The 243,793-nt window shown below is 40.3% G+C and overlaps 7 protein-coding genes and 1 long non-coding RNA gene across 12 annotated transcripts in view; 7 read left to right on the top strand and 1 right to left on the bottom strand.

The window, feature by feature from the left end:
- The first annotated feature begins 520 nt into the window (after positions 1–520).
- On the top strand, positions 521–62,367 carry Klhdc10 (kelch domain containing 10). Of its 2 annotated transcripts, none has more exons than XM_071611895.1 (10): positions 521–683; positions 29,082–29,168; positions 46,567–46,788; positions 48,200–48,354; positions 50,517–50,665; positions 52,104–52,188; positions 53,679–53,745; positions 54,274–54,321; positions 56,289–56,428; positions 57,349–62,367. In XM_071611895.1, exons 1-10 carry the CDS (start codon positions 614–616, stop codon positions 57,556–57,558), a joined length of 1,233 nt encoding a protein of 410 aa, XP_071467996.1. In that variant the 5' UTR covers positions 521–613; the 3' UTR covers positions 57,559–62,367. The 2 variants fall into 2 exon arrangements, with proteins under 2 accessions (XP_071467996.1, XP_027805916.1); XM_027950115.2 differs by having other exon boundaries at positions 521–779.
- Positions 62,368–68,115: 5,748 nt separating this feature from the next.
- On the top strand, positions 68,116–74,080 carry LOC114104133 (uncharacterized). Its single transcript, XR_003584790.1, has 3 exons — positions 68,116–68,166; positions 73,058–73,173; positions 74,019–74,080. It is a non-coding gene; the product is annotated as an uncharacterized lncRNA (long non-coding RNA).
- Positions 74,081–87,677: 13,597 nt separating this feature from the next.
- Positions 87,678–119,786, bottom strand: Tmem209 (transmembrane protein 209). Of its 3 annotated transcripts, none has more exons than XM_027950137.2 (15): positions 119,711–119,786; positions 118,604–118,740; positions 118,419–118,477; positions 117,412–117,543; positions 116,642–116,883; positions 110,256–110,457; positions 104,320–104,495; positions 103,626–103,697; positions 102,508–102,604; positions 99,051–99,176; positions 96,197–96,294; positions 94,416–94,530; positions 94,229–94,326; positions 92,527–92,600; positions 87,678–87,926 (listed from the first exon to the last, which is right to left on the bottom strand). In XM_027950137.2, exons 1-15 carry the CDS (start codon positions 119,711–119,713, stop codon positions 87,872–87,874), a joined length of 1,686 nt encoding a protein of 561 aa, XP_027805938.1. In that variant the 5' UTR covers positions 119,714–119,786; the 3' UTR covers positions 87,678–87,871. The 3 variants fall into 3 exon arrangements, with proteins under 3 accessions (XP_027805938.1, XP_027805939.1, XP_071467992.1); XM_027950138.2 differs by lacking the exon at positions 119,711–119,786 and adding an exon at positions 119,556–119,638; XM_071611891.1 differs by lacking the exons at positions 94,229–94,326; positions 94,416–94,530.
- Positions 119,787–122,125: 2,339 nt separating this feature from the next.
- Ssmem1 (serine rich single-pass membrane protein 1) lies at positions 122,126–128,479 on the top strand. The gene is made up of 3 exons (XM_027950139.2): positions 122,126–122,308; positions 126,159–126,213; positions 127,983–128,479. The coding sequence occupies exons 1-3, from the start codon at positions 122,126–122,128 to the stop codon at positions 128,477–128,479; spliced, it is 735 nt and encodes a 244-aa protein (XP_027805940.2).
- Positions 128,480–132,160: 3,681 nt separating this feature from the next.
- Cpa2 (carboxypeptidase A2) lies at positions 132,161–168,126 on the top strand. The gene is made up of 11 exons (XM_027950141.3): positions 132,161–132,368; positions 151,154–151,235; positions 151,911–152,045; positions 152,647–152,742; positions 154,340–154,441; positions 156,292–156,390; positions 157,719–157,829; positions 158,894–158,984; positions 160,543–160,742; positions 162,998–163,082; positions 167,887–168,126. The coding sequence occupies exons 1-11, from the start codon at positions 132,307–132,309 to the stop codon at positions 168,072–168,074; spliced, it is 1,251 nt and encodes a 416-aa protein (XP_027805942.2). The 5' UTR covers positions 132,161–132,306; the 3' UTR covers positions 168,075–168,126.
- A 3,133-nt stretch (positions 168,127–171,259) lies between these two features.
- On the top strand, positions 171,260–191,588 carry Cpa4 (carboxypeptidase A4). Of its 2 annotated transcripts, XM_027950156.2 has the most exons (11): positions 171,260–171,327; positions 176,089–176,170; positions 176,608–176,742; positions 178,161–178,259; positions 180,822–180,923; positions 182,114–182,215; positions 182,962–183,072; positions 184,143–184,233; positions 185,967–186,166; positions 187,193–187,277; positions 191,401–191,588. In XM_027950156.2, the coding sequence occupies exons 1-11, from the start codon at positions 171,260–171,262 to the stop codon at positions 191,586–191,588; spliced, it is 1,263 nt and encodes a 420-aa protein (XP_027805957.1). The 2 variants fall into 2 exon arrangements, with proteins under 2 accessions (XP_027805957.1, XP_027805958.1); XM_027950157.2 differs by lacking the exon at positions 178,161–178,259.
- A 22,216-nt stretch (positions 191,589–213,804) lies between these two features.
- Positions 213,805–230,847, top strand: LOC114104140 (carboxypeptidase A5). Its single transcript, XM_027950155.2, has 10 exons — positions 213,805–213,842; positions 214,080–214,161; positions 215,173–215,307; positions 222,867–222,965; positions 223,617–223,718; positions 225,408–225,509; positions 225,877–225,987; positions 226,350–226,440; positions 229,638–229,837; positions 230,695–230,847. Exons 1-10 carry the CDS (start codon positions 213,805–213,807, stop codon positions 230,845–230,847), a joined length of 1,113 nt encoding a protein of 370 aa, XP_027805956.2.
- An 8,805-nt stretch (positions 230,848–239,652) lies between these two features.
- The window catches only part of LOC114104128 (carboxypeptidase A1), a 6,040-nt gene continuing 1,899 nt past the window's right edge, over positions 239,653–243,793 (top strand). The window contains exons 1-9 of the mRNA XM_027950145.2: positions 239,653–239,717; positions 240,176–240,257; positions 240,610–240,843; positions 241,070–241,171; positions 241,669–241,770; positions 241,950–242,060; positions 242,465–242,555; positions 243,005–243,204; positions 243,650–243,734. Of these exons, the coding sequence (XP_027805946.1) occupies positions 239,653–239,717; positions 240,176–240,257; positions 240,610–240,843; positions 241,070–241,171; positions 241,669–241,770; positions 241,950–242,060; positions 242,465–242,555; positions 243,005–243,204; positions 243,650–243,734 (1,072 nt within the window). The remainder of the gene's footprint in view (positions 239,718–240,175; positions 240,258–240,609; positions 240,844–241,069; positions 241,172–241,668; positions 241,771–241,949; positions 242,061–242,464; positions 242,556–243,004; positions 243,205–243,649; positions 243,735–243,793) is intronic.

The raw sequence follows: 243,793 nt of genomic DNA, 5'->3' as shown, positions 1-243,793 counted from the left end.
AGGAATATCTCGTTTTTACATTGAAGCTTCGACTCCGCCCTGAGTTTTCCTCCCTTTCCCAGCGAGCCCTTTGTGTGTGCCAACAGTCAAGGGATGGGCTCTTCATCTGTAAACCTGGCAGCAAAGTGTGTCGCCCACAAATATGTGCATTATGTGCATTGCCTGCTTCTGAATGCAATGTTTATGGCAAAGAGTTCCCCGAGTCCTAAACAAGTCTGGAGTACAGCGGTCTCCGGGAGTCTTTCGGCAGGCGTGGCCTCGTTCATTCGGGCTTCGATTGGCCCGCCTGACCCGCAGGAGTCGAGGCTACGCGGGCTTGCTCAGCGCGGTGGATGCGATTGATAAGTGGCTGCTTCTGTCTTTCTCTCCCCACACTTTTTTTTTAGCCATAGCTATGGTTACCACGTCTCTCTCCGCCTCCCTCCACCTACCAAGAAGACGACTGCCCATTGGCGCTCTGTCACCAAGGTCGTTAGTCATTGGTCCCTGGTGAGACCGGGCGCTCCCCCTTTCCCTGTCTCCCCGGTCTCTTGAGGAGCCCAGGAAGAAGGCTCCGCTGGTGCCGCCGGGTCAGGGACTGCCGGGACCAGGCTGCGGCAGTCGTTAGCGGGTCATGTCGGCCGCCCAGGGATGGGACAGGAACCGCCGGAGGGGAGGAGGAGCGGTCGGCGGTGGCGGCGGAGGTAGCGGGGCCGGCGGGGGCAGTGGGGGCAGCGGGGGTCGGGGGACTGGCCAGCTCAACCGCTTCGTGCAACTCTCCGGGCGGCCGCACCTGCCAGGTGAGTCGTGGGACTGGGTCGTGACAGCTTGCGGGTGCGGCGGGAAGGTGACTGCTCCCTTGTCTTTTCTCCCCGGCTTTCTTTTCCTTGGGAGAAGGAAAGGGAGGCCCCCACGCAAAGCAGAGAGAATGGGAATCAAAGAAAAGCAAAGGTGTCTTTGAGGTCAGGGAGGGAACCGGAGCACAACGAAGAAAAGTATTTTTTGCCCTGTCAGAAGCTTTCTGCGGAGAGTTCTGTCTCCTTCCCAAAGAGAGATCACTGTCTCGTTGACATTACCAAATGTTTCGCTTACTCGGTTCCCAATCTCTTCCCCTTCCGCAGTTTGATCTTGTGAAAGAAAGACTTTGGCGCCTAGCTGTGGAATATTATGTCAAAAAAGAGTGTTAATTAAGGGAAAGAGACGGAAGAGCATTCCAAGGAGCGGTTTTGTTACACACACGCTCACACACAAAACAAAAAACCACCCATGTGTGTAAGAGTTGGGTATCTGAAACAGAAGAAAAGAGTATGTGTGTGGTTGGGGCGGGAGGGGGCTTGTTGTCTAGGGAATGTATGGGTAAGAGAACCAAGGGGATTAGGGAAAACTAGTTGAATTCTTAATATTTTGAAATGCCCAAAGATAGAACGGATAATAGTGTGTAGATTTTAAAGGAGGAAAACGAAAATCGAGAATATACTTGGTGACAAAATTTTGCTTTGTCTACGGTATAAAAACAACTGAGAATTGGAAAAATGTACCCAATACAATAATTTCGCGTTCTGGCCTGTAGTACCTTATCTTTGAATTGAAATGTCTTAAAAAACAAAACCAGATCAAGTTATTGCATGTGTGTAGACAGTTTTAAAGAGATCCATTTGTGAGTATTCCGCATAATAGTAAGAAGGTATGGAATTGAATGATCACAGACTGTCAAATGTGATATCGGGCAAGCTTATTTTTACCAAGAGAACTGTTAGGAATGATGATGTTAATCATTCACCATGTTTTTTTGTGAATCATGTTGAAATTTATTATATCAGTGATATGTTTGTTTTGCTGATGAGTTTTGAGAACATGATGGTTTTTTATTTGTTTGTTACTGTGCCTTGTATTTCAGTGTAGTTAATGATTAATTTGAAGATAACAAAGGAAATTTCACACATTTCAAAAGATAATTGCCTGTGTTTATGATAGTGTTATTGATGTGTTCTAGAAATGTACATTATTCCATTTCTTTGTGCCATTGAAATTAAATTGAGGCATTGGTAAATAGTCAAATATATAAAATACCAGGAGTTGGGCTGGAAGTGTTAGTATCAGATGGGGCATCCAGAATTGCCACATATGCAATCTTTAACATGGAGAAGAAGAAAGAAGTAATCTTTTTTCTTATTCCAAATTAATAACAAAACCTGAATTTTTGAGTGTTGTAGCGTAGAAGATAAATATCTTGGCAAGGACTATTATCAGCTTGCCCTCTACCACTGCAATTTGTATTTCTTGGATCATGGATTAATTATTATACAGTGGGTTTAATGTGGGCATCAGGTCTTTTAGAACCTGATTGGTGCACTTCCCCACTGCCACCATCTGAGGGCAGTGGAAGCCATGATTTCAGATAAGGCCTTAGGTGTGGAACTATTTCTGCATTCTCTTGGCACACAAGGCCAAAAACAGCTATTTGTCCAGAGGTAAAGATAAAATGTGTCCAAACTGTGAAAATTAGGAAAGTGGGGTCATCAGTCTCTTCTTTCTGCTTGCTTTTTCCTAACTGATACTTCATTTCTCCTTCCCTGTGGCCGTTTTTCCCTCATTCTCAAAATCGGGGAAATATCTGATATCTCAATATACACCTTGAAATTCTTTCATATTAATTCTTATTCTCCAAGGTACTACATTTTTCAGCCTTCTTACTTTTTCTTTGTATTCTATTTTGAGGTATTTCAAAAGATTTTGGGTGGTGGGGAAGAATAGGAATGTCTAGGCTTATTTTATGGCCGACCCTGGAGGTATAGCTTTTTTTTTTTTTTTTTTTTTTTAAATCACTGTAGGTAACTTTCTGTCTCCTTTAATTTCTAGTCCCATTTGACATTACTCATCCTTCTTTACCAAGATTTGTACACATTGGAGAAATCCTTTCTCTTCCTTTTTGCATCTCTACCCTATATCCAGCTCTCCATGAAACAAAATAGCATGGTCTTCATGGCGTGTACTTCTTTTCAGTGATACCCTCTTTGTCCATCCAATTATGCAAACCTGAAACTTGGGCAGCCCTGCTAATATTTTCCTCTCCCTTGCATTTCAGGCGTCATTACTCAAATTCCCTCATTTTAGGTCTCCCACAGTAGATTTCTAAGCAATCTCCCTGCTTCTGCTTTTGCCTTCCAGTTCAAATAGCATATCAATATCTTCACACATACACACACATGCACGCACGCACGCACGTGCTTGTGCTATTTATGTAAAAAATGCAGTTTTATACATGCAAATACGTCACACTCATATAGATTTTAAAATTCTAAGTACATTGGCATTATATATAAGACATTGGGACTAGTGAATTTGATCTATTAGTTTGGTTCAGTTCCTATAGCCCCACTAACTCTGGACAAGCAGATAAAGTCAAGTTTTTTAGTGTGTAAAGTTGTGTCGACTCTGCATCCATTGTGAAAGCACAAACAATATTTTGTGAAGCTGAAACCTCCTTGCCTTTCTGCTCGTATATTAAATACAGTGGTGTTGATGTATTTGCCCCATAGACTAAGAAATTAATAGCTTCTTAGTCCTGGATAATTAGAAATCTCTGTGCACCCAGTAAGGAACAGGGAACAGTGCTTTTGTAGAATAGTATGCAGAGAGCAAGCAAGCTCAGAAGCAAGAAAATCGTGGGCCAATTGAATCCATGTTCCTATTATAATTTAACTGTGTGGGTTTGATTAAATGAAATATATTAGTTGAGAAAACAATTAAAAACATAATGGCAAACATAGGAAATGGAATACTAGCAAAGAGGAAGAAAATATAACAATTTGTAAAGCTGTGAAAAAATAATACCAAAATCATAAGTAATGTCTAAAATTCAAATGGTACAAAACAGCATATGGTAAGAGGCAAGTTTCTTTCTACATTTGACCTTAGCTAATTGGCTTCCTTCCCTAGAAACAAGCAATGATAAATTTCCTGTGTATTTTCCGGAATGGATGTGTGTGTGCCCGCGCGCGTAGATAGGAAGACTAAGATTTCTTTGTTTGGATGGGCATTTAAAATGTTAACAGTCTTGCTAAGACAGACAGTGATACAATGAATGTGCCTGTATGTATAGAATTTTGCACATAGTCTGAGTCTATGTTTAGGATAAATTCCTAGAAGTATAATTGCTGGGTCAAAATATAGTGTGTACTTTGATAAGATACCATCAAATTGCCCTCCATAGAGGTTGTGCCAGTTTATGTTCCACTGTCAGTTTTAAGAATGCTGGTGGCTTCCTTGTTCCCTTGGTAATGGAGTGGTTGTTAAACCTTCCCCCCCCCCCCTTTTTTTTTTAAATAACCAGTTTAATAGTTTTCTTATCCATATTTTCAACAAGTATAAGAGCCATATTTGCCTTTATTTATAACGTCTCTTTATATTTTCTTATCCATTTCTTTTTTTGTTTTAAATGGAAATTTTACTTATTGTTTGATTGAAATGAGGTCTTGCTGTGTTGCCCAGGCTGTCTCCAACTCATGGGCTCAAGTGATCTTCTGCTGTAGCTTCCTGAATAGCTGGTACTGCAGGTGCGTGCCACCATGCCCAGCTTTTTATTCATTTTTTTTTCTTTTACTGAAATGTTTTCTGTTGCTTATAGGAATTCTTATGTTTTGAGGAAATTAGTTCTCAGTTTTTAATATGAGTTGCAGATATTATACACGAGTTTTTCATTTGTGTTTTAACCTTGTTTGTGTATATTTTCAGCACAAATTTTAAAATGTAGTTAATTTTTTTAATATTTATTTTTTAGTTTTAGAGGCACACAATATCTTTGTTTTATTTTTATGTAGTGTTGGGACCGAACCCAGTGCGTCATGCATGCTAGGCAAGCACTCTACCACAACACTGCCCCAAAATGTAGTTAAATTTATCAGTGTTTTTTACTTTCTAAAGTTTTGTATCATAAGAAAGATACAAATTCCAATTTGTATCTTTTCCTATTCCAATATTATTTCTAAAAATTAAAATGAAATTCTTATTGTTTTCCCTTGGTACTTAGATAATTTTATTTTTAAGTTAGATGTATTATCCGTACAAATATAAGTTAAGTATTGGGATAGGAATCCAATCTTTTTTTCAGGTAGCTACCTAGTTATCCCAGTATCCTATATTAAATGATCTCACTTTTTCCTACTGATTTGAAATCTTGACTATAGGGGTACTTTATTCCTACATGTAATTTGAGGTTACTATTGGACTTTTATCTACTTCTCAGAATTCTAGAAGTTTTTCTTATTTTCCAGGAAAACTTAGAATTAGCTAATCATGCCCCTCATATCCTGATTTTTTTTTTTTTCCTTGAGATGGTATCTCACTAGGTTGCTCAGGCTGGATCCGTCTTGTTTGGGCTCAAATAATCCTCCCAAGTGCTGGGACCACAGGTACAAGTTACACTTGGTTACTCTGTGGGTATATTGTTGATGGCACATTATGTTTATAGACTGATTTAGAAATAGTTGATATTGTTTTGAGGTCCAAGTTCAAGGACAGAGTATATATTCATTTTTTTCTCTCCAAGTTAGCATTCCTCAATAACTTTTTTGTTTTTAATTTTAAGAGGCATCTTATTAGGTTGCCCAGGCATGTCTGGAACCCTCCCAGACTCAAATGATCCTTTTGCCTCAGCCTCCTGAGTGCTAGGAGTACAGGGCCTGTGCACTATACCCGTCTCCTCAATGACATTTAATGTTTCTTTTTTTCTCCACATATTTATACATTTATTTTTCCTCCATACATTTATGCATTTATTCTTTGGTACTTAATCTTTTTTGTTATTATTATTATTATTTGGTGTGTGTGTGTGAGTTGGGGGAACAGGATCTCACCAAGTTGCTGAGGATGGCCTTGAACTAGTGATCCTCAAGTCTTTGAAGTCACTGGGATTACAGGTGTATGGTACCACACTCAGCCTTTTTTGTTGTTGTTATTCTAAGTGGAGTTTCTACTTCTGTTATCTTTTATATGATTGTTGGAATATGGGAAGGCTACCAAATTTTTTTTTAAGGCTACCAATTTCCGAGTATTAATTTTATACAGTTGGAATTCTAATATTATGTGTAATTGTTTTTCTAGATAAAAACAATGACAGTTAAGTAATCGGATCATATCAAATAATGATAATCTATGTCTTCCTTTGCAGTTTTTATATTTATTTCCCTTTGTCAAATTGGTTTGGCTATTACATTTCAAATATATTAAATAAGATACTAGTAGACCTTTTTCCTGACTTCAGTAGGATGTTTTTAGTGCTTTTATATTAAGATTAGATCTAGCTTTGGATTGAAGTACATGTATTTTATGCATTAAAGTATTCAGTTGTTATCATTTAAAAAGTTTTCTTTTTTTAAATAAATGGGAATAAATTTTTCCAGTGCCTTTTCAGAATTTATGGGAATTAATGTATAATTTTTTTCTCTCTCTTTTTTTTTTGTTTTTGCAATGAATTGTTCTAATGAATTTACTGTTACTGAACTATATATCCTTGCATTCCTGAATCAACTGCATTGTCACGGTGTATTACTATTTTAAATGTACTGCTGGGTTCCCTTTGCTAAACTTAGAAATTTTATGTCACTCCTTGTAAGCTAAATTGCTATTTTTAGTTTTCTTTTATTTTTGTTGGGTTATGCTTTTTTCATGGAAATTATTTCAGAGCTTTCTTTTTCTGTGTGTGTGTGTGTTGTTTTTTTTCCCTGTCTGGTTAAATGTTATTAAAGTTAAAGGTTTGGTTAAAGTCCCTTTGCAATCATTTGGACCTTGTGTTTTTTTGTAGGAATGCAGTAGTAGCTGTTGGATAATTATATCTACTTCTATGATAATTTGGCTGCTAACAATTTATATGTTTGGGGGAATCTTTGATAATTTATATTATCCTAGAAAATTGTCCATTCCATTCAAATTTCAAAATTGTGTGAAGTGGAGCAAGATATTCTTTTATTATTAAAAAAAAAAAAAAAGTGTTTTTCTGGGACTGAGGTTGTAACTCAGTGGTAGAGTGCTTGCCTTGCGTGGGTGAGGCACTGGGTTCAATCCTTAGCACCACATAAAAATATTAAAAAAAAAAAAGTTCTCTCCCGATAGGGCTCTACTCATTTAAACAATTTTTTTTCCCTATATCTGATATTTACTTATTATCACTTCTTATCTTATATATGTGAGGCTTGGCCCTTTTCTTTCTATAACCAGAGTTCAGATTTCTAAAAATATGTTTTATTTTATTAATATTTTTCTTTTATTGTTTTAAATCCTTCCTTTAGTTTTTAATAGATTTCTTTTGTGGTGGTTTTCCTTTGTGGTACTAGGTATCTAACCAGGGCCTCATGTGTACGAGGCAAGCACTCTACCACCAAGCTATATCCCCAACCCTCATTGTGGTTTTTGATTGGTGTTTTTCTTGTGGCTAATGATATTAAGCATTTTTTCATATACTTGCTGGTTATTTGTATGTGTGGGTGATTTCCTCTTGGAAAAATATTCATTCAGATCCTGTGTCCAAGTTTTAATTGGGTTATTTGTTTTGTTGTTTATATATTCAGGTACAAGTTCCTTATCATATATATGGTTTGTAAATATTTTCTACAGTTCTGTGGTTGTCTTTTTACAAAGGATTTTAATTTTTGTGAAGTCTAGTATATCATTTTATTCTTTTGTTGCTCATGTTTTTGGTGTCCTATCTAAGAGTCCTTTGCCAAATACAAGATCATGAAGACATCTCTATGTTTTTCTCTAAGAGTTTTATAGTTTTGCTGTTATATTTATGTCTTTGATCCATTTTGGATTAGCTTTTACATTTGGTGTGATGTGTAAGGGTTATCTCAACTGCCTATCTCATTGTCCTAGCAACATTTGTTTAAAAGATCTTCTTTCCCTTCTAATGGTCTTGCCACCCTTGTGAAAAATCAGTTGACTTTAAAAGCATTTGTTTATTTCTGGATTCTCAATTTTATTCCATTTTCTATATGTATACTCATGTGCCTGTAGCACACTGCCTCAATTATTATTGCTTTTTTTTAATATTTATTTTTTAGTATTTGGCGGACACACATCTTTGTATGTGGTGCTGAGGATTGAACCCAGGCCGCACGCATGCCAGGCGAGCGCACTACCGCTTGAGCCACATCCCCAGCCCCAATTATTATTGCTTTGTAGTAAGTTTTAAAATATCAGTCTTACTGTTTTACTCTTCTTTTTTTTTAAAAAAAAATATATATATATATGTGTGTGTATATATATTATATATATATATATATATATATATATATTAGTTGTAGTTGGACATAATACCTTTATTTCATTTATTTATTTTATGTGGTGCTGAGGCTCTAACTCAGCACCTTGCAAGTGCTAGGTCAGTGCTCTACCATGAGCCACAATCCCAGCCCCTTTACTCTTCTTTTAAAGCATCATTTTAGCTATTCTGGGTACTTTGCAATTCCACATAAATTTAAGAATCATGTTGTCAGTTTGTACAAAGAAGTCATTTGGGATCCTGATAGAAATTGCATTGAATCTTTAGATCAGTTTGGAAAATATTGCCATTTTGATAATGTTGTCTTCCAGTCCATGAACATGAGATAGTTCCCCATTTATTTAGCTCTTCTTTAATTTCTTCAACGATGTTTTGTGGTTTTCAGAGTCCACTGATGTTTTGCTTGCATTTTTCAATCCTGCTGTCTGTGTCTCTTGCTGTTTTCAGCAGTGTCGGCGCTTCCTTTGTGTTACTTCTGATAAAAGATTTCATTTCTGTATTGATTGAAGTTTTACACTTCCTTTCTGTTGCTCTGACTGCTTGTATTTCTTTTCTTTTTTACTTTTTCTTTTTCTTTTTTCCCCCCAAAGGGAAGCCTGGGAATTGAACCCTGGGGTGCTTTACCTCTGAGCTATACCCCCAGTCCCTTTTTTGTTTCTATTTTGAGACATGATCTGACAAAGTTGCTTAGGATCTCATTAAGTTGCTGAGGTTGGCCTCAAACTTGTGATGCTCCTTCCTCAGCCTGGGTCCCTGGGATTAAAACATGCCTAATTTCTTTCTCTTGTCTATCTTCCTTGAGTTAAAATCTCTTTATGTAATTTCTGCACTTGAGATATTACTAATTTTGGTGAAGCTTATTGTCTCCCACTTCCTATCACCACTGTTATAAAAGGAATATAAATTCATTACTAAATCTGAAAAATATAGAAAAATTGAAACCAGTGGAAATCATCCATAGTATATCAACATGTTAATATTTTATTTTCCTTTTAGTTCTTTATTAGTGAATTACTGAATACTATAAATAATTAAATATCACATTAGGAGCTTGAGATTCTCTTAAAACTGTTCAATATATAAATATTTTACTCACGAGGCTTGTTTATGTTTTCTGCTATTTTATTGATGGAATTTGTTTCTTCTCAGTTTTCTGTATGAATGATCTTTTATTTATTTTTTTTCCGGCCTATTTTACTTCTCTCTTCGTAGCCAAGCTTTCAGAAAGAATAGACTTTGATGTTTTTTTTTTTTTTTTTTTTTTTTTTTTTTAATTTCTTTGATTTCTTCTCTTCAACAGAAAAGATTATAGGCTTACTTTAAGTCTTCATCTTTCCACTCAGGAACTCTTGTTAAAAATCCATTAGATGCTTCGTCTTCATCCCAACCAGCTTTTCTAGTATTTGATTTTAACTACTTTTTATTCTAGATCCTGGGAGCACATTGTAATTAGACAAAATCCCTACTCATAAAGAGCTCTTAGTTATATTTTTGTTAATTGTGTGGGTTTAATTTAATTACATTAATTAAATTTATTTTTGGTACTGGGGATTGAACCCAGGGGCGCTCAACCACTGAACCACATCCCCAGCCCTTTTTATTATTATTTTACACAGAGTCTCATTAAGTTGCTGAGTGCCTCACTGGATTGGTAGGCACTCAACTTGTGATCCTCCTGCCTCAGCCTCCTGAGCTGCTGGGATTACAGGCTTGCATTACTGCACCTAGCTTCTTAGTTACCTTTTTATCTCTTGAACTTCCCATTAGTTTTCCTTTACATATCCCTTCATAATGGTATCCAAGAGTATATCTTTTTCATTTGTTATTTTTGCCTTCTTACTCTTTTATTTTTCCTGATAATGCCCAAATGTGTCTCCAACTCAGATTTCTCTTCTGGCTTCTTGGCCAATGGCTACTAGACATTTCCACCAAAAGACTGATAAGTACCTTAAATCCAGCATGTCCAGAAAACAGTTTCATCATCTTTTTTGTCAAACCTGTTCTTCCTGTGCTTCTTATCCTGACTAATGTTTTAATGGCTATATCATAGATTTAGTGAGTCAAATGAGAAACCTGGGAATCATATTGGATTCCTTCCTTTTTCTCACCCCTTATCCAGCTTAGTCAAAAAACTTGATTTTTTCATCCCTACCCTCTTTTCTTTGACCTTTCTATCTTTCCAACCTTATCATTTATGTTTTTGATTTCTGCAATACTGGGGATTGAGCCCAGGACAATACTAGACAAGCACTTACCACTGAGCTACATCCCCCACCCTTTTTATTTTACATTTTTATTTTCCAAGGTTGGCCTCAAACTTGGGATCCTCTTGTCTTAGCTTTCCAAGTACTTGCAGTTAATAGGTGTGTCACTATACCTGGCCTATGTTTTTCATTTTATATTTCATCTATATAGAAGAACTTGCAATTAGAGTACCATCCTCATAATTGTCCTCCAAGTCTTACCCACATGTCCTTTCAATTAATACAACATTTTTTTTGGTCATTTCTCTTTTAATGCAAATAATTTATTGAGTAGTTACTCTGGCTCTATTTTAAAGTATTTCATAAAAATTAACTTACTTATTCCTCATTATTTTGTGAGGTAAATAACTCTTACCTTTTTATGAAGAGGAAACTGAGACTTAGAGAAGCTCCCTAACTTGCTCAAAGTCTTTATTGCTGATCTATAGATGTCAGAATCAGGAATCACACCCAGTTCACTGGACTTTAAAGCCCCTGCTAGGAGCTGGGGAAGTAGCTTAGTGGTAGAGCTCTTTTCTAGCATGCACAAGGCCCTGGGTTCAATTCCTGCCACTGCAAAAGAAAAGAAAAGAAAAGAAAGAAAACCCATGTATTCTTCCTCTTTTTTGGCCACCATTTTGTTTTGTTTATAAAAAGGATCATAGTAGTTACCCTGAATTACAATTATTTGGTTTTGGGCTTGTGTGCTTACTAGTTATGGGCTCCTTAAAGGCAAAAAGTAATGTCTTCCTATCTGTGAATACCACCTGACTTGTAGCAGACTTTTATTAAATGTTAATTGGATGAATTAGTAATTGTCAGTATTTATAGTTATCCCTGCAAGAGAATGGAGCTTAGGTTATTTGACATTACATAAATCTATTTTATTTTTTACCTTGGAATTTAGCACATACAGTGTTCGTATGGCTTTTCCAAATACCTCCCGAAAATTTAAACTACAGTTTTAGGGACTGAGGGTATAACTTAATGGTACAGCATGTGCTTAAAGGGTGTGAGACCCTGAGTTCAATCTCTATCACTAAAAAAAGGTATGATTTTATGTTGAGTATTATCAGAAATGGCTGTACCATTCTTTCATCTTTTTTCAAAAAATATTTTTAGTTGTATTGGATACAATATATTTATTTATTTTTCTTTATGTGGTGCTGAGGAATGAACCAGGGCTGCACACATACTAGGTGAGTCCTCTACTACTGAGCCACAAGCCCAGCCTCCCCATCCTTCTATCTTGCCTTGATTTCATCTCCTCCTGCCTTTTCAAAAAATTTATATTATGATTACTTTTCTGTTCTATATGTTCATCTTCTTTATTTTTATTGAATTTTTCCTATAGCATTTGAACTTGCTTAAGTTTTCTCTCTGATCTCTTTCTTATGTAGCCGAGTTCAGGAAAGCATTGCCTAGAATTACTGTCTTCATTTGTCATACCCTTCCCATCACTTGTGTGAAAGGACTCCCACTAAAGTCACAAATAACTTTTGTGTGTCAAATCAAGTGGATATTTTAACATCTCCATCTGACTTATCTCTCTTCATTTTGTCCTTTCCCCCTGGTTTCCCCGGTATCAGGTCTGGTTTTCTTTTTATGTGACTGACCTCACATCCTTGGTCTTCTTTGTTACCTCTTGCTCTTCTACCAGATTTTTATGAATTAGAGTCTCAAATCTTGGTCCTGTGTCCCCACTATTCTCTTTTCAGCTTATTTGAGGTGTTCTCTTCCAAATCCATAATTTTTTTTCTTTTTTTTATTGGTTGTTCAAAACATTACAAAGCTTATGATATATCATCTTTCATACATTTGACTCAATTTCCCATTTTTACCCCAAATACAAATTGCAGAATCACATCAGTTACACACTCACGTTTTTACATAATGGCATATTAGTGACTGTTATATTCTGCTACCTTTCCTATCCCCTACTATCCCCCCTCCCCTCCCCTCCCATCTTCCCTCTCTACCTCATCTGCTGTTGTTCAGTTCTCTCCCTTGTTCCCCCCCCCCTTTCCCCTCACAACCTCTTATATGTAATTTTGTGTAACATTGAGGGTCTCCTACCATTTCCATATGCTTTCCCTTCTCTCTCCCTTTCTCTCCCCCCACTCGTCTCTGTTTAGTGTTAATCTTTTCCTCATGCTCTTCCTCCCTGTTCTGTTCTTAGTTGCTCTCTTTATATCAAAGAAGACATTTGGCATTTGTTTTTTAAGGATTGGCTAGCTTCGCTTAGCATAATCTGTTCTAATGCCATCCATTTCCCTGCAAATTCTATGATTTTGTCATTTTTTAGTGCTGCGTAATACTCCATTGTGTATAGATGCCACATTTTTTTTATCCATTCATCTATTGAAGGGCATCTAGGTTGGTTCCACAGTCTAGCTATTGTGAATTGTGCCGCTATGATCATTGATGTGGCAGATCCCTATAGTGAGCTCTTTTAAGATCCTCAGGGAATAGTCCAAGAAGGGTGATAGCTGGGTCACATGGTGGATCCATTCCCAGCTTTCCCAGGAATCTCCATACTGCTTTCCAAATTGGCCTCACCAATTTGCAGTCCCACCAGCAGTGTACAAGTGTACCCTTTTCCCCACATCCTCGCCAGCACTTGTTGTTCTTTGACTTCATAATGGCTGCCAATCTTACTGGAGTGAGATGGTATCTTAGGGTGGTTTTGATTTGTATTTTTCTGACTGCTAGAGATGGTGAGCATTTTTTCATGTACTTGTTGATTGATTGTATGTCCTCCTCTGAGAAGTGTCTGTTCAGGTCCTTGGCCCATTTGTTGATTGGGTTACCAAATCCATAATTTGAAATTTCATTCATATACCATGTCCCTTTTTAACTTCTGCCAAAATCCCTCTTACGGGCCATGCACTTATTATACCACTTGTATTCAGTTTGCTGAAACTGAAATATGTGGTCTTTCTTTATTGTAAGGTTTGTGTCCTTTGATATCTCTTTTGCCTTTCTTGATCCTGTGGTCTGTATCCCTTGCTTTGTTTTCAGCAATGTCTGTGCCTCTGTTGTTACTTGTCATGAAGTTAGCTATTGGATAATTTTAGGCAGGGGAATGATGCAATATGATTTACATTTTTGAAAACTCCCTCTGGCTGCTAAATGGAGAATTGATTGTAGCAAATGGTGAACATGAAGATGGAGGCCATTTAGGAGACTGTTGCGGGTTTCTAAAAAGACATGGTCATTTGGATTAAGATACAGTGTATAGGTGGTGAGAAGAGGTTGGATATGAAATATGTTTTGAAAGTAGCATTAGCAGGATTTTCTGTGAGATATGAATGAGAAGAATCATGATGATTCCCAAGGTTTGTCGTGAGCAATTAGATGGGTGATAGTGTTCTTGTATGAGATGGAAAAGACTGAATGGAACAGGATTATGGGAGTAAATCAAGATTTTTGTTTTAGTTTTGTTAAGCTTGAGATGTCTACTTGACCTCCAAGTAGAGGATACTGGGTAGCAATTTTCATATAATTTAGACTCAAGGGAAATGTGGAGGCTTGAATGTAAAATTTGATATTATTAGCATACAATGATATTTCAAACCATTGGATTGGATGAGATCATCAAAGGTAATTTTTTAGAAAAAATTGTGTAGAAAATTGTAACACTTGAAATTGAGAAGGAAAGGAAAAGCAGCAAAAGAGTTAAATTAAAGATAGGAGGAAGGCCGGAACTCCTTGGTTTCACAGATGATAAGAAAGTGTTTCAGGAAGGAGGGAGAGGTTACTTTGTCTGATATTGCCTGAGAACTTGAGGAAGATAAAGTTCTAAAATGGTGGACACTATTACTAATAGTACAGTACTGTAGGCTATTACTATGGGTTTTGTAGGCTTTGTGGATTGACTCAGGAACATTAATTATTTACAGCATGGGAAAATATGTTCAGATTTTCAAAATAACAACTGACATATTAATTTAGAATTTAGAAATGCAGCCTAATTTTTAATAGCCTGTATACTTTGCTTTTTTTTTTTTTAATATTGGGAATTGAACCTAAGGCCTCATGCATGGTAGGCAAGTGTTCTACTACTGAGCTACAGTTCTTTTTAATTTTTATTTTGAGACAGGGTCTTACTAAATTGCCCAGGCTGGCCTCCTGCATACCTGGCCTCCCTCATCTTTTTTTTTCTTTCTGGGGTACTCGGACGCTTTGAACTCAAAGGTGCTTAACCACTGAGCAACATCCCCAGCCCTTTTTATTTTTTATTCTGAGATAGGGTCTTGCTAAGGTGCTTAGGGACTTGCTAAATTACTGAAGCTGGCTTTGAACTTGCTTCTCCTGCCTCAGCCTCCTGAGCCACTGGGATTCCAGATGTGCACTACTGCATTCGGCCTCCCTCTTCTATTTTTAAGGCCACTTCCCCTTCTTTTTAAAAATGACTTTAGTGGTTTTGAAACCTTAGTATCATTAGACTTTTACCTGTATAATGGGCAACTTGTAAAACATAAAGGTAATGCTTTTTTAAACATGTAAATATGACTTCCTGTTATTGAACTCATTTGTTTACACCCTAAAATTTTTTCATTGTTTTTTAAAACTGAAAGACATTGTGTAAACATAGTAAAATCTTATAGCATGTAAGGAGGGATGTGTTCCATTTGAGATCCCTTGTTCTCGGAGTCTTTGTCCCTAGAAGTATCATCTGTTAGAGTCTCTGGTCTGTCTTTCCAAAAATATAATTTATATATGTATTCATATGCATGTGTTACCTTTATTTTTAAACAAATTAGAGTACAACATTAGGTATTCTTTTTGCACCTATTTTTTTTAAAACTTAAAAATGTATTTTGGGAAAATTGTTCTGCGTTAGCACATTTATATTTATCACATTCTTCTTCATGGCTGAAAGTATTATGTTGTATGGATGTACTATAATTTACCAACCACCCAGTTGATAGATATTTAGATTTTTTCTGATTTCTACTATGTAAAAACATCGCTGCAATGCAAGGTGATAACTATTGACAACTTGCCCTTTGACATCTGTGTTTTAAAAGTGTACTTTAGATTATAGAGCTTTAAAACATATGTATCCCTTTGTTTTGCACAACCTTTCCCATCCAGCTTCTCTTTTAAGTCCTTATGTTTTATTCCCTTAATAATACTAGTTAGGCACTTTCATATTTACTTATAACCTATTAAGGGCTAGATACTATTTCTGTCCCTGTTGTTTATAGGTAAAGAAGTCTAGGCAAAGGGTAAGACTTTGTCCAATGACATGTAGCAAGCAAGGGACAGAAACCAGGCAGAGTGTGGTTCTAAAATCCTTGCTCTTTACCACTCTGCTGCCCTCTTCTCTGTACCCTTTTCTTTCTTTCTTTTTTTTTTTTTTTCTTTTTGTATTGGGGATTGAACAGGGCACTTTAACACTGAGCTACATGTACCCCAATATTTTTTTTATGTTTTATTTTGAGAAAAGCTCTCATTAAGTTGCTGGGAGTCTCATCATGTTGCTGAGGCTCTGGCCTTGAACTTGGGGCCTCAGCCTCCTGAGTTACTGGGATTTCAGGTATGTGTGCCATCTTGCCTGGTTCTGTTCCCTTTCCTTCTCCGTTCTTTCTGTTACCATCACATTTAGGCTTTTATTACCTTAAACTGAACTATACTGATAATGTTTTTTGCCATTCTCAGGTTTTCTTTCCTGATCCATCTTGTAAGAATAAAATTAATCTTCCTAGTAAGGGACTGTAGTATTGCTTTCCAGATCAAAATCCTTCAGTGGCTTCCCGCCTCATTTAGAATCCAGCCCGATCTCATTCTCTTCCCTTTTATATTCTCTAGTCCTCATTAAATTTGTGTCTTGCTTTATTTAAGATATAAACATTGGGGTTGGGGGTTTTAGCTCAGTGGAAGAGTGCTTGCCTAGCATGTGTGAAGCCCTGGGTTCAATTCTCAGCACCACACAAAATAACTAAAATAAGGGTCCATCACCAACTAAAAAGTATTTTAAAAAAAGATATAAACATTGACTTGTCTGTAAGACTAGAAAGCAAAGAAAGAGAAGCTTGAGATTATAAATAATCTTTGGAGTTTCTTGAGTTGTTTCCCTTTTTACACACAGTAGCTCCTTGCCATATGGTTTCATTAACAAACTGTCAACTCAATTAATTTGAACCAGATGTGTAATTGATCAAATGCTAACCACAAATATTTTGGTGTCACATAAAACAAATTACTTAAAAACATGTACAAACCCGAATATGAAATTTCTAATGTGTACTCTGAACTTGAGGTAAAATATATTTAGCTTTTACACACACATATATGAAGCCTTGAAAATCATTCAAGAATATAACATCTTAAAGTTAAATAAAAATTGGGGGGGGGCCAGGTGTGGAGTATACAACCTGTAAACTTAGTGATTTGGGAGTGGGAGCCAGGAGGACTGAAGTTTGAGGCCAGCCTTGCAACTGAGTGAGACACTGTCTCAAAAAATAAAAAGGGCTGGAGATGTGGCTCAGTTGTTAAGCACCCCTGGGTTCAAAACCCAGTACCAACACCAAAAATATCTTTTTGGACTTTCTGGGCATGGTGGAAAATTTTTTTGTACCTAAATTATGATTTTAAGTCAAACTTACCTGTGATTTTATAGAAAAAAACACTTCAATGCAGAATAAATAAATAGAAATAAATACTTTTTTAAAAAAGTAATAAATAACACTTGTAGATACAATCATTTATCTGTTGGAATTTGCAGATTTTCTTTTGCTTAGTTCTGTAGTCTCACTTGCAGAAATAGGGAGGGGGATCCAGTGGCTCTAGAGAGGTAGGCATCTTTGGTGTTCTTTAAAAGGAGGGAGGTTGCAAATTTTTAGTTCAAAAAACATTATCATAATATATCAATTTAAAAATCCAGATTTCCTGTTTAGTATCCTACACCTACACTCCTTAGCACAAAGTCTTTACTTCAATGATTTTTTTGGGGGGAGAAAGGTGATCCTCAGGACACTCAAGTATCCAGAAGCAACTGAAGACCAAATAATGTATTCTGAACATTTTTAAAATATATATATTTTTTAGTTGTAGATAGACACAGGGTCTTGCTGGATGCTGAGGCTGCCCATGAACTTTCGATCCTCCTGCCTCAGCCTCCTAAGCCAGTAGGATTATAGGTGTGAGCTACCGCGTCCTCTTCATTTTTTTAAAACCTGGGGTCCATCAGTTCATGAGTTTATGGATGTTCTTCAAGAGATTATATTATATGTAAAAATTTATGAATATATCTGCATTTTTCTATGAAGAGAGCTAATGAGAGATACATATTTTATTTTTTTTTTAAATTTTAATATTTATTTTTTAGTTTTCGGCAGACACAACATCTTTGTTTGTATGTGGTGCTGAGGATCGAACCCGGGCCGCACACATGCCAGGCGAGCACGTTACTGCTTGAGCCACATCCCCAGCCCGAGATACATATTTTATATATATATACATATTTATATATATATATATATACACACACACACATATTTTTTTTTGTATATATACACTTTTTTTTTTTAGTTTCAATGGAGACCAATGCCATCCTCCCAAAAGTTAAAATACCAGTCCTGCTGGGGTGGGCCTGGCACTTTTTGTTTTTGTTTTTATGTTATATATTTATTTTTAAAAATAAGCTCACAACAAGTCAGCTAATCTGGTGTCTTAGAAACCATTACAAATAAGTAGTTATAAGGATCTTGGTATATTTGTGATTCCTTTAAGGATTGTAGAATTTTTAGTGCTTTGGAGACCATCTAGTATATATATATGGTTCATAAGCCATATATAGTTAATTCTTCCTAAAAAAAGATTACACTGAGCCAAAGGATGGAGTTTTTATTTCAAAATGTATTTCAAAGCCTTAGCAGCCATTCATAAACATTAAGAATGTGATGACACTATTTTAAATCAGAGTGCTCCCAGGAATTTTTATGTTTATTAGATTCAGATTTAATATTTTAATCTAGCACAGGTTTATGAATTATAATACTTTCTGATTAATATATGTAAATATGTAAAAGTTCAGCTTGTTTCTTTAGAAGAAGAGTCTGAGAATTCAGTCATTCGTAAAGATAAGTAGTTTCAATATCACATCTGCCTGTGCCCCTTTGCTCCCCTAAAGACAAAAACTCAACTAATGAGACTATTTTTTCAGCAAAGGGATATTTGAATAACAAATATTATAAATCAAAATGACAAAGAATAATTTAAGATTTGAAAATATTGCTCAATGTGCTGTGATTGCTTCGTATGTGTAGAAGTTGTTCTATGACAGGCCTACCTTTTTATATAAAAACTGAATAGTGTTGGAGGAGGCAAGAGAATGAAGTGAAAGAAGCAAGATTGCAGCATGATGGGAAGGAGTTCAGTCAGCTGTGAGACTTTTCGTGAACAACAGAAATAAATAGCAAGCAACAGAGAAGGCAAGAACCAGAAGTTTCTATTCATTAATCCATTTGTTTCTCTCTTAAGAATAAAATTTTTTGAGATGATTTATAAACTGATACCTATGAAAATAGAATGTTTAAAATAAATATCTATAGTGTGGCTAAAGGTGGAAGAGATTATAGCATGTCTGATGTCTAGGGGCAAATAGTCACTTTGCCTCAATAACTTCTTAAATTTCTATTTCTTGTGTTTGTGTTAGGGAAGTACCAGAGAAGAGAGTAAGTAGTCAACAGCTATTCACATCCTAGCTAGAAGATTCATAAAGGCATTAGAGTGCATGTTCAAGCTACCACAACAGTTGTTCTTAATCCATTTCTTAACTTCTAAAAACCCAAGGGATGGGAAATATTACCATTATTCTATTAGTTACAATGACTTACTATGGTTTTGGTTTTTAATGAGGAAGTGACATAGTATAATGGGGATAATATTAGAATTCTAGAAGAGAAGAGCAACTTCTTTGAGGGTTAGGGAGACTGTACCTACTTCTTGTTGAGAATCGCTGCCTTAATATTCATTATTTAACAAGTATTAAGTGCCTCTATTAGATGTATCTTTTCAGTTCCCCAAATTGCATTAACTAAGAGCGTTATAGTGGTTAAGAGTAATTTAGGTTCAAAATGCATGAGTTTGAATTCCAAATTTTTCATTTGCTTCCTAAGTGTGCAAAATACTTTAATCTTATTGTGCCTTAGTTTCCTCATATGTAAATTGGGAATTATAACAGTATCTTTCTCATAGAATTAATGGAGAGGTAAGTTCTCTTAACAGTACTATTAAAGTTTGCACTTGTGACTAATCAAATCAGAACACAGGGCAATATAGCTTTCTAATTTATATTTTAGTTTGCACTTTTTCAGATAGCATTTTGTTTTAAAAATGACTTTGAGATGTAACTGTAGCCTCTAAGGAAGATTGTACATGAAAGAAGCTCAACAGAGCTAAGATATGGGTTCAGATTTTCTTGTGTTGAAAGGTGAAAGGTAGAAATTTAAAAATATGTATATGTAAGTGGTGGGCACAGGTACTCTATAAATGTTGATTCTTCTAAAATTTAAAAGAATGCTACTGGGGCTGGGGTTGTGGTTCAGTGGTAGAGCGTTGCCTATCATGTGTGAGGCACTGGGTTGGATTCTCAGCACCTTATATAAATAAGTAAAAAATAAAGGTATTGTACCCATCTACAGCTAAAAATATTTAAAAAAAAAAAGAATGCTAGTTATTTAACAGGTGGGTCATGCTAGCCCAAAGTTTGCCATTATGAAATTTTAAAAAAGATGTTTCTTCTCAGTAGACCTTGTCCCATGGGTGCATTTGGGTAAAGTGAAGACTGGGTTTTAGACACTTAGCCTGGAGCTCTTATACAGTGAGCAACCAGTGCAACTCTGCAGTAATTTTGAATGTTATTAATTTATTTCCCTTTTGATTTTTTTTTTGTGTGTGTGTGGTGCTGGGGATTGAACCCAGGGACTTATACGTGCAAGGCAAGCACTCTACCAACTGAGCTGTATCCCCAGCCCTGCTTTTGAATTCTTTATAGATGCTGGATTGTATAGTTATACCACATGGCATAGCCTCCTAAGAAAGAATTTCTAGATTGTGTTCTCTATCAATAGTTTAATTATTATAATGTTTATGATGTTTTAGATAAATAATTTTAAACATCATCTATCCTATATCCACTTAAATGCTTTTTAAATTCATATTTGTTTCTACTTGATTTTTATATTTTTTATTTTAAGATAATACAGGTTCCCGTGAAGTTTTAAGAAACAGTACTGAGAGATCCTTATATCCTTCATCCAGTTTCCCAGAATGATAGCATTTGTTAGTATTATACATTAATAAAGCAAGCAAACTGAAATTGATACAGTCCACTAACCTAACTCAGATTTCATTAGTTTTACATGCACTTCTTTGTGTGTGTTTGTGTTGAGTCTACATTTTTTTCCTGTGTAGATTTGTGTGACCACCACAGTCAAGACATGGAGCAATTCCATCACAAGCCTCCCTCTTGTTGTTACCCTTTTATAGTCATAGCCACTTCCCCTAGCAAACGCTTGGTGACTATTGATCTGTTCCCCATCTGTATAATTGTGTTATTTCAAGAATGTTGTATAAATAAAATCATATGATTCTGTAACCTTTTCACATTGACTTTTTTCATTCAGTATATCCACTTAAGAGCCTCCAAGTTGTTCACATATCAGTAGTTCATAGAGGTAACACAGTTTATTTAATTCATTCGCAGAAGGTCATTGGGTTCTTTTCATATTTTGGCTATTAGGAATAAAGTTGTTATGAACATTTGTATATATATTTTTGTGTGAACATAAATTTTCACTTCTCTGGGATAAGCCCAATAATGTAATCGCTGAGTTGTGTGGTAAGCACATTTAGTTTTGTAGGAAACTGCCATACCCTTTTTCAGAGTGGCTATACCATTCTGTTCCTACCAGCAATGTTAAGCCATCCAGTTTCTGTATGCTCACCAACATTTAGTGTTACCACTCTTTTAAAATTTTACCCATTCTGATGAATATATGGTCCCTAATCAGTTTGATAAAACTGTATTTGGGCAAAAAAGAACAATTTTGCTGGTTTTAAGAAACTCCAGATTAGCTGATGTTTCCGTGCCTTCATGTTACCATAGAATGAAACTCAGGTCAATTGACTTAGAAATTGGCCCCCAATAGTGTAGTCCTTTTGAATATTAGCATCACTGTCATCCACAAACCAAAGTCATCTTCATATTGTTATGTCCACAGGCATTTTTGTTTTGCACATAAAAGGCACTTAATATGTATTTACAGAATAAATTTATATTGAGGAATGGATTTACTCATCTGTGAACATAGCAGTTACTATAAGGATGTTATAAAGTCCAACTATGTAGGAAGGATGGTTGCCAAGTCAGCTAGCCACAGGATTTTAGAGACTGAAAGAATGGTCCTTAAAAGGAAAAAGGCAATCAAAATCTCTCCTCTTCTGTATAGAGGCACCGTTTACTTAGATCTTCAGCTTCTCCAAGCAAGATTTTTAAATTTTCAACTAGGTGCAGTGGCAAAAACCTGTAATCCCAGCTTCTCTGGAGGCTGAGGCAGGAGGATCATAAGTTCAAGGCTAACCTCAGCAATTAAGGGATGCCCTAAGCAACTCAGTAAGACCCTTTCTCTAAATAAAAGATAAAATGGGGGGCTGGAGTTGTGGCTCAGTGGTAGAGCACTTGCCTTGCACATGTGAGGCACTGGCTTCGATCCTTGGCACCACATATAAATAAATGAAGATATTGTGTTCATTTAAAACTAAAGAAGAAAAAAAAAAAAAAGAAAAAGGACTGGAGATATTGCTCAGTGGTTAAGGCCCCTGAGTTCAATCCCCATTCTCCCCCCACCCCCCCTGCAAAAAAAAAAAAAAGATTTTGTAATTTTCAGTGTAAAGATCTTACACATTATTTGTTAAATTTATTCATAGATATTTTATGGTACTTTTTACTATTTGGTAACTTTTGATGCTATTATAAATAACACTTTAAATTTTTCATTTCATAATTATTTGTTGATAATTTAGAGGAATACACTTTTATCTTTGGATATTAACTTTGTATCCAGCAACTTTCTAAATTTACTTCTTGGTTCTAATTGTTGATTCTTTGGGATTTTCTACTTAAGGAACCATGTCATCTATAAATAACAATTTTACTTCTTTCATTTCAGTCTCTAGTCCTTTTATTTTTGCTTTTCTTGTCTTATAACTCTAGCTTGACTTTTCAGTACTTTTTATTGAGAGAACTGAGCATGCTTGTCTGGTTTCTGACCTCCAGTGAAAGTGTTCAGTATTAAGTATAATGTCAACTATAGGTTAATGATGTTCTTCTTCTTCTTTTTTTTTAATCAGGTTGAAGAAATTTTTTTTTCTTACTTTACTTAGTATTGAATTTTATCGAAAGCATTTTCTGAATCCATTGAGATTACCATATGTTTTTTCTTATTCCATTAAGGTATCCATTAATTAATAATACATTAATACATTGTATTAATACATTAATACATTAATTAATACATTAATACATTGATTAATTTTGGGGTGTTAAATCAACCTTACATTCTTGGAATAATTTTATTTGCTCATGACATATTAACCTTTTTATGTAACTTCAGTTTGATTTACTAATTTTTTTTAGAATTTTTGGGAAATGTTTATAAAGGATATTGACCTATAACTTTTAATGTTCTTAACAGGTTTTGATATCAGGATTCTAATCTCATAAATGACTTTTTTTTTTATTCTTTGAAAATGTTTGTGTCTTACTTAAATACTTAGAGGAACTCACCATTGCAATGTTTTATACGATTCTAAAATTTATATTTATCTAAAACCTGTATTATCACTTTCTATATCCTTTTCTGAACACAAAGTCTTTAACATTCTTCTGCTTTCCCTTCTCAAAACTCCTCTTTGTATTCCTGCAGGTACTTCTGTTGATATCATCTGAATCAAGAGTTTTGAATGTTAATAGTAAAGTTTTGTCCTTCTTTTTTCCCCCTTATCTGTGTTTATTTAGACTTGAAGTTTCTTCTGTTTACTCTTTTCTTATGCCTTGTTATTCTTAGATTATTATTTATTATTTTATTCCATATATATATCTTTGAATTCCCCCCAAACCCCCCACAGTACTGGAGATTGAACCCAGGAACCTTCAGCCTTTGAGCTACATCCCCAGCTCTTTATTATATTTTAAGACAAGGTCTCACTAAGTTTCCTAGCCTGGTCTTGAACTTGAGATCCATCTGCCTTGGTGCTCTGCTCCCCTCTATGTAGTTAAGTTACAAATGTGTGCTATTGTGACTGGCATTTTTTAGTAAAGATTCTGAGAGAAGCAAACTTTTGTGTACTTGCACATCCATAGTATCTTTTTCTCCTATCTTTGAACAAGAGTTTGGGTAGGTTTAGAATTCTAGATTTAAAAGTGTATCTCGTTGTCCCAGGAACATTTGTTGAAAAGATGATTAATTCCCCACTGAATAATCTTGTCACATTGTCAAAAATCAATAGATTAGCTGGGTGTGATGGCCATGCCTGTAATCTCAGTGGCTTGGGAGGCTGAGGCAGGAGGATCTCGAGTTCAAAGCCAGCCCCAGCAATTTAGTGAGGCCCTAAGCAATTTAGTGAGACCCTGTCTCAAAAAATAAAAAGGGCTGGGGATGTTGCTCAGTGGTTAAGTGCCTGTGGGTTAAAATCTCAGTACCAGTAAAAAAGGGAGTTCATAACCCACTTGAATCGAATGTATGAAATATGATATGTCGAGTTTTGTAATGTTTTGAATAACCAATAAAAAAAAATCTCAGTACCAAAAAACAAACAAACAAACAAGGACAGTGGACTGCGCTGGATGCCATTGGTGCTCACCTGTGATTCCAGTGACCAGTGACCATTGAGAGGCTGAGGCTTGAGGCCAGCTTGAGCAATTTAGTGAAAACCTGTCTCAAAATAAAAAAGGGTCAGGGAGGTAGGTAGCTCTGTGATAAGAGTGCTTACCTAACATTTGAAAGGCCCTGTATTTGATCCCAAGTCCTACAGAAAACACAAACAAACAAACAAAAAATTAAAATAAAACAAAAAATGAAAATTAAAAATCAATAGCCAAATGCATGGTGCACTCCTGTGATCCCAATTACATAGGGAGGCTAATGCAGGAGGATTGCAAGTTTGAGGCCAGCCTGGGCAATTTAGTAAGACCCAGTCTCAAGATAAAATCTTAAAAAGGGATGGGGGATGTAGCTCTGGTAAAGTGCCCTGGGTTCAGTCCTTAATACTGGAGGGAAAAACCAATAGACATAGTGTCTGAGTTTACTTCTGAACCCTCATTTCTGTTCTGTTGATCTGTATTTCTGCCTTTATGCTATTACTACAGTTTTGAATGCAGTTATCTTTGTAGTAAGTTTGAAATCAGGAAGTACAGGTCTTCCAACTTCAAAATTGTTTTGGTATTCTGGGTTCCTTGCATTTCCACATGAAGTTGAGGATTAATCTGTTCATTCAGCAAAGAAAAAAAAATAGCACGAGAGTGCTCCATTCTCCATTCTCTTTAGTATCTTAACTTTTAAAATACTTTCTACTTTTTCACGTTTGGATCTTAGGTTTATGCTCACTCATCCTTATTGGAGAGTCCTTGTTAGCCTTCTGTGAATGTCACATCTATCTATTGTAACAGGTCCCCACTGATAGTGGGAAGGGATGAGAGGGCAATGACACTGAACGTGTGATGAGATGAAGTGTACCAGTATGCCAGTCCTCTTTAGCATAGCTTTCTTTTATTCTGCCTAATTGTTAATATTCACACAGACAGGGCTCTGTTCTGTCTGTCCAAGCGTTTACACTCATTGTTCCTTCCCACACAGGACTCTTGTTGTCTGTTGCCACAATTCCCATCTGGGAGCAAATACCTCTATTCCACAACTCTTGACTTAAACAGGTGGAATGGGTGGAAGAGGTTAATCTGCTGTGTAACTTCTGTGTCACCCTCAACTAATTGTACTGTAAATTTTGTAAATTGTTTCAATTTTTCCTGCTGTCTTCCATCTCTGGGCTTATTTTACCCTGTGAACTTCTACCATTTGTCCTAGCCCTTTATTCTGGGAGTGTACGTACTCTAGTTTCCTCCTTCAGTCTGATTTTATCAGCTTTTCATCTTGTAGTGATTCCTCATAGTATTAGTCTTGCTTTCTTTTCTTTTCTTTTTTTTTTTTAACGTGTGTAAAAGCTTTTTTTTTTTCTTGCTTTCTTTTGATTATGGATTTTTTTTAATGGCTTTGTGTTATTTATGAGATGGGGGTAGCTGAGTTTGCTTGCAGTGTGTTTAGCTATCACCTTGATCTACTCAGTGACTCTGTATGTTGTCTTTATGGTGAAGTAAACGTACCAAAAGAAGAAAAAAAAATTTAAAAACTTCCAAAAAATATTGATGAAATAATTGAAGAAATTATGTTTTTTATTTTGATGAAGGTTGCAAGCAATCACAAATACAGTTTGGCAGTTTGAATGCATAAAATGAAAACTTTCATGAACAAAAGTTAAGACTAGCAGTGTATATGAAATTGAACAGGCATGTGTTTCTTAAAAAAAAAAAAAAAAGAGTAAATACATGTTTGTTAGTGCTAACCTGCTATTTGCTGGTTTACCTTTTTTCCTGCTTTTTGAGAAAGAAGAAAGGTGGGTTCCGAATTCAGTGTGTACCTTTCCTGAATAACCTCCATAGAGACAACTTTAGAACTTGCCCATGACGGTCATGTTGGTTGTGAGAGAGAAATATGCCAAAAGTGTTTGAAAGAAGCTCTGAGAAAACATTTAAAAAAGGATCTTTTTTTTTTTTTTTCTTTGCAGTGCTGGAGATTGAACTCAGGGTCTTGCACATGCTGGGCAAGAGTTCTACCACTGAGCTACACCCAGCCCAAAAAAGGATCTTTGATTACAGCTTTGGTTCATTAATTTTCAGTGTCATTTCCTCAGTAGTATTCTAAAGTAGTTTTAGATTTCAAATGGCAAATAAAATAATATGTTATAAAGCTTTCAGGTAACACATAAGGTGATGATTATCCCAACCCAATCATAACCACTATTAACACTTTTTTGTATGTTTCTTTCCAGTATTTTTAAAATCATACTTTAAAAAAATTACAGTAGTGTTGTATTGTTTTTCTTCTAGTCCAAAATAATGCCTATTCAGTGAGAGAGCTTAGAAAATAAAGACTAGCACAAAGGGGAAAAAATAGAAATCACTCCTAATAACCACCCAAAGATAACCACAATTAAAATTTGATGTATATTCTTCCAGTACTTTTTTATAAATATACACACTTTTTTCTGTACTAAAATATCACACTCTAATACAATTTTATAACTTGTTCATTTGCAATAGATTGTGAATGTCTTGTCATGTTAATAAACAGACATATATACTATTTTTAAGTGGTTAATAGAATATGAACATATTTAAGTATGTTTATTTAGCATACTTACTTAACCATCTCCCTATCATTGGACATTGAAAGTGTTTCTAATTTGTTACCATTATAAGTAATACCATAGTTAATATCTTTGTCCATACATCTTTCTATGCATCTATGATTGTTTCTTTAGGAATAGATTCCTAGAAGTGGAATAGCTGGGTCAAAGGGTATGTACATTTTAACACTTTTGATACATAAAAATGTCAAATTTTAAGCTGATCACTTGTTAATAATCTGTCTTGTATTGCTACCTAATTGTTTTATGTGTGTCTTGTCTCCCTGATTAGAACATAAGCTTCTAGAGGGTAAGGGAAGTTTCTTACAGTGTGGCTTCCAGTGTTGGATTCAGGAGCCATCAACACATATCTTATTGATTGAAAGCAGTGTTTCTCCAGACTTTTGGATGTCATAAACTTATAAACTCAAACATATATTTATTTATTTTAAAGTAGACATAACCTTGCAAGTATTCTATTTTTCTAAGAAAGAGTATTAAAAAACAAAACCAATTACCATTTTATGTCACTATTATCCCATAAAATACAAAATATTGAATAAGAAAAAGTTTCAGATCTGTGAGAAATGGATAGGACTTAAAGCAACATTTTAGCTTTTTGAAAAACTTACTTCCTTGTCCATATTTTTCTCATTTTGTGTTGGGTTGGGGATCTTCATCTTAGCCTAGTGGTAGACTGTAGACCAATATTTGGGAACCACTGATTTAAAGATTTAGAGAATTAAAAGATAAACCCTTTGAAAGATAAATAAGTCTCCCCTTTACCCACAAATCCATTTCTCCACAATATTAAGGGCTTGTATGCAGGTAATGGCATTTCATTACACAGAATTTGTGTATCTCCATGTATAAATTCTTTAGTAAGCAAACTAGATCTCACTGATGGACATTGAAATATACCTCCAATTGCCAAAAACAAAGACTATTCTTTTTCTAGGGAATTTGAGACAGGGTAAGTGTGGTATAGTACAAGAAGGCAGGTTTTAGACTCAGAATGCCTAGGTTTGAGTTGTGATTCTGGCATTCATTTACTTAATTTTTCTTTGGCTTTCTTACTTATAAAATGATGATAGTATCTTGTTCAGAGTATTTTGACAGTTTCCGTTACAGCACTTACTTGATTATAATGTTGTTATTTGCTTATACATCTGCCTTCCTCACCAGAGCCTATGCTCTTAAGGATAGGAGTCATATCCATCTTTTGCAACCCTGGATTGTAGCACAGGGATCTAGGCATAGCAGGTGCTTGATAAAATGACTATTGAATCAGTACAGGATTGTTGTGAGAATTATATGAGGAAATATATGTGAAAGTTCTTTTTAGCTTTATTCACGATACAAACATTAATTGTTGTTATTGTCAGTAAGAGCTATCCTTGGGAGCTCTCGAAACTTTGGGAAGAGAGAAATATCACCCCATTTAATAGTTTCATAAATGCATTGCATTTTTTTCTGTTCTATAAGAAAACAAGTTTTAATTGAGGTTAATAACAAGCTAATGCATTTCCTGAGAAGGCAGATGAACTTCCTCCACTCCCTGGAAATGCCAAGATAGTAAATGTTTGTTCTGTTTGGTTGCTATCATATAATTTTAATTATAAGATCAACTTACTTTGTGCTTAAAAGATGGTGACCATTGATTTATAACTAATAAAATAAGGGTACCGAGCCGTGAAGACAACAGGAGCCTATGTTATGCCCAGTTAGTGTGGGGTAGGGCTCCTTTTTTGACATTCACTGACCTAAGAAAAATATGTTGTTTCTAATCTGTTTGCAAAGCTTCTGGTAAATTTTTGCCACAAGATGGCATTGGTGATTACTGAGTGCACGTACTATTGAACCAATCCCCCAGAAAGGTGCACACAATTGTTTACATTCTTGTGGGGATAAGAATTTAAAATTTTCATCACTGCTTATATATTAATTTAATTTTGACTTCCAAAACAGAATTAAATGCTACTGTACATCACTTTCTTTCTGTATTCAAGTATTGTTTTGTTTCCTGTTTTTCTGTCTTTATAACTACAGTAACTGTATTATTTGCCATGTGTTGTATGTGTCTGACTTATTGCTGATAATTGTGGTAACAGGTAAGAAGAAAATACGATGGGACCCAGTTAGGAGGCGCTTCATTCAGTCCTGTCCCATCATAAGGATCCCTAACAGGTTTTTGAGAGGTGGGTGATAACTAGCAAGAGATCTGTGCTTCATATGGGTTAAAGGGGACTTTGAATGAATTTTCTAAATCCAAAACTGTTTTCTTAAAAAATTGTCTTGAATAGCTAAATTTGAAGTAAGAAAAGTCTAGAACTTAGTTTTAAACCTGTGCTTCATATTGTCCACTGTTAGAACTGTAATTATAAGTTTTGGGAAGTTAGAATCTCTTAATATATATTAGATGGTAGAAATAAATCATCTCATTGATATCAGTGGTGTTCCACTGTAACTATATTAGAACTTTGAGTAAATAATCCATAAAATATGAATGTAGGAACAATTTTATAGATATGATTCCAAGGAAAAAATAAAAGATTAATTTATGTGATAGTATAAAATATCCCTTTTATGTTAGATCCCATCAATAAAAAGATAAGGGGGACATATTTGTATCAAATAGTTAATATCATGAGTATATAAAGAATTCTTATAAAAGCAAATGCCCACAAGAAAAATAGGTAAAGAAATGTGAATAATTAATTCATAAAAAAGAAATGCCAATATATATTGATATATATCAATATATATATTTATTTTCACTGTTGTAAACATGACAACTAAAAATATAAGATGTTTTCATTTGCTGGGGTTGGCATACACTAATTATATGGGAAAACAATGCTCAGATGGAAGAAGTATAAATTTTATGCAGCCTTTCTGGATTCAGTTTGGCAAAATGTATCAGAAACCTTAAAAATGTTTATACCCTTTGACTTGCAGTTCTTAGATTTACACATGTCACATTCCTTTTACTTTTTATTTTTTCCACCAAAATGTATCCAATAATTATGAAAAAAAATCTGGGGAGTTGGGGTTGTGGGTCAGGAGTAGAGCATACACCTAACAGATGTGAGGCACTGGGTTCAATCCTCAGTACCACATAAAAATAAAATAAAGGGCTGGGGTTGTGGCTCAGTGGTAGATTGCTTGCCTAGCATATGTGAGGCACTGGGTTTGATTCTCAGCACTGCATATAAATTAATAAAAAATAAAGGTCCATTGACAACTAAAAATTTTTTTAAAAAATAAAATAAAAGTATTGTGTCCACCTACAACTAAAAAGTATATTTAATTTTTCTTTTTTAAAAAAGAAAGAAAATCTCAGAGGATTGAAAATTCTAGTTCACACTGTTTTTCTAGATATAACAAATTGTCAGACAAGCATGTTGTAATTTAGACTTCATTAAATTATTTATAAACCAGTATATCTAATTTTAACTGAAGAGATTAAAACAAAAACCTAAGAAAAAATCCTGCAGCTGCTATAGAAGTTTCTGTATCTAGTGCCTAACCTATTTTTAGCAGCCAAGCTCCGGAGCATGAAAAGAATAAAACCAGTCCTAAATGGATCAAGATATGATTAAATAGTGTAGCATGCCACCTTTTAGAGTAAAATAATGTTATTGATAAAAATTAAGAGGTAATTTTAGCAGCATGTGATAGAAAAACCATTGTATACTTGTGGCCAAGCAGGCATCTAATTCTATAAAATATTTTCTTTATTTATAAATTGGAATGCTAATTTATTGATTCACAGTGAGAAATCTAACTTGGGCTGAATGAAGCATAAATTAAACTTTATTATTTAAATATATTATTTATGTTTAATCTTATTATAATTATGCTTACTAAATATAAGCATAATCAGTTTAATTAGGATATAGAATTCAGTATAATAATATAAAAATATAAACATAAAAAAGGAGTTAGCGAAATCACTGGTTATATTTGGATGGTGGGATTTTATTTTGTATAGTCTCTGTTTTTCCAATTTTTTAATCATGGAAAAAAAGATTGCACAGGTAAGTTTCATATTATTGGTTATTTGTAATCCCTAAATGCAAACAATGGCTGAGAAAGCTGGTCTTAGACAGTTCTGAGAAGAGTGAGTAGTAGTAAACAGCAGTAGCAGTCAAGATCATCAAGGACCTCCTTTAAATCAGTGGCCTTGTCTTAGTGCTCACCTTCTTTGAGCTGTTGTAGTATTTGATGCTATGAACCAACTGCACTTTCTTAAATTTTTCTCTTCTTTTGGGTTGCATTGCTATAGGGTCCTAGATGTTTTCTTCTACCCTTTGGTTATTCATTCTGTTTCCTTCACTAGCTTCTTTCTTCCTACCCACTGAAGGTGGGTATTGGCTCTGTGTTCTGTCCTTTCCATGATCTCCCTTGGTTGTCTCATCAACTTCCTCAGGTTTAACTATCTTCATTTGTTCATTTGTTCATTCTTTTGTTCTTTCTCAGTTGCTTCCTGTATGTCAGGCACTGTCCTAGCTTGATGACGTATAGACGTAGAGAATCAGGTAAACAGACAATTACAAAGGAATTTGAGCATAATTCTTTGTGATAAGTGTTGCAGTGAGGCATTGTGGCAAAAGGGTACACAGAAGAGGTTCCTGGCTCAGCTTCAGGGGAGGAGGGGGAGAAAGGAGTGGCCCTCAGGATGACTTTTCAGAAGGGATGTGCTTATAGACTAGATGTTAGCAAGGGAAGGTTGGAGTGTTCCTAACCACTGGGACCAGCAAGTTGCTTGAGTAAAGGCATTTACTCAATTAGCATAGTAGGAAAGGGGTGGGCAGAAGCTGGAGAGGGCCTGGCTCTAGTGGACACCAGTCAAGGAAAGTTCACGATCAGATTTGGTTTTTTAGCCAGAGGAGAGATTTAATTGAAAGACCAGTTACAAAATTATCACAGTTATCAAGGTGAGAAATGACAAAGCCTGATTTAAGGTAGTTATAGTAGGAATGGAGGGTAGGGGATTGATTTGGGGGGGGGGGTGAATTAGATAAGATTTAGTGATTAATTGAAGAGGAGGGAAGAATCAAAAAAGGCACCATAGTGTCTTCACTAGGTGTTATGTAGGTAGACAAGAGGGTCAGGGTTAGGAAACACATGATAATTCAGGTTCATCTCTGCAAACTAACAGTAGTTCATCATTTAAACATTTAGTCTAAAAGTTTTTTGTTTTTCCCAGAAAAACCTCTTTGGTAGGCCCATTTCCACTTTGATTCTCTAATACTTAGTCTTAAGGATTATTTCCAGGGAAACTTCCCTGGCAAACCTGACCCCTCTTTGTTCTTGTGGTACCGTGTGTACCTACCTGTACTAACATTTATCTCATGGAATTATAGTTATTTCTTATCTGGGCCTCCCATTAGACTGTAAGCTCTGTAAGGGCAGGGACTGTGGGACAGTGCCTCTCATTTCTTTATCTCTAGTTTGTAGCATAGTGCATGTGTGTTTGAGTTGAATTATTTAAAAGGCTGCTGTCAGGGAATAGGATGGGTCTAAAATTTTAGTATGTTCTCAGCTTCTCTCTGGTGGTTGTGACAGTGAACTGATGAACTGTTAAGAACATGAAAATGCTATTGTTTAATTTTTCATTAGGTTTTTTTCTTTTTAACTTATCTACACTTTGGAAATAGCCACTTTTAAGCCTCTCATTTTGGGAATCCTTTACCTTACCTCTTTTGGTGATTGAAGAGTTTCATTTGGCCTACTTTCTGTCACTAGATTTCTTCACTAGATCCCGCATCTTCTCAAAATATATTTCTACCATTAAAAGTGAACAGTTCTGATGTAGTAAAAACGGTGGGTTTCCATCATGAAATAATGAACCGAAAGTACCCATTTACCTCTTCTACTTCTCAGGTATCACTAAAAATGGCAAAACAAATATAAGACAATGAATAAATCATAATTATATTTAACAAAAAAGGGGGGGGCTTTAAAGCCAGATTATTTGTGTCTGAATCCAGGCTCTGCTGTTCGCCAATTGTGTGACGTTGGGCAAGTTGCTTATTCTTATTTTTTTATTGCCTCAGTTTTCTTATCTATAAAATTAGGATGATGATAGGTGATGATAATACTTTGTATCTCCTAAAATTATGAAAATCAAGAGAAATAATGTATATAAAACACTTGGAATTTTTTACATTTAGCAAATGTGGAATTGATGTTAGCTGCTATCATTATTTTTATTGTTATAATACCAGGAATTTGGGGGCTAAGGCTGTGGCTCAGTGGTAGAGCACTTGCCTCACACATGTGAAGCACTGGGTTCGATCCTCAGCACCACATAAAAAATAAATGAATGAATAAAGATATTGTGTCCATCTGCAGCTAAAAATAAAAAATAAAAAAAAATAATACCAGGAATTTTAAGGAATTTCTGGGTAATCAAAAGTAATTGGAATTATTTTGATTAGGAAACCAGCACCAAATAAAATGCAATCCAAAATAGATTCTCCTGCTGCATGATGAAGTCAGAGAATCTCTTAGTAGGTCTCTTTCCCCAAACTCTAAATATAAAGTTAACAAGTTTAAGAAGAGGGATCAGGTTTGGGGATGATAAAACAATAGGGTAAATAAGTAAAGAACTGCCTACAAAACAGCTGCTTCTCCTGCTTCCTCTCTCCCTCCTTTGCTATGAAAGAGCTCTAGCGATGGCATTGGTTCCTAAGATGAGGCATAAGAACAGCTTTTCAAGCAAAGAAGGGGGTTTACCTTGAGGTGGGTTGGGGGTAGGCATTCTAAGCAGGATCTGGAACTAGAAAAAGTGCACAACACAGATCTTTAAATAATGAACTTCCACCATAGATTGGGTGAGAAGGGTGGGACCCTACAATATAAATACAGTCTACCTTATTTTGGCAACAAAAAGGAAAACAAACTGCTTTCTTTTTCTATACTTCTAAAGGGAAACCTGTCTGTTCACATACTGCTTACCTGCAGAGACCCACAAAAATTTCATTTGCATGTTTTGAAGACAGATAAACATAGCTGTTGAGAAAAAATGCTTATTTCTTATAAGTACTAAGTAGTATATGGTCCTTTCATTTATTAATATGAATAGGTGATCAAGGCTTACCAGAACTTTGGAGGAAAACAATTTGGAAGAGGGTGACTAAGATGAACAATTAAAACAACCACCTCGTGGTACTGTGATGATAATATGATAGTAGAATGTAACTTTAGGAAATCCTAATCACAAAAGATATCCTCACAGAGCCAAGAAGTGAATTGCATCCGTAAATAAAAAGTCAGCTGTTGGGAACTCGGATTGTGGCTCAGTGGCAAAGCGCTTGGCTGGTGCCTATGAGGCACTGGGTTTGAGCCTCAGCACCACATAAAAATAAATAGATAAAATAAAGGTATTGTGTGCATCTACAACTAAAAAAGATATATATATATATATATATATATATATATATATCAACTGCCATAGATAAGAAGTAAAAGCTGGATGCAATGGTATGTGTGCCTGTGGTCCTAACTACTTGGAAGCCTGAGGCAGGAGGATCACTTGAGCCCCAGAGTTCAAGGCCAGACTGGGCAATGTAGTAAGATCCCAGCTCAAACAAAATAGAACAGTTCTATTAGTTCTGTATTGAAAAACTGAAATATTTTATTGCTGAAATAAAAATTAGAAGTTAAATAATAGTCATGCTTAAATCCAGTCACTTTCATGAAATTAAAATAAAAGAAATATGCAGACCATGAAGTAAGAAAACCAATAGAAACTACATGAGGAAAATTCATGCTTTAAGGATAGATCTAAATGATAAAAATCCATTTCATAGGAAATTGAAAGTAAAGATCAGACTCTTGAAGGAAGAAAATACAGAAAAAATATTTTCCGATACTAAAGAAAGATTGAGTTTTCAAGTATGAAGGTTGTACCAAGGTCCAAGCTGGAAAATACAAGAACAAACCAACAAAAAGCACCGTTCTGTATGTTACTGAACTGCTTATGATTCCAGAGGTAGAAAACAAGTTACATAGAAAGATAATCAGACTGGCATTGGTTTTCTTACCTACAGTATCAACTGCTAAAAGATAAATATGTTAAGTGTTCTAAGTGGAAATTATTTAGGAGATCAATTTTTTACCTAGCCTCACTAATATTTTAGTGCAGGTCAGATCAAAGTAAATAAGAACTCTGAAAGTTTATGACATATACACATTTTGGGAAAAAAATATTTGAAGAGATACAGTAAAGTGAAAAAAAAAAGATTTGGATATAAGTAGCACTAGTGGGCATTAAAACAGTACAATTTAGAATTGCATCTGAATAAAGATACCATGAAGCCTAGTACAATAGTTAAAGAGATATCTAAGAATATAGCAGAATAATACGAGTGTGTGTGTGTGTGTGAGAGAGAGAGAGAGAGAGAGAGAGAGAGAGACAGAGAGTGAGTATATATATGATATTTTGTAACTAAAACAAATTTGGAGTATTAATATTAAAGATCTTATACTTGGGGCTGGGGTTGTGGCTCAGCAGTAGAGTGTTTGCCTCACACGTGTAAGGCACTGGGTTCAATCCTCAGCACCACATAAAAATAAATAAAGTAAAAGTATTTTGTCCATCTACAACTAAAAGAATATTTTTTAAAAAAAGATCTTAGACTTTTGGTTTTAAAATATACAAATGGGGATGGGGTTGTAGCTTGGTGGTAAAGCGCTTGCCTAGCACATGTAAGGCACTGGGTTTGATCTTCAGCACTACATAAAAATATATAAATAAAGGAATTGTGTCCATCTATAACTTAAAAAATTTTTAAATAAATAGATAAATATACAAGTGTAATATCTACTTATTAAAATTTCAAATAATATGGAAAGAGGGTAAAAGCAAGCATCCTTATTGCAAGTATGCACACACACACACACACACACAATGAATTTGTACAAATCAGTGAAAAAAACAAAACTATCTTAATAGAAGAATACCGAAGAGATTTGAGCAGACAGTTGCCCAAAAGGAAAAATCTAAAAGGCCAATAAAAAGACTGCCATGACAATAGCAGGTATTGGCATGGGTGTAGAACAGCAGGAGTAGAACAGCAGGAATTCTCACATGCTACTGGTGGATGTATAAATTCATACAACCATATTGACCTTATCAAGTAAAATACAGATTTCCATTAAAATTCAATTCTATTTCTAGGTTAATAGGTAAGAGAAATGTGGGCCTATGTACCTGAAAATATGTACAAAAATGTTTATAGCAACATTATAAGCCACAAACTTAAAATTATCCAAATGTCCATTCACAAAACTTAAACTGAAAAAGTAAATTGTAATAGATATTCATATAAAGAAATAATATTTGCAATGGAAAAACATTGATGAATCTCAAAAAATTGTGGACCATGCATAGTGGTGCTCACCTACAATTTCAGCAACTCAGGAGGCTGAGGCAGGAGGATTGAAAATTTCAGGCCAGCCTCAGCAACTTAGTAAGACCCTGTTTCAAAACAAGAAATAAAAGATCTAGGGATATATTCAGTAACGCATCCCTGGGTTCAATCCCTGGTACCCAAATCCCCAAACTCCATAATCACAAATTTAAAAACCCAAAAGAATACATATTCTATCATTCCATTCAAATACACTTCAAAACAAGGCCAAAATAAAAAGTATTATTTAGGGATGCATATCTATGTTGAATAAAGCTATAAGAAGCTTGACACAGTGATATATGCCTGTAATTCCAGCTACTCAGAAGGCTGAGGCACGAAGATAAAGGGCCAGTCATGGCAATTTAGAAAGATCCTGTATCAAAATGAAAGAGAAAAGGGGCTGAGGATGCAGTTCAGTGGTAGAATCACCAGCACCCCCCCCCCCCCGACACACACACACAAAGTTTTATGATAAAAATCTCCTTTAAAAGTTACTTCTAGGGCTGGGGATGTGGCTCAAGCGGTAATGTGCTCGCCTGGCATGCGCGGGGCACTGGGTTCGATCCTCAGCACCACATAAAATAAAAAATAAAAGATGTTGTGTCCACCGAAAACTGAAAAATAAATATTAAAAAATTCTCTCTCTTCTCTCTCTCTCTTAAAAAAAAAAAAAGTTACCTTTAGTAGTGAAGGGGGTGAGTCAGTGAGTGTTCATATCAAGAAGGGCAGGCAAGGGGTTCCAGGTGCTGTCAATAGTCTGTTTCTTGATCTCAAGAAACACGTTCCCTTTTTAGTGATTTATTAAACTCGACATTTATGTGTTTTTCTATTTCTTGACCTAAGTGATGATTACATGTTCCTTTTTAAATAATATGTAAAATTCTACATTTATATATACGTACATTTCTATGCATGTGTTAAATTTCACAGTAAAAAGGAACTAAATAATAAAAGCAAGGTCTTTTTCCTGTGTGCACAACTTACTCCCCTTTTCAGAGGTAACCACCATTAATAGGCCTGTTTCTTTGCAGACATGGTTTATTCTAAACGTTAATAGAAAATAAAACTTTTGTTTTCCAGAATGCATTAAGATACATATAAGATGTCAAGGATACATTTAAATAAAAAATAAATAAATAAAAATCAAATGGAGTTTATCTGTGGATTATATTTAAAGGAAAAAGTGTGATTTTTCTGATATCAAAAAAGCATTTAATTAAGTTTGATATTCTGTGTTCATTGTTGAAATAAAGGTAGGCCCTTATATATGCACTCTTCAAAACAAATTTTATTTTTATTTTATATATATATATGTATGTGTATATATATATGCATACATTATATATGATACAATACCTTTATTTTATTTATTTACTTTTATGTGGTGCTGAGAATCGAACCCAGAGTGTCACATGTGCTAGGCAAGTGCTGTACCACTGAGCTACAACCACAGCACCAAATTTTATTTTATTTATTTTTATTTTTAAATATTTTTTAGTTGTAGATGGACACAATACCTTTCTTTTCTTTTCTTTTCTTTCCTCCTTCCCTCCCTCCCTCCCTCCCTGAGGATGGAACCCCGTGCCTCACACATGCTAGGCAAGTGCTCTACCACTGAGCCACAACCCCAGCAAAATTTTATTTTTTAAATAACCATACCCTTGGTCTGGCATGGTGGCACACACCTATAATCTAGCTACTGGGGAGCCTAAGTGGGGAGGACCACAAGTTTAAGACCAGCCTCAGCAATGTAAGATCCTGTCTCAAAATAAAAAGAACGGGGGATGTAGCTTAGTGGTAAAGTGCCTCTGGATTTAATCCCGTGTATGTGTGTGTGTATAAATTAATTATAAATTGATAATTTAAAATCAGTTTATAGGGCTGGGGATGTGGCTCAAGCGGTAGCGCGCTCGCCTGGCATGCGTGCGGCCCGGGTTCGATCCTCAGCACCACATACAAAGATGTTGTGTCTGCCGAAAACTAAAAAATAAATATTAAAATTCCCCCCCCTCCTCTCTCTCTATCTTTAAAAATAAATAAATAAATAAAATCAGTTTATACATATATTTGTAAATTGATAAAAATGCTGGGGATGTAGTTCAGTGGTAGACCACTTGCCCTAGCATACGTGAGACCCTGGGTTCAATCCTTAGTTCTGCAGACAATAACAACAACAACAAAACAAACATACCTTTTCTGGTAAGGAAAAAAATTCATAGTCATCTAGGTATTGAAAAAAATTATTGTATTGTTAACATGTTTATAAGAAACCAATAGCCAACATCATATCTAACAGTGAAACATGCAAATATCTATCCTCATTTGAAAAAAGAGACAGAAATGCTCATTGTCATCTCCACTATTCAGCTAAAGGTTTCAGCTAAAATAACAGAAAAAAACCAAAAGGGGAAAAAAAGTAAAAAGGTCCATATATTGGAGAGAAAGGGCTGAAAATCATGATTAATAGTAATCTGATTTGATTTTCTACCTATAAAATTTGAGATAATTAATGATTGCCACTAGAGTTCAGAAAATAAAACATTTTTAATTTAATTTTTATTCCATAAATTGTAATAAAAATTACAATTTCAAAATGGAAGAAATATCAGTGGAGTAGAGAAAAAGGTGGTTGAGGGGGAGGGAGGATGGATGGGATATGGAAGAAGAGTGGAATGAATCTGACCTAACTTGCCTGTGTACATATATGAATATACCACTGTGAATCTCACCATTATGTATATCACTAAATTTTTAAAAAGTAAATAGCAGAAGGATCCGTAGAGTAGAGGGAAGGGGATGGGGTGGGAGGAGGGAAGTAGTACTAAGGACTGAATTAGAGCAAATTATATTCCATGCTTTTATAATTTATGTCAAAATGAATTCTAATGTTATATATAACTAAAAAGAACCAATAAAAAAACTGCAAGAATCATAAAAAAATTTCTGTACCCTTCATCCAGACTTCCCAAATGTTAACATTTTATCTCATTTGCTTTATCCTGTTCCTTCTTTCCCCTTATGCATAACTCATAGGAACATAAACAGGCATATATGTATTGTTTTTCTGTTTAAGCTATTTGGGAGTGAGTTGCAGTTTCTTAGGCTTTGCCTTTGTGTGTGTGTGTGTTTGTATGTGTGTCTGTGTGTGTATGATTGGGGGTTGAACCCAGGGTCTCAAGCATGCTAGGCAAGCACTCTACCACTGAGCTGTATCTCCAGCCTTTTCTTTCTTCCTTCCTATTTTTTCCTCTCTCCTTCTCTTCCTTCATCTCTCCCTTTCTCTCTCTCTCCCTCTCTCTCTCTCTCTTCTCTTTTCTTCCTTCCTTCCTCCCTCCCTTCCTCCCACTCTCCCTCTTTCCCTTTCTTTCTTTCTCTTGATAAGTTACCTAGCTGGCCTCAAACTTGCCATAGAACTGCCTCAGCCAATTGAGGAGCTGGGATTACAGATGTGGACAATGCATTGAACTCTGACTTAGTCTTTTTTGACATTGATATTTTTGAACAATTATAGAATAGTCTATATACTGGTTATAGACTGTTCCTTAGTTTGGGCTTGTCTGATGTTTTATCATGATTACATTCTCCTCATGCATTTTGGGCAGGACTACCCCTGAAGTAATGCTGTGCTCATCTTATTGAAGTGATGTTGACTGATTTGTCCCATTACTGGGGATGTTAACTTTGATCACCTGGATAAGATGCTGTCTGCCCAAGGCACTTTTTATAGATTTAACAAACTGAAATTCATTGCAAGAGTAAGTGGAAAAAAATAGCCAAGAAGTTTTTGAAAAAAGTAATAGGAAATTTTGTCCTACTCAATATTGAAAGATACTTCAAAGCTATAATAATTAGAACGGTAGTTTAATGCTATAGAAATAGGTGAATGGACAGTGAAACTGAATAGAGCCCAGAAGCCAATGTATATATATATATATGCATCATTTTAGTAAAGGTGCACCTAGAGCATGACAGCTATCTCAAGGATGCTTTGCTCAGCACTTGAAACTAATTTATGCTAACACTACAGTTTGTGATAGCAAGTTTCTTTTATTGCTGCTGTCATAGACAATAAGATAACCGTATCCTAAGAAGCTAAGAGCTCTTTGTATATGCATCTCATACTGGATGTGGAGCTCCTGTGGTAGGAGACGCTTACATAACCAATAAGTAATATTGTGGGCTAGCATGAATGGATTGCTTTGGTCTTGAGCTGCCTGGGCTCTGGGAGCAGTAAAAAATTCTGCCCACTGATTGAGGGCAGGAGTCCGCTGAACCAGGCTTCCTTGGCTTTCCTGTCCAGGCTTCCAGGGGCACAACTGAAGACGTGTCTTTTATTGGAGAGATAATGGTGTATTTGGAAATAAGTGACCAATTATATATATCTTTAAGCCATTTTGTATTTATTTATTTATTTATTTTTAATTAGTTGTTGATGGACCTTTATTTTATTTACTTGTAGGTGGTGCTGAGAATCGAACCCAGTGCCTCACACATTCTAGGCAAGCGTGCTACACTGAGCCACAACCCCAACCCAATATTTTGTATTTATAATTAGTACTTTTAGCAACAAAAGTTTTTTTATTTTTATTTTTTTAAATGGCCTCAGCACAAACGGTGAATGGCACATTTGGAGGTGGCTATATCTTTTAAGTAACAGACTTATTAAGCAATAAGTGTTATGTGCTACTTTATCTGTAAGCTTCTACATTTAAGATTGTGATGTGGCTTTATACTTATTATATATATATGTGTATTTATATATAATTTAGATTATATATACATGTACATTCTTTAAGAGCAGTGAATTTTGTGCCCATGCTGATTAGACTTGAATATTAGGAGTTTCCTAATCCTACTTTAGAACCGTGAATTTATATGGAATAGGGATGGCATTTCAAGTGAGTGTAGTAGAGATGGCTATCCTTAAGTGGTTTGAGGACAATAGCCTATCCATTTTTTTGGATAGGGCCCTACCTCATGTAATACTAAAAAAAAGTTTTGAGTGTAAATTTAAATTCTGAATATAAAATCAAAACTATGAAATAACTGGAAATAAATAAGTATTTTATAATGGTGCATATATAAATAAAATATTAAAGCAAGGGAGCTATAAAAAATTGAGGGATTCAATTACACAAAACCTCTGTATGCTAAAAAATACCATAAACAAAATTAAAAGACAAGAAGTAAGCTGGAAGAAAAAAAATAATTTCTTAAAATCTGTGAGAAGATAACCTAATAAAAAAAGTGGGCGAAAGATATGATAAGGCAATTCCTAAAAGAAAAAATATAAATGGGCCAGTAAACATGTGAACTAGTAAAATCAGGGAAACGCAAATTAACCTGGCATCAATTTGTGCTCATCAGATTGGCACAAATGAAAAGGTTAAAGAGGGCGTGAATAAATAGATATTTCCATACACATTGCTGGGAGTATAAATTGGTCATCTTTTTGGAGAGCAGTGTAGCTCTATAACAATATTGTGTCTGTAATAATTTCAAATGGGTATTCCCTTAACCCAGAAATTCGACTTCCAGGAACACTCATACATTTGCATATGAATATGTAGAGAAAGCTTTGTAATAATGAAAACATTGAGAACAACCTAATCATCTGTCATTTTATCTCAGACAGCTAGTTTCATTCTGCCTCTGGGCTAGAAATTAAAACCTATTTCCCTGGTTACCATAAGTTCCTGCTTACTCCCTGGGGTTAAGAACAGTGCCTGCGAATGGAAAGAGAATATGACTCAGATAACCCAGGTACACAACCCTGCAACTGCCTGGTCTCCTCTAGCTAGTGAGTTTACCTCTGACCCTGGTGTGGTGTCACATGCCTGTAATCCCAGCAACTCAGGAGGCTGAGGCAGGAGGATAGATAGTTCCAGGCCAGCTTCAGCAACTTAATGAGACTCTGTTTCAAAATAAAAAAGGCTAGGGATGTAGCTCAGTGGTAAAGCATCCCTATGTTCAATCCCCAGTAATCCTCCCAACTAAAAAAAATGTTTATCTCTGTATATAGATAATTTTTCTTTTCATTTTGTTGGTGCTGGGTTTGGAACCCAGGGTCTCACACATTCCAGCCAAGTACTCAAACCACTAAACCATATCCCGGCACACACATACTCCCCAGCCTCTGATGATTGAACTCAGGGGTGCTCTACTACTGAGCTACTTTCCTACCCTTTTTCCTGTTTTTTTTATTTAAAACAGGATCTAAGTTGGTAAGGCTGGCTTTAAACTTGTGATCCTCCTGCCTCAGATTCCTGTGTCACTGGGATTCCTGGTATGTGCCACCATACAGGGCTCTAACCCCATTTTTTTTTTACTTCTGTTTTTTTTTTTTTTTTTTTAGGTGTAGTTGTACACAATGACTTTATTTTATTTATTTATTTTTGTGTGGTGCTGAGGATTGAACCCAGGTCCACACATGTGCTAGGTGAGTGCTCTACCGCTAAGCCACAACCCCAGCCCCTACTTCTGCATTTTTTAATAGGCATTCCCAAACCAAGTAACCCAATTCTATGGGTGATTTTATTAACAGCAAGGTAGTTTTTAAGAAAGGGATTTGTACATGGAGAATTTGGGAGAGCATTCGGAGACCTACTTTAGACTCTAAAACCCAGTTTCATTTTTGTCAATGTTGAGGAGCATATGCTGTATTCCATATAATGAAAATTAATGCTTAATATCCATGGTATTCACCCTGACAAATACCTCTGATTTATTAAAAATGAAGTGGCTCTCTAATATGTTAATCGCTCTTGGCTATAAATATGAGAAAGAAATCTAGTTTCTGACTAGAAAAAGAGGAGTGAGTCACCTGTGTACTCCCAGCTGTGAAACTCCTTGACAGGATGGTTAACATTTATCAAACATAGATCAGATGCTCTTTACTCAGTAGTTTAATTTGCATAGATCATGAAATTATTAACAGAGGCCAATAATAATTGGGTTAGACTTGCACTGTCCAATAGAAATATTATGTGGGCAAAAAGTTTTGTAAGTAGCCACATGAACAGTAAAAAAAAAAAGTGATGTATATTTGAGATATTATTTCAACATGCAATCAACATAAAGACTAGAATTTCATTTTCTTTTTGGAGGTCTTTGAAATCCAGTGGGTTTAACGTAGTCTCAGTTGGACTAGCCACATTTCAAGTGTCTAATAGCCATATGTGGCTAGTGCCTGGCTATGGCATTGACCAACGAAGGGCCAGACTGTAAGCTCTAGAGGACATAGATAGTAATTGGTTTATCATTGTATACCAGGAGCTGGTATACCATAGTACGTAGCTGCTGTCCAATAACATTTTTTAAATTATTTTTTATTTGTAGTTGGACACATACCTTTATTTTATTTATTTTTATGTGGTGCTGAGGATCGAACCCAGGGCTTCACACATGCTAGATAAGTGCTCTACCTCTGAACCACAACCCCAGCCCCCAATAACATTTTTGACTCAATGAGTGGATGAATGAACAAACATAAAATCATTATCTCATTGACTCAACTGTAATCCATGTGACTGAGTCATGTTTGTTACAGAAATAATTGGTAGTAAACGTATAATACCTTTCTTGCTGTATGGTCATTTAGAGAAAAATCTAGAATATGTTGTATTTCTTTTCATATTTGCTCAAAAATAGCTTTAAAAATTATCTACTGGCTGCAGATAATAGAACAAATAACAGAATTCTTTGAGTTCCTTTGAGTGTAATTGTGATTGTCTTGATATTAGTTCTTGGAAGCATTGCTGTCTTTTTTTCCCTGCGAGACTGAGGATTGAACTCGGGGCTTTATACATGTTAGGCAAGCACTTCATCACTGAGCTACATCCCTAGCCCATTATAAAATTTTATTTTGAGACAGGGTCTCACTAAATTGGCAAGACTGGCCTCAAACTTGCCCATTCTCTTGCCCCAGCCTCCCAAGTAGCTGGGATTATGGGCATGAGCTACTACACCTGATTTGCATTGTGTCTTGAGAAGACCATTTCATAATCTAATACCTATCCCCTAGATCATATCTTTCTCTCCCTTCCCCCTTCTCACCTTCTCTTTCTCCCTCTCTTCTTTTTTGGTTTGGTGGGGGAGATTGACCCTATGGCCTCACACAAACTAAGCACATACTGTACCACTGAGCCCCATCATCTGTCTCTTAAGCGTAATAATATCAAAGTCCACAGAGAGTGGGACACTGTTTTGATGATCCCTGTCACTGTTGACTTTTACCAGAATTGAAGTCAACTAAACTTTGGACCTGTTAATATATCTCCAACTATTTTAGGTGTTATGGGTGATATAGGATAATTATTACACATGATCTTTGTCTTTGAGCTTATTCTCTATTTGGAGAGGAAAACAAGCTGGTTAAATGAGTAGAGTAGAATTAAATGCAAATTAGCTGGTTCCTAACTTTGATCAGTGTTTTTCTTTGTGCCTAGGCTTGGTTATAGGAAGGTGAATACAAATACTTTCCTCTTCCCTCAAATAGTTCACAGCCTTCTGGAAAGATGCGTATTTAAACCAATACACATTTTAACATAAATAAATCTGTAAAGTACAGTAATAATATCCCCACATATAGATGAGGAGGCTGAGGCTCAGTAAAGGTCAGTGACTTGCTCAAGGTAGCAGACAGAAAGAACCTGGATTCAGACCTGGATATGAGAAGGGTACTTGGCTCTTTCTTCCATACCACACTCTTCTGTTTTCAGAGCCCTAGAAAGAGAAACTGAATTCTTCATTTAAGGTAAATTTTGTGGCTCATTGGTAATTACACCAACTGATTTTAGTTTACTGCATGTTATATTCATGTATTTACATGGTTATCGTACAACCATCTTTTTAATTGTATACATCTACCTTAGAATATGAGGAGTATGGTCCCAAATCAGAAGGGCCCTAGGTCCTTAATGAGAAAGGGCTGCAAGGGATATTTGGAGGCATTTTATCTACTAGGGACTGAAGGGCCAGGCCAAGAATAAGGGAAGGACTCTGGGTTTCCCAAAAAGAGGGGCAAGAGAGAGAAAATAGGCCTTAAAATCTTGGGCCAAGGTCTTGGTCTTTGAGCAGTAAGGAACCATCAAATTTTTAGTTGCTCTAGATCTGTGCAAAATTTCTTTTCAGTTCTTATTTAAAAGCATACCCTAGAAAGTGGGATTTTGATTTTTAAAAAATAATGTAAGGCCTATATTAGGTTGGTGATGTTTATCAAATGTCTAACAGTACCCTACATATTAATTAATATTATACTAGAATCTATTACTAACATGTGAAAGTAGGTTAATCTTTAGGATAATAGACAGCTACAGTAGTGTATTGTTCTATCCCATATATATTTAAGGATCTTTGTTCTATAGTTCTTTAAGGGTTTATGTGGATTAATATAAAAATTTGTAAGGATAATAGAAATAATATAAAGTTTTGGGGTTTTTTTTAACTCTAAAATAAACTTAAAGTATATTTTAGTGAACTAGTTGATATAGTTTAAACCTCAGAGAGCTTTCAAATATAAATTATAGAAATATCTTTTCTTAGTCTTACTTTTAATAGAATGAAAAATATTATTTGAGATACATGTAAGGATATTCTTTGTTAAATATCTGGAACTGTATTTAAATTTAAAATTTTTCTTTGACCCCTTGAAAGCCAGTTTTCTTTTAAAGTATATAAGTATATATTGTGGAAAAATCATAGATTTATGTGTGTGTATTTTTATTTATACATGACTCATTCACATTTGTGGTTATATTTATGTAGTTCTCTAATATTCACAGTTTAGTTTGCCTGTGTTTTTTTCTCTAAGGAAATAAGAAATTTATCCTGTTAGTTTTTAGATTACCAAGCCTCATTTCTTTCTTTTCTTGAAAATTCCAAGTTGTCAGCCATTTTCTTGAGTTTATCATGCTATGCAACCTTCCTTGGGAAATATCTTTTTACAGTTACTAAAATTTAAAAGTAGTCATATGAAATAAAAATGGAGACTAGCTCCTTAAATGTTAAGTAGTATGTGCGAATGTATAAAATAACCTAAACAAATGAAAAGTACATCCATGTTATAAATCTTACCTGATTCCCTTTTAAAGCTCAAATGGTTGTTATCCAGTTTTGTTTGTGCTTTCTATCTGGTGGGCCACTTGTGGAAAACGGTCTTCTTCTCTCCTAGGCCACAGACCTCCACCAGCACGCAGTGGACATCGTTGTGTGGCAGATAATACCAATCTGTATGTGTTTGGAGGTTATAACCCAGACTATGATGAATCGGGAGGGCCAGATAATGAAGACTATCCTCTCTTCAGGGAGCTTTGGAGGTATCATTTTGCAACAGGAGTATGGCACCAGATGGGCACAGATGGCTACATGCCCCGGGAATTGGCATCTATGTCACGTGAGTGCAAACAGTTTTGAATTTTTTATTTTATGAAATATCTGAGAGTCCAGGTTCACTATCTACATGTTCCTTGTTAATAATTTATAACATTGTAATATGTTAAACCTTTTTAATATGCATTTTACTCTGGTAATAATATAGCGTGGTGATTTAGAATTAAGTCCTGAGTTTGAATCCATTTATATATCATTTTACTGCCAGATGTTTTAGCTTTAATTTCCTTACCTATAAAATTGGATTAATAATATCTCAGAGGTTTTAATAAAAAGCATCATAATATGCAAGGCAAAATGTATTCAGAGATCAATAAATGGGGTTATAATGATGAGAGTAAATAGCTATTGAAATACTTAACACACATTATCTGTTTAATCCTTACAGCATCCCTGTGATGCAGTTACTACAGTGATTGCCATTTGTACAAATGAAGAAACTGAGACTTTTAGAGAGTCCCTAAGGTTAATGGTTAAGAGTGAAGGTTCTGGAGCCAAACCGCCTGGGATTAAATCCCAGCTTGGCAAGGTTCTTTTTAGGAAACCCTCAGCAAGTTATTTGAACTGCTCTCCACCTCTGTTTAATCATCTATAAAAATGGGAGAGATAATAATAGTTCCTGCCTCGTAAAGTTGCTATGAAAATAAAGTTAAGTTAGGGAAGTTAAATATCTTCTGAAGGTCACAGCCAACTCTTGCTGGCTCTAGAGCCCAGCTGTTGACCACTATAGTGTATCAGTTTAAAATATGGTTTTTTAAAAAAGCCACTGAAATAATTCAGTGGTATTATTTTGAGAGATGGAGAAAACAGGCATGAGAGAGAGAAAGAAAAGGGGGAGAGAGAAAGGAGAACGTGTGTGTTGGTGGGGTGGCAGGAACAGAAGAGAGAGTGTTCCCTACAGGATATTAGTATGCAGTATATTAGTATAGTAGTATTTGATAAGGGATTAAGATGTCAGAAACCACAATTTAAATGTGGAGATCATTTCTCTGACACACACTGAATGATCCTGTACTCTCTTCATCCTGAGTCCCCTGGGGTTTATGATATTTTTGGTTTTCCTCTACTTTATCACATACTTGAACTGTCTTGAGCAACAGTGGCATATTATCGTTCATAGAACTCAGCATTGCTGTATACATGGCATTTAATAGATTTCATAGATACATACTGTGTTATCATACTCCTAATGGTGAAACTATATGATATAGTCCACACAGTATGAATTATACCTTTTTCTGCAGAACTTTATAGTAGTTAGATGTTGGGTTGCTAATTAGATAAAATAGCCAATGGTTGGGCTAGCTTACAAGATCACTAGACATTTTTTAGTTTTTCAGCTATTCTGAGTTTGTGTGGGAACACATTCCAGGTAGCCAGCCAATACATAAATGGAATTTGTGCTTCCTTCTCAGTTGTGCTGCATGGAAACAACCTGTTAGTGTTTGGAGGTACGGGCATTCCATTTGGTGAGAGCAACGGCAATGATGTCCATGTCTGTAATGTGAAGTACAAGAGATGGGCTTTACTCAGCTGTCGGGGAAAGAAACCCAGTCGTATATATGGACAGGTAACAGTCTGGCCAGTTACTGTGGTTGTATGTTCATATTTTTCTAGCGGTGTCAGGATATTTATATTGCCACTTTTTTAAGGGGGATGGTTACTGAGGATTGAACCTGGGGTGCTCTACCACTGAGCTACATACATCCCTAGTCCTTTTTTGTTTTGTTTTTAATTTCCAATTTTGAGACAGGATCATGCTAAATTATTGAGGCTGGCCTTGAACTTGCAATCCTTCTGCTCCAGACTCCCGAGTTTGTAGGATTACAGGCACGCAACATGCTGCTGGTCTTTTTTAAAAATGGAGAATGAATTCAGTATGATTAATATTTGATTTTTCAGTTCTGATGTGAAACTTTAATTTTGAGTTTTCTCTCCTTTTTCCTTCACTCTTTGTTTCTAATCCAGTTTAGGGCCATCATCTAGGCCTGTTTGGAAGTTTCTTTAAATGTTAGAACCTCACCTCATCTCCACACCAAATGAGAGACTGGGCTCTAGGACGGTCTGCAACCTGTCATTTTTAGAATGATGGGCGAGAAGGCTCTTCATAGAATCCTAAGTAGTACAGTAGATGATCCCTATACTTGGTTAAGAGGCTTTTACATGAGCTTAAACATTGTGCAGGTTAGTTTAGGTTCCAGTGCTTCAACCTTAGATTTGCAAAGTTTTATCCAGGAAGATAGGGAGCTGCCCACTCTAGAGATTCTTTGAAAATAATGGACTAAGTCAAAATACCACGGTTTGATTTCTTTATTGACTAACTGGCACTGGTACTGATAAACAGCTTGTGAACTTTAACTTTGAAAGGGGCACATACTGGACCATACTCTCTATCCGACCACAGTGATAACGATAGCTGAATTTATATTGAAGAAGAGATTGATGGACGCTATTGTGTTCCTGAGACTGCCAACTCTAGCCTTCCTATCTACAGAATTCTCATGGCTTATTTTCATCTCTGCTGTTGCTTCTTGAGAACATTTTTCTTCAGATTGCTTAGAAAGAGAAGTAGCTTTCAGTGGAAATGTTCATGTCATGATCTATACATTCTTGACTAGGACTCTAAGAATCATTTCTCCTTGCCTTTCTAGGTAGAATTCACAAAACTTTACCATTCTAAAGGGAATCTCCAGGTTCTAAAAATATTACCTAGATTCCTCAAAATCTTTACTCCTTTGAGAGTCTGATATTTATTTTTTATTATTCTGAGACAAGGTGTCTTGCTGTATTGCCCAGATTGGCCTCTGTTTCTTGGGCTTAAGCAATTGTCCTGCCTCAGCTCTCTAAGTAACTGGGACTACAGGCATGTACCACTGACCCAGCTTTAGGGTCTGTTTTTTTTTTAAATATATTTTTGTTGTAGATGAGCACAATACCTTTATTTATTTTTATGTGGTGCTGAGGATCGAACACAGTGCCTCATAACTGTGAGGTAAGTGCTCTACCCCTGAGCCACAATCGCAGCCCTGGGTCTGGTATTTTTAATGGTTAAAAAGTAAAAGAGATCTGGGTGCAGCAGCGCATACCTATAATCCCAGGCGCTCCAGAAGCTGAGGCAGGAGGATTGCAAGTTCAAAACCAGCCTCAGCAACTTAAAGCTGAGCAACTTAGCGAGACCCTGTCTCTAAATAAAAAACAAAACAAACAAACAAACAAAAAAGGGTTGGAGATATAGCTCAGTGGTTGAGTGCCCCTGGGTTTAATCCCCAGTAAACAAACAAACAAAGTTCAAGAGAATTTCATAAAACCTGATTTGGGGCATTTAACAAGTATACATTTTGTAATCAAATGTTAAGTCATTCTTGGGCTGGGGTTGTGGCTCAGTGGTAGAGCACTTGCCTCACATGCATGAGGCACTGGGTTCCATCCTTAGCACCACATAAAAATAAAAAAAGAGGGGCTGGGGATGTGGCTCAAGCAGTAGCGCGCTCGCCTGGCATGCGTGCGGCCCGGGTTCGATCCTCAGCACCACATACAAACAAAAATGTTGTATCTGCCGAAAACTAAAAAATAAATATTAAAAAATTCTCGCTCTCTCTTTCACTCTCTCTCTCTCACTCTCACTCTCTCTTTAAAAAAAAAAGATATTGTGTCCATCTATAACTAAAAAGATATATATATTTTTAAAAAGTGTTAACAAGTCATTCTTGTCTACTTTTCCTTGTTACCCAGGCAATGGCTATCATCAATGGCTCCCTTTATGTCTTTGGAGGGACAACTGGCTATATTTACAGCACAGACCTGCACAAGTTAGATCTCAATACCAGAGAGTGGACACAACTGAAACCAAACAACCTATCCTGTGACCTGCCGGAAGAGAGGTAAGCTTCTAATATTAAAGCATACTAAGATTGGATCTCTTTAGAATATTGGTAATGTGAAGAAAATCCAGTGCCCTGATTACAATAGCTAATTGGCTGTGAGATCTCAGGTCAGCAGTAAAGAAAGGTATTCTAGTGAGAAAATGACATTTTCCCCTGAACTGTAAAGTGTTTTCATGTTATTTCCTTTTACACTTTTTAACTTTCTGTAATACTTTGAAGAAGAAACCAATGGTAGCAAAAGTTCGTATTGGTGATCAATGAATGTTGATTGGATGGGTGGATGGGTGAAAAAGATTGTTTTAAATGCTCTGTTAAACATTCCAATGTCACATAGTTCTCTCTAGTGGCTTTCTACTAGTAGTCCTAGACCTTTCACTTTCCTTTCCTAATAATAGTTGCCTCTTAGAATTCCTTAAAAAACTTGAAATCATTTCCCCTCAAGTTTAAATTTTTTTTATTCATTGTTTAGACTATCCAGTGTCTCTTCTTTGCCTTTAAACAAAATGGCTATGGATGCTAAGGAAGCACCTATAATATTTATCTTTTGTATGGTATATTAGTGGTCTGATTATCGCAAAACTCCCATGAGAAGACTTGGGAGACAGCCTGATACTGGAATGATTTCAATGAAATTTATTTTATCTGCACTAGATTTTTTAGGGAAAGAAGGAAGTAGATTTCAAAGTAGTTTCACCTGGTTGCCTTCTTTGAATCATTTTATGGACATATTATAAATTATTTCAGCTTTTAGCTAGACTAGACTGCCTGGATAAAAATCCTGGTAGATATTTCATATCACAGTTCTATATAGCATAGTTTTCTGCAAAATAAGGGTTCTAATTTGAAAACTCACAGTATAGGGTCTCTAATTAAGATCACTTTTTAAAACTCCATAAAAAGACTGAGCTCAGGGGTGAGTGCTTGCCTAGCATATATGAGCCCCTGAGTTCAGTCCCCAGCACTGCAAAAATAAAACTGTAACCATTTCCCCCTTATGCAAAGTTATCACAAAAAGATGTTAGAAAATACAAATAAGCAAAAATGAAAAAAATTTAAAAATTAAATTTAGAGATTACTAGGATTAACATTTTAGGTTATATCTTATAGTCATTTTCTATGTGTATTGCATATCTATACATTTTTAATGAGATTATGGCCTGTCTACTTTGATGTAACTGTTTGGTTTTTCAGTAAATATCATGAAAAGAGGTTCTCAATATATTAATCTCTTTGGTGCCTACATTCTTATTGATTGTATATTAACCCATTTATGTGTATTCTGTAATTCATTTAACCAGTTTTCACTGTGGTTAAACACTTAGGTTATTCCCAGTAATTTTTATTATAAATAATGATGAAATAAAAATATTATAGCTAAACCTTAGTTAGATCATTTTTAACTTAATTAAAAATATTTTGGGGGGTATATTTTCAGGTACAGACATGAAATTGCTCATGATGGGCAGAGGATTTACATCTTGGGAGGTGGTACTTCCTGGACAGCTTATTCCTTAAACAAGGTACATTTAAAAAAAAAAGAAAAAGAAAAAGAAAAGGATAGGGAGAAGAATAGACAGAGGCATGTATCTTACTAAGCGAAATAATTCTATTGCTTTAGGTATTTTAATTTTCAAGCATCTTCCTCATCAACACCTGCTTTGTGGTAGATGCTTTTTATAATATAAGGCTGAATTCTGCTCCCGATACTCTTCAGTTGACAGTTGCATTTATCACACACTGAGAGTATATTATGAAAATTATTCCTTTATGCTGGATGAGGAAAATGACTAGAAGGGAAGTATAGTAGCTTGAATGGGGCAATGAATTAGAATCAGAATCAGGATCCTCACAATGTCACATCCCTCTCATTGTCGATGCTAAAAAGAATAGACATTTTTAGGAATACACATGACTAATTTTAGAAAGCTGAGTTCTGAAGAGCTTTTATTCACCCATCCTTGTGGCATTTCTGAAATGTCATGGTTACATATCCCAAGGGAAATCTCAATTAGGCAACAGAGTTCTTGGAGTGCTTTGAAACATTATTGAACTTTTCAAGTTTTGTCAAAGCTATATTCCCATATTTCCTTACCAAAGCTTGCTTTAAAATGATACATATTCACTGTAGAAAATGTGGAAGTTACAGAGCAGATAGCACACAGAAGAAAATCAAGTGTCATGTGCACTTCTACTTTTTATTCCACTTTTTTTTTCCTGTGAATTTAAAAAATTGTTTTCATATATGTGCTTAATTTTCAACTGCCCTATTTTATTTAATATGGAAAGATCAGAAGCTGGGTGTGGTGGTACATGCTAGTAATCCTAGCTGCTAGAAAAACTGAGTCAGGAGGATCCCAAGTTCAAGGCTAGTCTGGGCAGTTTATCAAGACGTTATCTTAAAATAAAAAATAAGGGCTGGGGCTGTAGCTCAGTGGTAGAGTGCTTGCCTAGCGTGCATGAGGCACTGGGTTCCATCCTCAGCACCACATAAAAAAAAATTAAATAAAGATATTGTGTCCACCTAAAACTAAAAAATAAATATTAAAAAAAAAAAAACGCAAAATAAAAGGTGGTGGGAATGTAGTTCAGTGGTAAAGTAGCCCAGGTTTAATCTTCGGTATTATGGGGTGGGGTGGGGTGAGGAGGGAAAAAAAAAAAAAAGGAAAGACCAGAGAAAAGCAAAGGAAAAGAATTTTTTTCAACCCAGAATATTTGCGTAGGCTGTTGTTAAAAATTCAGTTTTCTGGGGCTGGAGATTAAATAAAGATATTGTGTCTACCTATTGGTAGAGTGTTTGCCTAGCATGCACAAGGTCCTGGGTTCAATCCTCAGCACCACAAAAAAAAAGAAAAAAAAATAAGTTATTCTATATGGGAAATCTCTGTTCCTTGTGCTCAGTTTTTTTAAAAACTGCTCTAAAAAATATGTCTATTTAAAAAAAAAACATTTTCAGGCTAATTAAAATTGCAAGTTATTTATCTGTATATATGTTCTTTTTTTCCCGCCCAAGATACATGCATACAACCTTGAAACCAATGCATGGGAGGAAATTGCAACAAAACCTCATGAAAAAATAGGTAAATTAAAAGTATTAATTCATTTAACAAATTTATTTTATACTTTTACTTGTGTTTTTTTTTTGGGGGGGGGGTAATTTTCTTGAGTTACATGGCAAGTAAAATATCTGTTTAACTGATATTAGAAATCACTTCTTCCTTAGCACAATTATTCTTTCTTAGCAATTGAGCAAAGAATTTTACCAGGGATTATTGAATTCTGTGGCAGAAGTGGGGAAATGTGGGTGGGAAGAGAAATCAAGATCTCCCTAACTCTTCATGAGTAAAAGGGTTGGGGAAAGCCTCTAGTAACCCCTGTCCCTGCACCCCACTTTGTTCCCCGGCATCTTAGCATTGTCTGCTATAAAGAGAGAAGTTTTGATGGCTTTTGAAATAAGGAAGGATTGGAAGGACTAGTCAATGTTTGCTTAATATAAAAAAGGGATTGTTTTGAGCTATTTACAAATATGTCTTTCACTGTGTCATATCAACATCATTCCTTATCTTTCTGGGAATAATGGAATTTCTGTTTTTATGTGTGTTTGGCAGGTTTTCCTGCAGCCCGAAGATGTCACAGTTGTGTTCAAATAAAAAATGGTAAGGATTCTAAATAATATTTTGATCCATTTCTGTAATTGTATCTGCTGAGAATGACTTATTTCTTAATGATAATTTCTCAAAAGAGGTTCATAACTTTGGGAAGAATCTATTTCTGATAGTTTAAACTTAAAGGGAAAACTATAGAGTCATGCCTCTCTTAGCAATTGTTATGATGTAAACTAGTGTCTGGATTCCTTCAGTTATCAGAGAACTCAAAAATTGGCAATAAATAAGCTTTTATTGTACACCTAATCTTTCAGCATCTGACCTCAATAGATATCTGTGGTTACGTTTATAACACGGTGATTGCTTATATAGTGGAAACCTTGGTAGATATTGTATTAAAATGATAGTAACTCCTTCAGAATATTATTTCATAAAGTTTATCCTGTTCTCTGACTAATGTCAAATAGAACTCAGTTCATTCTTTGGCCATATTATAACAAAGGCATTGTATGGCTTCAGAAAGCAGTAGCAGCTCCTTTATCTGAGTGTGATAATGACTCTTTTTGGGATACTTCCTGTCTTTTCATTTACAGTTTATTTTATTCTTTGATATACTTCCTCAAGTGCTTCCCCCACTCCAGGAAGGTGTATATAAATGAGCCGGATAGACTGTATCTTTTCAACAGCTTAGTTCATATTTAACCAGAATTATTCTACCATTTCTAGTACAGAGGGGCTTTTTGTTATGCTCTGCTTTGGGGATAGGATATATAGATACTGTCATTGTTCAGCTTTGCCTCTCTGAGAATGGAGCTGTTCTTAAAAGGTTTCCTTGAATCCTAACCAAAAAAATTGTGATGTATTTTATAGTTTAATTAATTATTGGCTTAAACTTGATTTAGACCTGAATTAAGATATTTATTCATTTGATTCTTTGAAGCCAAGCACCATACAAATGGAATTCAGCCTTGATTCTGGGCATTTAGTTAGACTGTTCACATAGTCTTTATTACAAGTTGACTAACTAGTTAGAACTAAATGGTTTTACAAAAACAAAATTAAAATTCCACCTTTCCTTTGGGGAAAATTGTGTTTCTGACAAAGAGCTGTACAGATCAAATAGAGCTTCAGAATATCTTCTTTCAACTAAAGAAAGCCTAGAAGAACTTCTTTTGTGTCCCCAAGCTGCACATTGCACTGAGTACTTCTCAGGTTAAATGTCTACAGGGAAAGTGAGCGCAGCAGTGTACACCTGTAATCCCAGTGATTACAGAAGCTGAGGGAGGAAGATTGCAAGTTCCAGGCCAGACTCAGCAACTTAGAGAGACCCTCAACAACTTTATGAGACCCTGTTTCGAAAAATAAAAAGGACTGGAGATGTGGCTTAGAAGTAAACAGCTCCTGGGTTCAATCCCCAGTATGAGAAAGGGGGAATCCATATGGAGGACATTAGTCTCTGTGGGCAAATAAATGTACGTACTTTCCAGAACATTATTTAAAAGAAGAACTTGCAACTGGAGATCTATAGATGTGTTTTGTTTGGCTCCTACGTGCATTAAATTTCTTTTGAATTAGTGGCCAATACTTATAATTAAAATACTTCATTAGAAAAAAAAAATCCAGATTTTCATCTTCTCTTGAAAAATGGAAGATCTGGTAGTTACTAATCATAGCCAGCTCTCTTTTAGAACATGAGTACTCCTATATATTGTACTGAGACTTCCTGTCATTTATTTCCCCTCAACCCCTTGCCTGGAACCTAGAGGTATTTGAATTTGAAAGGCTTGATATGAAAACTTCCTAAAAAGCTTTAGCCCCTGCCCCCCAAAGACTCTTCCAACACAGTATCCCAATTCTGTTGAAGGACAAGCCAGTAGCATGATGGACCACACAGCTGAAGTCCTCTCTCTTATGGGGCAATCCCCTTAACTGTCAGCCAGCCTTGTGATCTGTTGTAAATCATGCTGTAGCTTTGGCTCTTTTCCTTTGTGTGATCTTGGCCTTCTCTTTTTTGATAGATGTATTCATTTGTGGGGGCTATAATGGAGAAGTGATCCTGGGAGATATCTGGAAGTTGAATCTGCAGACATTTCAATGGGTGAAGCTTCCTGCTACCATGCCAGAGCCAGTTTATTTTCACTGTGCAGCTGTTACACCAGTAAGTTCTTATTTTTGTATCTTCCTTATGTAGTTGTAGATGATAAGAAAATCTTTTAGAAAAAAAATGCCGATATTGGCAAACCTTGAATTAAGAATTGTTTTTAAAAGTTCCTTTTGAAGCTAGCCTTTCCTCTGAGAAAAGAGGAGGAAAATACCAACATACCCAAGTTTAAACAAACAACATAAATGTAAAAGAAACACTACATATGGCATTTAGGTCCTGGCAGTGATATCAAAGGTGTTTCCTGAGAGGGTAAAATAACTTTATTCTCCTGTACCATATTATTGAATATGTCACTGCAGAGACCTTTATTTTCAATTTTGTATTCCCAACATTTAGCATTTGGGGTACTTAGAATAGTGAAAATTTAATGGCTGGGGTTGTGGCTTAGTGGTAGAGCGCTTGCCTAGCATGTGTGAGGCACTGGGTTCAATTCTCAACACTGCGTGTAAATAAATGAATAAAATAAAGGTCCATCAACATCTAAAAAAAAAGTTTTTAAAAATTTAATGTTAGTTAATAGTGAAGTTTTTTGTTGTTGAAGTAAAACACACACACACACACACACACACACACATACACACACCTATAGTTTTTTTCTTAGTAACCCATTCATTTTTTTAAACTCTGTTGATTTCTGTATATGTTGGGATCAGTGAAAACTTCTTTTCTTTTTTTTTAATTTTTTTATTTTTTCTTAGACCTGGGATCCAGCCCAGGGCCTTTTACATGCTAGGCAAGTACTCTACCATTGAGCTAGCTACATGCACAGCCTGAGAAATTCTGTTTCAACTCATTGGATTTAATTTGCTATGGTTTATTTGTTTTGTTAATTTTTTTCTTGCTGAGTCTTCAGCACTGGTGTCTATTTCTCTTCCGTTTGAATTTGTCCTCTTTTGATTGCCATTTGTTCATAGGCTGGTTGCATGTACATTCATGGAGGAGTGGTGAACATCCACGAAAACAAGCGGACTGGGTCTTTGTTTAAGATCTGGCTGGTGGTACCTAGCTTGCTGGAACTGGCATGGGAGAAGCTGCTCGCGGCCTTCCCCAACCTAGCAAACCTCTCCCAAATACAGCTTCTGCACCTTGGACTAACACAGGGACTCATCGAGCGCTTGAAATGAGGATATCTGGACTGTTCATTGATGCTGGAAATGTTAATTTAAAGAGACTCCTTTATTTATGGGCAGTGTAGGATGTGCTACAAAGAGAATTGGTTACCCTGATCAAGGCCTTATTCAGAAAATACATCAGATGCCTTTCTGTAAATTGGTTTTTAAGTTTATGGACATCTCACTTTTCCATGTGCTTTCTTCTTTGCTTCTCTTCCTCCTGCCTCAATACATACCCACATACTCACATAGTTTCTCTTTCTTGATGGAGTTGAGGGAAAGTTTAAAAGTACTTTAATAATGTCATTGATCAAGATAAGATAAAGAAATTTTTTAAAAGGAATTCTGGGCATAATGACCATGTCAACCAATGCTCTACAGATTAAAACATCATCAACAAAAACAAAAATAAAAACGTAGTAACAGCTACAAGTAGTTTGGGGGATAGATTGAGAAAACTAACCTTGAGAATCTTGCAGGTTATTCTTAAAAACCAGGATGTTTAACTTGGTATTTTCAAGGTGTGTCTGAGTAGTTGGATTGCATGGCAGCAGTGATTGACATCTTGCTGCATGTATACCTAAGCTTAACCTTTGACTTTGGAGGAAAGTTAAGCAGCGCAGTAACTCCTGGTTAATGATATCTTTTCTCTTCCTTACGGTGCCAGCAGTTGTTAGAGTTGGTTTGTTCAGGAGACTTCTATGTGAGTTGTGGTCTTTGTTGTTGCTCTTAGAAATTATGGCACCAAGAATATTTTAAATTGAGAAATTTAATGTTGTTCAAGTTCTTCTTTCTGGGCAGTTTTGAAATTCTCCTGTGCTTATCTCTCTGACTTCTTCATGGGGAAGAAATGTGTGGTGTAAATGGCCACAGAACAGGAGAGCAGGCAAAGAGCGCCTTCAGATTTGATAACTTGGCTTCTGTTCGGAATGATGGCCTTTGACTGTCACACTGGCCATTTCCTTTTCAAATCTTGCTTCTTTTCTAATCTGTGGACCATGTACCTGCCATTTCCTTAGGCAGTTGGTCCTCAATTTTCCCCGAAGCTTGCTCTGTCTCCTTTTCTGTCTGCTTTAATGCGCATGGTGCTGAAATTGTGTAATAATTGGATAAGTGGTCTTGAGGGAAAAGCCACAGGTCATCCTTCCTGAAACCCAAGTATCAGATACTTAGCGCAAGGAAGGAATTTGCTTTCTCGTGTGTGAAATTTTAGTTCTGATTTGTTAGTTTTAAAAAGAAAAATGACATGAGTTTTCACTTGTTTTGCCAGCAGGCTGCTAGAGAGGTTGAGCAGTCGCTTGCCATGAGCATTTAGATGTGCACAGGTGTTCTCAAAGGTGCTGAAGCATGCAAGAAGGCACAGTGCTGACCCTCCCGCCATCCCCTCACAGAGGGAGATTCATGTGAGAGATGTGGGACACATTTTTCTTTAAGTGCCTCTTTTTCACTTAGCTTTTAAAGTGATTTTTTTTTCCCCCCCATTACCCCAGAAGGGATCTCTTTAGCTTATGTGTGGATTTAAAAATCACCTTTGACTTATTATGGCTAAAAAGATACCATCTAGTGTTCAGTTCTGGGGAAGAGAAACTGTGGCCTATAGACTTGGACTCTTAACTTCTAGGCCTTATTATATCCCATTCTTGTTGGGTTGTGTCAGAGGAACCTGTATTCTGCAGAGTCTTGTAATAAGCACTTATCTGTGAATCTGGGTCCTTCCTGGGGAGTGAGGAATGTGAGGGAGAGGCAGGAAAAGGACAGCTCCTCTAGGGGTCCCCTGCCCCCACCTCTTGCCATTCCCAATCAGTGAGGCATTTAACCTCTTACCACCCACTGCTAGGCTTGTTCCTCAGAGGAGCTCTCTCCAGAGCTTTGATGCATGACGTCAGCCTGCCTCTGGGCATTTGTTGGGATTACATCCGAAACCAACCAAGTCATGCTGTCTAGGGTGGCAAAAGGATTTTTTCCATTGATTTTTGCAGGGACCAAAGACTGAATGCTTAGCTTCTATGCCTAGACTTCCCTGGTCCTTGGAACATTAGCAGGTCTCTGGCTCTGCTGCACCAGAAAGCTGGAGAGAGAGGGGATCTGAAACAGTCCACACTTGCCAGCATCCTTTTTAAGCCTTACGAGGGCAGTTTTCTTTGAGATAGATCTTGGAGGCCTGACATTGAAGACCTTGAATGTGACATTTTCATGAAAGTGCACATCCTTGGTCTACGGTGTCTTCTTTGAATATAACACTTGTGAAAAATTATGTAGTATGACCAGCTCTGAGTGCTATTCACATGCACAAGTTCTGAATGCCAAATGAGACTGTGTGTATGGTGATTTAAATGAAGATGACTGGACTTTTATGTAACAGTCACCAGGCATTTTAGTATACCTATAACCAGCACTTGGAATTCCCGACACCATTACTTGATATGGGAAAGCTTGTGCCTGATGCTCCTCTGCCTCTTTGAGGTATTCCCAGTCATCTTCCTACAGTCTGGAAATTGAAGTGCAATATATAGAAACACATATGGATATATACAGATTATATAGAGGATGTGACTATAAAGCAGCTACACTACTTTTTTGTATCTGTGTTGGTGAAGCCAGCTCATTGCTTTAGAGTAAAATTATGCCTAGAATTTTTGATGTGATCAGCTGGCTTAAGCTAAATCTTGGTAAAGCTGGATTTTCAAGTCCATATTTTCTTACTCCAGGTCATAGAGACTTATTGTTCCCTGGGTTTGTTAGAGTTGAGAATTTTTTTCCCCAGTCACCTCTTTATACTATCTCATGTTTGTGTGTTTTGCCCAGGAACAAGGAAGTCACTGGTAAGGTGTTTCCTACATGGGGAATCAAAACCTAATATTTGGCACTATCAGTTTTTTCACGTATACACTATTTATCTGGGAATGTAATACCTTATTAAATGATGAAAATGATGCTTTTTTTTCATTTGATAAAGTATTTTCCACACCCTGGAGAAACTACAGACTGATAAAGGTTAGAATAAAATGTTAACTGTTCTTCAGGAGCCAAATAAAATCCTTTCCATTGGCAGATTCTTCTTTTTTCAGGGTCTTAATGACATGATGTAAAAATTTGCTCTATACCATTCCTGTCCATTACATAACTAGATTTAAAAGTATAATAATAAACATATTAACATTTCTAAGCAAAAGGTACATTGACAGTGACCTTTGGTTACCCACAGTAGCAAGAGTAAAGCACAGATAATTGAAATCCATAGATAATAATCAATGTTTCAACTTTTCTATCAAACAATTAATTCCTTTGTATTTCTTCTCCCTCCCGTCCCTGTGCCAAACGCACCTCCTTTTCAATGGAATGAGTAGTTAGAAAAGGGAAAGGAAGACCCCCCAGAGGGGCTGGCAAGCAGAGTACACAAGAGCAGCCTGGTTAGCTACACTTGGTCCACCTGGCACTGCTGAACACTGAGTGGAGGAGCCACAGGTGCAGTCCCGAGTTTAGCTGTCACTCTTCAGCATCATCTCCTGCCCTGAGTTCTAGGCTGTCGCTCTTCAATTACCAAAGAACTCAGCACCTGTGGGAAGAAAAAAGCTGTGTATGACACAGGAAATTCCATCATTTGAACACATTGCTTTGACTCTTGACGAGTCCTTGCTTTTTTTGTTGTTGTTGTTTTTTGTTTTCCTTTGGAGATACCTTCTCCAGTTATATCTCCCGATTGCCTGGCATATAGGAAAGGTTGGTCTGTCCTTTCCGACTATGTTGGTCTTTATATCCTATAATACCAGTTTATTTTTATGTGGTCTTACAGATGTTTAGAAAGTAGCACAGGTTACCGAATTGTTTATCTGCCAGCATTCTGATGTAGCACAAAAAGCCATTTTTGCTTCCTTTTTTTTTTTTTTTCGTCCCATTTTTCTGGCATTGAGCTCCGGGGTAGATGAGGGTTTATGGTCTTATGACCATAAGTTCCAAAAACTGGTCACCGTTGGTTTAAATTGCTTTGGTTCCTCAAATACCTTGGGACTCTAGGAGCTTTGGCAGGGCCTGAGGTAGGCTCAGTAGAGTTCTGGAACCTCCATATGTCGCCACCAGATTATATCCAGCAATGAAATTTCCCTTCTATCGTCGTGAAATTTGGTGGAAAGTGACCTCTTCCCTTGTCTGGTGTTATAAACAGAAGTTCTGAGTTGTGCTTCAAAAGTGGTACCATCTTTTGGTGTAATTTTTATGTTTTCAATTTTTAATTTTTACTTTTTGAGATGTTTTTTAAAGGCCCTGCTTAGTCAATGTACAGGGTGAGTCAAAGACAGTTTTCAGAGAAATAGCAAGTTCACCAGGTAGTAGTAATTGCTATTTTACTAGTTACACGTATAAAATACAAAGGAAGCGTCAGGAGACACACTGACTCTCTAAAGCCACTTCCTGGTGCAGAGTCTATGCAGGGAGAGCCCAGGCACCTCCCAGTAAAGATACTTGCCAGTGACAAGTCACTGACTGGAAGAATCCAGACAAGAAAGGGAAGCCTGTCTCTGAAACTGTCTCTGAGGGGTGAGCCTAGGCTGAGCTCTTCTGCAGGGTATGCTTAGGCCACATACAATGCTTGCCTTACTTTAAAGCTTTTGCCACAGTCTTGTTAAATAGTGTGAAAGTCCTTTTGCAGTCTGGTGTGCATGCCTTATGACCAGGACAGCTTTTCCACCTTCCCTGGTTTCCTACAATCAAGTGGGAAATGTAGTGAATTTACCCTGAAATGTCCAATCTGTATTTATGTACCTTGTCAGTGTTTTGCTGTTGGTTTTCTAAAACAATCTGATCAATAAATCTTATCCAAATCTATTTGGTTCAAGTCCACCTTGATTGTCTGACAGTCATTTGTATGTATATGGACTCACCTGTTTGACATAAGCATCAATCCCACCATCTCCATCAATCCCTTTACCATCTCCCTGTGGGTTAGCTTTTTTCTGTAATATCTGAGAGTCATCTGCCTCCTGGGGGTCCTTCCGTCTGCTCACCATCTGGAACTCCTGGACATGTAGTAGTTCGCTCAGGAGAAAGCTACTCCCTCCACAAGGACCTCAGCAAGGAAGCAGCTGCCCATCCTGTATTCCCCAAACAACTGCTGGGCAAGTTTGTATGGGTACATCGAGAGTTTTTCAAAGGGTTGGGGGAGATTCAGAGAATTTGAAAGGAAAATGGAAATCTCTACATAGAGAGTCATAGGACTTTATAGTCCAAGGGAAAAGCCATCACAGGAGGAGAGCCCCGTGCAGGGGGCTTTTCAGGGGATGAAACCATAGTTCCTGCCTCTGGCCTTAGTCTTCCAGATGCTGCTTCTCCAAAACTTGTCACCCCAAATCCACTAAGTCCAGAGTAGGCAAGGACATTCCAAGTCTGGTCACTTTTAAGGTCTCCCTTCCAGAATTGCAAATATACCTCTTAATTTTCAGTGTTTCTATTGGCTAATTATGGATCAAACATACCTTCCAAGGATAAGTAAGCTTAGATACTACAATGTAAATCTACAAGGAAAAAGAAACAATTTCTTCCTGTTTACCCACCTTACAGTTAATACTTGACATGTATCACAAGTTGTCTTCTCCCCCACCACCTCTTCAAAAATGTACTCCCTTCAGATCTACCAGAATTAAGAAGTAAGCCCCCCTGTACCTTTAGATTTCAATGAGTCAGAGCTTTGAAATGGACTCTTATTTGCTTCTGACTGGGTTCTTAGACATTTAGCCCCATCTTGGCCTAGAGGAAGAGGTTTCAGTGGGGTGGTTTTTTCTTCCAGTTACATTTATGATTCTAGTTTGTCAGGCTGCTATTACTGAGCTATCATGATTGAACAGTGCAACACATTCCCTTGCAGGTAATCTTCCTCAGTTGTTGCTTGAAGGGAGAGGACGCTGGCAAAACCACCCAGTTTCTGTAGTGCTTTCAGATGAAAGGCCTAGGTTCTGAACCAGTAGTGCTTTCTGCAGTGATGGAAATGTTCAGTATCTGCACCATCCACTGGGGTGGTGGCCACTAGCCATGTGTAACTATTGTGGCTGAGGAACTGAATTTTGAATTTGGTAATTTAAATTTTTTTAAATGTAAATAACCACATGTGGTTACCTATTAGGACAATTCTAGAAAGAGATGACCCAGGGATTGGGACACCAGGGCTCTGCTCTTGGCCCAGTTCATAATAATCCTGTTTTGAATGCAACTCATTTTACTTTGGGCCTTGGTTAACTCATTGGTCAAAGAGGAGGTTTGCTAGATAATCCCCCACATCCCTTTCAGATTCAACATTTTGCCATTAGGATGCTTGGCCAAAGGCCTGGAGCATCCATCTATACAGCGCTAGGCCTGGAATAGTTACTTCTGCACCTTGATTTGATACTAAGATAGTTGGTCCCACTGTGGTGCTTGGTGGCCTGCAGCACAGGCCAGGCAGTTCCTTCATGAGTGCCACAGTCTGGATCCCTACTTGTGAGGTGCAGGCTCTGAGTATGAGTGCTGTGGACAGAGTAGGAAATAGAACAAGGCCAGCTGCCAGGCCCACCCGTGACCCACTGTTTCCAAAATGTGGTGCATGGTTGTTAAAAATACAGATTCCTGGGCTGGGGATGTGGCTCAAGCGGTAGCGTGCTCGCCTGGCATGCGTGCGGTCCCGGTTCGATCCTCAGCACCACATACAAACAAAGATGTTGTATCCGCCGAAAACTAAAAAATAAATATTAAAAAAAAATACAGATTCCTGGGTCCAAATCACAGAGATTCAGTATAGTAGATGTGTTGTTTTAACAAACTCAGTTGATTTGGATTTAGCTGGCTTAAGACATTTGGGAATCCTGTCATAATTGTCCAGCATGGAACTCTAGAGCCAAGAGTGAATATCACCAGCCCTTGCCCTGTCAGAACTCAGTGTCAAGATGACACACTGGCCACACATATTTATCTCTTCCCCTTCTTGGAGAGCCAATGAAATGGCTTTAGTTTCCTCCTAAAATGGAACTAATAATAATAATATCCTATCTCTTGACATTCTTGTGGGGCTTAAATGAGTAGCTGTGTACACATTACATGGTTATTGACCTACTGCTGCTCTTGGTAGCTGATGAAAGTGAAATATTTACTATAAAGTAGAAAATTAACCAATAAGGAAACTAAACATAAGATGAGGAGGAGAGGTGGGGATATAAAGGAGTCAAGTCCTCCATTCCACAGCAAAACAGGGGATACCTGGAATGTCTCAAATTGAAGCAATGAGCAGGACATGGTTGTACAAGTCTGTGTTCCTAGAGATTTGGGAGACTAAGGCAGGAGGATAGCAAGTTTGAGATCACTGTAGGCAACTTAGTCCCTGTCTGAAAATTTTTTTAAGAATGTTAAAAGGGGCTGGGAGTGTAGTTTGGTAGAAGAGTGTCTCTAGGTTAAGTCACTGGTACTATGAAAAGGGGGGGGGGATTGGGGGCGGGGATAGAGGGAGAGAGAAAGAATGAAAGAAAGAAATGAGCTGTATGTAATACTATGAATGTGGGTTTCTTCTAAGTGAGACTTTCAGATTGGGTGACTCAAAGAGTATTAGTCTCTCATTATTCAGATTCAGCTCCACTGGCATTTGAGAATTTTTAACTTAATAACCAATCCTAGAGGTTAGTGAGAAGAAAAAACAGAGCAAGGGAGGGGCTTTTTAAAAATACACGGTTAGGGGCACCATGGCACAAGCCTGTAATTCCATTGCTTGGGAGGCTGAGGCAGGAGAATCACAAGTTTGAGGCCAGCCCCAGCAACTTAGCAAAATCCTGTCTCAAAATAAAAAATAAAATGCCTGGAGATATAGCTCCAATACAGGAAGTCTGGGTTAAATCCCCAGTACCTAACAAAACATAAACAAAAATCACAAACTGGCTGGGTGCCGAGGCAGCTCAGGAGCCTGAGGCAGGAGGATCGTGAGTTGAAAGCCAGCCTCAGCAATTTAGTGAGGCCCTAAGCAACTCAATGAGACTGTCTCTAAATAAAGTATAAAAAGAGTGGGGATGTTGCTCAGTGGTTAAGCACTCTGGATTCAATCCCTGGTCTCCCCCCCCCCCCAAAAAAAAAAAAAAAAGAAAAATCACAATTTGTCAGTTTAAGTGTGGTCCTATCCTGTTGCCCAGTCTGTTCCTTACCATCGTTTATTCAAGAACAAGGGCAGAGTTTTTTTTTGTTCTTTGATACACTCCATAGCCAGGTAAGAGGAGGACCCTGGGGGTTTCTTAGTGGCATACCAAGCATACCCAGTGATTTGCTCATTTTGCCCAGGGTCCTGCCAATGCAACCTTGAATGCAAAAAGTGAGACAGATCAACTGGAAGGCGCAGGCAGCCTGGCAGGAAGGAACGGCAAGACCTGAGTCAAGGGGCAACAAGCCCTGCAGCCCAGCTCCAGCCCCAGGAAAGAGAAGACTAGAGATGACTGGGAGCGCTGGCCATTTACTGTTTGGGGACTCCACACTAGGCGGGGATCTTTAGAACAGTATTTATTGCAAATGGCATCTGTGAGAAGAGAAAACAGCTGTCATTCAGTTTGTCACCTCAGAGGCCCACAGACAGATCAGTTTATCCTTCTTATACTAAAGCTGCTTGGCTTCTGGAGCTGAGGAGGCTCTTACCATGACTGCCAAGGGTGTGTCCCCAAATCTTCTCCACCCCTTGTAAGGAAGCAAACTTACCTAGCGCACAACCCCAAAGAAATCTGCTGCACCTGGAGTTTGTTTTTTGTGTTTGTGTTTTTTGGTACTGGGGATTGATCCCTGGGGCGCTTATCCACTCAATCCCCAAACCTTTTTTACAAAATTTGAGACGGGTCTCAAGCTCAATTGCTCAGGCTGGCCTCGAACTTGCAAATCTCCTGCCTCAGGCTTCTGAGTCGCTGGGATTACAGGTGGTCAGCACCACACCCAGCATGCATCTGGCTCTTATTTATCACCAGAACCAGGTCATCCTGAAGACAACCAAGATCAGAATATGGTTCAGGGTGTCAGCATCTGTCCCTTGCTCATCCTGCACTACCCACAAAGACATGATCCCGAAGAACGATGACCATGGAGGTTGCTCAGAGCTACTTGCACAATGGGACGTTCAGGCCTAGATCGCCCGCTTTCCATCTGCTTCTGCACCCCACCACACCCGCAAGCTGTGCCTTGGTAGCCCAGCATTCTCTTCTCAGCCAATCTGTAGAGGAACGTATGCCTGGAGATCCTAGCCCCATTTCACTGATTGGTAGGCCAAGGCTAGCCATGGTAAGTGGTTTGCCAAGGGAGTTCCCTGGCCCTCAAAGCCCAGAGAAAGGATGAGCAGCCTCTGATCCTAAGAAGGCACATGCTTAAGAACTCGCATCCTTCCTGCACCCTCCCCGCCCGGTTGCCGATTAACCTGCATCGCCACCAACAGGGCTCTCAAAAAGGGACACTTCCCGGGGTGGGCGGAGCTCACGGCGGAGCAGCCTAGTAGCACCGTGAAGCCCGGGACTGGTCGGTGAAGCTGTGCTGCTAGCGGTGCGCGGGGAGTCCCCAAAGCGCCACCTTGCCCGCAGCCGCCCACCTGCCCCCGATCCCTGCCAGCTGGGGCAGGATGCCCGCCGCACACATAGCTGGAGAGCAAAAGTCGCGGTTTTCAGGTCGCAACAAGATGGCCTCGTGCTCGCGCCAAGTCGTCTCCAAAAAGCCTTGCGGGGTGGCTTCTCTGCCGCCCCCTAGCGAGCCGCGGAGCCCGGCGGTGCTCCGCCAGGAGGTGGCCACCGCTTCGGGGAGGCTAAGCGGTGGCCCTTGTTTGGGCCGCTGCTAACTGAGCACACGATACTGCCCTGCCCCGGGCGGGGCTGGATGCACCCGGGACACGGCGCTGCCTTCAGGGAGCTTCCATGGGAGGAGGGGAGGAGGCTGACCAGGAGCTGTGCGGAAAGTTCTCGAAAGCCTCCGAGGACCGAGCCAGCGTACTAGAGGGTGCTGGAAAGTGGCACACTCCATCTGTTTCCAGACACAGTACCCAGCTCTAGGTGCCTTCAGGTGCCACGTCCCAGGGGAAGCCCAGGAAGGGGCGTGGGAAGTGAGGAAGGAGAGGCAGCGGGCAGCTGTGGCATCGCTGGTCACTTAGCCTAACAGCACGGGAAGCTTTCAGCCCAACAGCCACACCCAAGGGCCCCTCTGGCGCCACAGGGAGCGTGCCAGCAGGAGGCAAGCCCCTGGTCCCGGCCACTTTAGGCCTGGGCACCCGGGGTGCTCAGTCACCCACCCTGAGCACGGACTCTTGCATAGTGACATCCTTCAGGACAAACAGCCCACAACTTGGGGCAGCTCCTGTAGAGGCTACCCAGAGCCAGGCCCTGGCAGGAAGGGAGACAAGGACCCTGTGTGGAACTGGGGCAGGGGCTTGGCACGGAAGTATCGGACCCTCTCCATTAAAGCTGCTCAGGGACCAGAGCCACTCTTCGGAGCTTACGCAGCCCCGGCCACCAGACTGCAGAGGGCGGCTCCCAGTGCGGGAGGGGGAGCCACTCCGAACCGGAATGATCTGGTTTAGGGCGGGCTGGCTCTCCCTCCTCCTCTTTGCCGCCCACCCCTTCTCCCGCGACAGGCTGATTTCTGCCGCAGTCCCTGACCAAGGTAAACAGGGGGGAGGTGGGGAGGAAAGAAGGCTCTGTTTCCATGGCAACCCAGAGGGCGGTCGACACGGCTCTCCGATGTGTGCGTGTAATTTCTGAGGGAAAAAAAAGATTCACTGCAAAAGCCTTTACCGTGGTCGCGGTGGGAGTCATTCTGGAACACTACATGGGCCTGGTGTTGGGGGGAGAGGGGACCTTGGGCACCCTAGTGGAGTGGCAGATGAGCCAGGGCCTGGGGACAGAGACACCCCAGGAGTGGGTTTGCACCAAAAATGCAGTCATCGACCCAAGAAACAGAAAACAGATACCAAAGTCCCAGACCTTCCCACTCCCACCTCACTGCCCTTTTCCAGAAAGCCCTTCCAAGGGGCAGCCACGGAGCTGGGACCAAGAGACCCAGGGACTCAGGCCCGAACAAGAGTCTGTGTGAAACAGAGAGATCCCTAGTTCCCCATCTCAGAGAGCGGGCAGGACACTGCTCCCCTGGGAGCACCTGGCTGGCCCCATCTTACTCCTCAAGACCTGTCCTGTTTTTCTGGAGCCTGATCCCTCAGTATGGGATCAATGGCTGCTGGAAGAGGTGAGCCTCAGGGAACAACGGAATAACTCCTGCTTGAAATCGTGGGTGTGGGTCTCAGGGGTTACCCCCTCCCATCCTGAAGGCCAAGACTGTCACCATGTCACTCTCCAGTAGTTGAATGAAGTCTCTACTGACGGAAGCCATATCACCAAAGCCCTTCTCTCAGGAGCAACCTGAAGGGGGTCAGAAACCTCTCAAGACTTCCTGTCAGATTCCTCAGAAACTCATTCCATTCCTGGGGTGCTAGCAGCTGGCTTTATCCTTCAGCTCTCACCTGTGTGTGGGAGAGGGAGCTGTGGGTGGGTAAGCTTCCTGTCCCAGCAAAGCTGAGTGAACCTGAGTAGCTTCCTTCCACCTGCCCCTGACTTAGCAGCAGGGATGCTGGCCAGAAGCTGGATTCTTCTAGCTCAGTTTCCCCTGGCTAGACAACAACCCCCTCTGGCAGTGAGGCTTCTAGGCCCAGGAAATCCAGGCCTCAGGCCTCCTCTCTTAACATAAGACCTCAGATGCTTGTGGTCTTCCTGGGAGATACCTTCAGGAAAGAACCAAGGGCAAAGACAAGAAAAGGCAAATAGGCCTGCTTTTCCCTTGCAAAAATCCAGAAATGCCACATCTCAGATCTTTCCATGGCCCACAGATTCCAAACTTCCCTAACTTGAACACCTACCTCGTCTCTTGGCTCACTCCAGCCAGAGGTCTCCCTGCTGCTCCTTAGTCAGGCACACTCCCTCTTGAGGCCTAGGCACTGGTGGCTGGCTCTGCCTGGAATGCTGTCCTCCATACTTACACCATCAGTTCTTTATTTCCTCAACTTCAGTTCTTTATTCAAATGTCATCTCAGTGAGGCAGAGCCACGGCGAGGGTATCACCATGAGGTCACCAAACCTTGATGCCTTGATTTTAAGTTGTATCTATACCCTCTCCTCCCCTAGCCCTGTCCTCTTCCCATCTCACTTTGTGATCATCTTGTTGTTGTCTGACTCCCTCTGTAAAATGGAAGTGCTGTGAGGACCGGAATCATCTGCCTTGTTCTTGTGCTCTCTGGAGCCTCACTCTTGGATGGATGGATGGATGGTAGGTTAGTCAACTTTTCATCACAGTGACCAAAATCCCTGACAAGAACAACTTGGAAGAGGAAAAGATTATTTTGAGCTGACAATTTCAGAAATTTAGTCCATAGAGGGCCAACTCCGTTGCTCTGGGACCAAGGTAAGAAAGCGCATCATGGTGGAAAGCCTAGCAATGGAGCACTGCTCACCTTGTGGCAGCAGGAAACCAGAGAAAGGAAGGAGTGGCAGGGAAAATGCACCCTTCCAGGGCACACCCCCAGTGACCACCTCCTCCATCCATGCCCTACCTACCTACAGTTACCACCCGGTCAATCCATTCAAACTAGGATGGGCTAATTAGATCACAGCTCTCATCTGATCATTCCACCTCCATTCCTGTAGTAACAGGAGCTTTGGGGGGAACTTCATATCAAAACTATAACAGTAGATAAATGGGACCACAGGTTCGGCGGGTTTTGTCCTCCAGACAAGTGAGACCTGTGCCTTAAGATAGGCATACACAGAGATGTACAAGGGTCACTACTAAATCAAAAAAGCAGCAAACTAGCTTTAACAAAAAGACTAAAAGTAGATACTGCTACTTCTACCAAGCTTGGTAGCTCCAGCCCGGCTTTAAGGTCCTATGCAACAGTATCTCTAGCACCACTGGAGTGCCAGGGTCCTGCCCACTGGGTTCAGCAGGGTGGAAGACAATAGCTCAGGTATGCTCCTGCCCCACACCAAGGAATTTTGGGGATTGCGCAGAGTTAGTGGCAGTGAGAGAGACCCAGCCCTATGCATTGGGCGGAGATGCAGGGGTGAGGGAGAAGGGGAAGGGGACCATCTCTCAGACTCATGCTGGCTTTTCTCTCAGGGATATCTGCAACCAGGGGCTGTGCGTGCTCCTCTGCTTCATGAGGCTCCTATCTGACCAGTAACAGCAGGTTCTAACAGTTCCATCAGTCGAAACTTCCACTTGCAGCATGAGTCACCTTCAATTTCCTGCCTGCCTCCTTCTTTTCTGATTGACCTGATAAATTCAGGACAGCTTTTATTGCTTTTGGCAAAAAACAAAAACAAAAAAAAAAAAAACTGCCATTAAGATTTACAGAGCCCAAAGCTGGTACAATGTAATCTTCAGAGTAATTTACACAGTGAGTTTCAAAAGATGAAAAGTTAGCATTTCAGAGGTAATTTCATAAAAAGGATTATCAGATTAATCACTATGTCAATTTAATAGTGGTGTCGAAAATAATTAATTAGCTTTTCTTGAAGTCAGCAATGCAAAAATGGACTTAGAAGGAATACAAATGGCCATGCCAAACGTAAGTATGTTTTGGGCAATAGATCTTGAGAAAACTCTTGCTGGAATTGCCTGCTTGGCAGAGTGTCGGGCGTGGGTGCACTGGCACAGAGTAAGAAATTGAAAGCTACTGGAGCATCCGGGTCTCCAGGACAGCCTCTGCATTTGACTGCAGGAGGCTTGTCCCTGCTGCTGAGCGAAGGCTGACCTGCCACATGTTGAATGGTCCTGCAACACCTGGAAATTGTGTCTAACCAAGTTGACAGGCGTGTTGACAGGTTGCTGTGATGGAACATGGAGGTGTGAATTGCATCTGACTTGTGAAATTACCTGTGATCGCTCCAAGATGGGATACAGTCAACTCTGCCCAGGCTAGTTATCAACGCTGTCCTCAAGGCTCCATGGCGGCCACGTGTCAGGGCAAGTTAGGTCCTTAGTGGTGTGGTGGGCTGAATGATATCCCTTCCAAAATAGATATGTTCGAGTCCTAAACTACAGCACCTTATTTGGAAATAGGGTCTCCGCAAAGATGATCAAATTAAAATGAAGTCATTAGAATGAGCCCTAATCCAACATGAATGTTATCCTTACAAAATGGGTAAATATGGACACACACACACACACACACACACACAGGTAGAGCAATATGCAAATGTGAAGGCAGCATTTGGGGTAATATGTCTACAAGCTGATGAACATCAAAGATTGCCAGCAAACCTCTAGAAGTGAGGAGGGAAGCATGGACCCAACTGCCCCTCACAAGGAACTAACCCTGCTGACACCTCCATTTTGGACTTCAAGCACCTAGAATTATGGGAGAATAAATGTCTCTCATTTGAGTCATCCAGGGGACTATACAATGGGGCATCGTGGAAAGTCAAGACTTGGGTGGTAGTGTTTTTGATGTTTTGGTATTTCTTTAATAAAACTTTCTCATTAAAAAAATTTAAGCACAGATTTTACATAATGGGATGATGTGACAATTCTGGGTGGGAGGTACAAGTGTTGTCTGTGCTATTCTCTAGGTTTTCTTTTAAAGAATTAAGTCAAAAAGAGCTGCTTTCTTCTGGGGTTGCTGAACTCATAGGCTCTGAGCCTGAAACTGTGGGGAGCCATGTCCTGAGGAGAACAGCCCAGCAGGCAGAAGGGTTCTGATGACCACCTGGGCCCCACTGAAAAGGTTGTGAAGATCAAGTACAAGAATTATAAAAGGGTGACCAGAAAAGTGTCTGGTAGCAGTCTTGTGAGACACTGCTAGGACCACAAAGCCACATTTAAGAGCTTGTGGAACATGTGGTTCCAGCCACATGAGCTGCCCCACACCCTCACATGCCTTGAGCCAATGCCAACATCAGGAGGGCTCTTCCCAGGATCACTACTCACCTTCAGGGAGATATCTTCCTCACCACTTCATACCTCAGATGGACCTCTCCAACCTGAGTGGGCCAGAGTGCTACCCAGGGTGATAATGGCCAGTTCCTCCAAAAGGGCACCATTGGTCAAGAGGCCTTAGTTACTCAGCAAGTACCAGGGAGTAGTTTCCACAGCTTGTAAAGAGCCCAGGGTGGAGCAGCGAGATGGAAGGGGAGCCAGCCAAGTGGCTCAGTCTGCAAGAGTATCATTTGGTGGGAAGATTGACCTCAAACTGCTTCCTCAACAGCCCTTTTGGGGAAAGCAGATCCCAAGCTGCCTCCTCACAGTGCTTCCAAGGCTGGCTCCAGTTTCCATCCTGCCTCCCAAAGGTTCTCCACTCCCCTTTTTCTCTTTTTCCTGGGGACACAAAAGTTAGGGCACCATTGCCAGAGGAGCATGTGTGGGAATCTTCTACTGTGGGTTGTGCTCCCAGGTCTAGACATTTAGGCTCCCTCTCTGTGGCTCCTAGAGAAGGGGCAGGCCAGTTTGTGCCACTAGAATGCTCCCAGACTGTTGGGCAGTTTGCCTCTTCATCTTTCTTCCACAGATTTAGCGTCGGGTTCTTCCCCTTGAGAGAAAGGTGGCTTCAAGAAGAGCAGTGGCACGTCCTAGATTCAGGCTTGGGGGAAGAATGAGGTGAACTTTCTTGTTTCATCTACCAAGGTAATTTATTTTCTCCTTTTAGACTTTTCCATACTGTTCCTCTGGGGGGCCTTCTTTGAGGGCCTAGAAATGCCAACACTTCCTGACAAGGGCATAGTGGAATTTTTGACCTGGAATAGGAAACTGAAGGGGGCTGGCTTAGGGTGGGGACAGTGGGATGAGGAAAGCCAGTGATGTTTTGGATATAAGTTGTTCAGAGGCATAAATCTTCTGCATTTGGGAAGTCATTTTGGGGTAAATTTGGAACCTGAAATGGTGCCCTTGCTCACTCTTCCCTGGGAGGAAAGGCAGGCCCATGTGGGGCCATTCACTCCCCATCCACTCTGGCAAGGTCACTTTGTAAGGGCCAGCTGGTAGCTTCCTTGTTATTGCAAAGTGATTTAATTCTTTAATGTTCTATGGATTAAAGTCCTTCTTACATTTCAAAAGACCAGATGGGAGCCAAATAATATGGCTTGTTTTTGTTCTGGGGATGGAACTCAGGGTCTTACACATGCCAGGCAAGCGCTCTGCCACTGAGCTACACCCCCAGCTCCAATATGGCCGTTTTGGTTTTCTTTTAATGAGACCATGAATAGGATAGCACTGAGATGGCAAAGATGGCTGCTGGGTGCCCTGGGACTTGTTGCCCAGAGGGCTTGGTAAGCCCTGAATTACTTTCATCCTCATCCCTGCAGGGAGTGTTGTCAGTCCCTATTTTCCAGAAGATTCTTGTAATGATTTCTGCAAGACTTTGCACTTTACAGGTTTCAGTTAAAATTTGATTCAACATGAGGGTAGGGGGAGGTGAAAGGCTTGAGAAACCTTAGATCATGAAAGCCCTCAAGACCTCTTGCTCCCACCAGGGGCTGCTTGGCTTTGAAGACATGCTGTCCCTCTCCCAGATTCTGCTCTCTGAAGTCTCATGGTGAGTCACAGCACCAGGGCCTCTCCCTGCAGAAGGGTGCTCTCACTGCTGCTGGGCGTGACAGGAAGCAGTGGGGTGAGGGCTGGGAGGGCTGAGCACTGAGGCCAGGCAAAGTGACCAGACTCACAAGCCTCCACCCACCCACCTAGAAGATGAAGACATGGGTGCTACCTGCTGCTGCCTCCGCTGTGTCTTCTTTTGCTCTGGATCTGCCGGAAGGAGCCTGGCCCTCATCTTCACATGGGGAGGGCAGGTGGGCCAGACAAGGCAGGTCACCCCAGGAAGGGGCGGCTGCCTAGCTGAAGGTATGTGGTCCATTGCAAAGAGGGCTTCCTCCACACATGGCTCTGAGGGTCCTCCAGGCCCTCTCTAAGTGACCATTTTGTTTCAGCAAATAGTTTAGCACAGGCTGAGAGCAAAGCTCCCATACCAGGGGCTGGGTGTGGTGTAGTGGTACAGCCTATGCTAAGCACACATGAATCCTGGCCCAGCACGTGCGCGTGCGCACACACACACAGACACGCACACACACACACACACACACACACACACACACTATACCCACATTAGGTACTGGGAAAAGGAAACAAGAAAAAAACGGGAAATGGGTCTACTCTCAAGGATATAAAATGATTAAGAAACAAATCCACTCACAAAATGGTGCAATGTGATGCAGGCTAATCAGAGGTGATGTTAAAAGGTCAAGAATGGGCCGGGTGCAGTGGCACATGCCTATAATTCCAGCAGCTTGGGAGACTGAGGCAGGAGGATTGCAAGTTCAAAGCCAGCCTCAGCAAAAGTGAGGTGCTAAGCAACTCAGTGAGACCCTGTCTCTAAATAAAATACAAAATAGGGCTGGGGATGTGGCTCAGTGGTCAAGAGCCCCTGAGTTCAATTCCTGGTTAACCCTCTACCCCACCCCACCCCCCCAAAAAATTCAAGAATGTTAGCACACAAGGATGACAGTAACCCATAGAGGTGACTGCTGCCACCTCTGAAAGTACACACTGGCAAGTGGTAACCCACACAGAGCAGGCAGGGGTTTGTGTGAACCCAACCGACTGCAGCCATGGCGCTCAGGCCTGAGTGTGAGGAAGAGCTATTGGGATCTTGAGGTGCAGGTGGTGAGGCGCCAACCTAGAGGTTCTCAGTCAGTAAACTGAGTCAGGCCTGAACCTGCACTTTACATAAAACCCACAGATGGGTTCTGCTCTAAGCCAGTCTGCAAACCACACTTTAAGAACCACAATCAGGAATTCAAACCAAAGCCCCTCCCTAGAGCAGTCCCAGGGGGCAAAATAAATGGGGATATTTCCCATGGTTTGACTCCAGCTACCAGGCAGCACCCTCCGTGGCTCAGTACCACACATATACACTCCGTACTACACACACCACACCCCTCACAACCCACCACACACACCACAAACCACACCCCCCACACCCCACAAACCACACACACACCTCACACCACACACACCACAAACCAGAACACACAGACACACCTTACACACCATAAATACCACACACACACTCTCACAAACCTCCATACACCTCACAAACCACATGCATACCACACCCATATATACCCCCCCACCCCCACCAAATATACCAGGAGCCCATTCACTCCTGGCCTCCAGTGAATCTGTGACTTGAACAGGCCAAGTTTGTCACCCACGCCATGAGGCAGCAAGGAGACAAGGGTCCTGACCATGACTCACTCTCTGCACGTCTTTGCCATTAGAGAGAAACTGCGTCAGTGCCTCACACTGGCTCTGGCTGCACAGAAGAGTGAAGGCCCCTGGCTCTTGTTCCTTTACCAGCTCTGCTGTCAGGGGGCCTCGTACCTCAGCACTGAGATTTATTGATCTCATTTTGCAGACGGAGAAAATGGATACAGGGAAAGAAAGTGATCAGCCAAAGGTGAAGCAGACAGGGCCCTGAGCAGATTAAGTGTTCAATAAATCCGCAGACTGACGCAGAGGGCAGGGGAGGGATGCTGAGTGCCAGAGGCCAGATCCCCTCCCGCAGTGTCTAGCAGCGGGGGAAAGATGGGGCGTGCAGCACCCCTGGCTCTTCCCTGTCCTGGGGCTAGTTGAGGAGAGGGGTGGCCTCCAGCTTCCCAACCCCCTCTCCCCACCCTGTTTCTGGCAGAAGAGGGCAAACAGAAGGGATCACCACAAGGGCATGTAAAACTTCCTGGTCCTTTGGGGCTGTTGGCACAACTTGAAAGGCTACACCTGGCATGTGGCATCTGAGTTACTGCCCACATCCAAAGGGTACCTCAGAAGAGCCAGCAGCACCTTGCCTGAACAGCCACAAGGGTCAGGATGGCACGACCACTGTGGCCCTTCATCCCTCTCCTTGCCCAGGTCCTATGCAGGGGGTAGCATTAGGAGCAGAAGCTCCTAAGAAATGGCAGCTCCAGGGGAGTGCTGGTTCATCCTGGGGCCTCTTGAGGCAGGTTCCCTCACTACAGTTGGGGTCTTCTCTGCCCATGGCCACCCTGTCCCCACTCCTACCCTTTCAGGGACCTCTAACTAGAATTCAGTGAAATGTCAACCTGGGTTTCATGTGGGTGAGGAAGAGAGGTCAGTCAGCTCTGGAAAACACTGGCCAGGAGTGCAGCTGCAGGATGAGGGACCTGGCCACCTGAGAACCACTGCAGTTCTCAGCCCATGGTAGGGAATGAAAACCAGCTGTTTCTTTTGCCCACAACTCAACGTATCATGGAAAACTAGTGACCTAAATGTCATCAGAGAGGCAGCATGGCTGTGTTGGGGGGCCATGGCTGCCTTGGGCTTCCCTGGCCAGGGCCACACTTAGAGTACCTCTGTATGAGTCTCTAGAGTGCCTTTTCCCTCCAGGTTGAGGACAACCATGTTCTGTCTGGGTCTCTGTCCTGCCAGATTCTCCCCGTTGCAGTAGGTGGGCCTGGGCCTTGCTGTCCTCCTCAGGGCTGGCCCAGGTGAAAGGAGTGCTGTGGGGGGACACTGGCTGCTCCTGCTTCCCTCACAGCTCAAAGAACCTAGAAACCAGAAGCCTTCAGTCTATGGAGGTGGCCAGGGCAGTGGGGAGCAATACTGCCTGTTAGCTCAGGGTCTGCTCAGAGCCATGAAAAGAAAAGCAAGCAAGGCCCAGAGGCAGAGCTGCCACGCGACTCTGAATTCAAGCCAGGAGCAGGTGGCCATTAGAAGCCAGGTTCCAGGCTCATCCTCTAGAGGCCCCATGGGAGCCCTGGCCCCCTTTCTGGTACCAGCTGTGCAGCCTGGCATGGAGCCATACCCAGGAGGGCGCACAGCGTGTGGGGCTGCCAGGGGACTGGATGCGAGACTCACTCCCCACTTGCTAATCACTCCCTTCTCCTCCGCCTCAGTTCTCGCACAACCTGCCTGCCCCTGGAGGAAAGCGTGCCCATCTGACACCTCACCCGCCTGCCCCTGGCTCCCTGTGGCACATTCATCTGTCCTTGTCGCTCTTCTGCTCTATATTAACCCCAGGGCCTAGTCCGTCCCCTCCTCCTCCTGCCTTCCCCAGGATGAAGGTCTGTTGCCTGCCCCCAGCTCCATCCCAGTGAGCCTGCACCCAGGCTAGGTCCAGCCAGGAAGGCCTCCTGCAGCCTCTCCAGCCATCTTGGGGTAGACTCTGAGTGGTTCAAAGGGAGCTAGAATCAGCACCGTGATCAACTCTCCTTTCTCAGCCACCATGAGGTCGTCCCATCACTTCCACTCAAGGGAGGCAAGGACTGGGCAGCCTCTTGTCTCTTTGACCAGAAGCTGAAAGAACAGTCTGACCCAAGGAGGCAATGGGAGGTCCCAGGAGTGTCAGACCAGACTGGTGACCCGGCACCAGAGAGCCAGCATGATGGGGAAGGGAAAGGAGAGGAGAAAAGAGCACAGCAGCCTGGTTTCTCAGATGCCAGGACCAAGCAGGGCGGGGGCACTCCAGGCCTTCTGTGGGCTTTCAGGCCTTTTGTAAAACGACAGTCCAACTGCTTGATCTCTAAAACCACTTCTAAATTTTCCTGAGCCATGACAAGAAGAAAAAACATCTTAACTAAAAGCTGAAGCAGCCAGAAAAGCCAACACTACCTGCTTGTGATACTCCTGCCTCAGCCTTCTGAACTACTGGGACTGCAGGTGTTTGCCACTGTGCCCAGATGGGTTGTAATTTTGACCTATAACGTAGCAGGAAAAATATAAACCCTTGAACTAAAGGAGTCAGAAAAACATGCTGTTTGTTGCATAAATTCACAGTAGAAATTTGTGGAGTTGCTTTTTGTGTGTACGTGCGTGTGTTTGTGTGTGTGTGTGTGTGTGTGTGTTTCTGGGGATTGAATCCAGAGGCACTCTAACACTGTGCTATATTCCCAACCCTTTTAATTTTGAGACAAAATTGGTTGATCACGGTGGCTTTGAATTTGTGATCCTCCTGCCTCAGCCTCCTGAATTAGTGGGATTACAAGCATCCGTCATGGTGTCTGGCTACATAGTTAGTGTTCAGTTCCTCTGACAGGAGGATGAAGTCAGGGTTCCATTCTACAGGGGTTGTTAGTTGGGGCACAGATAGTAAGTTGAATTTTAGGTATGTGCAATGAAGGGTTGGAAAGGTGAGGTGATGGCATGTCACATGCCATGAAAATGAATGCAGAAGTGATATTTTGACAGAGATCTTTTTTGCCCCAGTGCTGGGGATGGAACCCAGGGCCTTCTGCTGGCTAGGCAAGTACTCTACCACACTCCCAGCCCAGAGAGTGTTTTTTTTTTTTTTTTTTTGGATAGAGATCTTAATGAAGACAGGAAGGAATTGGTAAAGATAGCCAAGGGAAGAACATTCTGAGGATGATCACATCCAAGGTGTTCTGCCTAAGGTAAGGATCTCCTACTTAAGATTCAGATTTCTAACAATGCATTGCCATCTTCACGTGGATGTTCCAATAGCAGCTCAAGGGTGACATGGTTAAAATTTCTCTTCTGCTCCACTCCTTTTCCTTCCTCACTGCTGTTATTTGTGCCACCATCTTTCCAACCACTGAGACTGAAACCTCGAGTTGTGTGCACTGGTTGTGGTCATCCTTCAACTAATGCTCTCTCTTCGTTGCCACCTCAGGAAGCCAGGCCCTGGGTTACTACAGTAGCCTCCTCAAAAGAAAGCCCCTCTCTCATCAGCTGTTCTCGCTCTGGTCCACCTGCAGGACTGTGGGCAGAGCCACCCTCCTTCAGCACTGCTTTGAGTTTCTGCTCCACAAGCTTCAGGGTATCTCCTATTAACATTTGTGATCCTTCCTATAGTACTTCAGACCCCGTTTTCCATTCAGTCCCATCATCCCATGTGCCCCTAAACCCAGCTCAGGTTGGCTTCTCTATAGTTTTCTAGAGACATCTTTTCCTGTTTTCATGTCTTGACTCCTACTTCTTCCTTCTACTAAAATCCTGATGCCACCTCTTGCATGAATCCTCTCCCATTAGATTCTCACTTACAAGAACTTTCCCTTCTCTTAATCTATAAAATTTTATTTGTACCCCTTTTCTTCTTATCTAGATTTTTTTTTTTCAATTTTAAAGGCAATATAACATTGAAAAGTACTTTAGGGGGGAAAAAAACCCCTGAAAACAGAAAAACAATCTTCTATATTCCCACTTCAACAAGTGAGTTCACATTTGGATATTTTCTTCTAGTTCTTGGTGATATGCGTGCCTATTTTAAAAAAATATATATTTTTTTATTTATAGGTGGACACAACGTCTTTATTTTACTTTATGTGGTGCTGAGGATTGAACTCAGTGCCTCACGCATGCTAGGCACGCACTCTACTTCTGAGTCACAACGCCAGCCCTGCATGAATATTTTTACATAATTGTTGTCATGGTAGACACACAACTTTGATTTTTCATTTCTTTTTAATATTTATTTTTTAGTTTTAGTGGACACAATACCTTTTTTATTTTTGTGTGGTCCTGAGGATCGAACCCAGTGCCTCATGCATGCCAAGGCAAGCGTCCTACCACTGAGCTACAACCCCAGCCCCCCGTTTTCATTTCTATCCAACATTTCTACCATCATTCTACATAGTCTTACAAAGCCATTTTTTTAAAAGATCAAAATAAAAGTCTACTAATGTTTCATTATGTTGTCTCAAGCTTGTATCTCATAGAATTGTGTACTGTGATTTATTAAATAATTTTATCACTGGGCATTAGGATGGGTCTATTAAGCTATTACACACTAGAAGCTATTTGAGAGGAAGAAGGCTACCTTATGTTCTCTTTGTATTCCTAGCACCTAGCAAAGTACTTCAATCAGTATTTACTGGATAGATGGATAAATAATAAATACATACAATAAATACCTTAGGCATAACTATTTTTTTTCTGTTGAATAGAAGAAAATTTCCTAGGATCAATGAATTAAAGAATACAAATACACATTTTTTGCATTTCACATTGACACTGTATTTTCTAAAAATGGGCATGTATACATATGTGTATATATCCCATGTTACCTTCACACTGTGTGTTGGGGCATTTCTCCATTGAGTAGTGGTGGTGGTGGGAGTCTATGTTTCCTCTACTTAAGATTGGGCAGTTCTTAGGCTGGGACCGTGACTCAGCAGTAGAGTACTCGCCTAGCATGTGTAAGGCCCTGGGTTTGATCCTTAGCACCACATGCAAATAAATAACATAAAGGTATCATGTCCAACTACAACTAAAAAATAAATATTAAAAAAAATTGGGCAGTTCTTGAGCTTGGGCTGTATGTAGCTCAGTGGTAGAATGCCTGCCTTGCATGTGTGAGGCACTGGGTTTGATCCTCAGCACCACGTAAAAATAAAAATCTACAACTAAAAAGAAAATATTTTTTAAAAGTATGTTTAAAAAAAAAAGATTGGGCAGCTCTTTGTAGCTGCCTTGATTGACAGAAGCAGAAGAAACACTGTGGAACTTCTAAGGATGTTTTTTATTAGCTCCTTCCCTCTTCTTGTTTTCTCTCACTTAGGACATTTGCTCTGGGAACCCAGCCACCATGTTATGAGGAAGCCCATATCACACATGGAGGCCAAAGTGCTCTGTTTATATCCTGTTAGGACCCCCATAAACAGAGTATAAATAGGTCTTAAGATGATTCAGTCTTCCAGCCAAAGACATTGTGGAGCAGAAAGGGGCCAACCCCTTTTGAGGCCTGTCTGAATTCCTGATCCATAGGAAATTACTAAATGGCTATTTTATTCTTGTTTTGTGATAATTTGTTATGGAGCTGGAGTGACTGGAATACACATGTAGTTTCACTTTACCCTGATGGTTGTACTAGTTTGCACTGCCTACAGAAGAGGGATATGGCAGATTCACCACAACCTCAGGCACTGGCTTGGTTTCTTTGGGGATACCTCTCTCATGAGATCTCATCTTTACTTCTAAACTGTCAGTTCCTTGAGGGGGATATATCATTGCATTCTTGCTTACAGTCCTTGGTGGAGTTCATGGTTGGCAGTTGGTACATGCATGTACATTTGTTCAAAATACAGGTAAACGAGAGCAAGCATTTGTGAGATTATCCTGACCAGGGGACTCAGCCTATGACTAGATTGGACTGCAGATGGCAGATAAATAGCTCACAACAAACAAACAAAAAACCCACTAGTCCAATTAGAAATGTACTTGGAGGTAATTCTCCAGTGTTTCAAGAAAAAGAATCAGGGTATCCTGTGACTAGGTCAGAATATTTCCAGCCATCAGGACTACATCTCAACCTGATCCAGTTCTCAGAGGGCTTGTAAGATGTCACCAATTTTGCACATTGCAGAGAAACTACCAGTAGATATCTTAAGATGCCTTTTTCTTTCTAGTCAATTATACATCTTTTTTAAAAAATATTTTTTTAGTTGTTGATGGACATAATATATTTTTTATTTATTTGTTTTTATGTGGTGCTGAGGATCGAACCCAGGGCCTCATGCGTATGAGACAAGCGCTCTAACGCTGAGCCACAACCCCAACCCTAGATCCTTTTTTTTTTTTTTTTAAATTATTTACTTTTATGTGGTGCTAAGGATGGAACCCAGTGCCTCACACATGCCAGGCAAGTGCTCTACCACTGAGCTACAACCACAGCCCCATTTATAGATCCTTTACTACTGAATCAATTTCCATATAGCCTCATCAACAGGAGGGCATGGAACTGGAGTGGACCCTTTGGTCTTCTTTTCAGAGTTTAGCTCCTACTGCCAATTGTCAGTTCCTTGCTTCTTTTCTCTACACCCTTCTACCTACGAGGCAGAGAACTCTTCATGGTCTTCAACAGAGAAGACACATTCATCCAAATTCCAGTTCAAGAAAAGGAAAGGTCTGCTTTTCAAGTGAATTATTTACTTAGCCAAATTATTAACTCAACAAATACTTACTGAGCACCTTGCATGCACTTTCCCTCAAAGACCTCCAGTTTTCTTCAGAGATTTGTTTTTGCAGTGCTCTAACACTGCACTTGCCAGGGGAGGGGCAGGAGGAGCACATCAGAAATGTCTGTATGTTCTCACCAACACAAACTACTAGGAGTGGGGAAGTGGGGAAATAAAGATGGGGTAGGGGGAAGAAGCAATTTTTTCAGATACGGCAAGCAAGCAGTTTAAATTAAAGATAATTTTTCTGACCACACAGAAAATATGTAGTGTCTTACTTAAGAGACATCATATTGTAGGATGTAGATTTGCCTCCAAGTTTTTTTAAAATTTTATTTATTCTAATTTATTATATATGACAGCAGAATGCAATTCAATTCATATTACATGAATAGAGCACAATTTTTCACCTCTTGTTGTACACAAAGTAGAGTCACACAATTTGTGTTTTCATATATGTACTTAGGGTAATGATGTCTGTCTCATTCCATCGTCTTTTCTATCCCCCGTCCCCTCCCTTTCCTATGCTTCCCTTTGCCCTATCTAAAGTTCCTCTATTTCTCTCACACACACACCCCCGCCCCCATCCTCATTATGAATCAGCATCCTTATATCAGAGACGATGTTTGGTTTTCTGGGATTTGCCTCAGAGTTTGATCAAAGCCACTTGGCCTAAGCAGAGTCTAACCACTACTTTAAGGTCCTTAACTTCTGGAATTTCCAAGACGGGCATAAGAAGAACATGAAGAACTCATGCAGAACACTGAACTGACAGCAGAGCATTGTACTTGAAATTATTTTTAAGGGTTGTCAGCTAATTTGCGATGGAAGCCTTGTAACACCTCCAGCCACCAGGTTTCAGGGCTGATGATTTCAGTATCTCTTACAGGAGGCAGCAGGACCCCTCCAGCCGCAGGCTGTCCTGCCACGACACCCCTCCCTGTCAGAAACACAGGGGCCTTTCTTCAGAGCTGGAGTTCAGTAAACTGGTGCCTGTATTCTGGGCCAAAACCATCACAGGGCTGCCTGATTCCAGTCTACATGCCATGTGTTTGAGGAAGAGTCACGCCCAGCTGCTGCTCCTGGAAAAACAAGTTTTGCCCCCACTAGAGTAGATTGTCACCTTCTGACTTTCCTCCTATGGGATGCAGTTCATGAAAGCAGAGTCTGATTCTGAGTTGTTATTTTTTCCTTCTAGTTTAGAAGTGGAATAGGAAGGAGGCATTTCTTGGTATACCATAAAGCCCAGCCTTCAGGACACAAGGGTGGTTTTGTCTGTGTGGGGCCAAGTCTGAGGTGGGGAGGCAGAGAGGGAGCAGAAGGTAGACACAGCTGGGCTGAGCCAGCTGGGGTGGGGTGTAAGTTTTAAAGTCATGAATATCTCCATCTCTGCATGATCCAAGAATGAGAGTTACTTTCCAATGCCAAAGGGGCCATTCCCTAGATTTACATTAACTTGTTATTTTGAAAAACTTTTCAAAGTAATTTTCTTTACCTGCTTTTAGGCACTGTCATTCATTATTATGCCTGTATGTTCTCACCAACACTTCCTGATTATCTCTGAGGTATAAAGAGTATTTGTATCTCTCTCAGAAATTCCTAACGTGAAAGTTTAGTTCCCTGCCCCAATTAGTGACAGAGCTCAGTCCCTACCTGTCCATTCAGGCCAGCATCTCTTCTAGGCAGAATAATTTAAGGATATTGACTTTGGCCTGGGGTGGGGGCAGGAATTTCATCCATATCAGTGTCTGGTATAGTCTGGATGTGAACTGTTAAGAAATACCTTTGGGTATTTCTGTCCCTCTGTGGTACACCTGGGCCATCTCCATCCTGCTGTTGGGCTGCTTCTTCCTAACCCTGTCAGAGTGCCCCTTCTGTGGAAGCCATAATCTGTCCCACCCAGGTCACTGAAGTTCATTCAATGTGGAAATTAAATTACTGATGACTGTCCAGGGATCAAATGAGGGAGGTGGCAAAGAGCTGATGCCTAATAATCCTGCAGACATGACAAAGTGCTGGCAGACCCAGTGACTTAGGCAGTGTTGCAGGGGCTAAAGAACAGCAGGTGCTGGCTGTGCAAACTGCTCATATTCTACTGGGCAGACAAGGCCCTATATGGATCCTTCCCAGAAGCCTTCCTGCCAGAGCCTGCTTATGTTCCAACACTTTTGCCCCAACTCTTAGTCCAGGGGCAGCGATGATTAGAGATATCTAGAGGGATGGGTAGGCTCTCCTGGAACCTCACAGCAATCCCTGTAGTATCTGGAACAATATACTGCTGTGAATAGGTGCAGGGACTTCACCCCCATCACTGAGGAAGACATGGCTCAGCTGCATCAATTACCTAATGCTTTACTTTTCAAGTAGTGCTGCTGCTTTCCCTTGCCAGGCTGGGAATGCTTCCTCCTCCTCAGGCCTTGCCTCACCACAAAAGGAAAGCTAGCATGCTTGGCTGGCTCACAGGTGTACTTCAGAAAGGAGGATGCACACCTTTTCCAAAAGGTAGCTTTACCCATCAAGTATTCTCGAACAGCAGCGTTTATAGCTCCAACTAGTAAAAACTCAGTTCTGTGTGAAGAGGAGATGTGATCTGATACCTACTGTTGTACTAAAAGTCATTTTTGAGTCCATTTGTATGGCTGTTGAGTGCCAAAAAAGGGGCACAGATTCTGCCCTTGGGGAGAATGCGTGCCAGCTGGTGTAGTTAGGATGAGGTCCAAACAGCAGGTTTAATCAGAGAGAGTCTCAAGGCAGGGGGAGAGTGTGCGATGGGAGGGGAATCCCCAGAGAGTTGATGAGGATGAGCAGGAGGGAGCAGGCAGAGAACCCAGCAAGCAGGGAGCAGCCTGCACTGGCTGAAGCCAAGGATTTGGTTGCTGAAGGCCAGGTTGGGGCCAGATTGTGGAGGGCTTTAAATGTCAAGCTAAGGAATTTATCAGGGGAATGAAATGATCAAACAGGTGTTTCAGGAAGATAAATTTGAAGAGAATGTGTAGGATGAATTGGAAAATCTGGAAGCATGGCAACAATTAGGAGGCTGTGAGATTAATTAGGCTGTTGCAGTAGTCCTGTGTGAGTTGATAAGTGTGTAAATGAGCAGAGTGGTGGCAGAAATGGAAGGGGACAGCTGCAAGAGACATTGTTAAGAAAGAATGGATGAGGTTTGCTGCCTGATTGGATTGGGGACCCAGGGAGCTCAAGGAATCAAAGATGACACCAGAGTTTTGAGGATGGGCAACTGGTAGTACAAAGAACAGAGAAAGGGATGATAGAAGAGGGAGCGAGTTTTGGCAGATGTGAATTCAGTTCCAGATGTAGACAGTCTACACAATCCCCAACTGGAAATGTCTGACAGGTAACCGGAAATGTAACACCAGAGCTCAGGAGAGATGTGGTGCCTGGTGATGATCTCAGGAATCAGGCAGAGAAGTGATAAATGAAGCTGTGGAATGAATGAGATCGCTAAGGAAAAGCATATATAGTGAAACAGTACCAAAGACTGCCCTTTGAGCAATGTTCACATGTAAATGATTTATATTACAAGGCTAAGTTTAGAAAATGTCCCCTTCCATGTTACACGTTTTCACCATCAAAATATCAGTTTAAAGTATGCATGAGCTTGAGAAAGCAAAGCAACAAAGTATTGTTATGTCTCAGGAGGAATTGAATTATAAATGAAGTATGCTCAAGAACAAATGTGGTTTAAGTAAAGGCTGGTACTGACAGAGGAAGAAAAGACAAATGACATAGTGCACATAATCTAAATTAGTGGATCTGACCTCACAAGGATTCAAGCAATTAAAAAAACTTGTGACATATATCCTAGAAATAACATTTACTTAGAGATATTAGTAGATACTGACTCATTTTAACACAAGCACCAAAACATTTGCTATCTTTGGGGCTGGGGTTATAGTTCAGGAAGAGAGTGTGTGTTTAGCATGCATGAGGCTCTGGATTCAATCCTCAGTAGCAGCAGCAGCAGCAGCAACAACCCCCACCCACCCACCCAAAAAGAGGAAGGAAAGAAGACAAATACAAACTGGCTAAAACATTTGCAAAGAAAAGTTAATGTAAGAAAGCTATACCTAGAGTCTAGCCACACTGCAGACAAAACACTTTTTTTTTTAACATAGTCTTATGTATTATTAAAAATTTTCTTTGGACTGCTTTTAATAAAGTATACACAACAGCACTGTAGATTAACAGCATAGCAGTTGCTATTCCATGACATCTGGATAACTTTTGAAAACATATTTAAATGTTAACATGTTCTTATATTTAACATAATTAAATATTATTTTCCTTTAAAATGTCATACTAAATATACTGAACATATTGAAAACAGTTAAAAGTTCCTTTCTTTTTGACATCAACTTTTAAAAACAGAAACAGCTTTTTTGAAAAACAATTTACAAATTATACAAAAGGGGACGCATATATAATACTTTAGAAGATATTGGTTTAAGCCACTTTCAGGTTTGCAGAAAGGTCATGGAAGCAGCAGTCTCTAATAAAATGTCAATCAAGAAAAGCATATGCCACTGCTGGCAACGTCATATACACGTAGAAAATAAAGATGGAGAGTCAAGCAAAACTTAAAACTCGGTATCTTCTCATTCTAGATATTCTAAAATACTGTATCTAAAAACTTTAAATGAATAGGATATCACTATAATCTTAAAGAACGGAAATAACAGCAAAATACTATGGAACAGTGAAACTGAGTTGCTAAAACCAAAGCAGTCAACAGTTTTCTTAATGTCTCAAACTCTTAACTAAAATCCAAATAGTTAGTTCTACCAACTAAATTTAATCTTAGTGCTGACATTTTAAAATGCCTACACTGTCGAGCCTCTTTTAATAATATTTTGAAAACACACATGGACTAATTAAAACATAACTTAGAAACTAATTTCATTTCTTTGAATACGAGCTTTAGACTGATTTGCAGAACGCTGGGAAAACAGATAAAACAAACTAAATTAGCAATTTTCTTTTTTAAGTACTTATACTACTGAATAACATAACTAAAAACCATATTTGTGGTGGAAGAATGAGGTAGATCATTCTTATTACAAAGAAAAAGGGTTCTTAAATTTATTTAATTAAAGGAACTGCTCTACTTTGTGTCAACAAAAATCCAAAGGGTTACAGTTTTATAGTCAATTCAAATTTATGAAATGCAACATAAAATCAAAGATAATGTTTTTAAAGTAGAAGATATAGAGTATATTTTCACAAGAAAGTTTCACAATAGCTATTTTTTTTTGTTAAATCTAAGGAATCTATAACATATACACATATGTATCTTATTTCAGGAGAGGGAGTGACTCGAAGATGCTTAGATTCAGCTTGGTTCAATAAAATAAAAGTCCAAATGTTTGGAATTAAATAACCAACTACTCGCCAAAAATCCATAAGATATTCACACCAGATAGACCAAGATTAACTCTCCTATAAAGAGAAAAAACAAAACAAGTTTTAGCAGAACTGCTTACCAAGCATTTAAGGTCTTTAACTAACAACAAAAACAAGAATCCTTATAAGGAATATATGTTTAATTGATGACATTTAATGCTACTTGGCAATGAACCATGTCACACAGGGCTTATCAGGTAAATTCTAGTAACAGTAATTACTTTCTTAACTGTGCTTAATACCCAAGTTTACAATAAATAGATTTATGGAGCGTTGAAAATTAATTTTTCAGTGGACTTTGAGAACTATTATACCAGATAATAAAGAGAGCTAACAGAATAACTTCAGTAAATAAGATTAAAGAGTCAATTAAATTTTAAAAAGTGGAGTCTATAGAGATGAGGCCTCTTAGAGACTTTTATTTGCTTGACTTGAATTAGGAATTTACTAATTATTAGGGAGAAATGCTTTGGTAAGTTTGCATGTTTATTATTAATAGACTTTTAAAAATTTTTTTTTTAGATATTGATGAACCTTTATTTTATCCATTTATTTATACATAGTGCTGAGAATTGAACCCATTGCCTCACACATGCTAGGCAAGCACTTCACCACTGAGCCACAACGCCAGCTCCTATTAATTGATCTTAAACTAAACCATATTTCATATTATACAAATACAAATCTAGAGAGTGATATAAATATATTGGAAGTACAAGGGGAATAGAAAATAGAAGGACTATAAAAGAGATAAATCACTCATCTAACAAAACAAGAAATCAACAGAGAATGTCTAAAAGTGAAGACTGAAGAAAGTGCTGTATACCTTTATTGTTTGGAACTATGAGAGTCATAAACTTTTAGCACTATATGACTTTAGAAATTATGAGAATGTATTAAGTGATAAAAATTAAAAACATAGCTATATTACCAAAAATACCTTCAAGCTGGGCATAGTGGTGCAAACCTGTAATCCAAACTACAGGAGACTGAGGTAGAAGGATTGCAAGTTTGAGGTCAGTCTGGGCAACTCAATAAGACTCTGTCCCAAAATAAAAATTAAAAGTGGAGATGTAGCTCAGTGGTAGAGCAACACTGAGTTCAAGCCCTAGTACCAAAAAGTAAATAAATACAAAATCAAAATTAAAAATTGGCTTAGAAATGTAGCTCAGTGGTAAAGCACTCCTGGGTTCAATCCCTGGTCTCCCCAGCCCTACTTCACTGCCCACCGACTCCTGGCCAAAAAAAAAAGGAGGATTGAGGATGTAGTTTACTAGCAGAACATCCCTGGCCTCAATCTCCACTACAGCAAAACACAACAAAACAATGCTTCAAAATAGGTAATTTGTCAAATGTGATGCCCTATTTTTTCATAACCTGCTAATGCAAACAATTAAATTTCATTTGCTAGGAAGAAATATTCTAATTTAGGCTTGATTGTTTATGAAGTTAAGCATCTTTTGGTAGTTATTAGGCATGTGCACAATACTTTTCTGCAAAAAAAGTCTTTGATATTGTTGCTATTTTTCTATATTTTAATTTTCTACTTAATTATATGCATTCTTTATATGTGATGGATATTAACTTGAGTTTGCTGTATGTAATGCAGTATGTAATGCCTTGTCTCAGGTTGTCATTTATCACTAAATTTTATTTATGATGTCTTCTGCTAAACAGAACATTTAAGTTACTGTGCAATTTTTTCCCCCTCTTTTGGAAGTAAAACATTTATCTATTTCCAGGAACTGCACAAATGTCTGGCATTGAACTGATAATATATTTGGATTATCTGAAGCTTTAAGGTCATGATTCCAAATAGACTTTATTTGAGCTATTCAACTGCCTTTAAGTTATAGGATGGTAGTTTTTAACTACTCAAATGATTTAGAAAGCATAATAAAAGATATGTCAATCACATTAAAAAGTTTTTTTTTTTAATATTTATTTTTTTAGGTGTAGATGGACACAACATAATACCTTTATTTTTATGTGGTGCTGAGGATGGAACCCGGGCCTCTCCTGTGCTAGGCAAGCGTTCTACTGCTGAGCTACAATCCCAGCCCATAAAAAGGTTTTTAATTTCAAAGTTTTTCCCCCTTTGTTAAAAATAAATAAACAAACAAACAAATTAAAACAAACAGCTAGGCATGGTGGCATATGCCTGTAATCCCAGCAGCTGGAAAAGCTGAGGCAGGAGTATGGTGAGTTCAAAGCTAGCCTTGGCAACTCAGCAAGATCCTGTCTCAAAATAATATAAAAAGGGCTGGGGATATGGCTCAGTGGTTAAGTGCCCTATAATCCCTGGTATCCTCCCAATATAATAATAATAGTAATAATAATAATAATAATAAAAAATAAATAAAAAAGAATGAAGAAGGTTGGGGTTGTGGCTCAGGGGTACAGTGCTCTGCCTAGCATGTGTGAAGCACTGGGTTCGATCCTCAGCACCAGATAAAAATAAATAAATAAAGTTATTGTATCCATCTACAACTAAAAATAATAAAGAAGAATGAAGAGCTGTGTTAGTTTACATGCCCTGCAAAAGTTATTTTCCTGTCTTATACTAAAAATATGTATTATAAAAAAAGATAATAAATGTTTATATTGGTTTATAAATTTACATTCATATCTATTTAAAATTTTTTTTTTTTTTGTAATTGTAGATAGACAGAATACTTTTATTTTATTGGTTCATTTTTATGTGGTGCTGAAGATCGAAAGTGCCTCACACATGCCAGGCGAGTGCTCTACCACTGGGCCACAACCCCAGCCCTCATATCTGTCTTAATCTTTTGCATCTAATATATTTAAGGACAGGAGCTTTGCTTCTCTAGAGTATTGTTGTTCAACAGAAATGCAATATGATGTACGCCTCAAATGCAGGCCATAAATAATTTGAAATTCTTGGGCTGGGGATGTGGCTCAAGCGGTAGCGCGCTCGCCTGGCATGTGTGCGGCCCGGGTTCGATCCTCAGCACCACATACAGACAAAGATGTTGTGTCTGCCGAAAACTGAAAAATAAATATTAAAAAATTCAAAAAAAAAATTGAAATTCTCTAGTAGAAACCTAAGTAAAAAGAAATTATCATTACTGTGGTAGTGGGAATTGAACCCAGGCCTCGTGCATGCTACGGAAGGGCTCTACCACTGAGCTGTATCCCCAGCCCTTTTTACTTTGAGTTAGGGTACTGCTAAGTTGTCCAGGATGGCCCCAAACTTTGATCCTTTTGCCTCAGCCTCCGAACTAGAATTACAGGCATGTACCTCTGTACCTGGCATAATTTTAAGAGTATATTTTATTTAACTCAATACATCCAAAGTTGTATTTCATATAACTACTATACAAAATTACTAAGATGATACTCTCTTTGGTAGTCTTTGAAATCTGGTATACATTTTACACTAGCATCTCAATTTACAATAGCTATGTTCTGAGTGCTCAATGCAGTTTAGTTCTGGAACATGAGTAACCTCTAAATTATGAACAGGATGCTTAAACAAAATCTTTTTAAACAAAGGCATGCCTATCAGAAGCAGAGCTGGCCAGATACCTTTCGGTTGAAGCCCTTCCCTTTACATTTCATCAGCCTTCGATGGCAGAACTAGGCTCAGAATCCAGGTCTTCAGGCTTAATCTTTCGATTCCCAGATCAGCAGGGGTCAACTTATTTCAAATATTGTTTGATATACTAAAATTCTGAATCATTAAAATGACAATACCACAATGTAATACTATGTGAGCTCCATTACCAAGCTAAAAACTTTAATGCAGTGGCGGGGAGCCGCGGCACATGCTTATAATCCCAATGGCTTGTGAGGCTGAGTCAGGAGGTTCACAAGTTCAAAGCCAGCCTCAGCAAAAGTAATACGCTAAGCAACTCAGTGAGACCCTGTCTCTAAATAAAATACCAAACAGGGCTGGGGATGTGGCTCACTGGTTGAGAGTCCCTGAATTCAATCCCCAGTACCCTCCCAAAAAACCCAAAAAAACTTCAATGGACTAGTTTGTCTATCCCAGTTAACAATACTTTGGAGTGGGTACCAACTTAGTTCTCTGCAAGTACAAACATTTTACAGAATACTTTGTGTCTGAGAGGAAATAGCTTGGAAATAATGGACTCCCAAGGTTTTTTTCCCCCCTAGTTTTCAAGTGGCAAAAGCCTGATTCCACCTCCTATCCCCTGTACTGGGGAAGAACCCCTGGGGTGCTTTACGATAGAACTACATCCCTCAGCCCTTTAAATTTTTATTTTTTAATTTTTAAAATTCCAAGACAGGGTTTCACTAAGTTGCCCACTTTGGCCTTGAAACTGTGAGCCTCCTGCCTCTGTCTCCTTAATAGCCACTGTGCTGGCTATAAGCCCAATTTTTATCTATCTCAGAGCTATTCCTCCAGGAGACACAAGTGTAAAGCCAATGATGTGGTCTAGTTGCCTTTCACCAATTAACAAATGGAGGTTCTGAGGAGTTAACGGACTTGCCCAAGATGGGATAGTCTGTGAATGACAGGGCTGAGCTAGTAATAGAAACTGCACTGAAGGTTCAGTTCACTAATCAGGTGATGTTGCCGCCTACAGAATCTTAATATGAGAAGAAAAACAGTAAATAAATTAAGTACTTATGTTTAAATACCTACCCAAGCATTCCTGACTCTTTGGTCTTTATGATGTAGAGGAACATTAACAAAGTATGAAACATATTATTTCTGCCCTAGAACCAAGACAAAAAAGAAAATTTAAATTAATCTAAAAAAATTCAGTCTGGCAGATAAATGCAGATCTTATCAATTCATATCCTACCACTCAGAATTCCACATAATTCAGATTTTCCTTCCTTCATTAAACAAAACGTCTACACTTTGTGTGAGGAAATGGGAATATTTGTGGCAAGTTAAGACAGAAAGGGTACACATAATTCAGGAGCTTTAATATCAAGTAGGAAAAGCAGGCAGAAAATGAAGAGATACAACAGAGTGCGAGGAAATATTATGAGGGTTGTAGGATACTATGGGAACACTAGAAGGCATCTACCCTAGACCAGCAAGGCAGAGACCTCCTCAAGGGAAAGATTTAAAAGCCAAGACCCAAAACATAAACAAAAAGTTAACATTTTGAGAGTTCCATGCATAGTAACAGCACTGAGAGAGGCCTAGAGAGTTACTCTGAAACGGGTGCCCCTGTATGCTACACACAAAAAGTGCTCTATGCCTTAAACTCATACATGAACAAGTGTGAGAATTTAAAAAGCTTTTAGTCATTCTTCAAAACACATTACATCATGCCTTAATATGCAAATAACAGGTTAAATATAAATTTATTTTATCTACAAGGGACTACTAGGCAATTTTGCTAGCTCTAAAAACAAACTATTATTTTGTAATTGTTGGTCTATAAAAATAGCAAATTTACATTTTCAATTTACAGATTAACTTTTTTTATTTACTTTTTATTTTTTAGTTGTAGTTGGACACAATACCTTTATTTCACTCATTTATTTTTTATGTGGTGCTGAGGATCGAACCCAGGGTCTCGCGCACGCGAGATGAGCCTCTACCGCTGAGCCACAACCCCTGCCCCTTACAGATTAACTTTTATCTACTTATCCTGATTTAGGTTGTTTTTACTCAAGAAACTGAAGATGTGTAATCACATCTTTTTTTTTTTTTTGTACTGAGGATTTAACCCACAGGTGTTTTAACATTGAGTCACATCCCAAGCTTTTTTTTTTTTTTGAGACAGGGTTTCACTAAGTTGCTGTAGGTAGCCTCAAACTTGGATCCTCCTGACTCAGTCTCCAAAGTTGCTGGGATTACACATGTGCACCACCATGCTTGGCTAATGTTTTTTATAGCTATTAAGTAGTATTTCTATGGAATAGGAAATTATAATATAAAGTTAATTTTAAAAGCAGAACAATGATTTTTAACCCACAAAAAATACACAAAAAGATCAAAATGAAAGTTTCTAAAAGGTAATACACTAAAATGTTAACTATAGCTGCCTCTGAATGAGTAGTTTTTCTTACTTTTATAGTCAAAAGAAAAGAATAATATAAAGAAACACATTTCCCCTAATTTAAAACTCTTACTGGGGCTGGGGATGTGGCTCAAGTGGTAGTGTGCTTGCCTGGCACGCGCAGGGTGCTGGGTTCAATCCTCAGCACCACATAAAAATAAAATAAAGATGTTGTGTCTACTGAAAACTAAAAAATAAATATTAAAATAATAATAATAAAAAAAAACTCTTACTATTCTCCAAACAGATACTAATTTTAAAACATTATCAAAATAAGTCACCCATGACCTTCTGTAACAATGACTTCTCTATATGTAGAAATACCTTTGGAAGATTGTAAACATGACGCTGGTAGATTAGCTCATAATGTGGAGGATTGATAGCACTCTGATAAATGCAAAAAACATTCTCATTTGTAACATCTGTAAAGAAAAATGTTACATTAAAAAACTAAACACCAGACATATTTCATGTGAAAATCTCAACACATTCTTTTAGGAGAGGTCTATACCTGGTTTATTTGGTGTCTGAACAAAGTGCTGAGAAGTAAATGTTTTTCCATCAGGGTACTTGGGATGTGGAGGTAATCTGGAATCAAGGTAGGTGCAAAATACATGCATGATGATCTGAAGATGAGAAAACAATTGTTCAAAGTTAACATGAAACCTAGTATGCATGTATCCCTTACAAAGTTTTCCCTCAAGAGAGAATTAGCAAAATTGCTTTGAAGAAGTTATGCTTAAGATACAATTTATAAAATGAAAAGATAAAAAAAATCATAATTCAGGTAGCATATCTACTCTTTTAAAAGTATTATTTCAAAAGTATTATTTTCAATAAAGATAAGGATTTTACTAATAGAATCATTTCCTCTTTAATCGTACACTATGTTTAAGAAGGGAGGCTAGGCTTAGTTCAAATAATCCACTAAAAATTTAAAATAAAAAAATGTATTTACCATCATTAAGTGTAAATTTTGATGTAAAGGTTTCCTTTTCAAATTAAAAAAACATGAAATATTCTAGCCTACAAAGGTACCATTATCTCATTATCTGTGTGTTAGGGAGTGGGGGTCATATAAGGTAGGGACAGTTTAAACACCAAACTTCTCTACCCTAAATATTTAATGGTTTTTTTTTTTTTAATATTTTTTTTAGCTGTAGGTGGACACATTACCTTTTTATTTTATTTATGTGGTGCTGAGGATCGAACCCAGGGCCTCACACATGCGAGACGAATGCTCTACCGCTGACCCACAGCCCTAGCCCCTTTTTTTGTTTTTTCATAAAACCAAAAGCATCCAGAAAACAAAACAAAATGAAATAAAGCCACCTAGAAAAGCAGGATATTTCTTGGTTTTTTTGTTCAGTGGATCATTCATACTCATTAACTCAGCAAAACCAAGATAAAATGCAAATATATCCAATTATCAACTTGAATATCAACATTTAAAACTTAATTTTCACACATAATTATTAGATAAAAAGAAAAGGAAAAAGGATTTTGAAAAACTCTTTTAAGTGTAACAAAAACTTATATGCTCTTTAATCTAGTAAATTTGATGCTAGAAATCTTTCTTAAAGTGTTGATCTCAGATAAGAAAGAAATAAGCACGATAATATTCCTTGCAACATTAAGATAGAAAAACAAAAATTCTTTCCCCACCACAAGTTTCCTATGACCAATATAGAACAGTTAAATGACAGTGTGTAAAAACAAAAAAATTCTTACATATTGCAAAAAATGAAAAAAAAAATCAGGCTACATAATTTTATGTACAGGAATGATTACAGTATGATAAAAAAATAGGACCACCTAAGTACACGGGAAAAAAAGTACAAAAGTATTAACCAGTTGGGTTGAGACACTGGGCCTACCATAATTCATTAAGTTTCAAAATTCTTCTTTTTTAAAATATTTTTTTCAGTTGTTTATGGACTTTTATTTTATTCATTTATTTATATGTGGTGCTGAGAATCAAACCCAGTGCCTCACACATGCTAGGCAAGTGTTCTACCACTGAGCCACAACCCCAGCCCTCAAAATTCTTTTTTTTTTTTTTAATATTTATTTTTTAGTTTTAGGTGGACACAATATCTTTATTTTTTTTTTTATGTGGTGCTGAGGATCGAACCCAGTGCCACGCATGCCATGCGAGTGCGCTACCACTTGAGCCACATCCTGAGCCCTCAAAATTCTTTTTAAATACCTATTTTTACAATGGAAAAACAAAACCACCAGTCTAGTATCCAAAATATTAAACTGAAAAAAAAAATTCAATTAAGGTCTTACAGCAGAATCAGTGGGCAGATCTGTATCCCATTTTCGTCCTTTGAAGTCTCCACCTCTATTCCATCTAAACGAGCTCATACAGCCTCCCTGAGAAAGTTCTGTGTAAACAAAGACGACATTAAAAAAGTTAAAGAGTTCAATTCACAATAGCTAAACTGTGGAACCAACCTAGATGACCTTCAATAGATGAATGGATAGAGAAACTGTGATATATATACACAACGGAATATTCAGCCTTAAAGAAGAATGAAATTATGGCATTTGCAAAGAAATGAATGGAATTGGAGAATATCATGCTAAGCGAAAATAATAAACCAATCCCCCCAAAACAAAGGCCAAATGTTTTCTCTGGTAAGTGGATTGGGGGCAAGGGAAGAATGGAGGAACTTTGGATTGGGCAGAGGGGAGAGAAAGGAGAGGAGGGGATGTGTGTGTGGTTTCTCATGGTGGAATGAGACCGACATTATTATTCTATGTATGGGTATGATCACACGAATGGTGTGATTCTACATCACATACAACCAGAGAAATGAAAAACTGTGCTCCATTTGTGTAAAAAAAAAAAAAAAAAAAAAAAAGCTAGAGGATGGAGATATAGTTTAGTGGTATGGTGCTTCCCTAGCATGTCCAACACTTAAAAACAAAAGATAAAATTAAAAAGCTAAAGACATGCCAAAAAAAAAAAGGCTAAAGGATTACAATAAGCACATCATCTTAAAAACCTGAACAAAACATCCAAAATAAACACAGAATATGAAAGATCAAATTAAACATCACTACGAAAAAAGTATTAGACAAATCTAAAATGTGGGATAAGAACCCTGGATTCTTCAAAAGTCATTGAACAACTGGGAAATCTGAATATGGACTTTAGATTAGATGGTATTATAGAAAGGTTAGTTTTTAAAGTGTGATAACTATTATCATGACTACATAAAAGTTATATTCTTTTATCTATGTAGGTTTTGTGGTGCTGGGGAATGACCCAAGGGCCTTACACTGGAGAGGCAAGTGCTCTTACCACCAAGCTGCACCCACAGCCCTAAAAGCTTATTTTTAGCAAGATGCATGTTGAAAAAGTAAATGTAATGATATCTGCAATGTTACTTCTAAATGGTACAGGAAAAAAAAAAAAAAGTATATGCACCAGAGAAAGACAATAAGACAATCAAAGGTGGCAAAATGTTTCTAAATGTTCAATCCTGGTGGTACAGTGTTCATCACATTCTTTTAAAATTCTTTGTATATTTGATATGTCATATTGTATATATACACATATATTTACCTTATATGTATATATATGTGTGTCTGTATGAATATATTTACACATTGTTTTTGGATATACAAACACCCTGCCATCTATGAGGCAATCTTGCCAAAAACTCTGAACCCAAGTTGACAGGAACCACAGAAAACGGAGGGAGGGTCATGTAAAATTATACCATGGATATGCTCAATAAAACCCAGACCAAGGGCAATTCTATAGGGCAAACAATCTAGTCTTTCAACAAATACACTGCAAGGGGTTTGAAGGGAGAATGAACAGGAACCCTAAAGCCTAAAAGAAATTTTATTTGGGGCTGGGGTTGTGGCTTAGCAGTAGAGCACTCACCTAACACATGCATGGCCCTGAGTCTGATCCTCAGCACCATATCAAAATAAATAAAATAAAGGTATTGTGTCCAACCAACTACAACTAAAAAATAATATTAAAGAAATTTTATTTGAACTTATATAGACTGGACAGTTCATGAAATAAAGGAAACGTTAAAAATATTAGGTGTGATAACTATGTTGTACTTAGGTGTAGCTGAGCAGTTTTTGGTTTTGGTTTTAAATTTTTATAATACTGGGGATTGAACTCAGGGGTATTTTACACTGAACTACACCCCCATCCCTTCTTATATTTTACTTTGAGATAGGATTTTGCTAATCAGTTGCCTAGGCTGGCATTGAACTTGTGATCCTTCTGCCTTAGCTTCTGGAGTAACTGGGATTAAGGCTGTGTCACCATGCCTCCCTGAATGATGGTATTTTAAAGTCTTCATCTTTTAGAAACATTAGGAAATATTTATAGGTAACTGGTAAGGATATATAGAATTTGCTTTAAAGGCAGAAAGTAGGTGGGGGGATATGTATGGACGGGGTAAGGGTTGCCCAGAGATTTGTGGATGGTGTTAAGGTGGGGTGATGTGTACAAAAGGGTTGTGCAGACTATTCTTCCTAGATTTGTATGATTGAAATTCTCCATATGTGAAAAGTTCTTACAAAGTCATAAAAAATGCTTATTCCTGAACCCCAAATTCAAACATTTTCAAATTAAGATTTATGATAAATATGAATAATAAAATACTATTTTTAATACTTATTTTAGGGAGGAGAACATTTTACAATGTTTATCCAAATTACAAAGAATTCATAAGAATACAACAGAAACATAAGGTAGCAAAATATTAAATAGGAATGATAAAAATTAAGAAAGATAAAGGTCAGCATGTTGATATTATATAAAGAATGTTGTAATGGCACCCATTCTTGATATCTAAGAGTAGAAAATAAGTGAAATATTAACTTGACCCCATTTGGCTCATATTTAAGGTTCCTATTCAAAATAAAATTATTATTAACACATTCAAGGCTTTTATTTTGACAATTCTTAGCACATAAGATAAAGGATCCAAGAGTTTTTCAGGCATAAGCCTTCATTTAGCCTTAATTAAATATATATTCAAAACATAAGATCATGGTTACACTTAATTTTTTCTAAAAAATGTTTCTCTTTATTTTTCTTCATTTATAAAATCCCAATGTCATGAAGAAGCTCTCATTTTTTCCCATTCAAGTTAATAGTTACCTTTGATTCTCTCAAACAAGTATTCCTGATTTGGTGTTAGGTCTAGATACTGCACAATTGTATTCAGAGTTGGAATGAGAGGGGCTTTGACCAGGGCAGCCTGTTTCAAGCTGGTAATACTGGCCTCTGTTAAAAACAAAATACAGAGAACACAGATTATTCTTCAGGGGCTCTCAAAATGCTCTTCTTCATGTGTTCAAAACAGCTGATTCGTCACTACTTTCAGGTCTTCACACAAGTCAATAATGTCTTCTATGACATTCTATTGCAGATTTTTGACTGTCCTCTGTAAATAATAACAACAGTAATATCCTCCTGTGTGGTTTTTCCTTTTTAGCACTAATCATTTTATTTTTATTGCTTGTCTCACCTAATAAAGAAAGTTTAAAGAGGGAAGGGATTTGGGCTGTTTTTTGGGCAATTGTATTCCCAATGCATATGAGTATCGATTACTCAAGTACTCAAAAGATATTGAAGGATAAATAAAAGCAATAATAATTTATCTTAATTTGTGTTATGCACTTTACCTACAATTTATCATTTCAGGCAAGAAGGCCTGGTTAAGGACCCCCCTGCCCCAGCAAAGAAGCAAACAAAATCCATTTTGACAAATCTATAAACAAGTAATATGTAGAAGATTTTCATGGTATATGTATAAATAGACACATGACAGCTTTCAAAATAAACTGCATTAGAAGTTGGCTGTTAATGCCAGGATCAGCAGACTTTATGATAATCATTTCTCTTATATAATAAAAGACAACTAAGAAAAGAAATTAAAAAAGCCAAAAAAATTCGAAAATGTCCAACCTTACTAGTAATACCTGATGTTGGGAAAAGGCATTCTTATATATATAAAACACATAAACTGGTATATGCTTTTTGAAAGGAATACTCATTTTGTTAAACAACTCTAAAGAAATTATCTTAAGGAAATGATTTTAAATGTATACCAAAATTTAGGTAAAAGGAAATTCACTACAGTATTACTAATAATAGTAAAACTCTCCTAAATTTTAGATAACAGAGATTTGCTAAATACAATAGATAACAAATGTAAATAAGAAATACGGTCTAGCCATAAAAATAATGCTGGAGAATATTTAACAAAATGGAAAAATATGACAAAACAACATAATCTCTATTTAATTAAAAATATGTTCATATGTATTATATACACATATTTCTCAGTTTCTAAATATGTGCTTTTCATATTTCTTAAATTATAATACAAATTACAATTGTTATATACAGGTAATATAGTTCCTTCAAACATAATAATTGGTTGTGACATAAAAAAACAATTTTTTATTTTTTGTAGTTATAGATGGACAGAATGTCTTTACTTTGTTTATTTTTATGTGGTGCTGAGGATTGAACCCTCACACATGTTAGGCAAGTGCTCTGCCACTGAGCTACAGCCCCAGGTCCCATATATATCTTTTGTAGTCATCAACCAAAGTAATTTTATTTTTATTTTTTAAATATTTTTTGAGAGAGAGAGAGAGAGAGAGAGAGAGAGAGAGAGAGAGATTTTTTAATATTTATTTTTTAGTTTTCAGCGGACACAACATCTTTGTTTGTATGTGGTGCTGAGGATCAAACCCAGGCCGCCAGGTGAGCGTGCTACCGTTTGAGCCACATCTCCAGCCCCGTAATTTTATTTTTTAACAAGCCCATCACAGTAGTAACATATTGTGATACATATCTATCTTTATAACTCATAAAGAAAGCTCCAGTGGGGCCTGGAGGCAAATATCTGTAATCCTAGCAGCTTAGGAGGCTGAGACAGGAGGATGGCAAGTTCAAAGACAGCCTCAGCAACTTAGTGAGACTCTGATCAACTCAACAAGACCCTGTCTCTAAATAAAATATAAAAAAGAGCTGAGGATGTGGCTCAGTGGTTAAGTGCCCCTGGTTTAATCCCCAGTACCTCTGCCCACCCCCAAAAAAGGATTAAGCATAGATTCACTAACATTACCAAGACCAAGAAATTATTCATTCTGGCCTTGGAGCCAGAGAGGTCTGACCCCAAATCACTGCCCTGTGTGCTGGGTAATTTATTTAACCTCTCTGGGTGTCAGTAGCCTCATCCAGAAAATGGAGCAATAAGAGCTTCCAAGCAATAAGAACATGTGTTAATTACATATGAAATATCTGGATACTGAATAAATACTTCAGGAATGCACATTTCTATTTTTAGTCCAAAGAATAAAGATTGAATAAAAGATGTTCAGTGTAAATGAGTGCTAATGCATAATCCTAAATACTGTATTTCAAGGAGAAATTTAATCTATAGAAGGAGCTGGCTAAAATATTCATTTTTCATTTTGAAATCTAGTTGCTTAATGGTAAATAAGTGTAATATATATATTTTCAGGCAAATTATATCACAAAGTACCTTAGTTTGTTATCTATTTATTTATTTAGGTACTGGGGATTGGACCCAGGGATGTTTTACCCCTGAGCTACATCCCCAGCCCTTTTTATTTTTTATTTTCAGACAGGGTCTTTCTAAATTGCTGAGGCTGTCCTCAAACTTGTGATCCTCTTGACTAAGCCCTCTGAGTCACTGGGATTACAGGTGTGTGCTATAATACCCAGAGAGTTTTATTTTTTTGGAACTGGGAATCAAACCCAGATGCTTTACCACTGAGCTACATTCCCAGTCACTTTTTATTTTGAGACAGTGTCTCACTAAATTGCTTAGGACCTTACTAAGTTGTTGAAGTTGGTCTTGAATTTGCCACCCTCCTGCCTTAGCCTTCTTAGCTGCTGGGATTACCAGTATGCACCACAGCACTCAGCCTACTTTTAAGTAGTGACTTATGTCCACATAAACACTTGCACAGGGCTGTTCACAACAGCGTTATTCATAGTAGGCAAAATGGAAACAATCCAAATACCTATGAACTAATGAATGAATAAATAAAATATAGAAGATGCATTTTGAATACCACTTGGCCACATTAAGAAATGAAGTACTGATAAATACAACCACATACATAAACATTGAGAACATAAGAACATATGTGAAAGAAACCAGTCACAAAGAACCACACATTGTATGACACCATTTAAATGAAATATCCCAAACAGGCCTACCCATAGACAGAAAATAGACTGATACTTGCAAAGGGCTGGAGAAAATTTACAAAATAGGGGTGACTGCTATTGGGGTGTGGAATTTCTTTTTTGGGTAATAAAATGTTCTAAAATTGATAGTGGAGATAGTTGTATAACCCAAACTGCTGGACTGCACATTTAAAATGTGCTAACTATATGGTAGTCAAATTATATAAAGCTGTTACATTTTTTAAAAAATCATATTATAGTAATTTAGTTTTCTTCACCTGAAGATAACAAAGGAAGTTTTTAATAGGCCATTATAAGAAGGTAGTTTCTACTTGGCTGATTTATTGAAAGTAAATGAAATGCTGAATTCTACTGCACATACCTCCTATTTGTAGCTCCGGACAACCCATTCGTCTCATCTGGGTGCTGACAGACTCAATCTCTTGTACAAGTGGCACCAATATTGTCTCATTGATCCACTAAGAAGAAATAAGGTATATATTTTTTATACATAATTCAAAAATATTTCTCCAATAATTATTTTCATTTTTATAAGCAACTCTTTAAGAATTTTTTACTGGCTTGAATATTAACAGAACCATAAAGTACAGTGAAAAAGAATAAAAGTAGCTGCTACCTGAAGTCTAGAGTTAAATATGCAAATGGATGGGGTTGTGGCTCAGTGGGAGAGTGCTCGCCTAGCATGTGCGAGGCCCTGGGTTCGATCCTCAGCACCACATAAAAATAAATCCATAAAATAAAGGTATTGTGTCCAACTGCAACTAAAAAATAAATATTTAAAAAAAATTATAGTAAGTGAATAAAAACTGAGTACAAGTTATTTTGATATAATTCGAGAAGTTGGAGAGAAGCTGGATGATTGTTTAAAGATGCAGCAGCAGCCGCCACTACTATAAAATATAGTAAAGCTACCTGTAGTGAAGGAGGGGTTAAGGCACCCATAAAACCTGGAACACACAAGTGCTACAGAGAGTGGGGCAAAAGGACAGGGTTGAAAACAGAAACTAATCCCCTCTGGATATAGGAGAATTGACCTACAGGCCAAAATTAGAGGGCTCTTCTGTACAGAAATCAATGAAATTATATATTCTGAAGTATCTTCAAGGATATGTCATCTAAATATTAAATTTTCTGAGGACAAGGTTCCTCTTAATTGTTTCCCTCACAATTCTAGGTACATAATAGAATGACAGAAAAATTTTCTGGAAAATACAACTGAAAAATTGGAAAAGGAAAGAGGATCCTCGTGGTTAAATATACTATTTATCTTCTCTAAATGCACTGATTTACTAAATACGGAAGGAAAAACAATCTCATGAAAACCAACAGCATAAGGTGAACGTCATATTTATTCTTATGTATGTACCATTCACATTATACTTTTAATAACAATTAATGTTAACATTCTAATAATTGACTCTGATAGACACTTTGCATATGAAGTGACAAATATGTCCTAACAGTAATGTCAGAACTTACATTTCTAAACTTAGCTGTCCAGGAATCCATGTGATCAAGAAGTTGTCTATTCATAGTCACTCTTGCCCAAACCTATTAAAAATATGTTTAAGATAAACAGTGAGGAAAAATCTTGCCAAAAATCATTCTTCTTTCCTGCACCTTCAAAAATATTTGAAGTTTGAAAAAAATCTCCCAAAACATCAATATTCATTTAATTAATATTCTATAATTTAAAACTTATTCTCTCATGGCTATTATTCACACACAAATATATCTTTTAAAGTTCCTTATGTTGGTAAGTTTAAAGAACACTTTTCTTGCTTTTAAGAACAAAATAAAAATACCATGTTTGGTACTAAACTGATAAAGTTACAGAATGCCAAATGTTCTAATCCAAATGTATTTTGAAACCAAGAGTCTGGTATATGTTAAGTACAATTAGATACCTGAGAGGCTTTCTATAATGTAAGTAAAAAAAAATTTTAGGCAGAGCCTTAATGTCAACTATGTGTCATAGAGAGTAAAAACGTACAACATAATTTAGTTTTTGGTACACAAAGTAAAACAGGAGCCTTTCCACTGTTTAATGAGTGCCAGATTTATAGTTCTATCTAGCAAAAGTGGAGATTATAGGAAAAAAAATGATCCAGGAGTAGACAACCTTCTAGCGATCTAGAAATCATAAATATTGTCATTGTAATTTTCCATTTACCTCTTCTGCAGCTTGTTTAGAACTGAGATCAGCTTCATCTTTGTTAGCACATGGGGCCTGAGACCTACAGGCAAGTTGATACTGAAATTTCTTTAAAGTTTGTGCATAATCCCCCATAGAACGACTATAGTTCCAGAAAGTAGGACTAGTAGAAGGAGACGTAGAATCTGGGCTTCCTACAATAAGAAATTGAAATAATTTAAGTCTGTTGTAATTTTTACATCTGACTGTTATCCTCAAACACTGGGCAGTCATGTAGCTAGGCAATGACAAAGAATTAGAAGACAGACAATCATAAAGCATTTCTTCTTCCCTGCTCCCCAACATTATCTTCTCTTTAGAGAGCATGCATTTCTTATGTTAAAAATTAAAAAGGACATTTTCTGAGCATTATCAACTTAAGAACCATAATAATTATAAGTGACTGAAAGTGTTTATATTTGTTGTAAAATTAAGCTTGTTTCATTCTGTAAGACTTTTAAATGATTCAGTGAGAAACAAACAAATTTCTCCAGCAAATAAACAGGTTAAGCAAGTTCTTCACCTGATTTTTAGAAGCCCCTGCTAAATGGAATGACTACAACCTCCTATTAATAGACTACTCTCAGGGCTATGGGCTAAACTTACTCATCCCTGCCCTAACTGTGTTTTATTTACTAGCCTATTTTACTTACCATTCCTGTGTTGATTAAAAGACTATCTGCAGATTACACTTCTATATTTATAACAAAATTCATAAATTTACTTTTAGGAAGTGTCAAAAAATTTACGTTTAGGGGCTGGGGTTGTGGCTCAGTGATAGAGCACTTGCCTCCACACATGAGCCACTGGGTTCGATCCTCAGCACCACATAAAAATAAATAAATAAAATAAAGATATTGTGCCCATCTACAACTAAAAAAATATTTTAAAAAACCTACATTTAGGAATCTACTCCTTCAGAGGCTTAATTATACAGAGTACTCATCACACTTGAGAGTTATAATCAGTCTGATTTCTCAAAGAGAATCTGAGTTCCCTGAGGGCAGGGAATATTTTTTCTCCTAGCACCTAGCACAGTGACTGAATAAATAAGCAAGTTTCCAGTGACAAATATACTAGGGCTTTTTTTTTAGTTCAACAGATATCAGTAACATCAACTAAGAATTTATACTCACACATAAAAATCACAAATAGAAACTTTTTTTTGCCTTAAAAAAGTTTTAAGATGAGTGACTACAAAACGTTAAAATTGGTTTTCCTGTGATGTTTATACACACAAATGATGAGAAATCATGAAAGAGAAATGTGGCAACATTTCAATTCACCGTAAAGGCTGGCCAGTTTTGTGCCATGATGAATGTAATGTTTCATGCTGGCATAAAAATTTAGTTATGTGAAGAAACATCATACTTCACGTGAAATTAATTTCCAAGTAGGAAATAGAATAGGAAGGTAAGAAATATGGTCATGATGCAGCATAAAAGGTTATCCTGTTTTGATTAATCATTTTGAGTATTAACTTTAAAAATGATAATCAAGCTTTCTGTGAAAAACTTGAACTTGAAGGGCTAGGGATGTAATTCAGTGGTTGAGCACTTGCCTAGCATGTGTAAGATCCTGGCCTCAATGCCTAATACCACACAAATATATACATACACACATCTGAATTTCCATCTAGCCTTCTATTAGGCAAAGCACTAATAAAACTACTGAAAATTAAGGTTTTTCTTACCAAAACAAACAAAAACCACACAAATCACTAAGGAACAAGCCTCCAAGCAAAATAGGCAAAAAGACAAAAGTGTCAGTAGTTAACTTTCAAGAACTTTTGAAATAGAGAAACTAAAGACAAGACACTCTATAAAAATCAGACATATTTGAAAAGAACCAAATAAGACTAAAAAATGAAAAACAAAACAAAACAAAAACACACCTAACTAAACTTTAAAAATTTTATGACACACGCCTGTAATCCCAGGAGGGAGGCTGAGGCAGGAGGACCTCGAGCTCAAAGCCAGTCTCAGGAACTTCGTGAGACCTTGTCTCAAACAAAAAATAAAAAGGGCTAGGGATGTGGCTCAGTAGTTAAGTGCCCCTAGATTCAATCTCCAGTATGTTTAAAAAAAAAAAAAAAAGATTCAATGAGTTAAAAAACACACAACCAAAGTAACTAAAATAAGTAAAGTAAGCTCAGAGGCAAAACAGAGTTGTTCTTTAGAGAATGCCAAAACTAGTCAACATAAAAGAAAGGAAAATACAGAAATTCTAGTATTTCATTTTGCAACCATCATTGTATTAACCCACTAAGGGAAGCTACAGTCACTAGATGAACAGGAGATAAAAGGATCCAATTTTATATTACCAACGAAGGGACAAAATGCTATCTTGTATCTTCTGATGGAAAACACTGAAAACATGTCACCACCTAAGCTGTATGCCCACCAGAAAATATTTAACCTGAATCTAACAATGAGAAAATGATTATACAAACCCAAATTTGCAAAACAACAGCACAATCTCTTCAAAATGCTAATGTAATAGAAGACAAACATATAATTCCAAAGCAAACATGCAAATTTCTAGATTAAAGAAGACAAAAGGGCCAGGCATAGTGGTGCATGCCTGTAATACCAGGGACTGAGGAAGCTGAGGCAGGAGGATTACACGTTTAAAGCAACTTAGTGAGAACTGTCTCAAAATTTTTTTTTAAAAAAGGGGACTGGGGATGTGGCTCAGTGGTTAAGCCCCTCTGGTTTCAATCTGTGTACCAAAAAAAAGGACAAAAGAATCATGATAACTAAATGTAATGTGATCCTTCATCAGTAAAAGAAAAAGTTACAAAAGTCATTATTAAGACAACTGGATTGGGCTGGGGATGTGGCTCAAGCGGTAGCACGCGCGCCTGGCATGCGTGCGGCCCGGGTTCGATCCTCAGCACCACATACAAACAAAGATGTTGTGTCCGCCGAAAACTAAAATAAATAAATAAATATTAAAAAAAAAAAGACAACTGGATTAATGTGTCTATGAGTAAAGAAGTATTTCAAGTATGATAATCATATTGTAGTTATAAAGGAAAATATCCATGTTCTTAGAAGATGCATGTGATATATTCAAGAATGAAGTGGCAGGGGGCTCACAACTTTTTTTCAAATGCTTTAGCAGAAAAGTGTATGTGTGTGGGCACATATGAGTGAGAGACACTGAGCACCTAGTTTCTCACTAATGGAGAAAGGAGTTATGGATAAGGAAAGGGAGGGACTAGGAGAAACCCTTTGTAGGTGAATTGGAATTAAGGTATAAATATAAGCTATTTTCTAGCTGTATGTTTTAAGGACCTAGAGTACTGATACTCAGAAACAATAGTGGTCACACCAAGAACCTAGCTATTCACTTCTAAATACCATTCTTCACTAAAGAAATTTGGATTTCTGAGGTAAAGAGAATAATCCCAGAACTAGCCAGGAAAGTAAAGGATGAGTCTGGAATATTTTGTGATACTAGAAACTATCTGAGGGGAAAAAGTACTCAAAGAATGCCATGTCAAAAGATACATAAATGCGGGGCTGGGGAAGTGGCTCAAGTGGTAACGCGCTCGCCTGGCAAGTGCGGGGCGCTGGGTTCGATCCTCAGCACCACATAAAAATAAAAATAAAAAAAAATAAAGATGTTGTGTCCACCGAAAACTAAAAAAATAAATATTAAAAAAAAAAAAAAAAAGATACATTAATGGGCTGTGGCTGTGGCTCAGTGGTAGAGCACTTACCTAGCATTTGTGAGGCACTAGGTTTGATCCTCAGCACCATGTTAAAAATAAACAAATAAACAAAATAAGGTATTTAAGAAAAAAAAAAAAAAAAAGAATACAGAAACTAGTTTAAGAGGACCTCACTAGCCAACCTGGGACAATGCAACTATCAAAATAAATGACCTAATTGATGAGAATAAAAAGCATTATCTTTTCTTTTGAAGTAAAATGCTATTTAGTAACTAGAATGACACAAATAAATTTAAAGGTCATAACATAATAGTGTGACTGTACTTACTATCACTGAATTGCACACTTAAAATAGTTAAGTCTTATGTAAATTTTATCACAGTAAAAAACATGAGAGAGATGGAATGATGCCATCAGAAAGTCTCTGTAACATTTAACATAGCAATAATTCATTTAGGAAAGAATATTTAAAGAATAGGTATAGACCTAGATATACCAGGAAAATATTAACCAAAAAAATTAATGTTAATTTGTTAATATCAGACAAAACAGATTTTAAGGCAAATATAAAAATAAAAGACACAATTCACCAGAAAATTAACTGTTCTGAATTTATAGGTACTTAACATAATCTCATACATTTAGCAACCTGACAGAATTATGAATATTTTATTGAAGAATATCAGTGGGAGGTTTTGATATACTTTCTTAACAAATGATAGATCAAGCAAAAAAAAATTAGTAAGATAAAGAGTTTTAAGAATATTATCAAGAACCTTAACCAATAAACACATATCGGGACCAAAATTAAGAGACTATGCATTCTTTTGAATACACCCAAAAACCATTTACAAAAAATGGCCACGCTACCACATAGCAACCTAAAAGCAAGTCTAAAAGAAAGAGGAAAAGAAAGAAAAAAAGAAAACTCCCAGACATTAATAGATATAGATCAGAATCTCTAGTCACACAGTACAATTAACTTAGGGGGAAATGAAGATAATCAGGTCTCTTCAGGCTTGGAAATTAAAAGTGACACCAATAACACTTGCAAACAACAACAGCACTTCTAAATAAACTTCTACGGGTTGAGGAAAAAATAAAATGAAGTCTGAAAATCACAAACATGTGTAGAGGTTGTTTTGTGTTATACCCTATATCATTTTCAGTAGACTTGAAATACCTTAAAATCTAAAGATAAAAAAGCATGTATCAAAAGTAATAAGATAATATTGATTCGTTTCTTTGACATTTGTGGCATTCTCAGGCAGAATTAAATTAAAACTCCCTAGAGAGATTTCAAGCGACACAAAGAGCCATGGTCCAATAACTTGGCTTCCTCACCATGGCTGCGCTTTAGCACCTAATGTGTTTTCTGTGAAAGTTCCTGAGGGGGAAAAATCATTACTCAGTTCAATAATCTAATTTGGTTTCAAATAATTGACTTTGTAATAATCAAATCCTCTACAAATAGATTAAGATTTGCTAACTTTCCTTCCCTAGGTAAACTACATAGGCTTTAAGAAAATAATAAAAGACAAATTTTTAAACGTTCTGAAAAATAGCAGCATTTTTAGGGTAAATACATACTTGTTCCTCAACCTGCCCTGCCACATCAGCATTCCAAAGGATTGCCTCAAAAGAGACAAATATTATTTGAATAAACTTTGCCATGCACTGCTTCAAAACGTTATTTTATAGCCTCAACTTTTAATTTTTTTTTTTGCAGTGCTGGGGATTAAACTCAAGCTAGTCAAGTTCTCTATTGCTAAGTTACACCCTCAGTGTCCCCCACCCCAGGGTCTTTTGTTTTCTTTTAATTTTGAGATAAGTTCTAAGATGCCCAGGCTGGCCTCAAACTTGTGAGCCTCCCGCCTCAGCCTCCTGGGAATTCGGATTATAGGTGTGTGCCAATAAACCCTGGCCTAGCCTCGGCTTGAAACAGAAATTTTAACTTGCATTATACAAAAAGGCTTTCAACCTTACTGTAGATAAAAGGCTCAAGGCATCTCAAGCTATTGTATCTTAACTTCTTAAAATTTGATGGGTGCTAATTCCAAATGCATAAAATTATTACATATAAAGCAATACAAAATGTGTCTGTCTCTTAAACTACACAAATTATATTAGTAAAAGAGACAAAAATACATAGAGGTATCAAAATAATGAAAACAACACATTAAGGATTATGTACAATGACAACAAAAAATATTTGCATTAGAAATAAATTGTGTACCCAGCTTAACTCTATGCTGCTTCTCTTCTTCACTTCTAAGAAAAGTGTCCAAAGTCCGCAGGTCTGTCATGTAGTCCTCTTTGTCAGTAGGTGAGTTATAGACAGTAGGTGAAGAACGGTATCGAGATCTCAAGCCGCTGCTCTCCACTGGGCCAACAGTGGTAGGGTACGGAGAAGAAGGAGAAGGACTAAAGCCTGCCAACTATACAAAATAAAAAAAAACTTTAGTTTATTTTTCCTTAACTGAAATTTATTTTTGTTGTTATTTCTTTTTTATTTATTTATACTGTGGTTTCAACCTAGGGGTTCTTTATCAGTGAGCTATATCCCAATCCCTTTTGGTTTTCCACAGGGTCTCCACAAAGTTGCCAAGGTTGGCCTTATAGACTCCCAAGTCACTGAGTTATAGGCATGCACCACAATACATGGCTTATTTTTAACTTAAAAGTAACACACCTATTCAATGGTCAAAATCTAGAACATTCACAACACCAAATGCTGGTGAGATTGTAGAACAATAGGGACTCTCATTCATTGCTGATGGGAATGTAAAATGGTATAGCCACTTTGCAACAGTTGGGTGGTTTCTTACAAAAGTTAAACATCCTCTTACCATACCATCTAGTAATTGTACTCTTTCGTATTTACACAAAACTTATGTCCATACAAAAAACCTGCATATGGATGTTCATAGCAGCTTTATTCATAATTGCCAAAATTTGGAATCAACCAAGATGTCTTTCAGAAGGTAAATGAGTATATTACTCAAGAAACAAGCTATCAGGTTATGAAGATATGGAGGAACCTCAAATGCATATTCCTAAGTGAAAGAAGCCAATCTGAAAGGCTACATACGTGTAAGTTCAAATATATAACATTTCAGAAAAGGCAAAATATGGAGGAAATAAAAAGATCAGTGGTTATAAGAAATCTGGAGGGAAAGAGGGATGAATTAAGTGAACTATAGGGGACTTTCTTCTGTATGATGCTATACTGGTGGATATATATGTTATTATGTATTTGTCCAAACCCATAGAATGTGTCAATTAATGTAGGTTCCTCAATTGTAATAAATATGCCACTCTGATATTGGTGAGGGGTATTTTTACAAGAGGAGTTATGGGACATCTCTGTACCTTCCTACCAATTTTGCTGCAAACACAAACTAAAAAAAGTAATAGGTATTTCAAAAAGTTTAATGAAGAAAATAGGTAATATTTATAACCTCACTATCCAGAGATAATTTAATCCTTTCTCACGTTTCTTTTCTATTTTGAAATCTTTAAAATGTACATAGCTATTTCAATGTATTTGTATTTACATAATTAAGACAATACTATTTGGCTTTATATACTTTCTAAAAAAGTTACCCAAGTGTTTCCTGTATCTCTTAAAAATATTATTTGCATTACCATACATTTTAATACACAAATATAACAATTTATTATTATATGCTTATTCTGTATATTTGGATTGTCTGCAAGTTTTGGCTACTGTAAATAGTGTTAGCAGCACAGTTCACAATAGCAAGACTGTGGAACCAACCTAGATGCCCTTCAATAGACGAATGGATAAAAAAAATGTGGCATTTATACACAATGGAGTATTACTCTGCATTAAAAAATGACAAAATCATAGAATTTACAGGGAAATGGATGGCATTAGAGCAGATTATGCTAAGTGAAGCTAGCCAATTCCTAAAAAATAAATGCCAAATGTCTTCTTTGATATAAGGAGAGTAACTAAGAACAGAGTAGGGACGAAGAGCAGGAGAAGAAGATTAACATTTAACAGGGATGAGAGGTGGGAGGGAAAGGGAGAGAGAAGGGAAATTGCATGGTAATGGAAGGAGACCCTCAGGGTTATACAGTGGAGGAGGTAGAGAGAGAGGAGGGGAGGGGAGAGGTGGGGAGGGGGGAGGGTGGAGGACGGGAAAGGCAGCAGAGCACAACAGACACTAGTATGGCAATTTGTAAATCAATGGATGTGTAACTGATGTGATTCTGCAATCTGGGTATGGGGTAAAGGTGGGAGTTCATAACCCACTTGAATCAAAGTGTGGAATATGATATGTCAAGAAATTTGTAATGTTTTGAACAACCCACAATAAAAAATTAAAAAAAAAAAAAATGAACACTGTTATACATACATCTTTGCTTGAATTTGTGATCATTTTCTTTAGGATAGATTTCTGAAACTAAATTTATTTGGCTAAAGCATATGAACTTTTTAAAATACATATTCCCACCTATTAAATGAAATTTTACCCTAAATCATGTTCCTATCAGAGAATAATAGATAGGAATACCATATAACTATATGTCTATCAAAAGTACTACTTTAGTTTACTTGATATACAAGAATATTTTGTTATAAATGTACATTTAATTATCATTTCCTTATCCTCACAAAATTAAACACTATAAATACAATTACTAGTCACCTATATTACCTGTTAACTGTTTGCTTAAGTATTGACAATTTTTTCTATTGCATTTCATGATCAATTCGTATTAGTTTATAATAAATTTATTACAGGTCTTATAATTATTTAATGCTGTTCAAAAATAAAAGTGTTAATCCCCTTTCACACTGATATCTCTTTTTTTAAGTTAACATCAATTCCTTTTATATACTATGATTATATCTGGGGTACTATTTTTCTTTTTTTAGATATACATGACAGTCAAGTATATTTTGACATATTATACATACATGTAGTATAACTTCCCATTCTTAAGGTTGTACCTGATGTGGAGTTACACTGGTCACTTATTCACATATGAACACAGGAAAGTTATATCCGATTCATTCTACTGTCTTTCCTATTCCTATCCCCCATCCCTTCCCTTCATCTCCCTTTGTCTAATCCAATGAACTTCTATTCCCCTTCACCCAATTTATTGGATACTGTTGTATTTAATTGGTCTATTTTTGGTTAAGGGCCATATACTTAAAAAAGTAAAACAGATGTTATAGCTTTAACATCTATAGGGATATACCCTAACTCTTAGTAAAAACTTTCCTGGCTCCCAGAGGAGCAGAGTAACACATGCCTACAATCCTTGTGACTCAGGAGGACTGCAAATTCCAGGCCAGCCTCCGCAACTTAGTGAGAACCTCAACCACTTATGGAGACCCTGTCTTAAAATAAAAGTAAAAAAATAAAAGGTACAGGGATATACCTAAGGGGTGAAGCACTGAGTTCCATCCCCAATACAAAATTTTAAAAAAACCCAAACAAAATCTTTCCTGGCTTCCCCACCCCCTATATTAATGTTCTCTCTTCATTTAGCATCTTTTATATTTCATAGTAATATACATATATTTTCATATAGGACCTATATACTTCTATAGCTCAATCTTGGAATGTTTATATTTTTACACAATTATAGGAATTTTGAAATCCCCTTGGATCTAACTGAATAATGCTTTATATGATTATAAGCTACTGATTTTGGATATTTACCTTATATCCAGCTACTTAATGAAAGGGTTTTTTGTTGTTTTAGTACTGAGCATTGTCTAACACTAGTCACATCCCTAGTTCTTTTTATTTTGTATTTTGAGACAGAGTTTCACTAAGATGCTGAGGCTGGCCTTGAATTTGCAATCATCCTGTCTCAGCCTCCTGAGTTGCTGGGATTACAGGTGTTCACCACCACACGTGGTTTATAACCAAAATATTTAATATTAAAATGGATGCTTTTAGAAAATAGTTTTTAAAAATTTAGTTTTGGGTTGGTAGAAGTGCTTGTCTATAAGGTGCAAAATCCTGGGTTTAAACCCCAGCACTACAAAAATAAAGAAATAAAGAAAAGAAAAATTTAGTTTTTATACAGATTCTTGAATAGAATATGCTAATAGATTTCTTGCTCTGATAGAATAAACCACCTGGTCATCAATTATCCTTTATTTTAGAAAAAAAAAATCAGCATCTTAATATTCTATGAATTTAAAAGTTATTTATGATTTTCACAAATAAATTTGTCCTGTTGTATTTTTTGAGCTTTTAAAGTATTATTTCTGTCCCTAAAGTTAACAGAAAATATAGTTTTTCTAATTCCATGGACTTTGCAAAAAGAAAGGTGCAGTATTCGATGTATTTATCAAGGTGGTCTTTTTAAACATTGTTCAAATCTTTTGTGTCTTTATTTGTTGCCTACTTTATTGGACATAGGTTGATAATACTAAAGTCTTCTACAATAATTCTGTTTATTAATCTCTTCATATTTCTGCTTTATATATATTATATACATACATTTTAGTATCTTTATTTATTTATTTTTATGTGGTGCTGAGGATTGAACCCGGGGCTTCGTACGTGCTAGGCAAGAGCTGTACCACTAAGCCAAAACCTCAGCCCCTCTGCTTTATATTTTATGATGCTATATTATTCAACATATAAAGATTGTGACTATTGTATCTTCCCAATGTATCATTTCCTTCATCAATTTAAAATGACATTTTGTCCAATATAATGCGTTCTCCCTTAAAGTTATACTTTGATAACATTGCCACCTTATTGTTTTTCTGATACGTCATCATAAAAGTGTAACTTTGTCACTTTTACTATGACATTTTCCTGATATACTTTTTAAGATTTTAAAACAAGAAAGATAATAAGGTGAAAAATCTTAATTTATAATTTTTTTCTATCTAATTTGTATATGGTAAAATGTACAGGGCAGAAAAGACGACTGCAAAAGATTGTGTAGCAAAAGTGAGCAAGAAAAGACTGCTTCATTAAAAATAAACATTATATTGATGTTTTGGTAGGAGGCATCTCTACTACTTTTTTTGTACAGACAGAATATAAGCTGTAATGTACCTGATTTTGTAGCAAAAAAGCAACATTTGACATTTTTGGTCAACTCTCTTAATATAGACTATCCACAGTGAAATTGCTACATAAAGAACCAAAAAGAGGGGCTGGGATTATGGCTCAGTGGTAGAACGCTTGCCCACCATGTGCAGGGGCCTGGGTTCGATCCTCAGCACCATACAAAAATAAATAAATAAAATAAAGATATTGTGTCCAGCTACAACCTAAAAATAGATATATATATAAAAAATAGAACCAAAGAGACATATGGAAACAGGATGGCCCAGATTACATATAATATAAATGAGAAATCACAAGTCAGTGATAATGAAAATAATGTATGAAAATTGGAGCAACATAAATTTCAGCAAAAACAAAAATAAAGGGCTGGGGATGTGGCTCAAGTGGTAGTGTGCTCGCCTGGCATGCGTGAGGTGCTGGGTTTGATCCTCAACACCTCATAAAAATAAAATAAAATAAAGATATTGTGTCCACCTAAAACTAAAAAATAAATATTTAAAAAATAAAATCCTCACCTGTGTGTGTATACATGTTTGTGTTTATGTGTGGGGTACTGGGGACTGAACCTTGTAGCAGCGTGCATTACCATTGAACTACATCTTAGATCTTTATTTTGAAATGGGTCTTGCTAAGTTGCAGAAGCTGCCCTCAAACTTCTGATCTAACTGCCTCAGTCTCCTCCAGTTACTGGGTTTACATATACACCACCATACCCAGCAAAAACCCTTAATTACACCACTGAAAGGGAGAAAATCAACTGGCAAAGTAAGGGAAATTTCTAAATTTAGGAAAGAAAAAAACCACAAGAGGACAAACAGAATTGACTATTAAAAATTTTAAAATCTCTATATGTATATTTTCGAAAATCCCATAATTAAAATACCAACTTAGGAGGAAAAAATTAGAGGGTACAGATCCAAAGACACGTGGGTAAAGAATGAGAACCTTGCAATGAGAACCTTACATTAAGAATGAGAACCTTACAAAGAATGAGAACCTTACATTAAGCTACAATAGACTATTTTCATTTTTCTTATCAGCAGAAATTTATAAAAAATTGATTAACTTGATAATCAAAGGTATGATAAAATGAATACTCTTAAACATTTCTGTGACAATATAACCTGGTACAATTCTTTTGAGTAGCCACCTATTCCCTTTAAATTATCAGGAACTTTATAAACATTTAGTGCAAATTAATAACAGCATTTATGATAGTGGGGATAGAATCCAGGGTCTTGTGTATGCAAGATAAGCACTCTACCACTGATCTATACCACTAGTTCTCTTTTAAGAGGTTGTTTAAAAATCTTTTGATTGGGTATCAGGATTAAACCTAGGGGTGCTTTACCACTGAGCTACATCCCCAGTCCTTTTTATTTTGAGACAAGCTTGAAACTCAAACTTGTAATCCTCCTGCCTCAACTTCCCAAGCAGTTGAGATTACACGCATGTATCACCATGCTTGGTGGGACTACATTATTTTCAATGTACCTTAATTCTAAAATAAAGTGACTGGCCAAGAGAAAAGTGTCATTACCTTATTGTAAGTGCTGACAGGTGAGTAGGTCACTCCAGGGCTGTAAGAACCACTGCCACCTGAGGACAGACCTTGCAGTTGAGGGCTATATCCAGTCATACAGCTGGTGGTGAACTTGGGACTGGTACTAGGTGAACGAGATGGACTATAACTCAATACACTCTGACCCTGAATTGGAGGGGAAGGTGGAGAGGGGGGGATTTGGGGAGATGCCAGATCATGTGGAGGAGTAGTCTGTACAACTAGAAGGAGAAGAAAAAAAAAATTTTTCATACACATGCATGTGCACACGTGCGTGCACACACACACACAAACACATACGTGTATGTATTTAAAAATTTTTTTTTGTTTTTAATGAAACAGATTTTAAGAAACTCAAACCTTCTTTCAGGAAAGAAAGACAGCAACAGAAGAATCTGGTTGTTAAATTATATAAAATATTATTACTAAAGGGCACAGATTAGTTGTTTACCCTTTCCAGAGTTCAAAATAAGAAATTGATTTCAATGCAAGATTTAGTCATTTAATTGTAATTGAACAATGGAACAAACTTCCATGACGTTGCTGAATGCTAGTTCCATTCAATTTATAGAAACGGGAATAATAATCATTGGTCTGAAGACAGTTTACTATAGATCTGCTCAATATAGTTGAACCAGAAGGATTTCTAAGTCCCTTCTAGTTCTGAGTCTATGAAAAGGAAAAATTAACTTATAAAAGATTTATTTCTAACCTTATCCTCACCTCTGCAAGAGATATAATATACTCACCAGTTGTTTTTAGCCCTAAAAGTGTTTGTTGTCCAGGGCTAACTACAAGACTTGTTGGGGCCACAGTATATTTGAAGTATCTCCAAAAATCAAATAAGGCATTAAGGCTGAAGAGAGATGCAAGGGCAAGCTCTGGAAAAGAACAATAATTTATTTTTAAAAGGAGGGGGTATATGTTGATGGGTGGGGTGGACAAAAACCCTCCATATTTTAGCACATTAACAACAAAATTGAAAACCACCTGACAACAGCTACCATTTAAGGAATATCTATTAGGTATACAGAATTTGTCAATGAGTTTCAAACTATCACTAATCCTTACAACCTTGTATAAGAGATAGCTTTACCCTCCTTCTAATCATTAATCAATAGTCAGAGGCCAAATTCTTTTTTTTTTTGGGGGGGGGGGATTAGGGATTGAACCCAGGGGTGTTTTACCACTGAGCCATATCCCCAGCCCTTTTTTTATATTTTATTTTGAGTCAGCATCTAACTACGTTGCTTAGAACCTTGCTAAATTGCTGAGGGTGGCTTTGAACTTGTGATTCTCCTGCTTCAGCCATCAGAAGTGCTGCGATTATAGGCATGTGCTACCATGCCCAGCCCAAATGACTTTTATAAGACTATACATCTAGTTAGTGAGCCGTGATTCTAATTTAGGTCTGCACATTCCAAATCCTTTGCTCTTTCACTTTGCACACCAGCTCTCATGGCAGATTGTAGACTAATGAGTCCAGACTATGAACTTTACTTTAACATCTATAAGGGACCCTTTATACTCAAGGATTATGGAAAAGCAGACAAAAGAAGAGGAAAGGGTGAGGAAATTAAGGAAAGCATCCAGTGGAGTAGAAATCTGAACTAATTCTTGAAAATGTGGAGACAGCATTTCAGGAGACCAACAAATATAAATTTCAACTTCCCCAAACTTAATATTTTTTCACAGACTCATAATTACCTGGAATTGTATTGTTTATTAGTTTGATTGTTTACTAGAAATTACTTACCAATATACCAGAGGGGCCAGTAAGTCACATTATAATATGAACTTATCAATTTTCCAGTCCTGAAAAAATTAGAAAGTGTTTTCAATTAAAAAAACAAAAACTCCGAAAATCAAAACACATACAAAAAACTATGGAACCAACCATTGGCTGCTTAAATTTTCACCTTTTTTGGCTGATTAACTTACATTTCAGTATATATCATTCCAGCCACTGATACATTTAGGAGTCCCCAGGCTAAAACCACTTTTCTGGCTTCTGTTTCTTTTCTCATCTTGATGGTTCTGTCAATAAGGGAAGCACTAGGGCTTGCCTCTCCTTGCATCTATTCAAAGTAAAATCACAGGAATTAAGTCAAAAGAAACTACTTTTCCATGTAAGAAATAAAAACTTTTGTGTCCTTCATGAAGTAAAAATTGTTCTTTCCTTCATCTTTAAAAATACCTAACCAAAAATGTATCAAGTATCACAGTATGTAAAGAGAACCCTAAATTACATCTTCTTTGGCACCACAGGGAAATCAAGAGAGAACTGGCTTGTTCTTTCAGAGAATAATTCAATATTTTAGTTAATAAAAATGTCTTTTTTTTTTTTCTAATTTAGGGGTTCGTTATTATGTCTGCAAATATTCCACCTTTTGTTTTTGGGGTATGTCACAAGTACAGCAAGGGTATAGTTTTTTAAAAATTATTAAAACTCAATATACCCCAAATTTGGGAGAAAATATTCCGTACGCCATGTAAATCATGAAGACTCTTTCTTCATCCTAATGCAGAAGCTCTCATTACGTCCCACCTTAAATAACCCTGCACTGGGACATATATAAGCCAGGGATCTCCATTTTGTGTACTGATAAAGTTGAAGGTTTTACATTAGACGGCGGGTACCTATGGTGTGAAAGGAACCAGAGGAAGAGAGAACAGTGTATTCGGTTTTGTTTCACATGGGGATTTATGTTTCCTTTTTTTGTTTTTTCCTGCTAAACTCAAACTTAACAGGCAAGTGGAAAACGTGTTCCAGTTACAGGAGTCGTATCCCATAGAGAATATTACAGTACCCTTCCCGCCCTTCAGTCCGCTTCACAACTCCCCAGTGCAAAGTGCTTCCCTCCCAGGATCCCTCAGTACAAACTTTAGTCACCCCTAATGTTTCTTTCCTCCCTTTCACTAAAAGTGATGGGACGCCTAGCAGTATCTTCCCTTGGCTGAAACCCGTGCAGATCAGTAGGCGCGGAACTCCCAAAGCCCGCGTGGACTCCACGTCCAGGAAGCACAAAGACTACCCCGAGAACGCACCATGTTCTTCGCCCGGAAGTCGCGAACTCGCGCCACTCCTAATTGCACATGCGCGAAACCAAGCGCTAAGGCCAAACCGGGAGTCTGGCTGGTCTACAGTTACCGGAAGAACTGGGCCGTCTCTTCTCGCGAGAAGCGGCGGGGGGGGGGGGGGGGGAAGGTGCGGAGGGACCGGGCTCGTGCGTTACCAGGGAAACAGCTCGGATTGGTAGTTACCACTAAGCTGCAGGGAGAAAGCTGAACAGCAAAATTCAGACCAGGTTCTGAAGTCGCAGTAAAAAGTAATAACTATAACAAGATGAATTTTGTATATATTAACATGATTTTAGCTTCCTTAGGGCTTTTATGTACTTACATTTGTAAGCAGATTTTATTTAGTAGGGTGGCTAATTTTCTGGATAGAGTGTGCCTGATGGGTCTGGGCATGATGGGTCTGGACACGATGAGCAAAGACAAAGCAATTCTGTTCCTTGTGATATATATATATTTATCTCCATATCCATCCCAGTTCTGGCCCCATTTAAATTCTTTTTTTCCTTCTTTTTTTTAATAATATTTTTTAGTTGTAGTTGGACACAATACCTTTTATTTTATTTACTTATTTTTATGTGGTGCTGAGGCTTGAACCCAGTGCCTCATATGTGCTAGGCAGCGTTCTACCGCTGAGCCACAACCCAGCCCATCCCCCCACATAATTCTTAAATATTTATATAATGAGAATGCAACAGTAACAAGAAACCCCAAAATTTGTTTGATTGAAGTTGTTAAAGATTTTCAATGTTTAAAAAAACAAACACCTATTTCCCTGAAAATTCTTTTGAAGGAACTTATAATTATGAGGGAAAGGTTCATCAAGGAGTAGTTGAGTTTGGTTCTATTCCAAATACATATACTGTGCCACTGAGCTAGGCGAGAAATATAAAAAATGAGAACTTCCTGGTTACTGTCTCAGGAGCTCAGTCTGTAGGCCCAGAGGTGCAGTGAAGGCCAAATGAGATGAGTGTAGTGAGCCCTAAGATGGCACATGTAGCTCAGCCTTGGCCCAGGTCTTAGTCTGGCTCCCAGATCTCTTGGAGATCTTGACACTGGCCTGAGGCCCAGAGAACCAGTGGCCGGGGTGCTTGAAGTCTGGGGACTCATTCGACATAGGGAGAAATGTGTCCCACAAAGAAAACATTAATCCATGGTCATAATAAACCATCATGTTCGTCTAGTAACTAAAATTTTTCCTAAATTGATCCTAAGGTTAAATAGAAGAATATGAAGTTCATTGTATTGCATATGAAAATCTGTGGGTTTGCTATGCTTAAAGATCTAACAGATTTTAAGTGAGATTTTAAAATCATTTTTATATTATCTTTGCAGTAATATTGTTTGGCCCTAGTTGTGGATTTAAAAATGAAGTAACATGAAAATTGTTCAAAGAAAAAAAGTTCGATTCAATGTACCGTCAAAATTAGAATGTCAGGATTCTACCTCTTCCATGTCCAACTCTTTGCTAAAAAAAATAGTATACATTTGATATAATTTTTAACAGACACATATGTATTTCTCCATCTTAATATAATCTATAAGCTATTGAGCATTTATTCCAGGCTTAAAAAAGAACACTGCCAATCAAGTTTGATAGATGTTTGCCATTGTATTTGGGCTTCCATAACAAAATATCACAAACCACAAGGTGCCCATACAAACAAACAAAAATCACAGACAGGGTAGCTTAAACAATAGACATTTATTTCTTCCAGTTGGGAGGCTAGAAGTCCAAGACCAAGGTGTCAGCAGGATTGGTTTCTCTTGAGGCCTGAGTGGCTCATAGATAGTCTCCTTGTCATATGTCCTCATGTGTGCTTTTTCTGTGCCGGGTAAATCCTTAGTGTTTCCTTTTTTTATAAGAACACTAGTAGTATTAGATTAGGGTTCCACTTTTATGACTCTCTTAACCTTTGCTACCTCTTTAAAAGTCTTCTCTCCAAATATAATCAAATGTGGGGGGATGAGGGCTTCAACATTTGAATTTGGGGGAACACAACTCAGTCTTTGATAAATTAGAATTGTGTATATTAATTTATAATGGTATGAAACATATAAAAGAGATTGATAAAAATGAGTGGTACCTTAGACACTTAGATCTAAAGATATGAAAAATATATACAATTTTAAGGGAAAAAAGATTAAGGCCAAAAAAACCATATTGAAGTATGGGGGAAAATACCATAAAATTTTGTAGAAGTAATTTAGATAAATCTTCCAAAAACTTAGAACTACAAAAAGCACTTGTCAATCCCTGTAATAGATCCTTAAATGTATGTCATAATGGGTTGCCAAGGAAATTGTCATACGTCATGGAGTGAAATAGTTCCCAGTCACCTTCATCCCTTTGAGCATGTTTTATTTTCTAAGCAAGAATCCATCATGGGAGACCTTTTTTCCTTATTTTGGGAGGTAGATCCTCCTCCCATACCTTTAAGTTTTACCATTCCTAATCAGGATTATGAATGCCGGAAGGATGACTCTTGTGGGGCAATAGGGAACTTCCTGCTTTGGTATTTTGCCATTATATCTGTCCTGATGTTCTTGTCTCGGGCTTCTGTCTGGGTAGGATATCCTTTTTTAATTTTAAATAATATTTTTAGTATATACTATGGGATTTTTATAAATTTCTTTGCTGAAACTATTTAAAAATTTATTTTTTAGTTATAAAAATAATTCAAAAGTCATTTTAGAGAATCCAAGAATATTGAAAAGAATCTCTATTTCACAGAGATAATCACTGTTAACATTTTTTAGTATCATTCTAGGTTATTTTTCTTCTTCTTTTTTTTTTCTGACCCAGTATATCTTTCCTCTTACATGGCTGACATTATATTGTTTGTATTTTCATATCCTGTTTTTTTAAACTTAATAACATACCGTAAACACTTGCAAAAGTTATATTCACTCATCAGCACTTCTAATGATTGCTTGATTTTCTATCTTGTGGTTGCATCATAAAAATTCTTCAGTTTTATGATATTTAGGTTATTTATCATTTATCCATAAGTTAGGTAATGCTTGGATAAACTTCTGTCCTGGTTAATTCTTTTTGTAGCCATGTCATTCTAGTTGAAGATAAAAAAGTTAGTCATATTGATAAAAACTCATGGAGGATTTGGGAGATTTTAGAATGAAGCAGTATACTTTCTGCATAGGATACGATGCAGAACTAAACTAAACTAAAGTCACCACCCTTGATCATTTATCAGCAGAAGAAAATCCCATGCTCTTAGGAATGACATAGCCCACTTTATCAGGACTGTGATGCCCCAAAATATTATGAGCAACCAAGCTCTTGAAAATTGCTGACATGGAATCCTTGCTGGCCATTAATGCCAGGTTGATGATTAATCAAGCTACCATCATTTAGCATTACAGCCAGAGCCCTGGTCTGGCAGTGGTCAGCTAGACTGAGTGCTATATCAGCTCTGGATGCAGAGGAGGTTTGCTATGTCTATGCCAGCCAGATTCCATTATATAATCAAAGTTTCTCCCCCACCAAATCCCAGCCAAGAAGAAGTTTCATCTAAAGTCTAAATGCTTCTTTAAGGTAAATACTTTGCCAAAAGGAGATTTAGAATAGTGATAGCTTGTATGTGTCTTAGACTCCTTAGCTAAGTATATTGAATTTGTCTGGCCTGGCAAGAAAAGCTACTTTAGAAAATTAACAAAAAATTGAAATTGATCACTGGCAATTTCATCATGAAGACCACTTAAGAGAGGTCTCAGCTATTCCTCTGCTCTCTTGCTTGCATCAGCTCTTTGGAGACTCAGAATCCTGAGCTTCAAGGACTCAAGAGAGTATGTAGTCCAGGCTCTGTTTACAGGCAAACAAGGTATCATTATCCACCTCTTTCTTTAGTTGATAAGGCCCACAGAAATTAAGGGACTTGTCCAATGTCACACAAGTGATTAGTGACAGAGGGGACTAGACCTAGATTTCCTGCCATATTATTTGTTTACTTCAAAGCATAGTTTGAAATGTTGAATCAAATCTATTCAGTGCTGATTAAAACCTTAATTATCTTAGAGGTTTCATCTTTCATTCTGTGTCCTTGTGGCAGCTACAATTGGCGGGACTGCTTCTCCTGAAGGGTCCCAGATTGGAAATCTGAGAACCATATGAGAGCTAGTCAAGGAGGATGGAATTTTTCCTTCACTTTGAACTTCTTCATTTTCTCTGTGAAACTATGAGACTTTATTTACAAACCTTGAAGTAATGGTAATAGCGCAATGGAAATGTGGTGGTAATTATCCTCCAACGTGAAGCATGCTGATTTCCTCTGGATTTCCCACTTTTTAGGATGCACTTACCCTTTTGCTTTCAGAGACTATAAATACTCTATTTAGCTTATATAGTTGTTTAGGATTTATTCAGATTGCTAGTGCTGGTATTTTTCTGGAAATATTACTCTGAAATCCTTATTCTGCCTATGTGAAACTGAGCTTAGGGAGGTGTTAAGTGACTTGGTAAGATCACAGAGTTGGTTAGTGGCAGAAAGAAAGAGCACAGCCCACATTTTCTACTCTGCCCTCAGGGCAGGCACTGCTGCTGTTTTTACTCACTAAGTCACACACAAAGACAGTTAATAAAATGCTTTTTGTAACCACAGTCCGTATGATTCCACTTAGCTTAACACAAAATCTTTCTTTTGATTTTATGGTTTTATTTTTATTTGGCATCAAATGTGGAAGCTTTCTTTAGAAATGATAGAAAAACCAATAAGTGTTTTCAAATACCTTCCTCCCTCTGTTACACAAGTACATGTTATAGACAATGTGGAGATTATAGGAAAATAGACAAACTAAAATAAAAATCACTTCAGATTATGTAGAAATATCCAACAACTATTAACTTTGAGTGTTATAGATTTCCAATTTTTAAATAATTTTCTCTATACATATTACATTTAAAATATTTATGGAGCTCTAAAACATTTTTTTAAAAGGTGTTTTCAGAAAGGATTCCACTGTCAAGATTTTCAGAGAATGGTTATTGTAACCCAAAAAGCAAGGAAGTACCTTGTTAGATATTGAGAAAGCAATGGGTCAGGATCTTAGATTGCAGTTATAAATATCCAAGTATTGCATTTTTTCAACCCAAAGGAAGTTTGACTTTCTGCATAAATTTGTTTTTCCCCTAATTGTAGAAAATTTGAAAAAAGAAACAAAAAGTCACTGTCTTAACCACTTAAAAGCCAACCATTGCTACTCCTTATACACATATTCCTTAAAGTCTCTTTTCATATTTTTAGCAAACTTGTGCTCATACTATTATATACAGTTTTGCATCTTGAATTTTAGCTCAACATTGAAATATTTATTTCCTCTTGCTATGACATACTTTTATTATAAGTTTTACAACTATATCTTACATGATCATACCATAATTTAATTAGCCATTATTTACTTTTGAATTTTGAATTTTATATTATCCTAATTATACAATGATGAATATTTCCGTGGAAAAAGCTCTCTCTTTTGGGAGGCTTATTTCCTGATGACAGAATCCTTGAGAAAAAAATTATAGGTCAAGACATTAATGAATATTTCTAAAGTTTTTGATACATTCTGAAAGTTGTTTTGTATTTGCGTCTTTTGGCAAAATCATCTTCAGCATCAGAAAGTGGGACGCTACTCTGAAATATGGGACAAATATTTATAGTCTTGGGACAGAATATTTGGAATTGGACTATTCAAAGAAATCCATTTCTTCTGAATGTCGTATTAAAAGATAATAAATTATGGTTGCATCTTGGAGGAAACTATCTGAAAGATTAAGGAGGTATTAAGTCTGTGAATTCAGGTAAAGATATTTGTGTATATAAATGCCTCATATCAGATATTTTATTTAAAAAATAACTTAAATAACTTAACCTGATCAATTCTTTAAAAAATAATTTTGAATGAATTGTAGTATTATCCAATGTGTTTTTAAATGAAATTTCTGTGTTATGTAAGTGGGTATAAGGAAAACTTTATAACCTGCAGCTCCTCCTCAGCATTATTTTCTCTCCTGTCTCTATTTCATTTTGCTTAGTTTAAAACATTTTGGTGGATTCTGCTGCTGAATGGGCAGCAGAAGTAGAAACATAGTAACAGGAACTTAACAAGTACTTATGTAATTGCTGAATGTTTAAAATTAGACATGAGGGCTGGGGTTGTTGCTCAGAGGTAGAGCACTTGCCTAGTGTGGGTGAGGCCCTGGGTTAGATCCTCAGCACCACATAGAAATAAAATAAAGATATTGTGTCCAGCTATAACTAAAAAGGAAATATTAAAAAAAGGTTACTAAAAACTTTTAAAAAATTAGACATCAACATTATTGCCTTGGGCAATAGCATTTCTTAACAAGTAAATATTAGTGAAAAACAACCGAGATCACTCTTACTAATATATATTTCTGAAACAGATGTCTGAGACTAAAAAGGATGAAGACGGTGGAACAAGTGCTTCAGTAAGTAAAGGTGAGAGCTGGTGTGTGCTTGGTATTGGACTGTGATGAGAGAGGCATGTGCTGAGTGTGGAAAGCAAGCAACAGAGGTGAACGGCCAAAACCATTGCAGGGCTTCTCCACCCAACAAAGGCCCACTGGGTGAGCTCCTTGCTTTTCTACTCCCTAGTTCAGGACAGCTCCGCTGCTTGAGCCAAGCCATCAGAAGCAATGAGTTACTGGTAGGTAGAACACAAGCTCTCTTTTCTTTCCTTAGCACTCTCCCTTCACATTAACTTGCCTTTTGTACACTTTGTTGTGAGCTGAAGTGACATCTTTTTCAATAACCTATAAGCAGTGGTGTGCTGGTAACAATTAACAACTGGTTCTCCCAAAATGTGCATGTTTTTATAATTTAATTTACACAATTTGTAAATAATAAAATATATAATGCCCTTTATGGTAAATTCTGTATAGACCACTGATTCACAAAAATGCTCTCCTTGTTGTTGTTGGTTTGGTTTTTTTTTGGTGGTACTAGGGATTGAACTCAGGGGAGGTCTACCTCTGAGCTATACCCCCCCACACTTTTTTTTGCATACCAAGGATTGAACTCAGGGGCACTGAACCATTGAGCTACATCCCCAGCCTATTTTGTGTTTTATTTAGAGACAGGGTCTCACTGCGTTGCTTAATGCCTTGCTGTTGCTGAGGCTGGCTTTGAACTCATGATCCTCTTGCCTCAGCTTCCCCAGCCTCTGAGATTACAAGGTGTGCTACTACCCCCAGCCCTCTTCTTGACTTTTTCCAGACCCTTGCATCCTGAGCATGGCTGCAGTTGATGAACAGGTATAGTTCCAGCATGAATGTTGTTTTCCTCAAATGAAAGTGAAAAAGATATTATGTTGGAACTTGGTTGTATATGATGTGAGTGGGTTTCTTTGCTGAAATGGCTAATAGCTTTACAATACTGGAAGAATGTTTCATTTTAGGGAGTTAGTCACAATGTAGTGGCTGCCAGCATGGCACTGCAGTCTGCATTAGTAACATGTTCTCTGTCACTTTCTTAGTCTTAGACATTCAACAAAACCATACATCAAATCCTGGTCTTTTGTGTTTGCTGATTTTCAGGGTAACCCCTCAAAGCTGGTTTCAAGCTACCAGCATGGTATTTCTAACACCCAGACACAACAGACATAAATCAATAGTTTCAAGAACACACAGCATAATAAACTGCAGTACGATAATTTGGAAATGATGGTTATTAAGTAATTATTACTATTTTTAGTGGATTGACTTAATTGTAAGTTTGTACGATTTTTAGTGATGACTATGTGTAACCATCTCATGAAACTCCTGAAAATTTATCAGCTCTAGTGAGTTGGGTCTGAGCTAATGCCAGCATACCAATGCACAAAGAAAAGAGCCTTAGTTCTTGCTACCCAAATCACCCTCATATACATACACATTCTTGAATGTTTGAGACTTTGAGACAAAGGAAGAAAAAGTCCTTCTCTGACAAAGTTTGGAGACTTTCTCCCTTTTGTTCTTAATATTCTGGGGTCTGCAAAACTTCAAAAGTGACATATCAAGCATCTGTCTATTACCGTCTGGTCTTGGGAACATAGGGTATGGCACTGTTAAGTGCAGCCAGCTGCCAGCAGCGCAGTTGATTGGGTGAAAGCAGTGACCTGACATTTGACCCTTACGAGTGAGCCCACACATGCAGTAGGCTTCCTTGGATGATGTGAAGTTAAAGTAAACAACAGTGTTTCTAACTTGTCCATTTGTTTTCTTGGTTAGCAAGCAAAGAAAATTCTTATAAGCGACAAAACAAAGACGGTTCCTGGGCCTTTTCTCAAACAATGAAAAAAACAAAACAGGGTCGACTTTCCCCAGTAACGGACTCAGAAGTGGCCTTGGTCATTGCCTATCTAGAACAAAGACGAGCCAGGCGCCAGTCTCAACTCCATCAGGTGAATCAGACCCAACATGACAGTGACACTACTGAGTGTGACAGTGAAGAATCAAACTCAGGAGGCTCCTCATGGAAGGAGAGTGAAAGTGAGCAGCATCTGTCCCCAACCATTGTTAAGAAGAGAAAAATAGCTCAAAGGCAAGGAAATCTGGGAAATTACCAAATCAGGGAAAGGCCCTGCCTCCACTGCAAAGCCATGAGAACCAATGAGTGGTTGACACGCCATTTCCTACAGAACACTTCAGTATCAGTCCCCATGAAGGGAGATACTCCAGAGGAAAATGCTATGCCTGACATTAATCCAAAATTCAACAAATTTTGAATTTCATCTTACCTTACTTGAAGCCAAGTGAAAGAGATTAATAAAAATGAGAACTCACCAGAGCCCTAGGTGAGGAGACTTTTTTAATAAAGTTTCTCTACTATCAACAAAAACGTACTTGGAACCCAAGAGGTAAAATTTCAGACAATTCTTTTTTTTTTTTTTCTAAAAAAAAAAAAGCCAGTGAATTTGTTTCTGGCACCATTGGAACACTGAAGATCTGCATTCACTGTGATTTTTTTCTTTTATTCAAAAGAGCACAGGACAGATACTTCATGCCTTGAGTGTGTGTATTTTGCTTATATCTAAAATGCAAATAAGGAAGCTCTTTGGAAATAAATTTATGTTGAGAAACCATTTACATTTATTCACATATTTTGGTTATCTGACTGATGGAATGAACTAGAGGAAGTTGATTGGAATAGAATTGGCCCATCCTTTCTAGGTTTCTATTTTCAAACAACTCTACCACAGCTGTGCTTCTATATGTATCTACTAGGGGCTGTTGACGAAGAGGAGCTCAGGGGCCTGAAAAAAATAACTGATTCCTGGAGTAGACCAGGGAGGGGAGGCAGCATGACTCAGAAGGGTAGATGGACTATGGGCTGTCCACAGCTGTTGTACCAAGGGCATGATAGGTGCTAAAGAAAACATTTTTCTGATACTTGTTAAAACTGTAAGGAAGACTTTATACAAGGTTATGGCAATAGAGGTCAATAGGGAGATAAATGAAGTTCAATTCCTAATATAACAAGGACAAACAGAGATTTATAGCCCAAGGGCAGATGGAGGGGGTCAGTTGATATAAAAAGGATATCTCAAAGATTCCTGCTAAATTGACCTAAACAAGGTTCTTGGCAAAGGCAGACAAAGGACTATACACCAAAGGTAGAAGCTGAAGAACTGATCAGATAGGAAATGTGATTTGATATTGGGGGATTCTCACTAAACTGACTTAGCAAGATTCTTGCTAAACTGGGCTGGACCATGTGTGAGGTCCTGAGTTCAATCTCCAGTACTGCAAAAGAAAACAAACAAAAAACAAACGTGGGCTGGACAGGCCAAAGAGACCAGGACCAAAATTGAGGCCTAGTTAAGAATAGGACTCAGAGGAGCCTGACCAAAGTTTAGCCTTTGTCACAAATTAGCTGAAATTCAGCCATGGTTCCAGTGAAGTGGGGTTGCCAGGCCTTGGTAGATGGGTGGCAGTTCTGGTGCTCATTCTTTGACTGGGTGGTAGGACTGCAGCTGGGATATAAAATAAGGCCCATATCTGAGAGAAGGCTGATGAAGACAAGATAAGCCAGTAGGGACTGGTGATGGGGCTAGAGTTCAAAGAAGGACTTAAGTCTTGGGGAAAAACTTGGGTATTATATGTGGTCAAGACTGCATGCAGCCCTTATAACTAAGGGGTGAGCCTTTAATGGGGGTGGAGACAGGGAAGGGACAGGTCAGAAACCAAAGAGCAGATTCCTCAACCCATTACAACCACTGGGACTAGGGTACTAGAAATCAGGACATGGGATGACATTTCTAAGGCAAGTTGTAGAGTCTAAGTCAGACTGCCTCGTTTTGGAGTGGGTTTGAAGGCACAGGTGGGAAGCAGGAAGCATCAGGGTTTGACTTAGCTGGGTGTGGTGATACACACTTGTAATTGCAGTCACCCCAGAGGCTGAGGCAGGAGAATTGCAAGTTTGAGGCCAGTCTCAGCAACTTAGTGAGACCTTCTGTAGAAGTTAGTTTAAAAAAAAAGGTGGGGGGGCTGGGGTTGTGGATCAGTGGTAGAGCGCTTGCTTAGCATGTGCTAGGGTTCGATCCTCAGCACCACATAAAAATAAATAAAAGGTATTGTGTCCAACTACAACTAAAATATATATATTTATAATTTATATATATATTTTTTAGTTGTAGTTGGACACAATATCTTATATATATTAAAAAAAAGTGGGGGCTGGGAATATAGCTCAATGGTAGAATATCCTTGGGTTCAATCTCAAGTACCACCAAAAAAAAAAAAAAAAAGAAAGAAAACCAAGAGTGTAAGCCCTGGCCTTTTTCATAAAGACCTTTGTTACCTATTTAGCTCTGTTCCCTAGGCAGAACTCACTGTTCTCCCCTGTGTGCCAGTGTGCCTTAGAAAGTTCTCTTAACTCAGCACCCTTAGCATTTTGATGAATATGTATGTTAGCACATATCTGTGCCCTGTGTATGTGTGAATATTTATCCACCCTTAAGAATAGAATTTGGGATTTGTCACCTTTGCATCTCTGTAGCCTAGCACAGTGCCAGACAACATGGCACATAAATAATGCAGTTCAGTCAGTGCACAAAGGAATTCACGAATACAAAAGGTAAGACCTGGGGAAACAGAAGCAACAGAATCAGAGCAGGGGCAAGTATCCACAATTGAGTGAATAATTCCAGTATTTCCAGCTTAATATGATCAAGATGCTTAAGTTGCTTATGAAAGTAGGACCCCAATAAACCTCAAATTAACAAAATAACCAAGTTTAAAATATCGTAGTAAGTTGCAGAGGCAGAATTTGGACCCAAGTCATCTGGCTTCAGAATCCAGACTCTTAATTACTATGATATTAATCATTCTTCTCTGAAGATGGCATAGTACTGATTTCCAGGTAAGTTAATCAGCACTTTGTACAGTCATAAATAATGCCCATACATATACAGCCTTACCAGGGCCTGTCCAAAAAGGAGGACTATAGTTATTTTCAAAATAATAAAATAAGGACTCATTCCCTGGATATTCTACTATAGACCTAGAACATAAATCAGTGACACTATTACCAAGTCATTTATGCCAAAAGCTAATATTTTCCCTGGTTTCATAGATAGACCCACGACAGGCCATTGTTGAGGGATAAGAGATGGCTGCCTACAGGAAGAAGGAATAGAGGTTGGTTCAGTATGGCAGGATTATAAATTCTATAAATATGAGAAAATTATCCAAGATAATCTGTAAGAACATTAGACCAAAAATAGAAGCTAACTTGGGTGGGAGGACATCAAAACCAGAGAGAGTGGTACTAAATCAAAAGAGAGACAATTCACAATAGCTATGCTATGGAAACAACCTAGGTACCCTTCAACAGATGAACAGATAAAATGTAATATATATACACAATGTAGTACTACTCAGCTTTAAAGAAGAATGAAATTATGGTATTTGCTGGTAAATTGATAGAATTGGAGACTATCATGCTAATGAAATAAGCCAGTCCCCCAAATCAAAGGTCAAATGTTCTCTCTGATATGTGGATGCTAACATTAAATAAATGAGGTGGAGGGAAGAATAGAAGTTCACTGGATTAGACAAAGGGGAATGAAGGAAAGGAAGGGGGATGGGAATAGGAGACAGTAGAAAGAATTGAACATAACTTTGCTATGTTCATATATGACTATATAACCAGTGTAACTCCACATCATGTATAACTATAGGAATGAGAACTTATACTCCATGTATGTATAATATGTCAAAATACACTCAACTTTGATATATACCTAAAAAGAACAACAACAACAACAATTGAAAAAAAAAAAAAAAAGGATGAGATATGGTAGGATGAGGAGCAAAAGCATGGCCAAGTGGGTTGGGACGGGATTAATGAATGAGATACACAACTGGAGAGAAGGAGCTGACTCATGAAACCCAGGCTGCAGACACTGGCCATGGCTGGATGTTGCCTTGTATGGCCTCTCAGCATGGGGCCTCTGGGCTGTATGACAGTGTCCTTGTAAGTCTCTCCTTGCTTGATGGGATAAACTAAGTCTTCTCTGGTTTTAAAGGCTGAAACCAGTCACCTGATTGGATGGCTGCCTTGGGAGGCATGAGATTCCTGGGCCTGCCTTCATCTTTGGCCTATCCACTCAGGTAAGTATCAGAATTGAGCTCTATGATGATGCCCATCTACGTCAAGTATCAGGAACTGGGATGCAGGGAACTGTGGGAATGCGGGGAAGGGTTCAACTAAGATGGATGCAGTAAAGAAAGAGAGTATACCCATAGGAGGTATTTGTAGAGAGGAGGGAATGGGGAGGCTGGGGACATAGGCTCCATGGTAGATCCTTTCAAACTCTGAACAAGTTTGGGTGGTGTTGGGTGCAGAGCAGGCTGAACTGTGTTGTCTGCAGGGCAGGCTGAACAGATGTTGGCTGCAAGATAGCCCACACACTCAAACCCCCCTCTATCTGGTCCTTTATCACCTGTTTGCCTCAAGTCTGAACATTCAACCCTGCTTAAGGCTGAACACTTAACCCCCCCTTGGGCCAACAAGGCAGCTTGCAGACTCAGAGGCCCCATTAGATTTGGGCTATAAAAACTCCCTCCTAGGGCTGGGGATGTGGCTCAAGCGGTAGCGCGCTCGCCTGGCATGCGTGCGGCCTGGGTTCGATCCTCAAGCACCACATACCAACAAAGATGTTGTGTCCACCGAAAACTAAACTAAAATAAATAAATATTAAAAAATTAAAAAAATAAAAATAAAAACTCCCTCCTGCCAGGCCCCCCTCTCTCTTGCCCCCCCCCCCTTGCTCCCTCTCTCTCTTGCTCCCTCTCTCTCTTGCTCTTTCTCTCTTGCTCTCTCTCTCTCTTGCTCTTTATCTTTCTTACGCGTGCTCTCTGTCTCTCTCTTGCTCTTGCTCTCTCCCTGTTCATCTCTTCTCTTTTCTCTCTCTCTCTTTCCTTCTTTCCTTTCTCTTTGTTGCACTGCTGCAATAAAGATCTTTTGGTTGCTCTGAGTGTTGTGGTCACTTTCCTTTCAGGTGGGATAGTTTTGGCAGGAGGAGAGATGAGCTTACAGTAGGTTAAACCTTAATAATAGCAACAATAACAACATTGATACTAGGTAGCACTTAGAGAATGCTAGCCTTATGCCAGACACAGGCAAGCTTTTTAATAAGATTATTTACCCTTCACAAGCCTGCAAGATAGGTATTATCCCAAAGGGATGGGTGATGAAACTGAGGTATGGGAAAATTAATACCATAGCCAGGGTTATACAGCTGGTAAATGTGTGGGGAACTGGATGGACCACAGACATGTTTTCCTCTATTATGCTATATTATTTATGTTCTTAATGAAAAGCAATTAAATTAAAAACTTGAGACACCAAATACCAAACCCAATTCAGATAGACCAGAAAAGGACTGTCAGTGGAAAATACAGCCAAGAGAAACTGAGCAGAGATGGGAGCAGTTTGAAAGTGAGCTAGGGAGTGTTCACCCCATTTGGTAGAGAGGCCTTGTAGCATCCACTTGTCTCACCTGCAGTGGTGAAGCCTGACAGAGAAGGGGGAAATGGAGACTGAGCTGGAAGGGTTGGCATGTGGAGAAATGAACTTTGTATGGAACATTGAGAAACTAGAGGCAGCAGAGGCTAGAGTAGTGAGGTCAACAGCCTTCCTTGAGAGAAGGAGAATGAGGACAGGATCTGGGTTCAGAAAGGGCAGTGAGCCGGCTTCCCTGTGGCACCCCAGGCAGGTGTTTACTGCAGGCTCTGCACCAACCTGCATACAATAAAGAAAAGTAGATAGCAGTTATGGCCCTCCCTCCTCTACACCTTCTGTCATGAAGAACCTATTGCCCAACACATTCTGGAGTGGTATTTTCAAAATGGCAACCCATTACAGTGGTCCCCCTTATCCCTGGTTCTCTGGTCATTGGTCTGAGTTACTCCTGGTCAACCTCAGATACCAAACCCTGTATATATAGTATGATATTTTGAAAGAGACCACACCCACATAACTTTCATTATATTATATTGTTATAATTCTTATATTTTATTGTTGTTAATTTCTTACAGTGCCTAATTTTTGAATTAAATTTTACTATAGGTATAGGAAAATTCATAATATGTGCTTGGTACTATCTGTGATTTAGATCACAAAATCAATTTAGTATGTTATGACTAGCACTTATAAAATTTTTTTCTACTTAGAAAATAATAGCATTGTACAAATAAGGGAATTGTTTTGTTTTGGAATAGGGACTTACACGAGGGGCGCTTTACCACTGAGTCACATCCCAGTCCTTTTTTTCCTTTTTGTTTATTTTGAGACGGGGTCTCACTAAGTTGCTCAGGGCCTCGGTAATTTGCTGAAGCAAGCCTTGAACTTGCGATACCCCTGCCTCAGTCTCCCAAGCCATTGGGATTACAAATATGTGCCAGCATACCCAGCAAGGGAATTGTTTTTGCTTCAGTGTGCCCTGAGTTGCAGTACAAACTGTGTTTCTTACACTGATAAGCTAAAACATAAAAGTCACTGGGGTAGAGTCGTTTTCTTTGGAGATTTTCACCTCTTATCCAGCTACACCATTAAATTAGTGAAAGTAATTGTTTCCACGCATTCCTGATTGTCTAGCATTCAGTAAATCCTTACCCATTCTCCAGGATGGACCAGCTTTCTAGGATAGTGAAAAGCTTGAATTAAATTATATTACTTTAAAAGAACTTTGGGTTTATTATTTTCAAATATAGTAAGTGGAAGCAAGCTAACCAACTGTGGCCTGGTACACAGGGGTCGGTTTTGCCTTGGTGAATAGACAAGAGTAATTTGTAATTGACATTTCAAAGAAGCCTAAGAAACAGGCCAGCCTTTGTTTAAATCATAATTACCCTGTTTGTATGTAAAAGGATACTTCTAAAGCTTTTCAAAACAACTGGTTCTTTTAAGTAGATAATTATTCCCCTTCCAATCTTGTTTATACTATTCAGAACTTCAGTGAACTCTTTTTTTTCCATAGATAGTACAAAGGTTAACTTCAGCCAGCCCTTCCTCAAATTATCACAAATTCCCAATTAGTGAATTCTAAACAGGGTTTCCCTGTAACAATACGCCAAAGACTGGTATGATGTGTTCTTTATTGCATTGAATAGCATCTGACAGGTTTCCAAGTACTGGGCCACCTGGATATTCTCTATCTGTCAGGAACATGTGGTCTCAGAAGTGGATGGGAGGGTAAGGGGGAAACTGGAATCAGGCACCCACATTCAGGGAGGTGAAGGAAGACAAAAGGGGAAAAATACCTTTTTTTTAAAGTATCTATTACATATCAACTGAATATTAAATTATAGTCTTTTTTGTGTAAAGAAGAGCTGCATTTAATATCTAAAATTAACAAAGCTACAGATGAAAATAGAAACCTGAGCTTTTTAAATAATAGACTGGAAGTTATTAGAGAAGCCCAGGGAAGTTGACAAGAGAAAGCTGAATTGCATATAAAACCATGCTTGTCCTTTTTTGAACAACTTATTCCATTTCTTTCCTTCCCTCCTTGCCTCCTCCCTTCCTTCTTTCTTCTCTCTCTTGCTCTTTCCTTCTGTGCTGGGGATCTATCCCAGGGCCATGTGCATGCTAAGTACATGTTCTTCCACTGAGCTACGGCTTCATCTCTGAAAAATTTATTCATAAAAAGAAATGCATGAAATACTTTGTTTAAGCAAAAATTTTGTGAACCTGGCCAATGCCATTTTCCAGTTCTTATCTCTTATCTTCTAAGGTTGGCCTCTTTCACAGGCAGTTCCTTACACTCCTTATTATGGTGGCCTGCTGTCTATAATCATCTTTGTTTATTAGGGTCCTCTGTCACCATAAAGTTTCATGTGTTCAAACTCTTGATCTAGCAGTGAGAACACCAGGCTGGGAGCCAACTCTGCTACTAATTAGCATAAATCAAAAGGGGAAAGCAGGGAGATGAAAACCAGTCTCCAGGGGAAGGGTCTACAGCCAGGGTTAGTAAGACTGACTGGCAGGTCTGAGAGTTGAGCAAGAGACAAACGGCCTTCAAGAAAAGCTACTTAGGGCCAGAGTACTTGTCTCTTTTCTCTGATTGCACCCTTCAGATTCAGATAGAGACTGCATACCCCGCCCCCCCTGACTGCTTTCCTTTCTTTCATTCTAGGAGGCCCTCATTTTGTGCCATTTCCGCCCCTCTTACATGTCTTAGAGTTAGTTTCTTATTGCCCTAAGCCAGTCACGGTAGTACCAATTTCCCTTGTCCATGAGGAGCATGTAATCTCATTCCAGGAAAGAAAGTTTGCTGGTGGGGAAATTCTTTGAAAGGTTTCTTTAGTCTTAAAAAAGACATGCAGAGGGGCTGGAGTTGTACCTCAGTGGTACAGCGCTTGCCTCGTACGTGTGAGGCACTGGGTTGGATTCCCAGCACCACATATAAATAAGCAATAAAATAAAGGTCCATCAACAACTATATATATATATATATATATAACATGCACAGAGAAGAAATAGTCTGTCTCTTTTTGCTAACTAAGTAACTCCAATTCTGCACACAATGGCTGCAACTGTGACAGCTAGCTTGTATCTTTGAGGGCATTGGTCTGAGTGTGACAGAGTGGTGCTATGAAAAAGACTAGGTCCTGAGCTGCTGAATAACAACTTCTGGAATAATTATATTTTTGAACTTCTTGCAGGCAAGGTCAAGTCATTTTTCTATTGTTGAAACATTATCTATTGGTTTCCTTGTTATCTGAAGCTGGAGCAGGGTCTTGTGATCTTGTCCACTATGATTTCTAGAGCAGGGCTCTATAGCACCAAAGTTGTCAAGACATAAACTGGACATACAGTTATCTTTCTGTTTCCACAGAGGATTAGTCCCAGGATGCCTTTGGATACCAAAACCCATAGATGTATGCTCAAGGCCCTTGTATAAAATGGCATAGTCTACACACTCCACCCTTATACTTTAAATCATCTTTAGATTACTTGCAATAATTAGTATAATGTAAAAGCTACTAAATAGTTGTTATGCTGTGTTACTTAAGGAATAATGACAAGAAAAAAAGTCTGAACATGTTCACTGCAGATACAGTCCCCCCCCCCATCCCCCAGTACTTTCTGGGTTGGTTGAATCTGCAGATATGGCACCCACCAACAATTGGCTGACTTGTGCTCCTTTGATGGAGGCCTGGAGCTTTGACTGTGGTGGTGATGATGGTGAGTTATTCACAGCTGAGAAAGGTCTTTATAAATGTTTTGACCTTTTTGTGTCGACTGTTTCATCCCTTTCCTTGTTCAGAGCCTCTTTATCCCCTCATCTTCATGACTTGGGATCCTGCCTACTTCCACCCCACTTTACCTTGACCAGGCATTGACGGCAATAGAACTTTCTCCCAATCTCAGGCCCCTCCTGAGAATTTGAACATTGGACTAGGAAAGAGATTTGTTTCTCTTTGACTGACTGGACCTACAGTAGGTCTGGCAGAGGGGAACATTACCCTCCTCGTAGATTAGGAATCAGAGAAAGCTGGTTGTAAGTAAAAGGAAATCATGAAACAGAAAAGGGCAGAGTTTTGGTGGTTTCCAAATTCCGGTTCCAGCTCCTCCCAAAGCCTATCTGTTACCCACTCATAGATGCCATGACACTTCACTAGCATGTTCTAATAATAAATTCCCCTTTTTACTTATGCTAGCTCAATGGTTCTCTATTACTGGAAACCAAAAGAATTCTTAAAGCAGTGGTGTGCTGGTAACTGTTTAACAATCGGCTCTGATTGTTAACAGCTCTGATTTTGTAGCACTTGCTGATTTGAGTGATATAAATACTTCCACTATTGCTGATCTCAAGCTACCAAAGTGGCATCTCTGAATGTGGAGTTGGAAAGCGATGAGCCACTGGCTCTGGCGAGCTGATCTGAGCTGGCTGCAGCACACCACAGCCTGAAGAATACAACACAAAACACACTTCTCCGCTTATGTGGGAAGTTCAGGGACATACTGATGACTGCTGAGTTAGGAATTCTGGCATACAAATCTTTTAATTAGTTTCAAATGTGCAGTATCTTAGGGCTTGGGGAGTAGAGGATGTAGGATTAAGCTTTTAAATCATATTGAAAAAATGCTTTTTTGGTATAATAATGCTTTTGTGTGTATTGGGAATTGGAGGAGGTTAGAGGTTTGGGTTGAGGAAGGGAAAGAAGCTGAGAATGCCACTGGGGAGGGGCAGAAGGTAACCACAGTGAATCAGGCTCCAGGCCAGGAAAAAAAGAGGGTCACCTTCCAGGTAAGGAGGGGTGTTCTGGGGTATCTGGTACCCAGGTGGCCACACCAAAAGAACTAAATAAAGGTCGTTCCAAAATTACTTTATCTGAAAAGGGATACAGAACAATAGAAAAATAACCAATTGGTTAATATCAGGTTACCTTTTTTAAAATTTTTTTATTTGTTCTACTTAGTTCTACATGACAGCAGAACACATTTCAATTCATTGTATACAAATGGAGAGCAACATTTTAATTCTCTGGTTGTGCATGGTGTAGAAAGCATCATTAGTGCAATCACACATGTAATTAGGGTAATGATGTCCATTTCATTCCACCATCTTTCCTATCTTCATAACTTTTTCTGTGGCTCTCCCAGGAAAGCTGGCTTCCCACAATTCAGACCCCTGCACTAGTACAGATCACATTTCAACGCAGCAGCGGATGGCAATTCCTCCTCTCACATGTTTGATGTTCAAATGACCAGAGTTTTTGGACATTATACACTGACGCTGTGGAACTTTGAGAATTTGAATTTCTGAACTTGAGCTCATGAACAACTATTTCAAATGACTGCATTCTTTAGTTTCAACTGCACGAATATCTATGTGCATTGGGATTTGTACATCTATTTGAGTACTTAGTACTTGACATTTATACATGGAAAAATAAATGTGTTGATGTTAGTGATAAGAAGAATAGACTTATAAACTTGGTTCAGTTGAGACAAAGCTGGAAATCATTAGACATGCTGGAAGGGTGCATTTTAGCAGCAGTCACATATTTGGACTTAAGCCTGTTGACACTATTCATTTGTGGGAGGAAAAAGGACAAAATTCAAGAACATATTCTGAAAACTATATCTGAAAGATGATGTGCACTAATTTCTTATGAGAAAATTAATTCCAGGTGGAATAAAAGTGAGAGATAAAATAGGAAAAACATAAATATACTAGGAGAAAAAAAAAGCCCACTATTAAAATGTTTCTTATCCTAACTCAAAATTAAGGAAGAGTTTTCCAAACACAATACAAATAAAATCCAGACGTCTTAGAGGAAAAGACTGATATTTAGACTGCATAAAAATATTTAAACTTCAGGAAAGAGAGAGAGAGAGAGAGAGAGAGAGAGAGAGAGAGAGAGAGAGAGAAAGAGAACATTTAGTAAACAGGAAAAAGACAAACTGGGAAAATTTTTGGAACACAAAATTAGGGCAAGCCTTAATTTCTCTAACATACATATTTTTAAATATTTATTTTTTTAAATTGTAGTTGGACACAATACCTTTATTTCACTTATTTATTTTTACATTGGTGCTGAGGATCAAACCCAGGGTCTCGCATGTGCGAGGCGAGCGCTCTACCTCTGAGCCCCAACCCCAGCCTGTCTCTAACATATTAATAGTTTTAAAAATAAGATAAAACAAAATAACAGTAGAAAAATGGTAGAATATATAAATAGAAAGTTTAGAAGATAAATTCCAAATGACCAATAAATACATTATAAAGAGCTCAACTTCACCAAAAAAAAAGAAGTCCAGAAAAAAACAATGAAACATTTTTCATATTTTAAATTGGTGTAGGTCCAATTTTATATGACAGCAGCATTAGGAAGATGTGGGAAGCAGGCTCTTTGAAAAGCAATGTTGATGGGAAAGAAAATTGCTATTATTTTTTTGGAAGGCAATCTGGAAAGATTAAAAATGTTCACACTCTGTGACCAGAAATTTCATTAAAAAGAATTTGTCCAACAAAAATATCCTGTCAGATGTACAAAAATATAGATACACACTTAAGGATATTCGCTGCAGTATTTTCTGTGCTTAGATTTCCAGTTTTCCAGAATTTGCTTTTCAAAATGATATTTTTATTGTGCTGTTTTCTGATTAGAAGCACCCATGCATATTCTAAGATATTCAAATAACATTGTTATGTTAAAGTAGAAAGAAAATTCTACCACCCAAGATAATTACTACTAACAATTCCATGTGCATTATTTCCAGACCATTTTTGTGCATAAACACATGTAATAATCAGAACTCTTGCTTTCCAAACCTAGGAACCAAATAAATTCAGATAAATATTTTCAGATATATTTTTCCTCATCCAAACCCTTGTTATTTGCTAGGCACTGAGCATGGGGGGAAAACCAAATACCTTTGCTACCTGAATTCACTACCCAAACTTTAACTCTTGCTGTCTCAACTTGAAAATAAATAGATAATTTTACAAATATGTATTTCTTACAAAAATTCAATTGTAACATGCTATTTTCTTTTTGCTTATAGAGATATTTTAGATATAATTCCCTATTAGTTCACACAGATCTATTTCTTTTTTTTTTTCAGTGACAGTGATTGATCCAGGGCCTCGTACATGTTAGACAAATGTTCTACTACTGAGTTATAACATCCCTGGTCCCTCGTTTCTTATTAATGACTGCATAGTATTGCATCATACAATTTGAGTGTCCTTATCCTTACATTTTGGATCCAAAGTATTTCAGATTTTGGATTTTCTTTTTCAGATTCTGGAATATTTGCATATACATAATAGGATATCTGAAACTAACAGGAAATTTATTTCTTTCATATTCAATTTATGCACATGAACTGAAGATAATTTTATACCATATTTTAAATAATTTTGTGCAATGAAACAGTGTCATAGGGTGGAATTTTCCACTTGAGGCATCATGTTGGTGCTCAAAAAGTTTTGGAATTTAGAATATTTCAGATTTTTGATTTTTGGATAAGGGATGCTCAACCTATATAGCTATATCATAACTTATTAACTAGTTTCTTATAAACAATATTCATTGGTAAGCTAAGTACACAATATTGACACAGAAAGATGTCCAAATAATATTTTAAAGTCAGAAAGTAAGTTGGATAGTATGTATGTCTGCCCAACATTTTATAAAACAAGAAAAAAAAAGAAAAAGAAAAGAAAAAGGTGAACTGGCTAACATATATTAAGAAAAAAAGCGCTAAAGAAAAGCACTCTATCAGCAGAGCTATGTCCCCAGCCCCCTGAATTACTTTTGTAGTATTTTAATCATTAATAAGCAGCATGAATTACTTTTGAAATTTGGATAAAGGTTGAACTTTTTTTAATTTTTTCTTTTTGTAGCTCTTGAGAAGCTATCTCACCCTATTATAGCAGGTAACTATACTGGTCAATTTTTACGCATTAGACTTTTCTACACATTTCCAGGAACTTATTATGTATGATGTTAAAAGACTGTTTATTTAGACATCATTTTTCCACCTCTGAACTAGGGCTGCCCAACAGAAATTTATTGCAAGACACACATGTAATTTAAAAATTTCTAGTAACTATATTAGAGAAGGTAAAAGTAATAATTAAGGTAAACGGTATTATTAATAATATATTTTGTTAACCCATTATGTCCCCTAAATTGTCATTTGTCCACGAAGTGGACACAAAAATTATTGAGTTATTTCACATCCTAATTTTCATACTAAGTACTTAAAATCCGGTGTGTATTTTACATGTACAACATACTTCAATTTGAATGTTAAATTTTTAACAGTTAAAATGTTGCCCTCCCAAAACAATAAAGTGTGTCTAAAGGAAAGATATTTTACACTGTTTAAATTTTGAAACTTAAGTTAAAATTAGCTGCAATCAGATTTTTAAAAATTAGTTGTCTAAGGGACTGGGGTTGTGGTTCAGAGGTAGAGCTCTTACTTAGCACGTGTGAGGTGCTGGGTTGGATCCTCAGCACCACATGAAAATAAATAAATAAATAAAATGAAAGTATTGTGTACAACTACAACTAAAAATAAAAAGTAAATTAATTGCCTAATCAGACTAGTCACAATTCAGGAGCTCAATAGCCACACATGGTGTAGTTGATGTCTAAAGCACTCACAGTGCAAATGTAGAACATGTGCATTGAACAGTGCTGTTCTGGATGTTAAGCTGTAGGCAGAAAAAAAAAAATCTGTGTTTGTCCTCTTTGGAGCTCTGGGACTCTTTCTGCCATACAGTAGGAATTCCACAAACGAGGAATCCATTCATGGATCCTGGAAAGGAGTCATCAAGAATGATAAACTGATGAAGAGAAGGGTGAAAAGACAGATCTTCACATGGGGGTAGCGGGTGGCCTTGTTTACTCCTCCTAGCGTAGAACAAATGGCTATTTGTATATAAAATGATCTGTGGAGGGAATCCATTTGTTCTTCCCAACTGACTTATTATAAAAAAGAATTTGTGAAATGGACTTCTTTCCCCATTTTATCTTTAATAATGTGGCAATGATTCAGAATATGAAAAAGTGTTCCCTTTAAAGAGGATGCCACCATGATAGCCTCATACAAGCATAATCAAAGACAATGAGAAGACTGGATTCCAAAGGGCATGGATGGTAAGAAGGCTTCATGGCTCACAGATTGACGCGTTTGGTTCTGGATTCTATGAAATGGAGCAGGAGACAGAAGAGACATGAAATTTAAGGGACCCTGAGAGAATCTTGAAATGTTTCTTGATGGTGATTCGGTGAGTACTTGTTGTCTGGGAACAACAGAGCAGGATGGCCTGAGCTGGTCTGTGGCCCCAGAGAGTCAAATTTCTTCAGTGTATCTACCTGATTTTCTTGCTCATTGAAGTAATATTGGGGAAACATGACCACGCTTAAACCTGAGGTTCCATCTTCAACTCATTTGTCAATTTCCTTCTTGTAATGGACTTTTCAGTTTAAGCAATGATAAAGGTTGTCTTTAGAAGAAGGCAGGAGCCCAGTGTAAACTGGGACCTGATGGATTGACAGTGGTTGTCTGCTGGTGGCAGAAGGGGGCAGCAGAGAGCTTCCAGGGTAGTAAACTCTGGGAACCCCAAAGAATGGGTGGGTAGGAAAAAAGTCTTTGGGGGAACTCAAATTAGGAACTTGGGGGTCAAAAGGAAAGCCAGCTTAGAAAACACAATGTTAAGAGAGAAGCCTAATCAGCAATAAGATCAAGGTCTAGGAAAAGATGCTAGAATCTGTGGTTTCCCCATATCAAATCAGTAGGGAATTTGGTCTTTTTTTCTTTTTCTTTCTACTTAAATTATAAGAAAAATGAAGAAAATTAAAATTATTTTCACTACATAAAAGTTTTGGTAATTTGTATAGCTGAATAACTGTTAACTTTTTAGTGTATTTCTTTCTAATATAATCATCATTTTGAATACCTGTTTTGTAATGTAAGATTCTTTTAAAAAAATCTTAATATTCTGTGAACTTTTTTGTGTGTCTTTATATTTTTATATACATCTTTCTTTCTTTTGGTGCTGGGGATTGAATCCAAGTCCTCGTACATGCTAAGCATGTGTTCTATTCTTGAGCTATACCACCAACCCTGCAACATCTTTTTCTTTAAAAAAAAAAAAAAAAAAAAAAAAAAATATATATATATATATATATATATATATATATTTTAAATTAATTAATCAATTTATTTATTTTTATGTGGTTCTGAGGATCAAACCCAGGGCCTTGCATGTGTTAGGTGAGTACTCTAATGCTGAGCCACAACCCAGGCCCTGCGACACCATTTTTAATGGTCATTTCATTTTCGGTTGGTATGGGTTTGCTCTATTTGATTTGTGCCAATTAGAAGACAATGGGGGTTTTCTAATTTTTCATCATTTAAATAATAAAATTCTAGATAAATCTTTATGTGTATCCATGATGATTTCCTTAGAATAAATTCCTAAAAAGTAGAATGGTGTCTGTAAGTTTTTGGATTTGAATAGCCAAATCTCATTCTTGGAAGGGCTGTAACAATGTATGATCTTCCCTCAGAGCTCATTTTCTTAACTTTCCCTGGGAGATTTTTTATCCTTACTTTAAGTTTTTTTTTGGTATGGGGTATTGAACTCAGGGTTTTTGCACATGCTAGGTAAACACTCTACCACCAAGTTACATCCCATATTTTTTTAAGAAACCAACTTACCACAGCAAAAAATTAAAAAAAAAGAAAAGAAAAGAAAAAGAAACAAAACCAGCAAACCCCAATAACTTTGTTGATCTGATTGGTTAAAAAAAAAAGCATCTCATTTTCAAAAATAGGATTTGTTTGATTATTGTGGATGTTGACTTTTTTTCTTTCTTTTTTGTATGTGGTGCTGGGATGGAACCTGGCCAGGGCCTTATGCACTCCAGACAAGCATTCTACCAATGAGAGACTCCATAGTCTTGAATTTACTTTTTTTTTTTTTTTTTTTAAAGTTTGTTTCATATCTGTGTGGGTATGTGGGTGGGTCCTGCCTATTTCTGCCATTATCCATTTTCTGCAAGGTATTTTCCTATAGAGTTAGTGAGTGCTCTTTACATGGGGATATTAACTCTTTATCCATGCTGCAATTATTTCCTCTGTACATTGTTTGCCTTTTCAATGATTTTTGCAGGTGGTTTTCCAGAAAGTTTCATCTTCTTAAATAAACTTTCTATTTGGGGATCATACTTGGAATAATTTTAGATTTACAGTAAAGTTGCCAAGATAGTAGAGTCCTGTTGTATACCCATGCACCTCACCTAGATTCTCCTGACATTAACAGCTTATGTAACCATGTTACATTTGTCAAAATTAAGAAATCCCGTAAGGGTTTAAAGGTTCCTTGTTTTAAAGGTACTACATAAAGTCAAGCAACTCTGATCCAATCTTCATCTTCCTGTGATGGAAAATTTTGCTTTGGGTTTGGTTGATTAAAATTTGGAGCACACTTCCTCCATCTCAGAAACCACGATTTTGTGTATTTCCCAGTCAAAGCACCAAAGTCTATTTAATTCATAATGTTCTAAAAAGGTCTCATGAATACTTTATTAATTGTGCTGTATAATTCATTCTACTATGAATAACCATGTTTATGTAGGCAAAGACATCCATAGTTTTGGTTTTGAAGAGCTTTGGTGTCTGGAGACTGTGCTGAAGGATTTAAATTTTGTAGTTGTGTTCCCTTCAGTCTCATACTGTATCCTTCTGGCCCTGCAGTTAGGCTCTCACCTTCTGGGGTTAAAGGGCAAAAACGAAGAAGTGTGCCTAACATCATCCTCATAGGGAGTAACATGCCATTAGAGCACTTTTCCAAAGAGAGCTATCATCTTTCTCTTTCTAAATTACAGTTTCCCTAGAGATGGGTTGATAAAGAAGCATTTGGTCTAAAATGGTCTTTTCCTAGAGCCGAGTAGAATTACCTGGACTAATTGGGCACTGTAGAGTGTCAGCCGTCAGAGCCAGGAACTGGGGCCTGAGAATGGAGCTCCTGGTGCCTGCTCTACCTCAGACCAGCCCTGGGGCTTTGTGAAAGCCTTTTGCCCTCTTGGGGCCTCATTTCCTCATCTGCAAAGCAAGGGGCCTTCAGTGATCACTTTCCGGCTGGAGATTGTCTCAGTGATTTTCAAAAACAGATTTTATTGGAAATGATGGATATGTGATATGTGATATTGATTGGGGTGATGGCTTCATCATGGGTGTATTACCTATGTCAAAACCTATCAAATTGCATATTTAAAATACATGCAGTTTGTTATATACCACGTATGGTTCAATACAGTTGTTTGAAAAACAGATTTTACCCCATGTCTAGAATGATGAGGAGGTAAAGAGGACAATGCCGTATTGTGATACGGATCCATTTATGTTGTCAGAAACAACAGTGCTTTCTGGTGAGTTCCCTATAACCTCCTCCTAGGCTATGCTTGTTCCGCTGCCAACTTCTTCTATTTATTTTTTAATTACTGTTTTCATCTATTCTAGGGAATATTCATTTTCCTCACTCATGCATTACCCCCAGTGCTCTCTCCCCTTTGGACTCAGGAGTGAAGTGGGAGGAGTAAGGCTTATAGGACTAGGCCTGTCCCCACTATCTCTTCCAGAAAGAAAAGAGAGCTATCATGTCTCTATACTTTTGAATTCATGTAGCAGGTTGAATTCATTGGGTTGTACGTGTCAGCAACACCAGTAGGAAAAATAATCAAAACAAATTCTTATAGTGGAAACTCACACTGTGTAATAGGAAGATATTGGGGGGGGGAAACAACTGAAGAGGGGGCTATCAGCCCCTCCTTTAGCACTCTCTGGAAAATATCCTTTCCCTGACTTCTCCTATACTTAGCCAGGTACCAGTTACTCACCACGGGCTCAAAATTGTTTACTAAAAATCCTCTCTGAGCCCATCTTATCCAGCCCCATTGCCACCACTCATTCCAGACACATCATCTTAAATCTGGATTTCTCTAGAAGACTCCTTCTTGGCTCCCTGCTTAGAGAATCTCTGTACTGCCACTCAGACTGCAAGAGTCAACATTTTCAGTGCTACTCCCATCAATCACTTACCTCTCAGAGCCCTTCCAAGGCTCTCCATTTCTTCATTTCATCAGGTGCAAGCTGCCCTGCTTGGATTGTGAGACCCTCCACCACTTGGCTCCACCCTCTTGTGTTTTACCCTCTCCAACATCCCCAGGTCCATCCAGTCCATCAAGTTTCTTCTTTAACCCAGTGAAGTGCTTGTGTTTTCCCAGTTCTCCTTCTAATTTGCTTTTCTTTATCCCCAGACACCCAGCCCTTCTCACACTTACCTTGGAAAATCCTATCTGCCCTAAGACCCAGCTTGTTACCCAGGAAGATTTGGCTCGTTTTCCAAGTATTTTCATGTGAATTTATTGAGTTACTATTTATTTGATAGTTGCTGGGGACATGAGAATGAATATGGCCTTTGCCTCTTGGCTTTTGTCTTCTCTTTGATTCTTTTTTTTTTTTATATGTTTTGGTTGTCAATGGACCTTTATTTTATTTATTTAAATGCGGTGCTGAGATGGAACACAGTGCCTCACACATGGTAGACAAGCGCTCTACCACTGAGTCACCACCCCAGCTCCTTCTATTTGATTTTTAAGAGAAAGAAAACCCAAGTTAATTCAGTGATTTCTTCAATCAGAAACATGATATACAGTCCTTTCTCTTTTAGTAGGTACTTTGAGAATTCAAACACAGAGATTGAAAGTTTGTGCAGATGAAGAACTTGACACACACAGGACAGACGAAAATTTCTTTGCAGCTGTTTGTTTTTGCAAAACTGAATAGAATGCGTGTCAACAACTCAAATGCAAGAAATTGTGGTTTCTAAAAGAAAATAGATGTATTTTCTTCTTATGCAATGAGAAACAAAGTTGGATTATTGGAGATCTATATTTATGGACAAGAAAGGAAAGATCAGTTTTGTTTAAAATAAACTTTTATTTAAAAAACAATGTATGTTATACAGTCTGATCTTTAACAAAAAAAAAAAAACCTCTAAAACATCTAAATAAATTTGGAAAGATAGACACCAAATGGTTTTCTTTGGGTGGAAGAATTATGGGTGATTAAACAAAATGTTTCCTCTTAATCAAAACTTTCTATAACAGGCAACCTTATTGTCATAATCAGAAAGACATTTTCATTTTGGGAAAAAGCACAGAAATAGGGATATCAATTTGGTGCAAATGCAGATGGATCACTTTAGAGACAGGGCAAAATTGAATATTAAAAGGCATTCTGTTTTGCTTTAATATAGAGTGAGGACTGGAATGGGCCACATCTACAGGGACCTTCAGCAGATGTGGACGGAGTGATTGCAGTGTTTCAGGGTAAATGTTGTAAAAATAAACAAATGAGCAAACTAATGGAATGTGATAGACAGGATGCCTGAGTAATTACTATAAATGCTCTGCCCCTTTTTTTTTTTTCTTTTGTCAGAGACCCAGAAAGGACTTTAACCTCTAGGTCTATTAATCTGGCTTCTATCACTGGGCAGAGCAAATGGCACTTTATGTTCTAAATCATAAATGTATGATTTGCCCTTGATATGCTCTGGCCAATTTTGTTTTCTTTCCATCGAAGTTTGTTATCTCATGCCAGGAATGGAAAAATGTACAGATTGGTGATATCACACTGGTGGGTGTCTGCAACCTTGGAGATTTCACATGCAGGTGGGAATTTTACCATGTGGGAATTCACTTGGGTTCTCAGCGGGCCAACAGATCAGCCTCAGCTGTGCTCCCTATAAATAAAGTTCAGGAAGGACTCTGAATTCTGGAATCTGGGAAAAGGCTTGACCATGAGGTTGATCCTGTTATTTGGTGCCCTTTTTGGGCACATCTACAGTCGAGAAACATTTGTGGGGTAAGTTTTGTTTTCTGGTGCTTATTTGAATTATATTACCTGATTTATGGAGTCTCTCATTGGATGATTACAGAATAATGGGTGTGTGTATGCAGTGTTTCCAGAGTTCTCTTAGATCAGGGTGGGAGGATAAGTGGGAAATATAGGAGAGGGTGATCAAAAATAGATGAAAGACATGAAAAGAAAATAAAAGTGAAAACTATCCAAGTCAAACGAAAATTATAGAGATGGATCTCCAATAAATGAAATTTCATTTGGGAATAAAGAATAGCATTGCAATCCCAGAACGTGCATGCACAGCCCAGGGTGGTGGTGTGTCTGGAGAACAAAGGAAAGGTCTAGGGATTTATCACGATGGAGAAACCTATGCAAGTGATTTTGAATGAAAGTTCATTGGTACTCTTGGTGCTTGTGTGAACAGGCAAGTTCTGATTGGCAAGTTGGGGGAGTTAATATGTAAAGTTAGTCTTCTGGTCATAGTTGGCAGTTCTTTCATAACTGGCTAAGTAAAAGTAGGACAGGCAGTTTCATTGGATTGGTTCTGTGAGAGATATTCAGAGCACATGTCTGAGGCCTGTTTCCCTTTCTTTCCAGTGCCCCCAACTCTGTTTTATGAGGTCATTTTATATGACAGGGATGATGCCATTTTGCATAATAATATTTCACAAAACAGAACACAAATAACCCTATTTCTCTCTGTCCTTTCTCCTTTTCCCTGCCAATGATCAGAAGGTGGAGATGATGGACAGCAGGAGAGATCAGACCATGTGGCCCATTTGTCTCAGGGTCACAATAAGTGTCAAGACTACTCTCCTCCTTCCTTCCACTTCTCTGAGCTTCATTCTCTATGTCAGCTCTGGTCTTCCCTGATCTTCAGATTTAGAATCTGGGTGGTGGAACCTCAGGAAGTGGGAAGGCCAGGCCTGATGATTTCAGACAGACTTCTCTCTTAGCTGTAGGACTCATCCTTGCTCTGAAGTGCTTTGGTTCCACAATTCAATGAAGGACTTTGGGCAGAATTTTTTTTTTTAATATCTTTATTTTGTTTTTATGTGGTGCTGAGAATTGAACCCAGTGCTTCATGCATGCTAGGCTAGCGCGCTACCACTTGAGCCACATCCCCAGCCCGTGGGCAGAATTTTTGGAGAGTGTTTCAGGGAACTAATGAAGCAGTCAAATAAATTTGATCCAAGAAAGTAGATGGTCAAATACATTTGGGAATCAGAGGGTTAAACAAAGTATAAAATTCCTAGGAACTGTGACTAAATTAGTGTGTATTATAAATCTTTAAGAGGGAATCAAGGTTGCAGCATGGACCCCAATGTTTAAAAAAATCATCAATCTCCTCCCCACCCTTTTTTTTTTTCCCTGAGCAACTCAAAGGACTACTGTTCCTTAGAACACACACCAGGAAATGTTAGCCAAATGTATTACTTTTCCAAGCTCCTTCTCATATGAATGGAGGACTCCTGGGAGTCCATGCATTAACCCAAAGTAATGAGACTCAAATGGGAGAATTTTCAGACCATTTGTGGCAGATGGATACTTGGAGGCAGAAAAGCCTTAAAGAGCAAGCATTCTGTTGCTCATGTATTCCACTGACGTTCATTGGAAATCGTGTGGGGTTTGGTTTCAGAACTGGATTCTGGTCCCTTTCTGTGGCTCATTGTACCTGTCTGAATCTTCCCCACAGGATAGAAAGTCAGCCAGCTTGAAGAAAGAGTTAAAGGAGGAAAAGACTTTGTCCCCAGAGAAAACCTATAAGAATCAGCTCCTTTACCCAAACTCTTCTCTAAGAAGATGCTTTCTTGTTTTGGGGTTTCTCTTTTCTGCCACAATGTCCCTGATATCCTTTATTTGCCATTATAAGTGCTAGGTAAGTGGGTAAACAGAGACACTTTGATTTGTCTGGGTTCCAGTTTTCCCTAGCAATTTCCGGGTTTGGACCACAAAAATCTGGTTTGGAGATGGAACCCTGATACTTTTATCATTGCAAAAACTAAAACAAACAAACAAACAAACAAAACCACCCCAAACCCAGAAAACGTTAGTTTTACACAGATGTGAATTTGATTCCTCTTCCAAGCACTAAATTAATAATCCCAGGTTTTGTTTTGTTTTTAAACTTTTTTTTTCTAAGAAAACAGGAACACACAAAGATTAAAAGCCGATGCTTTATGGGCAGTAGGTGTTATTTGACAAATACTCATTAGCTAAAGGAAAGATAACGTTAATAACAAGCTTTGTGGTAGGAGCAGGTACCCCTTTTAATTATTATTTAGATAACGGTTCCTTGGAGGAAATAAAGTCATTCTATCACCTCCTTATTCTGGGGATGTGAGTCACTATCCTATTTATTAGTTTCTGGGTTGGTAGAGTGATTATCGACTGTTGCATTCATCTCTTACGTGGAGAGGCTGACAGGAGCTAAAAGCAACAGGAAGCAGTGTCCAGGTTTTGCTTTCAAGTTTATGTCTATGTTAATACTCTTTAGAGACCAAGTTCTGGAGATTATCCCACGCAATGAAGAACAAATTAAAAATCTGGTGCAACTGGAGGCTGAAGAACATCTCCAGGTATTTGTTCCAGTGAGGGCTTTTGTTTATCAAAATGAATACTCTACAGTCAGATACAATGATTGACACCTATTTTGGACTGTATTTTGACTCCTCTGACAGAATGTGGGATGCTAACTCATGGAGCTGGGATTCCAAAAACCTGGGCACTAGTACCAACTACATGGCACTAGATAAGTCACCTACCTTTCCTGTGACTCATTTTGCCATTAAGAAAAATGGGGATAAACATACCATTCTTCTATCCCACAGGTATATTATAAGAATGAAAAAATAAAATAAAATGTGATAGTAAAAACTTTGGAAAAGATATTAAACACTTTTAATGCATTAGTTCCCTTCTAAAATGATTTATAGTATCATGAAATGAATTGGATCACTTGAATGCCAGGTTGTTAAAAAAAAAAAAAAACAACTGCCATAGTTTTAAATAATCTTTTCCTTTGCCAGTTTTATTATCTAGCCATGCAGGGGAGGTGGGCAATATAACACATTTGCTGATGCTTGGATATCTAAAAACTCTTGTTGCCTTCACTCAGTGATTTCACAATGATTTGGATTTTGTGGGCTCAAGATAAACTAGGCAAACACATTGAAATCTATCAATGCGAAACTATCCATTTCCCCCTAGAATAACCTACTCATTTATTTGGCTTGTCCTTTTATCCCTTCTAGCTTGATTTTTGGAAATCACCCACCACCCCAGGAGAGACAGCTCATGTTCGGGTTCCCTTTGTCAGTGTACCTGCAGTCAAAGTTTTCTTGGAATCCCAGGGAATTACTTATTCCATCATGATCGAAGATGTTCAGGTAATTATGCTATAGACCAGATTTCTAGAGGCTTCCTGGTCCACATGAACGGAGGGCTCCCCTTCTTTTATCCTGGAGCCCTCTTGGCCAGGGAAGGCACCTGTGGGTATCATTAGGATTTTCCAGCCATATGTGCTACCCCTGCAGGTTGGGTAGGGAGGCACTGTTTCTTTCCTTTTTGCGTCTGTCACAAGTTTTGGAATATGGCAACAAAGAATTGAAGGGAAAGAGCCAAGGAGAGACTAAGCATAAATATGAAGGTGTTAATAAAATAGGGAAAATCAAGTTGCTATTCAATTAGCTTGTCATTAGAGGTTGACTCAGAAAGGTAGGATGAGCCTTAAGACTATAACTGTATGTCCTCCCCATACCCTCATCCTTTACCGGCAGGGTCAGGCTGGCCACTGCCTCATTAATGTCCCATCCCCTTTCAGAGTGCTGCCAGAATAGGGGAAAGGCATGAACCAGAGACGTCATGTTGTGTAGAGCACAGGAAGAGGAAAGCTTGGCACTGGGAACTGAGTGTCATCATTTCCTTTACAATTATAAACTGAAATGCATTGCTACTAACTAAATCATAGGTAGAACTGGTTTGTCTTAGGTTCTGTTGGACCAAGAGAATGAAGAAATGCTGCTTAATCGGAGAAGAGAACGAAATGGTAACTTCAACTTTGGGGCCTACCACACCTTGGAAGAGGTAGGTGTTTCAAAATGTTTTCATCCAAGTAATGGGCCACTCTCTTCTCTGATGATAAGGCCACTAATTCCCTGTAGTGATAAAATGATCTAGAAATTATTCTATTATTTTCCATCTTCTCCAAGTTTCCTTGGGATTGTATCAGTGTCAGTAGTTTAATGCAGGATCTGAATTCCACCTGCCCATACCAACAACCATATACTTATTTTGGAAGTGTTCAGAGTGTTTTAAGTGAGCTCATGAATAGCTCTTTCATGATCTTCCCCTCAACAGACTTTTGCAGATTTCTGAGCCTCTGGAGAGTTGTGCTTTACGGCTGCCATCATTGATATAATCAGGGGCCACCTTGACACTTTTGAATTCCAGACAAAGGTGGGGGGGGGCCTCTCACCGTGCTCAGGGTTCCAAGGCTACATAGTAGTGACTTCTATGTAGTCTCTGAGGTCTTTCTTGAGTTATGTTAGTCCGTTTCTCCATTTGGGTCACATGGTCACATGCTGGGTACCTGGGCAAGCTGCACTTATCTCTGTGACACGGAGTTCTTCTTGGGGCCCACAGGGATTTATCTGCACTGACTTACTTGGGAGTAGATGGGGGTAGAGAAGATTGCAGTTGCAGGGTTAAAGGGTGAGGTGGAGAGTAGAAAAGATCCCGTGGAGGAAGTCTCAATCTCTAAATTAATTTTAAAATGCAAACAACTCTGGGGGAAAAAATCCCCTAATTTATTTCATGGTAAAACTGCTCTGACCTAAACTTACTTGAGGGTGAAATGTGACCTGAACTCACTTGCTTTGTTTCAGTGACAGAATTATTAATGCACTTTAATATGGAGCGACCTCACAAGTGTAATACAATATATGCTTGTTATTACCTTTCTAATGTTCTCCCCCTGCCCCAAGAAAAAATATAGATAGGTATAGATAAATAGCTGTATCTTAGTTTGATGCGAAGAAGAAAAGGAGTGGAAGTAACAAGATGCCTCTCTCCCCCTTTCCGGCGCTGCAAACAACAGCTGGAAGGACTGTTTTCATCCTAGTAACTTCTGGATGCGCAGTCTCAGTCCCAGCAATGAACGCAGGCCGGCTGCTGGAGAATGCACAGAATTTTAATGAGCCTGGAAAACAGGGGCTGGAGTGGTTGGTGTGTTGAGTCTGTCTGCAGTCCACGCGTCCCATTGTCCAAAGGCCTGCACTAGCCCCGCTGCCTTTTGTAGCACCAGCCTCCACATTCATCCTTATGGATGCCACTATCATTTGTGTTCTTCTGCTAGTAAGGAGGAGAAGCCTCCTGGCTGGAAAAGTTCCACCTGAGAGCTGAGTGGAGGAAAGCCACAGGCAACCCAGACAAGTGCCATTTTGTTTTGCACAAAACTGGAAAGAGCCGGTTCTGCTGCAGCAAAATGGCTTCTCTTTTTCTAGAATGACTCATCATCCCTGAGCTAGGATTCAAACGCCCCCGACCCCCCAGTGCAGTCGGTTGTGCTACCCTCTCCACTGTGCCCCGAGGGGATGGGCAGAGAGGGGCGAGAAAAGCCACTAATAGATGCATCCAAGTATTCATTTACAAGTGTTTTATTTAATCATTTGAAACATTTCAGATATCCCAAGAAATGGATAACCTCGTGGCTGAGCACCCTGGTCTAGTGAGCAAAGTGAATATTGGCTCTTCTTTTGAAAACCGGCCCATGAACGTGCTCAAGGTACGGGGGCAGCGGCGATTTTTGCTCCAGATGCTTCTAGAATCCCGCCCCTCCCACATCAGCCTGCAGAGCAGGTCTCTCTCTCTTTTTTCTCCTAACCGGTCCTTGCTGGTTTTGAGCATCCACCCCCCACCCTCCTCAGCCCCCCTTTCTTTCTTTTTTTCCTGCGCAAACTGACGCAGGTCTGCAGGAGAGAATTAATGCTCGTGTCGGGTTAGATGCGCTCGCGGGGAAGCGGGCGGCGCGCGCCAATAGGAGCCGAGGAGGGGGAGGTGGCGGCGCGGGGGACAGAGAGGGGGCTGGGGAGCATTCTGTAATTAATCAAGGTGGGAGTTCTTTGCCCTTTTCTCTTTTCCTTTTCTTATTTAAGCCATTTTTTTTTTCTTTTTTAAACACCGAGTAATTGCCTGAACCGCATAAAAACAAAAACACACACACAAAAAACAAAACGTCAGTTCCGCAGTATGCAAAAAGATGACATAATTAAATCTCAAAGGCGAAAGCCCTGAAAGAGATTTTTTTTTTTTTTTTTTTTGATGATAGCTGAAAAATGTTCAGGTTTTACTGCAACTTGTTACTCCTGAAAGTCTTCGTAATGATGGTTTGAAGCTTTTGCACCTTGCCCTGAAAAAGAGTGAAAATTATTTCCCCAGACTTCCTAGAAAGAGTTGGTTGGGTGGAAGGGGCTAAATGTCACAACTCCCTGCTAAATTTGGAAACGTTATGGCTGGGAACCAACTGACTAACTGGGACAGATGGATTTCCCCAGAGCGGTTTTCCCAAAGCAGGCCTGGGAGGAGCGGTTTGCCTACTTAAAACGCGGGGTACTGCTGCTAAAGTTTACTACCCTCCCTTCTTTTTCGTTTTTCTACCTGTGCCTCCAACTGGGTCAGGAAACCCCAGATTTCTCATCCGCCTTGGATATTCTTGGTCTTCCCTTTTCCAGGTGGTCCTGTTCAGCCTTTTTCAAAGTTCCCTGCTTTTTACACTTGAGCTCTTTGAAGGAAAAGTCACAGAACACTTTCAGCTAAAACTCTCAAAACCTGTGAAATGTAATTTTTGTAGTAAGGATTTGCATTTTTCATTTACCTTATCTGCTATGTTTAGGATGCTGCACAGAGATAGAAGTTGATGGTGCAAAAATAATCTTTTCCTTCCCATTTACTGATCCAATTGGCAAAGCCACTGTTCCAAATAAAACTAAGTCACTTAGATCATAAAATTTAAACTCTGGAAAGCACCTACAGAACCTGCCTGTCCTGATTTTATGAAGGACTCAAAAGGTTATCATGAGCATTTTCATAATACAATCCTTGCATAAATTTGGAAAATAAAACAAAAGGAAAACAAAAATCCTTGTAATTCTACTTTCACAACTATTTATAAACATTTTTTTTCTATTTCTTTCTCTTTTCTCTCCCTCTCCCCTCCTTTTTTCTCATACGCATGTGTATGAACACACATATTTATATGAATTAGTCTTTTTAAAAATAAAATTATATACTATTCTGTAACTTGGTTTTTCCCCAATTTGAAACCTATGAACACATTTTCATGTCATTACGTTATCTGCAACTACGTTTTTACAAACATCAAGGGAGGAAGTCTAGACCCATCTTGTATTTAAGTTTATGTCAAAAGAAAGCTACCAAAAAACTAAAACCAAACCCAAACAAAAAATCTTAAGTGAGAAGAGTTAATCCTCAGCACACTGTTTGCATCTCCTTCTCCTCTCTTAAGCACATCAATAACAGAAAGGGGACAAGAGAAGGAGGAGGTTGCAGGGGGAGCAGAGGGGACGAGGTGCTCATAGAGGCAGAGCCATTCACGTTGCCACTCGTGTTTTGCAGTTCAGCACCGGAGGAGACAAGCCAGCCATCTGGCTAGACGCTGGGATCCATGCTCGAGAGTGGGTTACACAAGCTACTGCACTGTGGATAGCAAATAAGGTCATTTTGCCTAAAATTCCTCTTATTTTGATTTTCTGGGCTCAGGCCCACAAGCCAGTACACAATAGTCCCTGTGGTCCCTGCTTGAGTTATTGCCGAGCCCTTCTCTTGCCACATAGACAGGAAACAGATCCATCCAATCTTTTTTGATATTGCCCCATCCAGGGCCATGGCTTTGTGCCCCTGGGTCTGCTACTATACCCTCCTTAAAAGATACAGCAAACCCGAGGGGATCCAAGGAGTGGGCAAGTAAGGGCCGGAGTCAGGTTTCAGCAAAAGAACAGATTAGAGAAAAATACTTTGCTGCTTCTTAAGGTTGAGGCTTGATGTGCTGGAGATATCTAAAATCTTGAAGGGGGCTCAGACAGAAAATAGAAACAGGTGTAAAATGAGTTGACTTTGACCTAGAGATCCAAATTGAAATTAGTTAAGGGTGTTTGGGTTTGTTCTGAAAATTTCCCAAATCTGATTTTGAAGCCAGGATGTAGCAATATCTCTCTTCCACATGTTTGTTGGCATGAGAGTCAGGACACGGGGCTGGGTGTGACCTAGTCTGGTATTTCTTAAGTAATTCAAAAATGACATGCTATAAATCAGAATGTTAATTCATGAGCAAAGGAAATCAATCCACATCAGATCATTCAAGCATGTGCAACCACGTGCATACCAATTGATACATTTTTCCCTTCAATTAAAATGCGGTTACCTTTAGGGTATTATGAAATGGATATTTAACAGTTGAATAATAATGCCTTAGGATGGCTGAGCACAGGAAATGAATAAATTTTAATCCCGCAGAAACTTCAACTCTACTGCAATTGATTGCAAGTAAAAATGTAATTCCCCAAATGAAATTTAACCGGTTCTCTGGATCTTTAACAAAGTTGCCACATATTTAAGTAATTTGATGTTGGTCCTGAGTTCTTTTGGAATGCTATACTGTGTGAGGACTAAGGAATATTTAAATTTTTTTCTTTGGTTCATACCCACATAAGCCACATATACCATTGCTCACTGTTGCAGCGTGCATCACCAGAATTCATAGGAAGAAAGCTGCTGCTTTTGAGGGAGAATGAGCACATGATAACTGATTTTTACTTAATTCAAGTAAATTATTTTGACCAGAAATGAAAATATAGACATGAGCATATTAAAACATATTAACACCACAGGAAACTGGGCTGCAGTAGACTTGGGAAAATTCTCATTGGTCAACAGTGGTCCTTAGGTCACATTTGTAAAAAAATATTGCCTTAATATTCTGTCCTGAGTCCCCTGGTCAAAAGAGAGGGACTGTGAGGTTGATATGGCACTTGTTCTCTGCTCAGATTGCCTCTGATTATGGAAATGATCCATCCATCACCTCCATTTTGGACACCATGGACATCTTCCTGCTGCCAGTCACAAACCCCGATGGATATGTGTTCTCTCAAACCCAAGTAAGCCTGAACTTTTTTTCTTCTTCCACAAAGACTTTAAGGAGATGTGTAGGAACTTCAAAAACCAAATAAAAGTAATCTTTGTGTTCTCGACTTACTCTAAACAGAATGCCTAATCTCTCAGTAGTGGCCCTGAAAGGAGGCACAGAGAAATGTTTATAATCACTTCTTATTCCAACACATGATGTCTTCACTTGTCGCCTCAGCCAGAGCCCATTTCAGCCGTTAGTCTGGGCTATTAGAGCTCAGTGTTCACCAGTGAGTCACCTAGGAGATTTGTTCCAATTATCTCTGCGGTTTTTTTTTTTCTTTTTTTTGTGGTGGGATTGATAGAAAAGAGAAGGCGGATGTTACCTGCTGACAATTAGATTGCGGTAAGATTTAGGTAGCAGTACAATGCATCCCAGCATTTTTACCATCTGTGGCAGAAATCCTCTGTAATATCACTAAAAGGAGTTTTGTAGGTTTTCCCCCCTTGAAAATCTCATTACAAAACACCATTGTGGCAGTCGTGACCCCAGATACGTCCGAAATGAATCAGAGCCTCCAGTTTATTCTTGTAGCGAGCTGATGACGATGGTAGCGCTTTCAAAGAAACTCGTCCTAGCAACTGGTCATCCCTTGAGATATCGCAAGAATAAAGGGTTCCATGGAACCTAGGAAATGCCGCCCACTCTATCCTTTTGAGTGGTGCATATACAACATGAAAGCATTAAAAATCCTTAAAAGTTCTTAAGTAAATTCACCAATTTAGCCCCATCTTTCCCCCAAATATTCGACCACAGAACTCTCTTTCCCTTGCTTTTTGTTGTGGTGGTGATTAGCACTGAATAAAACTAGTGTTTTATGGAACGTGGTTTGGCAGATGTTTATTTGAGGAGATGGGGGTTATTCCGAGCGGAACTATTCCAACACCTCCGGGGCAAGAGAAGTCAGTGCGATTGCACAGAGACCCTCCTGGGAGGGCGCAGTAGGGATGAACTGCATTCTGAAGGGACCTTCTCATCAGGGTGAATGACCGGTTTTTCTTTTTTCTGTAATTCTTTTTGGGTCGGATTTTAAAGAATCGGATGTGGCGAAAGACCCGGTCCAAGGTCTCTGGAAGCCTGTGTGTCGGTGTAGACCCTAACCGAAACTGGGATGCAGGTTTTGGAGGTGAGCGCAGGGACTTGCCCCTACGGATGGGTTAGATTGCTGTCTGGCTAACTAGCTGGTTTGCAGAGCTCTGCAGTGCGTCAGCCTGCTAAGCCCATTTAGGATTCAAGCCATTTAAAAACCTCTTCGAAAAACACTTTACTAAATTCCCTTCACAGGAGCGCAGTGCTGTCACAGTGCTCTGAGCAGCATTTAATATATTTTGTCTCACATCTTGGTTTTCCCACAAGCTGTAGCCCTGTTCAGCTTCCGAGCTGCCAGAGCAAGACTTTGCACAATGGCGGGAGCTCAGGAAGCCCTGAACCAGCCACTAGAGGGGGTTAGGATCTATTCCGAGGAGAAGCATTACATCATCTATAGATGCTTCGAGAAGGAAAACTTAAAAATAAGTACAAATAGGATTAAGACATTGATTTTCGAAATAGATTCAAAGTAAAATATTAGCTTGTTGCTGGCTTGCAGCTCTTATGTTTTGGAGTTCAGTGGCAGGCTGTTTGGGGCTCCTTTATGCTTTTAGGTACTGGTTAAACCTCCTTATGCTTTTGTAATCACAGAACTGAAATTTGTTTGGTTTCTCCTCAGGAGCCCACAATAACAGTGCGGTTAGGAGCTCTGTCTTTTTCTCACTAGTATTCCTAACACCTAGCACAGAATTTGCCACATGGAAGGCAATCGTTAAATATTTGTAAAACAAATGAATTAATGAGAGTCATGGAATAGAGACAGGACCCGCTAGGGGATTGTGACAGCATATGGATGAGTTGCAACTTCATTCATCGCTTTTGCAATTTATTTATTCATTTTTTTTTGCATAGGGGGAAAATAATCAAAGCACCAGACCCAAAATATTGAACAGTTCCCAGCATTTCAATGCCAGTGTTTTTCCTCCCTAAAATGTTATTCTTATTAAATAATTTAAACTCAAGATGACAGAGGCTTGTTTACATTTCACCCATGTCACTTAGTCTGGGGAATCTCAACTCTTACCTGCTCTCTAAGAGATTCTTTAGCATTCAGAGCCCCTGCCATAACCCCACCTCAGTGTTCTTGAGCAACTCTGGTTGCTGAGGGAGTCAAGGCCAAAGGTGGCCTTGTGGTCAAGTGTAGTTATGATTTCCTCATGGCAGAAAGGGTGTCAGAGGCTTTTTTGCCTTTGTGGCTTTGTGACTTGGAAGTACAGATGCATAGAATCTTTTGCTCTTGGATTCTACAAATTGGAAAAGATCCCAGAAAAAGAATTTGCTAAAACTCCCACCCAATGCAGGAATTCCATCTATAATATTAAATCGAGCTTTTCTTCCAACAACTCCCACAGAGAGGAGATGATCTAATTTGATAGCTCTTTCTGCCATATAGAGGAACCATATTTTTTAAAGAAGAGATGTGTGCGGAATCTCCTCAGTTGGGCTTCCTGTCTATGCCCTTAGGAAACGTCTTGATCAAACATAATGATTCTGGTTTCCAGAGGAGAAACTTAGTGATGTGCGTGGTCCCTTCCTTCCTGTGGTGTTTTCATAAAGCTTATTGTCCTCACTGGGCTTCTCCTGCATCCCACCAGGACCTGGAGCCAGTAGCAGTCCTTGCTCCGATTCATACCGTGGACCCAGGGCCAACTCTGAAGTTGAAGTGAAATCCATAGTGGACTTCATCAAGAGTCATGGGGAATTCAAAGCCTTCATTACCCTCCATAGCTATTCGCAGCTGCTCATGTACCCTTATGGGTACAAATGTACCAAGTCAGATAACTTTGATGAACTGGTGAGTTTTTTTCAACTTCATTTTAGCTCAGCTACAACATCAGTTGTATGGACAAATAAGTGTCAATCATGAAGTTAGGCACTGAGGTGGAGGTGTACTAATGACAGGTTAAGGAAATGATAGATGTTAAGTCCAGGAATTAAGAAGATTGTGATCAACCAAAGGTTTAGTTTCCTAAACTAAGTTTCCTTGGAAAATAGAATTCATGAAAATGTTGTTGCCTTAATCCAGATGAGCAGGAGCCTCATTTGACCGTGGGTTATAAGGATGTGCTTTTCTGTTGCCTACGAACAAAAAACACTTGGAGTTATTATTTATTTATTTATTTTAGTACTGGACATTGAACCCCCAGGGGTGCTTTACCACTGAGCTACATCCCCAGTCCTTTTTATTTTATTTTTTTAAAATCTTGAAACAGGGTTTCATAAGTTGCTGAAGGTCTTGCTAAGTTGCTGAGGCTGGTTTTGAACTTGTGATCCTCCTGCCTCAGGCTCCTGAGTTGTACCTGGCCAAAACCCACTTGAATTTAGATCTGAGGCTCTTGAAGTGGTGAACAGATGCTCTATACTAAGCAACCTTGCTCCCCAAAACTCTCCTAATGCTTTTCTGGGACCTTTGACTTTATGACCTGTTATGATGATGCACTGAGTTTAAAACATTCATTCCCTAACTTGATTCCTTCTGTCATATTTCCTGTTTCAGGAATAAGCAAATTGGCGGCAGCCTTAGGTCAGATGGCGACATCTCAGGAGACTGTTTGCAATTGAGCAACAGCTATCCCATGCTGAAGAGAATGTGCAGATATTTCCAATTTGGCTTTCAGACTTGGTTTTTGAAACCCATATGTTAGGGATAAGTCCAGAATTGGGACCTTTTGGACAAATTACCTTCAAATAGATTATTGTCAGCAGCCCCAGACAGAAATGGGATAGATTATTTCAATTTAGATATATCTCATTATATTCATCAGATATATCTCATATATTTCATCTCATTAGTTGGATTTTGGCTCTGTCAGGGTTTTGATGGTGACTCTTACCATTCAAAGTCAAATCAGGAAAAAAGAGTGTCAAGGTTGGAAGGAATCTAGGATGAACTTTTAATCGACCGAGATAACCTTAAATTATTCAAACCTGGTCCTCAAATGTCTACCAGATAGTCATCTAGTCTACACTTAGATGACTTCCTGCCTCTAAGGGGGCTGATTCCATGTTGCAAGCAGGTTTGATAGTTAAAGTTCTTCCTCGTAGGGAAGGAAAACCTTCTTCCTCTGTTTCCCCCCCTACCAGCCCTGGTTTATCATTTGGCTTTATTGAGCAAGTTTATTTCTCTTTGGAATGTGAATGCATTAATTACTTCAAGACCACTGACCTTCTTCTCTTAGGTCTTTAAGATAGGGATAACCTCCAAAATAATATCAGTTCCATTAAGCACTCACAATATGGGCCCAGGTTCTCTCACCATTCTTATTACAGTTTTCTTAACATCCTTTGGTTTGTCTGTGTTCTTCAAGGTAGCTCCTAGAAATGAATGTGAACTCATGTTGCAGGTTAACCAGTGCAGAGCAGAGCATGGCCGGAACTGCCGTCATCTGGACCGTGCACTCTGCTAATACAGTTGAGGGTCACATTAGTTTTTTGGCAGTAACACCGTGCAGTTGACTCATGTTGGGCTCATTGACAGCTGAAACCCCCAGGCTCTCCCAGGCTTCAGCTGAGCCAGGTTTCCCCCATCTGGTAATTGTACAGTTGTTTTCCTGGACCCAAGTTCAAGACCTTACATTTATCCTTAGCAAGGACAGTAAAGCCTCAATCAGTCAAAATTGGAACCCTCAAGTAACGGAAAATATTTTGCTGAGCTCTGCTTCTTGGAAAAAGAGACAATCACAGGGAAATAAGCCAATGTAGAGATCCAGTAAGAAAAAAAAAACCAACTTTCTGGGTACATTCTGGGGTCAGTATACATTTTATTTAGTCCCCTTACATGTACCCTGTTTCCATCCACACTTCTGAACAGGGTGAATAGTGGCAAAATAATGAACCCTGGAATATTGCAAAAACCCGGATGACCAAGTAAACAATGAAGGTCTTCATGTTGTATTTCAAAGCCAATAGAAGTATTCTTGTGCTCACTTCTCAATGAAAAATGGTTGAAACAAAAAAGAACTCCCTGGTCTATATTCTGCTATTGGGCAACCAATTTCCAAGGTTGCAAGTGTTATCCAGTCACCTTTATTTGGTTTTATCAATATACAGGATGAACTGGCCCAAAAGGCTGCCCAGTCTGTGACAAGCCTGCATGGCACCAAGTATAAAGTGGGACCAATTTGCTCAGTCATCTGTAAGTATCTGTTGTGCTGGAAGTTAGTAAGAAGTCACTAAGATGGCAGACACCACGTGAGCTTGGGTCAAAGCTCTTAAATGCCTAGATGTGAAAGGGATAGGACTTCATGCATAGAACCGAACCTTACCCAGTTTCCTTCAGTAAGTCTGGTCTCCTCCATGAGATACTTACTATGTAATATCTAGAATGAAGAACTTTCTAAGCATCTGAGTTTTTTTGCACCCTCCTACACTGTCCAGTTCCTTATAGCTCACTCTCATGCAGAATTAGGCAGAACACAGCAGCAATGTAGAGACCGGAGTGATGGTGAACAGGAAGTAGGGACATCTGCCCCAGGGGAACAGGAAGAGTTCCCAAACTAGAGCCATCTACTGAGGATGGACAGGATTTGGGAAGTAAAGCAACTCTTGTTGCTTATTGGATGTGGAGGGTTTCTCACTAAAGGTCATTGAATGGTACCCAAGAGGGTAAAAGGGGGTGGGGTGGGGCTAGAAAGATTACATTATTCAATTGTCGACATGTCGAGCTTGACATAGTTGTAGGGGATTCAGGTGGAACAATCCTGGATAACATGGCCCTGTGATGAGAGAGAGAGAGAGAGAGAGAGAGAGAGAGAGAGAGAGAGAGAGAGAGAGAGAGATTGATTTGGGACGGGTCGGCATAGAAAGCATGGTTAGAAGAGGAAAACAGAGATAGTTGGAGTGGAAAGAGAGCTGAGAGGAGAGGGGGAGCAAGGTTTGAGGCAGCAGGAAGTCCAGGCAGAGAGGCTGAGAATCCTAGATTTCAGAAACCAGGGAAGGAGCAAGCAGAGGAGGCAGTGGTTAAAATGAAAAAGGCCATGAAAAGGTCAATTTAGATGAGGACAGAACATTTTCCATTGAATTTTCATCACTAGTTTATTGGTGACCTTAACCAGAGCAGTCTCCGAAGAATGGATGAGAAGGGGCGGGGAGGGGGGGAGAGAGAGAGAGAGAGAGAGACAGAGACAGAGACAGAGAGAGAGAGAAGAATGGAAGGCTTTGGAAGGCTTTATTTTTTTCCCCCTCAGACAAGAAATATATTTATTGACTGTGGGGAAAGAACCAATAGAGAAGGAAAGGTGGAAGACACAGGAGGGAGGAGAAATGACTTATGCAGAGTGATTGCAGAGGAGGGGTAAGAAGGGGTAATCAGAGGCAGCCCAGGTGGTCCATCAGGCTGGAGCAAGAGGAACAGCTACAGTCATAGGATGGGGTGGGGATCTGCAGGAAGGCTCACTTGCTACTTGTGAGTTTTTAATTTTTTTTCAACACTGGAAATACATCTTTAGTCTAATCATGGTGCTTTCAGTGGGAGTTTTGGAGAGCAAAAGAGTGATATTTACTATATTCAGAGCCCTTCATGGAAATGCAGAAACTAATGATCTGATAATATTACATGCCATGAAAGCTTCTCTCTTTTTTGGTACTAGGGATGGAATCCAGCAGTGGTTTACCACTGAACTATATGCCCAGCCCTTTATATGTTTTATTTTGAGACAGGGTCTTGCTAAGTTGCTTAGGACCTTGCTAAGTTGTCGAGGTTGGCTTTGAATTTGCAATCTTCTTACTTTAGTCTACTGAGTCCCTGGGATTACAGGCATGTGCCACCATGCCCGGTGAAAGCTTTTCTTTTTTGAGTATTTTGAAATTTTTTCTTTGTGATTTATGATACATTTAATAAACTTTATGATCTTTTTTTTTTTTGTCAATCAAATGTATTTATCTAGTTAGAATCCATGTCTGCTGTATTTTGTGTTCAGCTATTTAAAGTTAGTATCATTTCCTATAGAATTTTATGTATTTGCATTCTAGATATTTCTTATTCCACTATATGGCTAAATCCTGGCTACTGGGCCCTTGAATTGTTTTAATATTTTGTCAAATAGTGTTACCATGAACCTGTTTTTTTTTTTTAATTCCTTTTGTTATTAGATGATCTTTTGGGGACATTCCTGAAGCAAGATTATCAAATCAAACAGAATGAAAAGCTTTGGAGTGTGTGTGTGTGTGTGTGTGTGTGTGTGTGTGTGAGAGAGAGAGAGAGAGAGAGAGAGAGAGAGAGAGAGAGTGTATTAGGCTGTGTTCTGAGAAGACTGATTTGCAAAAGTTGCTGATACCTTTTTATGGAGACAGGATCTCATTACATTGCGCTGACTGATCTCCATCTCCTGGCTCAGTGACCCTTCTGCCTCAGCCTTCCAAGTAGCTAAGACTACAGCCGCATACCACCATGCCTGACTTGCTGAGACCTCTTTTAACCATGTGGGCTTGTCCCGACCTTTATCAGGGCCATCTCCAAGGAGGAGAGCCCTCTGAGTGGTGGCAATGGGCACAGAGAAGTGGACTTAGCTTGAGATGATGATGGCAGCTTAAGGCTGAGGAGCACATACCTTCGTCTGGTTGGCAGCCTCTGAATGAATGGAGGCTGAAGTTTGGAATGTCAGAAGAAGGACATTGTGTACCCCTGAAACCTCCTCCTGAATCTTAGCCATTTTATTATAAGGAATATACTTTGTCTGGAAGTATTTACAAATAATGTAGAATTTGGAAGGCTGAGGTTTAGTGTACTTTCTTTCTTGGTGAGGACACAGATATTGAAGACATTTCTGATAAGCAAATATCAGACAAATGTAGATTTGCTGTGTGATCTTTGAAGACTGGATCATCATTAATGCAAGTTCTAGCTGCAAATTTGTCCAGAACTGACTGTATTATCTTGCTTCTTCATACCTTGGACAAGCCCTGCCTCTAAGAACCAGTCCCAGTTAGGTTCTTCTTGCCTCCTGCCTAGGTTCACTTCTGACCTGAAACATCTGCTTCTCTCCATCTAGGAGGTGACTTCATGTGTGTTCTGGGTGAGAAAGTTTCCCACCTGGAAAGGGCTTTGTGCTGTGATGAGTGCTTGGTCCAGGAGAAGGTATCCTTGAGTTATTTCCCAGGGAGATGTAGTGGGGAAAGCACAGCCAGAAGAAGCCTGGATCTGAGCTAAAACTGCCACTTTGGAACCAAGTCACCTTGGGCTAGTCACTCACCCTCCCTGGGCTTTTTAATCTGTGAAATGAATTGTCAAGAGACTCAAAAGATAATATATAGAATTAAGTGTTCACCAACTCTAAAGCAGCCACCTACTATCCTCCAGATGCCTTTGATCCTTAATGTGGTCTAAGTTGACAAGATCCTAGTCATTTATTGATAATGCTTGTTATGACTGACATTTATTGGATGCCTATTCTACCTACATTATAACTCATCTGAACCTCAATTTCCTCATCTGTACAATAGGTACAATGCTAGTAACTACTTCAGGACTAAGGTATAGATTAAATAAGATAATTTAACACCCTAACACATTTAGTGAGCACTCAGTGTTGTAATCATAGCCATTACATTATTACATTTAATTCTTACTGCCCTGTGAAATACATGGTATATCATCCTTATTTGACAGATGAAGCATCTTGGCCTTAGGTCACCAGCTAATCATTGAGGGTTAGTATTCAATCTGAAACTAATACTCTATCTTCTATGGACCCCTTATGGGATGATTGTATCATATAGCCACATCAGAGGTATAGATTAGTAATTTTGGTACCCTGGGAAGAATCAGTCCAAGTCAGCAACCATTAAGTATTTGTTATTCATCAGGCACTATACTAGCTGTTGTGGCTGACAAGTGCACAAGAATTTCTCAGAATTACAGGTTGAACATCCCTAATCTGAAAATCCAAAATCTGGAATGTCCCCAAATCAAAAACTTTTTGAACATTAACCTGATGCTACAAGTGGAAAATTCCACACCTGACCTCATGTGGCAGATCCTAGTCAAAAGGCAGGTGCACTAAAAACATTATATAAAATGACCGTTAAGATACATGTGTGAGATATATATGCAACAAGTGAATTTTGTGTTTAGACTTGGGCCTCATCTCCAAGATAACCTCATTACATATATGAAATATTCCAAAATCCAAAATCTAAAACACTTCTGATCCCAAGCATTTTGGATAAGGGATGTTCAACTTGGCAATTCACAATATTAACCTCTAGTCCTACTCTTTCCTGGTACAATTTCCTTGATGTTCCCAGTCCTGTTTTAGGGCTGGGTGGCTTCCTTCATCTCTGCCACAACCATATCCTCCATTTGTCCTCTACTTGCCCTCCCTGGGCAGGGCCTCAGGACCAGCCCATTGCTTAGTTCTACCGAGTCTGATTGCCTTGAATCTTCCTAGGCTCATGCCATCCGCCTTCATCATCTGTCATGTCAGTGGCCACACATGTCTCAGGTGCACATGACTGTGCTGACTTAGCCCATCAGCAGGGAGGCTGCACATATGATTTCACACTGTAGCAGAGCCTGCACCCTCCTTATGCTGAGAGTCTCGTAAGGACAGGGACCAAATCTCTTACTCCATAACTCCTGCTCTACCACTACAGGAAACAATGCCTGTACCTTCTAAAGAAGGAAGTGGTGTGGCCTCCCTAACCTGGGGAAGATGCCAATTAGGGCATCAGGCAAGATTCCAAATGGGTGGGTAAAGCCAGAGGCTCCTAAGAACACCAGAGGAAGACTAAGTACTGTGTTCATTGGAATAACACCTTTTGCTTTTCAAAGTATTCTTGTGTATTCTGTGGGCATGAGCCTCTGCTGAACTATGCCTGCTCCTGCAACCCATGCATATGGGGGTCTGATTTACCTTTGATCATGGTGGAACTGAATATAGAGGTTATGTAGAGGTCAGTGGGAATAGCATAACCAGTCCTTATTCTTATTTGCCCTTTAGACCAAGCCAGTGGTGGAAGCATTGACTGGTCCTATGACTCTGGCATCAAATACTCATTTGCCTTTGAACTGAGAGACACAGGCCGCTATGGTTTCCTCCTGCCGGCCAAGCAGATCTTGCCCACAGCTGAAGAGACCTGGCTTGGCTTGAAGACAATCATGGAGCACGTGCGAGACCACCCATATTAGGGAATTGTGGAATAGACAAACACCATTAAAATCTCTTTGGTTTAAAGCAAAATTGGGTTGTGACCATTCCTTTTTCTAATACTAATGTAGGTGCTTCATTTCTTCAATTTCTTTCTTTCTTTTTTCTTTTCTTTTTTGCAGGCCTGGGGGTCAAACCCAGGGCCTTGCACATGCTAGGCAAGTGCTGTACCAGTGGCCACATCCTCAGTACCCATTTCTTCAGTTTTCTCTGCCCTAAAACATAGCAATCCACTACACTGTAAGCACCTTGCCTTTGTCTTTTTCTTTAATTTGTCCTAAGAGAAATCTTCCAAACATCCTTGAAGTTTTTTTAATTAGTTATATATAACATAAAATTTAGTAGTTGTTATTATTATTATTTAAATGTTTTTATTAGTTATTGATGGACCATTATTTAGTTCTTTGTTTTATGTGGTGCTGAAAATCGAACCCAGTGCCTCACACATGCTAGCCAAGCGCTCTACCACTGAGTCACAACCCCAGCCCCTGATTATTATTTTTTTTAAATATTTTTTTTAGTTGTAGGTGGACACAGTACCTTTTTATTTTATTTATGTGGTACTGAGAATCGAACCCAGGGCCTCACACATGCAAGATAAGTGCTCTACTGCTGAGCCCCAGCCCCAAGTTTTGATTATTTTTAAGGGTACAATTCTGTGGCACTAAGTACATTTACAATATTATTCCACTGTCATTGCCGTCCATCTCCAGAAATTTTTTATTATCCCAGACTGAAGCTCTGTTCTCCTTAAATGGTGGCTCCCCGTTAGCCTCTCTCTTCAGCCCTTCATGACCATTATTTTACTTTCTGTCTTTATAAATTTGTCTATTCTAGGAATCTCCTCACATTCAGTTTGTAAGGACAAATCACAGTATTTTTCCTCATGTGTCTGTCTTATTTCACTTAACACTAAGTTTTTAAGGTTCATCTGTGTCTTAGCATGTATCAACCCCTCATTTCAGAGCTAGCAGCAGACTTTAGAGCTCAGTTTTTCAACAAATACTAATTAAGCAACTACAAAATGCCAGGCATCGTGCTAGGTGCATGTACATTCCCATTTCTGGCATGCTGTTTTATAAAAACCGATGGGACCCAAAGCCATGACACTCCTTTCCTTCTTTCCCATTGCCCCATCAAGTTTGGGTCTCAACTTCCACACAATTTCTTTTCAGATATTCACTTCCATTAGGGTTTTAGAGTTTCTTCATACTGATGGTTTTCCCTGGGAGACAAAAGTGGGAAATAAATTTCAGCTTGCCTGGTTAAAAAATTTTTTTTTTCAATTGCAGATGGACAGAAGACTTTTATTTATTTATTTATTCATTCATTCATTTATATGTGATGCTAAGGATGGAACCCAGTGCCTCATACATGCTAGGCAAACACTCTGCCACTGAGCTACAGCCCCAATCCCTCAGTTTCTCTTGTTACTAACTTCAAAGCTGAAATCTACCTTGGTGAAGTACAGCCCAGCCTCTGTTGTGGACTCAGTGGGTTAGGGAATTTAATTAGGTGGTAGGAGGACACAACAGCCCTGAGATAGGTAAAGAAGATAGAAGCCCTCAGTTCCACAACTCCTGATGGAGGCTCTCTCTTGGACCATGCTTTAGAATTGATGTCTTTTTAAAAAAATATTTTTAGTTGTAGATGGACACAGTACCTTTATTTTATTTATTTATTTTTATGTGGTGCTGAGGATTGAACTCAGTGCATCACATGTGCTAGACAAGCGCTTTACCACTGAACCCCAACCCCAACTCTTGATGTCCTCTTTTTTGACTAGGTTTGTTCTTGGGCCCTGTCAGAGCCAGTCTTAGCAAAGACCTTGCTAAGTCATCCCCTCACTTTGATATCTGATCAAGTTATTCATCCCGCACTATTGATGTATAAGTCTATGGCCTGCCTTTAGCATGACTCTTGTTAGGCCACTTTCGAAAGAATCCCCCTGACTTGATGTTTCCTCTTAGTGATTTCCCATCTGCTGATCCCTTCATTCTGCTGTCTTTGGACTTAAGCACAGTTAGACTTTCCTATTGCAATATTCATGATCTCCACAGCAAAAATCTTGAATAAAGCTTTCTTTACCTTTTTAACAAGGGTCAGAATAATTTCCCAACCATGACTCTTGGTTATATCCACTACCTTTGGGCAGATGCAGAAAGAATCTAGCCCATGGGGATGGTGGGATTGGGAAGGCTTTGGGAAATTAGGAATGTAGGTACAGACCCAAAGGCCCCGGAGCCCATGAAGAAGTCATTCAGATGATGAGTGCCTTCCGTTTATTCCATTGAGACTTGAAAGAAAGGATACCAGAGTCAAAGACTAGCAAAACCTAAGAAAGTTTTATTTTATTTTATTTTATTTTGAGAGAGAGAGAGAGAGAGAGAGAATTTTTTAATATTTTTTTTAGTTTTCGGTGGACACAACATCTTTTTATTTTATTTTTATGTGGTGCTGAGGATCGAACCCAGCGCTGCGCATGCCAGGCGAGTGCGCTACTGCTTGAGCCAGATCCCCAGCCCAAGAAAGTTTTATTATTAATAATTTTATCAAACCTTACCTGTTGTTCAGATCCCAAGGGAAAATGATAATTTATTCAGATTAATACTTCCTTTCTATAGCATCGACCGCATATCTTTCTATTTTCTCAGGGGACTCACAAGAATTCAGCCTCAGGTCTATAAAAGAGGCCATGAACTCTTCTCATTATGACATTCTCTGGTGAACATTTTCTGAAAGGACTTGTCAAGTGTGGTCTCAGAACTGGCCTGGGTCACTTGATTTTCTTCACTTTTTAACTCTAGAGGCAATTCCATCCAGGTTGACATCTGGACTCTCTTGTCAGTATAAATTCTAACCACTTCCGTGGGACTTTTCTATTTACTCAAAAATGCTCTTTAGATGCCAAGCGATGAGCAATATGGCACCCTTGGCCCAGACTTTTCCAGCCCGTGGAGCAAGTTTCTGACCTTGTAAATGAAGAGGCTCTGCCCTTTATCACTCGAAAGGAATGGAGGAGGCATTGGTAGGAACCCGCCTGCCACACAGTCAGAGTTGCAGGGGTGCTTGGGAATCACATTAGCATTTTTGAGGATGTGAGTCTGCCCTGGGCTCCTTATAAATACAGCCTGACTCAACTACTATGTGACTGTCACTTTGGGACATGAGGTGGATACTGTTCTTTGTGACCCTTATTGGGTCAAGCATGTGTGGCCGAGAAAAATTTTTTGGGTAAGTTCCTTTTGGACTTCTTATTATATTTTTTTTTTCAGCAATATGAGGGCCAAATGGAATTGAAAAGGAATAGCTTGTCATTTACCTCAAGAGGAAGGGGATTAGGGCAATCTGAGGCCTGATTTCTTCTGAAATCAGAACTACTGGGCTCCACAGTCCCTCTCCAGCTCCCTAATCTGATAATTCCTTTTCTTTCTGCTTCTTATTTGTAAGGTCAGTTTCAGGCATCCCCTATTTTCTTATTCCTACACCATTATTGTTGTTGTTATTAGTATTTTTATCATTCTGGTATAGGAACTGAACCAGAGGGGCTTAACCACTGAGCAACATCCCCAGCCCTTTTATTTTTTTTTTATTTTGAGGCAGAGTCTGGCTAAGTTCCTTAGCCAGGAACTAAGTTGCTGAGGCTAGTTTTGAACTCACAATCCTCCTGCTTCAGCCTCCTGAGCTACTGGATTACAGGTGTGAGCCGCCGCACCCAGCATTCCTACACTATTAATTACAAAGAATGACCAGAAATTGTTTGTTTCTGATTTCCACCACACTTAAAGAGGAAACCTGGGTCTTAGTCTTTTTGGTCTCACTTCTCTGTTTACAGTGAAGACTTTGTAGAGCCGGTGCTCCTGGCACAGCTATGGAAATTGACATGCAGGGACCCACACCTGTACGACGTGTGTGAGTTTTTGTGTGCACATATGCTCAACATGCTCCACACACAACGCTTGGAGGTTTGCAGAGAGGAGATTTGGGAGGTAGGAGAGATGAAAGAGATGCCGTGGGGCCCTGCTAGAAGATTGCCTTATAATAACTCATTACTGCAAAAAGCTTTGCCATTTCCAAAGAGCTTTCATGTACATTATCTTTTGGATCATGCAACAACTCTGCAAGGCAGGGGTGTTATTTTCCTCCATTTAAACATGAAAAACCTCAGCCTTAGAAAGGTTAAGGAACCCGCCCAAGGCCACTTAGCTGGTAAGCAGGGGAGCTGGAACTCGGCATGCAAAACCCATACCCTTTTTCCTATAACATAAGTTAATCTCCAAATAGAATCCTCTATCTCACTGGTCTATCTATAACTATTAGTTTACTTTCTATTATACTACCTGGTTAAAGAGACTTTGGGGTTGTTTATTGAAGCAATTACTTATATGAGATTGAGTAATTTTTATGACTCTGTTGATACCTGTGTCTCTACTGCTAAATAGCTTGGGGGTTAGGCGTAGCAGGTGGCCAGGGAAGGAGATTTTTCCACAGGCAGCTCAGCAGTAGATGTGTCATTACTACACCTGCTGCTGTGTGGGCTGACGCATGGAGCTGTCAGGTTCCCACTGCAGCTATTCGTGTGGCTGGAAAATCTCTATTTCTCAGGATATGTTCCTTCTTATGGTTCAGTGAGCACCCGGGCTAAGACAGCGGGGCCTAGACTGCTCACAGCAGGAGTTTTGCACAGAGAGAGCTGTGTACCTGAGCTGATTGCAGATGGTTTTAACCAATAGCTGATTGCAGATGGTTTTAACTATTGTGTTATCTATTGGTTAAAACTCCAAAGTCTCACTCCATAGTAAGTAATCCAGAAAAGGAGCAGCAGTCCTTCCTAGGGTCCATTGACATGTCCTGGTCATCCAGCTCAATGAACATTTAGAGCATAGGCAAGCTGGTCTCCAAGCATTTGTAATTAGAAGCCAGGACGGAGACTGCCTGCTAGGGATGAGGATGATGGTTTCTCCCCACCACCCATCTTCTTCCCTTTCACTTGGTTCTCCTACCCACCAGTCTCTCTTGCACTGCTGGTACCTTCTGTCCTGGTCTTTGGTCATCTTAAGTTTGGGACAATGGCCAGGTGGCTGGGAGGTGTGGGCAGGGACAGAACAGGAAGTAGTTGCAGAACTGGTTGTAGTTTCAGCAGTAGCTCACAGTCCTCTTGAGAGTTTTGGGAAATCATGTCTATATTGTTCATGGTGGCTGCTAAGCCTGGCTAGGGACATTGATGAGAGATACACAAAGAATAAGCCACTCGACTGCCTGTATTGACTGTCCTGAACTTGGGACAAGTGTGAGGGTACGTGGCAGGGCATCCTCAATCTGGTGTTGGTAGCAGCTGGATGGTCCTGGGTATTGTAAGAGGGATCAGAGCACCAGTATGGAGGAGGAGTGGACACAGCAACCTGCAAACTCCAACATGTCCCCTCTCCCAGGCAAATCTTCCATCTCCAGAAAGAGCTCACAGTCAAGGTTGAATGAACGTCCAGGTAATGAAGGATTCAACCATCTGCATTCTCATGACCTGGAGTGAACATTATCTTTGTCCATAGACAAGGATAATGAGAGCAAGAATGACTGTCCTTTGTACGGCACACACTCTGATTTTAGGTATCGATGCACTGATGTTCATAAAGATAATGTTAAATCCTAATATTACTGCCAATTTCTAGCACTGTCTGAAGACTATACCTAACTTTGCCTCCTCTGGTTAGGGAAAGCTTCATGGATAATATGAGCTGCTCTTAAAGACTAGGCAGGAGATTTCCAGAAAGATAGGAAACAGACTGTGATTGTGGGCAGAAGGAGTAATGTGTGCAAAGGCATACTAAGGCGAGAGTGACAGGTGGAGGAGATGATGATGGAATGGGATGTGGACTTGGTTCTTGTTCTTACGTCTCTCTCTGTTTTCTCTTCTCATTCCTTCTCTGTCCCCTCCTTCTTTGTGATTGCTCTAGCCAGTGTTGTTTTATAAATGCCTAGATTTTGGTCAATGTACAGGCTCTTTCTAGAATACTCACTTTTAAGATACCACTTTTTCTGGAGTGTTGGAGGTAGGTTATGAAAGAATATGAGTTCAGCAGATTAATCTTAGTCCCTTCTGATTTAAACCTGTTCCCCCTTTTCCCCTTCAAAGTTTCTTGCCTGTGTCAGAGAAATGCTGGTCTGACTCTCCATCTTCCCAGGGCTGTAGTCCAACTCTCAGCAAACCTGATGGGTTCTGTATTAGTCCATTTTCTGTTGCTATAACAAAATACTCAAAGCTAGGTAATGGGTAAAGAAAAGAGGTTTATTTGGCTCACAGTGTTGGAGGCTGAACATCCCAGATTGGGTGACCTTATTCGTTCAGACTCTGGTAGGGTCCCCCTGTCTGCATCATAGCATGGTGGATGGCATCATAGTTGGAGCATGTGTGAGAGGGAGGTCACATGGCAAGACAAGAAGCCAGAGTTAGAGGCCAGGCCACTCATTGTATAGTAATTTACTGTCTTGGGGACTAACTCTGTAAGATCAGCATTAATCCCTTTGGGGTACCCAGTAAGCCCCACCTCTTAAAGCTAGCTCCTACCACCCAACCACAGGACTGTAATTGGGACCAGTTTTTGAGCACTTGCACCCTTGAGCCATATCCAAGCCTTAGCAGCTTCAGACACAGCTGCCCAGCCAGGGCTTCTCTACCAGGGCCCTCAGCAGCAGTTAGCTGCCCACCTCCAAGACCCTGTGGGGACTGGCTAGGGTGGGAGAGAAAACAAAAAAAACCCGGGCACTGACATCTTCTCCAAACTAGCTACCTGCAGTGGGTCTTGACTCCTTGGGCCTGGCCAAGACCCCCGCGAAGAGCCCCCCGGAACTTTCTAGAACCATGCAAAACCCTGAGGGTCCATCCGGACTGAACTGGTTTTCTGGTGAGGGGTGGCCACGTGAGGCTGCACGTTTAGCTCCCCGTGACAGAGCCATTTACTCTGTCAACAGGTCCTTCAGCCCACAGCCCTCTCCAGCCGCTCTTCCCGCATTCACTCGTGTCAAAGGGATGACGCATGTGACAGCGTCGAGTGTGGACTCATTTGGTCCGTCACCTAGCAACGGCCTAATGGCTCCCCTGGCTCCCCGAGCAGGCCGAGAACACAAAGGCAGCTTTTCAGCCCCAGCCTTCTCCCTCCCACGCAGGACTTTGGGGCCTCTTCTCCCGCCCCTGCTGCGGAAGCTAAATAACCTATACGAAATAAGTGCAGGACAAATGACAAAGGGGGCTGTGACTGGCAGGCCCTTTTAGACCCTCTCCGACCCTGTGGGCAGCAGTAGTCCCAAGTTCAGCCTCACACCTTGAGCTCTATTCAGCTCCATTGTGAAGCATGTGTGTGTTGGACTCTGGGACTGAGGGGAAGGCCGAGCACCCAGCCTCCCCCCTCTTCTCTAAGAGGACAACAGCCCAGCCTCCCAGGATGGAGGTTCTGCTCCCTCGTCCAGCTCTTCCCAGTCTGGAGGTTCCACCAGGGTTTCAGCCCTCACCCTGACAGTGAAGAAGTGCTTCTTTATGTCTTGAGTTAGCTTTGCATGTAACTCAGGAACATTCCCTTCTGTAAAAATATATATGTTTTTCATTATAAAGTAATATGACCACATTACAGAAAACAGATACTAGGGAAAAAAAGTAAGTCATCCATAATCCCACGACCCGAACTTGAGCGCTGTCAGCATTTGGGATATTTCCGTTGTCTGTTTTTCTTCCAGTGCATCTGCTTTTTCCATACTTGTAATCATGGCATACGTACAGTTTTGTGTCCTGCTCTTTCACTTAATATTTCCCTTCAAGTTATACCATGAGCACTTTTTTATATCTGCCACGTAGTCTTATTTTTAATGGCTATACATTATAACCAAAGACTAGACCATTTCCTCTCGTTCAGCCCAGTTCTGTCTGGGATAGTGGGCTGGGGTTTATTTGCCATTTGAAAGCTCCCCATTATCTTTGGCTTTTTTTCCCCCCTCTTTCTCCAGGGACCAAGTTTTTAGGATTAATGTCAGAAATGGAGACGAGGTCAGCAAACTGACTCAACTAGTGAATTCGGACAACTTTAAGGTATGTGCTGCTTCTTAGTCCCCTTGAGTGAGTGTTTTAACTTTGGTGGGAGAGGAATCTTGTACTACTGGCAATGTTATTTTTATTCTGGAAGATTCTCCGTGTATAACCTTGTATTAGTAGACAGGCCATTTAGACAATCAAGAAAGTTGATGGGTAAGAAGAGCTATAGGTGAGAGCAGGGTGGTCCCGGAAAATAGGAGGCCTGAGTCTTGGGCTCCCTCCTCCTTGCTGCCATTGACTTACCATCTCTTGGACTCTGCCAGGTACTGTTCGCTGAGTGGTCTGATTTGATACAGTTGTGATGTGGGTGATGTTTGCCTTTGGGCAGAACTCTGCTCCTCGGGGATTACCTTCTACTGGTTCTAGAAGAATGAACTTACTGTGTGTTTTACTTGAATTGTCCTTGAATCTGGTTTTATTTCTGTTCTCTTCAGCTCAACTTTTGGAGTTCTCCCTCTACCTTGGGCCGGCCTGTGGATGTCCTGGTTCCGTCTATCAGTCTACAGCCAGTCAAATCCTTCCTGAAGTCCCAAGGCTTGGAGTACTCAGTGACAATTGATGACCTGCAGGTGGGTAGGCCATGGCCTCTCACTGGTCTTGCATAGGACCAAATGGCCAGTCCAGAATGGATCTGAGAGATTTCAAGGTCTTGTGTCATCCTTTATCATTTCAAAGATGATGAAACTGAGATAAATGGAAGTAAATCGCAGTGACTTGTTAGAGGAATAGCATTGTGGTAGACGGGGAAACAGAGAGATCTGGCCCCAGATTACAATTTTGCTAGTGCTGTGTCTTTGAACAAGTTTTTATGCTCTCAAGCCTCCATTTCCTCATCAGTAAAATGGTAATAATGACGCTTAACTTCATGTAGTTTATTGGGAAGATTCTTTAGTTAAATGTATGCAAAGTGTCTGACAGTATCTGGCACATCACAGTAAGTAATAAGCCCCTCTCCCTTTTCTTATTTGAAGTTAGGAGCCAAGGTGGGTGTGGGGGATATTGGAGACCAGTCATAAGAAGTGCCCTTGTGAGAAGGCAAGAATGTCCCCAGTAGTCCCCAGTGGGGGGAACATCACCATGCAGCCCCACGACCTGTGTTGAACAGCAGGACTGTGTCTGGCTCATGCTCTCTCCTTCACCGAGGTGGGTTATGGACTAATTGGTGATTTGGCCCGGGAGTTTCCTGATGGCGTGAGCAGCTGTGAGCTTATTAATCATCCTCACATGTCACAGACATCTGCCAGGAACCTTCAAAGTATGAGTGGTTATAAGAATTTCTTTGTTTCTGAATGGTTTCCCAAGCTGTGCATTTCAGAGGCACTGGATACCAGATGCAGGCTGATGTCTAGAGATTTCATACTAGAGAATAACCCAGTAGCACATATGTTGCTTCCAGGGAGTAAGTGGGTTTTCAATGGGGTGACTTAAATTGGACACCGAGAAGTAAAGTTTTATAGATATTTGAAAGAAATCTGACCCCCCCCACACTTTTTTTACTTTTGGTTAAAGGGCATGATAGTTCATTTTTCAAAATCATACCACACTCATCACGATGACCAGTGTACACACGCTGATGGCTTTTCTCCTGGCATTGATGTTGCGGTATTTTTGTATATTGAAATGTTTCAAATGAACCAAGAACATTAGAGAATGAAGATCTTAGGTGAAAATGAACACTGGTCATTCTGTTGTCCTACTTTCTCAGAATTTATTTAAACTCCTTAGAAATTTGGCATTACCACGTTATGTAGTGATGAGGAATGCAAGTTCTTTAAGAAGTAGGCAGCTTGAACTTACACTTCACTGTGCTTTAATCCTTACTTTGTATAATTTAAGCTATGCGATCCCCTTTTAAACCTTGACATTTGTGCTGCTTGATGTGTGGAAGGAGCCATCAACTTGGCCAGCCTCTGTACCAAGATATGGTAGGAAAAACACGATCTGTCTCCCATGGATGACTTCACCATTTTGCTGTGTCTGTTTTCAGGCCCTTTTAGATAATGAAGATGAAGAAATGCAATATAACGAAGGGCAAGAGCGGAGCAATAATACCTTCAACTATGGGGCTTACCATACTCTGGAAGCTGTAAGTATTTCAGAGCAGGTTTCTAATTTCCAGTAGGTATTAGTCTTCATCACAATATCACTTCACGGAGGGGCTTTCATTTCCAGTCCTTGTATACTTTAATTCCTTTCCAATCTTTGGGCTGTTTAACTCCTACCAACACTGAAGAAAATGGTGAAGTACAAAGTGGACCTTATTTTCCACATACATCCTTCTTTTCTTAAGCAACCGCTTATAGAAAACTATGAAATAATTGCAATCATTTCCAGTCCTTGTAATTCAACCTCCTACTCCCCCACCATAATCCCTCACCCAGAATAAAATGTTACTTATTCCAGTCAAGTAGACAAGTGGTTATTTCCAAGGTTAACCAAATATTTCCACTCATTCATCATGACTACTTATAATGTATATTTGTTCCATAATGCATTTTGGTGCTGTGTTTAGTTAGAAACCACTTTATATAGATGTCTGACTTTCAAGGTAAGCCAAACTTTCAAATGAAAAATTTGGAGCAAGATAATTTCATATGATATTGGAACCTGAGAAATCAAGAGGGACTCTGGAATGGAACTGAATGAACGGTGTAGTTCTTTTATGTCCCCCGGTATCTCCTTCATTAGTCTGCAAACTCTGCTAGGAACACACCCCAAATCTAAACCGGTATTTTCCCTCATCCACCCTAATAAGGGTCATTCTTTATGTGCAAACCTGGTGTTCCTGCATGCTTTCCACGAGACAAATACTTTAAGTTGTTTTTCTTCTAGATGAGGGATTATTTCAAAGGTTGACCAGCTATTTCCACTTCTTTCCCATGATTGTCAGTAGCTTTGTTTATTGTGTATATTCCAACTACACTGCCCCTTGATCCCTCTTGTGACCAATGACATACATCTGCAAAACAGCTGGATAAAGTTAGGAGTTCAGTCTCAGGCCATGGACAAAAGTGGAGCTCAGGGCCCACACAGGGATCAAACCCATGACGTTAGCCTCATTAACGTGGGGCCCTCTCTAGCCCCGTTAACCAGTTGCAAATGTCATCCAGGGATCCAGAGGGGCCATCCCCTCACTTGCTGGAGGCCTAGGCTCCACTTTCTCAAACCACTTTGCCTCTGGTTTCTCTAGCTTTAGGTGCCCTGCAGTCTGACTTTCAGCTATTGTTCGCTCCCTGGGAGGCCTTTTGCTTCGGATAGGTTTGCCATAGCCTTCCTGTTTCAATTCTTTCAAAAAACATCTTTGCAAAGCTCACATCCTACAACCACTTAGGCTTTCTTAGGTCTCTGGTGGAATTTCACTTTTGTCTCTGTCAGGCTTTCTGGTTCCAGATCCTGTGTGTATGTCGTGGCAGTGGCTGGCTGCATGAATTTGGACCCCACATCTGGACACATCTTATTGTCGTAACTTTTCTTGGATAAATCTCTTTCCTCTCATGCCTAGGACAGCCACCCTGCTTTTCTTCTGCTCTCTGGGGGAAGAGTTTCCAAGCCCTTTATGTGATCAGATATGCCAATCTCCAGCTTGAAGTCCTAGCTCCTTGCCCCATGCTGGGTCCTAAGCCCTCTGCTTCTCTTCCTCATTGGCTGTGATCCCCCAGCACCTGAAGCCTCCTCTCCTCTCCTCCACCTTGGTATTTAATTCCCTCTTCATTTCTGGCATGTACAATTTCACCTTTGTGAGCGTTTCAACTGGCTGTGAATCACCTTCACTGTACTTTCTAGCTTGCCTGTGTGTTTCGAGGGTGGTTTCTTGCTTCTGCACAATTTACTATATTGACTGCCACTCCATAAACCCTGTAAGCTTGTTTTGATTCAATGTTGATTGAACATTTTCCTCCTATGTATATCTCCTTCTTCCAATCTTATTGACTAAACACATTTGTATATTTCCTTCTTTCGGCCTTCAAATGATTCAAGAAAATAAAATGGATCAACTCTATTTAAAACAAATATTTTTTTCTCCCCTGAAGGCATATGGGAGTATTCTTAGCCACTATTTACAGCTCTCTATCACTTACTCTGGTGAAATCTTTAGAAAATCTTTAAATCTTTAGAGATCCAAAGTGGGGTATAGTAAGCAAGATGGCCCATTGGGATGAAGGAGAAATTATTACAACCTCTGTGACTTAAAAAAAAAATTATGTAATGTATTTCTATGCTGGTACATATATGGAAATGGTGCATGCTAAATTGATTTTTGTTGTTGTTGGTAGATAAAGTGATCGCGTGTTTGGGGAGGTCTGCTGTGAATAACTTTGACCAGGCAGGGCTGCTCTGACGTTCCAGACCAAGATGGCACAGAGTACCACACTTTGCAGCAAGAGCTATTAATATAAGCCTCTCCACTCTAGTTGGGTGAACTACAATTTCATGGACAAATGAAATGTGTTATTCTCTAGAAAATTGTAGAAAGCGACTCTTTGGGCAGTTCTCTCTATAAGCATTCCCGGTGGATAATATGGTCAACCCCAAGGTTAGGAGCTCAGAAAAAATCATGAAGACTGATAAGATAAAGTTGACAGATTTGTTCTCTGACAGCTAAACAAATTCTAAAAATGCCCTTGGGTGCACTTTTTCTACACTGCAGATTTACCAAGAGATGGACAACATTGCCACAGATTTCCCTGACCTGGCAAGCAGGGTGAAGATTGGACAGTCATTTGAAAACCGGCCGATGTATGTCCTGAAGGTGAGGCCCCTGTGCCCTTCAAAGGACAGTGAGGCTGGGAGATTGCTCTGGCTAGAATTTGATCTGACAGAGTCACACGTTTTTGTCTAATGTGGGCCAGGTAGAAAGAGCACATCCAGTGTTTTAAGCCTGGATATGGAGGTCATATCTTCCCTACTCCTTCGATGGGGGCTCAAGTTCCAAGCTTTGACTGAAAGAGTCAAAGGTGAGAGGTTAGCATTCCAGAAAGCTCCCAGAAGGGCTGCAGCTTTGCCTTCAATCCCACCTTCTGTAAACAGCAAGATAAGTTGGTTTGGACCTACGAGTTCTAGTCTGCTTTTAGGGCTACTTATTGGAAAAGCAACCTAGGAAGCTAATTTTAGGGTGGGTATAATTTTAAGTCCAGGCTCTGATCCTTGGCTGCACGAAGCCTAGTTTCCAGATATTTCTAACAGATACAGGTCTGTATTGGCAAAGGAGGTAGAGCACTATGACAATGACATAAATTACAGAATGAATAAAAAGGAATTTGGGCATATAAACCATGGAACAACTGATGGTGCTCAGAATTTGCCAAACCCTTAGCTTCATATAAGCCCAAAGAACCCAGGTTTTTAGCAAGCTATCTATCAGTGGGAAGGGAGACCTGCCACTGAGCTGGTTTCTTTAAGATAATTACAATTAGATTATTTGCCTGGTCTGATGGAGACCCTGGCTTCGTTAGCACCAAGCTCCGACCCACAGGGCCCCAACACTATGGCAAAGGCAGGAGCCAGAATTCATTACTGTCATTTACAAAGAGCCATAGTGAAGCCCTCTTCTTCCTAATTTAAAACCGAATTCATTTATTGCATCAGCAAAACAGCCTGGTTCATGCACCCTTGTGTCTCTCTCTGTTGGGATACCATTTGAGGTCTTTCAAGAGACATACTATTATCTCTAATCGCACCAGCATTCTAATCCACAATAACAATTGTTTCTCTTTTCCATTTGCTCCCAACACTGGAGAGGTTCAGGCTGCCCGGAGCTGCAGCCAACCAATTAAGCTCCCTGGTCACGGATAAGCCCAATAAATAGACGGTGCCCTCAGGAACATTTGGTCTCTGAATTATCTTAAATGAATTAAATGAATAGGAGCGAGCTGGGGAGAGGAGAGGTGAGTGGAGACGCGGGCAGGCGGGTCATTTTCTGGCCTCTTTTCCCTTCTGCAGTTCAGCACAGGAGGCGAGCAGCGACCGGCCATTTGGCTCAATGCAGGCATCCATTCCCGCGAGTGGATCTCACAGGCCACTGCCATCTGGACGGCGAGGAAGGTCATGTCGTCTGGTATTAGCCAAGGATTCTGGTGGGCCCCAGGGGCCCCTGCAGCATCTCACATAGCTGGGCCCTGGGGATGAGATAGGAAGGTGCTCTGTACACCCCAGTAGGCTGGGGACTTTTCAGATTGGAGAAGTAAATGGTTAAAACCACTTTATCAGCCCAGTTTGGCTAAGTGACAAAATGGTGGGGAGCAAGCCGATAAGCCACGAGTATGCCTGGGATTCTGACCCTCTGCAGCCCTGCGAGGGGAGCAGAGAAACACTCAGCACTAGTCAAATGAACTTTGCCTTCGGCCCCTCCAAGTCGCACAGCCCTTAGGAGGGACTTCAAGCTGCCTCCAGATCCATCCAGGAAGTCTGTTTTAAGCTTGTGTTGGTAGGCAACAGTGTTTTAAGCCTGGATGTGAAGGTCATATCTTCCCTACTCCTTCGATGGGGGCTCAAATTCTTAAGATATGGTGTGACCCCCCTCTCACTCTCAGAGGGAATGAACAAAGCGAGCACCCCAGGATTCACTGCAGTTGATGTTGTCATGCAGCCATGTCCCCAGGTCTTGAGGAGCTCGGAGGGCTTTTACAGACAGCCATGCCCATGGAGACACCAAAGAAGCCTCGAGGGTGGACACTGTTCTAGAAGCATCCATTCTTGGTGGGCACTGGGCCTCTAAGGAACATACCCTATTGGACCTTAGTAATCCAGCCTGCTGAGGTATAGCTGACAAACACCTTGTCTCTGCTTAGATTGTGTCTGATTATGGGGAGGATCCAGCTGTGACCTCCATCTTGGAGAAAGTGGATATTTTCTTGTTGCCTGTGGCCAATCCTGATGGATATGTGTACACACACACTCAAGTGAGTAACCCCGAATGGGCTGAACTTGGAGTGAAACTTAGTGAAATGAGTTCCTAGCTTTGCCAGTACCCTTAGAGAGCACTTCTACTAATGCGCGTATTATGAGCTTCCTTGGGAATTCATCTTCTAGTCATTCTCGGAGCCGAGAATCACCAGGGAATATATATTTTTTATAGAGAGAATAGTTTAAGGAACTCCCTATTATGAGCCTTGATCTATTATCAACATTTTCTCAATCTTTTATTCATCTTTTTTTCTCCCACACAATTTTTTTCTTGATGTAATTTGAAGCAAATCTCAGATATCATGTTATTTTACCCAAAACTACTTTAGTGTGCATCTCTAGGTGATGATGATAATAATAATAAAAAGCCCCAAACCCACTACACCACTGTCACCTTTAAAAAATTAATGGAAGTTCCTTAATATCATCTAACACCCCCAATTATCTTTAAAGTGTCTCTTAGGAGTCAATTTGTTGAAGTCAGAATCCAACAAGGTCTGCACGTTGCATCTACATGTCGCTGCAGTTCCTTTTATACTACATCAGCACCCCCACTCATCCTTTTAAAATGTCATTCATTTGTTGGAGAAACTAAGTAATTTCCTGTATAATGTCTCACATTCTGAATTTGGCTGATGGCTTCTTTGTTGTGCCATTTAATTTACTCCCTTATTCCCCAACCCAGAGCTTGACTAGATTCAGTGGATTCTTAAAGCAAAAATAAAATAGGCATAGGTGATCATCAAGGCACGTAACGGCCGAGCGTCCCATGTCTACTGAAGCCAATAATTATTCAGGGCATTCAGATGGCATCAACTTGGTTCTTGCATATAAAATTCTTATCAGGGGATTTTGAGGGCCATTCCTTTCTTAAAGCCAGAAGTACAAACTCCTCCTGTCGGAGGGGATGAGAGCAAACTGCCCCATAGCGAGGACTGGAGCTCCCTCAGGCCCAGCTGCAAGCAGCTCATCCCATCTACTGTGGTCATCTCCATATTAGTCTCCCAGAAGCCTTTCACTGCTTCTGTTGATTGACCTACCTCTGGGTGTTGGGTGGCTTTTTCAGAACCGATTATGGAGGAAGACACGGTCCCTGAATCCTGGAAGCCGCTGTGTTGGCACTGATCCAAATCGAAACTGGAATGCGAGTTTTGCAGGTAGGTGGGGGAACAGTTTCAGATCCCACTGCCATGGGATGAGCCTGTTCACGGGGATTCTGAGCTGGTGTTGAGGGAGCCTATTCCACTCTGGTTCCATTGTTCCATTCACTGACAGACTTAGCAGCCTCTTTGAGGGTCTCTAGGTGGATATATTCTATTTGTTTTGTTTTAAAGATTTTATTGTAATTTTGAAAAGGAATGATTGAATACATTTTGTCTTCCTGGGAGCACAGTGGGACAGAGTATCTTTGCATTGTTATTATAATTATGCCAATTTTTTTTTTATTTTTTCGTGTGCAGGGCCTGTATATGGTAAGCAGTGCTTTACCACCAGCTACAACTCCAGGCCCTACACTGACATTCTGATATTTTAAAACTACTCTCATATTAGATGTATGAATCCAAGGGAGCAATTAGCACTATTACCCTAATAGGCAAGATCATGTTGTGAAAATTAAATTCCAGCAGTTATTCTTAACATGTAATATGAACCTCAGCAGCATGCTGTTGAGAGAGAGAAGGGGAATTAGGTAACCTGGGTTCTGAGTTCCAGATTTTTAAAAACCATCCTCTACAAAATATCAAATATGTGCCAAGTACTCTCGCATATATCTTGTTTTTAACTTAGTGGGTAGACTTTATTATCTGAAAAAAGACAATGGAAACTCAGAGATAATCTATAGATTGTATGGCTGATAAAAATTAGGATCTTAGGGCTGTAACTCAGTGGCAGAGCGCTTACCTAGCATGTGTGAGGCCCTGCATTCGATCTTTAGCACCACATAACAAAATAAAGGCATTATGTCCATGTACAACTCATAAAAAACAATTAAGATCTAAGCTCACCTTCCAATTCCAAATCCAATTAGTTATCTTATACTATTTCACAGCTACACTGATTTTTAAAAATATTTTTTAGTTGTAGATGGATACAATATCTTTATTTTACTTTTAAAATTTTTATGTGGTGCTGAAGATCAAACCCAGTGCCTCATACATGCTAGGCAAGTGCTCTACCACTGAGGTACAACTCCAGTCCTGATGTTTTGTTTTTAATGGACTTCATTTACTTGCACAGAAATAACCACAAAAATCACTAGGGAAAAGTGAAAGGAGCTGATACCAATGCGGGAACTGAAGGCATCAAAGTTAAGCCAGATATTCCCATAACTGGGGTGGTTACACACACACACACGCTCATACGCATGCACAATCACCAAATACTTCAGGGAGCTGTGTTGGGAAGCAATACAGAAGGCAATATTTCTAAGTACCTGTCAAATAACCAAGAGATTTTAGCCACAACAATAGATTATTTTTGGCAGCAGTTGGCTATTAAGATCTGAAGCAAGAGAATAAGTTGACACCAAAATAAATGGAGTCATTTTCATTATTTATTGGTATTCATATTAATTATCTAGAATACTTATTAATTACAACTCATTCTCAAGCATGATATTAATTATTTATGACAACTGCTATTGGCACAATATAAGGTCAACTGTATCCATTTAAAGAAGTCCCAACAATTTTCCTCAGCCGTGGAGATCTAATACCCACCACCGCCCTCCCTGGCCTCCTCCTTGCAGTCTGCACATACTATGGACTGGTTCTTTAGGGCATCTGGCTGCCCATTGCCAATACCTCCCACCCCTCCTTGGGGCTTAGTGCCCTCATTTCTATTTTCGTGGCCTATGGATTACTATTTCTGGTTGGATGTCCCCCAACAGGAGAGGGAGCCAGTGATAACCCTTGCTCTGAAGTGTACCACGGCCCCCATGCCAATTCTGAAGTGGAGGTGAAATCGGTGGTAGATTTCATTCAAAAGCATGGAAATTTCAGATGCTTCATTGACCTGCACAGCTACTCACAGCTGCTGATGTATCCCTATGGATACACTGTCAAGAAGGCCCCAGATGCTGAGGAGCTGGTGAGTGACAGTGGCTTTCCACCCAGCCCTGGGCCTGCTTGACCCTTTGGGTGCTGCCAAGGTGACTGATCTACAGCTTCAGAGGAAAGTCCAGGAGCCTGGGTGGTTTCATAAAGAGCTTAGACTTCTCTCCTGCCCTGTGGGGTGTACCATCAGACCTACTGGGGACAGGAGAACGTGCCTCTTACTTCTAGGCCTGCTGTGAGCTCCAAGAACTGCGCCGGAGTCTGCCTTACCTTCTCACTTGTTTTTCTGACTGGAGGGTGTCATACCCACTGCCTGCCATGCACTGTGGTTGCCACTATGGTGTGCAAGGGGGGAGAGGCCCCTCACTGTAGTTAATGAAGAAGTGAAGGAGGGTGTAGATCACAGCTAGTGGTGCTCTGTGCCCCCCAGTGATTCACCCTAGAATGGGGGAGGACATTTTGGGATGGAGTGGAGGAGCAGGGCTACACAGCCTTTGGGCTGGTCTGATTGAGCACACCCCTCTGCCCAGGTCATAGCCAGCTCACTAGCCTCCAGGCTGAGGACCCAGGCTCATGGTCAGGCATGAATTATCCCAGGTCCTCTTTATATATGGCAGCCCTGTCTCCACTTCTACTCTAGAGCATCCAGTTCTTCAGGGATTTTTCTCTTGAAGCACTCTTGGCATTCTTGTTCCTCAGTACCTTTACTGGTTTCTAACAGGGGCTGAGCAGCTTGCCAGGCCTCTGGAGAGCCTGAATGCAGCTTTCCAGTTTTCCACGCTTTTAGAGTTATTACTGATCTTCTTCCACCTCCATCTTTCTTTACCTCCTTTCCCAGACTGGATGGAAGAATTGGGGATGTGGTGGAGAAGGATTGGGGGAATCCGGTGTCTTTCCTCAGTTGATGGTCCAATCTTGGGTCTAGTTAAGTAACAAAGAAGAGACCGGAAGGGGAGATTGGGGGAGGGCCGAGACTCTTCCAGACCATCCAGTGCAGGACAGCTGGGCAATCGTGGGCCTCAGGATTCACTCTTCTTCACTTTGCTGATTCCTTTCCCAGGACGACGTGGCGAGGCATGCCGCTGCAGCTCTGGCTTCCCTTTCAGGCACTAAGTACCAAGTGGGCCCAACCTGCACCACCGTGTGTGAGTACTGGCTGTGTGGATGAGTTGTTCCGAAAGTGCTCTGAGAGGAACTGGGAATGGAGTGGCGGGAGCTGCCAGTGGGCCTGCCTGTGTGGCCGACTGTTTTTGTGGTTAGAGATAGAATGACTTGCTATCAAGCCCGTGTGATGGTGGTTGTGGGCAGTTGCCTTCAACATGCTCAGCTATTTATCATGTGCCCTTGATGAGTTAGGTCCTGTTGGCTGATAGAATCTGCATTCCTCATCTTCACACAGTTGGCCAAAAATTCTTCAAGTCCATCTGTCCATTTTCAAATGAAACCCACCTTTACGTGGGCAGACTGATGGTGGTCCTGATAGTGGTGTGGGGGAGACCCCCTCACCTTATTTGAAATGATCTATAGGTGGTCCTCCCAACAATGCTTAGCATCTAGCCAAAACAAAATAAAACAAACAAATAAACAGCAACAACAACAACAGAAAAACCTATTGAGGCCCCAAACCTGGTGTTGAGGTTCATTATCTACAGCCTCATTTTGAAGAAATACCCTTGTCTGGTTTCTGTTAAAATGTTTCCTGTGGGCAATACATTCAACAACTCCTGTTGAGAATCTACCTGTTCCCTTTTTCTGTGAGTCTGTTTTCAAATGTTCCTGTTGAAAAAAAATCATAGTCCAAGATCCCAGCTGCAAATGGAAAACATAAATGTGAACATAAATAGGGGAAGCACAACTCTAATCCCTTCGAAGGTAGTGTCCCCTTAGTTCCCTCTAGTGCCTTCTCTGTATATAGTGTTCTAACCGTTGGTGCCCTTCAGAGCACCTAAACACTTGCTGGTATATTTGTTTTCCTCTTTGGGTGTGGAATTCACTGTTCCACCTTACCCAATCCACTCGCCTGGCTTCCCTTCGGAACTCCTTTTCTGCGAAGTGCTCCATCCTTCCCCCAGGCCCTCCTCTGGACTGCCATCTAAGCACCCTAGTCTCTATTTCATATGCCACAAGCAGCATGAAGCAGTTAGCAGGAGGCTGGTATTTATGTTGCTAATTGCAGCAACAATCCATTAATTATTCATGGTTTATTGTTATTAGTGTTGTTAAATGGGAACTCTTCAGAGTACACATCTGGGAGACTTTCTTCACCCTCTGCTTAATTAGTCAGAACTGAGCCAGGGACTAAAGAGACTTACAGGAGATTTGCTAGCAGCCTGCTGAAGAGGTCTTCTCAAAAGAGCTTCGTAGGTCAACAGGGTTCTGGTTTTTGAGTCAGACACCGTTTTAAATTATGGCCTTGTCCTCCCACATCAAACACAAACTTTTCCCCAGCTTGAGCAGTGCCCGGGCCTAGGGAGATTTACCAGATGCCTCCAACAGAAGAGGAGGAAGGTTCTCCTGAGCATCTCCAGGAGCCGTAACATTTCCTACCTCTTTCAAGAGCCCATCTTCTGTGTTCTTCGTGGGCTTTCTCTGCCCTTCTTGCTTTCCAAAAAGCAATCAATTTTTGTATAATAACACTCTAACCCCAAGGGTTCTAGCATGTACTACATAAACAGTTGGTGTTAATTTCTTCAAGTTCCAGACCTTTTCTTAGATTAACCATTTTAAATAAAAATAATTCTAAAATCGACTTCATACTTTCCTGCCTACTTAAACTAAGCATGTGGAAGAGACCTAAGCCCCTTTCTTCATGATTGAATGGTTTCCTGAACATTAGTTCTTATGATCTAATGTGCCATATTGGGATGTAGAATCCCTCGATAGTTTGCCCCTGCCTGTTTGGCTTGCCTAATTCTTTCTTTCTTTTTTTTCATAGTTGTAGATGGACAGCATGCCTTTATTTGTTTAGTTTTTCATGTGATGCTAAGGATTGAACCTAGTGCCTCACACATGCTAGGAAAGCGCTCTGCCTCTGAGCTACAGCCCCAGCCTGGCTTGTCTAATTCTTGCCTGTGCTTTTTAGAGTTTTTAGTCTCCTTCCTCCTCTCTGGCTTGCACTGCTTTCTGGCCAACTGCCTCCAACAGTCCTTTTCTTCACTTCTTCTGATCTACTAAGGGCTTAAAAACAAGTTCTTTGGGTTCATCTGATTCATGGGAAATTCATAGGTGTTAAGGATGTTTATGACAGCATTACTTACTATCACAAATTGCTAGAAAACATCTCAAATGTCCATCAGGAGCATGCTGGATTAAAAACACATTTGGTATATCCATATGATGAAATACTATGCTGCCTTAAATGGCTCTATGTGTGTTATTAGGGAATAATCTTTAATTATTAATTGAAAACTGCAATGTTAATAGTAGGTTCCCGTGTGTGTCAGGAAAAAAATGAGAGATTAGCTGAATGTTGAGCAGGGAATAAAGTGAAGCTTGTGAATTTGATCACTTTGACCTCTGAGCAGATGCTGTTCTGCCTCCTTCCAAAGTCTTAAATGTGCTATGAAATACTTGAGCTTTCCATATAAAGAACCCTTAGAAGCTTCTGGTACCATCATCTATTTTTGCTGAAGCATTTTCTCAGGGTAGAAAATCCATGGGAAACACGGAAGGATTTCTGAGAGCAGAGCGGAGCCTGTTCATACCCTTAGGGAACGTGTCTTGTCAGTGCGGGCAGTGTCTCTAGAAACATTGCACATACCATACCACCATGAGAAACAACTCACAGAAATAACAGGAAGGTAAAAGAACCATATTTTCTTTCTGTTCCTTTTTTTTTTTTCCGGTACTAGGGATTGAACTCAGGGGCACTTGACCCCTGAGCCACATCCCCACCCCTTTTTTGTATTTTATTTAGATACAGGGTATCACTAAGTTGTTTAGTACCTTGCTTTTGCTGAGGCTGTCTCTGAACTTGTGATTCTCCTGCCTCAGCCTCCAAAGCTGCTAGGATTACAGGTGTGCGCCACCAAGCCCAGCCCATATTTTCATTTATCAGACGTGTTAATAAAGCAGATGAACCTCAAGTAGGTTGAAGAAAGCATGGGCTTTATCATCAGATGGACCTGGGCTTAAATTCCAGAGCTGCCATTTTGCATCTGTACTTTCTTAGATGAATTACCCTGTCTGAGCCTGGATTCCCTCATCTGTAAAACAAGGACAGTAATACCTACCTCACTGGTTTTGGAAGATTGCAAGATCATAACTGTCAAGTTTCCAACATAATGACTGGCTCATGCTGAATAGATAATAGCTGCTATTGACATCATTATTTTATTATTCAAGATCATTTCTCTTTTGGACTTTTAGCTGATTTCTGCTCTGGTACAGTTTGGGAAGAAGCAGAAAAACAGGCCTCCTGTCTCTCTCAAGCCTTTTGGCAAAGGGAAACCCTAAGGAATGTGCTTCCTCTTTGCATATCAGTTATCTCTTGCTGTATTAAAAAAACCATAAAACTTAGCAGCTTAACACAATAAACATTTATTTTCTTACACTGTTTCTATGGGTCAGGAATTCAAGAATAGCTTAGCTGGGTGGTTCTGGCTCAGGGTCTTAGATGGGTCAAGATATCTTCCAGGGCAGCAGTTAACTAGTCTTGATAAGGCTGGAGGATCTGCTTATAGGGTGACTCACTTGGGTGCCTGGTGAGTTAGTGCTGAGTATTGCTAGGAGTTTGCAGTTCTTTACCACAGTAAGCTCTTGATCAGGCTTGTTACATTATAGCTCTGGCTTCCCCCAGAGAAAGGGACCCAAGAGAGGACAAGGACAAGCTGCAGTATCTTTCATGACAGCTTTGTTTTTGCAATATCCTGTTAGTGACACAAGTGAAGCCAGCCCTATTCTGTGTAGGAGAGAGGACACAATTCCAGGAGACCAGGGTTGTTAGGGCTCCCTTGGATGCTGCTGACTCCACCCATCTCTGTAAGGACTGGTTTTGAGTGACCTGCAGTGCTGGACACAGTGAGTTAGTGACAGGGTGGGTGTAAGGATTTCCTCCTATCTCTTGATTTGAAATTATTGTAGAACCTCATGATACAGGACATCCTAAGATCTATGGATGGAGCCAGAGTTTATGTGTCAGAGGCCTGATGACTTGCAGAAAGAACTCTGGGTCCCTAAAGAACTCTAGGCAGGCAGAACTCCTGGCCCTCTCCTCTGGAATCCTAAAGGAAACTGGGTTTCACTAGTGTTTGTTCTTTGGACTTACAGATCCAGCTAGTGGGAGCAGCATCGACTGGGCATATGACAATGGCATCAAGTATGCATTCACATTTGAGTTGAGAGATACAGGACATTATGGCTTCCTTCTTCCGGCCAACCAGATCATCCCCACCGCAGAGGAGACCTGGCTGGGGCTGAAGACCATCATGGAGCACGTGCGGGACAACCTCTACTAGACAAGGAGCCCCCTCTGTCTACATTTATTTGTCCCATAAGCACACCAACTGAGGCCACTCTTAAAGAGCTCATTCCTTCATGTGTGAGTCAGAGCGCTCTGGCTTGGTAGAGAACACAGGCCAGCCCTCTGCAGCCCCGCTCCCTGGAATTCATGCATCCTGGCGGTGCACCTGTGAGAAGCACTTCCACGAACCTGCTGTGCATGGGCCTGCTGTTTGGTTGAGCCTTTGGTGTACCTTCCTTCCACACTGCAGATTGATCAGGTCACACACAGGATAGCATATCTCTACCTCATTTTTAGAGCCAAAGAACATCCCTAAACCAGACCTGACTCTGGTGGGTGTCCCACAGGAGTGCTGCAGGAAATAATGCTTGTTTACATAGAGCTTCCTTGAATTTCTCTCACTCCTTCTAGAACATTCTTTTCTTCTTCTTCTTCTTTATTTTTGAGATAAAGTTTTGCTATGTTGCCTAGGCTGGCCTTAAGCTTCTAGGCACAAATGATTGTCCTGCCTTAGCCTCATGAGTAACTGGGACTCACCACCAAGCCCAGCTTAGGAACGTATCTTTCTTTGAGCAACAAATCCTGTGGGTTTGACCCCTCCCCCTTATTTGGCCAGAATACAAAGCAGAGACTCTCTTCCCGTCACTAGGCTAAGAATTTCCAGATACTGCAGTTCTTATCACTTTCTTCCCTTTATTACTCAGTGTAACTGGGATCCCAGAAGGGGATCAGTGTCACTGTAGGTGCCACTCACCCAGGATCATGGATAAAGTGGCAGACTAAATTGCAGGATTGCTCAATTATCCCCATCTGTCCTAACGGACTCATCTCCACTTTGCCTTTTGAACTTACTTCAAAGATCTTGCCCTCAGCCCTCACGTCCTAAATCATTCCTCTGGTCTGGATCATCTCACGGCCTCAGTGCATTCCTGTTTGTGCTCTGGTGTACCCTGTGTTTCTTTCTCCTGTTTTCTTTTACTTTGAGGCTTTAAAGTTGCCTTCTTCTGTTGTGGATGCTAGACCACAAGTACCTACGTGGAACAAGAATTTATCAGTCAGATGCCTCTTGTTCCATCTCCTCAGCACGTACCATCTGTCCTTTTTTTTGTTTTGTTTTGTTTATGTTTTTGCTATTTTCAAACATGTCTGTAAATCTCAACCTTCTGCCTAGGATTTGTGCAGCATCTGGTGTGTGCTCATAAGCCAATAAATATTCAATATGAGTCTCATGATCATCCCCTATTCTTTGCCTTCACCTGAATGGAACCGAGCCACAGTTTTGAATATGCAGCCCTTTATAATGTCAAACGTCAATTTTAATCCCTGTCCGTATCGCATGACATGTAGGAAAGCCTCCTTCATCAGGCCGAGGGGCCTCCAGGGCAATGTTACCTTGGTGATTTCACTCAGGTCTGGGGCTAGTTCTTAGTTTTTCAGCCCAGAAGCTTGATATTCTCAGTGTCTGTGTTGATTAGACCCGGGGATGCTGACTCACGCCTTCGGAGCCCAGATGAGGCAGATGATAAAATCAGAATACGAATTTATTAATTTACATCATGGCATGTAACTGTTTAATGGATTGGATCCTCACGTCGGCCTGAACAGTACATTCTCAGTACATTCTCTCCCTGTAGGCAAGATACATGGGAAGCCAAATGATAATCAGAAGGTTGCTTAGTGAGCGGGCGTCAGAGCAAGGAAAGTTAATTACAGTCTATGATTAGAATTTTTAATGGCATCCAGCTCTAATAGCATGATATATCTAATTCTATAACCAGAACACACCTGCCAGCCAGCCAGCTGGTCACTTGTGCTTGCTAGTCAGGGCTCTTTCAAATGGAACGGTGTCTTGGGAGGCACGAAAGTGCTTGCTTCTGTAATCTGCCTATAACCCGGTTCCATTTGTGACCCTCCGCCCTTAGATTGAGATTGTCCTTCAGAATATTTAAAGGAAATACTTCTTAAATAAGACATAAAAAGCCATAAAAAGAAAAGGAATAATATGTGTGACTATAATGTAATCAAGGTGAGTAAAAGACACGGAACCCAAGGTGAAAATACAAGTTAAAATGTGCGAGAAGATATCCACAATTTTCAGAATACACACAGCAAAGAGTGAATGACAAACTAAAAAATCAATAAGGAAAGCACAAATAACCCAATAGAAAAGGAGGGGTAAAATAGGGCTGGGGATGTGGCTCAAGTGGTAGCGCGCTCGCCTGGCATGGGTGTCGCCTGGGTTCGATCCTCAGCACCACATACATTTTTTTTAGTTTTGTCTGCCGAAAACTAAAAAAAAAAATAAATATTAAAAAAATTATCTCGCAGATGCATGTGATGAACATAGGAATGTATGATTAGCGGTTGAAGACATGAAGAATTTAAGACTACAGTGAGATGCCATTTTATACTCATTTAATTTATAAGAATTAAAAAGTTGGAAAGGACATAGATGGCAGGGTCTCATGTATTATCAGTGGGCATGTGAATTAGTATAACACCATCTTCTAAAGTTTATACCTTATGATCTGGCTATTTCCACCACAGAAATAAACCCAAGAAGCACTGTTCATCATAGTGAAGACCTAGAAATAATTCAGAAGACCATCCATGGGAGAATGGGTGAATAAAGTGTGGTATATTCATCTATTAAATATTATATGTCAGTCAAAACAAAATGTAATGGATTTCCTTTCTAGAAAATTCCAAACAATTGAACACACACATAAACACACACACATACACACACAGAGAGTTTTAAGACTAAATACATATTTTGATTAAACTATATAAAAGGGTGGGCGAGACAACATGGACATGCACAGACTGCCTCTTCTGGTCCAGTGCACTGATTCCCAGGTACTGTGAGTTGGCTGCCAACCGTCCAAGGCTGCATCCCTTTCTACAGAACTGCTCTTGGCCAAATGGGGGCTGCCCTACTTAGAAGGCTATGTACCTGTTTTCCCATATCCTACCTCCCCAATGTCAGCCTTTGACTAGCTGACTCAAGGGTTCAGATGGCTAGTTTTTTGCCCTGAGATGGGGTCAGCACTTGGGTACCAGTGGCTTCAGAGCTCCTGAGGGTCACACTGAGACCTGTCTCCAGCTGATCCAGGCAAATTGTCTGTGCTTTACATTTTCTTCCTGTCTCACCCTGTTTCTCTGGCTCCCCTCTCCTGAGACCACCCTCTCAGCATATCACTTGCACAAGTGTCTCACTTGAGGCTCTACTTCTGGGGAGAAGACTAAAGACAACAGGGAACAAAGCACCTGGAATTCCCAAGATACAGGGCCCTGTGGTCCAATGAAGGACCCTAGATTTTGTTTTAGGTTCTATTTTTTTCAGATGTTTATTATATAATTTTTGAAAAAAACTAATAGGTAAATAATTATAAGAGGGCCATATATGAATCAAAGATGAGTGTGCCACAAAACAAAGGTTATGATTAATCAATTTTTTTGAACTTGAATCCAATTTTCAAAATTTGGATAAAGTTATATAATGTAACACAAAAGTTTTACTATTCAACATGAATTTATTGAGTACCCACTATGCGCTGGGGACAGTTTGAGATGCTGGCATTGCAATGGCAAAAAGGACAAAAATTGCTGGGTGTGGTGGCAAATCCCTGTGATCTTTGTGAGTCAGGTAGACTGAGGCAGGAGGATTGCAAGTTCAAAGCCAGCCTCAGCAATTTGGCAAAGCACTTAGCAACTCAGCGAGTTTTCATTTAAATAAAATATTTAAAAGGGCTGAGGATGTGTCTCAGTGGTTAAGCATCCCTAAGTTCAATCCCCAGTACCCCTCCCCCCAAAAAAAGACAAAAATCCCTTCTTGTACGGAATCTCATTGTAGTTGGAGAGACAGGAAACCCTCAAATAAACAACCAAGTGAAAAAGTCAATTTGGGTAAATGAGAGCTGCTATAAAAATAAGAGAAGATAGGCTACTGTAAGGAGACCGAAGGGGGTGCTGGGTCTTTTTAGACTGAAAAAACTAGAGGAGATGGCATTTGCCAATGTATTATAAATTATTCTCAACTTTATTCTTTGTATTCTTTGTATAATTCCCCAAACCATATGAACAAGGTGGGATAGCTTTTATTATCCACATTTTATGGATGGAAAAATCTCTAGAGCAACATGATTTTTTTCCCTCAAATGAATAATTAATATGCTCTATTCTGTACACGAAGACCCCACTGACAAAGAGAAAATCTGAGCTATAAACCTTCACAGTCACAACTTCAACTTCTGAAACATATTTAAGTCTGAAATGCTTCTCCGTATCTGAACAAATCAGTCTCCATGGGATTTTCCACCAATGAGAATGGAAAAGGGATAATTCATCAATAATAGGAAATTTTTTTTTTTTTTTGTAGCACTAGGGAAGAGGTTCTCTAAGCCAATTCTTATTCCTGGTCTTGTTGGAGACCAAAAAAAGTCCTTTGTGAAGACTTTGACAGGGAGAGGAAACAGACTGTGGTGTGGATGGGATTAGCTGCCATTCATGCAATGCCTACTTGAAATCAGAGGCATTTACTGAATTGCAGCCACCAAGGCACTAACAAGCAGACCCACTCAATTTCCTTGGGTACACCCACTTCTGTCCTCAGTGTTACAGATGGTGGGGCGTAGCAAAATGACTCGATCCTTTCATTTAGCTTGTGCCATGATGTTATCTTCGGGAGCCTTAGTTTCCCCTCTGTGTGTGTGTGTGTGTTTGTGTGTGTGGTTCTAGGAATGGAATTCAAGGCCAAGCGCTCTACCCCTGAGTTATAACCCCAGCCTTTCCTATGTTTGCAATGAGAATAATACTGTCATGATTTATCAAGAGAATTAAGTGAGCTACTATATAAAAGTACTCAGTACCACTTCTGGCAATAGAAGTGCTGAGGGGGTTGTGGTTATGGTTTAGTGATAGAGCACTGGTCTAGCACATGTGAGGCACTGGGTTTGATCCTCAGCACCACATATAAATGAATGAATAAAATAAATATATTGTGTCCATCTACAACTAAAAAAAATATTTTTTTAAAAAGAAAGTGCTGAGGATGTTAGACTTTTTCTTCCCTCTGAGTGGTGGGTATTCATTTATGAATCAGATCACTGTAATTTTTCTAAGTGGGAGACTTATAACAAAGATCTCAATAGTTTATCCAAAAACTCAGATTGGAAGTTAAGTTCTTTTTACTGTGATTTGCATTTTGAAACATTAGGTTCTTTGGAGGCTTTCCTATGTCACATGCCCATATTAGAGTAAAACAAAAGACACTGCCTGAAACCTTCATAGGTCCTTCCAAGCAGAGCCTGTCAAGCATATGGGGTCATCTCTGAATTTCACAGGTCCTGGGAAGGCCTTGCTATAAATCTATTTTGGATGAAGTTGGGGGTATATTCCAACTCTGGAATGTCATATGTAGATTGCACTTCTTTTATGTTCTATATAACGGCCAACTATGCAGAATCACTTTTATCATTATCATCATCATCCTTATCTTTCTGTTTGATGAATTCTGGAATTTTGCCAAACCAGGCAGCTTGTAAAATAAATTCTTTCTGCTATTTGTATTGAGCCTTAAATCATGAACACCAGCTGTTTCTTGTATTTGAAGTAAAGCTCCAGGTGTATTGGGGGCATCTAGGGAGCACAGGCTGTTTTTCCCTCCTTTAGAATATATAGGCAGTGTGGTGCAGCTGGGCAATTTGCTCTTTTAATGCAGAAAGTGAATCTTATGCTTTTTTTTTTTTATCTCCTACAAGGCCAAGCTCAACAGCTAGTAAATATTTGTAGATTTGATTTGCCTTAGGCAGCCAGTTAACAATCACGTAAACCATACTCTCAACAAGTTAGGGCAACAGGAAAAGAGTACTTTTTCCAGCAAATATGATAAGTGGAAGTCTGGAAAATGGATTGGAATGCATGTCCCTGAGTTCTAAGAGAGCAGAGCATAAATTAAACATTCAGAGATAAGGAAGGCTTGATATTGGTTAAGTGGCTTTCAATTTTGTCATGATTTATAGTTTTAAAATGCTTTATAGATATTGGATAATTAAATTATCACAACCACCTGGTGCTCTATGCAAGCTGGGCATTATTATGCCTATTTTAACTGTTGAGGCGATGAAGTCTTAAAGAGGCATCGTGATGTGCCCTACTTACATGGATGAGAAGAACGAAACCCTGTCTTTAGACCAATCCCATATTATTGCTGACAAAGCAAAGAGGAAGGCAGTATGTCCTTGGCTTTGTTTTTGAATTTGAATACCTTTAAAATGAGCATTGTTCCTGCAGTCTCTCTGATCTCACAGCCCTATATCATCAGCTTGGCTCTTGAAACCTTTGGATTTTCAGTTTTGCAATCTTTTAAAAAATTTTTATTTTTTATTATTTTTAGTTGTAGATGAACACAACACCATCTTTATTTTATTTATCTATTTTTATGTGGTGCTGAGGATGGAACCCAGTGCCTCACATGTACTAGGTAAGCATTCTACACTGAGCTATAACCCCAGCCCTCAGTGCTGCAATCTTGAGAAGGAATTTTGGGAGGAAACAGGAGTCAGGCCTCCCTTGCTGGCTTCCATGGCTAGCTGAAGAAATACCACTGATCAATGGGTATCATCTTGTTCCTTTAGGTCCTTCACCTACCTTGGGCCATGGTTCAGGATTGCCGTTCAGGGAGAATTATGGGTAATATTTTCATATGAAACATCTGTGATGGGCTCATGACTCTTCCCATGCTTTATGGGTATTATGTCTTTCCATAGAGACTGGACAGCCTATAGAACCACTTACCCCCCATCTTTAACTATTAGCCTCTCCCAACCTTGGGCAACAAAATGGCCACTTCTCTCAAAAGCAAATACATGTATTCTGTTTAAATATTTAAACATTTTGGCGTAGACTTAGAAAACCATTAACCCAGGTTTGGGGCTTATAAGCACTCCATGACAGAGCCAAGGCTTTATTTGATTTGGATTTCCAGCACCTAAGCACATAATGGCACATCACAAAGATGGATTGAAGGAGCACCTGCAGCAGGGTCCGTTCCGCATGGGAAGCAAAAGAGGCCCAGGATCTTCTCTGCACCTAGCTAACTGGCTGTGGCAACCTTCCTTCCTCAGCTCTGAGGACCTCACCATGGCATTGATCTTTTCTGATGGATGTGAGAAAAACAGAGGTCAGGGAAAGCAAAGACCTTATGTCTCAATTTCAGCTTACCTTTATTAGAAAACTCAGAGAAACCAGGCTTGTTGGGAAATGATGACCTATCTCACCATTGTGTGTTATTTCTAAAATGCTCCCAGAGGCAACTGATGAGTGGACAGGTATTAACTTGGTTAAGGAGGCTTGTCAGAGAAGAAGAAGGCCCTCCCTCCCGCCCCAGGGACATTGACAGGATCAATATTTAACAGGCGTGTCTCTGTATGTCCTTGGGGCTCCCTGGCACCTGGCTCCTGTCTAGGAGTCTTCGGTTTACTCCGGAAAACAAATGAAGGACTTGTGTAGCCAGAAAGATGTCTGTTCAAGCTGGAATGGGGACAGATTGCTAGGGAGAGGCCTGGTAATGAGCCGCACGGGTCCTGGAAATGTGTGTTTCCGCCCGACTCACAGCTTCAGTCGAAGGGTCCAGGTGCCCACTCTGCTCTCATGGAGACCAGTGGTATCATGACCTTTGGAAATTAAACCTGGAGATTGGGTGAAGGAGTTTCAGAGATGATTTCCCCTAGTCCCAATAGGAGAAATAAAAACAAGTTGATCAATATTCTTTTGAGGGGCTGTTCGTGCCTCATGGAGCTTTGACTTCAGCAATACCAAGATTTTCCTTTTTATTTCTTTGACACTTGGATCCAAATTTGTAGATCCTTCTCCAGGTGCTACCATCAATATTTAAGCAATGTAAGGTTCAGAAAAGTGGTTGCTTGGGACTTAATGGCCCTGTGTTCCAAATCTTCGTTTTCCAACATTCTGAAGTATATTTCAAATTTCTCATATCTCAACATGCAGAGTATTTCTGTGGTCCTGGCAAAGGATAAGCCCCACTTTTATTGCAAGAACCATCTTCTAATCAGATTACCTTCTCCTCTCATACCCAATAAATTCGTAAGCATGTATATAAAGTAAAAAACAAGGAAGTCTAGAAGTAGACACACAGATTATAACGAGAAGCATTCCCAGTGAGCCCAAACCTGTGCTCAGAGTGGACTCACATCATCAAGTAACACCAGGAAGCTTGTCAGAAACAGAAACTCTGGCTCCATTTCAGACCCATGGAATCAAAATCTGTCCTTCACAATTCCCAGGTAATTTAAATGCAATGATAAAGCCGGGCACAGTGGCATATGTCTGTATTCCCAGAGCCTCAGGAGGCTGAGGCAGGAGGATCGGGAGCAACTTAGAGAGCAACCTGAGCAACTTAGAGAGACCTGTCTCAGAATAAAATATTAAAAGGGCTAGGAATGTTGCTCAGTGGTTAAGTGCCTTGGGGTTCAATACCTGGTACCAAAAAAAAAAAAAAAAAGCATAGTTAAGTTTGGGAAGCACTGAGCTAAAAAAATAATTATTGCTAATTTTATTTCATCTCCTTATATTTTAGACAGGTGGTCTCCATTTAGGCTTTACATTAGAGTCACCTGGGTGTTTTTCGAACTACTGATGCTTGGGGCTTTATCTACCCCATGCAAACAGAACCTCTGGACATTAGTTATTTAAAAATCTGTCCAGGTGATGCTGCTGGACAGCCAAGGTAGAGGACTACTGCTTTAAGTCCAATTTCCAGTGCAGTTTCCCCAACATCTTATACATCAGTTGAGAGACAGTTCTCCATGGGTTTTTTACATTTCTGCACATCAGATTGTCTTTTCAAGGATGTTACAACAATAAACAGCCTTGGAAGATGTAGATAATGTTTCCCTCTGGAGTGAAAGGCAGATTTATTTACTGTCCAGTATAATAAAAATAATGTCTCCTCTGGAGCAGAGGGCGGTTAGGTTCACTGCCTATTATAAAAGTTCAGGGACTTCTGGTTTCAGCTCTGACATGTAAAAGGCTTAGAAACTCTTGGAAACTTGTCACTCCTGCTTTTTCAACAAGCAAAAAGCTGAACCAACTGAAAATCAATGACTTTCCTTGGACCTACCAGAAAATTGAGGTCACAGGGCAAACTGGTGCCCTGAAATCGAGAGAGACAGCAAATACAGAGTGTCACAGCAGTGATCTATTTACCTGGGGCAGAAGCTGCTGGAGCCATAGCAGATAGGAAGACTTACATAGGGATTTTGATGAAATTGGAGACTGAGTATGGACTTGTATGAGGTGAGAGATTCCAGGGGGCCTACAGTCTTAGGCTTCTCCCTCCTACTTTTGTGAGTTGTTACTTCTAGGAATCCCACCTGATTTTTCTGGTGAAGAACTAAGAAAATTCTCCAGTATCTCTGCTAGAGAGAGGAGAAAGGTAACCATTTTGAAATATGCCCAGTGTTCTCCACAACAAAGGCCTACTCTGTAGAAGAGGATTTTGAATGCCTCCAACACAAAGAAATGATAAATGTTTGAGGTGATGGATATGCTAATTCCCAGATTTGATCATTGCATATTATATACATATATCAAAATATCCAACTCTATGCTATGAATGAATACAGTGATTGTGTGTCAGTTTGTTTTTTTTAAGGCCTACTCTGCTGGGAGAAGAATATCAGAGCCATATCTGACTTGAGGGAAGGAAAATTATCCAAATCCAACTCCTTTTAGTGTTTCGCTCTCCCTCTAGGGATCAAGCTAAGAAACACTTGTGAAATTTACAGTCCAGGGAACCATCAGCAGACTGATACGTAGTCATTGTATTTTCCCCATCCCTTACCACTACACCAACAAGACTAGGATGATCGCTGTGGATTAAAACTGAAAGAGCTGCAAGATCCTGACTTTCTCGAGAGGATGATACTTAGGAAAGCTCTAAAGACAACAGGGAAGATCAAAGCAAGGTCAGTTGAGGAATTTGAAGCCTCTGGCACCCATACTTACAATAAACATTAAACAACCCAGTTCCTGGCAAGATTAATATAAAACCTCATACCAAAGCCCTATTTACTTCAGTTCCTACTACTCAATACATCACGTCCATCTTTCAACAAAAACCCGCAAGGCATGCTGAAAGGAAAGAGACACACTGAAGAGACAAAGTGAGCATCAGCACCAAAATGAGATATAATGTAGATTTGGCAATTATCACACAAGGACTTTATTTTTATTGATTTTATTCGTTGCTTTTAGATATACATGACAGTAGAGTGTATTTCTTGACATATTATACATAAACAGAGCATAACTTATTGTAATTGGGATCCCATTCTTGGGGTTGTACATGATGTGGAGTTACACTGGTCATGTGACACACAAGGAATTTAGAATAACAATTATAGTATGTTAAGGGCTCTGACAGAAAAATTAGGCAACATGCAAGAGCAGATGGGTAAGAGAATGTAAGTAAGAGGAAGATGGAAACTAAGAAAGAATCAAAAGGAAGTGCTAGGAACCAGAAACAATAAAAATGCCTTCGTTGGGCTCATTATTAGTGATCTGGACATGACCAGGGAAAGAATTAGTGAGACTGAAGTTATGTTCAATAGAAAATACTCCAAGTGAAAAAAGAATGTAGGAAAAAAAAAAAAACGGAATAGAACACCCAAGAACTGTGGGACAATTTCAAAAGGTATAATATACATACACGTAATTGAAATAACAAAAGGAGAAGAAAGAAAAAAACAGAAGAAATATTGGAAATAATAATATCACTGAGATTTTTCCAGAATAAATTGACACAGAACCACATCTCTAGGAATCTCAGAAAACACCAAGCAGAATAGATGCCAAAAAATAATACCTAGACATATCATAATGAGACCACAGAAAAACAAAGTCTTGAAAGAAGGCTTACCTATACACCTTACCTATACAGAAGCAAGAATAAGAATTACTGAGGACTTCTTGTCAGAAACTATGCAAGCAAGAAGAGAGTGTAGTGAAATATTTATGGTGTTAGAATTAAAATCCACCACCTGGAATTCTATATTCAGTGATATTATCCCTTAAGAGTAAAGGTCAAGTGGCACATGCCTGTAATCTCAGTGGCTTGCGAGGCTGAGGTAGGAGGATTGCTAGTTTAAAGCCAGCCTGGGCAACTTAGTGAGGCCCTAAGCAACTCAGTGTGACCGTGTCTCTTAATAAAATACAACATAAGGCTGGGGATGTGGCTCAGTGGTTGAATGCCCCTGAGTTTAATCCCTGGGACAAAAAAAAAAAAAAAAAAAAAGTAAAAGTCAACTTTCTCAGATGAGCAAAAACTGAAACAGGAGATTGCCCTGGAAGCCATATTAAAACAGGTTCTTCAGGGAGCAGGAAAATGATATAAGTTACAAATTCAGAAAGGGAAAGAGAAAGGAATAAATTAAGATAAAATAAAATATCTTATTTTTCTTATTCTTAATTGATCTGAAAGATAACTATTTGTTTATAGTAATAATAGTGGCAATGTTGTAGAATGGTTATAGTATATGAGTAAGTAAAATAAATTCCAGCAATGTCATAAGGGACAGAAAAGAGGAATTAAGACTACACTAGCAACCTGGACTTCATGTGGAGTAGTATAGTGATACTTGAAGGTGGACTTAGATTAGTTAAAAGTGTATTTCAAACTCTATTGCAACTATGAGGTTAAGAGTACCATGGTACAGGAGGCAAAAAACTTGATAGAACTATAAGGAGGAAAAAACAAATCCATTATTATAGTTGGAGACTTCAAAACTCTTCCTTCAGTAATTTATAGGTGAAGCAGGCGGAAAATCAGTAAGAATATAGTTGACCTGAAGAGCACCATCAATCAGCTTTATCTAATTGACATTTATGGAATAATCCATCCAACCACATAGGATACACATTCCTCTCAGGCTCCTGCGGAACACTCACTTGAGATGGACTGCATTCGGCACCATGAAAATATTAGCAAATTTAAAAGAATAGAAATCACGAAAGATTTTAGGTTCTCTAAGTTCAAGATCCCTCTCCTATAATTCAACCCACTGCATTTGCGGATGTCAGCTGATCCTCTTTGTGTTCTGTGAAAAATGGAGCTCAGAGAACAGGCACAAATGCTGATATTGCCATGAATGATAAAGTTCTTTGTCTCTGATCCGGGATTTGTGTGTCTTTTCCTGGTATCCATGAAGCTGGCAGACGAACTCGGTAGCTTATAAGTAGGGTAAAATCTGCAAACTCTTCACAGTTCTGGACTACATTTTTAATACTTTATTTTCCCTATCCAAATCAATACCCAGCTACCTAGGTTAATACAATGAACGTCCAAGTAATGTTAATAAGTTGCTTCTAGTATGCTTATTTCTATCTTTATCTCAGTTTCTCTCAACTCATCACTAGCACTAATAATTTCAGTTTTTCCATTCTCCAATCTTTTTTACAAACCTGGAACAGACACTGCTGATTAGATAAAGACAAGGAAGATAAGGAGCTGAACAGGCAGGCTGCTCTTTGGGTTCCATTTGTTGTCCTTCTATCTCTGCGCTAAAGTGGCTTTGTACAATAGACTGAATTCAGCATTTACAGGAAGTATTGCAATGTAATTTATGAAAGTCAAGCCCAGCCTGAAGTCAACATGGCCCCAGCAGTAGCTTCAAAATTATTGATCCCAAAGGCCTGACTTGGGGGAAGATGGCTCTGATTTTATGTGAGAACAAAGAATAGCAAAGATTCAGAACAAGATACCAGGTCCCAAAGGTAAAACCTTGCTTAGAGCAGTGCTCTATAATGTTAAAAAAAATTTTTATTGGAGCATTATAATTATATGTAACAGTGAGATTCATAATGCCATGTTTATAATTTGCACATAATTTGATCAATCTCATTATAATGTTTTTTTAAATACATTGACTTCAAGGACCGTGAAATTCTCCAATATATATCAACATTGATTTAAATAAACTTTGGCTAAAAAAATCAGTATTGCCACCCAAACTGCTATGTGAGATAAGAGATGTTTATAAAAAACAAAGCCATGACAGTGGGGAGCTTTTCAGAATTAATTGATGTAAGATTAGGTTAAGATTCTTCAGAATTTTTTCATTCTGTGCCCCTACAATTAAAAAATTAGCATGTCACTTCCAACCTATGTAATTATGTTACTTACAAATTCTGCACAAATACTGTTATACTTGTATTTTGTAAACATAAACAAAAGTTAAAATAGGATGAAATAAAAAATATAGCATAGAAGTCTTATCATCTTTTGCTTTATCTCCAGTAGGACTGAATGCCTCACTTTGGAGATCACTGAGTTGAAGGGTGCTTCTAACTCTTGTCTCTGATTCATTTTGAGCTCTGTGATGGTTTCAAATAATCTGGTAATTGAATGCCTGTTCTTTGTCTACATAAGGGTTAGGTACACTACATGTACCCTTTACTTGTTTTTGTATAGCCTGAAAACTAAGAATGGTTCTTATTTTTATTTTCCTTTTGTAGTACTAGGAATTGAACCCAGGACCTCACATATGGTGGGCAAGAGCTCTACCACTGAGCTATTCCCCCTACGTTAAGTTTTACTTTGAGACATAGTCTCAGTAAGTTGCTTAGGTTGACCTCAAACTTGCGATCCTCCTGCTTCAGTCTCCTGAGAAAAAGGTTCTTTGGTGAGAATGGTTACTCAATCTTAACTCATAGCCTCCACAAGGCCTAAAATGTTAACTTTTTGGTCCTTTCCATAAAAAGTTTGCTGGCCCCTGGACAGGGAAAGTGTATGGGTCCCCTTTGCCTAGCCTTCACACAGCAGGAACTTTGCAAGGCCCTCACAGGGTATGCAGGTGGCTCTGGGAGTTGCAGGGGCTGGCCCTGGCTGCAGCTGCACCCCTTGGCTTTCAGGCACCCTTCCTCCTCAGAACAGAAAGTGGTTTCTCCGGGAGGGCTGTCTTACCGGGAGTGTGCTCTTGGCCTGTGGTCTTAGGTACCTCATGGTGGTCCTTAGCTGAATCCTGGGTAGACAGATTCCCAGCCACAGAGCGGGAGAGCTGTTGGGCTGGGAGCGTGTCACTGGGCAATTCCTCTGCCCAAAGACTGTGTGAAGGCAGGCTTGAATTGGGGAATCACTTCGTCGGTGACTAGACCAGCAGGAAGTGGGGTGGATGTAGTTATAGTTGAGAGAAGCCAGCTGGTGGCCATCTACAACTAAATATATATAAATCTATCTATCTATCTATATTTATTTATTTATATATATTTAGTTGTAGATGGACACAATACAATCTCTTTTATTTATTTTTATGTGGTGCTGAGGAACGAATCCAGGGCCTCATACTTGTGAGGCAAGCACTTTGCCACGGAGCCCCAGCCCCAGCCCCGGAGGACTGCTCTTAAGGATGATCACAGGTGAGGGCTCTGGGCTATAGAAGGTGGGAGTGGGGTCCGGTGACTGAAAATGGGGAGCAAGACAGCAAAGATTTGGGAACTCTGAGCTAATGGATGCAGAGCTGAGTGGAACAGGCCAGGGCAAAGGCCTCAGTTTTCCTCTGAGCTTTGGGGATCATTTGAAAGAGTGAATTGACAAATCAACTAACCCTGGGCCACATACAAGTTTCCTGGGGTCCATGAGAAATTTGTTTTGTGTCACATTATCAGATACCTGGAAAGAATGAGTCTGTGGTACATGATGATGTTAGGCCCCGAGTCATGAAGAGCTAAATTGGAGAGCTACAGTCAGTGACTTTGGTTTCCCCCAGAGGGTGGGAAACGGTGTGGGGCTTTTGATGAGGAATCCCTAATCTGGAGTAACATTAACCACCTTTTGATGGATCATTGTTTTCTTGGGTTTTCAATACTCAATTTCCTCTAAAAGCACTTCTTTGGCATATTTCTGAAAGGTGGGCTAAGCCTGTTTTTTAGTTAATTAAATCACATTTCAAGTGTCCTGGGGGAACTGCTATTTTCTAAACCAGTGGTAAATCCTCTTGTTAATCAAAGAATCCAATATGAACGACGATGCTCCTGTTTTTCTGTTGTTTTAAAGATTACATTTGATATATTTATTTCCATAAAGCACCCAAAGGGGACTTTCAGAGATTAGACATAATTTAGTTTGGGAGTTTTATTTGTGAATGTTGGAGCACCTCATGGATCTCTGGAGACCCTCAGGGTGGTCTGTGCCAGAAGTGGGAATTAATACCTCTAATGAGAAAGGGATTCAGGGCAGAATCAAGTTTCCCACCCTGCCTTGGTTAGTTAACTCCTTCCATATTACTTAATAGCTCAAATGTCGCTGTTTATTTGTGGGGGTTCTTTGTCTGTATTTTTTTTGTGTGGTAAAATACGCACAACATGGAGTTTGCCATTTTAATTGTAAGTGTACAGCTTGGCGGTTTGAAGTATATTCACAGTATCCTGCAACTGTCACCGCCAGCCATCTCCAGGACTTTTTCATCTCCCCAAAGTGAAACTCTATCCACTAAACAACAACTCCCCAGGCCCTGCTGTCTCCCTGGCCTGCTATTCTGTTTTCTGTCTCTATGAACATGCCCACTTAAGGTATCCAATGCCACTTTTTAAACTTTGCTTTTATTTCGATCAGTTACATAGCATGCTGTTTGAAGCGTCAAATTGTTTTACAAGACTTGTCCTGAAAGACTGCAGAGTCCCACTCCCCAGGTCTTGCTCTCTAGCAGCAACCATGCCGACTCCTCTCAGCCCTGGTGTTCACATTCATAAACCTAGATCAAGTGCTTGCACTGCTCCTTTCTTGATTTTTCAGCTTTAGGCATTTTCTATTGATTTTTCACTACAGACAAATAAGAATTTAATTTTCCTGTAGTTTCTTTAAAATGTCTTATTTTGAAGAATATCACATACACAAAAGCCTGCATCAAACTTTTATGGTATGTCAAAAATGAAATGAACGCTCTTATCCACCACCCAGCTTCAGAATGAAAATATATTCCCTGAATAACCGTTAAATGCCAATGTGCTCCATTTCCTTCCCTGGGCAGAACTACTAATCTAAGCTGTTAATTTCCTCATAATTATCACATATGTACATATTCCTAAACAATATATTGTTTTGTGGGCGTATGTAAATGGACACCTACAATGTGCCCTCTGACTTGGCTTCTTTCATTGAACGTTCGTTACACTTCTGAGATGCGTCCACATGGGTGCATGGGCCTGTAGTTGATTTATTTCCTCAACTTTGCTGTATCCTGTGGTATTCATCTTCACTTATTTATGGAATCTTTCACATATTGCAGATTTGCTTATGTGCAGATTTGGTGCATGTGTGTAAGAGTTTCTTTAAGCATGTGCATGGGGTAGAATTGTTAGGGAGCAGGATGTGCAGTACATCTTCAACTCAATTTTCTGAAACAATTCCACCAATTGATCTACCAGCCGTAGCTGAGAGATCCCATTGCCCCACATTCTTGCTTAGTATTGACTGATTTTTAAATTTCTGCCAATTTGGTGATGTGATTTGTTCATTTCATTGTGGTTTTAATTTAATTTGCTTTTCCCAGAGTATGAATTTTGGTACATGATTGATCATTTGTGAGGCCTCTTCTTTGAAATAGATTTTCAATTTTTTGTGCATTAAAACATTGATTTATGGATGTTCTTTATATATCTTGGACATTAATTCTTTACAGTTTTATATGTTACAAATATATTCCAGGTAAATGGAATATGAAAACTCTCATAATAAGACCTCTCAATTTGAGGTCTGCTTTCTACTCCCAATCAAGGAATTCTTCATTAAATTTAATTAATTATTATTATTTTTTCAACAAACACGGTCTCACTAGCCTGACCTCAAATTCCTAGGCTCGATTTCTTTCCTCAAATCCCAAGTACTGGGATTACAGACATGGCCAGATAAAAATTCTTAATTTTAATAGGCTTGATTTTTATCCATCTTTTTCTTTGTGAGAATCATTTTAATTTTAATTTTTTGTTTATTTTTTTCCTTTTGAGTCTTGTTTATAAAACTATTCTCACGATCATAAAACATCCTCTAGGTTGTCTTCTTTGCCTTTTACATTCAAGAATTTTGCTGGTTGCGGTGGCGCATACCTGCAATCTTAGTGGCTCAGGAGGCCGAGGCAGGAGGATTGCTAGTTCAAACCCAGCCTCAGCAACTTAGCGAGGCCCTAAGTAACTCAGCAAGATCCTGTCTCTAAATAAAATATAAAAAAGAGTTGGGGATGTGGCTCAGTGTTAAGCACCCCTGAGTTCAATCCCTGCTACCAAATTAAAGAAAAAAAAAAGAATTTTAATTTACTTGGAATGAACTTTTTTTGTGGTGTGAAAATAATTTAATTTTCCTATACAGATCTATACTTGTCACAGCAACATGCATTATATAGCCTAACCCTATTGGTTCTGTTGATCTGCTGTGCCAAGTCTGAAAAGATGAAATATGCTTGGGATTGTTTCTGTGCTGCGATCTACTTGTCTCTCTACACTACTACATAATTTTAGCTTTAATAATACCTTTTAATGTTTGTATAGAAAGTTCTCTCACCTTCTTTTCAGAATTGACTTGACTCTTGTGAAGTTTTGTGGAACTGTTAGGTTTTTGGTTGGAATTCTTTACTTTAGGGAATAAATAATTTTATGACATTGGCTTTTCTTATCTACAAATGCAGAACATCTTTAGATTTGTTTAGAACTTTAGTTTCTCAATAACATTTTATAATTGTCTTCAGGAAGGATTGCACATTATTTGTTAGGATTATTCCTGGGTATTTTTATTTTTTTTTTCCTGGGTATTTTTATATGTTAAATATTCTTAGGAAATTGATTCTCTTGTTTCCAATAATGCCTTAAAGTTTATCTATATTAATAACATTACATGTGTTTTCTTTTATTAGAATTTACCTGGAGCATATTTTTCCTATCTTTTCAGTTTCCTCTTTGTCTTTCTATTTCAAGAGTGTGTCTTGTGAATACACTTAATTAGGTTTAACATCAACAAAAAAATTCTGATTATTTTTATCTTTTCCTGGAGAGTTAGATTCACTCAAATTTAGTACTATTGCAAATATGTATCTACATAACTTTCTTCTTTTTATGTCCTTTCAATTTGTTCCACTTTTTGAAATTCCTTTTTTTTTTTTTTTGCTGGGAGGGAGTGTGGTAGAGTGTGTGCTTAGTATGAACCATGTCGTGGGATTAATCTTTAGCACCAAAAAGAAAAAAAAAAAAAAGAACGTTTTTAAGTTTTTCAAAAACTCTGTGATTTAAGCATGCTAACTTATTTTGTAAACCTCTGTGGTTTCATGCAAAATGAAATGTCTAAGCCATACTGTGGTAGGAGGTTGCTGTTACATCAAAGTAATTTTATACTTGATGTAATTTCTACTTCTGCACCAGCATCATACCATTTTAATCAGAACAACTTTATAATAATTATAGCTTAATAATTAATAGACCAGACCCAATCTAGGTTCTTCTTCAGATATTCATGGTGTTTTAGCCTTCAAAATACTTTAAAAAATAACCTAGACTAAATCTTATATTGATAAATGTAGTATACATATATGTCTTTGTGTATTTATGTTTTTTGGAACATTAATTTTATTAACATTTATTATTTATTAATAAATTTATTAACATAAAATTAATAAAATTTTATAATTTTTCTAAAAAAACTTTTAAAATTTTTTTGTTACTCTATGTATGCTTACCAAAGTCTAAAAAAATTACCAATACCTATTCTTTCTCCCAGAGTCTCCAGGATCTTAAAACACTTTAACTCTTATTACCTACTTGCAAATGATATGCTATTGTTGTCCAGGACTTAAAATATTGTTGTTACATAATTCTGGGGATAATATTCCCTGAGAATTCATAATCACAAGTAAGACCCATGTGAGTTTAAGAACTAAATTTATGTTAACTAAACTATGCATTCCAAGAAAATTAAACAAATAATTTAATTTGGAGTGGTCCCAGGTTGGCAGTGACCCTTAGGCAACTCAGAGAAATAAATACAAGTCATCTCTGGAGGAACTCAACTCAACCCAGGTCTCAAAGGATTTCCACACATAAATATTCAAAGGAAATGACATGCTCACAGATAAATAGCACGAAGAAGGAAAAATGTACCACGAGAGAGAACAAGCAGAAACAATACACAGAAAAAAAAAAAAAAAGACTCACAAGGTCTTCAGGTATTGAAATTGCTTGACATGGAATATAAAATAACTGTTTTAAAAATTGAAAGAAACAAAAAAGAATTCTAAAATAGAAAAGAGATTTGGGTGTTTTGGACTTGAACAAGAATCAAAGAGAACTTCTAAAAATGAAAAATAAATACCATGTTGTATTGAGTACAAAACAGAATTGATTATAAGAAGGACCATCATTTTTATGTGTCATCAAAAATACTGCCACTTATCATTAGAAGCTGTCACTGCTTGTATGATACATCCTGATTTCAGAGATGTTAAAGTGAAAAAAAAAAGTTTCAGGATCAATGAACTGTAGCCATTGAAATTTAAAAATTAGCAGATCGATTAAATTGCAGAGTAAATCCAGCTGATGACCATAACCCACTTGAATCTAATGTATGAAATATGATATGTCAAGAGCTTTGTAATGTTTTAAACAACGAATAAAAAAAAAAGAAACAAATATTTGATACAAATAAATTTTCCAGAATGCAGCCCAGAGAGACAGTGAAATAGAAATACAACTGGATGGTTCAAAGTCATGGAGGACAACATGAGAAGGCCAGATATCTATCTAATCAAAAGTTTCAGAGGAAGGTAATGGAGAGAGACAATATAATGGTTGAGAAATTTTGGAAATAGGAGAAAGAGAGCAATACCCAAATGAAACTAAATGATCCTGAAGCCGGAGAGAACAAAAGAAATCTGTACCTAGATATATTATGTATCTGAAGAATACATGATAATAAAACTTTAGAACATCAAAGGCAAAGAGATCTTCAAAGCAACTGGAAATGGAAAAAGATCTCCTAAAAAACCCAAAGTGGACTAACTGATTAAATAGAAAAAATGGAAGCCAGAAGACTGTGGAATAATATTTTCAACGTGTTTTGAGAAAAACAATAATCAACCAAGAAATTATACCCACTGAAACTCTTCCAAGAATGAGAGCAAAATAAAGAATTTCCAAATAAATAAAAACAGAGACTTTTGCTCAAGGAAAGTTTTATAAAATAGACTTGAAGCAGATGGGAACACAATCCTCGATGTGGTACACCTCACAGGGGGAAGATGGAGAATGCCAGTGTTCTGAGGAATCCTCCGGGGAAGGTTTGTTTACCTCTCAGGTGTCTGCCTGGCTTTGACAACTTTCTGGGATCTTTAAATACTTAACTTTTGCGCCAAAGCAGTGATGAACTTAATAAGTTGTTATTTTATATTTTATCCTGCATTTGAGTTGTTTCATTTGGACAGGATTGTTTAGGTATTTCATCTGCCCACCTGCAGGAAATACAAGTAAGTCTTCTGACAAGATTTCTTTAGAGTAGCAGGGCAACTTAGTGAGACCCTGTCTGAAAATAAAAAAATAAAAAAGGCTGGGGATGTAGCTCAGTGGTTATGTGCCCTAGGTCCAATCCCCAGTACTGAAAGAAAAAAAAAAAAAAAGTTCCTTTCGAATAAACCAGTTGACCTGGTGTCCATCTTTCCCATCCTCAGAGTATAACATGCCTTCCTCTCATAAGCACATATACCAGCTCTATGTTTACCTTTGCCTGTAAGCTGTTTAAATTAATTGTCTACTTACCCCATTAGAAATATAAGGGCCAGAGCTGTGTTACTCTCTGTTTTACTCCCAGACCTCAGCAAGTGTCTGGCACATAGTAGGTGTTCAGTAGACATTTATTGCATAAATGATTAGTGAGTAATTATGAGCTAGAAGCCAATATAAGGTACTAGGTCAAGCACAGCAGTGGGTCTCTGCTTCAAATTTAGCCATTGAACGTGGTGCTTTTAGGGTTGGTGAATTTCCATTGAACTCTGTTGTCCAATCTGGTAGCCATTCACCAACTGTGGCTATTTAAAATGTACCAGAATTAATTAAAAGTAAAAATTCATTTCCTCAGTCACACTAGCCACGTGTCAAGTGGCTAGTGGCTATGCTCTTAGATACTGTTGGTGTAGAACATTTCCATTGTCATAGAAAGTTCCATTACATGTGCCATAGAATTCTCAAGAATTCTTAACTGCTTCTCTCTCTTTCTCTCTCTCTCTCTTGCTCTCCCTCTCACTCTCATTCTTTCTCTCTCTCCCCCATCCCTAAACCAAGTACAGGGATAGTTGTTTTATTGTTAGTGACTTAAAATGATGCTTTTGAACAAGAAGATGCTGGGTGCTTTCGGTGACTAGTACCATACCCACTCTTCTTTTAAATCCCTGAGCTATTCTTTACCAGTACGTTCTTTTATTCCCATTGCCACTAAAGCTGCATGTTACTTGGGTGGGAAGAATAATTGCTTTCTTTTCTAGGTCCTTAAACCCTTTGCTAATGTTACTGTCTGGAGAGTTCCCAAAGCCAGGGTTCTAGGTGAGTTTGGCCCGTCTGAAGAGCTGACCCATGAAATAATGGAGTAGGGCAAGAGGGGTGGGGAGCAGGGCCTTCTATCAATAGAAAACCTCCCCTCTCTGCACACATGGCCAGTTAATTGGCCATTCTGGGAAAGTATGGATGGGGAGGGGGGTGCTTCTGAGAATCTCCGGTGATAGTTAAGTGGCCTTTTGTCTGCCCTCTGTGGAACAACTCTCTGTCTCTGTCTTTCCTGTGGATTTTCTGTTCGATTCATCATTTGCCATTCAGGCAGAATCTCTGCTTTGTCCTTCCAATATGATTGCCTTGTGTGCCGGCCTCTGCTTTATTCCTTCGACTCCCAGACCATAAAGGGGATCGTGTGGAGCAGAGGCGATGATTTGCCTAGGGAGAGGAGGCTGGGGAATCGGCCTGGCTCTCCCCATGTGGGAGCCACATGCTGGGTTCCCCAGGGTCTAATGCTCATTCTTGGGCCGCAGCCGCTGGCATTAGGTGCTGTGCTCTCCTGAGGCCTGGGCCGTGCCTGGGTGTGAAGAAAGTCCCTGAAGCTCCCTGGAGGAAGAAGCATGCTGGGTGTCCCCAGAGGAGGGACTGGCAGGCAGATACTCCTGGTCTTCAGCTTTATGCTGGCAGCAGCTTGGGGCCAAATGAATTTCACAGGGTAAGTGGCTGCTCCTTGGCAGGAGGAAGGGCTGACTGTGAGCCAGGGCACCCAGGTGTCAGTCCCAATGTGTGTTTGTGTGCTGGTGGAGGGGCTGTCCTGTTGGGACGGGATCAAGGCAGAAACATCAGGACTTTGGTTTCCATCCAGAACCTATATAGGGCTTCCACCTCCCCCTCTCCTGTTCCAGGGGGGCAGGCCACTCTGTAGCCTTCTCTACCCCTCTGTGTTTTCCAGAGACCAGGTTCTTCGAGTTCTGGCCAAAGATGAGGAGCAGCTTTCACTCCTCAGGGATCTGGAGGTCCTGAAGCCCCAGAAGGTGAGGACTGCCCTGGACTCAGGAACACCCCCACCTGAGCAGCTTGCAGCTAGGCTACCTGTCCTCCTCCCCCTTCCATACCTGCCCTCCTGAGGTCTCCACCAGTGATCACAAAACTGGAAAAATCAAATGTGGCTCCTCTTCAGGAAAGGTTGGGGACACTTGCCCACGAGGTTGGGTGGCCTAAAGACTGTAGCTTTCTTTTCCTCTGTCCTGGATGGGGGGAGGGGGGACGACGACTGCTGAGCAGATTCCCAAAGATAGCCGGAATGTCCTAAAGGCACATGGGAGGCACAGATGTCCCCAGTGGGATGCCATGCAGCATCAAGTGTGGACACATCTGCTTCTCGACTGAAATGGCTTAGCTTAACAAACCTGATTTTATTTGGGTTCATCCTCGTCAGGCCGAGCATTTGTTTCTGAGAACATTTGCCCTCTACAAGTTTTCAAGATGGGAAACATTTTCTTTGTCAATTATAATAGAAGGGTTTTTGTTGAGGGCTGTTGAAGCAATCATAGTTCTGGAAGTGGCCCAAAGCCCTTGCTCTTATATTTGTATGAGTGTCCCCCTCAATGAGGACTTATAACACTTTATATAAGTCCCTACATTTTACAAATTGAAAACCAGATGTAGGACATGGGGCCCCAGATTAAACCTCTCCTGCTTCTCCAGGGATCAGGAGTAGGGAGCACGAGGCCTCCCTCTTCTGACCTGGGTTCTTGTCCGTGTTACTGTCTCATGCTTAGGAATTCGGTGGGGCTCTGTGAATCCAAGCAAAGTTGCAATGGGTGAGAGAGGCTGGGATACAGAGGTGCTTGGAGGTAGGGAAAGAAACTTAGCAATGTGGGGATTTTGTTTATTGGTTCTGGTCTTTCTGGTCACCTGGGTTTTCCTTATGGAACTGGAGTCCTTTGAAATATTAGAGAAAACCATTTGGCTTTCAGGGCACCTACAGGATTGTGTAAAGACAGGCAACAAACACACCTGTTTTCATTTCCATTGTGAACAAGGTGGACTTCTGGCGTGGCCCAGCCAGACCCATCCTCCCCGTGGATATGAGAATTCCTTTCTCTGAACTGAATGACATCAAAGCTTATCTGGAGTCTCATGGCCTTGCTTACGGCGTCATGATAAAGGACATCCAGGTGAGGTCCCACCCTGGCACTGAGGCCAAGGTCTTACCTTCCCCATGGGTTTCTGGTTGGGGCCCATCACAGAGGAAAAACGTTCAGGCTGAAAGCTGACATTTTGCTTCCGGATCTCCATCTGCGTGTTTGTGAACATGCCATGGAAGGAATTAAATTGCACATTTCTCAGGGAAAATGTAAACCTTGGACAGAGTTCCCTGGGTGGGGAGTTCCCATAGTGGGTAAGGATGCTGTGGATGAGTCCTCTTAGGGAAGAATTGGCAGCTAACAGCAAAAAATGGAGACCACAGGAAACAGCTTAGGTCTTTTCCTAAACGCCTCTGATGGCTTCCTTTGTTTTTCTGATTGTCCCCCACTGTCCTCATTGTGTCTTAGCCATGCAATACCAGGGGGGATTCCTTTACTCCAGAGGAGCACTGTGAGCCCTGCCATTCATCCCCGCCGGCTGCATCTCTGTGCAGGGCTGTCTGTGTGGGCTTCTCTCCCAGGCAGGATTCTCCCAAAGGAACAGCTCTGGGTGAATGGATGCAGGCCAGACCTAGGATAGGGCAAAAGGAGCCCTCATCCCGGGCAGCCCTCAAACTCCCCGACCCCACTTGGTGCCGAACCTTTTAGCCACTCTTCTGAACTTGCAGGAAATTCTATTTCAACTGTTCTGTCTTCAAGGATTTCACTAAGCCTCTGAGCTGTACCCTTCTGCCCGTGCTTTACTGACTGCGTACCTGCGGAATTGTATCCACAGATTCATTCCCAGCCATGTTGTTCTGCACGGATCTTCTCGAGGACCCTGAGTGTGGGAACACGGAGCCTCCCAGAGCGCACACACTTGACACCGCATGCCAAGGGATAAACGCATTAAGCGGCATTCCTTTCCCATGCGAGCACAGGGCTGGGGCACTTGGGTCCATTCAAAGTCCTTTATCCCTCCTCAGGCACATCTGTTTCCCGCTCAACATGTGGGGGTGGGATGTTTCTCTAATTAAATCCCCCACAAACAAAATAGGGGAAACTTGCACAGACAAAAGAGGCTACCACATCAAAAGAAATAGAACTTAATTCCCATTTTTAGCTCATGCCTCTATTTTGAAGTTCGTGTTTCCCTGCTTCTGCCTCGCCCTGGGAACCCCGCGGCATTTGGCAAACAGATATGCAGAGGCTTGAAATTTTTTCTGTTGATTTTTGCACATCAGGGACAGTCCCAGAGTCACCTCCGAGTCTCCCCATTGCCCGCCTCTGGAGCTGGTCCTCTGTATTCTTCTCTGCCCCAGGCCCTATCCCCCTGGGGCTTTACATTCCCAGGAAAATGTCCCCTCACCCCATCTCTCTCCACCCTACCCAGCCTGGCAGGATTTTCATTCACCAACTCACTCTCTGCAAAGCATCACTCTCCCAATGCCATCCTTGAGGTCACTCTGTGGCTTAGAGGGTGCTGGGGGTGGGGAGAGGCTGGTTGATTTGTGGTGATGATGGTGATTTGTGGGGAGGGATCCAGGAGAGGACGGCTCAGAGGTGCTGACAGGACCGCAAGGGCTTTGCACCATTCAGGTTGTTGGCCACCAGATTTATTTCAGATAATGACACAAAAGCCTGATTTTTCTGTCTGTTCTGTGGATCATCTCAGCCCCAGCACTTGGCATAGGGTCCCCTACATAGTGAGCCCTCGGTAATTGTCTGCAGAATGAATTACTCTGTTGGCAGGTTCAGGACCGGCTTGGGCAGAGGGTCCTTATTGACACATTGTCTTTTGTCTCCCTGGCCCCCTCCCCTGGTACTCCTCTGGGTTCAGTCGCATGCATCTTTCCCCTCCCCCCCCCACCACTTAGTTGGGGCTTCAATCAATGTTAGTTGAATTAATGGATGTGAGGAGGAAAGGAAAAAGGAGAAGGTGTGTTGGGTGGCCAGGGCCAGGCTGAGAGGGAGCGTCAAAGTCCTTGCTGCAGGCTTAGGCTAGAGGCTCAGGAGATTTTTGAGGAATGAAAATTCTCCCCTTCCCCTGGCTCTGCTTGGGAAGGATGAGGTGGGCCTGTTCACTCCACCCAGAGACATAGAGATGCCTACTGTGTGCTGAGTATTGGGCAAGGTGCTGGAAATACGGAGATTTAAAAATCCAGCACTGTTTCCAGGGGAGCTGGAGAGCGTGGGGGATGGGAGGGAGGGAGTAAGCGGTGATTACAATGGAGTGGTTGGGAGCGCTGGAGTGAGAGCAGGTTGCCATGGGAGCAAATACAAGAGGCACTGCACGTCGCGGTGCTGAGAAGGCGGTAATTACTGTGTGGCTGAAGAGAAGGAAAGGGGGGCTGGGGAGAAGGGAGCCCCCACCCTGATTGCGGCTGAGGCTGGACCCCATCCTCCGCCCTGTGCAGAGGTCAGGATCTTCCCCACCCCCCCCCCCCGGAAAAATGGTGGGGGAGACTTCGGAGGGGCTTTGACACCATCAGATTTGCATTTCAGAAAAACCACTCTGACAGTGACAGTGTTGAGTCCGGGACAGGGCCAGGGAGAGACTGACAGGCAGGAGGGTGGTGAGGAAATTGCAGTGGGCCAGGCAAGAAATTATCTGATTCCGAGTGAGCTCTATTTGCATTTAATTTTTCTTCACCTCCTTGTTCCTTTCAGCCCTTGGTGTTTTTTTTTTTTTTTTTTCCTTAGGATGAGTCACCATGGAAAAGCTTCACTTGAGCAATCAGCTCTGTGGATTTTAATGGCTTTTTTCTGATTACAAAATTAATAAATATTCATGTTAGATAATTTGAAAAATAGGGGAAAAGCATAAGAAGAAAACAAAAATCACCCATGCTCTGACCATCTAGATGGGAATACAATTTAGTGTAAATATTGCCTCAGCAATTTCCTCCTCTCTCCTGGATCATTTCCATTAGCATACAAATGGAGAGTTATTTATCCCATCTTTAAAAATCCTCTCTTGATCCCATCCCTTGCCCCTCCAGCCATCACCCCAATTCTCTGCTTCTCCGTAGGGTAAAACTTCCAGAAATGTTGACTTTTTATACTTGTCCGGCCTCCTCATCCCCACCCGGATTGTTCCCCCTTATACACCAAAGCTGCCTCCCATAATGGCGCCCAGAACACTAGGTTCAGCTCAGTTGTCAGCTCTCAGGATTCATCACGACAGGCACATCTGGTCCAGCTGTTCCCTGCATCAGGCCTCTTCTCTGGGCTTCCAGAACACTGCTATGTCCTGGCTCCCTGGTTGTTCCTTTGTCCATAGTTGTCCTGTTTCCAGCTCTGTCCTTGGACTTCCCCTCCATTCCCTCATCCAGGATCATGGCATCACATCCCTTCAACCTCCTCCCTTATTACGTTTCAGCCAGTGCCTCTTCCTGAACTCCCCTGCTCACCATGTCCATTTGGTGCCCCATGAGCATCTCAGGTCCAAACCAAGCACCCCCAGCCCCACCTGCTCCTCCACAGCTGTCCTCAGCTCAGGAAACAATGTTATCATTCTTCCAGTCACTCAGGCAAGAAACTTAGTCACTGTTAATTGTGGTGGATTGGATGTGGGGTGTGAGAAAAGAACCAAGTCTTACTTCAAAAGTTCCCCTTCTTCTCACCCCCTTTCCCAACTCCCTATCTCCTCCCCCTGCTCCACTCTTTTCCTTGGCATTGAACACTGCATCTCGTTGTCTATAATCGACGTCTTTATCTCATTGGTGTTCTGCATTCCTTGCTAGACTGGAAGCTTTATGAGGCAGATGGTTTTCTTTGTTGGCTGCCATGTCTTTAGTGCCTAGCACATAGGATATGATCAACAAAAACATGTTTGCTGGAAGGAAGGGTTTCAAATGGGAAAATGCTGTTGGTTGGTGTGGGGGTGGGTGGCACTCTAAAAAAGGAGAGGGTGACAGTAGGGAGGATTACAGAAGGCAGGGAAGAAGGGACAATCATGGGCAAGACTCAGAGGGAGAATCAGAGTCTGACTATGTCAAGGGGGCAGGTTCACAAGAGGACCCAGGCTGTGCTGTTGGTGCTAACTCACCCAAATGACCAATAGTGGGACTATATGCCATCCAAACCTGACAGATGCCATATTTCCTCTGGAATCCAGATTTTCTAGTCCTTTTTTTTTTTGGCACTAAAGATTGATGTAGGGGTGCTCTACCACTGAGCTATACCCCAGCATTTTTATTTTTATTTTGAGACAGGGTCTTGCTAAGTTTTTGAGGCTAGCCTCAAATTTGTGATCCTCCTGCTTTAGTCTTCCGAGTAGCTGGGATTACAGGCATGCACCCACTTAGCCATGCCTTATAACGATCCATGACCCCAGGAATAATTATTGTCTTTGTTATCGTCCTCGGCATCTTCATCATAGCCAGCATTTGCTGGCATTGGCTACATGCCTAGCAACATATAGTAATCCTTCTAATCCTCATGAGAACAACTTTAAAGCATGTGCTAACATATGCAATAACATGATTCTTGTTTCATGAGGGGAAACTGAGGCACAAAAAGTTAATAATTTGCCAAAGTTAGCAATAGTGTCAGGGTCTAATCTGAGGCAGCCTGGATCTGGGACCTGTACTCTGCCCCTGCAGTTGGCTTCCTCGGCAGTAATGAGGTGTTTAAACTTTGTGATCAATGAAGTTGTGGGGTCCCTTTTAAAAACATCAGATCAGGAGCCCCTCCCCATGTATGTTGCCTGTGGACTGTTCAGGATGTTGGCCATGTAACAAATACAGGCCTAATTGAGAAAGTCAGGAACAGTCAGTGTGGAGCTCCCCACCAGGTCCCATGAGCTGCGGCCATTTACGTCTGGGGTCGGAGCTCTGTGACCGCGGTCTGCCTCAGTCTCTTCCTCTCCCCCATCTTGGGGGGTGCTGTTCTTTGCCTAGTGCCCCCATCCTCCCTTTCCTTGTCATAAGTTAGCTAACACCAAGCTATTACTGCCCCTGTCTGGTTATGGCTTCCAGGGAGGCAAATGGCTAATCTGCTGAGTTTCTTCTTTTTTTCCAGAGGAGTCTGACAGGGTTTTAACAGGCATCCTGAGCCTGTGGTAAGGCCACATTCTTAGCTCTCCTCTGTCTCATCCCCTTCCCTGGGCCCTAGGAAGGGAGCAAACATCTGTGCAGTTTTCAGGCCAGGGTAGATTAATGTTCCTGGAATTGGGGCCCAGCTGCCAGGACCTGAACATTCCCAACTCCTAAGAGGGTGTCACATCCATTCACAAGCCTGGGAGGGTGTTTAGAAAGCTATTTGCAGTTTGGTGCCGATTTCCATTTGCCTCCAAGCTGTTTTGTGGAACAAAGGATGACCTCCTGGGAGCTGTGTATGTTCCTGGCTGCAAACTGGGCCCTCTGGTCCTTTCCTCCTAGTTTCTTCTCCTGCCTTCCATATCCCGCACCCACCCCTTCATGCACTCCACCAGGCCCTTGGAGATTAGACCTCCAGGCCCCACAACTTCATTCCCATGAGGCCAGAGTGGGGACCAGGCTGCCCTGGCCCAGCTGCTGTCCCCCTTGCAGCTGCTCACCCAGCTGGTAGCACCAGTCCATAATGGTGGGCACACATCCGTCACGGTGGGCCTGCCCAGAGATGGGTGGATTTTCTGGGAAGAAGACACAGTCTCTTTGTTAGAGCTTCCCAGGGTGGTGCTCCTGAGTAGCCATTGAGAGCTCCTCCAGCCATGTCTAATTTAACCAGTAATCCCAGTTTTGCCCAACTGGGAACCCCAGACAAGCCAGCTCAGCTATAGAAAACAGCAATTACGTTGCCTAGCATGTGGTCAGTGCTCAAACATAAAGTAAAATGATCTCCAGGCACCAATTCCCAGGTCCTTTTGAAATCTCTGAACTTGAGAGAGCCATGAGCAAGTGGACAGGACCCTCAGAGCTGAGTGCGTCATTGGATAGCAGCTCATCTGTAGCAGGGGAGGAGGGGACCCTGTCTCTCAGCCCAGTGAAGACTTTGCTGCTGTTACCTCATATTAACCATTAGAGCTTTGGATTTGGATATTATTTATTCATTTAATAATTCTTACTTATTAATCTAATATAAGCACATGGCCAAAATGTAAAAAAATAGAGAAGAGAAAACAAATTGCTTGAAATCCTAATTTCTTCTTCTAACAGGCATTGTTAATATTCTGGTGGATTTTTTTTAAGTGTCTTATTTTCCTGTACTTGGGGTTACTTCATTTTTCATCATTAAAACAAAACAAAACAAAACACTTTTTAATTGTAAGAATAGTGTGATGCAGTTTTCAGCTGTTATTAACATTTTGCCCATTTGTGTTCTCTCTCCTCTCTTTCTGTATTCATACACACACACACACACACACACACACAGGTGCACACATATGTATATAAGTTATTGTTGCCCTTTAGTTTGGCTAGCTAGCCTAAGGAACCTGAGGCTAGGAAATAGAATAGCTCATTCTTTACTCACCTCTGCCACTTGTTAGCTTTGCCATTAAGTCTTGACACCTCTTCAATCTGCTTTATCTCTGAAACATACAGAGTTAATACCTGCCCTGGCATCTGGTCAAGTGAGATCATGGGAATAAAGATGCTTGGTAAACCAAAAGGCTCTGGTCCAAATCTAGGCATTGTCAAGACTCATTTGTGATCCAGAGCTGCAAACCAGGGGCACCTCTGGGTTGATGAGGATGTGATCAACACCCTCTGTGGCAGGCACTTCCCATAGGCACGTCAGTCAGTTCTGAATCCTGGGGTGACTTAGTCCCTGGGTACCAAGATAAGGGTATGAGTTTGGATGAAGGGCACCTGCCCATCTCACTGTGACCCAAGGTGGAAAAGTGTCCTGCCCATCTCACTGTGAACCAAGGTGGAAAAGTGTCCCGGGATGATATAGGTGATCTGAGCAGTGAATAGTCAACTCACCTGAATGTCCTCCCAGTGGTCAGTGGGAAGTGCCACATGAAGGTTGAGTGCCACCTCTAAACTGGTATGCAGGATGTTGTTTTTTTCTCACCTATGCTTGTGTTTATTTAAGAGGCGGTCAACATGGTGAATGAAAGACCGTTGACACTTTAGTGGTGATTTGGACTGGCCTTGTCATACCCGACTTTCCAAATGATTTGGATACCAGTCATTCATGCTACTTCCTGGGGGTAGAGTCAGTGTTGGGGGTCTGCTCCCCCTAGGGTCTCCCCAGGGTTCAGCTTGGGTTCTGATTCAACAGAATATTTATAAATGGAAAGAGTAGATGATGAGCATCTTTTCTAAAACTCCTTCCTATCCATTATTACATTTTATTCTGCGAGGTAACAAGGCATACATTGCTGTCCTAATTTTCAAGGTTAGAAAAACTAAAGCCAGCAAGTTCCACAGTGAGCTGGTGGCAGAGGCAGGCTTAAAACCCAGCTCCCCAGACACCTTGCCCCGTGCTCATTGGGAAGTAGCAGGGTGGATGGCGGTACCCGAGTCCCCAGCCTCCTCCTCACCACCTGCTGCAAGGTGCCCGCTCACAGTGGCTCATTTCCCTGTGTTGATGCTGTCTTTCTGTATGGCCGGTCCAGGCTGGGCTCAGGAGAGGCACAAGGACCTTCTCTGCCCTCCAGTGTATCTCTCATCTCTCAGGTGCTGCTGAACGAGGAGAGAGAAGCCATGGCGAGATCGCGCCGGCTGGAGCGCAGCACCAGTAGCTTCAGCTACTCCTCTTATCACACGCTGGAGGAGGTAGGCCTGCGGGTCCAGCTCTGGGCTCTCTCTTGCCTCTGGGCTCCTTGGATTCTCCAGACTCAGGCAGAGACCAATGAAGGTGCTGGAGTCTATGAAAAACTGTGAACTTGGGGAGTGAAGAGTAGATATTAGGTGAACATCTGTTGGGCAGTCAGCTTAAATGGGATCCAGAAGCCAGTTAGAGGGGACTACAGTTCAATAGGATGATCTTAAGCAGGCACAGAGCAGAGTAAAAGGGTCTATACTGGGCAGAACACTAAGGTCGGTGGAGGGTGCCTCCAGACCCTTTTCTCTGGCTAGGGATCAGGGATCTCTACCTTTCCATGAGCAGTCCTGGTGTTCAGGGGCACTGTGGGTATGGGTAATTGAGGGTATAAGGAGCAAGAAGCCAGTCATACTTGTAGAATCAAACAGAGTCACCTTGGAGAAAATTCATAATTACAGTGACAGCCAGCTAGAGCAAGTGTGACTGTCCTTAATTCTTAGAGCATCTTCAATTCCAGTTTTTAATCTGGATCCTTTTAGACTCTCAAAAGAGGTGGACAATGGAAAAGGGTGGTGGGATGGGGGGAGGAGACTATTCAGAGACATCTTGGGGTTCACCCTTCTCTTAAGTTAACTGACAGTCTGAGACTTCGTTCCTTTCAGATCTATAGCTGGATTGATAACTTCGTAGCCGAGAATTCAAATATCGTCTCCAAAATTCACATTGGCAACAGTTTTGAAAATCGGTCCATTCTTGTTCTGAAGGTAAAAGTTCTGTGTCAACTAGTGGACTCTTCAGTGACAGCCTCTAGCATAAGATGGAGCCTGTGTAGGTAGTGACTTGATGGGAGTTTTGGGGACAGGAAAGATGTGCATGTTCCTGTCTTTGGGTGACTCATAAGCTTTGAGATGTGGTATTCAGGGATCCACCCTTGTAGGTATGGGCAGGTGACAGTGCAGTGACCTTATCAGGAAGTAGTGGGAGGGTTGCTAAGGAGATGGAGCTGCAGAGTGGCCATTGTCACCTGGACTTGGGGTGGGAGTGTGGGTGAGTCAGTGTTCTTCCTGTTGCTTCAGTTGCTTTATCTGTTAAGTGGGAAAAGAGATACAGTAAGGGCTCATCTGACAATGCTCAAAGTCATCTGGCTCAGATAGCTCCATGAACAGGTCTGAGTCTCTGGGGAAGCCTCCCAGCCCTTCACAGGGGCCACTGGAACAGTGCTTGAGCAAATTTGGCAACTGCAGTCCCTTTGATCATGAAGGAAGCAGCATAGGTGAGTGCAGAGTCCAGTGGAAAATAGTTCTTAGGGCATATCCCCAAGGGCACCAGATGCACGGGCCATGCAGGGCACTTGATGTCAGTGGTCAGGAAGGACAAGAGCTACTGCTCTCAACAATGTTCTGCTGGACATTTCTGAACAGCAATGTGGCCTCGTCTCACCTGGCCCTAGACTTCACCTGTTTCTGCTTCCACCCCTGACCTGGCGCTGCCCCAGACTCTGTAATGTGGTCTGAGACCTTGCTTTTCAAAGTGTGGTCCTTGCACAGCAGCGTCCACATCACCTGGAAGACTGCATTTTGTAAATGCTGACCCTCAGACCCTCCCCAGACCTATGGAATCAGAATCCTCATTTGAGTTTTCCCTGTCTCTAACCTTCACTTCCTGCTCTTCTCCCCTGGTGAGCCACTTAGGCGAGCCCACCCGGGCCCATAGACCAACCACAATGAGTTTATTGCCCATGTCTCCAACTCTGGCCCCTCTCCCAATCCTACAGACTCCTAGAGACTGGGTCACTGAACACACCCCTCAGGCATCCCACAGGCACCACAGATGCACATATGTATCTAAAATCTAAGCATATCATGTCCCCTTCTTTCCCTTACCCATTTTATCTGCCATCCCTTCACCACCCCTCTCTGCCCCCACCCCTCCACAAACACACAGACAGTGGCTTCCACTGAAATTGCCACTATCATTTTTTTTTCTCTCTCTCTCTCTCTCTTTTTTTTTTTTTTTTTTTTTTTGGTGGTCCTGGGGATTGAACCCAGGGCCTTGTACATACAAGGCAAGCACCCTACCAACTGAGCTACAGCCCACTGCTCTCAGTTTCTGATACCACCCTGGGGGATACATGTGCCCATTAAAGTTTGAGAAGCATTAGTCTTAAGACGCCCTCAATTCAGGGAAATTCTATGCTTCTGGATCACTTTGCCCTCCAAGAGGCCCACTGTGTAGCCAAAGACCCCCATACATGTGCACTTCATAGGCCATGGGCTCCATGGGCACACGCTCAGGTGGGTGCACCCCAACTCCTGCCCAGGCTGGCATATGGCACCATCCCAGGCAGTGAAGTTATATCAGGGGCCTCCTTCCAGGAAGCCCCAAGATGACACCGTACTTGTCTTTGGTCAAACCTCCTTAAACCTCGTTTGGGGCCTGGTTCTTTATCCCAGTTCAGCACTGGAGGTTCTCGGCGCCCTGCCATCTGGATTGACACTGGGATTCACTCCAGGGAGTGGATCACCCATGCCACTGGCATCTGGATTGCCAAGAAGGTCAGCAGGGACCTGCAGCCAAAGTGGAGCTGGAGCTGGGGTGGAGCTGGAGCAAGGTGGAGATGGGGGTTGGGGCTGGGGGAGCTTTAACGGTCCCTCTAGTTGAAAAAGTAGACTCAGTCACTTTGAATTCCAGTGCTCTATCCCCATCCCCTTTGAAATACCTAGTATGTGCTCTGGCCTCTTGGAACACAGAGCCCATCTCTACTCTGTCTTCCAGTTGTTTCAAATTTAAGACTGGTTCTGTGTGAGGATGTGCTTGATGACCTGATGCCATCTCCACTTGTAGCTGCTGGCTGGACAGATGTCCTGTTCTGCCTCTGAGGAGAGCCCAGCAGGGCCTCCCATCCCTCACCCTTTCTTGCAGATTGTCATTGAATTTGGCAAAAATGGCCTCCTGACAAACATACTGAAAGCCATGGACATCTTCATAGAGCTTGTCACCAACCCTGATGGGTTTGCTTTTTCTCATAGCATGGTGAGGGCACCTGGGGAGTGTGGAGGAGGGGTCAGCCCTGGAGGAACCAGGGAAAAGTCACTGCGGCCTCTGGAGGCGGCCTCTTCAGGGTACCATAGCTCTGACTTCTTGCCCTTCAACCTCCTGACCAAGAAAGGTCACCACTGGTGACCTGTGATCAGTCCTTTCCCCAAACCTGATTTCAAGCACGCATCCTCGTCTGCAGTCTTGGCCCAGCCCCAGGCCAGCCCCACCTTGTTCTGGAGTTCTTCCCTTTGCTCCTTCCTGCCCCACCAGACTGCCCTTCATGGGCCAGAATGTCAGCACACCCATCCCTGGGAGTGGGCCCAGTGAATGGGGTCACCTGATCTGGGCTTTCTCAGAACCGCTTGTGGCGGAAGAACAAGTCCAGCAGACCTGGCATCTTCTGCATCGGCGTGGATCTCAACAGGAACTGGAAGTCAGGCTTTGGAGGTATGGAGATCTGTGGTCCTGGGCAGGGCTGGAGGAAGGAGTTGTTGGTCTCCCACACAGTCAGATTGTGTTGACTCATAACTTGAGGGGCAGGGCTATTGGAATTTGCTAATGTGCATCAGTCACGGTCAGGGACAGGCAAGGACATACCTAAGATTGACCATGGAATGGGGAAGAAGTTGTACATGTGTGTCAAATGAATACCTAGGCCAAGCTTTCATGGGGACATTGAAAGGAGCCTCTATCTCCTAAAGGAGGATGAACTGCAAGGTCAAATCCCAACATGGCAGAAAATAACCTAAGGAGGTTTCATCCGTTGTTCAAAATCCAGAGTTTACAGTGTTCCCCAAGTGTCCCTGGCTTCTCTCTAGAGGGAACACAGCACAAGGTCATGCTTCTGAACCCATTGTCCAAGAGCTGAGACTCACCCCTTGGGGAGATCAGAGAAGTAGTTCAATATAGAATGAACCAAGTCCTTATCATCCTTGCCTACTCAAGCCTAGTTTTCTTTTCTTTTTTAAGCCTAGTTTTTATTCTTGAGCCATTATTTTGTGACTCTGCTGGCAGGCTGGTGGGCTGGTGCCTACCTGCAGGCTGTGTGGACCCCACTGCTGGGTGGGCAACTTTCTCCCAAGTTTCATGGTTTTCTTCCTTGACTGTCTCTCTCTCACCATGCCATGAGCGCACGGACTAGATGAGGAAACTGGGTTCTCCAGAAAGCCAAGAGACAGTACATGGACCCCGGAAATGCAGCAGAATGATGGGTGGGATGCTGGGGACAGCCGGGACAGCCTCCAGCACATACACAGTCCTTAGTCCCCAGATACGGTGTCCACATTCCACTATTGTGCAGGGTGGGTTTGGCTCCACAGGGGACAGTTCTATTACTGTTGATAAGCAGATCTCTAGGCTGGTGGCCAAACCAATGATGTAGACCATTTTAGATCTGGATGTCCATTGTCCTGAAAATCTAGCTTCTTAGGGGTCTGTTCTCATTGAAAATTAAGGTAGTTCTGAAGCACTGGGAGTGAGGCCTCTAACTCTCCTGGTAGATGTTGCCTAGGGGGTCTGAGCTCTGCATGTAACCACTGCTGTAAAGGAACACAACCATGTAAAATTAGATGTTTCCTTCTCCAAATGACCAGATGCTTGCCCTGGATGGACATCCATGGGAGCCCCACTGAACTACTAGTTGGGCTACCCCAGGATCAATGCCCGCAGATCCTGGGGTAGCCCAGCTAGTAGAAAGACAAATTACCTCTTAAAGAAAATAACTTTTGTGGGCTTCTCTTATAGGAAAAAAAATCTGTATATATACAATGTAAAAAAACAATTAGGGAGAAAGAAACCCAGAGGGGCCAAAAAGCTCCCATAATCCCACTACCCAAAGATTACTGCTTTTAATAATTTACCATGTCCTTCCAGAGATTTCCCCTTGCTACAAATTACATTTTAGAGAAGGAAAAATAAATAGCTAATGAATCCATTAGCAGGTACTTGTGAAACAGGAAGGCTCAGAGGACCTTGACTGTGAACGTCAGAGAGGCAGGCAGCTAATTCCCATTTGGTCAGGGGAAGATTAGTTTATTCTGCTTAGCTCGAACCAGAACTAATGGCCTGAAGTGTTTCTCCATATTTGGGCAAAGCCACCTGGTCGTTGGCAGGGGAACTGCTTTCCCTGCGTGGGCTGCAAACACAGACAAAGCTCTCAGCCCGTCCCGCTCGGCTCATCTGTTGGTATTTGTCATTCGTCAAGTGGAGCAGGTGCAGAAGCTGCAGGCAGACACAACAAACAGGGCCACTGTTAGCCAGCCTGGGGGCTGCCTCGCACCCCCTTGCTCTCTGCAGATATGTCCCTTTCTACCTGAGGTCCCCTATCCCAGGCCAGGACCAGCCAACCAAGAGGTGATGAGCTCCCCAGTGACAGAACGGTCTCTGGGCTGCCTGTGACCAGAATTAGCAAGTTTCTGAGTTGGTGACTCAGGTGGGAAGATTTTGTTTATGGCTTTATTATTGCCTTAATTTAATTGCTGCATCATGGGTTGTCTGGAGACTGTGCACTTTTGGAGAGGATCAATTTGTTGCATTCCTAGATCCTCATTTGAACTGGTCCTTGGGCCACCACGCTGGCCCTGGGGGCAAGAGGGGCGCTCTGGCATCTTCATGAGGCTTCAGAAGTTGGGGGGATCCCTAGCCTCTGAACCAGGCTTGAAGGCAGCTATTTTCGGGAAGAAAAAGGATAGGGGACCTGGGATGGCTCCTTGTCCATGAGACTGTAACCCACAAATCTTGACCAGCCTGGTTCAGCCCTCCACAATGTGGCTTTTGGTGAGGAGCACAGAGGAGTGGAAGAGGAAGGAAGGATGAGGGAGCAAAGAATCTAGGAGGAGATGGGAACAAATTAAAACTGTCAAAAAATATATGGGGGGGGGAGGGGAGGGTACAGCTCTTCTTTGTCATCTCCCCTAAGTAGGTCCCCAAGAAGAATTCCCAAAGACTTCTTGCATCTGTGCTTCCCAGTTCAGATTCAGGCAAATATGGGAATCTGCTTTCTTTTCCTGGCCCCCCAAGTCCATGGAGCTCCTGGGGCCATGTCTGGGGCAAAGCTTGAGCAGACACTAGGTCTGAGCCCTCAACACCAGTGAAGCCAAGAAAGAGCAGCTGAAGGTGAAGCTGAGATTGGGGCAGAAACCCAGAGTTTCTCCTAGATGCATCTTCTGAGGCAGGCCTGCCTTTCCAATGGAACCACAGTCAGGTCTTACCTAAAGGACAAGCCAAGGGGGCTCCTTCAGTTTATAGAGTTGCTGGGTCACGATGTGGCTACATGCTCTGATGTATGAGACCAGAGTATGCAGCAATAACAAACACCCCTTCAAATCTTAGTAGCTTACTCTGAAGTAAGAGTTTGTTTTGCATGAGCACAAAGTCTAATGTAGGCAGATGATTTCCATTAGCAGTTTTCATTCAGTGGTAACAGAGGGACACAGGATGCTGCTTCTTTCTAGAATGTTTTGCTCCTAACCAGAAGTGACACATCATTTTTGCTCAAGTTTTCGTTGTTCAGAAGTAGTCACATGACCTCAACCAAACTGCAGAGGAAACTGGGAGATATGAGGGAGCATGTGGGTGTTTTGTGAGAACTGTCTCTGCCACAACCGGGAATACCAACCCTTTGGATGATTTTATTTTACTTCCAGGAAATGGTTCTAACAGCAACCCCTGCTCAGAGACTTATCATGGGCCCTCACCACAGTCAGAGCCAGAGGTGGCCGCCATTGTGAACTTTATCACAAAACATGGGAACTTCAAAGTTCTGATCTCCATCCACAGTTACTCTCAGATGCTCATGTACCCTTATGGCCACTCTATGGAGTCTGTTTCAAATGAGAAGGAGCTGGTAAGATTGAGCTTGGGGGAGGAAGAGGTCCCTCCTCCAGGAAAATCCATATCTGGCATATTCCCAGGGGTACTGGCTCTCCTGAAACAACAGTCTGGATCAATGTACCCTGTGGTAGGGAGGAGGGGGAGCTTGTTCTCATTCAAGTTCAAAGCTGGAGGTGCTGTGCTACCTTCTCACAAGAGCTATCTGCATGATCAACTTCTGGGACTCCTCAATCCATGCTTCTCACCACTGCTGAGGGTGCTGGGGTGTGTGGGGAGCCACTCTGAGCCCTAGCCTCTCACCCTCTGGCCGCCATCTTGCAGCACAGTCTTGCACAGGATGCAGTGAAGGCCCTGTACCAGGTGCACGGGATCCAGTACATTTTTGGCAGCATCAGCGCCACCCTCTGTGAGTGAGCCTCCCTGGCTACTGCCCTAGATGCCACATCCACCTGGGGATCAGGCAGGTGCAGGCTCTGGGCTGCCTGGCAGATCTGGTCAGCCACAGGGTAGTACTGTTAGAGCTAGCTGGGCCGCTCAGAGCTGCCTTCCACATCGGGAGAGAAGGGTGGACCATGGTGCCCAGGCAGCTGCAGCAGCAATGCACATCTCTCAGTGCCTGGCTTACAGCAAAGTTCCCTCAGGGGAAAGATGGTCTGCTGGCCTCTGGGGGCTTTCCTTTTGCAGGGGGAGAGATGGGCTGGGTAGGCAGGGTGTGGCCCAGGAGGAGGCCTGGGCCTAGAAGCTTAGTGTGGTCTGGGCTGGCTGGGGATTTGGTTCCCAGGGCCCACTTTCAACTCAGGATTCTTTTGTCCCCTGTGACCATACTCTCTCCTTCCTTTTGGGGGCACTTGTTGGCCCTTTGGTTTGCAGACGTGGCCAGTGGGATCACTGTGGACTGGGCCTACGACAATGGCATTAAGTATGCCTTCAGTTTCGAGCTCCGGGACACAGGGCGCTATGGTTTTCTGCTGCCAGCCACACAGATCGTCCCCACGGCCCAGGAGACGTGGATGGCAATACTGACCATCATGAAGCATGCCCTGCATCACCCCTACTAGCAGCACTACTGGAGCCAGAGCAGGTGGGGTTCACCCTCCTCCCCAAGGCCTGGGACTCCTGAAACCCAAGTTATATATATCCCCTCCCTGCACCCTCTCCCAGATCCCTAGGAAATAAATGCAAGTTTAAACAGGCTTCCCTGTCTCTAGTATTGGTTGCTACCCTTTTGGGTTCAGCATTAAATAGGGGACAGAGAGTTGCTTATGCCTAGGGACACTTCTTCACGCCACTGCTACCTTCAGGAACACGAGGGACTTGCAGGTTGCATCATTTCTTATTTTGGAGTGTTCTCAGAGCCCAAAATTGAGACCTCAACCCTGGGAAGCTGCTAAAATACACATTGTCTCAGCAGTATTAACATTTTAACATGATGTGGAGGGAAAATGTTTGATCTAAAGGAGAGGATCTATAAAGATGGCATTTCTGGGCCCTTGAGGAAGAAGTGGGTCCAGACAGGCATCCTCCGCCTGCTTCATTCCCCATAAAGAAGAGAAGGCAGGTGCGTATTTCAGAGGTGCCCACTCAGAGGATCCCACTAACCACATAGCCCAATATGAACAAGTCGCTGGTTTGTGACCATGGAACAATTACTCCAGGCCAAGTCATGTGTGAAGGCACATTTCTACAAGAAAATTAAAGGTTCATGAGAACCTGATGGGGTGCCTTCACCCATCCCCAGCTTTCCTTCTACCTTGACCTTCCCTTACCATGGGGGAACTGGGATAGTGGGTCTCCCTGCTCTGCTACTAGGGGAGGCAGAGACTCCCCAGAAGCAAGAAAATGAAGAGCTGAATGGGGTTGAGAGTATCTTGAGATAGAAACTCTAGTCTTGAGAGTAAGACCTCCATTTGCAAGAACCAGGCTCTCTGTGTATGTGTGTATGCACACAGGTGAGAGAAAAGAACTGTGGATGGTCATGAACCAGTCCTTGGAGAACAGGGACAAAAGCAGAAAGAATTAAGAAGTGCCCCCGCCCTTTCCCTAGCCTGTAAAAGGAGAAGCAGTTGGGCTGGTTGGCAGGAGGAGGCAGTCTGAGATGATCAAACCTCAGGCAAGGCCCATATCCATGATGGCGTCTGAGCAGCAGATCAATAAGCGACTGAGGGAGGGGCTGCACAAACGTTAGAGGCATATGGGCTGAGTGCACCACAGTGGTGCGGCTGTTAGGAGCTCTGAGCAAAGAACTCGGGTCTCAGGTGGGGAGGCCTATGGTAGAGGCAAGAAGGCCAAGTCCAAGGGCCACGCAGCCAGCTGCCACGATGACACAATGGGCACTGGCTAGGCATCTGAATGCCCAGGACGGGCTCTGCTGTGGGGAAGCCCCAAGGAAGGCAGGGGACTTAGTCCCTGAAGAACCTGGACAATCTGCAGGGGAAAAGCCAGCCACAGAGGAGGGGAAAATCCTGATTCTGGTTAAAATCTTCCACAAGGCTGAGGGAGACCAAGGGTTTTGTTTTTAAAGCTGGAAGTAAGATGGATTTTCCAACCTGAAGTTTTCTGCCGTCTTGAGAAAAATTAATACAAAATATAGATAAAGTTGAATTCTATCTTTACACACTGGAGTGTGAGATTATAACTTCTTTTATGACCTCTATACAAATTTTATATATATTATATATATATATATATATATATATATATATATATATATATATATATACACACACACACACACACATACATAGATATCTATCTATCTATATATATCTATATATATCTATATATCTAAAGGATTGATTGAACCCCGGGGGGCGGGGGGAGGGTGTTTTACCATTGAGCCACACCCCGATCCCTTTTTTATATTTTTATTTAGAGACAGGATCTCTCTGAGTTGCTTAAGGCCTCACTAAGTTGCTAAGGCTGGCTTTGAACTCATGATCCTCCAGCCACAGCCTCCTGAGCTGCTGGGATTATAGGCATTAGCCACCACAGCCAGCTTACACAAATATTTGTATTGTATCCTCATGGAGGTGGGGTATTACAGGTATTAATAAGCTCATTTTTTGAGATAAGAAAAGCAAGAAGTGAAGAAGTTTTAAAGGTCATACAGATAGAAAGTTGAGGACAATTTGAACTTGGATTTTTCTAACTCCAAAACCACAATGTCACTGTTTGTCCACATGTGGCCTGTGGTCTGCCTGCAGCAGAGAGCATGGAAAGCTGTTTAACGTGGTGGTATTTGGGTTCTATCCCCCAGATGACACAGGTTGTCTGAGGTGGGGCCCGGTGACTCTCTTGCCCAGTTGGGGAAGCCCTAGCTTAGAGGCAGGAGTATTTGGGCTCTGATGGTCTTCCTTAGAGCCATGGACATGGTAATTTCTTTTCCAACACCTACTGTGTCCCAACATGGTTCTCACGACATTATGCGATTCTGCACAGGGCCTTCTCTTAGCTGTAAGAGGGGACTATGAATGTCTCTATTTTCTAAGCAGAAGCACAGGCCCCCAAGAGCTTGGCAGATGAAGGGCACATGGTTCCCCACCTGCCTCCAGACCCTGAAGCTGACTCTCCCCCAGGCCCCTCAGGACTACTGGGAACTGGATTTTGCAGCCCGGTTGGCTAGATCTCTAGGCAGACGATGAGCACACAAAAGTTGGAGCTGACGCTGCTTTTCAGACGGAGGTCTTTTTATAAGGCAACAGCATCTTTGAAATCCCCCCATGGCTTGAAATGAAACCCCTCCAAGGAGCTGCAGGACCCCCCCGTCTTCCTCTCCCCCCTTGTCTCAATAACTTGCTCACCAGCTCCAACCCCAGTAGCATCCTCCCTGCTTCCTTCAGCACCAAAGCTGCTTCCCAGCCCCAGGCCTGGGCCTGTGCTGCTGCTCCTCATCTGGAACCTTCTTTCTCCCACTCTTCCCCTTCAAGTCCTAGGACCACCCACTGGGAGCAGACATCCTAGTAGCCCCAGGCACACAGAAGAGACTCAATGTTTGTTGAAGGACGGTTTCTCCTCCTCAGTCTCATATAAGTTTTTCTCTATGTGACAGAAATCCGCCTCACTATGGCTTAACCCATTAGGGGTTTTATTTTTGTCATGTAGCAAGAAGTCCTCCGCAGTGGACTGGCTTGGTGATTCCTTCATGCACGGGGACCCAAACCTTTCTAAATTATTCTGCTTTGCCTTCTCCTATACATGTGTCTAGCAATGTCGCATAAACCTTAACAATGGGGTCAAGTCCTGAGAAAGGTGTCATTAAGTGATGTTATCATGTGCAAACATCCTAGAGTGTATTTAAACAAACCTAGGTGACTTTTACATACATACGCTACTGCGTGTGTGTGTGTGTGTGTGTGTGTGTGTGTGTATGCATGCGCAGTAGCCTATCAACTCCTAGGGCAGTAATGAACACAACAAGAGATTAAGTCAGGCACAAAAGAAAATGATGCAATCCAGAGATTCAGGAACAGCTGCTCCTGGTATAAAAGTCACACTGTTTTACAGTAAACTTTTTTTTTTTAAAGTAGGAGTATGTTCTAAAATAATAATCAGAAGTAGAGTGTAGTAAATACAGAAACCATTAGCATAGTCATTGACTGTCTTGATCAGTATTATTACTCCACATAATTGTCTGTGCTCTACTTGTACAGGTCTGGCAGCTGGTAGGTTTGTTACATCAGTGCAAACCCAGGAGCAATGCGGTATACCACAGCCACATTACAATGGCTACATGTCACTAAGCAAAAGAAAAATTTTCAGCTCATTATAATCTTATGGGACCCCTGTCATTGGTGGTTGGCCTCAACGTCACTGTGCAGCACATTTCTTGTATTTTGACAGGTTGCAAGATGGCTGCTGTACCGTCATCGTAAGACTAAATTCCAAGCAGGAAGAGCAAGGGGGAGAACACGAGCCAGCTGACTAGGCTGGTCCAAAGACTTCAATGTATATGTTATTGGTTGAACTGTGTCATGTGGCCACACCCAGCTCCAAGGGAGGCTGAGAAATTGCTGTACAGCTGGGCAAATTGCTGCCCCCAAATAAAAGTGGAGTCCTATTGTTAAGGAGGAAGGGGAGAACAGATGTTGGGAAGGCAGTCAACAGAGCCTGCGACATCTTTTCTGAGGGGCAGGGAAAATCTGAAGGGCCTCTTGCTGTAGGTAATCATGAAGCCATAGAACTTTGCAGATGTTGTAGACCAATCTTCTAATTTTGCAGTTATAAAGATTGGAGCTTCTGGTTAATGAAATTTGCACAAGGCCTGTGTGACTGTAATGGCTGAGAGAGGAGTAGAGCCAGGTTCATGCCCAGTTCTGGCTCATTGCTGCTTCCCCCAGGACTGAGGAGCCACACAGTAGCCTATATGTTATCTCCTCAGCAAACCAAAGGAGATAATAATGCCTGGGAGTTTAAGTGTATGAAACTAAACCTCAAGACTTAGGCATGTAAGAGTTAGAAAAATTATAGAAGAATTTTTCTATGTTTTATAAAACCTGAAATTTTTTTTTTTTTATTTTCTTAAGTATATAATGCTAAATAGGAGCTCAGTTTTTCTTCATTCAGTATGGTGTTTTTTTTTCCCTCCCAACAACCACTCTTTTTAGGTATGTTTTTTCATCCTTTTCACTGGTAAAATTTATGAGCATTTATTTAAAAGAAAAAAAACACTGGAAAATCTAAAGAGAGAAAGAGCGATTATACATATGGAAACCCATAAAGAACCACAGCAAATGTGCTGCGGTTATTGCTTTCTTAAGAAAACAAACCAACCAGGCAGTTTGGAATGTGAGAGTCCTGTGTGAGGCCAGCCAGCGGCAGAGGCTGAGGGTGATGGGCCAATGGCCACTATCCGAGAGGCCAGTAAGGTGCCGTCCACTTCCCCCATCCTCCTCCATCTCCCCTCTGACCACTTCAGAAAGACGCTGGGCCAGAAAGAAAATGACTTTACAAAAAAAAAAAAATTAAAATATAAAATTCTTCTTTAGAAAAACAAGAAGGCCCAGGCAGTCAGCTGGTACAGGCTGTGAGAGAATCCAGGGAACATGGGTGCGTAAGTGCTTCAGAGCTGGTCAGTAGACCGACATGATGCGTAGGAGGGAGTGAGAGGCCTGCTGCAGACCAGGGCAGGAGGTCAGCCAAGGGCAGGCCCAATAGGATGGATCTGTGGAACTTGTTACCATTCCCAAGGATTTTCCCATCTGAGAACCTCGAAGGCTGATCTGGCTGCCTGGATTTGTCCTTCCAACCTCCTCAGAGGAACACTGCTTGTCACTTTGTTGATGTCTGAGAGCCAGGCCTAGCTGCTGCCCTTTCCATCACAGTCATGAGTATGTTGGGACGGAGGCTGGGGTGGGCTCTGCCAACTGTTCCCCGGCAACAAGTCCATTTCCTGGCCTGCAGCTGTGGGTTCTACTGACTGTCTCCACTTGATGTGGGCTGCTGATGTGGCAGCTAGGCTGCCAGGCTCCTCCGCCTTGTCCCCAAGAGTTGCCTGCCTGAGTGGGACATGATGCCTTCCATCTCAAGCTTGGGGGCAAAAAATGTTCTTCTTGGTGTTTTGAAGAACAACTCTAGCCTGTTTGGTCTTCCAAGTTTCTTCCCTGAGTATTTGGAACATTCCCTGGAAATAATAACATGCTTGCAAAGCCATTCCATTTGGCTTGCCCCGTGGGTATCCTCTTGCTCTGGGGTCTGCAACGGCCTCTTGCTCTCTCCTAACCACCTTCGCCAAGCTCTGTGGCTCTCCTTCCACTTCCCTACCCCCTCCGCGCTCCTCCCCCAATTCCCCAAACCATAGCTAAGACACCATGGGGGAGCATTTTATAAACTTGTCCTTGGGATGAAGAAAGAAAATACATTACAAGAAAAAAAAAAAAAAAAGAACCACTTAAGTTGGACACTGGATATCTCTGGTGTTAGAATTGGTGTTTCCTGTCCTTTCACGGGTTAATCCCAATAGGTCTTTGCCTTCCTTGACCTTCTGTTGGCTCCGACATTGCCTAGTGCTCCTCCCCACAGGATGCTCCCAACTCTCCTCTCAGGCTCAGCAGAAGCACCCTCCCTATTTGTCCTTGTACATGGTGGCTTGTCCTGGCTTAGCTCCTCTCTGCTGCAGGCCTCCATTCTGAGATCTGGGCTTTCTCTTGACATTTACTGAAAAACTGTCCAGCTGTGACACTGCATGATTCTAGGACATTTGATTTTTTTTTTTTTTTTCTGCAAAACAAATCAAATTTTATCCAGCCCTTGCCAGTGACTTCCTCTTGAGTATAGATCCCAGCCTGGTGGTTTCTTTCTGGGTCATGAGCCTTGATGCTCTGCCTGTCCCCCAGCTTTGGGCCTAAGGTCCCCAACTTTGCCCTTGCTTTGGACCAACATGAAACAATCCATGGCATGGGCAGGCAGAGCTGTGGCCTCACCCCTCAGCTACATTCTAGAATTTATTATTTAGCAAGAGATAACTTGTAGTTTCCTGAGGTGCTCTGGAGGGACCCAGGCTTAGCTTCTCCCTGAGTCTGTCCTCTACTAGTATGCTGCCAGCCTCCTATCCAGTAATTTCAGTTTATAGCATTGAACTCATCTTTTCCCGCTTCATATACATTGTATGATTTTGGGGCATCTTTGATGGCTGGTTGGAGGCAGAATGAGGCACTCTATTTTTGTGTGTGGTACTAGGTATGGACCCTACTGAGCCACATCCCCCAACCCTTTTTATTTTGAGACAGGGTCTCACTAATTTCCCAGGCTAACCTCAAACTTGAGATCCTTTCCTAGTGTGAAACAGAAGAAACGCTTGAGGTCACAGTACTGCAGGATGAGGGACACCCCTGAGCAATGGGTAGGACTAGGTTCCTGGCCTGAGGAAGTTTACAGTATCCTTAAGGAGACAAGAATAACACCCCAGGAACAATGAAGGAGAAATAAATGTGAATTCTGCGTTCAAGTATCAGTTCCCCTTTCCCTCCCTCCCATTGGGATCCAGGTCAAAGGCTACCCCTTGATGAACTCTCTCCTTGAGTGCCCACAATGTATCTCTGAGCCCTCATGAAACTTTTCATATAGCATCACAGAAAATGTGCAGTTAGGGTCTCTTGTAGTGAGGACAGCAGCCCCAGTGAGTCCCTGGAGGTCTAAGTCTGTGTCGTCGCCAGCTTCTCAGAGACCAGCTTCTCAGAGTCTGACTCCTACAAGAGCACTGTGGCCAGGAGTGGGGCTGGGAAGTCCCTTTCAATGGCCTAGACCCCAGAGGGGATGTTCCCTGCACAGGGCTGCACAAAACCAGGAAGGCATGGAGCCAAGCAGATGCAGGAGCTGGATAAGGCAGGGGACCCCAACTCTATTCTAAGAACAGAGCTGGTACTCAGGGGTATGGGAGAAGGAGACACCTCACACAAGGCCCCAGTTAGCCGGTTCCTTCTGCTCTGCTAGACCCTGAGCTCCCCAAGGTCAAGGCGGTCTGACTGGGCATTGCGGCAGGGTGGAGCTCAGTGGCTGGGCCAGAAGGTGAACGAACAAAGGAGTGGTCCTTCCAAGAAGGAGCAGATTTGGCTCGCTGTGAGTATCCTCTTGCCCTGGGTCTGCAGTCGGCTTCTTGCTCTCTCCTAACCAGCTTCACCAAGCTCATCCAAGAAGGAGCAGATTGGGGAGAAAGGCGGCAGAGGAAGCCTCACAGGGCAGTGAGCCCTGCCTGGGGTTGGAGCTCAGGCAGGGCAAGTGCAGCGGGGGGGATTCAAGTCTGCTGAGGGGATATCCAAGTTTATGGTCTTCCTAGGCTCCAGACAGAGTTGTGTGCATATACAATGGGCCACCGTGCCTTGGCCTAGCAGGGCTGACCGAGAAGCGGGTGTGGTGAGGAGGCCGAGGGAACAGATTGAAACCAGAAAAGGACCTCCTGTGCCGTCATTACCGGCCAAGCCCCTGATACAGAGCAGGGCCCCAGGTGGTGCTGGTGAACCCCTGGAGGCCCTGTGGATTAGGGTGGATTTGGGTTACACATCTCTGCAATGAGATCAGCAACCAGAGCCAAGCAAATTCCCTTGGTGAGTTCCCAGCTCTCCTGTCCACTGTGCGATCCCAGCCTGGGTCTGGCCCTGCTCCCACAGCCCTTTCTATTCAGATGATCTCTGGTTCTAGTTTCTACCAAGGGCACCACAGACCCTGGGGACCCATGGTGGTGGGGTGGGGGGCAATGCTGGCTAGAACTGGGTTTCTGATTCAGTTGCTGCTGCTACAGGCTGACTCCTACAAGAGCACCTTGGCCAGGAGTGGGGCTGGGAAGTCCCTTTCAATGGCCTAGACCCCAGAGGGGATGTACCCTGCACAGGGCTGCACAAAACCAGGAAGGCATGGAGCCGAGCAGATGCAGGAGCTGGATGAGGCAGGGGACCCCAACTCTATTCTAAGAACAGAGCTGGTACTCAGGGGTATGGGAGAAGGAGACACCTCACACAAGGCCCCAGTTTTTGTTGCCTCTGGAAGTCCTGGCTCCTTTTCCACTGGACCCTAAGCAAACCGGACCACAGTCCAGCTGCAGGTGCCTGGGGCTGTGGGCCACAGGTGAGTCCCAGCTGGGAGACCTCAGGCCCAGCTGATCCTCATGGCCAAGGGGGGGCCTGGCTTATCTTTCCAGCTGCCCCATTCCCTACCACTTTATCATATCAGGGAGGGTGAGAAGGTGCCAGAGCTTGGAACCCCCACCCCCCCTTCCTGTGAGACCTGGTCCAGGTGCAAGAGGAGCACAGCCCTTGGGCACAGCCAGGAGAACGCTGCCCTGGGTTTAAAAGGCCCAGATCTCAGTGTCAACCTCAGTCTGACCTTTACGGCTGCAGCATGAGGGGGCTGCTGGTTTTGAGTGTGCTGCTGGGAACTGTCTTTGGCCATGAGGACTTTGTGGGGTAGGAGTGTGGAGAGGAGGAGGACGAGAGCCCAGAGGGGAGACGGGGAGGACTCACCCTAGCCAGTGTCTGGAGGAGACAGACATGCAGGAACCAGCCAGAGAGCACGGCCAGCACCACCCTGGGGCGGCAGGCTGGCGGAGGTCCAGGTCTCTCAGGACAGTCTGAGCCTTGGAGATGAGGAGGAATTTGCAGTAGAGGAAGAGAGAGGAGGCCTGGCTAGTTTGGGAGAGAGAAAAATAATCTAAATAGATGGGGACAGCAATAAGTCTAGAATTTTCCAAGATGGGGAGAGCCTGGCTTCCCATGGCAGAGACTTTGGTGCCTCTTCCTACTCCAGGCCAGAGGACCCAGGCCCACACTGGGGATCCCAGGCTGCCTCTTTCCTGCTCTGGGGAGTGTTGGCAGCCAGGGTAGGAACTGGCTGGGGTGCTCAGTTTTCATCCCACTTTGCCCAGGCACCAGGTGCTCCGAATCTTTGCAGCTGACGAAGCCCAGGTGCAGAAGGTGAAGGAGCTGGAGGACCTGCAGCACCTGCAGGTCAGAGGCAGGGAGACCCAGAGACCCCACGGTACCTCCCAGGCCAGCTGGGCTCCCTACTCCCCGACTTTAGTCACTGGTACCTCCCAGAAAGAGTCACTGGACTGAATGGGCCCGGTTAGGAAGTGACTTCAACCCCGCAGTTTCAGATCTTGCTGCCCTGGAGCATCTAACAAAGTGCCAGAACCCTCTTTCCATTTCCTTATCTCTGCCCCTAACTCCCATGCTCCATCCCCCTCTATACTGAGGCTTCTGGCACCAACACCCTCTCCCAAGCTTGTCCTGTCCCAGGCTGCTCTCCTGGCTGATGTCTCTAGCCCACTCAAACAGTGCCGGCTTCTGTCCTCCCCAGCTGGACTTCTGGAAAGGCCCTACCTGGCCTGGCTCGCCCATCGACATCCGAGTGCCCTTTCACAGTCTCCAGGCTGTCAAAATCTTCCTGGAGGCCCAAGACATCAGGTACGAGATCATGATCAAGGACCTGCAGTCACTGCTGGATGAGGAACAGGAGCAGATGTTCGCCTTCCGGGCCAAGGTCCAATCTACCGACACCTTTAACTACGCCACCTACCACACCCTGGAGGAGGTGAGGGCAGCCCTTTGGCCACTCCCCTCAGGCACCACTCTCTTCCTCACAGCGGGCAGAGCATGGGCCTGAGTCAGGGTCAACCTGGGGGTGGGAGGCACCTGCTCTGTGTATATGTGGCTGGTGTGATCCAGGTCATGGCTCCATCACATTGCAGGACTGTTGAGGGAGGTGTCTGGGCACCCAGAAGCCACCAAGGTCCTTCTTCCCTTCTTTCCCATCTCAGATCTATAACTTCTTGGACCTGCTGGTGGCTGAGCACCCACAGCTTGTCAGCAAGATCCAGATTGGCAAAACCTATGAAGATCGACCCATTTATGTGCTGAAGGTAAAGGGTGCCCACATGTAGATGTTCATGGCCCCCACCATGGGCATCTGTATATGGGCATAGGTCTCACACTGTTGTACAGATTCCCTGTGTAGACATTTGGGAAGGTCTGAGCTTCCTGGCTGGCCTGGGTATGTTAGGTGTGTATATACAAGTACACACACAATTTAAACTTTTCGGTGACCCAAGTGTTTTCAACCAAATGTCACAGTATGGAAAGTATTCTGGGTAGCACAGGCAAGAGTTTTGTTGGTGACCTCCCACAGAGAACTGTACAGAGCAGGGGCCTGGAAGTCAGGTTGAGCCATATTGGCTCCAAGCTGGGGCTGGGGGCAGGAGGTCAAGCTCTGTGGGATCTCTGTTCAACCCACCTGAGTGGTGGTCCCACAAACAAAGCTTCAACCTGAGATACCAGAGAACAGGTGGCCTCTGGCCTGGGTGGATTTCCCTTTGGGGAATCCACCTTCCCCTTGCCCATTTCCCTGCCTCTTCCCTAGTTCAGCACTGGAGGGAACAACCGTCCTGCCATCTGGATTGACACAGGCATCCATTCCCGGGAGTGGGTCACTCAGGCCAGCGGAGTCTGGTTTGCAAAGAAGGTAAGGCTGGGGAGGTGAGGAGAGCTCTCGCCTGGTGGGGACTGGTACCAAGGCCCACAGAAACCCTGGCATCCCCTTTCCCTTCCAGAAGCAGTGACCCCAGAGGTGTTCATTGCTCAGCATGGCAGATGCCTGATTGGAGCACTCTGCCCTCTCTCTCTCTTGCCTCCTCCCACCAGATCACTCAAGACTATGGCCAGGACCCCGCTTTAACTAACATTCTTAATAATATGGACATCTTCCTGGAGATTGTTACCAACCCTGACGGTTTTGCTTTCACCCACAGCAAGGTACAATCTTTCTGTTCTCAAGGAAAGTGGGATGTACTCTGGCCTTAGCCCCACAAGCGACTCACCCTCTCCAAGCCCCCTAAGTTGTGGGAGGGGGAGAAGAACTGCCCTCCTGGACAGGATTCTCAGCCTGACACTATGGACATTTTGGTCAGGTGGTTCTTTGTTGTGGGGGGCCAACCTGTGCATCTCCTCCTACCCACTAGATGCAGTAGCACCTCCCACTTCCCTCCAGTTGGAAAAACCCAGAGTATCTTCAGACACTGCAAAATGATGGACAACATTGTCCCCAGTTGAGGCACACCACCCCAGACCTTGCTTCCCGGTCCTACTTTTATTTTTAACACAAATACAGTTTCTGATGCAGAGTGCAGTGGGCTGGCTGATCCCTTTTCTTTCCTCAGAATCGCATGTGGCGCAAAACTCGATCCCTCACATCAAACTCCCTCTGTGTTGGTGTGGACGCCAACAGGAACTGGGACGCTGGCTTTGGGAGTAAGGCCCAGTGTGATTTAGGGGGCAGGCATGGGACCACCCAGAATAGCTTCTTACCCTCCTGGCTAGTTGCACAAGCAGTGAGGAAAAGGTAGCGAGTGGGGTGTTAGCCCTGTACCTGGGCTTTCAGAGTTGGAGGTCCTTGTCTGTAAAAGGAAGTTCCTTCTAGATGGAACTAAGTTCTGAAAGTTCATCTCAGGGTTTTCTATCCTAACCTCAACTCTTTCCTGTCTCTGCCACATCACTGGAAGAACTGGCCTCAGCTTAGGCCAAATCTGGCTGGTAAGGGAGGCAGGTCCCCAGATTATAAGAAGGCTTTGGTCTTTCCTTAACGAGGGCCTGGATCCCACCTCTCCCAACTCCATATAAAGAACTGGGAACTGTGGAAGCCCTATAAGCCATACCACTTGGGTTAGGAAATGCCAGCTCTGCCCTCTGCCCTCCCACAGAGGCTGGCTCCAGCAGCAATCCCTGCTCCGACCAGTACCGAGGCAAGTTCCCCAACTCAGAAGTGGAGGTCCAGTCCATTGTGAACTTTGTGAACCACCACGGGAACATCAAGGCCTTCATCTCCATCCACAGCTACTCCCAGCTCCTCCTTTACCCCTATGGCTACACATCAGAACCAGCCCCTGACAAGGAAGAGCTGGTAGGTGCTGCCTGTTTGCCCTTCATCCCAAGGGCAGCTTTGGGCAGGCCTGGGCTTTCACCCAACAGAGCTGCCTGATGGCTGAGAGCCAGTGTGCTCAGCACCCCCTTCTTCCCTTGTACCCCCGATGATTTGGAAAGACCAGCTACTGGACTAGCCTTTCTTTCTTTCCAGGAAACTGAGGCACAGAGTGGTTGAGCAAGGGGCAGGGCTGGACTTTCAACTTGCAGCACTACACTCAGAGCTGCACTGTAACTAAAGGGAGGGGAAGGGACAGCCATCCACATTGCAGGAACAAAGGACCATGGCGTTGTTGATCACCTGCAGGGCAGAACAGGCTCTGTGTTCTCTCCCTCGGGCCCCCTTCTGCAGGTGCTGCTCTGGGACCACCCTGCCAGCTGGACTACTCTGTCCATGATAGTGGCCTTGCTTGTGTGTTTTACAGGATAAACTGGCCAAGTCTGCTGTGACAGCTCTGTCCTCTCTGTACGGGACCAAATACAAGTATGGCAGCATCATCACAACAATCTGTAAGTGGCTGTACAATCTCTCTAGGTAGTCCCCAGACCAACATCAGCTGGCTCTTCCT

The sequence above is a fragment of the Marmota flaviventris genome, chromosome 1 (genome assembly GCF_047511675.1).
Source record: "Marmota flaviventris isolate mMarFla1 chromosome 1, mMarFla1.hap1, whole genome shotgun sequence".
Classification (NCBI taxonomy): domain Eukaryota; kingdom Metazoa; phylum Chordata; class Mammalia; order Rodentia; family Sciuridae; genus Marmota; species Marmota flaviventris.
Note: the sequence above shows the minus strand (reverse complement) of the source record. Positions and strands in the feature narration are given on the sequence as shown.

Coding starts and splice junctions, on each gene's coding strand:
- Tmem209 (XM_027950137.2), bottom strand. Junction 117,544..118,418: donor CTGGCCCCTCTGGTATATTG/GTAAGTAATTTC, acceptor GTTCTTTTCCAG/AGCTTGCCCTTGCATCTCTC. Junction 92,601..94,228: donor ATGTTTACAATCTTCCAAAG/GTATTTCTACAT, acceptor TCTTGGTTCTAG/GGCAGAAATAATATGTTTCA.
- Ssmem1 (XM_027950139.2), top strand. CDS start 122,126: ATGGGAGACCTTTTTTCCTTATTTTGGGAGGTAGATCCTCCTCCCATA. Junction 122,309..126,158: donor TGTCTCGGGCTTCTGTCTGG/GTAGGATATCCT, acceptor TTTCTGAAACAG/ATGTCTGAGACTAAAAAGGA. Junction 126,214..127,982: donor AAGTGCTTCAGTAAGTAAAG/GTGAGAGCTGGT, acceptor TTTCTTGGTTAG/CAAGCAAAGAAAATTCTTAT.
- Klhdc10 (XM_027950115.2), top strand. CDS start 614: ATGTCGGCCGCCCAGGGATGGGACAGGAACCGCCGGAGGGGAGGAGGA. Junction 29,169..46,566: donor CCCTAACAGGTTTTTGAGAG/GTGGGTGATAAC, acceptor CTTCTCTCCTAG/GCCACAGACCTCCACCAGCA. Junction 46,789..48,199: donor GGAATTGGCATCTATGTCAC/GTGAGTGCAAAC, acceptor CTTCCTTCTCAG/TTGTGCTGCATGGAAACAAC.
- LOC114104140 (XM_027950155.2), top strand. CDS start 213,805: ATGCTGGCAGCAGCTTGGGGCCAAATGAATTTCACAGG. Junction 215,308..222,866: donor TCATGATAAAGGACATCCAG/GTGAGGTCCCAC, acceptor CTCATCTCTCAG/GTGCTGCTGAACGAGGAGAG. Junction 225,988..226,349: donor TTGCTTTTTCTCATAGCATG/GTGAGGGCACCT, acceptor GGGCTTTCTCAG/AACCGCTTGTGGCGGAAGAA.
- Cpa4 (XM_027950156.2), top strand. CDS start 171,260: ATGAGGTGGATACTGTTCTTTGTGACCCTTATTGGGTCAAGCATGTGT. Junction 180,924..182,113: donor GGCCGATGTATGTCCTGAAG/GTGAGGCCCCTG, acceptor TCCCTTCTGCAG/TTCAGCACAGGAGGCGAGCA. Junction 182,216..182,961: donor CCATCTGGACGGCGAGGAAG/GTCATGTCGTCT, acceptor GTCTCTGCTTAG/ATTGTGTCTGATTATGGGGA.
- Cpa2 (XM_027950141.3), top strand. CDS start 132,307: ATGGCTGCCTTGGGAGGCATGAGATTCCTGGGCCTGCCTTCATCTTTG. Junction 154,442..156,291: donor GGCCCATGAACGTGCTCAAG/GTACGGGGGCAG, acceptor CGTGTTTTGCAG/TTCAGCACCGGAGGAGACAA. Junction 157,830..158,893: donor ATGTGTTCTCTCAAACCCAA/GTAAGCCTGAAC, acceptor CGGATTTTAAAG/AATCGGATGTGGCGAAAGAC.